The 234,329-nt window shown below is 46.8% G+C and overlaps 11 protein-coding genes, 1 long non-coding RNA gene and 1 other non-coding gene across 23 annotated transcripts in view; 8 read left to right on the top strand and 5 right to left on the bottom strand.

The window, feature by feature from the left end:
- Window positions 1-11,673: 11,673 nt before the first annotated feature.
- On the bottom strand, window positions 11,674-21,375 carry UTP11 (UTP11 small subunit processome component). The gene is made up of 8 exons (XM_019726579.3): window positions 21,214-21,375; window positions 17,922-17,983; window positions 16,637-16,739; window positions 16,133-16,246; window positions 15,232-15,325; window positions 15,004-15,134; window positions 13,025-13,135; window positions 11,674-12,310 (listed from the first exon to the last, which is right to left on the bottom strand). The coding sequence occupies exons 1-8, from the start codon at window positions 21,274-21,276 to the stop codon at window positions 12,227-12,229; spliced, it is 762 nt and encodes a 253-aa protein (XP_019582138.1). The 5' UTR covers window positions 21,277-21,375; the 3' UTR covers window positions 11,674-12,226.
- Window positions 21,376-25,757: 4,382 nt separating this feature from the next.
- On the top strand, window positions 25,758-33,420 carry FHL3 (four and a half LIM domains 3). 5 transcript variants are annotated; one of them, XM_019726577.3, is made up of 7 exons: window positions 25,908-26,142; window positions 29,027-29,137; window positions 30,711-30,884; window positions 30,972-31,146; window positions 32,030-32,199; window positions 32,324-32,510; window positions 32,634-33,420. In XM_019726577.3, the coding sequence occupies exons 3-7, from the start codon at window positions 30,729-30,731 to the stop codon at window positions 32,786-32,788; spliced, it is 843 nt and encodes a 280-aa protein (XP_019582136.1). In that variant the 5' UTR covers window positions 25,908-26,142; window positions 29,027-29,137; window positions 30,711-30,728; the 3' UTR covers window positions 32,789-33,420. The 5 variants fall into 5 exon arrangements, with proteins under 5 accessions (XP_088647159.1, XP_019582136.1, XP_019582137.1 ...); XM_088791033.1 differs by lacking the exons at window positions 25,908-26,142; window positions 29,027-29,137 and adding an exon at window positions 25,758-25,778; XM_019726578.3 differs by lacking the exon at window positions 29,027-29,137 and having other exon boundaries at window positions 25,908-26,048.
- A 3,394-nt stretch (window positions 33,421-36,814) lies between these two features.
- Window positions 36,815-44,312, top strand: LOC148755675 (uncharacterized). Its single transcript, XR_016018611.1, has 3 exons — window positions 36,815-36,951; window positions 37,352-42,573; window positions 44,181-44,312. It is a non-coding gene; the product is annotated as an uncharacterized LOC148755675 (long non-coding RNA).
- Window positions 44,313-44,411: 99 nt separating this feature from the next.
- SF3A3 (splicing factor 3a subunit 3) lies at window positions 44,412-66,323 on the top strand. Its single transcript, XM_019726573.3, has 17 exons — window positions 44,412-44,594; window positions 44,882-44,929; window positions 46,219-46,271; window positions 46,377-46,482; window positions 49,171-49,243; window positions 49,618-49,709; window positions 50,644-50,726; window positions 51,925-52,063; window positions 52,607-52,675; window positions 53,114-53,181; window positions 53,345-53,452; window positions 54,250-54,319; window positions 56,300-56,464; window positions 56,558-56,668; window positions 57,814-57,904; window positions 64,677-64,732; window positions 66,029-66,323. The coding sequence occupies exons 1-17, from the start codon at window positions 44,499-44,501 to the stop codon at window positions 66,104-66,106; spliced, it is 1,506 nt and encodes a 501-aa protein (XP_019582132.1). The 5' UTR covers window positions 44,412-44,498; the 3' UTR covers window positions 66,107-66,323.
- Window positions 66,324-66,474: 151 nt separating this feature from the next.
- LOC109444886 (uncharacterized) lies at window positions 66,475-73,521 on the top strand. The gene is made up of 8 exons (XM_074334421.2): window positions 66,475-70,072; window positions 70,456-70,579; window positions 70,787-70,854; window positions 70,939-71,037; window positions 71,270-71,450; window positions 72,037-72,101; window positions 72,285-72,380; window positions 72,756-73,521. Exons 2-8 carry the CDS (start codon window positions 70,537-70,539, stop codon window positions 72,999-73,001), a joined length of 798 nt encoding a protein of 265 aa, XP_074190522.1. The 5' UTR covers window positions 66,475-70,072; window positions 70,456-70,536; the 3' UTR covers window positions 73,002-73,521.
- A 1,144-nt stretch (window positions 73,522-74,665) lies between these two features.
- On the top strand, window positions 74,666-119,659 carry INPP5B (inositol polyphosphate-5-phosphatase B). 3 transcript variants are annotated; one of them, XM_088791031.1, is made up of 24 exons: window positions 74,666-74,773; window positions 75,441-75,522; window positions 75,909-76,003; window positions 76,946-77,043; window positions 77,192-77,221; window positions 78,494-78,604; window positions 81,424-81,540; window positions 101,325-101,421; window positions 102,779-102,946; window positions 103,772-103,873; window positions 104,667-104,781; window positions 105,143-105,259; window positions 105,897-106,084; window positions 107,603-107,714; window positions 109,390-109,499; window positions 110,319-110,454; window positions 111,949-112,059; window positions 113,007-113,169; window positions 114,013-114,248; window positions 115,240-115,353; window positions 116,656-116,749; window positions 117,301-117,428; window positions 118,473-118,584; window positions 118,803-119,659. In XM_088791031.1, exons 2-24 carry the CDS (start codon window positions 75,466-75,468, stop codon window positions 118,916-118,918), a joined length of 2,727 nt encoding a protein of 908 aa, XP_088647157.1. In that variant the 5' UTR covers window positions 74,666-74,773; window positions 75,441-75,465; the 3' UTR covers window positions 118,919-119,659. The 3 variants fall into 3 exon arrangements, with proteins under 3 accessions (XP_088647157.1, XP_074190521.2, XP_088647158.1); XM_074334420.2 differs by lacking the exons at window positions 74,666-74,773; window positions 75,441-75,522; window positions 75,909-76,003; ... (2 more) ...; window positions 78,494-78,604; window positions 81,424-81,540 and adding an exon at window positions 81,647-81,800; XM_088791032.1 differs by lacking the exons at window positions 74,666-74,773; window positions 75,441-75,522; window positions 75,909-76,003; ... (2 more) ...; window positions 78,494-78,604; window positions 81,424-81,540 and adding an exon at window positions 82,763-83,008.
- A 1,107-nt stretch (window positions 119,660-120,766) lies between these two features.
- MTF1 (metal regulatory transcription factor 1) lies at window positions 120,767-160,393 on the top strand. Of its 2 annotated transcripts, none has more exons than XM_019726561.3 (11): window positions 120,767-120,883; window positions 122,529-122,990; window positions 136,341-136,579; window positions 137,956-138,087; window positions 140,326-140,399; window positions 140,849-140,985; window positions 144,055-144,132; window positions 149,346-149,448; window positions 150,161-150,756; window positions 153,440-153,500; window positions 154,711-160,393. In XM_019726561.3, the coding sequence occupies exons 2-11, from the start codon at window positions 122,583-122,585 to the stop codon at window positions 155,139-155,141; spliced, it is 2,259 nt and encodes a 752-aa protein (XP_019582120.1). In that variant the 5' UTR covers window positions 120,767-120,883; window positions 122,529-122,582; the 3' UTR covers window positions 155,142-160,393. The 2 variants fall into 2 exon arrangements, with proteins under 2 accessions (XP_019582120.1, XP_019582119.1); XM_019726560.3 differs by having other exon boundaries at window positions 153,437-153,500.
- Window positions 160,394-160,501: 108 nt separating this feature from the next.
- On the bottom strand, window positions 160,502-161,801 carry C14H1orf122 (chromosome 14 C1orf122 homolog). 2 transcript variants are annotated; one of them, XM_088791030.1, is made up of 3 exons: window positions 161,669-161,801; window positions 161,241-161,442; window positions 160,502-160,982 (listed from the first exon to the last, which is right to left on the bottom strand). In XM_088791030.1, the coding sequence occupies exons 2-3, from the start codon at window positions 161,286-161,288 to the stop codon at window positions 160,887-160,889; spliced, it is 144 nt and encodes a 47-aa protein (XP_088647156.1). In that variant the 5' UTR covers window positions 161,289-161,442; window positions 161,669-161,801; the 3' UTR covers window positions 160,502-160,886. The 2 variants fall into 2 exon arrangements, with proteins under 2 accessions (XP_088647156.1, XP_074190520.2); XM_074334419.2 differs by having other exon boundaries at window positions 161,535-161,673.
- On the top strand, window positions 161,756-165,850 carry YRDC (yrdC N6-threonylcarbamoyltransferase domain containing). Its single transcript, XM_019726602.2, has 5 exons — window positions 161,756-162,186; window positions 162,757-162,871; window positions 162,994-163,113; window positions 164,521-164,663; window positions 164,958-165,850. The coding sequence occupies exons 1-5, from the start codon at window positions 161,756-161,758 to the stop codon at window positions 165,028-165,030; spliced, it is 882 nt and encodes a 293-aa protein (XP_019582161.2). The 3' UTR covers window positions 165,031-165,850.
- MANEAL (mannosidase endo-alpha like) lies at window positions 165,835-172,615 on the bottom strand. 2 transcript variants are annotated; one of them, XM_019726562.3, is made up of 4 exons: window positions 171,547-172,615; window positions 170,231-170,340; window positions 169,248-169,324; window positions 165,835-168,142 (listed from the first exon to the last, which is right to left on the bottom strand). In XM_019726562.3, exons 1-4 carry the CDS (start codon window positions 172,091-172,093, stop codon window positions 167,506-167,508), a joined length of 1,371 nt encoding a protein of 456 aa, XP_019582121.2. In that variant the 5' UTR covers window positions 172,094-172,615; the 3' UTR covers window positions 165,835-167,505. The 2 variants fall into 2 exon arrangements, with proteins under 2 accessions (XP_019582121.2, XP_074190517.2); XM_074334416.2 differs by lacking the exon at window positions 171,547-172,615 and having other exon boundaries at window positions 165,835-168,179; window positions 170,231-170,335.
- On the top strand, window positions 170,335-225,790 carry EPHA10 (EPH receptor A10). Of its 2 annotated transcripts, XM_074334413.2 has the most exons (20): window positions 170,335-171,338; window positions 186,172-186,207; window positions 186,774-186,984; window positions 188,185-188,493; window positions 190,551-190,615; window positions 191,379-192,060; window positions 197,671-197,826; window positions 198,353-198,703; window positions 209,040-209,173; window positions 211,669-211,840; window positions 215,505-215,613; window positions 219,001-219,062; window positions 219,263-219,388; window positions 220,385-220,570; window positions 221,019-221,080; window positions 221,307-221,510; window positions 221,817-221,966; window positions 222,195-222,388; window positions 223,017-223,172; window positions 223,318-225,790. In XM_074334413.2, the coding sequence occupies exons 4-20, from the start codon at window positions 188,388-188,390 to the stop codon at window positions 223,430-223,432; spliced, it is 3,030 nt and encodes a 1,009-aa protein (XP_074190514.2). In that variant the 5' UTR covers window positions 170,335-171,338; window positions 186,172-186,207; window positions 186,774-186,984; window positions 188,185-188,387; the 3' UTR covers window positions 223,433-225,790. The 2 variants fall into 2 exon arrangements, with proteins under 2 accessions (XP_074190514.2, XP_088647155.1); XM_088791029.1 differs by lacking the exon at window positions 186,774-186,984.
- Window positions 208,128-208,230, bottom strand: LOC141572507 (U6 spliceosomal RNA). The gene has a single exon (XR_012497837.1). It is a non-coding gene; the product is annotated as a U6 spliceosomal RNA (small nuclear RNA).
- A 3,237-nt stretch (window positions 225,791-229,027) lies between the features above and the next one.
- Window positions 229,028-234,329, bottom strand: part of CDCA8 (cell division cycle associated 8) — a 16,470-nt gene continuing 11,168 nt past the window's right edge. The window contains exons 8-11 of the mRNA XM_019726563.3: window positions 233,542-233,637; window positions 232,284-232,410; window positions 231,444-231,530; window positions 229,028-230,343 (exon numbers count right to left, since the gene is read on the bottom strand). Coding sequence (XP_019582122.1) covers window positions 230,299-230,343; window positions 231,444-231,530; window positions 232,284-232,410; window positions 233,542-233,637 — 355 coding nt within the window. The 3' untranslated portion in view covers window positions 229,028-230,298. The remainder of the gene's footprint in view (window positions 230,344-231,443; window positions 231,531-232,283; window positions 232,411-233,541; window positions 233,638-234,329) is intronic.

Raw genomic sequence — 234,329 nt, 5'->3', positions numbered from 1 at the left:
AAGAAAACCAAAATGGAATGAACTTTTAGCATGGACCCCACTCTGTCCAAGTCACTCGGACATAAAAGCCTTACCTGACACCAAGCCACGTTCTTTTCACACTCCTCGCTGGGGTGCACTGCAGTGTCCAGTGGTTGGGATATGTGCACAAACAGAAGTTCCAGAACTCAGGTCTGGGCCAGGAAGAGACGCTGGGGACCAAGGGTGTTGGAGCTCATTGGCTAGGATCTGTCTGTCCCCTTCTGCACCACCCTGCCATCAGGTAAATTCCATGAGGTTCAAGGAAGTTGGATGACTTGCCTGGGATCACCATGGTCAGTCAACCCTCCAGATGCATCCATTTAGAGGGTTACATACTGAGCAACCCATGTAGTGGCTAAGAATGTGGGCCCAGGCATCTGCCCAGACTTTCATCCTGGCGGCACCACCTACTACCCACGGGACCTTGGGCAAGTGACTGCACACTTGCCATACCTCAGTTTCCTCATCAGTCAAAAGAAAATAATGATAATACCTGCCTGGTAGGACTACTCTGAGGAATAGATGAGAGATGTGATACATAAACACTTAGAAGACAGCCTGGCAGATTTTAAGTGCACATTCAATGTGAACTATAAAATTAACATTATATGTACAATATATATTATTATATTGGTGCTGGGTTGAAACAGTGCAGAAAAATAGTGCCTAGTGCTCCCCACCCCCAAAGATTATTTCTCTTCATTCTCAAAACCACTCTAGAAAAAAAGCGTTCAAGCTTTCTGTTCCCAGTTCACTGACGAGGAAATGGAGGCCCAAGGATGTTGAGGGGTTCACCTAAAATGACCCAGAAATTAGTGGCAGGTGCAGTTTCCCAACCTCTTCCCCACTCCTACCTCTTTGTGGCAACCCCATGTCCCCAGTGATGTACTCTGAGCCCCTTCTAAGGCTCGGTGCTGGGTTCTGGGGAGAAAGTACCCAGAGGGTCAGGTAAGGCCTCATAGATGCTGGTGCCATTAACCTGGGTCATGAAGAACGAGTAGGGGTTTACCTCAGAGGCTCCCTGCTTGGGCCTTGATCCCAAGAAGGCACAGCCACTCAGCCCCAGAGCCCGCAGACCCCACACATTCCCCCTTCCTGAACCTTCATGCCTCTTCCTGCCCTGCTCAGGACCGTTCTACCGGTGGGCTGCCCTCCTTTGATCCCTCCTTTGACCCCAGCACAGAAGATGAAACTAAGGATCAAGGCCCCTAGACCAGACCCAAGGGAACCATCTAACATGAGACTAAGTCTAACTATAGACCCCTTCAAGTCCCATCTCCGGGTTCTATTGCAACCGTGCCCAGAGGTTGACCACCAAACCCTGCCACAGGGCATCCCAGCCTCAAAGGTGGGGGCCAGTCACCTGGGGCCAGGCCTCACTCTACTGTTCATCCTCAGTATGACCCAAGTTGAGTCATTTGTCACCCCTGGACCTCGATATATGAAATGGGCATTCCTTCATTTATCCATCCATCTATCCATCCTACATCCATCCATTTATCCAGTCATCAACCAACACACCCATCCATACATTATTCATTCATCCATCTGCCCACCCATTCACTCATCCACTCATCCATGTAACCTTCAACTTACCTCTTCAACCATCCACCCATCCATCCATGTACCCAACCACTTACCATCCATCCCCTCATTCAATCATCCAGTTTAACAATCAGGCCCTATGTTGAGCAGCAGGAACACCTAAATAAGACTAGTCCCCCGTCCTTAAAACATTCCTAAATCAGCTTCTTCCCCTCCCTACCTCTCCGTCATGTAGGGTAGGCATGTGAGGGCCCCAGTGAGATCATTGTTTGGGAGGACACAATGAAGCCTATTGTTGCATGTGTGAATCTTGTCAGAGTACTGGGAACCTCCATGCCCTGCTCGCGTCTTCAGAGCCTTCAGGAAGATGTAGTCAGTGTGGCCTCCACATGGCCCTAGGAGTCCCCTTAGCTCTAACTTCTCACTCCAGAGATGCCAGGTGCTGACCTGAACTAGAAGGATTTCAAAGGAAACGGGGGAGAGGAAGGAGCTTACGAGCACAACCCCTGCTAAGGCTGCAGATCGCCACTGGGACGCAGTTTTTCTACCAAAAATGGCAGCAGCATCTTGGCACCAGGGAGATATAGGGAAATGTTCTGGTCCCAGGCCTGTCACTTCCTAGCTGTGTGACCTTGAGCAAGTCCCTGCCATCCTCTAAACCTCAATTTCCCCACCAGTACAGTGTGAGGGATGGTAGATGGATCCTCCCACATCTGAGGTGGCCCCTCTCGATTCTCAGTTCCCTTCTAGCCTGGGTGGGCCTGCCCCTCTGACAATGGGCCCTCTCTGACCAGCCCACACATGAGGAGGGGTAGGAGATGACGTGGTGATGTCCACGGCCCTGAGTCTGCTAGCTATTCAACCCTCCCTCTCCTGACACAAACAACCCTCAGTCACCTCCTCCTCCCGCCCCCTAGAATCTGGGCACAGCTGGGGCTTGCTTTGCCCTGGCCACCCCATGAATCACCCTTCTATGGTCCCCCGGGGGAGTGGTCCAGGGAGCATCCTACGCCCCCTGCGGGGTGAGGGCCAGAATCACTGCCCTCAAGCAGGCAGTGTCCACAGGAACAATGAGGGCCTGTGGCTGACAGCCGGAATGTAGCCATTGTCCTGCCCTGGCCCCCAACCCCAAGGCCTCAGGTCCCCAGGCCGGGCAGGCTGGCGTGGGTCGGTGCGTCAGGCGCTCGTGTGCCAGGGCCAGGACACATGGCCTGCTGCTTCCCTTCTCTAGGAAGGCAGGCTGGTGGGCCAATGGGCCAGACCCCACCTCCACACACAGCCTCACAAAGGATCCCATGCACAGGGTGAGGAGAAGCATGACAGGACCCAAGGGAGCCAAGCTGGCTTCCAACACACCCATCCCTGGGGTAATAGGAGCAGACTCAGAGAAGGGGCCTTGAAGCTCTGAGACCCAAGCTATACATCACAGTGGGGAGGGGGATTGCATTAGAATAATGCAGGATTAGAATGGGGTTGCTATAGCGACGTATTAGGGCAATACATCTAGGGAGTCCCAGCCCCTTGGTGATGTATGACTCTGCTCAGCTGAGGGGAGCAGGGGGAGGGGAACTGTCCCGCTGCTTCCAGGGGACAACAGACACCAAACATTCTCTTCATTGGCGGAAAACATCTGCCTTGGACTCCAAAAATAGGCTTCTCAGAATCCTGTCAAGACTGAGAGACATGCCCTGCCAACCCAACCTCCAAAAACCCCACTTTAGTCCATGCTCAACTCAGCTGCAACTTTCAATCCTAGCTATACCCTCAGCCTCAGCCTCCATCCCAGCCCTTCCCCACCCCCGCCCCCGCCCCCGTCCCCGCCCCAGGGTCTGTCCTTTCTGCCTCGGTGCTAAGGACTATTCCCATACTCTCAATCCCAGTGTCCATTGGGATTAATAGGACTACATGTGGGGAAGGGTGGTAGGAGAGGGACGGAGGTAAAGGAGATGCGATTGTCCAAAAATACTCCTTGGTCAAACCACTCAAAGCTGTTAATTTGAGAGACGCCTGAAGACTAAGTCTAAGGGCACACATGCTGTCCCCTTCTCACCCCCAGGAGTCCCCAAGCCAGCATCTGGACACCACACCCCCATCTAATCCCAGGTCTGGGAATGTAACTTCCCTCCACATACTGCTTGGGCCACCAAGAGGGTGTGGCCTAGCCCGAGTGAAAGGAGAACGCATTAAAAATCTTCACACAATGTTTGAAATATTATGTGACAGTCAGGCCATGAGTTCCCTTTCAAACTGCTGTATCAAGAAGTCATTTGCAGGGCCCGCCCGGTGGTTCAGGCGGTTGGAGCTCCATGCTCCTAACTCCAAAGGCTGCCAGTTCGATTCCCACATGGGCCAGTGGGCTCTCAACCACAAGGTTGCCAGTTCAATTCCTCAAGTCCTGCAAGGGATGGTGGGCAGTGCCCTCTGCAACTAAGATTGAACACAGCATCTTGAGCTGAGCTGCCGCTGAGCTCCCAGATGGCTCAGTTGGTTGGAGCGCATCCTCTCAACCACAAGGTTGCCGGTTGGACTCCCGCAAGGGATGGTGGGCTGAGCCCCCTGCAACTAGCAACAGCAACTGGACCTGGAGCTGAGCTGCGTCCTCCACAACTAAGACTGAAAGGACAACAACTTGACTTGGAAAAAGACTTGGAAGTACACACTGTCCCCCAATAAAGTCCTGTTCCCCTTTCCCAATAAAATCTTTAAAAAAGAAAAAAGAAGTTATTTGCATCAGCTTGCCTCATCTCAGAGGCCCTAACCCTCAACCCCTAGGAAATTTTAGGGAAAGATTCTCTTGAAATAACCCTCTTTGCAGTATCACCTTACCATCTTGTTGAGGAAGAGGAGGAAGAACGAATAACCCCCTTTACAAATCACAGGTGTGCCTACGAGTATATTCGCTGTCTCTCTGTATTTTGACTTGCCCTCTGTGTACCTGTGTCTGTGTATAACAGCCATCATGTCTGCATGCCCGCACATGTGCCTTGCTTCCTCACTGAACGGTAATTTTTAGTTAATTCAATTGATTACAATAATTACACAACCCAAAAAAAGTCTTCTTTTTTCCTTTTGAAAGTGACACTCTGGCCCTGTGCCAGAGAGGGGGGTGTGGCTCCAGCCCAAGCTGGAAGATGTGACCACAGAAGTCACCCCTTCCCACCAGAGGAGGGCACAGGTCAATAGGACAAGGCAGGGTAGGAGGCATGTCTCTCTACATACATGTGCACATGTGGCCACTCCTGCCCATGAACACACACAGACACACATGCACATGTCCTTTGGCCGTACCCTGGTGTTCTCCCCCCGATGGGAGAAACTAGGTTCATCCTTGACTGGAAAGAACCCATAGAGGGAGTTTCTTCTCTCACTGTCCTTCATCTTCTGGGTGCCTCCTTTCTCACACTCACACATACATGCTTACAAATACACACACACACACACACACACACACACAGCGAAGCAAAGAGAACGGGAAGAGAAGGAGTAAAGAAGGTAGGTGAAGACAGAGGGTGTGTGCCCAGAGGGCAGTTTCTGGAGTGGTGGTGGCAGGGTGCCCAGGGCACTGAGTGGGCAGGAGAGCTTCATGGTTTCCTCTCTTCCCCAGCCAGCGACCAAAGGTCAGCCCAGGCAGCTCAGCCACGTGTGGTCCATCCACCCCCATCGGGTCATGTGAGACCAAGACCAAAGCTTCATCAACACGCCATTGTCCTCCAGAGCCCTGCCTTATGCTGAAGGGAACAAGCCCCCTCCAGCCCAAAGATAGTCGGTGTTCCTCCAGAACCTGTGGTCCCTCCTAAGGGGACCCTCTGAGGGGGTCTTTCAGCCCCACCTTGAAGACAAACTGGGTGATGCTCAGCTCGATCCTAAACCTCTTTGGGACTTTCCATCGCCTCTGAGAAATGGGAAGGAGTGGCTTTCCACCGCACTGAGAGTGCCTGTGGTAGGAGCAGAGGGAGGAAGGACCCTCTTTCTCATGTCCCCTCTGAGGGGCACATAGGCCACCCCATGCCACGCCCTCCTGCCCATTCCCCAAGGGCTCTGGAGGGGAAAGAGAGCAAAGAGGAGAGGGCCGAAGAGTTGCCCTGAAGGTCAGCTTGCACGTCAGCACTGGGATGGGACCCAGACCCCCTTGCACCTTGGCTCCCAGCCTGGACCACAACACAGGCTCTATTGACTCCTGGGCATCTTCTTTCCCAAGATGCATGCAAAGCTGTGGGCTTGTGGTTCCTGCCCACGGGCCCCTGGCCCCACAGGACCCACCCAGGGAAGGAGGCCAGAGCTGGCTGGCTAGATGGTCATGGGTGGACACAGTTCCCAAGGGGCTGGCAGAAGGGAGGAAGAAGGAAGGGATGGATAATGCACGTACATCAGAACCTCCTGGAACTGGGAGGAAGGCTGTCATAGCCAACCTCTAGGTCCTGTCCTATCCAGCCTAGGGTGGAGTCAAAGATCTTGGGGAGTCATCTAGGGCAAATTCTCTGCCAGTGCCACCTCTACCCGTCCTTAATCGATATTTACTCCTTGCAAAAACAGGGAGGACCTCCACTCCCCCGACCCCCCGCCACTAGGACTAAACATGGGGCAAAGCCAGCCTAACCCACCCTCTGTCTCCTACAAGGGAAGTCAGGTGGGGAAAGATGGTTGCGTCTGGGGGAGGAGGATTGGAGAAAAGCCGGGGCTCCAGTAAGGAGAGGGCTGCCCCAGCAGGATGACAGAGAGATGATTAAACCCACGGAGAAGATTGATAAGGGAGCTAAACAGCTGCAGCTCTGCAAGGTGGGCTGGGGACAAATCTCATCTTGTCCTGGCAGCACTCAGAGCATTGGGGGGCTGGGCCAGCTCAGCTGAGCTCATGACCTACACAAGCTACATTCAGTGAGGGGGGGGCTGCTCCCACCTTCTTCCCCCAAGGCCTGACAGTGGCTTCCAGAGCCCAGCCCTCGTTCCTGCCACCCCAGATCTCCCTCCCCACCTGACACCCCTCTGCACCTGAGCAGCGTGCCCCTTCTCACCGGTGCCCCGTTCACCCACAGCATCTCTGCCACAGCTCTCACTCTCGTTATTATTAGATGTGATTTACAGCGGAAACGCTGAGTCAGACAAACCAAGACTCCCCAGACAGAGGCAGTGGGAGAGGAGAGGAGAGTCCTAGGGAGGTGGCCCTCACTGGGCAGGTCCTCAGAAGACAGGGAGGAGATGGGGCTCCAGGATGAGTGGGAAGTCATCACCCATTTCTCCTGTCTGCTCCAGGCCCAGGAGACTCAGTAGGGTCCCTTGGACATGCAGACCCTTTTTCTGACCCTTACCCAGCTTTTCAGCCGAATCCTGTCAGAGTCTGATCTTCCTTGGCAAATCTGAGAGAACAGCCCAGAAATCCGGAAGTCTTGAAATCAAGATGGTTCTGCTGGGCTCTTTCCCCATATCAGGGCTCATAGTTCACAAGGCAGCCTCTGACTCCCAGACATGGAGAGGGGCAGGAAAAGTGCATTGCTGGGGTCCCGGCCCCCACTCTGCAGGAGAGAACGCGGACACTGTGCATTCGTGTGACTGTCCAAAGGCACAAGAATGCGTGGGGGGCACGCACACATTCCTGCTTCCACCTTGCTCAGAAGAACTCGACGGGCAGCTCTGTCTCTGCTCCCTGGGTCTGACTCTCGGGCAGGGAGGAACTGGGCATTATTGCCAAAAATAAACGTTCCCTCTCCCGCTCCCTGGCTCCTGGCTCCCGGCTCCCGCTCATTAGGATGCGTGGCGTTTGGCTGCGGTCCCACACCTTGCAGCTCATTATAAATATGCAGTCGCTGCTGGCGCTACCCCAATCATCTCTGCAATCAGAGCTTTTAATTAGGTTAATTAAATTGTATCAAATCTCGCAGGGACGCAGTTCACTGATGCTGATGAGGCAGCCAAAACAGACCCCAGCTCCTCCGCTAATGAAGGCCGCTGCCTGCCTGCACAGTGAGGGAGCACAAGCGCATAATAAACGGAGCGTCCTCCGGGAGGAGCTGCTGCCCAGGCCCTGAGCTCCAGGGACCTGGCAGGAGGTCTGCATCGAGCTCACCGGGCTCCTGCTGCCACAGAGACTCCCACCCCGGGGACTATCGGCTTCGCTCAAGAACTAACTGGGGCAGCTTCAGGGGCCCAGGCAGGTGGGCAGTGCTAGGGTCCTGAGCACCTGTCACCCCTACATGGAAAACTTAGGTGTGTCCCCAGGATCCGCTGACTCCATCTAGGGTTCCTTCTTTATTTCTCCCCTAGAATGGCCCGACAAGGCCAGGACTCCATTCCCTACACACACACACACACACACACACACGCACACACGCACACGCACGCACACGGACGGACCTGTCACTACCCCTCTGGATTCTCATTACCCAGGGAGGCCAGGCTGAGACTAGAAAGCTCATCCAGCCACTGGCGGCCTAGTCTCCATCTGCCATGGAGGCCATCTGCCCCTGTGGGGGGTGGGGGGGCTATCATGCTACCAGCCAGTAACAGGAGGGGATGGCACCCCCCACTCCATGTGCCAGATGGACCCCGCACCTTCCCACCTACCACTCCACCCTAAAGAGCCCTCTCTGAGGGAGGGACATTTGCCCCCAACCTCCTGGGATCAAATTAGCTAGATGCGAGATGGTGGCTTCCTTCCCTGGCCCCCACCCATCCTCAGCTGACTGTCCCAGACCCCTGGCAAGCCATTGCTGGCCACTGGAGACCACAGTTAGAGCACCCTACAAAGGTCCTCCTCTGCCTTTAAGCAGGAAGGCAAGTGCTGCCACCTCCAGAGGGGCTGTCCCCAGTTCGCTATTCAGCCTGGTTCCAACCTCCTCCTCTTAACCCCTTCTGCACGGGTCTCTGTTGCTGAGCAGCTGGGGAGAGAGGACGGGGAAATTTTCAGTGCTCTCAGGACATGTTGTTTCTGCTGTAGAAGCTGGTTTTTTGGTCTGGAAAGGGTTTTTTGTGTGTTTTTTTTCCACCCAGTAATGTGAAAACATGAAACCTGAAACCAACATCCCCCCCATTTGCCACCTCGGAGCCTTTGGGGTAACTGGGAGAAAGCTGTAAATGAGTCAGGCTGATTCAGAGCAGGGGGGGCTGCCCAAGTGCCTCCGGGGCACCACAGTTTCATTAACACTTATGATCTGAGCATGGCCATCAGGTGACAGACGACAGGAGGAAAGGAAAGGGCTTCCTTCCCACCCTCTTCTTCACCCCAAACAGCAGCACGTCCCCAGATACACTCCTCTTGCCTAGAAATAGCAAGGCCCTTGCTCTGCTCTGGGCCAGCGCCGACTACCACCCACCTAAGCAGGAGGCCCAGGACTGTTCTACGGCCCCAATTCCGAGCAGCTTGCTCCCCTCCCACGAGAGGAGACTCAGCCATTGCCATTGCTAGGGGTCATCGAGTGAAGCAGGTAAGAAGACAGGGAGCACTAGGTACAATCTGCATCTTCAGTTAGGAGAGAGACAGATTCTACAGCACTTCCCAAAGGTAATGATGATAGATCCAGGAATAAGGAACAGGTAGAGGGCTCATAGAGTGTGAAGAAGCAGAAGAGATTTCGTTCCTTTGACCAGAGCAGTTTAGGAAAGAACAAGCAGAAGCATGAACTGGGCAGCCTCCTGAGCCTCTTAACTCCTAAGTGGTGGGCTTGGGAAAGGAAGCTCTGCCTCTTGGAGTTTCATAGCTTCGCTCTGATCCTTCCTGGCACTTTCTGCTGAGACAGACCCATGATACTGGATGGGAGCCCTGCCAGCAGGGAGGCCCCATAACCTGGCTGGCAAGAGCGAACATACCCTGTGACCCCAGGAGGCAGCTGCACAAGTCCAAGAAACCTGCCAGCTCAGCCCCAAAATGGTATTCAGGTCCCCCCACCCCAATTCCTCCACTCACCTGGGGCTTTGGGCCAGGACTCCCACCCAAGCTGTGGCCCGCCCTTCCCCAGCACCCTGGGCGCAGGCTCTGTGAACTGACGTGCTGGGAGAACTCAGGAGGAAGGGAGGCCAGCACCATACACCCACTTACCTCACACTCAAGTCCCAACAGGACCTGGCCTCACCGGCCTCCACAGGTAGGCAGAGCAAGTCTGTGTCTGCTGGCTGCCTTCCCTGCCAGAGGGCGTGAAGCTCTAATTGCTCACAGCCTCATAGCCAGCTATAAACAAACACTCAGCACTGCACACGGGGAGACCCTGACCACGTCTTGGACAACCTGGGCCTCCGAGACGTTTCCTCCATGGTCCTCACTAGAAATGGGCAAATCCTTTCCTGCCTGGTCCTTGTCTTGGGGCGACACTAACCTCTCGCTGGAGGAGCAGAGGCGGGAGAAAATCTTTTCTAATGAGAGCTCCCCGCATAGCATTAAATCCAATAATCAAACACATACTGAGCACCCACAGAATACAGGATGCTTCAGACAGAAGCCAAGTATGGTAGTGGGTGGACAGCAGCATCTGAAAACCAACCCCAGCGAAGGGGCGGCAGCTCCACCTACTGGGCCTTTTCCACCCTGTAGCCAGGAGTCAGTTCTCAAGTCAGAAAAAGGTTTCATTCAAGAATAAAGCCAGGGTTTGACACTCTCCTGCTTCGGTCAGTTGGTTCTCTGCTGTGGAGACTGGGGGCAGGGGTGAGGGGGAGCGTTCCATGTCGCCCAGGGAGCACAGCCGGGAAAGGAGGCTACCCTGGGCCGGGAGGGCTGCACCCTAAGGAACCAATAGTCTCCCCAAGCCACCAGTCAGGAGTCTGAGGGCCCACTGAACACGGGAGCATCAAGGCCCTTGCCTATTTGCAGGACAGCAGGCTCCACAAAGCTCGAATCTGTCAGGTTAACCACAAAGGGCAGCCAATCTCTCCCCTTGGGCTCCTCGGACTTCAGAGACAGACCTCAGTGTGACAGAAATTCCAGGCCCGATGGTCTGATTCCTTCTAGCCTGGCACTTACGCTCGTCCCGGAGGTTGGACTTTCCTGCTCCTTCTGGCCTGGCACATGCCTCAGGCCTCGCTGTGTACCTAGCTATCACGTGAGGACTCGCCGGAGTGTAACCTCTGTATGAGAAGCCCTGGTGGTGTGTCCGTGTACCAGAGGACATGTAGATGCACATGCCCCTGGGTTTAGGAGGCCTGAGTAGTAGTATGTGTGTGCCTTGTGCATCTATTACTGTGAGGGCCTACGGAGTGTGTGTAACTTTTTGCGGGCATGTACTTAAGGAGAAGGCATTCCTAACTTCCTACCTTCCTAGCCAGCAGGGGCAAGGGACAGCCAGAGCAGCGGTCAAGCTGTTTCGCCCCAGGAACGGTGCTCATTGGTCTGCTCACTCCTCTGTCCAACACCCATGTGGTAAGCTCCTCCCCTGGCAAGACTGTCCCCAGAGCCCTATGTCACAAGACTATCAACATTTATTTAGCACTTCCCCAGAAGGGCGTTCACACACAGAGTGGGAAGCCCTTCCCGAAGGCAAAAGCTGCTAGGTTGTATTCCCCTACCCCTTTTTCCTGTTTTCCAGGGCCGCCAGATCCGAATCCCATTGGGTACACCATGCGAAAACAGGCTTTCATTTTAGGTTTTGTACAGGAACCTAGCAGTAAGGGGAACTTAAGTTTTAACTTTTTTTTTATCTTTAAATCCACGCACAGCTGTTTCCCCTCCAGGGGACAAGGTGTAAGCAAGCCTCCGAGAACCCTGCTCCTCCCACATTTGATCTGAGCACGCTCAGCCCTGTCCTGACGGCTGTGGCCTATCATCCCTATACGGGCAGGGAAGGGAAGGGTGAGACTCTGGGAGGAGAAGCAAGCTGCTGCACACACCCTGGGGTCCATAGCTCCTGGGTGAAGAAGGTCTGTCCCAAGCCATTTATAGCTTTGGATTCATGAGTTGGCCAGGAACGCAAAGGGCAAGAACACAGCCAGGTCTGTTCTGATTTGAGCTTCTGATATCAATAAAGAGGTACCCCTGTGAGGTCCCTAATTCCAAGTGTTTCTATCTACAGCTTTAAAAGGTAAGAGGGAAAAATCCTCCTTGGCTAACTTATGAAGCCACCTGAATATCCAATGAATATAGAATGAATGAGGGTAAAATCAGCCTATCCACTGGATAAAACATTATGCTAACATTAAAATATTTCTTTTAATTTTTACTATGAGCATATACATGGCTTTTTAAAAATGTAGTGCTGTAACAAAACGGAAAAGAGCTAATGATTTAAGTGAAAAAACTAAGCCATAAAATTGTTTACTATAATTACAATTACGAAACACAAATACACAAAATCCGATGCATACCTTTACAGAATGGAGGAAAAAACCAGAATGCTCACAGTACTCTTCACCAACACTGTCCCAGCTCCCAGCAATAACTATTTATTGTTCTTGAACAAGCATTGGGATCAGGGATGAATTTATTTTCCAAATTTTCCGTAATGAGACTATATAACTTTCATTATGAAAAAAACGTAAGTATATAAAAATAAGACTGACTTCACAACCCAAAAACAGTAAGATGGGGAAGGGGCTTTAATGTTGTTCATATCAAATGTCAGATCTACAATAAACTATGGTTACAAACAAGAAAACCATGTCATTTAGACCAATGGAATTTGAAATTACTGGGGGGAAAAATAATTCTTTTCCACGCAGAATGACAAAGCTTATCTATAACACTTCAACGTTTTCGACGACTCTGAAATCTATAAATAGCTGGGGAGTTCACTGTTTCTTTCTTCACCTTCACCTTCCGAGTTTTATCCTATAAGAGTAAAAATATTACCAGTAAATAGTAGGAGAGGGTTTTATAAAATAGGAATGTTCATAAACTACCTATAGAAAGCCCCAATTCAGTCCTTCTCAAAGTGCAGGAGAGACAAAGCCTTCCAGCCCTGAGGAATTTCCAGATGCAACAAACCACCTTCTCCCTGGGCATCTACAATGATACTAATGTGAAGAAGTTCTTGGAAAAACTGAGAAGAAAGGTACTTGGATCATTTTCTTTGGTAGGGCTTATTCTCTCCCAGAACCCTAGTTGAGAAAGGCAGAATTGAATGATCTGCAAAGCCGAAGATTTGACATTTAGAGGAATCATCATATGAAAGGGGCATCTTACATCCTTTAGCTCTGTTATTTAACTACACAATGTTGCCTATTTTTAAACACCAATGAGTGACATGCACTGTTTTGTTAAACTGTTTAAATGTTAAAGATAGCTACTCATAAGCTATAAAGTTCACATGCTACCTGATCCCACCCTTTGCTGTTCCAAAGCACGGACTAATAAGGCTCTTATTACCTTCTTAATCAAGGCACATTTCAACACTGTCAGAATAACAGACACTGGCTCAAACCACTGCCCCTGAGGAGCAGACATTTTCACTGGGGTAGATTTACACACAGCTGAAATCCAGTCTCAGTTAAGACCTTTACAAAGGGGGCGGAAAAATGAAAGCCTAAGGCTCTCTCTCCTCACCAGAAGATCTTTGCGTGTTTGAATTTTCTGTGCAATAACGAACAATTTCTTCTCACGTTCAATCCGCTGTGTCAGGCAGTTATACTGCTTTTGCCTTTCTTTAGCTATCCGCTGCAGAAGAAACACATTTTCAATAAAACACTTAGGATAAAAAAATGAATAAGAAACTGTTTCTTAAACCCAAACGGAGTTTATCAACTCCTTCCTTACTCCAGAATCGACATAACGAGACACTATACAGCTGTCCATTTTGGGAACACCACAATCTGGAGCTGAACGGAAGCCTGGAGACTTGCCCAGGGACACACGGTGCACTACGAGCAGAGTCAGGACTGTCCTGAGTCACGCGGGTCTCAGGAATCTTTCCACTACTACACTAAGCTGCTCCAACCCCGCGTGAGCATCCGGTTACCTAAGGTGATGCCAAAATGGACTAGTACTGGAAATCCTGCACAAAAATGAATAGAGAAGGGCACCAGGCAGTATGCAGTGTCTGAGGACCGCAGATCTCAGAGAGCAGGACTTTTTCAGCAGAGGCTGACCTAAGAACTCTCACTGCTGACGACTCCTCAAATAAGACCAGTGGTCCTTAAATTTGGGGGAATTGTAAACCTCTGAGAAACTGACAAAAGCTTTGGATTCTTTCTTAAAATAAATGTACATGTGTCTGTACAAATTTATAGGGCTTATTCTCTCATGGAACCCCAGTTGAGATAGACAGAACTAAATGATCTAAATTTGTACACATATATATACCTATTTACTCAAAATTCCAGTGGGGGAAGAAAGCATTCATAGACTTCCTAAAGCCCATTCATGGATTGCCCACTCCCTCCAAGTTAGACTGAAAATTCCTTTGCGATCCACCCACCAGTGGTCGCTTAATAAAAATGGTTTTGCTCTAAACAAAACAATCGAAAAAAGTAACAATGCTAGACAAAAATGGCAAAAGCCAAACCTTCCCAACTTCTCAAAAGATATGTTGGTGAATTATTCTACACAGGCATTTGGAACACTCATCTCTTTAGGGACTACCATAATACTTGAAAAGTGTCAGTGACATAGCAAACTGAAAAAAGCAAGTAATTGACAAACAGGGTTATCACGTGAACACTAGTCAGCCGGCTCCTCAACTAGAAGTGTTATCTACATACAGCGGAATATTACTGGGCCTCAGACTTAAACAATTCCCTGATTCTAGCATAGTCTCACAGCAGTGGTTTCAGACAGCTTTTGTTTTCACTTTATTGCACAGACTGTCAAATTTATGGGATTACCCAATATAGTCAAACTAATTAGGGGTATTTATATAACTAAAGCAAGTTTAGCTGCCTCTGAGTGAGAGAAACTGCTGTGAAATTAAACATTGGAAGCAAAGCTGATGTAGTGTAAATGATTCAAATCAAAACAGAACAGCTGTCTGACTGAAACACATTGACAGCATTTTTTAAAATGAATCAGTCAGAAGTGAGAGTTCAACTCCAGAAGGCTTTGACAAAAAGCATGTCTTCTACACAAACCCAGTTACAGTGATGGAAAACACAGGAAGTCAACAAAATTTTGGTTACAAATGCATAACACGAAAGAATTTTTGATGTGTATTTGCTGCTAAAGTTTCAATATCAAAGTATACCAAATCCTTTATCTTCAGTGCCCTCCTTTTTCTGCACTGTAAAATTGCTGGCATCAGTTGCAAGCATTAAAAGCACAAAGCCCAGGGTCAAATGCAGATCAAAAGGCCAAAACCTAAGCTGCTGACCATTATGCGACCCATCCACCAATCTTAGAAACCAAGGACTGTTCCTTCACTCCCACCCTTATCATCAACCCTCCTACTTTTCTAAGGGAACTTAATGAGTTTTCCACAAATTATTATACTAAATGCAGTGGCAAAAACAAACAAACAAACAAACAAAAAAAAAAAACATGGAATCTAGATTCTCCTAAACTCAGACCTAAAGAAAAATGGAGAAAATTACCTTAAGTCGAGTCTGATGGGTAACTCCTTTCACCTTCTCCTTCTGCAAGGTCTCTAGCGTGGGTCTATTAAAGACTCTGTCCACTAGTTCTGGGGCTGTTCGCAGGTGAGTTGCAATATCAAATTGTTCAACTAAAAGTCAAGACAATCCTTTAGGCACTGTCTCTTAACACCAAACAACACAGACGAATATGCTAGACTGTCCCAGGAACCTGCAAACATTTCATACCTTCCTTTTTAGTGTCAAAAAAGAACACATGCTTCTTCTGTTGCTTCCCCTGGAAATCCAGCAGATGGAGCTCTGATTTTAGTCTTTCAATTTTCTAGAACACAAAATATGGTCTCATTTTATATTGGGTTCTTCTAGGGTATCAGAAATGAATTTGCAAAAGTTCAAACCGTTTCACATCATTATCACCAGCGAGCAAAGAATTTGCTTCATTCTTTTAAAGGAAAGGACCACTAAAATTTATCAAGCACCAACCACATGACAGGGACTGGGCTGGCATTCCCCAAAACTCATTTAATCCTGTCTTATGAGATAGAAATAAGGGAAAGAGCTTCAGAGAGGTTAATTTGTCCATAATCTTGGGGCTAATAAATGGCAGAACCAGAATTCAAACCTAAGTCTGTCTCATTTTAAAAACGGAACTCTTTCCACTCCACTATGCTTCTCAGTCATTTTTCACAATTAAGCACATTTCAAGATCGCAAACACTAGGGGCGGCCAGAAGGCTCAGTTGGTTAGAGCGCTAGCTTTGAACAACAGGGTTGCCAGTTTGATCCCCACATGGGCCAGTGAGCTGTGCCCTCCCCAACTAGATTGAAGACAACGAGCTGCCGCTGAGCTTCCAGAGGGACAGCCAGGATGGCTCAGTTGGTTAGAGCGCGAGTTCTCAACAAGGTTGCCAGTTCAGTTCCCGCAATGGCAACTGGACTTGGAGCTGAGCTGCGCCCTCCACAACTAGACTGAAGGACGATGACTTGGAGCTGATGGGCCCTGGAGAAACACACTGTACCCCAATGAAAAATTGCAAACACCAGAAGAAATCAATTTTTAAATTTAGATTGATGGATTTATATTTATCTTCTTAAGCCATAAAAATATTCAGAACAGTTTCAGTTGTTACCTTAGCTTCTGCAACCCTTTTCATTTCTATATATTTGACATCCTGCGTTCTCATCAGTTTCAGCTGTTCTGGAGTTACTTCTTCCTTAGTCTCCTTAATAACATGAACTCCATCCTAAAATCCAAATTTAAAAGATACATTTCTTATTAAATTAAAACCATTACTAAGTTGTTGGCATAATTTATCGCTGGAACAAAGATAACCAAAAGCCATCTGCAAGTCAACGCACTACGCCCCAAGGTGCATGGTCAATTTAGATGACCTCCAGTCATCCACTCTGAGAACAGCTTTAGGCATAAGACAATTCAGAGTCAGGGGCAAAAACATGTGCTGCTCCTGATGGGACAGTTTTGCCTTGGATACTGACCAAGAGCACCTGGACCAACTGGAAAAGGGCTAAGTAAAGGCCAAGATTCTTTCTCTCCATCGCCCCCCACCCCCCCCATCCTTATTTTCTTTATTGAGTTGGAGCTCAAAACACCAAATGATCCATTAGGCACCCACCTGGAGTTTAACCCGAGTCATTTTATAATAGAATTCATCTGGATTTTTTTCAAGAGCTTTCTTCCGGAGAGCTCTGAGGTATTCTTGCTTTTTCCGGTAGTCACTAAAAAGTAGGTTAAACAATCTCACAATGAGCAAACTTTACAAGCATCTAAAGTTCACAGAAAATGAAACTCAAAAAAGCCAAAGCAATAACTACATTTGATCCACACTCCACTGTCATTGATATTGAGCTCCTGTCTCTGTAGGTCCTCTCCAGTCCCAATCCTACCTGACATTAACTGTCCCCATCTCACATACATTTTTAGTACCACTTATATCATTATAGGGAGGGACCAAAGCACAAATTAAAACTCCTTAGACAGGATTCTGACGCAAGCCTGGGCACCAACTGACCAAATAATATTAAGAAACTACACAGTGCAGTACAGCATAGTGACTAGAATCGGGGACTCTGGAGCCAGACTGTCTGGATTCAACTTTGTCTCCACCACCTCTGGTTGAGTAATCCTAGATAAGTCAGTTAACCATTCTATATCCCAATTTAACCTGTAAAATGGGTATGATAATAGTATCCTAGCAGGCTGTTGGGAAGAATAAATGAGTGTAAAAATTGTAACTCTCCTAGAACACTGCTTGGCCCAACAGTAGCACGCAGTTATTACTATTAGCCTTAAAAACTCTGGGACCCAGAGCAACCAAACACCTCGCCCACCATCTGTACCAAGAGCATAAAAACGACCTCAGCTGACATGCATGGCTAACAAATAATTATAAAGTATTTTGCAATAAAGTGCTAACGGAGAAGAATGGGCATAATTGTCTTATAAAATGTTTTCAGAGTTCATTATCACCCACGCTCAGTCCCATGAATCCATCATTCACATCTCTTCATTCCACACCACACACATGGTGATGTAAGAGACTCAACAACTAGAATTTTAGATCATATCTTGCACTTCAAGAAAAGGAGAGAGAAAAGACTCAGCTTTTGGCTCAAACACCAAGGCAGGGGCAAATCAAAGCCACTATGAGAAAAATGATCTGGAGCAACATAACAACAACAAAAAAATCACAATGCAACTACAGTTACATAAATAATGCTCTGCCTAAACAAAGAGACAAGTTTAGGGTCACAGACAAGTATGTGACAGGCTGCCAGAGCTTTGGTCATTTTATCAATGGCAGGAAATTATCCCCTGTCGGACACTCAAGCAATTCAACTGCAGTGTGGGGAAGTTATAAGCTTTCTTGGCAGCACCTCTACCAGAAAGACTGAACTCACTTTGCACGAAGTTTGTAATCTTTCTTTTTCTCCAGCAGACCCAGATGTTTTCGAAAGCTGGGCTAGAAGACAAAAGAAAAAAAAAGTATTAAGTTTCTTCAGCAAACACATACCCAAATCAACATGACACCTGATGGCAACAAGCAAGCCTCTGGAGTGCTCGGTAAATCCATGTCCTTGGAGCCAACTCACTACCCTGTTCCCTCCCCTCCCCTCACTGGGCTCTGCCCAAGGATGAGAGGGATGGTGCCAGAGAGGTCACGAGCACCACCATAGTAGGTGGCTTGGCCTATTAAGGACAGAGAGAGGCAACAATGACTCGGCACTAAGCAAGCAGTTGCCAGTTGTACTAAAATTACTACCAACTTAATCCAAGGTTTTATAAAATACTATGAAGGGAAAACATAGTAACAGGGAGGCAACTGTGGTAAAGGAACTAAATTTAGAGTCTGGAGAATTGGATTCAAATCCAAGCTTTACCTCTTAACAATCTGTGACCTTGGGCAAGTCACTTAACTTCTCTGAGCTGCTGCTTCCTAACTAAAAAATGGGAATAATAATACCTACTTCTCGTGGTTATTGTGAGGATTAAATGAGCCTCTGTAAGTGGTAGTGCCTGCACATGGCTTGGCACATAGCAGGTGCCCAGCATATGTTTACTGTTATTATTGTACCTTTGGTACAAAAGTATGGAGAACACCAAGTATGACAGAAAATACTTTCTCTGACACAGAACTTGCACAGCACGGAAGGTAGAAGGATTATGTTTTGGTATTATCTTTCCACAAGCTACCAATTGTTGAGCACTTAATATATGTCAGGGTCTGTGCTAAATGATTTTGCCTACATCATCGTAACAGGTCACATTTATTAAGCTCTTACTCTATTACAAAGCAATCTGATAAATTCATTACATACAATCTCATTTAATTCCCCACAACAATCATGGAAAGTAGGTTAAAGCGGACAAAGAAACGGTTATCACAATCTTCCAAAGGGGAATGTGGTTTAGAGAATAACTTGCCCAAGAACACAGAACTAGCAAATGGCAAAGCTAGAACTAGAACCCGTTCTATCTGGGACCACGGTCTGTGCTCTTCCCCACTCCACTACACTGCATCCTTTTTTGCTCTGAATCATCTCGACTTTGGAGGAAGTACATACACTTCTCTACTGTTTAGACTTGTAAAAGAATTTGGATAACTTGGGTGGGATTTTTAATGTAACAGTCACCTTTCTCATCTTTTATCCTTGCAGTGATGCAATAAATCAGTCAGTATTTAAAATAACACCCAAAATCTCTCCTGGTAATTTTTAATTACAGCACACAAAGGGAGGTTGACAGAGAGCGGAGAAAGAAAACTCAAGGGTCAAAAAAGCAACACCACGAGGCAGAAATCTTGAAAGTGATCATGTCCTCTTGAATGTGCACTGGCAATATAGAAATAAACCTGGCGCTGCATCTGAAATAGTTCACACATAATCACACATCCCCCTTCCATACAAAATAGCTTCGATAGTTCCCCATTGTCTCAGTGAAGGACCTATAGGATCAAAGTCCAAACTTTACCCAAATTGGGAGTGCTTTGTCAATGTGTTTATCCACCTTTCCAGTACGGCCTTCTCCGCACCTCTCCCTCTAGTCCTTTTCAGACATGGCATGTCATGCTCACAGCCAGCCTCGAAAGCCCTCTGTCTTCTGTGCTAATCCAACTACTTACAACTGTGACTTTGGACACACTATTCACTGTCTTTAAGCCTCAGATTGCTCATTTATAAAATTAGGATAACACCCACCTCATAGGAATGCTGTAGGATTATATGAAACAATCCTTGTACAGCCTCTTGGGCTGTACTCAGCATAGTCAGTGCTCAAAAAGTGACAGCTATTACCATTGCCTTCCAAGTCCAACAGCTGCACCACGTCTTCTGTCACCTCTATGCTTCCCACTCCAATTCCTCAGTTGGCATTTTTTATGTGCCACCTCTTGTGAAGTTGCCTCTTTATTCATCTTTTAGTAGCCCGATTTCAAAACACTTGGTCTGATTTCCTGGCTTTGCCGCTTGCCAGCGCAAGTCTTTGGGCAAATTACTTAACTTATCTGAACCTTAGTTCCCCCATCTGCAAATGTGAGAAAATAATACCTACTTCCACACACTGTTGAGAGTTAAATGAGATAATGAGGGGAAAGCATTTTGCACTTTGTCTGGCTCTGGCACACAGTACACACTTCTAGCTATCATTACTTTTAGAAAGGGCCACACGTAGGTGCAAGCATGGTGGCAAATTACACCACTGCTCCCAGCACACCACAGAGCACATTGCAAGTGAACAATAAATGTCTGGTAAATGCTATTAAGCAGGAAGACTGAACTGTGGTTAAGAGGCATCAGTTGGCGACACAACTTTAGACACATCCTTCTTCCTCTCTTCTGCATCTATAAAATGCAGCTGGACCAGATATCTCCAAGGGCCTTTCCGGATTGGATGTGATTCCCGAGAGCTGTGAGAGAGATATATTGAATCTACATACTTTAAACGAATTTCTATTCAACCTCCCCACACAGATACATCTTCCACAGGCTTATTTATCCTGCCTGGTTTTGGCATTTGTGGGTGGGCAAGTCAATTTAGGTCTCTGGACCTCACTTTCCTCACTTGTCTAATGGGGATGGAAAACACCAACATTACAGGGTGAGACAGAAACAAAAAGCGTATGTGGCGGGTCTTCATGGACCACAAAACCCACAATACCATATTTTCTTCTATTATAGTTGACATTCAGTACAACTTTATGCTAGTTTCAGGGGTACAGTGTAGTAGACATTTATATAATTTATGAAGGGGTCCCCAATACCATATTAATCACACCAATCTCTTGGGTCACAACCCCCATACAGAGCTGAGCACCTTTAGATGTGGCTGCCAGTTCCCGCTGGGGCTCTTACTAGCTATGTGAGCTTTGACGTCAAGTTCAGAGATCAAGCGCTTCACACACAGCATCTCATTTAATTACCTCACTGAAACCTTGAGGGAAGCTTTGATTATCCCCAAGAAAAGGGGAGCAGCCCGTGCCCTTCCCAGAGAGGACCACAACCCTCCTCCTCCCCCCCCCCCCCAAGCCCCAAGGCTCCGCCCAGCCACGCCGGCGTCGTTAGCACATATGTGCATTTATTTACACGCAGCATCTACGTACAGAAGAGACCAGGACCCACCCACAGAGGGGGGGCTGGGGCCAGAGAAGCACATGGGGGCCACAGGCCAGCGCTCGTGGACCTTGTGCGGTCCTACCTGGCTTCGCTCTCGGTGTTCCCGCTGTCGGGACTTGGCAGCTTTCCGAAAAGCCGCCGCCATGTCTGCTCACGCCGGGGAAAGCTCAGTAGGCAACGCCGGTTCAACACCACCTCAGCCGCCGCGTCCACTAACCCTACCGGAAACAGGTCACGCCACCAGAGGCTTAGGACCGCCCACTTCCTCTCCGCAGGCTATGCGGCGCCTGCTTTTCCGGAAATACGTCATCTAGCAAAGGCGTCCGCTCCTGGCTGCTTCTGGGAAGAGTAGTTCCCCACGTCTAATCTCGTGACTGCAAGAGCCAGTTCTTATTCGTCTGCTTGTCCACGTGTACCGAGATCTCGCCTTCGCGCTCCGCTCCGCGTTGGCATCTGGGAACACGTGGCTGGCACTGCAGCAGGCCGAGCTGGGCGTGGAGTGTGCGCATGCGCAGTTAACTAGGGCGCTACCCTTGTATTTACGCGGTGTATTTAAAACTAGGAGCTGTGTGAATGTTGTGTGTACAGGAAAAGAGCATTCTGTAGAGAGTGGGGACCTTAAAACCATGTCTGGCTCTGCCATTCATTGGCTGCGTGGCTTTTGACAGGTCGCTTGATTTTAATAAGCATCGTTTTTCTCATCCATAAAACAAGGATAATAGCATGCGCTGCTTGCCTCAAAGAGCCATCAAGGGACTCACAGCTGAAGGCAGGAGTGATATCATGGCAGTAGTTATAAAGTTCTGAGCCTTACACCCTCAGTGAATGGCTGGCTGACAGCATGAGTGTCAGAGGCAGTACCATGTACATTTACATGGTACCATAAACCATAAACCATGGAGGTGTGTTCTGATACTAACTGCTACCAGCCAAGAAAAAGTTAGCTTCACTCAACCTTGGTCTCCTCCTCTGTGAAATTGAGGTAGTAATACAGAATTGTTGTGAGGATTAAATGAAATACAGCAATACCTCTGTTTTTGAACATCTCCGTTGGTGAACATTTCCGTTTACGAACGCCATAAACCCGGAAGTAAATGCTTCGGTTTTTTTAACACGCCTCGGAAGTAGAACATGTCACGCGGTGTCCACTGAGTGCAAGATCCTGAGGCTTAGCTGTGGGCTGTTTTCCAACGTTTCAGAACTCAAATGGTCTTCCGGAACGGATCACATTCGAAAACCGAGGTACCGCTGTAATATGTTTAAAATGCTGTGTTCACCCCTTAGCAAATTCTCAATTTGGAGCTATTATTGTTATTACTAAACCTAAATGTAAGGATTGAGAGAGGGTTGGGCAATGCAGAGCACTCCAGAAGCATTGGGTTTCTTTTCCACCCTGTAAAGCTAGATTTCAGCTGTGATTGCATCCATTTCTCATGACAGGGCTCACTCTTCCTGCCGAGGAGCTCTGGGGAAATCCTCTCTTCAGTGCCCAGAAGTGGAAGTCCAATAGACCAGTGGGCATGAAAAAACCTAAAAGTAGCTGAGATCTGAAGTGTGAAAAGTTTTTTTCTGAGTCTGAGTCTTGCCTAACTAGAGCCACATGCATTAACAAAATTCCATCTCATTTGTTACTTAACCATTGAAATACAAAGCCCTTCATGATCTCGCCTATGCCCACTTTTCCAGCCTCCTCTTGATTCAGAAGCCTAGCCATTAGTCAGAGTAACCTGGTGGCAGCCCCAGTCACTCCTGCCACTTCCCTTGAAGAAGGCGTTGAGTAATGGGTACGCCCAGGAGAAGACAGCTCTGCACACTGGAAGGGATAAAGAACCCTGGAATCCGCCTGCAGGGGCTCTAGGCAGTCCAAAGGGTAAGGGTGAGCAATATACCCAAAGAAGGAAGGAAGTTTTCTCACTGGGGGAAGGAGAGCTTGTGGTTACAAGCATCAGAGAGTGATTCAGTACTCAAGAGGAAACCACGAGAGGCCTGTCAGTCATCACCCAAGGCCACCTTTTGAAAGCCCTTCCAAGATGAGAGAACAGCTGGGAGACCCTGAGCAAGTCCCCTTCCACCACAAGATAAGGAAGGGGGTGTGGGGACCTCCTGGGTGGGTAAAGGGACAACTAGATCCCACTCACCCAAGGCTGGTCGTCCAGGACTAAGGCTCTGCTTCCAGCCCCAGCTCAGACACACCTGTTCCTCAGAGATAGGGAGGGAGGGGGACTGATAGAGAACAGGAACAGGGAGTCCATGTGGCTGATCCCTAGACCTCCCTGGGGCATGTCCTCCTGGGTCAACAGAAATAGAGCGGGCAGGGAAATGTGAGCGCACTGGAGAGCTAGAAATGTGGAGGGGAACCAGAGGGGCACTTACAGTGTAGGCAGGAGAAACAATGATAAACAGCCCCTGGCCTACAACAGTCCCTCCCCCAGGCTGGGCCAAATCAGAAGTCTCCTAACTTTCTCTGGCCTCCAGACTCCCAAGTTCATCCACAGAACCTTAACACTTGACTGTGAAAGGGAATGTGTGTGGGGATGGGGGGTGGGGGAGAGGTCCCACATATTAAATTCCTACTGTGTGCTCTCATCCAATCCTCACAGGAATGCTATGAGACAAGAGTCAACTACTCAACAGACAGGAGCCTGAGGTTTAAGGATGTTAAATGATTACAGAGGCTTAGAACCTAACAGTTAAGCTTCTTTTTTTTTTTTTTTTTTTTTTTTTTAGCTTAAGGAGCTTTGATATTTGATTGGATTTGAATCCAGGCTTTGGCATTATTAGCTGTGTCACCCTTGGCAGATTACTTACTCTCTCTGTCTCCTATTTCCCCATCCTTAAAACAGGGATAAAAATACATATTTCATAAAGTTGTTGGAAAATTAAGTGCACTAATATACGTAAAGTGCTTAGGTACTAGTACAAAGTTAAGAATTCAGGAAAGATGGACTCTTGTTAAGGCTTTTCAGCAGAAATTCAAGCTGTGAGTAAAAAACTAGAGACCCCCCCCAGCTATACCTTTGATCCAGCACCTTCCTCACTCATAACTCCTCCCTTTCTGAAAGCTGCTCACCTGTGCCCTCCCCACCACAGCAGAACCCTTTTGGCATCTAACTTCAACTACCGTGTTTCCCCGAAAATAAGACCTAACCAGAAAATAAGCCTTAGCATGATTTTTCAGGATGACATCCCGTGAACATAAGCCCTAATACGTCTTTTGGAGCAAAAATTAATTTAAGACCCAGTCTTATTTTCAGGGAAACATGGCAGGCAGTCTTCCCTGAACCTCCCGGGGCTAGGAGTCTCCTACACCTGCAAGACAAATCCCAGAGAAAGGGCCCACCCATGGTCTGGCTGCTCACTCCCTTGATTCCAGGTAACAGATGCCTATGGTCCAAACTAGGAGGAAAGGGGGTATCCAAACTGAAGCAGTGTCATTCATTCATTCATTCATTCGTCAGATATTTATTATCCAAACATTAGAGTAGGTATTGGAAAAGTGGTAGCGAACAGGGAGGACCCATTTCCTGCCCTCTTGACACAGGAACAACAATAATAAACAAACAATTAGTTAATTTTGAAAGGAAATCTGGTCTAGAGGGTGACTTGGGACCCAGGAAGGCAGGCATGTGATTCAGAGATGGGAGAAGAGGATACTAAGGAACCCCAGCCTGGAAGGAAAAGAGTCTCTGCTCTTGAGAGCTTGGCTGGACCCAGCCTGGGGGATGGGAGAGCCTCTGAATTTCTACTCTAGATGCCGAGGTTATTTCCAGGGTTGGTTTGTTGTTTCATGTTTTGCAAACAGCACAGCAGAGCCTCCTCCTTCCTCCCCCCACCCTTCCAGATCAAGGCTATTTATTCCTAGTGACAATCCTGAGGATCCCAGGGGGGCTGGCCTCAAGGACCTAGAGGGGCCTTGTGTCCCTGGCAGGCGCCAGTCCTCCCTCCAGGGCACAGGGAGGAAGCCAGAGAGTTGGAAACTGTAGAGGTGGGGGGAGGAGGGGTTCCCTCTACTTCCCTGCCGTGCCTCAACCGCGCACACTCCTCACACCGCTCTCTGAGAGGCCCAAAAATCATGGGGCCAAGGATTAGAATCCCCCCTGGGGCCTCAAAGGTCAAAACTATTCCTGGGCGCTGTGGATACCTAAACAGGACTTCTCAGTCCCAGGATGCACCTGGAGGTGAGGTGGTGACTACTTCTGTTTTTGCCAATCAGAGTTGTGGAATAAAGCCCTTTGAAGGTCAAGGCTCTACTGCAGGGCGGAGGTGGGGTCCTCTCTTCACTCCTGTTTCCAGAGAACACCTAGGTCCCCATTGACAGGGCCATGATGGCAGAGTCAAAACCACCCTCTCCTCCAGGCTAGATTAAGGCCCCTTTCACAAACTCGGGCTGAGTGTGACCCCCTGGGGGTAAATTGGGAGGAGGGCGACACAAAGAGGGCATGAAGACTCTTGGTCCCCAAAAGGACCTTGATCAGCTAGCTGGGTCCTGTACCCCTTGCCTGAGACTGAATACAGCAGACTCCCGCTTGAGGCTAGGGGGGTGGGGGTGGGGAGGAGAGTGGAGGGAGCAGGGAGAGAGGGCAGCAGAAGCGGCGAGGAAGGGACAGGGGCGGGGTCCTGGCCGCCCAGGAAGGTAGAGAGAGCCAGGTTAGGCTGGGCCGGAGGAGGGGGACTGGGGCCCCAGTCTAAAAGGGAGGTGGGGGCGGGGTCTGCCCCCCGCCTCGGGGACTAGGGGCCAGGGGCGGGTTCCGCACCCCGCGGGCAGGGGCGGCCGGGGGCGGGGTCCGGGCGGGGCGGGCCCCCGCGCACACTTCCTCGGGGAGGGTAGGGGCCGCGCTCTCAATCGCCCACACGGTCCGGTTGCAGCCGGCAGCTTCGCCGGCAGCTCGCTCGGCCTCCGCGCGGCCCGGCCAGCAGGTAGGAGCCGCCGAAGGACGCGGCCCGGCTTCCCAGCCCCCCTCACCCTCACCCGCGACGAACGCCGCTCCCCGCTCCGGCCGCCGGCTTCGAGGTGAGCTCTCTGCTGAGCGCGGCTCGGATCCCAGCTCCTGGCCCCCGCCCTCCGGCTGGGAAGGGAGCGGAGGCGACCCGCCCCCTGCCCCCGCCTGGGTCCGGCTGCGGGCGCCTAGGGCGCCGATCTCGGGAGATCGTTGAGCCCGGGTCTGCACTGCAACCGGTACTCCGGCGGGGTGGGCGCTGCAGTGAGAGTTAGGCGAGGGAGGGGGCCAAGTTTGAAATAGAAAAGTCAGAGTCGAGAGAGAGACCGGAGGGTTCTGAGAAACTGAGGCTCCCAGAAAGCCGGGTGGAGCGAGAGACCGAGACTGAGACCGGGACGCGAACGACAGGCTTACACAGGAGGCTGCAGTTATCTAAAACAGGGACTCTACTTGGGTGTAGAGACTCTGAGAGACTGACCCGAGGCATAGGGACGAAGCCAGGTTTTGTGGAGCATTTTAAGAAAGAGCATACAGTGACCCTAGTGAGCACGCCATAGCGTCCTTTCCAGGGCCTTGGGCAAGTGAGGGTCCCAGAAGCCTAAGCTTCCTTAGCCTTGTGGTGAATCAGCTTCTGTGGGGCCTACAGAGACATTCAGAGACTGGAGACAGAGACACTCAGGCATACAGAGAGGCTAAGAGGTAGAGAATTGGGGTGGGGTGGGGTGGAGACCAAGGCATTCCTCCCCATAGACACACTAAGAGAGCAGACGTGGGTGTTCAGAGGTAGAAATTCCCGGAGGGAGGCTGCTGGGAGATAGCCAGTCAGAGAGACAGAGACCCACAACATGCAGACAGCTGCTGAAGTGTGCAGAGACAGGCGCAGGGTGAGTGGAACAGAGCTAGTCACCTAGAGACTGAGATTTAATGGAGGTGCCCTGACAGCTTCCAAGACAGACCCTGAGAGACTCAGGCCCAGAAGACTGGGAAGCAAGGATGTGGGAAAACACAAACTCTGGGCCAACTGAGTCCCCATGAGGAGAGGAGCTGAGACAGTAAGACTGAGATCAAGGAGCCCCAGGCATACACCAAGACAGCCCCAATTTATTTTTAAACTCATCTTGGATGGGCTGCTTCAGCCCTGGGGGACCCAGGGTGAATGAACTATTCCTCTCGTCCCCAGAACAGCTGTTGGATCCTGCTTCCCACCCCCTCCCCCTGCCCTAAACTGCTGTGACTCCCAGGCCCCATGGGGGGGGGAGAGTTTGGGGGGGCGGTTGGTGCCTGTGATAGCAGGGGGTGGGTGTGGGGGGAGATCAGTTTCTCCCCTTTAGTCTCCTGTCAACTCCCAGGAGCTGGAGGAGGGATCTGTTCAGATCCTGACTCACAGCTATGGGGCCTGGCCAGGGTTCTCCTGGACATTGGGGGCTGCAGGGGGGCAAAAGGGTTGAGTAGTTGGCATGGGTAATTGGAAAGGCTTCTGGGTGTCTTCCAGTCTCAGGGCTGGCAGCTGGGGCGAAGAGCTGGGTTCCTGTGCTACTGATGTCATCCAGCATCTCATGTCCTCCTGCTCCTAAAGTGCTGACCACCCCCTCCACCATCACTGCAGCATTTCCAGGGAAAGAGAAACAGGAAAGGGCCCCTGGGCTCTCTGATACCTGAATGACCTTGAGCATGCCCCTACCTTGACCCTGGCCTCTGTGCTCAGCCGTAAAATGGAGATGGCACACTGTCCCGCCTGCCTTTTGTGAGATGTGCTGAGATGGTGGATGAGTGTGCACTTTGTGAGAGGCATGGCAGCATGCAGGTGTATGCACCTGTGTACCTGTGTGAGGGGTCTCAGTTATGCGGACTGGAGTCGGGCTAGCCTCATGGCCTGAGCCTTGTTGGTGCCCCTAGCAGAGCAAGGGGTTCCTCTTTGTTCTCTCCCTGGGCCTACACTGAGAAGGTCCAGGTCAAATTCTGGGTGTGCTCCCCGACCCCAGCCTGGCTGAGTACCTGTTGTCTGACTCCAGTATGAGGGAGGGGCTAATAATAAGAACACTAATAGTCTCCATTTACTGACTACTAACTAACTGCTGGGTGCTTTCTAAGTATCTTAACATGTATGCCCAACAACCACCTCAGGAGGTAGGAGATAGTGTTAGATGGGAAAATAGTCTCAGAGAGCTTACGTGACTTGCCCAAGATCACCCAGGCTTATATTTCACAGCGCAAGCCCTTACCCACCACGTGCATGCCACAGGCATTTATCCAGCCATTCTGAGCTCCAGGAGGTTCACTGAGAGGTGCCAGATGTGTGTCTGGGTCAGGTGTAGGGGTGTGTGTGTGTGTGTTGGTGGGGGCAAGGGCTGAGAGCCATCTGGCAGACTGAGCAGTCTCCCCTGCACCCTCCTACCAGCCATAAAGGAACATAAGACTGGCTCCCTCAGTCCCCCAGCCCTGCCAGGGAAAGGGGGAGGAAGGGAATGGGCAGAGACAGGTGGGCCTTGATAGTGCCCTTCATTCTGTCCTCACTAGAGCCCAGCTGGACAGACTAGGGCATTCTGGGAAGGAAACAGAAGTCATGCCCATACCCTATTTGGGGTGCCCCTGTCTCAGAGTGGTGACTGCCTCCCAGGGGGCGGGACCAAGGGTAGCCTGGGCCTGGGAAGGTGGCTGATGCTTTGGGCCAAGCCAGGAAGGAAGGAAAAGGCCCAGGGCACTCTGGGACAGAGGCATGGCCACACTCACTCCACCTGTGTGACCCCCTGCTGCCCAGTGGCTGACAGCCCAGGCAACCCTCAGATGTTGGGCCAGAGGAAACCCAGGCCCAAGTGGTGGGGGGCAGACTGAGAAGGGGGATACCGTCCACCCTACGGCATAGCCCCTACTCCAGAAGTCCCTGCTCTGAAGACCCCAGCTCCTGGTGGCCTCATGCCCTGGCCTGGGGTATGAACTGAGTGTCCTCCCATTGTACAGAAGAGCAGCTGTGAACTCACGAGCCATCCCTTCAGAAGAGCCAGGCCTTCCAGGCTTGGGGCATCTGCTGGCGCCTGGAGTCTGAACTCCAAGCCAGAGCAATGCTTGTTGGTGAGAGAATTTCCCGCTGGGGGTAGCTGAGAAAAGGAGGACTTTTCCTTCAACTTGAGCCAGGGCAGCCTCTGGGGACTGCCAGTTCCTGGGGTCTACTGTGGGGGGAGTGGGTTGGTGGTTCCTTTGTAATCCCCAGGCTCATCTGCAGTTGTGAGAACATCCCCTTCCTATGGATCTTGGTGGTTCCACCCACCTCTGGGATCCCAGTCCGCATAGAGCAGGCTTCATGATGGAAGAGGCTAGAGGTGGGGAGCTCTGAATCTGGGGCTAGAGACTGGAATCAAGGGCAGCAGAAGGGACCGGGAACCCCATTTCCCTACCTCCCCCCCACTCCCCACACTCCTTTTCCAGAGGCAGCTGTGTGGATGACCTCATCCTGCAAACATGCTTTGTTCCTGAGAAAATGGAAAGTGTCTGAGGTTTGGTGGGGGGCTGGGTGTCTGCAGCAACAGCTCCCCCTTGCCTGACTCCCCACCGGAGAGGGGACCTGATTAGGGAGAAAATGTCTTCAGTGGCTCCCACTTTCACCCTTTACTCCCCCTGCCCCAAACCCTTAGACATCAGAAAAGCTGAGGAGAGGCTGTCTCCCCCAGAGGCAGGAGGAGGGAAACCATGACCCGCGGATGGAAAGATCCTGGGGCTTTGGCAGATGCTGCCAGGAGTGATGCCCCCTAGCAGGAGATGGCAGGGAGGCACACTGCATAATCTCTGTCTCTAGTTCCCCCTTCTCTCCCCAGGCGTCTCATTTCCCTTTTCTCTCCCCTCTTGCTGGCAAAACCTGACATCTGGCCATCTGGGCTGCCACAGCTGCTGCAGATGTTGCAGGCCAAGGCAGCCCAGGCTGGTGTGACCAGAGACCCAGCAGGGGATGAGGGCAGAGGGTCCAGCTGGGGAAGCTTGGCTGGGTCCAGCTTGCAGGATTTCCTGCTTAAACCTAGGCTGAGCCTCTGAAGTCCTTGTTGCTGGGCTGATTCTCCTGGGAGGTGAGGCTCAATGACATTGCCTCCACCACCTCCACCATTCATCCGCCCAGCATCCCTCTAACATTCCACTGTTTCCTGGATGGGGGTAGAACAGCCCATTCCTCTCCCTAAGGTTCCCATTTCAGACCTGTGGGTAGGGGTTCCTTGATCCATATCCTGAGGGTCCCTTCCTGGGAGTCAGGAGAGGGTGGGACTGTTGTTCAGATGGAATAAGATAGGGTGGCTCTCTGCCCCTGCTCTTTTGCCCCTTTGGGGACACTGGGGACAGTAGAGGCTAAATTCAGGCTGGGGCAGGAAATGAGTCACTGACCCAGGAAAAGCCCCCCTCCCCGCAGATCTGCCAGGGCCCAGATAAGAAAACAACTTCTGCTTCCTGATTTTTCATGACCCCCTTCCACCCCCATCATGAAATACAGAAATAAACACGCAGGACTCCTAGGTTCCCAGAAGCACCCCTTCCCCATTGCCACCTACTCTGACCTGGCATTTTTTTATGCCTGATCTCGTGCTCTTAATGCCATGGGCTCCTGCAAGGGACTAAGCCACAGCCCCTTTGGTGACCCTGCTGCACCTTGTGTCCCTAACAGGGCTCACTCACAGCCACCATGAGCGAGGCCTTTGACTGTGCAAAATGCAGCGAGTCCCTGTATGGCCGCAAATACATCCAGACAGACAACGGCCCCTACTGCGTGCCCTGCTATGACAACACCTTTGCCAACACCTGTGCCGAGTGTCAGCAGTTGATTGGGCATGACTCTAGGGTAAGGACCAGAGCAAACAGGGCAGGGAGTGGGTGGAGGCTGGCCGGAGGGACAAAGGTGCCAGCATCCCTGCTGTGCTTCCGGCAGGAGCTGTTCTACGAAGACCGCCACTTCCACGAGGGCTGCTTCCGCTGCTGCCGCTGCCAGCGCTCCCTGGCTGATGAGCCCTTCACCTGCCAGGACAGTGAGCTGCTCTGCAATGACTGCTACTGCAGTGCCTTCTCCTCGCAGTGCTCTGCCTGTGGGGAGACCGTCATGCCGGGTATGTCCCTGGGCTACATGTGGGACTGGCACGCCTGATACATACATGGAGGCTTAGAAAGACCCACACATGTAGCATGTTCCTGGGACTTTCATGTATGCAGGGTCTGTCATGCCTGTATGTTCTTGGGAACTTAACATGTACAGGAACTGACAAGCTTGGTACATTGCTGAGAGTTTAATGTGTGCTGGACCGGTGGGCCTGGCATACACCTGTGGGCTTACATGTATGGGCTGACTGACACATGGGGCATGGGGGAGCTTAGCGTGCATGAAAACCTGCATGTTTGCCGCATATAGGAGCTGAGAGTATGCTGAGACTGTCAGCGCTTCGTGCATTGCGGCTTAGCTTGTGCAGGGACAGATAAACAGAGGGCTTAACGTGTGTGGTGACCTGTATGCGTAATAGATATATGTGAGGATTTAGAATATGCAAAGAATAGCATGATTAGGATATGCAGGGGCTTCGCATGTGCTGACCCTCTCATGTCCAGGAAATTAGAACTTTGTGTGGGCAGAGACTTGCGTGGCTAGTAAAAGTGGAGTCTGTGTGTGTGAGCGCTAAGCCATTGTGTCTGGTGCATAAGGGCTTAGCATATACTGAATCCTCATGCCTGTGACGTAGAGGCCTGGTGTGTGCTGAGATAGTCATATCTTGTCCATATGACGACTTCACATATGCCAAACCCTCATGTCTAGTTTATAGGGGTCTAGTACCTGCTCGGCCAGCATGTCCAATGTTTGGGGGAGGTTAGCATGTGCAATATGTTGTGGGAGTCTCGCTGCGTGTGCATGGACACCACAACGTGCAGGCTACGGGAGCAGCAGAGGGTATCATGCAGGAGCTCGACGCAGCCTCTGAGTGGGACCCCTGTTCCCCACAGGGTCCCGGAAGCTGGAATATGGTGGCCAGACATGGCATGAGCACTGCTTCCTGTGCAGCGGCTGTGAGCAGCCGCTGGGCTCCCGTTCCTTCGTGCCCGACAAGGGTGCTCACTACTGCGTGCCCTGCTATGAGAACAAGTTTGCTCCTCGCTGTGCCCGCTGCAGCAAGGTGGGAGCTGGGCCAGCAGGGTGGGGGTGCTTATCTTCACGGTATACATGGGTGGGGGTGAGCAGGGCTCTGTTGTGGGGTGGGAATCCCTACTTGCCCCTGCTGACAGATGCTGCCCCCACAGACGCTGACACAGGGTGGCGTGACATACCGTGACCAGCCCTGGCATCGAGAGTGCCTGGTCTGCACCGGGTGCCAGACACCCCTAGCAGGGCAGCAGTTCACCTCCCGGGATGAAGATCCCTACTGTGTGGCATGTTTTGGAGAACTCTTTGCACCCAAGTGCAGCAGCTGCAAGCGCCCCATCACAGGTGGGAGAAAGGTCAAAGAACTGAGTGGGTAGGGTGCAGGCAAGAGAATGGGATCTGGGATTGGGTGAAGCTGAGGGCCAGGACCCTCTAGATGTGCAGAGCTAATCTCCAGCCTCCCTCCAGGACTCGGTGGAGGCAAGTACGTGTCCTTTGAAGACCGCCACTGGCACCACAGCTGCTTCGCCTGTGCCCGCTGCTCCACCTCCCTGGTGGGCCAAGGCTTCGTGCCCGATGGAGACCAAGTGCTGTGCCAGGGCTGCAGCCAGGCAGGGCCCTGAGCCAGGGCTCCTGGGCCCAGGCCCTCCCAACCAGGGCTCAAGGACTAAGGCTCCTTTTCCAAACCACCTCTGGGACCCAAATTGGAACTCCTCCCCAAATTGGGGCTCCCCCTGGGCTCCAGGATTAAATCTCCCCACTCCAACATCCCCAAACCAGTACTCCTTATCCCAGGGCCCCTAAACCTGGGCTGTTACAGAGCCTCTATCATTCATATCCCCTCCCAAGCCTGGACTCCAGAACTCAGCCCTCTCCCCTACGGTCTGGGTTGCCAGACCAAGTTCTCTCCCCAAGTCAGGGCTCTAGACCGCAGCCCTCCAAACTTAGACTCTGGGAACTCAGGCCCCCTTCAATCTAGACTTGTCTGTAGAGACTATAGGTCTCCTATGGGTGCCTGAGAATGCCTCAGAAGTGGACTATACTCAGGCTTGACCCTCCACACCCCAATCCTGCCCCTGTCTGCAGGGCTGGGGCTGTCTGAGCAGCAGATTAGGAGGTCCTGGCGTACAGGGTTTTGCCCAGCTCGTCGAGTGTTTTATCATTTCATTTCAGCTTCATTTTGCCCAGAGATGGGCAGCGGGGTGGTATTGACTCGCCCCCTTCAAGATTCTGCAATAAAGCAGTTGTGAGGAAAGCCAGCCTCTGTGTGTTTGTCTGGGAGTGGAAGGGGAAGGAGGTTCCTTTGCAGACCGGGAGACGCAGGCTCTTCCAGACCTCCTCCTTGCAGAGCAGGGGGGAGCTGCCTGGGCCACGGAGTGGGAAATCTCTTGGGAAAAAGGGGATCCCCGCCGCAGCTACTGTCCCTCTCTACCATCCCTCTTGGGCTTAGCCTGCCTCCCCCCGCTAGTTAAAGGCTTTTTCCTCCCGTGGCGAAGGGAGGGGTTTGGGGCAGGTTCCAAGCGCGAGCAGGGGTGTCGGAAGGGTCCCGGCTGGCACAAATCGCGCCTTCCCTTAACAGCGCTTCCCAAATCCCGCAGATACCCACTCTGGGCCCAGACCCTCAGCTCCCTTCCCCCTCTTCCCGAGGATTAGCGGAGGCGGCCCGGGATCCGCTCGCAGCCGCACGTTTTTTGCCAAAAAAGGCAAGGATGCAGCTGCACGCGCCGCGGGAACATCTGGATCCGATTCCCGGCATGAATGGGTCATGCCCCCCCCCCAATGATTCAAGGGCGGGGGCGGGAATTTGCGAGGGGGGCTGGCCCCCAAAGTGGGGAGATGGGGCGGAGCGCTGTCCTGCTCACTGGGCGTCTGACGGCCCGGGCCGTTGCCCCAGCCGCAGCGTGCGGTCTGGGCTCCGCGATCCAACTGTCGGAGGTGGAGGACTCGTAGGCACTCGCTGCACGCGCGGGCTAAGGCGCTCAAGGTCCCTCCTGGGATGCGGGCCGCGAGGTGGGGTGGGAGGACCCTCGCGTCCTCTGGGGGAGGGGCCTTCAGGGCCGGCAGAACCATGTGATTGTATCTCCTATTAAACCCTCTTAGAAATTCTATGGGGCGGGCATTTTTCCATTTCACAGAGGTGGAGACTCCGCATGTCAGTTCCCCAAAGTCACATTGGTAGTCGTGGTAGATCCAGGATTCTAATCCGCTTCGCACTGCCTTCCTGGCCCAATTTGAATTCTAAACTTTCTGAGGCCATTGTTGACATTTTCAACAGATCTTTATAAATGCCTACCTTGTGTGCTTACAATTAATAATTATATGTTTTTTGGATGGAGGGGTGGCTCAGTTGGTTAGAGGGCGTGCTCTCAACCACAAGGTTGCGGTTGGACTCAGTTTGACTCCCGCAGGGGATGGTGGGCTGCACCCCTTGCAACTATAATTGAACACCGGCAGCTGGACTTGGAGCTGAGCTGCGCCCTCCACAACTAAGATTGAAAGGACAACAACTTGACTTGGAGCTGATGGGTCCTGGGAAAAACACACTGTTCCCCAATAAAGTCCTTGAAGTACACACCGTTCCCGTATAAAATCCTGTTCCCCTCCTCCAAGAAAATCTTTTTAAAAATTGGGCTTGCGCCTGCCTTGCTCACCCCTCCATTCTCAGCTCCCGGTATTTACTACATGTTCAATAAACACTTGAGGAAGATTGGTCCACGCATAGAAAACAGCTGGTGCGAAGGACTGGAGCCCTGAAAAACATATGGTGCTTTGGGGAAGCAACAAGTAATTTAATTTGGAGGAAGTGCCAAGAGACTAAAACGGCAAGCAGAGGCCAGGTCCAAGTTACACAGACCTCACCCTGCTGGTAGGGTAAAGCAGCCGGTGGAAATGTTTAAGCAGGGGCATGAGAAGATCACTCAGGCTGCAGTATGAATAATGGATTGGAGGGTAAGATGAGCAGGCCGGTTAGGAGGCTAGTGCAGTGGTCCAGGTGAGACAATGAGGCAGGTGGCACCAGGAGTGGAAAAGACAGGTCTTGGTGACTAGTTTGACAGAGTGGGAAAGGAGAAGTTTTAAGGGAAAGGAGGGCATCAGGTGAGTGGGACTGGTTGCTTACATGGTCTTAGGTGGTCTACCCACCTAACAGGAAGAGATGCGCAGGTACAATACTGTATCATTGATTTCAAGATAAACATTTTTCAGATTTAACATCTCAAAAATCCAGATTCAGGGGCCGGCCCGGTGGCTCAGGCGGTTAGAGCTCCATGCTCCTAACTCCGAAGGCTGCCGGTTCGATTCCCACATGGGCCAGTGGGCTCTCAACCACATGGTTGCCAGTTCAACTCCTCGACTCCCGCAAGGGATGGTGGGCTCTGCCCCCTACAACTAAGATTGAACACAGCACCTTGAGCCGAGCTGCCTCCCAGATGGCTCAGTTGTTGGTTGGAGCACGGGCTCTCAACCACAAGGTTGCCAGTTCAATTCCTCGACTCCCGCAAGGGATGGTGGGCAGCGCCCCCTGCAACTAAGACTGAACACGGCACCTTGAGCTGAGCTGCCGCTGAGCTCCCGGATGGCTCAGTTGGTTGGAGCGTGTCCTCTTCAACCACAAGGTTGCCAGTTCGACTCCTCAACTCCCATAAGGGATGGTGGGCTGCGCCCCCTGCAACTAGCAACGGCAACTGAACCTGGAGCTGAGCTGCGCCCTCCACAACTAAGACTGAAAGGACAACAACTTGAAGCTGAACAGCACCCTCCACAACTAAGATTGAAAGAACAATTTGACTTGGGAAAAAAAAAAAATGTTCTGGAAATACACACTGTTCTCCAATAAAGTCCTGTTCCCCTTCCCCAATAAAATCTTAAAAAAAAAAAAAAATCCAGATTCATTGTATAATTGAAGGTGTGACATACTTTAATTGACAATTTTTTTTCTTTCTTAGTGGAACATAAAATAATGGTGAGGTTAATATTTGATGACATCGCATATTTGATGAAATACGGTAGACCCCAAGTGTTACCCCACCACCACCAAAATAGATACACACTAAGTCTCTGGAATCCTGAATTGAGATTTCTTACCTCATTTCTAGTGGTGCAGGAAAAGCCTCTGGTGAGGAGTTATGCCTGGGATCCTCTCCCTAAGGTTGAGGTCTTGCTTAAATTTGTAGACATAAATATAATCCTCACAACACCCCATGAGTAGGCAAGACAAGAGTCATTATGTGATTTTTCAAACTTTACAAACAGAAAGCAATGAATGCTTATTATAGAAAAATTGAATTCCAAAAATAATAACAAAAAGGTAAATCACTAATAATTCCTTGGTATATTATAGCCTCTTAGTTCTTTTTTTGCTAAGCCTGCATGTGCATATATGTATTTTCATTTTTAGTTTTAAGTTTATTTTTAAACTGAAGAAGTAATATATGTATAAATTAAGAAAAAAATATTATGCTGTACTCTGGGCACAAAGAAAAATTCCTTCCCATACAACATCTACCAGGCTACCTCCTCATAAACAACTACTGTGTACTGTTACTTGGATATCCATAGAGAAATAACCTGTGTAGACATCAATTTTTATACACACTGTTGTACATCTAGCTTTTTTTCACTTTGTGTGACCTTTTTCTGTATTAATTTATACAGATTTCTAAAACAGCTTTATTGAGATATAAGTGGACCCCAGGAAGAGAGATTTATTTGATGTGAACCTCGAGAAAGAATTTACCTGCTGAGATGGACTCCCCTTGGTCAACTGAGGGCCCAAATTTTACAAATGGTGAGAGCCTATGGGCCATCTGCTGGCAACGGCTTCTTGCATACTCTGTATACCAGGAAGAATTTCTGACTGAATGCCCTCCTCATTTATGCTGTCGGAGTTAACTATTATAAAGGAGTTCCTAGTTTTGCATTTCAACTGAGATCTTTCCCAACCAATCAGAACTGCATGATTAGGACCAATCAGAACCATGCAAATTTGGGTACCTCATTTACATAAAATGGACCTAATTAGGAATCTGTTGGGGGGGGGTTGTCACTATAAAGAATGTCCTCCACTTTGTCTTGGGGGAGCACACTTTTGGTGACTTACCAGATGCTGTCTCCGCAGTTTGCTAACTACTTGCCTGAATAAAGTCTCTCCTTTTTTTGCTCCAATGCCCTTTGGATTTTGGTGGCAGTGGTGGGATCTGAAGCAGCACCCTGACTCTCCTAACACCATCTCAAAATCAACACCCCAGCACCAGCAAGAGCCTTTGGCACTCAGTTGTTTTTCTGGCAGCACAGGGTAAGTAGCCTGTCAGATCCAGACCTCCCACATTTTGTTGAGGTCTCAGAGACTCTATGCACTTCAGGGATGGGATCGCTCATAAGATTTGATTTGGACTTGGTCCATACAGCTCTTTGGACCTCATCCGTAGGGCTCAGACTTAATCCGTACAGTTCTTCAGCTCCTGTCAATAAGGTTTTGTGGGGATGGTTATGCTGAAGGGGCACTCCAAGGGATGAAGGGACACCTTCATTAGGTGAGTGCAAATGAGCAGCCCATGTTCTAAGCTCTCTTCCAATGACCAGCCACCCTCTGGTAACTTTATGCACAAGACATATGGCTCAGAGAGTTGTAACTGGCTGGGTCTTTGGACAAATATCACCCAGGATGATTTTAAGCTTTGCTGGCTTAAACGGGGGCTCTTTTGAAATTATTTCAAAACTTGCTCATCTGTACACACAATTGGAACAAAGAAAATGCTGAACCTCCCAAAAACAATGGGAGGCTTTCTTTAACTGGTACCTTGAGAGCTCTAAACAAAATCAAGAGGCTCTTATTGATAGCCTCTCTTAAAGAGAATAATTCTAAATTGAATAAACGCCTTGATAAATTAGAAAAAGGAATTTGCACCCATGAAATTGAAGTTAAAGAGGAACCATTGGTAAATTCTTCTTCTAAATTTTGCACATGCGATTCTGAAGCTAGACCTACTAACAAGCCTCCAGAAAAACCACCCTCTGCACCTCTTCCACCATTCCCACCTCACACACTACTTTCTCCTTTTTCTGCTCTTTCCAAACTTCCTTTTTCCCCCTCTCCTGATAGCCTACTTCTCTTAATGGACCAGACTTTCCTGTCCCTTTCTTAATAGTTCCTTTTAAGGTTGAATTGGGTGATGGAGACTACCAAATTTCTTATGCTGCTTGGACGAAATCCGAATTTTTGGCCCTAGTAAAGGACTTCCCTGACCCTAAGATTAATTCCCTTGAATTTGAATGGCATTTCCATCTAATTATCAATGCCTATCAGCCTGGTTTTTCTGATCTTTATCAATATTCACATGCTTATAGGAAATATTTAGGCCAGGAATGGATGTTGGCCACTGATTGGAATAAACCTCTGGAGGATTTCAAATTAACTTATGCCCAGGGTTTTGAGAAGTTATAAGAACAGGCTGCTAAATTAGTAAGAGTTATTCCTCAAATCTTTCCTCACCAAGTCCATTGGAAAGCCATACGCCATTGTATACAGAAAAAGGATGACCCTGTTCTTGACTATTTTGATAGGTTTGAACAAACTTTCCAACAAAATTCAGGGATAAAAATTTTAAATGATGAAAATCAATTTGTTCAGCTTCATATTTGTGGCTGGCCTTTCTGAAGTCCTCAATACCTTAGTAAAACAACATGACCTTCACTGGGCCGCAAGGCAACCCCATGAGATAGCCTCTTTAGCTAACCAGCTATCTAAGACTTTAGAGAAAGAAGGGGAACCGAGGGCTCCATGAGTCCTAGATTAACAGGAAAAGACCTCTAAGCTGATGGCACTCTAACCACAATAATTAAAAAGAGATGCCCCAGAATTGCTGGCCCCTCAAAATCAAAACCAGAAAATGTGCTTTTGCTGTCAATGTGCTGGACATTTTTCAATGGGATGTCTCAAATACAAACGATAGCAACAACTTAACCCTGATAAAGCTTCCCAGCCCTCTTTCTCTAAGCAGGACTAGGGATGCTCGGGGATATTAAGGAGACATTTCTTCTATTTAAAACAAATTAGGTGAATTAGATGTAAAAATTGAGGACGAACTGATTAGAGCGCTACTTGATACTGGAGCTACCCTGTCTCTTCTCAACTCCAACGTGCTTTCAGTGTCCTCTCCCTGGAGTTCTGAATTTATCCAGATGGTTGGGGTAGCCAACCAACCTATGACAGATCCTACATTCTTACTTACCCCTTTTCAGTTGAGAACTCTTACTGGTAACCATCATTTCTTACTTGTTCCATCAGCTCACATACACCTCCTGGGAAGAGATTTTTAAAGAAACCTACCAAGTTCATATTTCCTTCTTCTCAAAAGGGAATGATACTTGAATTATCTTCACCAGGGGATCCTATCTCTGAGATAGCTCTCACCGAAATCCCCATTTATTCAACTGGCCTCATCAATAATATACATCCTACTCTCCAAGGGCTGCCCAGAAGCCTTTGAGCACAGTCTAACACCCAATTAAAATACAGATAGATCCCAGTAAACCCCTCCCCAATATTAAACAATACCCCCTAAACCCTGAGGCCTTGGCCAGAATATAACCTATAGTAGACGACTTTTAAAAAATCACCTGGTTATCCCTAGAACCAGCCCTTGTAATACCCCCATCTTACCTATCTGTAAACCCAATGGAAGAGGGGGACGATTTTTTCAAGACGTCAGAGCCATAAATCATAGTCATTCCCTGACAGCCCGTGGTTCCTGACCCCCACACCCTGCTCGCCAGTGTTCCCTCTGAAAGCAGATACTTTTCAGCTACTGACCTCTACAGTGCATGTTTCAATAGACTCAGACAGCCAATATTTTCTACCTTTATGTGGAAAGGCCAACAATTTACTTGGACTGTTCTTCCTCAAGGATACACAGAAAGCCCGACTTATTTCTCCTCAGTCCTTAAGGTTGATTCTAGCCACCATTTCCTTCAGATGTGGGTCCACTTTACTCCAATACATTGATGATTTACTTTTATGTTCTCCTTCTGAAGAGGCTTGCCTCACTGACAGCCTCCATTTACTTTATAACCTAGCTTCCAAAGGACACAAAATTTTTAAAGGGAACTCCAATTTTGTCAAATCTCCATTAAATTCTTAGGACACCTCCTAACTCCAGAAGGATTAAATCTTGATCCATCATGCCACCATGGCATTTTAAACTCCCCCCTCCTTCAAACAAAAATACAACTTCAAGGGTTCTTAGGACTTGCAGGTTATTATTGGAACTGGCTTCTTAAATTTTGCTTCATGTCCCAATTGCTTTATGAACTACTCAAGAATTTCTCTCGTGATCCCCTACAATGGACCTCTGATGCCCAATAGTCCTTTGAAAGAATAAAAATCCAGGTTACCTTAGCTAGGACCTTAAGGCATCCAAAAATTATAACTTCCCTTTTCACCTCTTCTCTCATGAAAGTCAAGGGAATGCTCTAAGGGGTTCTTACTCCGCCTCATGGAGGGCGGAACAGGCCTGTAGGATATGCTAGTCAGCAATTAGATCCGGTCACACCAGGACTTTCCCCTTACCTTAAGGCAGTTGCCACTGTTTACCCGCTATTTATATGCTTTGTAAGGCTGCTGAGAAAATAGCTATGGGATCTCCTTTTACTGTCTGTGTTCCACACTCTGTTGAAATTATCCTTAGTTCCCATCATACTCAGAATCTTCCTGCTAGTTGTCTGGCCAAATATGAAGTCTTCCTTCTGTCTTCACCCTACCTTACTTTCCCTGATGCAACTTACTTACTCCTGCTGCCTTACTTCCTCTTCCAGATGATAACAGCCCTCATGACTGTATTACATTGACAGACCAACTCCTTACCCCATGACTGGATCTACAAGAAACCCCACTTTGAAGCATAGACTATGAACGGTTCACTGACAGATCCTATTTAAGGGACCCGATGGCAATTACCAAACTGGATATACCATTGTGTCCCTTAATGAGATCATAGAATCTGGCATTCTACCTGATGCCAAATCTGTCCAACAGGCAGAACTATGTGCTCTTACTAAGGCATGTTGATTAGCCAAAGATAAAACTGCAATATCTATACTGACAGCAGATAATGCCTTTCGAGTAACTCATGACTTTGCCGTGCTCCGGAAACAATGAGGTTTCCTGACTTCATCTGGACAGAAAACTAAAAGCAAAGCTATGTCTTGTCATTCCTAGGTGCGAAACTAAATCCCCGAGCCTTAGCTATTATTAACATTCAGGGACATTCTTCTGCCCAAAATATGGAGGCACAAGGAAATGAAATGGCCGATACTACCACCAAATCGGCCACTTTACAGGAGATAACCTACGGTATAAAAACCTCATCTGCTCTTGCCTTACTTCCCGTTTCTCACCTATACCAAAGACTAGCTAAACCTCAGGCCATTTCTGTGGAGGATGAAAGGGGGAAGCATTAAACAAGGTTGTTCCTTTCCTTCTTTTCGACACTTATGGGTAGGCCCTAATAACAGCCTGTCTTCCCCAACGGTCTCCGAAAGGAGAGTTTACCCTTCATTCATTATTTAACTCCTTGGAACACTAAGAAAATAATCCAGTGGGGAAAACAACATTGGGCCCTTCACCCACTATTGCCCACCAGATATATCAGACATACGAAATTTGTCCACAATATAACCCTGGGAAACTATTGCATGCTCTCCATTACCAACAGGGACTTTTGAGGTATGGCAGTTAGACTTTATCCAGCTCTCTGTCTCATACGGTTATAAATATGTGCTGGTCATGATCTGTTTGTTTTTACATTTGGTTGAGGCTTTCCCTTACTGTCAAGACATGGCCCTGGCAGTAGCTAAGGCCCTATTAGAAAAAATTATTCCAATTCGGGGAATCCCTCAAGACCTTCACACTGATTGAAGGACTCATCCTATAGAATAAACTATTCAAAACATTTGTAAAATTTGATCTATCTATTGGCATTTCCATTGTGCTTATCATCCTCAACCCTCTGGATTGTAGAACAAACCAACAGAATAATAAAGACCCAACTGGCAAAAATTTACACAGCATTTAGTCTGCCTGGCCCAAGGCCCTCCCTTTGGTCCTCCTTAACCTTCATTCTACCCCCACTGGAAAACATAAACTTTCCCCTTTTGAGATTATCACAGGTTGTCCTATGAACCTCGATGAAGGACTGCACCAGCTCGTACTTATCAAAAGAGATTGCCTACATTACTGCAAGGAGTGTATCAACACCCTACAAAATAACACTAACCTTGTTAAAGAGTCTTTCAACAGTGTGCTTCTGGAAGACAGAGGCGTGCTCTGATAGCCTCAAGCAGGGGGAATTTGTGTATTGGAAAAGCCACCAACTCAAAGACTCTTCAGCCCCACTGGAAAGTGCTTTATCAGGTACTTATGACCAATCCATGTGCTGTTAACTTACAAGAAGTTGACTCATAGATTCACATTTCTCATTTAAAAAAGGTCCCAGACCCTGTTGCTGAGTGGGCTTCCCAGCCCATCAATGAAACCAAACTCCAATTAACCAAAATCCAGGCAACAGGACGAGAAGAAGCAGATAACCATTCCCAAGAAACTGGGCCCGGCCTGTATCACATCAGTCCTTACAGAGATTCTTGAGTTTCTTGTCTTTATCTTTTGCTGATCTTTGTTTATAAGGCTACCCTGTATTTTAGGGAAGATTATCAACATGATAACAAATCCAGTTGTTCTCCTTTTTTTTACTCCCTCATTTCTCTCTCTAATGCTTGGAAAGGTAATATTTTAGTAAAATTCTCTCAGAGTGCTGCTAAGGGAGGAAATTTAACTGGTTATTGGATATGTCATCAAATCAAGAACAATACTTGTCATTAGTTGCTCCAGTTACCAATTTTAATACTGTTCCCAATGTCACTGTCTTCCCAGACCAACCCATATCCAACTTCACCTTTCAGGTAGACATTATTAAAAAACCAGAGACATCTATCCCCTGCTTACCATTATGCATTGCCCCTGTCATCTCCACTGAATTTCTCTAAATGTCTACGTGACAAAATTGAAAAGAAAGATATAACCAAAGTATGTAAACTTGTTCCTTCCATTGGATATGACCCCAATGAATTTTGCAAAGTGTGTAAACGGTTTCATCCTTTGTTGGGAAAATTCTCTCAATTGTGCCTATGAATGAATCCATAAAGGAGAGTTCAGGGAGGTTGGTTCATTTTATTTTCGGTGTAGGAGAAGACTCCGGACTAAAGAATGGGCACATCAATGTTTAAACAGTTGGCAAATGGAAGGACTCTGCCTGTTGGAGCAATTTGTCACTTCTTTACCCATTCGTAAGCACCCCCCCTTGCATAAGACAAATTATTTTAACAATGAACTATTTCAATAGGACCAAAGGCATATCATGGGACCCAAAGGAGAAGTGCTGGCCAGTTATGATGACAATATAGAACAAAGTAAACTTGGCATGCTTAGCCCGAGTGCCAGAATATATTCAATAGGAATATGATTAGGAATTTGTCTGCCACCATCGGAATACTCAGCCAAAGAAATGGCTGAGTATTGCTGCCCAGCAAAAGTTCCCAGATTCCCTTGCTCCTGTGGTCCTTGACAATTGCATAGCCCTTGATTACTTGCCGACCAAGACGGGTCTGAAAAAGAGGATTCCGCTGGTATTTCAAAGGTATGTTAACCTAGATGCACAAGAAGAATGGACAGGATTTGCTTATACCTTTTACTGATACTAAAAAAGTTATATTGCCTGGGGCATTACCTACCCAGTTAGGAATTTATGATCAGATCACCCTCTGAGGTTACCTTCTGTCACTGGACTTGTCGGTTTTATTACAGAATCCCCTTTCGTCCACAAAAGAAACAACTCAAAACCACCATCATCCCCATTTTACTGACCAGGGCACTGAGGTCTCGAGAAAGGGAAAACATTGTGAGAAGTCACAATGAGAGCTAGGGACTCAAGCTCCGGCCCCCTAACTCCCACCCGTGCTCTTCAGCTACTCCTCAGGAAGCCCCAGGAAGCGGCAGAGTCGGGTCCCTGGATTTCTGTCTGCTCCCCAGAGGTAGGTGCCTGCAAACCAACCGGCCTCACGCCACCGCACCCTGGGCCAGCAGGGGGCACTGCTGCCATCTCGACGAGCACAGACCGGATCGCCTTGAGGTGCTCACGGTCCCTCCGCTCACGGAGGCACTTCCGGCACCGCGGAACTTTGGTGCCGGCGGACGCGCTGCGCGGGGACGCAGGCGCGCAAGGCGGCAGGAGTCGCTTCCGGCCTTGTCGGTGGTGTGAATTGAGCTGTGGCGGCGTCGGGAAGATGGAGACCATTCTGGAGCAGCAGCGGCGCTATCACGAGGAGAAGGAACGGCTCATGGACGTCATGGCCAAAGAGATGCTCACTAAGAAGTCCACGGTGAGTGGGGCCCGGGCTGGCGCTCCATCTGCGGCTGGGCCCCATCCCCGTGTGTAATCTCGGAGAGCTTTCTTGGAGCCTCAGACCCGCCCCGTGCCATCCCCCTGACCCCCGCCGCCTCCTGGGTCTCCCTCTCCGGTCTTGGTAACCTCCTCCGATGTCCAGCGCCCCTGGGCCTCTCCGCTTTAGCCGCTAAGACCTGAGCGGGTAAGCTCCGCCTTCGGGCGGCCTATCCAACTGCAAAACTCCGACTAACGGCGTCTGTGTCACCGTTTGCCTTTCTTCAGCTCCGGGACCAGATCAATTCTGACCACCGCACACGGGCCATGCAAGATGTGAGTGCCTCGCTGTCCTCTTCTCTTTGGGTCGGGATGCGCTGAGAAAGAGAAGGAAGGCGAGGTGTGGGGGGGTCTCACGAACCCTGGTCAAAAGTAACAAGATTGGCCAGCCTCGGGTTATCTGTCCAGGCGGCTGCTAAGCCGAAGATGCTGAACTGCCCTTCCTCACTCATCTTAATGGGGAATTCTTACTCATTCTTAATAACTCAGAAAGGCGCCCCTTGCAGCATCCTGTCCCATGAACATGCAAAGAATAGTTATAAGGAGTCAGTGACTGGCGCAGAAGGTACTGTCTTCTCTCCACAAGAGAATGCATCGTTGTGAAGTATTTTTGCCTACATTGTGTGATTTGCTTAGTAATAGTTTGATTACTTTTAGAAAACTAATCAAAATCAAAGTGTTGGTTTTCATGACAGCTGAGTGGTAGGTAGATGGAGGTTCATTATACCATGCTCTCTACTCTTGCATCTGTTTGAAATTTGTTTAGAAAGTAATAAAACACCTAATCAGAGTTCCTGATTTGTAAGAGATAATTAGTATTACAAGCCTCTAGTTCCATATCCAAATTCCAAAATACTCTGAAAACAGTTTATTGTTTGTTGGTTTGTTGGTTTTGGTATTACTTGGCAATATCTGACTTGATCTCATTTGGCAGCAAAGCCTGACCTGAACAGATGAGAGAGGTATTTTATGGTCTTTATCCCACTTGGTAAATAATGCGTGGGTTTCACTGCAGAACTATTACTATTTGTTCCAGATTCCACTAAGGATTTTACATAATATATAGTATCTTTCTGAACCTGAAAATTCCAAATTCTGAAGCAAATCTGTCCCAGAAGTTTTGGAGAAGGTACTATGTATCTGTTCCATCCTGAATTAGAATTCAAAGGAGGCTGTGTGATATTTTATTTAGCCTGTACACTCCTCAATCAAGCTTTTTGAAGTAGTGAAAAATCATCTTGGACTACCCTTTTATCTTTGAAGGTCTTAGGTGGGAACTGCTGCTTAACCTATGGCTCTCTTTTATGACTCATCTAGGGAAAATTTTAAGTATCAGTTAAATGTCAGCATGTAAATACAGGGACTCTGCCACCCCTCAAATTACGTCACTTAGGTAGTCTTCAAATCTTTAAAAACTAACCAGGAAGCAGTGCGATCTATTAAAATTACTTAATACCACATTGCTCATGGTTTTCCTGGACTTTGATTAGAGAGCCCTTGTTGGTTGCTTAGCTCTGTAGTTGTACAGATTGCTTCATTCTCATGGGTTTGTGTTTGCCTTTCAGAGGTATATGGAAGTCAGTGGGAACCTGAGAGATTTATATGACGATAAGGATGGGTAAGTGACAGTCATGTCCAGACCAGGAGTTAATGCTTCTGAGGAGCCATAGTTAAAGGACTGATTTTATGCTTTATGTTCTTTGGATTTTTCCTGAAATTGCAGGTTACGAAAAGAGGAGCTCAATGCCATTTCAGGACCCAATGAGTTTGCTGAATTCTATAATAGACTCAAGCAAATAAAGGAATTCCACCGGAAGCACCCAAATGAGGTATGACCTCAAAAAATATTTTCTCCAAACCTGCCTAAGAGCCTACTAAAGGAAAGGTTTAAGGAAAAGGGAACTAAATCAAGAGACTCGTTTGTTTTTTTTAAAGGAGGGCGCAGCTCACAGTGGCCCATGTGGGGATCGAACTGGCAACCTTGGTGTTATTAGCACCATGCTCTAACCAACTGAGCTAACCGCTCACCCCAAGAGACTCATTTAAAAGAATAATAATAAAGCTATAAAAAAGAAAAAAATGGAGATGTGCCACTCACAGGTTGCTATTTAGCTGCAAGGAGCGTAGTTAGTCAACATATTACAACTCCAGTTCTTTGAAGATCCCCCTCAGATTTAAGCCAAAGCCCATTCTCTTTCTGGGCAGCCCCAAACCAGTGACCAAGCACCATGAGGGCACTATAGCCTGGCTATTTCTACCCAATGTGAGACTCTTCTTATGAATATTCTTTGCTCCAGAGCTCCCTGTTGGGATGGTCAAGGTGTTGTCCTGTCTGTATTGTGGTCTAGGCTCTCCCTGCCTAATCCTCCTCGCCGTTTCATGTTTCATGGGGGTTATGCACACACACAGCGCCCCCCAAATAAACTGCTTGTGCTCCTAACTGTCTTGAAATCTGATACCTAGAGGATCCAACTAACACAAAGAGGCTTTACTCACTTTCAGTGATCATTACATCTTCAAGATTCAGCCCAGAGGCCAACTCTCATGAAATATCTTTCCTAGTCTTACTGCCCGCAATTAATCTTTCCTTTCTTTATGATCCTATCATATCTTACGACAATGAGTGAGTACCCCACGATGTTACGAGATTTTAAGGAGCAGGGATTGTGTCTCAATTATCTAGAATCCATTAAGCATCTTGCACAGCTAACCAAAGGAATTTGCAGCCGGGGGGTGGGAAGGTACAAGTCGTGGCTATAGGAGAAGTGGACAGGGATGGATCAACAATTACTCTGAGTTTTCATGACTATGTAACTGGAAAATTGTTTATTCCCTTGATAGAAATAAGAAAGAAAGAGATAACCCATTTGCAGTGGAAATTGAATTTTTATATGTGTAGACTTTCAGGTGCTGGTGTATCTAGGTAGAAGTGTCCCCTGAGCAGTTGAAATTAGGGCTCAGGCAAGAGGTAAAGGCTCATGATTTAGATTTGAGAATTATCACGTGGACTCAATGGTTAAAGCCATGAGTCAGAGTTGTGGGAGAGATACAATGTGAAGGGAGATTGTTAGAGCTTCTCTTGTGTCTTAGGGCACACGCACCATAACGTACTTGACTGAAAAGGAGCCTGGGAGGACTTCCATCACAGAGGTCAAATGACAGCTCTGGGTAGTGTTACCTTACTGATGCTAAGCAAGAGTTTCAGAAAGGAAGTCACTGGAATCAGCTGTTGTTGACTGATAACTGCTAGAATTGCTGCTCCGTTGAGGTATTGGGAATGAAAATCTGGTCATGGGTAAAAGTGGGTAATGGGGAAATAGTAGTATGGAGTGTGGAACATGCATTTGAAAGACTGGCAGAAAATAGGAGAAACAGGAGGATCAGAGGAAGGTAGGGAAAATGTACAGATTTAAAGGAGTAGATGGAAAAAGGAAGAGACTTAAAATACCCGAAAGGAGAGGCTGTTTATTGAAGTTGGTGAAGGTAGATGAAAGTACTCTCACACACCTACATATGTCTCCCACCTCCACCCCCTTAGATGGTAGCATGTGTAGTCTTTTGCTAACCAAGGGAGAAGCCATGAGTACCATTCCAGTGTCTTAACTACATTCCAGCCCTCGTAGAAAGGTGATGAGGAGTAAATGGTTATATAAGTAATTGGAAAGATACGCTAAGTGGAAAAACATGTTTGGTTATGTGAAAAACAAAATAACTTTGTTTCCGCTAGTGTGTGCTTGTATAAAATACATATATTTAAATACATAGAGCAGTGGTTTCCAGGTATTGCTGCATGTTTGAATCACCTGGGGATCTTTAAAAAGTACTGATACCTGCACCCCTTCCGATTTAATTAGTATCAGGATTTTTTAACACTCTTTTAGGTGATTCGAATGTACAGCAAAAGTAGGAATGGCTGACATAAAAAAAAAAAGTCTGTGGGGGAGGGGGGTTCACACAGTGTGAGGGATATAAATGATAAACGTCTAAGTTTTGCTTTGTCTTGTGCACCTGAAACTAATTAAAAAAATAAATAAATTAAAAATTAAAAAAAAAAAAACAGAAAAAAAGAAGGAAAAAAAAAAGAAACCCATTGCCAAATCCAAGATTTCTAAGAGCTTCTTATATGATTTATTCTAGAAGTCTTATAATTTGAATTCTTACATGTAGGTCTATGATTCTTTGGAATAAAATTTTATACATGGTGAAAAAAAAAAAAGTCTGTTAACAGTGGTTACCTATTTGCAGGAGAATTAATAAAGGGACTTTCGTTTTTCATTCATTTTTCATTTTGTCTTTTTTGTGTTGAGTTTTTGTGAGCATGTTTTACTTTAGCAATTTTCAGTCAAGCAATACAAAAAAGGAAAAGAAAAAAAAAGCAAGGTAATTGGAGTAGGAGGCTCCTAAAGAAAAATCAAGGCTAAATAAAGCATCAGAAGTCTAACTTTCTGTACAGCCCATTTCTGTGATATTGCAACTTTTATGTTGAAAAAATCCACCTGAGCTTTTTCCCCCATCAGATCTGTGTGCCAATGTCAGTGGAATTTGAGGAACTCCTGAAGGCTCGAGAGAATCCAAGTGAAGAGGCACAAAGTAAGTAGAGTTTAACATTTCAATCCAGCACTAGCAGAAGTAGAAGTTAATGACAGAGCTCAATTTGCCCTCAGAGTCCTAGAAAATGGCTCCAGAGAAATTTATAGCCAGGATCTCTTACTGATTTTCTTTTTGCTGGTTTCTGGGCTAGACTGACCTGCTAAATTGGCCTTGGACAAAATTTTCGATTTTGTGCTAGCCTAGCTCAAATTCACTAGCCTGGAATGCTGAGATCCATTCCCTCTGTGAGCACAGGAAGGACACGTGGGTGAAGGGCTGCTTCATGAAACAAAGAACTAGCAGTCCATTCGAGAAGCCAAGTCCAAGCAAGTGGTCTTTAATATCTGAATCATTGGTATCTTGGATTCCTTCAGATTTGGTGGAGTTCACAGATGAAGAGGGATATGGTCGTTACCTCGATCTCCATGACTGTTACCTCAAATACATTAACCTGAAGGCCTCTGAGGTAAGACCCAGAAGAGGTTAGAGTGGTTCTGATTCTAGGGGTGAGTTAGCACACTGGGCCGAGGCTACTAGACATAAGCAATTAGCGTGTCTTCCTTGTGTTTTGTAACTTGTGTAAATATTAAAGAGGTGGTGATGTGCTCTTCTTACTTAGAAGGAAACAGTATTCAAAGTGAAAGTCTTGTTTCTACAGTGAATACTATAAACATTTTATTAATACATTTTATTATTAAGCATATTTTGCTTTTGTAAAAATAAATTTTAAAAACAAATACATATCAAGCTTCCGAGTTAGGTACACGTAGTACTAGGTACATTGACATAGAAACAATCTCACCACCAAAGGGCTACTTAAAGTCTTTCTTAAAATAAATTAAAAAATAAATTCCCACAAGAGATGAGATTTAATGTGACAATCTCAGAAAGGTCACAAGGAAGTACATGACTAAGTTCCTCTTGGGGTTGTGAGGAAATGTCCCAATAATTCAGTGACTAAACTTTAAGCTTCGTGAGGGCAGGTCCCATGTCTGTCTTGTTCTCGTCTGTATCTATGTACCTGGTCCAGAGATGCTCAGTAAGTGATTGAATGAGTGAACAAATGGCACCTTCCAGGACCTTATTTTAGGATATAGTGGGTGTCCAAGTCTTTAACCAAGTGCCTGGCGTGTAAGTGTTTGACAAATATTTCTTTTAGTTTACTGTTTATTAATTTGATCTTTGTTTTGCAGAGCTAATTGTGGGTCTGATATCTCCTGCCCCACATCCCCCCACCCAGTTAGCGTAGGAATTACGTGATGGAAAAGAAAGGCTGAAATGAGCTGGGCCTTGGTATTTTGTTAGGCAACCCTCAATTTTGATCTCATGTACAGGAGATTATGTTATAACTTGGTGGGAACACCTAACTGAAGCTCTTGTCATGTCTTTTCTCTTTCTAGAAGCTGGATTATATCACATACCTGTCCATCTTTGACCAGTTATTTGACATTCCAAAAGAAAGGAAGAATGCAGAGTACAAGAGGTGAGCATTACTTCTAAGCCTCTACTGGATTTGAGTAGAAGATTATTTCACGTGAAGGTTTGAGGGCAGAGTTCTGAATTTTCTTGCCCGAGAAGCATTAATGAATGACTGCCAGCTTTATTGGAAGTTAGGAATTTTGAATGACATGGTTTGAAAACATTTATAATACTCTAGCTCTGGAAGAATGTGTGTCTATAAGCGCATCTGTGATCTTACAGCCATACTGTTCTTAATTTTGTCTCATTGTAGCAGGAAGTCTCCTATCCAGGGACCTCTGTGTCTTTGGAGTTTAACAGGAAAAAATTAAACTTTCTCAGATTATGACTGAAATGAGGTGCCTGGGTCTGATGTATAGATGTTAAGTTTTGTGTGTGTTACTACACCCCTGGTTAGTGATAAAATAAAATTTTGTTTTTACCTTAAATAAATAATTACTTTTTTTTTTTAAAGATATTATTGGGGAAGGGGAACGGTTCTTAATTGGGGAACAGTGTGTACTTCCAGGCCTTTTTTCCAAGTCAAGTTGTTGTCCCTTCAGTCTTAGTTGTGGAGGGTGCCATTCGGCTTCAAGTTGTTGTCTTTTCAGTGTTAGTGTGGAGGGCGCAGCTCAGCTCCAGGTCAAGTTGCCAGTTGCTAGTTGCAGGGGGCGCAGCCCACCATCCCTTGCGGGAGTCGAACTGTCAACCTTGTCCTTGTGGTTGAGAGGACGCACTCCAACCAACTGAGCCATCTGGGAGCTCAGCGGCAGCTCGGATCAAGGTGCCATGTTCAATCTTAGTTGCAGGGGGCGTGGCCCACCGCGGGACTCGAGGAATTAAACTGGCAACCTTGTGGTTGAGAGCCCACTGGCCCATGTGGGAATCGAACTGGCAGCCTTCGGAGTCAGGAGCACAGAGCTCTAACCGCCTGAGCCACCGGGCCGGCCCCCAATTACATTTTCTTTTTACCTGAAATCTTTTTATGTATGAGTTAGGATTTTAGTATTTGTAGTGTTATAAGGATGAAAGAAGATGGGAAAGGTCGAAATCAAGATGGCATGTTAGGAAAAAAGTCAATTGTAAGCTCATTTAAAAAAGTAGTGGTATTACTTTTAAAAACTAATATCACTAGAATTATAAGTATGGTTTATAGCACATAGCAATATATCAAGAATAGAAACCGCCTTTGCTTTCCCTGTATATTGCTTGTTCCTCTGTAGATACCTGGAGATGCTGCTTGAGTACCTTCAGGATTACACAGATAGAGTGAAGCCCCTCCAAGATCAGAATGAACTTTTTGGGAAGATTCAAAATGAATTTGAGAAGAAATGGGAGAATGGTACCTTTCCTGGATGGCCGGTGAGCTTCAGTGGGGGTGTGGGTGGAGGACAAGCCAGGGAACTGAAGTAACTGTTTTACTTGAATCTTGAGCCTCTGCTTTAGGGCATTAGATGCTGATCCGCCGGGATCAGTTGTCGCCGTGAGGAGTTAGGAGTTCCCTGCTCAGTATACTAGGTTTTCTCTTTGGAACAAGATTTGTCAGGGCCTACTTGCCATTGGCTGGGCCCAGGATTTTCACCAACCATGTCATTACTGCTATACAGTTCCTACTGAGCAGAGACTGATGAAATTATGTGCTACAAATCTCTTCTGTATATTTTCACTCCTGAGGATGAACTTGAGTTTTCCTGAACTCTCAGGGAGAGAATGGACCATGTGTTGTTGTTTTTTTTTTGTTTTTTTTTGTTTTTTGTTTTTTTTTGCTGTGCTCTTATAGGAATTTGATTCTTGTTCATATGTGTATATAAGAATGGTGCCAACTAGCACCTGGTACTTTAGATGGCTCCCTTGTCTTCATTCTAAACCTGGATGTTAATAAATATGTATTGTTCTTCTTGCCAGAAAGAGACAAGCAGTGCCCTCACCCATGCTGGAGCCCACCTTGACCTCTCTGCTTTCTCCTCCTGGGAGGTATGTTTTATTTAGCCACTCTACTGGTCTTGCCTGTTCACTCCTCAGAGGGACCACTCGATTTCCTGTTTTCAGTGCCTTGGACTTACGATATAACACCAGTTCCTGGGACCAGGCATCTACAAAGAATGTGGAAAGATAAAAAGGAAAATAAAAAACTTATCCAATCACTTTAAAAATTGTAAAATAATGATTCTAACTATATCAAGCTGTAGTAGAGTTAAGGAACACAACTTGTAGGGTTACGAATAAACTTGACCACAGAGTCAGGCCGTTGGAGAGTTTGAGCTTACTGCTAGGACACTGACTATGGAATGTGTGTGGTGTTGCCACAACTTTAGGAACACCCACACACCAGCCTGCAAAGACCTAAGTTTGAGCATTTGTTGTTTCTCAAAATCTATGTACATAAAATTATAACTTCTCTTTTTTATACAGGAGTTGGCCTCCCTGGGTCTGGACAGATTAAAATCTGCACTCTTAGCTTTAGGCCTGAAGTGTGGTGGGTAAGAGACTGATTTTTCTATCATAACTGTCTCTTTTACTGTGTGTTGGCACAATCTTATTCATGGCTCTGATACCATTCTTTCTGTCATCCCTGACTGCAAAAATAAGCAGGTCTGTATGGTACAGTGATCCTGAAATCGTTTGCCCCTCCTGTCTCCTTAGGACCCTGGAAGAGCGAGCCCAGAGGCTATTCAGCACTAAAGGAAAGTCCTTGGAATCGCTTGACACCTCCTTGTTTGCCAAAAATCCCAAGTCAAAGGGCACCAAGCGGTGAGTGGCTGAGGTTGCACCACCTCTTACAGTTTTTAAATGTTATTCCCATGGAGAATTTGTATCACAACAGATTTTAAAGCCTGTTTTATCATCATGATTGATCCATAGAGATCCAGTCTGCTCTTTTTCTCTGATCATGGCAGAGTGCTGTCATTGTTATTATAAACCAAGGACACTATACGCAGGTGACTGAGAATGGTGAAGTCTGTAATATTGAAACTGCTCTAGGTACCCTTTGTTACCTTAATAGCTTATGGAGGCTGAATAGGTTCAAAAAATATTTCCCAAAGTTTATTTTTCCTAATGACAGTTGGATCTATTCTTTAGCCACGTGCTTGTACCGGGTATTTTTTCTAATTTTTTCAACAACCCTGAAAAGTAGTTGTTACCCTCACTTTTAACAGATAAGGACTCAGAAAAGTTACGGACTGTGTCTACTTTTCCCAGTTACTAAGCAGCAGGGTCAGGATTCGGGCCCAGGTCTGCCTGTTCCGGAACTTGCTCTCCTGTACCACGTTGCTTTTGTAGATATACTGATGGACATTTGAATGTCTGGATATGTGTTTTACCTTCTAGAATGAGGTCTAAGAGGAAGCTTCCATGGATTCCAGGAAACAACCTCGGTACTTGTATGAGCGAGTCCTGAGCTGAGCAGGGCATTTGGTTTCACAGCGTGATGTTTCTCGTGTGCTTGTAATTTTTAACACACTCATGGAATCAGTGTTCTCAGATACAGGGAGCAAGGCACTGAGTAAAAGAACCCTTGAGTGATACAGTTTGTTTCTTGTTCTCAGAGACACTGAGAGGAACAAAGACATTGCTTTCCTAGAAGCCCAGATCTACGAATATGTAGAGATTCTTGGGGTGAGTAACTGACTGCAGAGGGCTATAAACGCTACAGAGTATGGGAGTAAGAGAAATATGAACTCATAAAATATTTTTTTCAGATTGAAAGAGGAAGGGTAGGTATTAAACTAGTTCAGCAGAAAATAGAGTTCTCTCAGGGTGCTTGGCCCTTCAGTGAGGTCCTGTTCTGTTGTCTGATGTCTGTTCTTAGGTTATATCCCAAAGGTTGCCAAGTTCCCATGAGGCTAGCGGAGAGAATACTCTCCTCTCGATATAGTAGCCAGAATGGTACAGGTTCTTTGAGCTCAGGGGGTAACCCAAGAAGCAGACACTCAAAAGACAAGTAAGAGAAAGGCTATGCACAGAAGCTTTTCGGGTATGACTTACAATGAAAAGACATTACTTACGTAGTCACAGGATTGTGAGAAACTATCTTAGCCCTAACATTTTAGGGCTAAAGTGTTAGTGGATCAAAGCTGGCTGTGAGCTGCTCCTTGAATAGTCTTTCAAGAAGGAGCTGGATTGTTGGTTGGGGATTGAAAAAGGCCTAACCTGACCAGGATGTTCATCTCAGAGAGAAAGTAGGGAGAGGAGTAGGAGGAAAATAGCTCTCTTTCAGGGAAGAGAAGGTGGAGGAAAGGGCAGCACTCATCCAGAGAAGATGGCCAGTGCCTCTGGGCGTCTTGCAGTAGACCAGCCTTTCTGATAGTGTCTTCTTTATGCAATTGTCAGCTGCTCTCCGAGCCATTCCCTTCACAGGTTCTCAGATGGTGTCCTGAGTGGGTGGCTCTGGCTCAGATAGCTCATTTATGTGTCTTCGTTCAATTGCTATGGATGTTTTTATTCTGCCCTGGTTTGAGGACCACACATATAGCTATAAATCTGGTTGCCTGTTGGTTTCCTCTACAGCTGCTTTCAATAAAAGGAGGCTAACCAGACATTGGACATTGGAGACACTTGTAGTTCTCCACAGTGAACTTGGGCTTTGCTAATGTGGGCAACAGTCTGAGTCGCCAGTCGTCTAAAGATGACTGGGAAGCTAATTTGTGCCCTTGACAATAAGATGTATCCACTTTCTCCCTCCTTTGAGAGCATTTTGCTTTCCCTGCCAGGAGGTGTCACCATTCTCTTTGGCATTCCAGCCAGAATGGTTTCCAGAAGTTGTTCTCCTTATGTACTGATACGGTTTTTATCATTTCACCCTTTACTGATATTGTTGGTTTCCAGACATCGTGCTGAATCTGTGGATACAGTAATGAATGTGACACAGTCTTCTGACCTTGAAAAATCCACTTTGTGGTTGGAAGAGACAAATGTGAGGAATGTGATACATGCTGTAAGACACTCAGATTGAGTTTCTAAGTAGAAAGAGAGAGAAAAATGTTCCAGGTAGAGAAAACGGCAAGCATGAAGGTAAAATATGAGAGGAAATTAGATATTCCAGAAATAATGAGAAGTTCAGTGTGTATAGAGTGTGCCTTGTAAGGGAGTGGTCAGAGATTGTTTTGGTGAGTTATGTTGGAAATTTGGACTTCATCCTTTGAACAGCAGAAATCTAATAGAAGTTCTTTATGCAGAGTATACCATTTAGATTGTTTTTTTAAAGCAGGTAAATCTCAGAACAAAGTGGCAGCTGGAGTGGAGTGAGAAGAGACTCAGGGCGAGCTAGAAGGTTCTCATCTTGATGACGGCAGTAACAGTGGGAAGGAGAAGAAAGAACATTCAAGAAATATTTTAGAGACTTTGTTCTCTGGTGTTCTGTGATAGTCTGGCCTCAGATGAGTAATTTAGACAAGTGACATAAAACCTTTGATCCTTTGGGATCAGGGAAGGCCTGCTGATAGTTCTGACATAAAGTCAGACTTTCCCTTTATTCTACAAGAAAGAAAACCTTATCCTTATAAGTGGGAGGTCAGCCAAGGTTGTAGGAAAACAGGAATTGTCCCTTCATGTTTTGCACTACTTTTCTCTGACTTTGCGTTTATGGACCTGACTTAGGAACAGCGACATCTCACTCATGAAAATGTACAACGCAAACAGGCAAGGACAGGAGAAGAGCGAGAGGAGGAGGAGGAAGAGCAGATCAGTGAGAGTGAAAGTGAAGATGAAGAGAACGAGATCATTTACAACCCCAAAAACCTGCCGCTTGGCTGGGATGGCAAAGTAAGTGCCAGCACTACCATCTTTCTCCCCATTTCCCATTTTGGAAGCAGATGCCGACTCTCCTAATACTGTTTCTTTTCTGATTTCTTTTAGCCCATTCCCTACTGGTTATATAAGCTTCATGGCCTAAATATCAACTACAACTGTGAGATTTGTGGAAACTACACCTACCGAGGTCCCAAGGCCTTCCAGCGGCACTTTGCTGTAAGGAACTCAGAGTCATTTCTCCTGAAAATTGAAGTATAAAACATGAGTCTTTGAGGGAAGAGGCTAGGAGCAGCCTGAGAGGATTGCTAGTGTCCAGAGCTTAAGAGAATCAGAGAAGGAGTGAGTCTAAAGTCAAGCACACAGCATTTGGCCTCTCATACCGGGGCCAGCCTGGGTTAACACCCGAGACACTTTCTGAAGGCATTCTTCTGCTCTGTGTTTGAACCTCATTTGGTTTTATCTTGCTTGTTCTCATCCATCTCTATTTTTGTCTTTCTGCCAGCATCTTAGACCAGTCTTTGACTCCTTGGTCATTTATCCCATTACCAGGACTCAGGGCCAAGGAAGGGGCTGACGGCCTCCTTCTTTGGGTTTTAAATTGGTCTTTGCCTCTTTGAAAAAAGAAACTAAAGGGATGGCATTTATCAAGTTATTCTTGAGACAAGGAATTATCTAGGTGATACTCCAGTAAGTGTATTCACCCTTCAGTTCTTAGTACTTGGAGGGAAATTTTACACAATAGGAAAGACTTGCTAGACCAAGGATGGCGAATTTGTATGAACTCCCTCCTTCCCTCAAATATAGTTATTACTAATTGATCCTGGATTTTTTCTGCTAAGCTCCTAAGTAGTCTCTGAATGTATCTCAACATCACTTAGAATGAATTAGAACTGGCATCCAAGATAAAGCCCACGCCATCCGCCGTCCCTGAGCCCAAACTGTCATTACATCAGTCTCTCCCTGCTCTCTTGCACATCCTTGCTTATACCTGATAAACAGTCTCTCCTTTATTTACAGAGATGGCACTGACCTGCCACCAGTAACCCTTACTCCTGCTGATGGTGGGAGTTGCATGGGTGGTAACTGGTTAGCTCGAGTTGTGTTTTTCTGTGGTCTTAACACAGGTTTTGTCTGAAAGAGTACTAGATCTAGGATCCAGGTTTTATAAACCAGCCCAGTGAGGCAAACAGTGCAGTGCTACCTTGAAATATCTGCTGTGTCAGTCACAGCCACAAAAGAAATGTTGCTTTTAGGTGGAGTCTTTTGCAAAGGGTCAGCTTTGGGTTTATGAGGAGAATGGAGTTAGCGCTCTGTGTTCAGCTATGGCCATTTGACATTGTCCCTTTGCTGCTTTCTTCTAGGAATGGCGTCATGCTCATGGCATGAGATGTTTGGGCATCCCAAACACTGCCCACTTTGCTAATGTGACTCAGATTGAAGATGCTGTCTCCTGTAAGTAAGCTGTGTTTGTTGTTCCCTAGGCCAGATCAGGTGGCCACTCCTGCAAGTCACTGTCCCAATACCCTGGTGTATCCAGGCCTAAGGGCAGCGGGTTGCGGATATGTAAAAGCTACAACAGTCATACAGTTACTGGATTTCTGAGGAGCATGAGCTAGCTATACTGATTGTTTCCCCCTGGAGAAGAGCCCTAGGCTGAGTATAAAATAGGGCCTTTAACCAGTGTCTGTGAATTCCCGTGTGTGCAAGATTTTGAGTGAATGGACATCATTGTATGTTTTTCTGAATTGATTTTAATATATTAAGCACCACTGATACCAAGGAAATAATATAACAGGTCTCAGTAAGCTTATTTCTGAGGTGACAGGGCAGATACACAGAAACTCAGCAGCAAAATAACTTGGAGAAAGAACGACGTGAGTGCATGTCAGGGAACGTGTTGTTAAAACACCCAGGGACCTAATTAGCTTTCTGATTGTGGTAGCTTTTTCTGCCATTAACATCTTCCTTGTAGGCTTTCTACTTTCTTTCTAGTTTATCTCTCCTGTCGTGTTTTCACTTGCAACTGGTTAGATGGAGAAGAAAGAATTTTACCACTCGAGCTTGGTAAATTTCACGCCCTCACTCTCAAGTGTACATTCCACGCTCCTCAGCTGCTTGGTCAGCTAAGTCCCGTAGCTCCTGTCTCTGGGGCTGTTCAAATCCTCTGTGGCAGAGCCAAATAGAAATGACCTTCTCAAGAGCTCCCTGATCCCTGATCAGCCCATGGATGCTAAGTGTTTTGTGTGCAATCACCTTTGAGTACTCCTGCTTTCTTGTCTTCCCTTGTTAATTTAGGAGTCATGATCATACAGAGCTTCCAGTCAGAATTATAATCTGCCTTTATTGCCAGGTTACCACTTGGCCTCTTTACTTTTCATTTTTTTGCCCTTCCCTTTCTCGGAAGAAATTAAAATAGTAATGAAATTTCTTAGAACCATAATGCTGCATTTTGAGTGCAATCTCATTTTTAGATATATTTTCTAGCTATATACCTACCACCAGTAAGTAGGTCACAGTTCATTTTTTGTGTGTTTTCTTATGTCCTACAATTTGCCTGAGTTAATTTATTCTGATACCTCGAGATTGATTTATTGATTTTATTATCGTTTTAGGCTTATAATCATGCCAATTGCAAAAACAAAGGGATGTTTTTATTTATTTTATTCCACGTATTTATTTTTGTTCATGTATAGTTATCCCAAGCATTACCCGAAGTTTTATGTTTAATAGAAGCAGGTGATAGGTCATCCTTGTTTGGATGCTGTTTTTAAAAGGAACGATGCTTGTGAACCTACAGTAGTTTTAAGATTGGCTTGTGATTTTACTATATTCTAAAAAAGAAAGGTTACGTTTTTAGTACTTTTTTCAGGCAATGGGTAAAAACAGTGTTCCTGTATTACCTCATACTGGCTAATATTCTGTAATATTCTTTTGGTTTTTGAAAATTTTTATTGGGGAATATTGGGGGGACAGTGTGTTTCTCCAGGGCGCATCAGCTCCAAGTCAAGTCATTGTCCTTCAATCTAGTTGTGGAGGGCGCAGCTCAGCTCGAAGTCCAGCTGCTGTTTTCAGTCTTTAGTTGCAGGGGGCACAGCCCACCATCCCATGTGGGAATTGGAACAGGCAACCTTGTTGTTTGTTAAGAGCTGGCGCTCTAACCAGCTAAGCCATCCAGCCGCCCCTCCGGAAGCTCAGCAGCAGCTTGTTGTCTTCAGTCTAGTTGTGGAAGGTGCAGCTCACTGGCCCATGGGAGAATCGAACCTGCAAGCCTGTTGTTCAGAGTTTGCGCTCTAACCAACTGAGCCATCCGGCCGCCCCTGTAATATTCTTTTAATGCAGTTATTTATCCTGTTAGGATTCTGTTTACAAGTTTTGTAGTTATGTTCATAAATAAAAGATGAGCTTCTTGTTTTCCTTTGAGACACTTGTCAGGTTAGGGATCAAAACCATCTTTATGACATAAAAATGGATGGGATTACATGCTACATTCTCTTCTGTCATTTGAAACAGTTTATCTTTACATAGAGATTACATCTTCGTAGAAAGGGATCACTCTCAGAAGATTCTTTAGTTAATAACCCATATTGCATGATCTATTATGACAAAGTAGGAAACTAAGTGCTTAATTTCCACTCTGAGTTTTATTTCCTTTTTTCTCTTAATATTTGCTGTGGTTTTGTTTCTTTATTTCTTTAGTCAAAAACATTCTTCTCCTTTTTCTTGATTCTTTCTGTACAGGCTTTTAGAACTAGATGTCCTCTTAGGAATCCATTGGGAGTATCCATTGCTGATGTTATATTTAGAACTTTGTTCAAGATGCTATCTCTGATTTTTAAAAAATAATTCAGAAATTATTTAAACATAGTTATAATTCTGGTTGATTGAGCACCTTTTAACTGTTTTATTTATTTCTATTTTTCTTGGCCCATGTAGTAAGATACTCTGTGCATTTAGAGTATATTGTATCTTTGTGTGTAAGTATGTAATCAGTGACTTGTTAAAGATTTGTGTACAACTGGAAGAAAGCGTTTTTCTCAACATGTAAGCTGTTTAATCTTACAGTGTTCAGGTCCTTAATTTCATAGTTATATCTATTCATTTTGAATTTTGATAAGGACATGTTGACATTTTCAATTGTAATTAAATTTTGTCTCTTGCATTTCTGCCAGTTTTGTATGTATTTTGTTTTGCAGTGTTTGAGCCACATAAACTCAATGTTGTACTGTACCCATATTGAACACTCCCATTTTCTTCCTGAAATTTCTTTGATAGCGTTTTTGTTCTATTGTGATAAACTTAGACCATTGCTCCAATTATCAAAATTTTGGCAGTAAATGAGGGCTATTTTTCACTTTAGTCATCAATATTTATCATTCTATAGGGTACTAAGCCTTTTACACTTGATGTATTAATTGATCTATTTGTATTTAACTCCTTTGCTGGAAGTTATTTTGTTTTTTGTTAGATTTCTCATTTACATGGATTATATAGTAAACTTGAATCTATTCCTTTTAGACAGGTATTTTTCTAATATTTCTAACTTTAATGTTTCAACTAAGTTTATTTCTGCTACCAATTTCTATTACCCATTATTAATAAATAACATTGTTTGGTTGAATTATTTACAGGAGGTGATTATATCTTGATGGTCAAGCACTGTAAATTTGATACTTATTTCTGACTCATAATAATTCAGTAGATTCTGTGTCTTTAATCTTACTATGCTTAATATTTCTATCACTTTGTTTATAAACAGTGGTTTTTCTCCTTTCAGATTCCCCTCATCTCTTGTCATGATCTTTACCCTAGGACTAGTTGATGGATTCTGTCAAAGTCTTTATGTTTTGATATGTTCTGCTTCAAGAGTAAAGTTGGGTCAGTGCCACATTCCTAATAGAGTTTCATGTGGTAGTTAAAGAGAGCAGACGCTGAAGGACAACGCTTTGGTTTCAAGTCATGGCTGCACCACTTACTAGCTGAGCAAAGTTCTTCTCTTATTATTGGCTTGGTTTCCTTATCCATCAGATGTGGGTGGTAATAATATACCTACTTCCTAGAGTTGTCTTGGAGTTTAAATGAGATAATACAGGTAAAGTGGTACAACCATGCCTGACACACAATGTAGCATGTACTCGGTGAGTAAGCATAAGCTGCTATCATCACCATCTTCACTTGGGGCCTTCTCTGCAGTCTGAGAAGTGAGATCCAAAGTCCATATATCTCTTCACTCAGTGTTCAATATTAATATTACTGGCTACCATTTATCGAGTGCCTGCTCTGGTCCAGGTAAATGGGAGATGTTTTACACTCATTAAATCTTTAAAACAACCAGTGAGGTAAGATGTCACCCACATTTTCAGAAAAGAAAAGTTAGGTAGTGTTTTTAAGGTCATGTAGCCTGTAAAAGAGTTGATCAGGAAGGGTTATTCCAGAAAGAAACGTCGTGCATTTTCTCATTAGCCATACAGAGATTTTTTTGAAAAATTTTGTATTTTTCCAGAATATTGGCAGATTCATAATTCCGTTGTCCATATTATTAGCAGAATTTATCTCCTTATTCAGATGTGTAGGTTAATCAGTTTCTCTCATATGCATGTTTTTATTATTGCCACTTCTCTGATTTTTTTGTATCATTTCCACCCATCACGATTCCCTTCGTATTTTTAGGTTCTCCGCATAGTGTTTAGAGTTTTGCTTCTATCTCAATATCATTTTCTCTTTTTGTTTTTTCTCCCCCACTCTCAATAGATCATTCACAAATTTACTACAAATTTTTTATCACCTCCGGCTTTCTCTGTTCCCCCCAAGCATTATTCCTCCTTGTAAGTATCTTAGATTAACTCTCTGGCTTCCTTTCAAACTTTCAGTAACAGATAGATGGTTGTATACATATTGACTCCCACGAAATGATCACAGACTTTCTCAGGCGTCTCACTAATAGTAAGCATTGATTAATTACTGAGTTTAAGTGAGTTGTATTATTCTGTGGAGTTTCTTCCATTTTTCTTCATTTTCTATCAGTGGAATAATTTCTTCTTATTAAACTTGGGTTGTGCTTTTTTTTTTTTTTTTTTTTTTTTAAGCATCTAACTAGATACCTCAGGGATTTTTGTTGGTAAGGAAGTGAGCCTATTAAAACTAACTCCATGCCCTCCGTCCTATTTGCAAGAATATGCTTATTCAGCTGCTTCTCTCTATGCATATACCTTCTCCACTATTTTCTGTCTTCTCTTTTAACCTCAGTTGACAATGAAGGCGGCTCTAGTCCTTCCTCTGTATGACGTTTTTCAGTGTTCAGAGCCTGCCGTCATCTAGCCCATTCATTCTCTCAATTTCTAATACATACCTGGGAAAGATGGGGTAGGCACAGCTGGGTCAGGTACTATCTGTAGTCCATTCAGCTGTGTCTCCAGGAGCTGGGGACAAAAGCAGTATCTTGTTAGATAGGACTGTCCTTCCAGAACATGTTGGGAAGACATGTTTTCTTAGAATAGAATGTGCAGGGACGAAACCATTGGCACAGCTGGATTTACTTGTTTGCTGGATTTACTTGTTTGTCTTTGTTTTAGATCATTCTGTTGAAGTTTTTCTTGTGGAGGTTTTAGCCAGATGGGAGAGCTCAGTACTTTCATTTAAATTATAGTCTTTTTTGTTTGTTTGTTACTTAAATGAAGGATTTCACTTAGAAATTTATTGTAGTTATTCTAGTGTTCCAGACTTACAATTTTTTTTTTTAATTGAACAAATGACAGCTAAAAAGGAGCTTTGTGGACTTGCCACCAGAAATTCCCATTTGAGTGATTGGTCATGACTGACCATTATTTACTGGGTATAAATCCACGTAATTAATAAACTAAAAGCATCAAGTTCAGACAGCACCATCTTGTTTATAATAATAGCATAAGAGGTTTAAACATTTTAATTAACTCTGGGGACATTGTTTATGAGAGCAATTGCTTTGCTAAAATCATGATATGTGTCTGTGGCTTTTTATTGGGTCAGCTAACTCAAAAAAGGGGGAATTCAATTAGTTTGCTGCACTTACTCTTAGTGAACCCACTCTGTTTCCCAGAGGTGATCCCGTTCTTATCTAATGGTTTCAGGTCCCTCTGAAGAGTAACATTTCTCTTAACTAGTCCCGTTTCCTACATCCACTTTTATCTTAGGAAATTTATGCCATTATTTCCAATCTCCTGTGTTTTAGTACCACTCTGGGTTGGATTCTTGAACAGTCTGGGCAAGGACTGACAGGGCTCGGCCCTGGCACATGGTAGCACGTGATAAATTCTCCGTTCCTTGGTGATGTGCATATTAACTGGGCCTGAGGCTAATTTAAAGCAATTAACAAGGCAGGGAAAGATGATTGATTACCTGAGCACCTGTACACCAGGCACAGAGCTAAGTACTTCCGTGTGTGTATTCTCATTTACTGTTTTTTACCCATCTTAGGCTTCACCTTTCTCTCTAAGGTATTTCTTCTAATCTTGTCAAGTTTAGAAATTGCTCTGCTCGATGGGAAATGTAGAAGCATATAAGAAGCAAGTAGTTGTGTCTTCCCACCTTCATCTATTCATGTTTTATCATCTTCCCTCTCTGGCGATACCCCTGTCCTTTGTTCTGCGAGTGCACCTTCCTGACACTATTCCGAGAGATTTATGTCGTTCTTTCTCTGGTTTTGTGTCTGTCCTGTCTTGTGTACATGTCTGATTCCTCCCTCTGAAGCTATGGTGGTGTCTATAGATGTCATTGAACCGTCATAATTCTTGTTTTAAGTGTCTCCACTGTTTGTTGAGCCATCTTATTTTTCAGACTCTTTGGCCATGATCTTTCACCTTTTTCCCCCCACTGTGAAGTCTTCGAAATATGCCCATATTTGATAATGTCTGGTGTTCCCTTTCTCTTCTATAATGAACTTTAAGACAGTAAGGTCACTTTCCCCAGCAATTCCCATAGGTTGTACCACATGTACTTCTTCCTTCGAGAGTATCAGTTCTCTGTTCTAAGAGGTCTTTGGTTATATTTGATACAACTTTTCTTTTACAGCAAAGCAATAATTACAGTATATTTTGCGATGGAAGTGTAGGCAGGTGGTCCAGAACCAAAATTCCAGTTTGGGGGAAGCAAAAGCTTCAAAGGCGAGCTCATCCCGGGGAATCCTAACGGCGGATGTGTGTAACACTGTGTACCCAGTGGGTACTCAGTCTGCTCATTTCTCATCCTGCAGTGTGGGCCAAGCTGAAACTGCAGAAGGCATCAGAACGATGGCAGCCTGACACTGAGGTGGGTGTTACCGTAACGTCAGGGATGGCAACAAGTGACGGAGATCCCTTACCACATAAAAGGGAGGTGAAAAATGGCCCCTGGTTCACTGCAGTAGCGAGTATAATGTGACAATATCTATAAATTGGCTCTTGACGTGTAAGCTTAATTTATTTGTGATATTAAATATGTCAGACTTAAATCTGTGTCTTAAGCCATCCCTTGGGCAACTCCTCACACGCTCATTTGTGCTTTGGCTGCTCCAATTGCTTAAAATCTCAGTTGTACAGGTTGTATTCTCCCACTGAAATTTTAAAGTGGCAAGCAGGAATACCCAATGTCTTCTCCTGCTCCGGGGATTCATAAGCTAAGAAGTTGAGAAACCGTATCATAGATTAGATCTTCTTTGAGGATATTGTGTTTCCCCGAAAATAAGGCCTAGTCGGACAATCAGCTCTAATGTGTCTTTTGGAGCAATATTAATTAATATAATTAATATAATATAATTAATATAAGTCCCAGTCTTATTTTGCTATAATATAAGACCCAGTATAACATAACATAACACATAACATAACAATCAACCATCTTATATTAATTTTTGCTCCAAAAGACACATTAGAGCTGATTGTCCGGCTAGGTTTTCTTTTCGGGAAACACAGTAGCGTCTAATGAGAGATGGTCCTCTCATGGGATAGGAAAGAATCCTGTTGGTCTTGAGACAGTCATCCCAAGTAGCGGATTTCAGAAATGACAATATGCATATGAAGTGTGGTAGGAACTCTTTTTCTTTTAGTGAGTGGTTTTCAATAATCCTTTTTTAGCAGCAATGCTCTTCCCACACTGTAATGTAGAATTCTGATACATAAAAGAGAATAAAGCAAACTGTTCTGGAAGGAGCAGCTCAGCCTACTTGGCCTCCCTTTCAACCTCCCTTTCTGCAGTGGCCTCTTGGGAAGACACCCACAGTTCTTGGGAACTGTTTGAAAACTGTTCTTAGGTCAGCCTTTCTCAACCAGCGTTCCTCATCTTAAATGCAAAAAAAAAGTGATTTGAATGAACTATTTTCTCATATATCCCAAGGATGAGTCATAAGTGTACCAGTCTAGATCCCTAAGAGAGAAGTTAGTTTATTCCACATAATGGATGCCTTAGGGCAGTGGGGCTTAATTTAATTCTCTTCCAGAATCCCAGTTAAGAAGGGCTGTCTTAGATGAATGCCATGGACTCAGGCCAGAGTGGGCTCAGGTACCCAGACACTAATTCCGAACATTTCTCCCAGGAGGCATCGCTAACAGTGTACCCCTTCTCTCTTAGGAAGAGTATGAAGACTCCAGTGGGAATGTTGTGAATAAGAAGACATACGAGGATCTGAAAAGACAAGGCCTGCTCTAGTGTGCAGGACTGTATTTCAGCTTTGGGCTTGCCCAGGCTTCCCTAAGATCTGTTTTTTCTATTTCTCCCAACCAAATGTTCCTAAAGACTCTTTGCTATTTAGTCTTATGGTCTATCATGCATCTTGTAGAGACAAGGTATGCTGGCAGATTGCAGGGTTGAGGTGTGTTTTATCTTTGTTTTATATTAAAAACGATTCTGTCAGAAAATAAAACCAGCCCTTGTTCTGAATGTGTCTTATTCTGAAGCCCTGGGCTGTGGACTAACTCAGTCCTTTAGTTCTTAACATATCCCTACTTTCTCATCAACTTCAGTAGCAACTAAAGTTTCATGAGCTCCTGTTAGGTTACATATGTTAGGTAAATCTGACCTAACCTCTCTCCCCACTTCCCCAAAGGAGCCTTACCCAGGAGAAGCCCTCCCCTTCCTTGGTTGAGCCAGCCATTCATGCACATACTAGGGAAAGATGGGAAGGGTGAGCCAGGGCCTCTGCTAACAACAAAGTTGTTGGCACTAAGGTTGGCCTTTTTATTTGCATAAAGACAGGAGTAGGGCCGACTGGGAGGGGCCCTCAGCCCCGCCTCTCCCCCAGCCCAGCAGCCTGGCGCACCGTAGAACTAGGACCAGCATTGACTTTACCAAGCGAGTCTTTAGGATCCATCCTGTCTGTCTGTCTCTTCTACAGGATCCTTCTTGACTGAGAAGTGGCTAATATTCTTTTGTCCTCCGAGCCCAGGTAGCCAGGATTTGGGTGGAGTTGAGCAGCTGCCCCAGGAGTGAGTGGTTTCCCAAATGGAAAGAACTAGGGGAGCCGAGGAGATGCTGCTATGCCCACAGGCACAGCGTCTGAAGGCCAGGACGTGCTCCAGAACAGGGTTTCCAGAGGCCCCCCTGCCCTGAAGCACTCAGACTTTGTTGGTTTGTGATACATCTACTGTAAAAACCCTGTCTCAGACTGGCCCTCTGCCTCACGCTCTCCTGTTTCCTCAGTCATGTGCATGGCAGGAGGGTTTCACCAGCCTGGCCCCAGTCACGTCACGTTTGGTTGGTATTTTCCTCTTTCGTTCGAGCCATCCCTTGGGCAACTCCTCACACGCTCATTTGTGCTTTGGCTGCTCCAGTTGCTTAAAATCTCAGTTGTACAAACTCTCCGGGGCCTGAGCTTCTGAAGCAGAGTGAGTGGATAATTAAACCTAATTGAGCCAACTAGAAACACTGATTACCAAAAACTGGCCCGAAGTGGAAAGAGACATTGCCATTTGGGAAGAGAATTAAAACATTGGAAATGGGAAATATGGGGAGGAGACGTCCCTCCAGCCTTCCTATTGGAGCAGTAGCAGCATCAGGGCCCCCAAGGAAAGCATCTGTCACGTTCCTCAGCAACCCCTTTAGGAGTGGGTATCCGGGACTCCTGGGTTAAGGTAGTAGCGCAATAACCTGTTTTTCTTCACAGTGGAGGGGAGAGGGGACCAGGTTCCATCCCCCTGGCCCAGATGACCAGTCACCCTGCGAACTATGCACCAGAGCAGCCTGGGAGGAAACCTGGGGCTTCCCTGTCACAACCAAGGCTTCTTCATTCATTACTTTCATCCAAGTACCTTTTTAGTGTTTTCCGTATGCCAGGCACAGCTACTAGGTTGGCAAACCTTGGGAATCAGGTGGAGATGAGATGGTGGGAGCAGAACCAGAGGTAAGGAGGCTCAGTGACAACCTGGGTAGGCAGGAACAGCCATGTGGCCAACACCCAGCCCCGAGGGGCCCAGAGCTATTAGGTTCAGGCAAACCCGGCATCAGAAGTAGTCCTCCACAGAGGTGACTCCTCAAAGTCTGGATTCAGGGGGTCTGCTATGGGTAGAACAGGATTCCACCTGAGCCCCCTGACCAGGAGTGGAGGGTTGCTTTTTCTTGGTTCAGATCAGCAGTTCTTTATCTTTTTAGGATCATAGATTCCTTTGGAAATACAAAGACAACTGGATTTTCTCCCTAGGAAAACATACATGCATAGACATTTCTGCACACAATTTTAGGGGTTCCTGGATCGCCAGGAGTCCATCCTTGCTTCCTGAGTCTTATAAGCGACATGGAGTCTGACCTCTGCCAGGGCACTTCCTGCAGAGAACAGGTGATTTGGCTCACTCTATAGGGAGGAAAGCTGCCCCATCAGACAAACTGCAGGACTGTCTGCTGCTCCCAGCCCAGGCAGGAAGCATCCGGGGAGTTGTTCCTGGGACTGACCCCCAGGTTGGTGCTGCCGAACCCAGAGGCTGATCCTGGGACTCACCTTCCAAGAGCAGGAGTCCCCTCGTTCCCCACCTCTGAGAGGAAAGCGAATAAATCTGTGTCCAGCCTGAATCAGTCATTCCTTCTTCCACTTTCCTTCCGTTCCCCTTCCCCTGCCTGCGGTCAGCTTGTGCTAGAATGCTCTACAGAGAGAGCACCCTAAAGGTAACCAATGTGTTGGGGAAGCGAGGGGCAGACAAAATTCTGAGGTTTTTCTCCTCCCTCTGCATTATTATTATTATTATTATTATTATTATTATTATTATTATTTTATCCTTGGGATGATAACTACCTCTCCCCTCGTGCATCGAGTCCTGCCAGCATCCTCCCCTCAAAGTTCTTGTGGGAATGGGCCTGTGACCTCTCTCCACACATGACCCTTTCCACCATCAGCCCCACAGTTCTCCCCTTCCAGGTGGACTCTGGGAGGACACTGCCCTCCCCTCCTGATCTCTTCTGAGAGTCCTCTCTACCTGCCAGAATTCTGATCTACACAAATAAGGCAAGTCCCAGTGGGATGTTGGGATGGGGTCCTTTGATCTGCCCGAGCTGCCAGTTGGCTTTATTTTCTCCCAGCTACAGTCTGGACGTTGGCTGTGTTTTCTTTCTTTCTTTTTTCTTTTTTTTTTTTTTTTTGCCTGTGACCCTTGTGTATCTCCAATGGCAGCAACATCAGAGGGAATTCCCAGAGCTGACAAATGATTGGAGGGGAGGAGGGGCAGCCACCAGCTTCCGGGGGCTGCACCTGCAGCCTCCCTGACTCATGCACACAGGCTAGCTGCCCTCAGTACCTGCAGGTAGCTGTACAGGTAGGTCTACAGATGGGAGGGGTTGGGGCACAGAGCCATGGAGGGGGGCACACACTCAAGGAGATGGGAAAGTAGCCAGAACTAATACAGACTAGGAGGTAACCATCCAGGCTTTGCCTGGCTTTCTGATTTTGTTGAGTGTCTGGCCCCTTTACACTCCTGAACTGTCCCTGCAGCCTCATCTACCCAAAACAGGGAGGAGGAAGAGGGGCTTGTGTGGGAGGCCTGGGCCCTTTCACAAGGACACGGACCTGGGTAGAACGTCTGGGCCCTTCTCTTAGCCTGTTCATCTTTAGAGATGGAATCCCCTTAGAGAGGTGTCGACTGGATGAGAGCTGCTTCTTTAGTTTAGTGTTGGAGGGAAGAGTGGAGGGGCTGTGGCTCCTGGTGGTAAGGAGGGGTGAGGGTGGAGAAAGAAGTGGCCCCTATTGCCAAGGGGTCCTATCCTGCTTCACCTCAGCAGTCTAGATCCTGAGCACTGCCCCATTCGTGCACTAAAGACCACCGCCAGAAGGGGCCCAGCCCTGAGGGGGTCTTAGCTCCAGCTGTCACCTGAGAGAGATCCAAGTGCTGATGGAAGACTAGAGCCATGAGGATGGGAACATGCCCTGTTAGCCCTGAGAGCGCTGGGGACTGGGTTGTGCTCAGCCTCCCAGGGGTGGGTGGGAAGATGGGAATAATGTACCTCTCATCTCCAGCAGTTTTCTGCCTTACATGGGAAAACCTGAACTGGGCTTAGCAGACCTGTACAGGTCTGACCCCTCAGTCCTGTGGGAGGCAGAGCCAGGATACCAGGGTCTAAGAACTACCTCCTGCCCTTGGCTCAGCTCTGATTTAGGAACAGCGTGGGGTCTGAACCCTGAAGAACCTGGACGAGGTGAGCCCTGATTTCTGACCCTCTCTGTGAGCCAGGTTTCCCTGCCCTGGGTTCTGAGGCCGCCCATCAACTCCTGGCACCTTCTGATGTTGGAGGCAAATGAGGCAAGATCAGTGGCACCGGATGTCTATTTCCTGTCACTGAACCTGTTCCAGCTTTGTCTCCCTGGGATGCTGCTGTTGCCATGCCGACAACATTCACTCTCAGAGGGGCTGTTACTAGGCTGCAGGCCCCATTGTGCCTGCCTAACGTCACTGACAGTATGACTTCCCAGAAGCAAAAACTCTACCCCTGGGGCCCCTTTTTCCCTACAGATGGACCCCTGCTTCCCAGCCTCAGTTTATTCATCTATACAATGTAATAATGGGACTCTCTGTTTGCAGCCCCCACCTGGGCTGCCCAGGACTGGCCCGCCCAGGACTGGCCCTTCACTTTCTCTGGCTCCTGAAGCACCTTGACGGAAGATGTCTGTGACAAATTGTAGCCATAGGCCTGCTCTGCTCAGAGGTAGCTGTCCTCAGCCCAGGGAACCCAGGCTTTCCTAGACTCTGTTACTGACCCTAACCCATGACTATTGCTAGACCCTGGGACTGCCCCTTTGCCTTGCTTGACCTCAAGACCTCTTCCTCTTAACCATTGCATGACCTTTCCTTGACCTGTGACCCGAGCTGATTATTCCCTGCGGTGGCCCCGCTCTCCTTTTCCTTTTACCAGTCCTCCTGCTGATCTTACTGATAGCCCAGAACCTGGTCAGGAGTCAGGTGACCCCAGCACCTGTCCAGGTAAGCAGCATATGGAGGAGGAGAAAGCCTCCCGGGTCCCTTCACCCATGGGAATGAGGCCACAGTGTTCAAACCCTTCCACAGATATGCCACAGCTTCCACTGCTTCGGAGAGATGTGCTACCAGGAGGCAAAGTTCTCCAACCAAATGGCAGAGTGTAAACCTGGGGAGCATTACTGTGAGGTGAGGGGTGGGGCTGCTGCAGGGCCCCAGGTGGGAGGCTATTGCAGAGGTTGGGAGTGGTGCCATTGGAAGGGGGACTGATTCACGTACATACAGGAAGGTGCTGGGAGAGAGACACTGAAGTGGGAGGGAGAGGCGTCAGTGTTTGAGATGCTGGGAGAAGTTGAGATACAGCCCAGGAGTGGCTGCCCCCCGCCCCATCCTCCTGGACTCTTCCCCACTCTCTATCCAGCTGATTCAACTTAACCCTTCCCACCACACGGCCCGGTGCAGCCACAGTTGTGAGGAGGGAAATGAAACCGGTTCCAGCCCCTGCCTGCTGGCCAACGACTCGGCCTCCGGCCCAGGACCCTGCTCTCTGCAGTGCTGCAGTGGCCGCCCACTCTGCCTGGTGCTCAGTGAGGTGGCCTCAGGTGAGAAAGTCCCACCAGCCTGCAGCTCCGAGCCCCTCCTCCATCGCCTTCCAATTCCAAGCCCCTACTCTGACTCCTGCTCCCACTGCCCCTATAAGTTCTGAGTCCCACCCCTCCTTTCCCTAGCCCATAGCTTTGCCCATCCACTAACTCCCAACTCTGAACCCCACCTTTTGAGAGGTCCTCAAATCTGAGCTCAGTTTTCACCAATTCCCCAACCTCTATCAACACCCTAACCTCTAAACCTTGTCAGGCTGACCCTTATCTTTGAGGTCTGTTCTCCTCATTGACTCCCCAAGTCTGAGCTTTCTACCGTCAGTGCCCCAACCGCTTCCAGATTCCCCTTCCCAACTCTTACCTTCCCCAGCCCATCTTCGCCAGTACTCCCCTCCCCCCAAGCTCCAAGGCAGCCGGAACAATCTCCTGTGCTTGTCTAGGGTGGCAGCAGAGAGGGAAATTTCAAGTTGTGACTGTCACACATGCACAAGATGCCCTCCTGTGTGGTGGGGGCTGGGACTTTGCAGAGGAAATGTCCCCCAGCAGAGGTGTCACAGCACTTCCCCAGTCAACCCTGCTCTGCCCCCAGGTCTAGGCCACCTGACCATCCCAGAGGACAAGCTGGTTCCTGCTCCACCAGCCCTTAAGAGAAATGTGAGTGTGTCATTCACACGTGCCTGCTCTGGGAGGTGGAGGCAGGGATGGGCAGCGTGTAGTGGCTGGGCCGGTGGGATACGCGTGACGGGGCTCCAGGCTTGCCTCTGTTCGGCTTTCACTTCCTATTCAGTCTGAACACAGCTCGCCACCTGTCAACCTTCCCTCCACTTTCTGTTCCAGGAGAAAAGCTGTGCCACCTTCTCCTGCCAAGGCAGTGACTGCTTCAAAGGGCAGAAAGCTGTGACCACGTGCCCTGAGGGCTTGGACTTCTGTGAGGTGGGTCGCTGGAGTGCCCCAAGGATTGGGATGCTGGTCTTCCTCAGAACTGCCTGAAGAGTAGGTCAGCAGCTGAATCTGGCTGGAGCTAGACCTTCTGGGAGCCAGGCTGCCTGGGGTCTAGCGTGAGTGACCCTCTCAGCTCTGCCTTAGGCCTAATCCAGGGCAGCAGCTGGAATTTTCCAAAGTCTTCCTGACATGTCCCCTTACTTCTGTTCACCCTGTGTGTTCTCTGGAAACTGGCTGGCTGACCTTGTGGGAAGGAAGGTAGGGGTTCAGAGAAGTTCAGCTCAGCCATGGCCCACCTAACACTCTGCTTCCGTGAGTGGAGAAAAGGGGCAATGGGAGGATGACTGGTCCTGTCTCTTCTTGCAGCTGAAACGGTCCAGATCAGGTTACACTGCGGGTTGCAGCCAGGCCTGTGTGGCAGAGATCCACAGGTGTTCTGAGTCTGTGGCTCAGGCCTGCTCCCAGGAGTGCTGCCCAGCCTCGGCCTCAGGCAGCTGCCTCCAGCTGGATGGGAACTTCCACTTCAGCCAGGCAGCCCCAGGGGCCACCAAGAGCCCCCTGCACTGGTCCCTGTCCGGGACCATGCTGCTGCTGCTGCTCCTGCTCCCCTAGCTGGGCCCGGCTGAATCAGGGAGCGCCAACAGGAAGCCCTTGCAGGCCTTGCAGGCTCCCAGGCCCACCCCCAGCTCTGATTCTTATAGCTGTATAGCTGTATCTTTAGGGAAAGGGATTTATCAAGCCCACATCTCTGGGTTTGAGGCTCCTGCCTTCTACCTCCCAGGGCCGAGGCCTGACCATGGTGTCCTCCAAGGGGTCAAGGACTTAGCCCCAACCCCAAAGAGAGGCTGGCGTTTATCTGGAAAAACAACCATTGTTTTTTCCGCCTGACCCCCATCAAGAGGGAGGGCCCCAAAGTCCTGCAGAGGACAGATTATAAAATGGGCCCAGCCCCATCCACTTTTCCCAGACCCTCCTCCCAAGCCTTTGATGGTAAGAGTGGGCTAGAATTGGGGTTCCCTTGCTTTCCTGCAGTGACACCCAACCCCTTTATCTCTAAAGGTCTGTATCAATCCCCTTTCCCTTCATCCCGACACGACTTTGAAACCAAATTCAAATAAACGAGTTCCATCTGTGCTGTGAATATTTCTGGGAAAAGGACAAGATTGGGAAGAAGGTGATATGTGCTCCTGGAAGAGGTTTACATATAAAAAGTTGGGCTGGTCACTAGAGTGGCAATTCCCAGCTTAGGGAAAGAAGAGGGGGCACTGGTTAGAAGTCATAGTGGTCACTCGTCCGGCACTGACCCTTCAGTTCGTGTCCAAGCTTGAGAGTAGGTGTATTCATTAAGATAATTCATTCATTAATTCACTAATTTAATAAACACATTCTGAGGACCAACTGTGCTGGGTGGCGAGGAAAAGACATAGCCCGGTCCTCAGAGAGGTTACAGCTTAGTGACATGGTCCATAGGCTGAGAGACCAATCCTGGGCTCCCTGATCTGAGCTGGCCCTTTTTTGTCCACCTGAAGCAACCTCCTCATCTTAGATGAGGAAATTGAGGCCCCAAAGGAGAAAAGCCATGCCCAAATGCACATGACCAGGTGAATCAGGGGAAGGGGCTTGGGAACAACATCGGACACTGTTTCTGGAGGGGGAGGAGCAAGGACCAGCTTAGGAACACCCTTTACGAAGCACATTCACATCCGTTATCCTCATATAGCTTCATGAGGCAGACAGAACTGGCTGCTCCCCGTCATATGTCATACACAGCATCCACACCCCGTGAAGCTAAGGGAGGAAATATGGCAGTGTGTGGCAGTGTCCATGGCACAGAAGTGGGAGTCAGACTTTTTCAGCAGAGGCCCAATTTGGCCACTTGCTAGCTGCAGGGCCTTGGTCAAATTGGGTAACCTCCTTGAGCCTCAGTTTCTTCAGCTGGAAACTGGGGCTAATGGTTCTTCAGAGTATTATTCTCCCCTTTAAGCTAGGACAGGGTAGTTATTTGGGAAGAGTTCCACTGGAGGCCAGAGTTGGACCCCCTGGATGAGAGTTGAGAATGGAATTGAAAAAAATAAAAATGCGTAATTTTTCTCTTAAGGCAGACATGACCATATTCCTTCCGGGCCCTGGGCCGGGAAATCTGACCCCATGACTTAGAGGGTCAGAGGTGGAGGTTAGGGCATTCTTTAGGAGAAAACTTTCCGGGTGCCCAGCGCACCCCAGGACCTAAGGAGTTAATGGGGGCGGGGAGACCCTCTTGATTTTAGCGGGCATGCTGGGACTTGAAGGCTGGGTGACCATCGTGCGCGGGGGCTGCTGGGAAATGTAGTCACTGGAGCGCCCCGGCCCGATGTCCAGCGCACCCAACAGTGACCGCTCAGGAGGTAGGCGGCAATGACCAGGCTGGGAGCAGGGAAGCCAGGACAGGGCTGGGCAGGAGGGAGCAGGCAAGCTGAGGGCTGGGACCCCTGTCCTGCGGCTGCCAGAGCCAGACACCCACCTTGGCCTGCAGCTGATGCAATGAGGCCTGCTGGGCATGGGTGAGGGCCAACAAGCAATGGGACACTCTTCCTGTCTCCAAGGAAAGCAGACTGGGACTTGTCCAGGATGAGACCTTCCCTGAGAGTAACAGGGTGCTTCCCCCAAGCCCATGCAGACACACCACTGACACCTCCCACAGAGAGATGCCAGCAGGACTAACACTGCTCCCCAAAAGAGAGGCAGAGCCCCACCCCCAGAGCACTGGGAGTGTGCCCCCTTCTCCATTAATGGCACCAGGCACCCCACTTCCCACACATAGACTGGATCCTACTCGGGAACAATTGGACGCCCTCCCAGACAAAGGGCGTACAACAAAGAGGCGATCCCGGGGCAGAGTCAATCCCTGTCCCTGGAAACTTTCCAAGGCCCATCCTAGGGAGGAGGAAGGTCAGGCCTCTACCTTCTCCCTGCACAAAGGCCCCTCTTCCCTGCCCTCCAGCCCTTTAAGGCAGTTCCATCACCTCCTGGGTAACTTGTTGACCAAAGGGGGCTCCCATCTGCACCCCGCAGGTGTGTCTGCTCAGCAGGAGCCAGCATGGACCAGTCTGTGGCTATACAGGAGACCCTGGCTGAGGGGGAATACTGCATCATCATATCTTTTCCGTGCTGAGCTTTCCAGCCCCAGGGCCTGCACTAGGGAAAGTAGAATGGAAGGTGTCTACATGTCTGCTCTCCTCCCTCTCTGTGCCATCAGGGGAGAAGGAAACCAGTGTTTACTAAGCACGTAGTACTGAACTTTGCTAGGTGCTTTAAATACTCAGTTATCCTCCCAACTCCCTATGAAGTTTGGGTTTATGATCCCCATTTCACAGATGAAGGCTCAGAGAAGTAAAGCTGCTTGTCCAAGGTCACACAGTGAATCTGTGTGGGCAAGGGAAGGGTAGGGAAGGTGGGGAGAGCTGGGTTGGTGGGGAGAGGGAAGGTGGGGAGAGCCCTGGCCACTCGTTTTGTTCAGTTTCCCTTGACCCTGAGCAGCAGGCGGTACAAGGTGTGCTGTGCGAGGGAGACAGCAGACAGAGCCGCCTCCTGGGGCTCGTCCGCTACCGCCTGGAACATGGAGGCCAGGAACATGCGTAAGTGTGGGGTTCGGACCTCAACTGTCTGGGCCATGCGGTTATTCCTCACTGTACCCTCCAGCTAGACTTCAACCATCCCTCTGGGACAGAATCTGAGTCTTCTAGAGTAATTGTAATAATGATTGTTAATATTTTTTGAATACTACATTCTTCTTTTAACCTTTGTTTTCAATATAATTTGTTTAATTGTAAATTTACGGTGAATACTATATTCTAAGCCCTTCATATACATTGGCTCATATAATCCTTAACATTTGATGAGAAAGCTTCCGGAGAAGAGGCCGTTTAACATACTGGCCCAGATCTTGAGCCTCGTGGCCTGACTGCCTGGGTTCACATCTAGGCTTCGTTATTTCTAAGCCACACAGTCTTGAGCAAGGTATTTTCCTCCTCTGTACTTCAATTTGCCCAGATTGAAGATTAAAGTGAGTTATTACATGCAAAGTGTTTAAAACATTCTGAAGCACATAGAAAGTGCTCAACAACACCCACAGAAGCAGAGAGAATAATACTTGTCAAAGTTCTCATCACCAGCAATCGAAGCTCAGGGTCTCAGAGCTGAGACATCTTCTAAACCACCGCCCTCACTTTACAGATGGAGATACTGAGGTTCAGGGAGGGAAAGGGGGTGGCTAAAGTTGCACTGTTCCTGTCACAGGCAGTGCTAGAATGTGCAACGGATAGATCAAGCATAGGTTTTACTAATAAAGCAGGGGCTCCCCCAAACGAGACAAGTTCAGCTTTGATGACCTATCCGTAAATTGCAGTCTCTAACGGGTACCATGGACAGAGAGGGCTTGAGGCTTGTGCATACCTGGATACAACCCAGCACGGCCCTAGGGACCAAGGAGGGAGTGTGAGCAGCCCAAAGCCTCCATGATGGATGGGCCTGAGGGACAGCCAGAGGGCCCTGTCCTCACCTCTGCTTCCTGCCCTTAGTCTCTTCCTGTATACGCACCGGAGGATGGCCATTACCGGGGATGATGTCTCTTTGGACCAGATAGTGCCTATCTCGCGGGATTTCACACTGGAAGAAGGTGCCTCATGGGGCTGGGTGGTACAAGTCCCCCTCCTCTGGGCCCCAGGTCATTTTTGCCCTTGTTGGGGGTGGGGCACTGGGAGCAAGGATGGTGCTGGGACTGGGGTGCTCAATTGCTAAGGTCCTTTTCATTTCCCTCCTCACAGTGTCCCCAGATGGTGAACTCTACGTTCTTGGTGAGTGGTCCTTTTAGTCGGGGTCCCGGTTAGAGTAGGGGATACAGGATCTGCAGAGAGGAATGATGCGAAGAGCACCCTCTGATAGCCTTACTGCAGCAAGCAAGACCATGCAGAATACCGCCTGCCCACCTCTCCGGCTCAGTTCCTGTCACATGCTTCCTTGCTTGCTGGGCTTGGAATCCTCTAGATTGTTCCAGCACCTCAAATATGACACGGTTTCAGCGTGGAGCTCCTGTACATACGATTCCCTCTGCCTGAAAGCCCTCACACCTCTTTTCTCTTAGCCACACATCTTAGGGCCTCAGTTCACACTTTCTCCAGGAAGCCTTTGTTGAACTCCTGAAAATGTACCTCACTGATACACATTCCTTTTTTTGCATTCTTGCCAGTTCTCTGTCACTCACAGTGATTTAATTATTTGGAGTGACCTACTCAATGTCTGTTCTCTTTGCCAGACTATAATCGTAATAGTAATAATAATAGAAATGAATATTTAATCAATGGTTATCTTGTGACAGGCTCTATGCTAAGAGCCTTACGCACATTATATGGTGCTTTCCTCACAACAACTCTACGAGGTTATCACTGTTTTCATCCCCATTTTTTGGATTGGGTAACTGAGGCCCAGAGACATTATGTAATTTAGGAAGTGGTGGAACCAGGATTCAAACTCAGAATCCAGACTCTAGAGCCCATGCTCTTGATCATTCTGCTAGACTGCGCTGACTCACTCATTAGTTCAGCACATGTTTTGGGATGCTCCCTGTGTGACTGCCAGGGGTTGGGGTTCCACTATGAACAAGACACCGTCCACAGTATAGCTCCCTGAAGACAGGCCACATCTGTTCTCTTCACCATGGTATTCCCAGTGCCTAGCGCGTGCCTGGCACAGTCGGGTAGACTGACTGACGGACAGCCCCTCTCGTCTGCCCCTAGGTATGTGCTTTTCATTACACCTGCAGACGGATGGACTACAGGTCAAAGAAGTCGTCTCTTCCAGCTCCTTCTAGTATCGCTGTGGCAAGGCTTACTGACTTTTTAGAGCCTTGGTGCATGCCCTCTGTAGAGTGAGGATGATGTCCCTTTGGAGCTGACGGTACACAGGGTTCCCCTATTGCTCCAACAGCAGCCTTTAGTGAATTGCTTAAGGGCCAAAGGGACTTTGGGAGATTTGGCTGCTCATTCTCCATTCTGGGGACTCCAGCCTTAAGATGCACCCATCCTTAGCTCTTAGAGGTCAAGGGCTCATTTCTGGTCTCCTCTGTGCAGGCTCAGATGTGACCGTCCAGCTGGACACAGCAGAGCTCAACCTCATATTCCACCTACCCTTTGGTTCACACACCAGGATGTTCCTCCAGGAAGTTGCCAGGGCCTGTCCAGGTAGGTAAGACCCCAGGCTCCCTGGGAGGGTTGAATGGGCACTGACCTACCAACAACCAGATGACTTTCCACACTCTGGACTCACACTCCAGTTTCTGTGCCCTCTCAAAGCTGCTGTCATGTGGCTACAGTGCCCCCAAGCCACCAGCCAATCATGGTGTTTGCTTTTCAATTTTCCTATTTCTGGATCTGAGTTTTAACTCCAGCAGGGCCCCTTTATCCTCCTGGCTCTGGGCAGGGCTGCACAGGGTGGGTTCTGATTCTGATGCAGAATCTCTAACAAGTTGGCAGAGTCAACTGCTTCTAGAGGCCCATCTTCCCTCTGTCTGCCAGCCACAGCTAGAACCAAGGGAAGTCTGTCACATGGGCCCTCCTGCCCTTGAACCTTGCTCTGTACCCCCCACTGCAGCTGAGAAAAAGGTCTAGCTTTGGCTTAGCAGTGAGAGGTTAGTGGCCTCTGGGGCAGAATTTGTTTAGGCCAGGAAGTCAGCCAGGCATATTTGTAAAGGAGAGTTTGGACAGAGCAGAGGCTCAACCGCAGAACATGCAAATTTGAGCCACCAGGTGCTGGAGCTTAGGTGTTCACCAGACACTATTACTTGTTTCCTTTCAGGCTAACATTTTGTCTCCGCAGGAATGAGGGGAGGGCTTTCCTTCTATCATGGTCTCACCATGGAGCATGAACGTCTGGGGGTTGTGCCAGGAAGGGACTAGCTTTGGATGCAAACAGGGGTATGAGGGAAAGGAAGAGAAACAAAGATTATAGAGCTCTGAATGCCTGGTTAAGGGGTTTACTGTATATTCTATATGCAGGGGAAATTTTATCTCCAAGCCTTCAACTAGTAAGGATAAGTTATTTTATGATTATTAGTAGTAGTTGTAGGAGGGGTAATAATAGTAATAACAACAAAGAGCATGGACTTTGAAGCTACACAGCCCCTTGCATTTGAAACCTATGTTTGCTGGTCCCTAGCTGTGTGACTTTGGGCAAACTACTTCACCTCTCTGAACCTTAGCTTTGTAGACTTCTATATGTAAAGAATATCTTTCTCACAGAGCTATGAAAATTAATGAGATAATACATGTGAAAGTGCTCAACACATAGTAGAAGCTCAGAAAATGTTTCCTCCTTCCATACAAGAGGGCTCATAACTAACTAACATTCATTGTTAACTTGTGTGTTAGACATTGTGCTAAGAACTTTTCACACATTATCTCACTTTCTTTACCACAACCTTACAAGGTAGGTATTATCAATGCCTCCATTTTACAGATAAGAAAACTGAGGCTCAGAGAGGTTAAGTGCCTTGCCCAAGTACATAGTTGGTAAACTATACAGCCAGGACTAGACAAGATTAGATATTCTACTCCAGAACCTGAACTCTTGAATTTTGCTCTAATGCTTCCTAAACTCATTCTCACTCGGTGCCATATACATGACTCGGGGAAGGTTTCATGTCCGAGGTTATGTGTGAGCTGAGACTTGAAAGATGAGTGAGATTTTTCCCAGGCAGGCAACAAGGAAAGAAGGGCAGTCAGAGGCAACAGCAGGTCATTTGGTGGGATTGAACTTGCGGTTGGAGGAGGGTGTAGAAAGAGCTGAATCAGGAGAGGCCAGCAGAGGCAGCTCATGAAGGGTCTTAAATAATTAATGAAGAGCTTGGACTTTGCCCTATACCTTATGGGGAGCTGTAGGAGTTTTAAAGGAGGGATGACAAGGCAAGATTTGGATGTCAGAAAAGTTCCTCTGGCATCTGGTGTGGAAGGGATGATCCTAAAGCAGGGAGATCAATGGGAATGTGTTGCAATAGTCAGGCATTAAAAATGAGGCTTGGACTAGGGCCTGGTAATGGGGACAGGGAAGAGAGACTGGACTGGAGAGATCAAACAGATGAAAATGAAGGCGCCATGGGGGTTCTGAATTTGGGTGTTCACAACTTTAGCCCCAGTGGTTAGAACAGTGCCTGGCATGTGGTAGGCACTTAAATATGTGTTGAATGGATGAACAAAGCTTGGTACCCGGCTGTGAGATCGAAGGAGAGGAGTTGAGGATGACTTTCCTCTTTTAGGCTTTGACATCTGTCAGTCCCTCATCTGCTCTTCCTTCTGGAGTCCACACCTGGGGTAACCAGCAGGGAAACTGCACTAACTCAACTTCTCTGAGCAGTTGTGGGGAGGGGGGGAGCTGAGTGAGAGGGGACTCTCAGAGCTGACAGGCTCTTGGATATCCACCAGCCCAACCTTTGCATTTGTTAGATAAAAGGACTGAAGTCCAGCATGAGGTTACAAGTAAAAGTAATTAGTTTTCTCCCACATCACGTGTTTCCCCGGCTTGTCTTGAAGGTGGATTTCATAGCAAGCACCCTGCTTTTACTTAGAGTGTGTGTGTTTATTTGGAGTAGCTTGTGAGTTGCTCATGGGGATTATGGGTAGTTAAAGCACCCAGTCCAATCCCTAGTACTGACATCTATTTGAGTTCGCACTCTGCCATGCAGTCTGTGACCTTAGACTTAACCACTCAGAGCTGTTCCCTACCTCCTAAACTTTGTTGTGAGGATTAAGGAGGTAATATACCTATAAAGCATAGAATAGACCTTGGCACACAGTTTCCACGAGGTTGGAGTTGTGGTACCTTGGAACAGCACTTTTGGGTGCACATTTATTCCGCACGTGAATCTCAGACCCATGCTGTGCGCGAGGGAAACAGAGAAGACTCTCCGGAGAGGATGAGCGATTTGCTCACGGTCATACAATCATGCAGAGGTGGAGCCCGCTCTTCAAGCCCGTGGTTCAGTATTCTCTCCTTGTTCTGGCCACAGGCTTCGACCCTGCGACACCTGATCCTGAGTTCCAGTGGCTGTCTCGATACAGGTGCACCCAGCAAGAGCCTCCGCTGACCTGTTGGAACTCGGCCTCAGGCATCAGAATTGGCGGAGGCAGGTATCCGTCTTGGGACGGGCGGTGCGGATTGGAGAAGGCTCGGCTGCAGGGGCGGGCTCAGTTCTGTTTAGGGGTGGGGCTATGGGTCAGAACAGCTGTGGATTGGAGGAGGTGGCAAGCGGGGACAGACCCCTGTGGGGGCGGACCCCTGTGGGGGCGGTGCGGGCGGGGCTATGCGGGCGGCGTGATGTAGAACTTGAGGGAGCAGGCACGGAAATGTCCGCCACCGCTGACTGTCCGGAGCGCGACTCTGCAGGTCCGTCGAGCGGTGGGAAGCTGGGTTGGGGCTCTGGGCCCGGGACGGCGGCGGGCCCGGCCCTCGAGTGGACAGGGCCTACGGTTTGGCGGGTGGACGCACGGGGCAAAGACTAAGGTCCTGGCCCTGCGGAGGCGGGGACATTGGGGCTGAAGTTCTGTGGGGGTGTTAGTTATTCTTAGGCGGGTGTGACGATGGCAGGGGGGTGGCAGTGGGGTACTCTGGAATCCCAAGGCTGGGGTTGTGGTAAAGTTCCATTTCTGATTCGCTGTGTGACCTGTGGCCAGTCGCTGCACCTCTCTGAGCTTCGGTTTCTCTATTCTAATCTTACGTGAGTTTTTTCAGCCCTGACTTTCCCGAGTTTGGCTTCTGTGGAGATGCAGTTGCACCTACAGAGTCTTACTTTGGGTGAGGCATCCTGTGTGTGTTGGGGTTGCCTGGCTTTTTTGTTGGTCCTCAGACCCTGTGATGGATGAGGCTGTCCACCCTGGGACTAGAGAGCAGGATGAGGTTACAGGTGAAAGGGACTAGGTTTTTTTCCACCCAACCCTTGGTGGATAATGTTGTGCAGCACAAAAGGCCAATTGTTGAGCAGGAGGTTGTTTTTTGGAGAGCAGGAGGCCCAGGGCCTAAATTTGGGTCAGTCTGGTGCTTTGGGAGGATCTGCAGGCCTGTATTTTCTGTCCAGCTCGTAGGTTTTCTGCTAGGGCTCCCAGGTATTTTTTTTCTCCTGGGTGTGCCCATGCGGCTCCAGTTACGTGGGCGCTTTGGCATGCCCACTAGTACCCATTTGTGCCCCTTTACTAGAGGTGAAGAGTCTGTCAAGTAGCACTCCCTTTGCTCTTACAAGGCTTGGAAACTGTGAGGGGCGGGAGCAATAGCATGTTGCACAAGTTTGTAAAATGAGAGGAAACTAGGCGAGCGAAGGACTTCCTCAGTGCTTATGCTTTGCCTTCATTGCAGCCACCGCAGGACGGGTCTTAGCGCCTGGTGGTGCTGATAGGTTGCAGCTTTCATGTGCTTATCTCAGCTCATTTGAAGTGCTGATCTTGAGACAGCTATTGCTTCAGTTTCCATGACACTCTGGGCTCTGGTGCTGGGACCCGTGAGAGTTTAAGATTAAGAACATATCCTCTCCTTGCTCCTCGAAAGAGGCTGCCAGAATCCAGACAGTCGGCGGAGGACAGGCCCAATGGCAAAAGAAAAAGGTGGGTTCTGTCTTCTCCACCAGCACACGAGAAACAGGCTGTTGGAGCGTTTCTTTCCCTAAGCAGAGAGAGGTCTTCTGGGAGAAATCAGCCCAGCTCTGAAGCCATTTATCAGCCCTGGGTGGTACAGGGCCCAGGGATCTCAGGATCTTTTCATTGCCTTTCAGAAAATCTCCCCAAACCAGCCACATGCTGGTGAGGAGTTTTTGTCAAGATTTTGGTTTGAAATGATTTGTCCCCATTGTAATACCTACAGTAAGTGGGGTGACCCTATTAATTGCTAAGTTGCTTATGTTAAAATTGGGAAGAAATGGCACCAAGCCTCCCGTTCTGTTTGGGTCAGCTCTGTTTCCAGAGTTGCTCTGGCCTCAGAGGAGGGTCGTATCTTGTACTCCTTTGGGCCTCCTCTGGTTGGTTGTTCTGGATAGTCCAGGCCCCAAGGGAAACGGGTGTGGATTTGGTTCTTCCTGTATGCATATGATCAAAATATCCACTTCCCGATAGCCTGGAGAACCAACCTGCGGCAAAAAGTTGCTTAAAAATTGTATCTGTGGTGCAGGTATCAGGAAAAACAGGGCTTCCTGGAGGAGCTGACAGTCTGACAGAGAGGGATCTGACAGTCTATACGTAGAGGAAGAGAGTGTCGTGTTGGCCCAGCAGGAAGTGGTCCTTGTAGGGTGAGCCAAGGGTAAGAGCCCCCTCAAGGCCTAACTATTTTAGGGACAAGGTGAATCTGGTCTTTACCCCTCTCTTTTGCCTTGGTGGAGAAAGGCAAGATGTCACTTTGATGCTTCTCTCTAAAATGTCTATTCCTTTCTTTTGGTCTCTGCTGAATTCAGAGTGTCAGGGCAAGCTTGGTAGGGATTGTGGTAGCAAAGGAAATGCAGCTAGTTTTAGATTGGAGTCCATGCCTTCAGGTTCCGACGGTATCTTTGTGCGGAGTTGGGATGTTGAAGTGCGATGTAATGCTTCTGGGTGAGTGGCCGCCTAGGTTCATCTGATTCTCTTGCCTTCTTCAGCGGCTGAGATCTTGCACTGGTCTCAGACAAGTAGATGTTATGTTGTAGGTAGGGGCTTTCCGCTTCTTCATTTATTTAACTGTTCTTGGTGTAGCTTTTTCTTTCCTTAAAAGGAAATAAAGAGAAAAGACTCCTTATTTCTATCTAGCAACTGAAGGTGTGCTTATCCGAATACCCTTTTGGGGGGTCCTGCCTAGGGCGCATTCCTCATCCATGTCATTGTGTAAAATAGTCACCTGCATTTCGTCCTGGGCACATGCAAAGACCTGGAGCTGTGTTCTGGAGGCTTCTGAGCTATGCACTATAAAGGAAATAGCTACTCAGAACTGGGGCCATTCTGGGTCAATTTAACCAAGTGGTAGTAACAAACAAATTTTGGTCTTTTGAAGAGGTTTTTTCATTCCATGTTTGATTCAAAGTGAGATAGCTTTGTAGTAACTCAAATTTAGAATGAGATGTGCTATGAGTATTTTTTCCTCTGGACCCAGGAAATAAAGCATTAAAGTCTGGCCTGAGAAAGGAAATGGATGCTATTTATATCTCAGTGTAGCTTAAAGGGTAACCTAGATTATCAGAGTAGAAGCCAGAAAGAATGTTGGAAAAATAGCCCCGGGTCGGTGGGTCTGTCTGTCTGTCTCAATAAGTGGTCTGTGTGACTGACATCCTTTTAGCATGGAGAAAACGAATTTTGCTAGATGTTTATCCCACAGGTAAAATACCACCCATCATCTCCACCTCTGTGGCAAGCTCTGCAGGCTGCTAAGCAAATTAATTTGAATCACTTTGTTTCTTTAAACAAAAGAGAACTGTGTTCACTTTTCTTCTTCCTTTTTGTTGTTCCCTTCTCTATTTTCCCTCTTTGTCCCATTTAACCTTGTGTTTGTTTCTAGAACAGGAGAAACCCCTGAAGACTTCTTTCCTTCAGAAAACAGTTTGTTTTGGAATTCTACATTAGGAGTCCAGAGCAAGAGAGTTGACCTACAAATGTTCAATTAGAAGTGGAGCTTTGCACAGAAAATTCCTCAGGGAGGGAAAGTTCAGGAAGAGAGAGGGCATCAATATTTATTAGAGGAAAGACAGTGTTGGAACATAGAAGCTAGCCGACTCGTATGTTTTCTTTGCTGCTTAAAATGTATTGCAACAAATTTGTAGGCTTTGCTAGTGATACACATGGGAAGTGACGCTAGCAGGTATGAATGAGGATTTGAACAAAATGTATGTCTAAGTGGCCTGGATATTTTTATTTTCATTTTCATTATTGAACCTTGGTTGAATATTAAATTTGTCTCTTGACTTTGCTTTCTTTCATCTGTAAAGTGGAAGTGAATGTTTGCCTCCTAGAAGGTCACACAGGACTTAAGGCATGCCACATGATTTAAGGGTGCTTTCATTTAGGAAACATTTAAGAATTGCAAGTTCCTACCTCCAAGATCTTAGAAACTGGCTGCCCGCCTCAGGGCTTATCTCAGGCTGGTTTCTTCCAAATAACTATGTTCATCATTATCTTCTTTACTCCTTCCCCTCCAGTTTCTTTTCTGTTAATGCAATCACTAAAATCCTCGGTCATCCTGGACTCTTCCTTCCCTTCTCATGTCTAATAACCAAATTCTGTCCATTGTTTTTCTGCAATTTGAAAATTAAAAACAATTTTTTTAAATCCCCCATAGTTCATGTTGGTAGCTTCTTAACAGAACTAGTACAGGGATGAGACTTCCTAACCTTAAGTCTCCTTCCCCTTAGGGATCTCTTTAGAACGGAACTTCTATCAGGCCTTACTATTTTGTGTGGGAAACTTGAATGTTGCATCATTCCCTGTTGTCTATAGAATAAATTTAGTTCGGATTCTTTAGCCTGAAGTTCAAGCCCTGCGTGGCCCCCATCTCTAGTCTTATCTGCCTCAATTCACTTTCATTTCCTATGATTTCACACTTGACTATCATTATTTCTGGATAAAGCCCTGTGCTTTTTCGTCTCTTTGTTGACATGTTTTACAAGCTTAAACTTGCTGCTAGTTGCATTTTGCATCCTCTCTCCCCCCACAAATAGCACCCTAATGCCTTGTACCTCAGTAGGTGCTCAAAACAATGTCTGCCTTCTTTGTGGGAACTATAGAGACCCTCACAGTTCACAGCCTGAAGTGCTTTTGGCCTGCTCGACTCCTGGCCCCTTCCTCTTTGAGTATGCTCTGCCCTGCTCCCCCCTCTTCCTGCCCACTTCTCTTTCAGCTTTATCGCCAGACCACAGGCAGTTCACAGAAGACACAGTGAAGAGAGAGCCTGGGGAAAAAGTCAAGTCATCTCTCCAGTAGCCTAGCACCACTACAGCCTGTGGCCGTGAAGTAATTGCGCCGTCTTCCTCCTTGAAACTAAACTGGTCATATTTAGCCTGTGCTAACTTAAGGTATTCGCAGAGGGTGCACATTGGATTTTGAATTGAGGACTCAAAGGTTTGCATGGCACACGATGCGTTTTTAGAGATACCTCTGCTCATTTTAAATGCCAAAGTCTATGGTACTTTTTAAAACCATCAGATAATGAGAAATGTTAAAAAGGAAGAAAAGAGAGAAAAATACTTAAGAAGCATGGTTATTTGACTCTTAAGAAAGTAACAGAACTATCTGGGGTGGCGGCCAGGCTAACATAGGAAAAATTGATTCTTTGCATTCTTTTTAATGCTGGGCGCCCTGTGTTAGGGGCTTCTTTCAAGAGTTCCCTGCCTTATGTCCCATGAGCTTTGACATGAGAGTAAAATCCAAACTCTACATGGCATTCAAAGTCTTACAGTTTGGCCCTGATATATATAATACAACTTTATTACTAATAAAAAAATTTTATTCATAAAAAGTTTATTACTGTTATGACTGTTTATTATCATTATTGTTAGTGGCAGGTACCATTTATTAAGCACTCACTGTGGGTGTGTGGGCCTCCGTGTGCCACCAAAGCGCTGTAAGAGGATGTCTGTGTTTCAGAGGAAGAGATCGAGGCTTAGAGAGGGTGTGTAACAGACCGGTGATCAGCCACTAGTCAGTGACAGAGTTGAGACTAGAACTCACGTTGTCTTTTTTAATCTGATGCTTGAGCCCTAACCCTTACACTCTTCTTGTGTATCCCCCGATGCTTCTCAAACAAAACTTCATTTCTGCATATTTCTACTACTTATTACTACTTATTTCTGAACATACCACAATGCCATGTGTTTGTGCTGAAATTATTTCCTCTGCCAGAAACACTTCCTGAACCCCATGCTTTTCTGACAGTTAATATAGCTTATTAGTTAAGAGCACAGACTCTTGACCCAGATTCCTTGGGTTTGAATCCTGGCTGTGCCATTGATTAGCTGTGTGTTCTTGGCAAGTGACTCAACCTCTCTGTGTATATCTCCTGGTCTATAAAGTGCAGATAATAGTAGTACCTACCTCATGGAGTAGTTGTGAAGATTAATATACGGAAAGTGATTATTAAAGCCATGCCTGTCATGTAGTAAGCCTTAAGTATTTTCTATTAATATTATTCATGATAATATTACTGTCATTGTCAAAATGAACACGGCCTGACTTGGGTTTTGGGTAATTGGATCTGGATCTATTTCTCTCCCCGTGAATTGAATGTATCTCTTTCTGGTATGTGTTGCCCTGTCTTAGACTGAGAGAGCCTATAGGATGGCTCCCTGGTGGTGTGTACACAGTACGGTGTCATTGAACTAACCCACTTACTCCTGCCAGTTTGAATTGTTGGCATTTTGCTCGCATGGTTTTGCAGGTTCTTCTAGCGTGCTGGAAGTGGAATGCAAAGGCCAGTGACTGAGAAGATAGGAAGGGATCCCTACCTCCTCCTAGACCTGTCTAGTAGCAGCTCAAGGAGGGTAGGATGTGACCTCCACCCAGCAATGACAGCCACACACCCACGCATCCTGTGCAGACCATGGTGGTGCTTTTGCTTTGTTATCCAGACACACTCAGTCCTGCTATTCAGCTAGTACTTACCCCTAAGAATTTATAGTTTCATTGAAGATGTACTCCTGTTTGCAAAAGGGGAGGCTGTGGAGTGGAGCGGATCTGGGTTTTAATTGTCCTTGGGCATGTCTGCTATCTGCTCTGGGCCTCAAGAACCGCATTTGTCAAAGGAGGCCCATGATCAGAGATAACGCGGGAATGCTCGATACATGATAGTTACTATAATCAAAGCAGTGGGAGGTGAGCAGTGCTGCAGCAGAGGGAAAAGCACAAACCGGTCCTGGTCTATTGTGTACCAGGCAATGTGCTGCTAGACCCTTGACTCATTTAAATTCCATTTGTTTATTCTTTTGTCCTCTCTGTAAGTTGGGTAGTATTATCCTCGTTGTGCAAATGAGGAAACAAATTAAGTAATTTGCTTGAGGTTTCACTAGGGTAGTGGATGGGGCCAGTAAAATCGCCAGGTCTATTGTATTCCAAAGCCCAAAGCTTTTTCCCAAACACTAATTTCTCTTAAAGTGCCAAACAAGTTATATGGACAAGAAGGCCTACAGAATTCAGAGGAACGACTACCCGAGGACTAGTGTGGTTGGGAGTGCCTTGTGAAGGAGGACGTAGGGTAGGAGTTGAGGCTGGGCCTCGAAGGAGAGGTGGCCAGAAAGTAGGAGGGATTTCATGTGGAGGCAGGAGTAAGGAAGGGTGGCGTGCATGAGGAACCGGTCTGTTGAGATTGGGCTATTGTCTTTGGGTGGTGGATTGGTGAGAGAGGGGAGGGCTAGTTTGGAAAGGGCCTCATATGCCAGTCCAGCCTGTTTGGATCTTCACCTGCAGGCAGTGGTGTAATACTGAAAGGTTTAGAGCGGGGAGAGTTGAAATCAGAGTTTAATCTGGCCAAGTCCAGAGACTGAATTGGGTAGGGAGAAGTGGGAAGTTCTCTTAGTTGGGAGACTTTGAGGTAGTAAGTGAGGAGAGGATGACCTGGAGGAAGGCAGCTGTGAGAAGGAAGAGAGATGACTGACTGGCTCTGGGGGTGAGGAGAGGGGTGAGCCGATGGCAGGATTGCAAACCTGGCTGCCCGGGAGAGCGATGGTGCTGGTGATGGAAGGGAGAGCCCAGAAGTCAAAGCATGGCTTTACCTGGGACCCATCTGTGCAGAGAACATCGTGTAGAAATGCCCAGTGAAAACTGGAGGGACTGAATTCAGGCAGAGTTGGACAGCTCCATTTAGAATTGACTGTGTCTGATGATTCCTTTTTTGTTTTACATTTATTGGGGCGACATTGGTTAATACAATTATATAGGTTTCAAATGTACAGTTCTATAATACATCATCTGTATTGCATGTGTGTTCATTACCCAAAGTCAAATCTCCTCCCATCACCATATATTTGACCCCCTTTACCGATGATTCTTATAGAAGATAAAGAACAAGGTGTAGATCTGTACTGTCCAATATGTAGCCACATGTGGCTGGGTAAATAAAAGCTCAGTTTCTCATTCGCTGTGGCCACATTTTTAAGTACTCAAGTGTGGCTAGTGGCTACTATTTGGGGCAGTGCGGTTATAAGACGTTTTCATCATCACTGAAAGTGCTATTGCTCTAGATCTTGGGGAATACCTACAAATAACTATGGGACCTGCAGTGGGAACAGAGCAAGAGGAGGAGACAGAAGGAGCAATTGAATTAAGAAATAATGTTGTTGCGTCTTGGACGATTACCAGAAGAAATGGGGTATTTGGATTTTGGTTTGAATTTACTTTATTTCCTTATGTGATGCCATGTTTTGGAAAAAGCCCAGACCCCAAGTCAGTAGTATGCCTGGCTACAAGACCCTGAAATTGAGGCCTTGCCTCCTGTCTTTGTTTTGTAGATCTGGGCCTTCAACAGATCTGGTTTAGCTTCTAGGGCACCTTTTGGCCATGCAGCTTGGGATAGCACTGAGTTAACCATAGGGAAGAAAGACAGCAACTGTATCAACCGTATGAGGCAGATACTGTTATCTTCACTTGAGGAAGTAGAAGCTGAGAGAAGTTAGTTAACTTACTCAGGGTCATACATCTAGTAAGTGGCAGGGCCAGAAATGGAACATAAGTCTGACTCCAAAGCCTATGAGATATACACAGAAGGTGCCACAAAAATGTATACACATTTTAAGAAAGGAAAACTGTATTAAAATTGTAATACTCAATATATACTGATAACAAAAGGTGAATACAAGTCACGTTTAACTTCTGCAGTTACAACAGGTAGCCGCCAAAAAAATGTATACAAGTGGACACTTTGGTCAGCGTTGTTCAAGCAATAGTTTGCTATAATCAGAAGTGTCTGGACGCTGATGGTAACCACTTTGAGCACCTCTTGTCATTGCAGAAGTCAAACGTGACTTGTATTCATCTTTTGTTATTGGTATATATTGAGTATAACAATTTTAATACAGTTTTCCTTTCTTAAAATGTGTATGCATTTTTTGGCACTCTCTGTATGTGTGTGTTTATATATATATATATATATATATATATATATATATATATATATATATATCTTATTTCATATATCTTCTATAAATTATCTTATATCTTATTTTATCTAACTTAGAAAGTACCTATAAGCAAAAAGAAAAAGAAATCCCACCACTGAGAAATGACTAGTATTAACATTTGGTGTATACCCTTCGAGACTTTCCCACGAGTATATGTAATTGTCTGTATACTATATGTATGTTTGTAAACGTGTTATATATGTGCATAGACACATACTTCAGTCCTTTCTGATGCATATAGATATGTCAGGCCATGCTCTTCACTACCATCCTCAATCCTTTATCAGCAGTTTTAAAGTCCTAAAAGCTCTGAAGACTGAAAAAATTTTTTTGTAAGTTTGGCTCCATCTCAGTCTGGCAGTAAGACTTGTTTGAACTGACATGAGACTATTTATAGGCTTTATCCCACTAAGTGTAACTACTCATAAATGGCTCTGTGGAAATATGAAAGTTTTGATTACTGAGTGTTGGCTCAGACTCTGCTGGGAGCGTTATAATATATGGTGTAGGTAACATGTTATTTTTCTAAAATCCCCCCAATTCTGAATTCCAAAATACATTTGGCCCCAGAGGTTTCAGCTATGGGGTGGTGAGTCTGTATCAGGCATTACTGCTGCTCGGGCTCAGAAAGGAGCCCAAGGGTCACTGGTGTCTGTTTAGTGAGACCCACGAGAAGGGTTTTGGTTCTGTAAGATGTGCAGTGCAATGCACAGAATTCGCAAGAAAAATAGAACACTTCCGCGCTTTTATAAATCCAGGTCAAGCTGCAGTTGTTACTATGGTTGACCTAGTAGGTAGGCTCTTACTGGGAAGTGGTTTAAATTGTAGGTATGAAAGGTGATCATCAAAAAAGCACCCAGAAATGGCAGCAAGCTTCTGCCCTGTGACTCTTTGTTCAGTATGTTTACTCACTACCTGGTTTGTGCAATATGTTGCGGTAACCTGGGGCCACAAGAAAAAACATCAGCCCCTGCTCCCAGGAGCCTGTGGTCTAGCTAAAGGGGTGAGACAAATAAGAGTTCAACAGTTACAGTCCACTACGATAAATGCCTTGAAAGAAGGCAGTACTGTGTGTGAGAGAAAAGAAGCAGAGGGCCAGAGACTCCTGCACTGAGTCTTGAGGGATGAGTTTGAAGTTGACCACATGAAGGTGGATTGAGGGGTGGTTAGGATATACCCAGGATCAGGGGTGGGGTGAAGAGGAAACATCTAAAATCCTCTTGGTGTGACTGGATTCGGGGCGGGGGTGGGCGAAGGGAGTTGGGAGCCGATGGTGGCACGTGGAGCTAGTTACAAAGATCCTTTTATGTAATTCTCAGAAGTTTGGGTTTTAGTCCAAAGGTGATGGAAGTTATTGAGGGGTTTTATGCACAGGAATGGCCTCCTCAGATGTGTGTTTTCTTTGAGGTGTTGGCAGAATGGATTGGAGGGGGTGAGAATGGAGGGAGGGAAATCACTGACGGTGGTTTCCAAAAATATTCAGCGTCTGACCTAAGGCATGACAATGGGGTAAGGAAGAGGGCCACATATAAACACGTTTAGGAGAGAGGACTTATAGGACTTGGTGACTGAACCTGGGAGGAAGGGGAAAACCCCAGACGCCACCTCTTAGGCTGAGGGACAAAGGATTGGAGGTCTGAGGTTGGAAAAAGGGCAGAGCGGGAGTGAGGAAGCAGGAGAGGAGGAAGGACAGGAAGCTGTGGCCAGACAGGGAACCATGGGGCTGTGTGATGGTCAATTTGGTGAAGAGCTGCTGACAGCCACCTTCCGTGCCAGATTCAGGAGAGAAAAGATTCCGAGAAGACTGCCTGAGGCTGGAAATCCCCAAATCATGCCTTAAAATTTCCATACATAGAGTGTGGAATGAAGTTGCAGTCATTGCTGGGCTGAGTCCTGAAACAGATGACGAGATACAGGTCTGCAGGACGATTTTCCAGTCAGTACGCTGCCCACTTACGGACCTACGCCGAGTCCACAGGGACAAACCACTTGTGCTTTCAGTCTGGCTGCTCATAGGAACTACTCAAAAATCCAAAACTCTGAGCCTTTAGAAAGCACTGACATGCAGAAACGGAGCTCTTATGCCTCAGTTTGCCTTTGTATATTATAAAGGCCCCTGAGGTATTTCTATTAATGTCCCTACTTTATAGATGAAGAAACTAAGACCCAGAGAGAGGAAGTAACTTGTCACACAAGAAAGTAATGGTAGCGCTAGACTTCGGCTTGAGTTTCCTGAGGCTTTTACGCATCGAACACACTCAGTACGTGCTATGCAGGAGGTGCTGTGCCAGGTCCTTGGGGAGTAGCGTAAAGGAGCCCTGCCTCCTAGAGCTTACATTTTAATGGAAATGCCATTAATAAGCCAGTGAATACATATAAGATATGACGTCATGTGGTGTTAGTACTAAAAGGAAAAATGTAAATCGCAAGGCTGTGGTTCTCAAACTGTGTGCCGAGGCACTCTGGGGGCTCTGCAGTGAACTCACAGAGACACTGGGGGGCATTTAAAAATTTGAAGGTACTCACAGAGATGCTTGATATCTTTTGGAACACCAGACTTCTAGCTCGAGGTCATTTACTGTTTCAACATTAGATGGTACTGCATTCCTTTTGATGACGTTCTATCTTTGTGAAGCTGGGTTTTTTTGGTGGCTGCTGCGGTCAAAATCGGGTACCATGCAAAAATCAATGTGGAACGTTGTGTGTGGTGTCCAGTGTGATTCCAGGGTTTGAGAAGTTGTATGGTACGCCACAGGCACACACATCTCATTAGTAAGTAATTGTGGTCATTTAAAATGAAATAGACATATTTTTTTCTTTCTACTTATGTGTCTTTTTTTCAAACTGCTCCTGGGTTATTAGGGCTTAACTACTTAGTCATGTGTTTGGCCCTAACGACTTAAACAGAACTGTTAGGTCTGTCGTTTGGCCTAGAGGCACTTTGAAGAAATTATTGAGACAGTAAGGGTGCTGTGAAGCGAGAAAGTTCAGGAACCTCCAGAGTAAGGGGATAGAGTGAGGTAGGGTGGAGAGGCCTGCTTCGATGGGGTATCAGTGAGAACTTCTGACCTTTGAGCAGGGGCTTGAATGAAACGGAGATCTGGAGGAAAAGCATTCCGGGCAGAGGGACCAGCAGGAGCAGAGAAGTGTGTCGAGATCAGACTGAGTGATGTAGAGCATAGAGCAAGGTACGTGAGGGCAGAGGCGCGGCGGCCAGGTTAGGTAGGGCCGGGTCAGCTCTGTTCAGGGGCTCAGAGCCTATGCTGAGTGCCTAGAGAACTATTTAAAGGCTGACGCAGGGAAGTTACTTCGTCTGACGTAGTGGTGTACTTTCTTTTCTTCTAAGTTCACTCTGGCTGCCAGTTGGAAACCTAAGAGTGTAAGTGTGGAAGCTCAACAATTAATATCTGCTGTGGTAGTCTTGGTGAGAACTTCCAGATATGTTTTTGAAGGTAGAACTTGCCTAAATTGCTGATGAATTGGATGTGAGTGTAAGGGGGAAAAAGAGGAGTTACAAGTTAATCGTAGTTTTTTTTTAATTCGGAGCAGCTGGTTGAATGATGATGTCATTTACTGAGATGAAGAAAACTAAGGGAGGGGGAAACAGAATCTAAGAATCTGGAGCTCAGATGAAAGGTCCAGGCTGGAAATATAAATTTGACAGTGAACAGATTTACCATGGAGGTGTTTTTTTGTTTGTTTGTTTGTTTGTTTGTTTTTAAATAATTTTATTGGGGAATAGTGTGTTTTTCCAGGACCCATCAGCTCCAAGTCAAGTTGTTGTTTTCAATCTAGTTGTGGAGGGCGCAGCTCACTGGCCCATGTGGGAATTGAACCGGTGACCTTGGTGTTATGAGCACTGTGCTCTAACCAACTGAGCCAACCAGCTGCCCAGTGGAAGTGGTTTTGAAAACTGTGAGATCACCTAGATGAGAAAGAGTGTAGCTGTTGATGAAGAGGTCATCCCAGGACCTTGCCTGGAGTCATTCCTGGGGGTGGGGGGTTGGGTGGGTGGAGAAAAAGAGGAGCCTTCAAGGACTAAGGAAAATGTTTACTAGAGGAGGGAGTGGTCATCTAGTCAGTGTTGCCAAGAAGGTTGAAGTGGACTTTGCTGAAAACTGGGAATTGACCACTGGACTCGGCAGCATGAAAGTTATCATTAACCTTAACCAGCCATTGCAGTGGAGTACAGCAAGTCTTCGAATAATGTTTTGTTCACATCATTTCATTTCAACAAAAGATTTGATTCCGGACCGGGGCCACTGTCTGTGTGGAGTTGGCACATTCTCCCCATGTCTGCATGGGTTTTCTCCGGGGACGCCGGTTTCCCTCCACGTCCCAATGACGTGTGTGTGAGGTGAACTGATGTGTCTGAGTTGTCCCAGTCTGAGCAAGTAGGAGAGGGAGTGGGTGGCCCTGTGATGGAAGGACGTCTTGTCCGGGATGGGTTCCCGCCTTGTGCCCTGAGCTGCCGGGTGATGTTTTTGTGACCATAATATGCTGTAGGAACTTAACTCTTGTTTATATTAACTAGTCTCAGGTAAAATTGGTTTTTGTATATGTCTTTTAGCTTAAAGGCACAGTTTCCAAGAACCTAGTGACATTAAGTGAGGACTTACTGTAGGGAAGAGCAGAGAACCCCATTGCTGAGGCTTGAGAAAAGAATGGGAAGTGAGACAGCGACTAGATAAGCCTTTCAAAGAATTTTGATTTCAGTCCCCAGTATGCCTTTTTTTTTTTAAGGTTATTTTAGAACAATGTTGGGTTTTTGGAAAACGTGTGAGAACAGTACAGATCGATCCCATATGTCCCACATTCCGTTTCCTGTATCATTATCTTACATTAGTTATGGCACACATTTCACAATTAATGAACTATTATTGATACATTATTATTCACTGAAGTTCCTATTTTTTTCAGATTTCCTTTGTGTTTACCTTATGGCCTTTTTCTGTTCTGGGGACCCACCTAGGATCCCACATTACCTTTAGTCATGTCACTTTAGGCTTCTCTAGGCTGTGACTATTTCTCAGACTTTCCTTGTTTTGCATGACCTTGACAGTTTGAGGGAATGCTGGTCAGGTATTTTGTAGAGTAACCCTCAGTTTGGATTTGTCTGGTGCTTTTCTCACAATTAGACTAGGGTTATAGGCTTTGGGCAGAAGACAACAGAGGTAAAGTATCGTTCTCATCACATCATATCAAGGGTGTACTAACAACATCATTTATCACTGTTGATGTGAAGCTTCAGCGCCTGGTTAAGGTCACGCTGGTCAGGTTTCTCCGGTAGTTAGCCTTTCCCTCCTTTCCATATTGTCCTCTTTGGAAGGAAGTCACTATGTACAACCCACAGTTAAAGAGAGGGCATTTGTGCTTCACCCCCTTAAAGAGAGAGTATTTACCTAACTTACTTGGAATTCGTCACAGGAGATTTGTCTCTTTACTTTTTTATTCAATAATTTCTATCAGTGTGGACTGGTGGCTGTTTATTTTGTACTTTGAATTATAATCCAATACTACTTTAATTTGTTGCTCACATTGTTTTAACTGTGGCCATTGGGGCTCTGTCAGTTGGCTCCTGCATCCCTCGGGCATACTCCTATTGTTGTGGGGGTACCGTTTATTTGTGTGTGTGTTTTGAGCACTTTCTTCTTTTCTGGCACTGCAAAATGCTCCAGGCCCATCTGTTTTATTTATTGCCCAATTCCTAGAATAACTATATCTCAAGGAGCCCTAGTTCCTTATATTGGAGAAGGGTATTAGAAACCAAGACCTGGGCATTAAGTGCAGTCGTTGCTACGGGGTGTTCTTGCTTCTAGGCCGTCTTAGCTGACAGAGCAAGGAAATACATGTGTGTATACTTACCTCTGTGTGTGTGTTTCTCTATGTGACCATCTATATTTATATTAAGGTAAACATGAGTGTATATTGATATCTCCAACTCTATCTAATCCATTACCACACGAATCATTTTAACTTCTTCCCCTTGCTTATTGGGAACCTTCTTCTTCAACAGTGAGAAACCTGGCTCCCACAATCCACCATGGTGTCAGAATTGTTAACTCACAGCTTTATGAACTAGAGTACAGTATTCATGTACAGTTCCTTCTGCCTTTAGTCTTACACTCCACTCATTTCGAAAGTTACTTAGGTAAGCACTTTTTCTTCTATACCCTTCAGTGAGGCTGTTTCATACATTTACAATATAGTTAGATTCTTCTGTCATTTTCTACATTTCACTCCAGGATCCCCTGACTTCAGAAATGATTTTTTAAAATTTGCATACATTGAGGTTTACTCTTTGTGCTGTAAATTTATATGGGTTTAGAAACCCACAGATAATGTCATGTATGCACCATTACAGAGTCTTACAGAATAGTTTCACTGCCCTGAAAAGTCCCCTGTGTTTCCTATTTAATTGTTACCCTGCCCGCTGAGCCTCCGGCAACCACTGATCTTTTTACCGTCTCTGTAGTTTTGCCTGATCCAAAATGTTATATAATTGGAGTCATATATAGTATGTAGTCTTTTCAGACTGGCTTCTTTCACTTAGCAGTATGCATTTAATATTCATTCATGTCTTTCTGTGGCTTAGTAACTCATTCTTTTTTACTGCTAAATAACGTTTCATTATATGGCTAGACCACAGTTTGTTACCAGTCACCTGTTGAAGGACATCTTGTTTGCTTGAAGTTTTTGATTATGAATAAAGCTGCTATAAATATTTGCATGCAGGTTTTTTTTTTTGTAATTATGTTTTTGTTTTTAGTTTTATTGGGGAATACTGGGGAGCAGTGTGTTTCTCCAGGGCCCATCAGCTCCAAGTCGTTGTCTTTCAATCTGGTCGTGGAGGGTGCAGCTCAGCTCTAAGTCCAGTCACCGTTTTCAGTCTTAGTTGCAGGGGGCACAGCCCACCATCCCATTCGGGAATTTGAACCGGCAATCTTGTTGAGAGCTCGCGCTCCAACCAACTGAGCCATCTGGCCGCCCCTGCAGTGTTCTTTTGGAATGTTTCAGGTCATCTTCCCATTGTCTTCAGTATTCAACAAAAATAAGAGTAAAAAACTAGAATAGATTGTTCCTAGAATTGTATGACACGATGGTTAATTATTTCTAGAAACCAAATTCCCCACTGGATTCTACCTTTCTTGCTTTAGTCTCACTGAGCTCTAAAGCTTAGAGAACCAAGGTATTTGAGTTAGTGAATGGCATACAGGGACATCTATTAGAATGGCTGAAATCCAAACCACTGACAGTACCAATTGCAGACATGGATGTGGGGTAACAGTAGCTCTCATTCATTAACTGTAGGAATAGAAAATGGTGCAGCCAGTTTGGAAGCAGTTTGGCAGTTTATTACAAAGCTAAACATGGTCTTACCATATGACCCAGCAATCACACTCCTACATATTTATTTGAAAATTTATGTCCATATAAAAACCTGCATGGGGGTGGCCGGATGGCTCAGTTGGTTAGAGTGTGAGCTCTGAACAACAGGGTTGCCGGTTTGATTCCCCCCTGGGCCAGTGAGCTGCACCCTCCACAACTAGTTGAAGACAACGAGCTGCCGCTGAGCTTCCGGAGGGGCGGCTGGATGGCTCAGTTGGTTAGAGCGCGAGCTCTCAACAACAGGGTTGCTGGTTCAATTCCCACATGGGATGGTGGGCTGTGCCCCCCGCAACTAAGATTGAAAACAGCAGCTGGACTTAGAGCTTGATTGCGCCCTCCACAACTAGATTAAAGGACAATGACTTGGAGCTGATGGGCCCTGGAGAAACACACTGTTCCCCAATAATTCCCCAGTAAAATTTATTTTTAAAAGCATGCTGCAAACTTGAACTTAGAAGGTACGAGGTATGATAAAAAAATATGGTGAATCTTTTAAAAAAAATTATTATAGTAAAAGACACATTGTCATTAATCCCCTCAAAATACTCCCCCTTGCTTCACACACACTTACCCCATCATTCTTGCCACTTTCTGAAGCAGTTCTGGAAGTCCTCTTTCCTGAGTGTCTTTAGTTGCACTGATGTGGCTGCCTTGATGTCCTGAATCGATTCAAAACGTTTATCTGTCATGGTCATTTGACTTTGGGGAAGAGCCAGAAGTTGCACGGTGCCAGATCCTGCCAGATTCAGTGAATAAGGTGAATGAAGACACACCATAATGTTTTTATTTGACAGAAATTGCTGTACCAGAAGCCATGTGTGACATGGAGCCTTTCCATTGTGGTCACAAAATACGGTGAATGCTGTTGCCTAGTGCCATCCAAAGGAAAGGCAGGATCTTCAATACCAGAAGTGGTGTGTCAAACCTTAGTAACAGTGTTTCAACTTGTAACAAGTTTTAACTTGTTTGATGCAGTCAGATATGAACTATGGTTGAGAAAAGTGTGTTTTTAAAGTGTGCTGTCAATCATCCTCATCATAACAACAGTCCATGTCACACATCGCTCTGGTATACGGCAATTTCTGTCCAATGAAAACATTACAGTGTGTCCTCATCCACCTTATTCACTGGATCTGGCACCGTGCAGCTTCTGGCTCTTCCCCAAAGTCAAAATTATGCAGGACATCGAGGCAGCCACGACAGCGCAACAAAAGACACTCAGGAAAGAGGACTTCCAGAACTGCTTCAGAAAGTGGCAAAAACAATGGGATAAGTGTGTGTGAAGCAAGGGGGAGTATTTTGAGGGGATTAATGACAATGTATCTTTTACTGTAATCATTTTTTTATTTAGACATTTACCATATTGTTTGATTATGCCTCATATATATTTACATAAGGCACATACGGGATCCACAGTGTTTTCTACTGAAATGTTGAGTGATTTAACTACTTGTAATGTGCTGGCTAGTGTGCTGGGGTTGGGAATGTGGCGCAGAATAAATCAGATCTAGTCTTGTTCTCAGTAAGCTTGCAGTGTAACTGCGGAGACAAACAGTTACAATATACAGCAATCAAGACTGTGATGGAAGAAGTACAGGGAGTTATGGGAACACCAATGTCAGGGCATCTGACTAGTCTAGGAGGGGTCAGAGAGGCTTCTTAGAGGAAGTGACGTCTAAGACGTGGCCTATAGCAGGGGCTGGCTAACTACAGTCTGGGGGCCAAATTCAGTCTGCTGCTGGCTTTTGTACAGCCTGTGAACTAAGAATAGTTTTTGCATTTTGAAGTGTTTGAAAAGAATCAAAAGAGATGAACATTTTGATATGTGAAAATTATCTAATATTCCATTTTCAGTGACCATAAATGAAGTGTTATCGGGATACAGCCACGCCCATGGCTGCTTTTGTACTATAATCGCAGAGTTGGATAATTGTGACTGAGACTGCATGGCCTGCAAAGTCCAGGACATTTACTCTCTGGTCCTGTACAGAGAGTTTGCTGACCCTTGGCCACAGGATTGGGTAGGAGTTAGCCGTGTAAAGCAGAGTAAGGAAGTAAGTTTCTAATCGGATCGTTGTATAACTGCAGTAGCGTTAATATACTTTGAGTATGGTGTTCAAGGAGGTAGGGGGCCAGAGGTGGGCAGGGTCCTGACTGGGAAGAGACTTGGCAGCCGTATTAAGGGGTTTGGGTTTATCTGATGGGGAGCGTTGAAAAGGTTTTAAGTGGTATCATCAGATTTCCTTTTTCAAAAATTCCTCTGGTTAGAGAGAGTGGGGTGAGAGCAGAGGCAAGGAGACCAGTTGAGGTTTTTGCAGTCATTCCGAGAAGTTGTTGGTAACCTGGACTAGTATCGTGACAGTGGGGGTAGGGACATATTGATTTGAGAGGCATTTAGGAAGCAAAATGGAAAGACCTTAGTAATTCGTTGGAGGGATTGAAATATAATTTTTCAAATGATTGTGTTTCAAATGTAATGTTTCAACTGATTGTGTTTTCTTTTCAACTGCAAAGTTTGTTTGCTTTTTCTGGATCATATGAATGCATGGTTGAAAAGTCCATGTTTAGTAATAGTCTTCAGAGCAAAATTCTTCGGTGATGTTTCATGCCTCTGGTGCCCCTTGTAACTGGTGTATCGAAGCAGCATCTCTCTGTGGCCTGTTCATGCTGTTCCCTGTTGACAAGAGATCTGGCTTTTAAGGAGCAGAGCAGCTATTAGCAGATTAATTTTCCTTTTCAGATGACCTTGGTTTAACAACTTCCCCAAAGTATTTCTTTGTTGCATGTCCTTGGGCTCTGGTTTTCAAGGCAATTTGTTGACAGTGACAAGCGTTTCTCATTCTCAAGGGCTCTAGACCCTTTCCAGTTTTAGATCCCCGACGCTTGCCCTTTTCTTCCTTGGAAATGAAGTCTCGCTTACAGTAAATGGTAACCAGTTCACTATTATATATTTTATAATATGTTGTGTGGCTTTCAGAGTGCTTACTCAGCATGCCAGCTATTTGATCCCTGCAATAAACCTGTGAGGAATGCAGGACAGATCAGGTTACTGAGATTAGGAGAGGTGAGATGACTTGCCCAAAGCCAAAGGTCAACAAATAGTAGAGCTGGTGGCAGAACTCACGGCTGTAGGTTTCACAGCTGAGTCTTGCTGTAATGCACTCTCTCTCCATGAAAAGGGAGTCAGACTCACTGCGAGAATTACGTTTTCAGCAGTAATGACATCCAGATGCAATTTTTTTGTTTTCTCTTTGTATGCTTTGTGAAAGCTTCATCCAGATACCAGCGTAGACCTTTTTTATGCTTTTGAGCAATATGTGGACTACCAATAATTCCTAGTACGATTTGGGGAACTGTCGACTCTATATTAAAGTGTATGTAAGTATATTTTAATTCCTTCCCCCTTCCCGTAGGTGGTTCTCACTTTGATGATTTGAGGCCACATGGGAAAGGCCTGCTTGTGGACCAAAGCTCCCGGGGTCAGGATAAACCAGAAAACTTGCTCACAAGGTAATGCAGCTTTCCCTTCATTTGTACCTCTCATTAGAGAACTGAAAACATTACTGTGCATGATGTAAATTGTCCCAGGGTAGCTGGCCTAAGAAATGTTGGCTATTTATTGAGCACTTACGGTGAATGCCAGGCACCATGCACTTACGTGGATTATCTATTTTAACCTGAGAGGTAGGTACCATTATTTTTTTTGTCTTACAGCTAAGGAAACAAGTGAAGAAGAGAGGTTATATAACTCACCCAATATCCGGAATTAGCAAGTAGCAGATGTAGAATTTGAAACTGGTAGTCTAACCCTACTTAGAAATGTGGATTAGAAACATTTCGATTTCTCACTCCCATTCTTTTAGGAGTTTTCTGACCCTGAAGATACTTTTTTTCCATTTTTACTTTTTTTTTTTTGGTCATGCTGTTATATTTAGGCTGTACTCTAGTGCCCCCTACCGATCATAGCCAGCATCATCTGGTCAAGATAAAACTTTCTTATTTGCGTCAATATTTTAATCATTCACTCAAGCAGCAATAAACAATCCCTGAACTTTAAATGTAGCTAGATCTATCATTCTCAATTCACCTTTGAGCCTTCTTGATATACATAGACACATTTTTACGCAGCCTAAATTAGTATGTACATGACAGTAGTAATACCAGACCCTTTTGTGGCACTTATTCAGTGTCAGAAATTGCTTCAAGTGTTTTATATATCTTATTTTATTAAATAATCTTCAGTGAAAGTTTCTTGAGCTAGTATTAGGATTCTGTTCATTAAATATGTCAAATTTTGCTTGACTTTAAATGTTAGCATTTGAATAACTTTTAGTATGACTATTAAAAATACACAAATAATTATGAAATAACAAATTTTCTTCTTGTCTTTTGATTTTGGATTATTCCTGTGGAATTGAGATACAGTAGAATTAAGTCAAAGGATCTGGATAGTTTTATAGTCTTGTTACGTGAGACACTAGGGTCCAAAAAGAACACTGTCAAATCTGGGTTCTAATCCATACTCGGGACCCCACTGTCCAGCTGGGTGAGCCAGCGATGATGCTGGACCTCATTTTTCTCATTTGAAAAATGAAGGGATTATCTTAGATTTTCTTCGAGGTCCTTTTCTGGTGTGAGATGCTATGAATTTATTATCAGAAAATCTCTGAACCAATGTCCTATCCATTCAACAACAAAAAATGTAATGAATTCCACATGGAAGTACTGTGTTGTAACAAATTAGTTTTGCTTTAGCCTCGAGTCTTCTGTGACTCAGATGCTTTTATGTGGAAACTTCTAGCTTTATTTTTATGTGTTTTGTCATGGCGGGCTCATCAAAATACAATTTATTTGTTTGTTTTTCTAGACAGACTAAATCTAAATCTGAAATAACTGACATGGTTCGCTCCTCCACTATCACAGTCTCAGACAAGGCTCATATTTTAACAATGCAGAAGTTTGGGCTACGAGATACAATAGTGAAATCACGTCTAGTGCAGAAAGAAGAGGATTATACCTACATTCAGAACTTCAGGTAACTGACTGGGTCTTAGACTGTTTTCAAAGCAAAATGACCATTCATCTCTCTGCAATTCTAGCACTTCCTCTCATACTCTGGATTTGGAAGCAAAATTTTCTAAATGAGTGATTCCTTTCATTCTTCATTAGCAGACATTTATTGTGTGCTTTTTCTGGCCAGGCACTGTGGTATAATGGGAGGGACACAAGTAATTACAGAAATAGTTGAAGAGCTAAATGAGTACAGAAGAAGGAACGATACCCTGATTTTTGTGTATCCCTTGTTCATTCTGGGCCTTTGAAGAAAGTCATTTAAATTGAAGTTAGTAGAATGAAATTAGTGTTTGGTAATCTTTTTAGACAGGACTACTGAAAGTTAAATGAATGAAGGTTGCAGGATTTTGCTAGATCTTTTTAAATCATTGCATTGTGCCTATAAGACAAAGTAACATTGCTTCTAGGGATAGAAATAGTCAATTAGGGTGAACACTGCTGTTGCTTTCCTTCTGGAAGTAATTACCATGGCACTTGCCATTTTTTCCATTTCCATAGCATACACGTGGTAAAGAATCATTTTGTGGATTACAGCTCTCTAATGGCTGTTAAGGCTAAATAGGAATGTTCAGAGGAGGCCTGTACTGTCTGAAGTTACCACAAAAGCAACAAATATCACGACAGACTGCAAGCCAACCCTTGGTGCCCCAGTCCTTGGTCTAGGTTAGATGTGACATTTCTTGTGTCTTAAAATTCCACTCCAGAGAGACAGAAAACAGCATAAAATGCTTTCTCCTTTCATCTCCCTGGTCCTCCTGAGTGACTGATTGATTCTCTTTGGTGACAGGTTTTTTGTGGGCACATACAATGTGAATGGACAGTCCCCCAAAGAGTGCCTCCAGCCTTGGCTAAGCCACGGTATCAAGCCCCCAGATGTATACTGTGTAGGGTGAGTGCTTCTCTTCTGTCACCTCTGCATCCTGAGGAATGTTATGGCTGTGGGTGAAGGGACGAGGACATGAATGTATACCTGAGTCTTCCCGGCAGGTGAGGGAATTGAGAAACGATCACTGGCTTCATGACAGCTGCTTCTCTGTGTGATGTTCTTCCTCATAATAAATAAATTCCTAGCACTGGTAAAGCGATGTGCTTGGCATTTAAATGCTAATATTTCATTTTTAGTGCAATCCTCTGGGAAGATCACTGCATCTTGAACTGACTTTCATTACTTAGACATTTAGCCCTCTGTTGGTCACAAAGCAAAAATATCTTTTGCTAGAGAAGGAAGGTTAGCTTTAAAAAAAAAAAAAAAGCCCCATCCTTCAGTCCTTTTTGTTTCACTGTTACTATCCTCCTACCCCTCTCCTGGGCATTATTCATGGGGAGGGGACAGCAAAGAAGCTTGTATGGTAAAGTGCAAAGAGCCTAGAATTGGAATTTATGTAGACCTAGGTTTGAACCCATTTGCCACCTGGTGCTTGTATGAACTAGTGATCTCAGATGTAAAATGCAGACGCTTCCAACTACATCACAGGCTGGTTATGAAGAAGAAACGGGCTGCTGCTTGAGAAAACACTGGTAAGTTCCTTAACATTTAGACTCTAAGTGTTTGTTTTTCTTTCCTCTTGAGGGTCCTGCAGTTTAGCTAGAAAGCTAGGATTTACACACCTAAACCAATCTGAGAATGTGTCATCCTGCACATTGCCTTTCTCTACTATCTGACTGATTGCTTCTCCTGATAGATTCCAGGAGCTCGATCTGAGTAAGGAGGCCTTTTTCTTCCATGATACCCCAAAGGAGGAAGAGTGGTTTAAAGCTGTATCAGAGAGTCTTCATCCAGATGCCAAGTACGTAAAGGTAAGAGAGCAGTCAGGGACCTTTGAATTACAGGTCGCCACGAAGGGAAATTCTAAGACAATATTTCACTGTTTCCATCAGCCAGGCCTCACGATCGTGCTGTTTTCAGTTCCAGGTCCTCCAAGAAGAGGCGCCTCTGGGTGGGAAAGATGCAGGTCCTAGCTCTTGGAGGCTGTTTAGGTTTTCGTGTAGCATAATCAGTGAGGCAAACAGGTCATGCATTACCCAGGGTCCCAGTGTGGAGAAGGAGCTGCAGTAATACTCCCACTCAGCTTTGAGGCCACTTTTCCTTTGGGATATTTACTCCCAGTTTTGACTTCTATTCCATGCCATGACTTGCATGTTTGGCTTTGTTTTCCAGGTGAAGCTCATCCGACTGGTTGGGATTATGTTGCTGTTGTATGTGAAAGAGGAATACGCAGCGCACATCTCAGAAGTGGAAGCGGAGACTGTGGGGACGGGAATCATGGGCAGGATGGTGAGTTCTTGGCTGGGGTGTTTGGCGCGCAGAGGGCCCTGGTCCCTAAGGTTTCAGCTCTGCTTCTCAGGATACCGTGACTGCAGGGGTCCCGGGTTTGGGCTGCCGGTGTTACTAGATGCACTGTGCCCTCAAGCAGGGCTAGATCAAGCAGACCATTTAGAAATCGTGTTTTAGTGAGTGGCCGGCTGATTTGCCAGCTCACGTGTGTCCCCGTGTTTACGCCACACTAGAGCCTCTGGTTGACCCTCCCATCTAATCCATGAGATCGGTTGCAGAAACTATGTTGTGTCATCAAAGAAAGGAAAGAATGCTGATAAGAGGTTTGTCGTTTCCTCTTCTTGATGCTATGAAGCCCTGCTTTTAGGTTCTATGGCAACAGCTCAGCTTCCTGTGGAGAAGGGAGGGCATGTGGTTGGCCTGTGACGTAGTGAAAAGTGGACTCAGCTTTGCCATGGCCTGGCGAGTCGTTCTGCCTTCTTGGATTTTTCTTACTTATACAAGACAATAACGCTTTACTTACCTCACAGGATTGTTATGAAGACTAATGAACAGAAAACATTTAGAAAGTTCGCGGGTTTCAATGACTGTGCCACAATTAAGGTGTGAATTGGATGTTTTGGGCTTCTTATCCTAGGGGAACAAAGGAGGAGTGGCAATCAGGTTCCAGTTCCACAACACGAGCATCTGCGTTGTGAATTCTCACCTGGCAGCCCACACAGAAGAGTATGAGAGGAGGAACCAGGACTATAAAGACATTTGTTCTCGAATGCAGTTCTATCAGGTGGATCCAAGCCTTCCCCCTCTCACCATCAGCAAGCACGAGTGAGTCTGGGCTGCTTCCCTCAACGGTTCACTGTGCCTGATGTGCAGAGCTGTGGGCCCTCTATTTTGTTAGGGAGTTAACTGGGGGAGGCTTGCCACTGCTGGACTGGGAACTCTAGCCACCTCTGGCTTACCCGTGGATGATGTCCCTTGGAAATGTTTAGTTTCCTAACGTACCACCTGGCAGACCGCTAGGATCATTCTCAAATCATTTGTCCTTGGAAAATATGTACGATTTATTTTAATATGCATCTGCCTTGATACACAATCATAAGGAAAACAACTAATGAGAGAGCATCTCAAACCCAGGTTGTAGAAGTGTGTTTTAGGATTTTATACGTCTGTTCTTTCCAAAAGCATATGTAATTGAAAATGACTGCATCTGTCTGCTTTTACTTAGTCTTTTATACCTCTTGATTCAACTTTATAAAGCTATAGTTGCAGCTGCTTGGAGCATCTTGTGCTAATTTTTGTCTATTCTCTTTATTTTGTTTATCTCTAAAACTTCCTACATGTCTAAATTCAAGGTAAATTAGAATGTCAGACTGGACAGTAACACTTGAAGCTTTTTCCACTTATTTTATAAAGAGGAAGAAGCCGCTGGGGCCATGGTGTCTGCCACATACAGAATCAAGCCTCTAATTCCGCCTGCTGCCATAGTGGAACTGTCTTGAGCTCACTGGTGTTCGGGAAGCTGACAGGATGGCTTTCCTTTTCCAGGGAACCTATGAGGGAGTGTGTCTTCCGTTCTGCTGAGCCTGCCACATTCTAGTTCGTGAGGTTGCAGCTTGCATGTCAGTTTGTCTGCTTCTGGCTCATGGAGGCATTTATTTTGATGCGTGTAGACTGCTGTGACGATTCTCTTAATGACTTGGTTGTCGATGTCTGATAGAGCCGTATTGGACTGTATGGGATGTACGATGTCATCTAGGAGTGTTTAGTTATCTTTCCCCCAAAGCATCAGGTGTAATAAAACACCGGTCCCACTCTGCAGAAAGAGCCAGCCCATGCTATGGTGGTGGTTAAACCCAGATTCCCCTGTAAAGGTGGAGCTTTGTTTCAGAAGAACTCACCTCTAGAAACAAAGGCTGAGAGTGTGCTTTGTGGCCTGGAGTGTGCATGGGGCAGAGGCGATGTCACGGCATCATCTAGTTTGGGGTCCCTGGGTGATTGACATGACTCCCAGTACTTGATCGTTTTGCCTCTTCCCAGGACTGAAGTAAATGATTGTCTTGCTTTTAGATCTCATTAGACTATCTTTCCAACTGTCTAACAATAAAATAGTCAAGGAGACCTCAAGGTGGTTTATAATGAACTAGGACCCAGATAACTGAGTAAGCGGCATGTTAGACATAGTGTTCAGTGGGATGACAAGAGAAAAAGGTTTCTTGAGCAGCTGAGTCACTTCTCCACCCAGCTCCCAAGAATCAGCCTCACGGTCCTTATGGCAAAAGCTCACTGGATGAGACCGGTAAAGTTCCTACTAAACCCTGTGGACTTTGTGCTCTGTCCTCACAGTGTGATCTTGTGGCTGGGGGACCTCAACTACAGGATAGAAGAGCTGGATGTGGAAAAAGTGAAAAAGCTCATCGAAGAGAAGGACTTTCAAACCCTGTATGCGCATGACCAGGTATAGATGGCCCCCGGTGCCCTCTCAGGCAGTTGTCCCCACACTGTGAGGGAACAGAAAAGCCTGGCTTCCAAACCCTCAGCCTCTTCTTCCTTGGCCTGGGAGGTTTCCCGGAGGAGCTAATGTCCAGTAATGTCTTTCCTTCATCTGCATTTCTCTCTTTCATAGCTGTCACCCTATTGGCTCGTCCCTTGAGGCTCCTAATCTCCCTTGGGAGCAGGGGCGTGTTCTGTCTCTCTGTCTGGCATGTGCTCATTCATTCATTCAAGCTAGGACTAAAAGTGTACCAAGCTTCTCATAAAGCAGACACTCGGTACATTTAAAATGATTTATTAATTTTTTTGGATGTACCTCCTGCTCTCCTCTCCTTCCTCTCCCCAGACTTGTCCAGTGTGAATGACAACTCTTTTTCCTGAGTGGCTTTTTTTTTGCTTCCAATGGGAATCCGCTCTGTCACCTGCTTTTCTCCCACCATTGTCTGGATTAGAATTTCTGTCTCAGAGCATCAGCCATTTCATAGGACAAGAGATCTGTTTCTCTTGGACTTTGTTCAGGCTGTTCCTCAGTAGATTTAAAAACTGCTTGAGTGTTCAGAATTGTTCAGAATGTACAAGTCCGTTTTCTTTTTAGTCTCTGCCCCCCTTTTAATAACCTTAGTATTTATTAGTCTAAATCATTCTTCCTTGCTTGCTTTTCTGGTCTTTCTTCAAGTAATAGTACCTGTTTTGTGTGTTCACTGCATGCCAGGTGGTTTTAAGGCCTATATATACCCATTCAAGAAGCAATAGCTTACATTAATACTTAAGTTTTTATTATTTTCTGTTGCTTTTGCTTTACTAGTTTATATTAGGAATTCACATTTTGAGGAATTTAGCAACTGTTGTGTCCAACATTAGAGCTAACAGTTATTTACCAGCCCACTTAGTGCCAAGCTGGGTCTTCCAGGGGGAAGCTGAGCACCTGTGGTTTTTATCTCTTGCTGAGTGAGTGATCTGGAAGGCACTCCTAGAATTAGTGTGCTAGGAAGGATGTTGGCTATTGTCATAATGTGTCAGGCACTGTTCTAACTTGACAGTTCATTTTTCCAACTATCCCGTGAGACAGATTAGATTATAAATCCAAAATTTACAGATGGGGAAACCGAGGCACACAGCTTCCTTCAGTTCATATAACTCATTGGACCAGTTCCTTTAAAAAATGGTTTTCATTTAAATTTAATTCGTAACTGTTTTGGTGTACTTCTACTATATATCTTTCCATACATGGAAGTTCCCCTTTGCTTTTAGACCGTATCTTTCCAGACCTTTTTCTATGCAGTTTTATCCCTCTGCATAATTGGAACAACTTCATACAGATGAAGTGTTTCATACCTAGAAAGAAAAAATTCTAGGTCTGTTGGTACCTAATCCTCTTAGGGACGTCTCAGAAGATGGTACTCAGGCGCCTTGGAGGCAGGTGACTCTTGTAAAAGAGCCTTCAAAACTGTGTAACAGGTGACAGAATGATCAGCTTGCTCCTCTTCCTAGAAGTTCGTTAACTCCAGATCTTGTAGAATGGCTTTCTCATGGGCCTTTCCTTTTAGCTTAGTGTTCAAATTTCAGACTGATTTCCTTTCGTTTGCTAAGTTTTGACCTTTTTATTCTGACATTATTTTTTCTTCCATGGTTTTGTATAGCTGAAAACTCAGGTGGCAGCAAAGGCTGTCTTTGAAGGCTTCACAGAAGGCGAGCTCACGTTCCAACCTACCTATAAGTATGATACTGGCTCTGACGAGTGGGATACCAGGTAGGTCAGGAAGTTGAGCAAATGGAAACCCAGAAATTTAGGGAAGCCCTTGCCCTACTGGCCCTAAAGAAAACGGGTTTCCTGTGACTTTTTCCCCATGTTTTGCATCCTGGTCAAACATTTTCTCTCCGTATCTGCTGATGAAGCAACCTGCCTTCCTCGATGTTTTCTTTGTGACTGCTTTAGCCGTTGTCCCATGATAATTCTTGAGACTGACTTACTTTTCAGCTATGCTTAATATGATAAGATGATTCCAACTAACTTAGATTGTACTTGGTCGTTACATATTTTTTTATTAGTGCGTGTGCTATGCCATGCCCTATTACATACGTTTTACTTATATTGTCTCATTTAATCTTCTCAGCAACCTGTTGAAATAGGTATGATTATTCTCATTTCATAGATTTGGGAACTGAGGCATTGAAAAATTAAAGAGCCTCCCAAGCAGGAAAGTGTAGAGCCAGGATTTGAACCCAGGCAGTAGGAATTCAGAGCCTGTTTTAATCACCGTCTTTTAAGGACCATAGCGTACTTACTCTCAGATTGCCTTATGACTCTTACCTCCTCCCCATAGGAGGATAAAGAGCAGAGAATCATTCTGAGTGGTGTTTTGGCTTTGAGCTTTCTCAGTTATTTTGGCTGATACACAGGCTGCATGTTATCTCGTGGTGGGCCCGAATCACTCCTGCCCTCTCATATCACGGGCTTGCATGGACTGGAAGCCTCTGCCCCGTCATTCCCCAGTTGAGCCAAGGTGCTAGCCAGGCAGTGGGTGCCACTGTGCCTGGGAGGGCCCCCAGTGTGGACTTTGCATTTCAGTGAGAAGTGTCGCGCTCCTGCCTGGTGTGACCGGATCCTCTGGAAAGGCAAGAACATCACTCAGCTGAGTTACCAGAGCCACATGGCCCTGAAGACCAGTGACCACAAGCCGGTCAGCTCAGTGTTTGACATTGGGGTAAGTGGGCAGCTGATGCCTGTTGTAATCGTTCTGTAGGGAATAGGTTCTCACAACCAAGACCATTTTTGTCTTTCTGGTCTCCTCCTCCCCCCTTCACTGTAAGGAAGCGCCTTTACAAGTTGTTTTAATTTCAATTTAATTCATAATTGTTTTGGCATACTACTACTATATGTTTCTACATACATGGACGTTTCCCTTGGCTTTTAGGACTGAATTTTTCCAGACCTTTTTCTATGCATTTACAAATGTATGTCAGTATTCTGCTTGTACATATAAGATAGAGGGTGCTTTTCGTTTTTTGTAAAAGAGGTGATATTATGCATTTGTTTCTGAGAACATTTCCCCCTCTCCCCCACTGACTATGTCTCAGGAGATCTTTCCATGTCAGTAAAGGTAGGGCTCCCTCGTCATTATTTTTAAAGGCTACAAAATATTCCATAGAACGGATAAACCATAACATATATATTGGTCATCATAAGTTGTTTACAGTTTTGCTATTATATACAGTGCTATAGTGACCACCCTTCACATACATCTTTGTTTAGTGTATTTCTATAGAATGAAATTCCTAGAGGTGCAATTAGAGGTTCAAATAAGCATGTATTTTAAATTTATTAGATCCTGCTAGATTATCCTCCCAACCGTCCTTACCATCTGACACTTCTACCAACCATGTATGAGCTTATTTTCTCATACCCAGGCTAATAATTAGGTTTTATCAATCTTTTCAATTTCTACCAACACAATGAGCCAAAAGAAAAAGATATTTCATTATTTTAGATTACATTTCCCCGATTACTAGTGCAGTTGAACATCTTTTCATTTATTTATTCTCTATTTATATCACTTCTCCAGTGATTTTGTGTTTCTTTATATTATCTATTTTCAAGGGTGCAGGTAGAGACATATCAGAATCTATGAGGGTGTGGACGGTTTGAAAAAAATGCCTAATGAATGTTATAATTAAAGTTTTATTATTGGAAAATGACAAACTGTGTTTATAATTCAAAATACAGACGGGAAAACCTGACAACATCTTCTTGGCTGATGGAGCAGAGGTTACAAAAGCTTGAGAAATGCTGCTTGCTTGTCTTTTATTTATTTATTTATTTATTTAAGAAATGCAGCTTTAAATCAAAGCCTTAGAGAAGTTTCTCACTGTAGGTCTATTGGCAGCAGCAAGCAAAGCAGAGCTAGGTAGTGAGCATCTTTCTACCCTGGGCCTGAGACCTGGCACAACTGCCAGCCACGCTTTCACTCCCTCATCTTCTTTCTGCTAATCAGGAAGCAGTTGATTTTACCACAAGCTTTGCCTCTGGGGGACCCTTCTACCACTATTGTTAATTGGATACTTTGTTAGTTAATTACATCTATTTAGTCTTTATGTGTTGCTGTCAATTGCTATTTCCCAATGCCAGGAATGTCCTCCATACTGAAAAAGAAGAAATGAGCAGAAGCCATGGCACTCAGTCTCTGCTGTTTCCCTTCCAGGTGAGGGTTGTAAAAGAAGAGCTTTACCGGAAGACTCTGGAGGAGATTGTTCGTTCCCTGGATAAGATGGAAAATGCCAACATTCCTTCTGTGTCCCTCTCCAAGCGAGAGGTAGGAAGGACATGTTAAGAATATTGGCATCAAGCTCTTCTATTTGTAGAACTTAAATCTCATCTCCTAGGGCTCAGAATTCCAGGAGGCACCTGTCAGACTGCCGGACTCAAGTCTTTCTTGACAGGCTGCTTCTCGATAAAGTGAAGCTGATGGTGCTAGCTGAGAAGAAAGGGGCTTCTGGGGTGGTAATCCAGAAGTTACACCTGGCCCTGTTCTCTCCTGATCTTCTAAGCCGGAAGCCTTTAACCTTTTGTGGCCCATATATTTCACCCACACACAGGCTATTTATGAGTTACCTAATGGCATAGGTGATCCAAATGTGTTGTTTGATTTTAGTATAACTGGTGTACATTCTTGCATTGGGTTTGTCTTCCTACTGATTGCTTTGCTTTGAGATTAAATTGAGTCAATTTCTTGGGTATGCATGAGTTGATGGGAGAGAAGGCAGTACAGAAAAGCAGTGGGTATTGGGAGAAGGCAAGTTAGAGCTAAAGATTTTTCATGGAAGAGCCACAGCGTAGATCATTCAGAGTTGACCATACCAAGAAGTCAGTCAAATGGGGATTTACGGTGAGGATATTTTTAATGCCTTAGATGACCAGTTACTTGGTAGGATGAGCTAGGTTTTCATGTTTGGGGTGGAATTTGTGAAGTGCGTTTAGGAGATCGTCTTTGGGTATAGAAGATGTAAACTTCAATTCCTTCAGGACATTTATTTATAAAACAGTATGAGTTCTTTGTGGCGTTTGTGGGTTAAACACAGACAGCTGGTCTTGACAGTGGTAGCTGTGGCCTCCCGCGTCAATACTTAGAGCACAAATGTGATTTGAAAGCGGTGGTCCTTCATTTTCTTTCCAGAAGGGGCAAGGATTGCCCAGTTGGGCTGTCTGGGCAGGTTGCTGGGAAGAGGGCACTGGTCTGACTGGTCCCGGGCTTGTTCCCAGTTTTATTTTCAGAATGTGAAATACATGCAGTTGCGAGTCGAATCCTTTACAATTCATAACGGACAAGTGCCCTGTCAGTTCGAATTCATCAACAAGCCTGATGAAGTGTCTTACTGTAAGCAGTGGCTGAACGCCAACCCCAGCAAAGGGTTCCTCCTGCCAGGTGAGGCTTCTGTTCCCAGGTTCCTGGTTACTGGTTTGGGGAATACTCTACCCTGTCTTTGCTCATTTTCCTAAAATAAGCTTTTTGTTTCTCAGTGTTTTATTGTCTGTTTGAAACTTTTTAAAAGCCCTGTGGATGAACCATCCATAAATCAAATATAAAAGAGTGAGAAGCATGAATTCGGTTTCAAAAGCATTCTCAGTCGTGTATTTGTTCCCTAATTTCACAGAAAAGGAAAACATAAGCTTGCCGTGCAGCAAGTGATGCTGCTAAAAGCATCATGTTCACTGTCTGCTTCACCATAATCAACTCCCCAAGTATCTGCTCTTGTGGGGAAAGATAATGGGGTAGTAATCCAGAAGTTACACCTGGCCCTGGAATGCGCCATCCATGTCTTTCCCTTAACTTCTCCTTTGTACTCGCGTTGTGCTACATGGCAGAGGGATTACGCCTGATTTGCGGACAATTTACAGGCTGATACTTGCATTATATTTTCTACGGGATCAAGTGTCTTCATCTGACCTGGCTCAGGGCAAGCTCTTTGATCCATGCCTTTTTATTGTATTAATAATTTCTAGCTTGAGCTGTGCTACTCAGAACTTGGATTTCACAGCAGTTGCCTATTCCCATTTTTGTTTGTTGTTTTCATGTTCCCACTTGGACGGTAAACTCCTTGTTCACAGTGTCTCCTGAATGCTGAGCACTTAAATACTTGTTGGTGGGCTGATACCTCTTCTTTTCTTTCTCTAACCCTTTATGCCTGACCCTCTTCCCTCCGACCTTCTTTCCCCTTTTCCTCTGGGCCTCCCACCAGCCAACACTGCTTTTAAAATTTTTCTTCAGATGCTGCCATGGATATTGAATTGGAGCTATTTGTAAATAAGACCACGGCTACAAAGCTCAACTCAGGTGAAGACAAAATTGAGGACATTCTGGTTTTGCACTTGGACAGGGGAAAGGATTACTTTTTGTCAGTGTCTGGGAACTACCTGCCCAGCTGCTTCGGAACTCCCATTCATACATTGTGCTACATGAGGGAGCCAATCTCGGACCTGTCGCTTGAAACTGTTAGAGAGCTGGTGAGTTACGTGCCACAAGGAAGTATGTAGAAGTGTATAGCAGCAGCCAAGCCAGCCAAACAAGATATTCCTATGCCTGCCTTCCCAGGGACCTGAGAATTCTTCAGCCTCCCTAGAGCTGGCTTACTGTATCAGCTAGACTGCTGTGAGACAAACCCCCCAAAATTGTAGTGGTTTAAAACAATGAGTTACTGCCTCTTGTGACTGTGAGTTTCCAGTGTGGCTCTTCTGCTGTCTTGCCTGTTTGTGCCATTGCAATCAGATGGTGGCAAATGTGAAGCCAGCCCAGATTCCAGTTGATGGAAAAGCTGCAAAATGTTGTGGCTGTTTTTCAGTCTTTCATACGTAGTACATTAGAGAGACTCAGCCCTGGGTACTAAGATAATGACGGTTCCCTGGCCCATGATATTATTCCTTTTTTGTTGTTGTTTTGATCATCACTTGGTAGTTTATTATTCCAAACTAAATTTTCTGAGATCTAAAAGGCTCCTGGGGAGACAATTCTAACACAAGGAAGCCAGTTTGAAGCAGATTCATGGTAATATGCATGTTTCCCCCTCAGTGCATTTTTAAACGTAGGTGCTCTTGAACCCCATCGTCGCCATTGTATAGATGAAAACAGGGGCCCCATAGGAGAGTGGCTTGGTCACATGGCAAGTTAACATTGACCTGGACCTTGCACTCTGGTTTTTGGACTCTGTTTTCGCCCGACCACACTCTCTCTCTCGTTCTGACAGTGAAATGCTATAGGCAGGAGTTTTTTCTGTTTCACCTGGTTCATTAGAACTTCTTCCCATAACCCACTCCCAGTTCTAAAAAATCATCTTTGTACTTTGTGCCACCCAATTTTATTTGACTGTGGAATGTTTTGCTTAGGGGCATTGAAATGCTTCCCTTCCCTTGCTGTCACCATATCACATGTTCTCCTGAAGCCAGCCTGGCACAAGTTCCACTGGTGGGGCTTCTTGTCATGCTTTTTATTTCTTTTCAGACTCTGATGCCACTATTGATTGAAGATGATGGGAGCCATTTGGAGAACCCCCTGGAAATCCCTAAAGAGCTCTGGATTATGGTTGATTATCTGTACCGAAATGCTGTCCAACAGGTGGGTGGTGGTAAAGCAGTCAGACGTGATTGAGACCAGGCTGCCTTGAGAAAGAGCATCAGCCTCAGGAACATTTGACGTAAGAGCCTTTTACCCCAGGGCACCTGTGGAACACTGTTCTTCCCCCAGGGAGTCAATGAGGGATAAGTAGGTTCATAAATAGGTCCCTATGGGACCCTGATTTTACATACAGTGCTTGATTACCCCCAAGGGAAGCAGCCTTGCACAGGATGGCCTTCCCAGCACAGTGCGTCCCCTTCCTTGGCCTCCGGGGTTCCTCAGGTAGAAAGCCATCTGGAGACTTCTCAGGATGTCAGCCGGCTATCCTTTTGAGGAACTTTCCTCAGCTTCTGAGAATGGGAGGGGCTAACTTGACAAGCCAGCCAGAGGCAGGGGACCAGATGTAATTCCCGAGCCATGAGTCAGGAGATCTGAGTTCTGTAGTGACTTGGGCAAGCTTCAGGAGATCAGATTGGCCAGTTTCACTGACTCATTTATATACGTTCCAGGGAGATGAAGCAACATACATTCTGGTGATATTCTCTTTTCACTTTTTCCCCCTCACATTTATTGAGTGTTAAAATTCACACACCATTCTAAGTGTTTTATAGCATTGCCTCATTTAGTTCTCACAGTAGCTCTCAGATGAGGAAACAGATGCCCAGATAGGTTAAATAACTTGATCAAGATCCCAGAGCTGATTAAGTGGGCAGGATTGAAGTTTGAACTCAGGGGGTCTGACTATAGAAGTCACATTCTTAAGTACTGTGCTCTTCTGCCTTCTCTGTAGAGTTCCTTCTAAGTATAGCTTTTGAGCAATACACATAATACTGTTATTATTAACACAGTTATATGGCATTAAGTCATTTTACTAAATGAATATAAAGTACTCTGGGACTACCGGAAATACCTTTATTGTCATAATCCTGTTTTCACAAAGCACTAAGGTGCCTTTCAGTTTTCTCCGTCTTATAAATGATATAATTTCTTCAGGTTTTCCTTTTTCTGGTTAATCCCTCTATAACACCGCAGGAAACATAGCTGCTTTTGAGTCTTGCCTTATATTGAATCTTATTGTGTGTGGTACTCCCTACCCATAGTTTCATAATAGATGTCTTATCACTCTGAAGACCTGTTGTGGGAGCGTGCCTGGGAAGGCCTGCAGATGAATTATTACTCATTAGCCAAAATCAGATTGTCTAGCAGGGTATGCAGAGGCCTCATTACACTGCTGCTTTTTGTTCTCTGCATTGCTGATTTTCTAAGAATATAATTATTTTATGACTTTTTTCTCTTTTGCAGGAAGATCTGTTTCAGCAGCCAGGCCTAAGGATGGAATTTGAGCATATCAGGGACTGTTTGGATACTGGAATGATCGATATCCTCAGTAATCGCCGTATCCTTCAGATGTGTGTGCGAGAGCGAGAGCGAGAGAGAGAGAGAGAGAGAGAGAGAGAGAGAGAGAGAATGAGAAAGAGAAAGAGAGAGAAGGAGAGAGAGAGTATGAGAGTCGAGAGAAAGGAAAGAATATAGAGGGTTCCAAAACAATGTATACACATTTTAAGAAAGGAAAGAGCTGTATTAAAATTGCAATACTCAATATATACCAATAACAAAAGATGAATACATGTCATGTGTTTACACATTTTTGGAACCACCGGTATTTTAAGGCTCAAATCAGATACTGTGTCCTCAGCTATCATGTTCTTCTTAAAGTTTACCTAGAGAAGACTTTACAACTTTAAGCAGCCAATATAGCGGGAACTCAGGAGGGCCCAGCTAAGCTGACAAACAGCTTGGCCCCTTCAAGGTGTCAGGCTGGCGTCCTAGCTCTGAGCAGAAAGCCTGACTGGGCGGGCAGCACTTCTGGCATGTGCTCGCTCCTGGGCCTTTTCCTAACCATGGGCAGCAGCATCACCTACCTGTTCCTTAATGATGGGCCAAAAGCCATTAGCAATCATTCCGTAGCCGAAGCCTTGCTGCTTTTCCTGGAAAGCCTGCCAGAGCCCGTCATCTGTTATAGTGCCTACCATAACTGCTTGGAGTGTTCTGGCAACTACACAGCAAGTAAACAGGTGAGGGGAAGCATTGAGCATCAGCGGACACATGTTGCAGCCCCAGGCTTCATGGAGCCTGTGGGGACAGTGATCGCAGCCCCTCAAATGAAGTGTCTTAGAAACGTAGTTCCATCTCTTCCCAAACCTGTTCTTCTCATGTCCTTTTTTTCTTTTAATGGCGTCACCCTCAATTGCAGTGACTCAACCCAGAAACCTGAGTCATTTCTGACTCCTACAGTCTTTACCTCCCACATACCCAGTCCCCTTGATCTGTCACCCATCTTTTTTTCTTCATTCTTATTCCACTTACCTTGGTTCAAAACTGCATTCGGCCTCTCCCTCTGCTGATTTGTTTTGCATACTGCCATTAGATTGTGTTGTAAAGCTGTCATAGTACTGTTGGTCAAAAACCATAATTGGCTCTCTGTTGCCATTGATTGTCTTAAATATTCAAGACTTTTTATGATCTACTCTAGTTGCTCACATATATAACAGACCTTAGCAGAATAATCTAGAAAGCCTGCTAATAATACAGGTCCTAGAGCCTCAGCCCACATCCACTGAATTGAAATCTCTTTTGGAATATATTTTGTACAAGCTTCCCAACTGATTTTGATATGCAGATAGCTGGAGTACTCATTGAATTCTAGCCTGATGCCTTCCAGGCCTAGTGCCTGTTCAAACAGTTGTGCTTCTGCCAAAAATGACTTCTTAAATGTGTTCTTTCTCCTTACCTCACTGTTTCCTTCACACTTTCTTTTGCCCTAAATGCCTAGTCCTTACCTTTATAAGTCCAATTTTGTCTTATATTCAAGACCCAACTAAAATGTCCTCTATTCCCTTAAGTCTTTGGAGAGCACATAGAAGTTTGACATCTAAATTCATGTAGCACTTGATCTGTGCTTCTCTCCTGGCACTTGTGCCAAGTGGTAAATGATCAAGGTCTTCTGTGCATAGTCTTATTGATGTACTTGGATCATGTACTCAGTTGCTGGAATATAGCAAGCACTTGACAAATAAATGAATGAATGAAAAGATAAATCCCAGTTTTCTCTCTTTCAGGTCATTTCTACTCTCCCCACATTCCACAAAAATGTTTTCCACTACTTGATGGCATTTTTGCAAGAACTGCTGAAAAATTCAGCAAAAAATCATTTGGATGAGAATATTCTAGGTAAGCAACCAAATGTCTGTTGCCAAGAGACGCATTATGAGAAAAATATCATTGAGGAAGGTCCCAAGTCCACCGTAGTAAAACTTAAATCTCAAGCCCTCAAATAGTTTTTTTAAAGCAGAAAATTTGCTTCTGGGCCCCTCTCCCACTCCTAACAACACAAGAATAAGTAGTACCTTCTTTTGCTGAATTGTTTGTTTTCTGTGTTTTTCATGCAGCTAGCATATTTGGCAGCTTACTGCTTCGAAACCCAGCTGGTCACCAAAAGCTTGAAATGGTAGAGAAGAAGAAGGCTCAAGAATTTATTCACCAGTTCCTCTGCAACTCACCCTGAGCCTGTCTGTCTCTTCTATTTTACCTGAGGCAGTCAATTACCAGTCCCACCTGTTTCAGTTCAAGAGTGACCTTAAGAGGATGTGAGGCCACTTGGGAGCAAGAATGGCAACTGCCTATTTCCCGAGCCCAGGTCGTCCTTCCCCACCGTGGCTCACACTCAGTGCTCAGTGCTGTGAGTTGTGAGGACATGGGGTGGGGGCGGGGAGAATCCACCACAATAAAACTGACATTCAGATGTTCAACTTTAGTTATTTAACACAGATAGAGCTCTATTTTTTTTTTTAATTTTAAAAATGTATAAGTAACTGCACTTGTGCTCACTTTGCCTACCTCCAGTGCATAGTCAGTGCCTTCCCTGTAGCCTGGGCAGAGCTCCCCATGATCAGATATTTGAACAAACTGGAGTTTTGAAGGGAGAATGAGTTGGACAGCAAGAACACAAGTGGAAGCTGCTTGGATATACAGGCCACAGCCATCCCAGATGCTTCCAGCACTCCGTCTGCAGATATATGTATATGTATATGGAAGCCTTACCCCCTTGCCTACTCAGATGTGGCTCAAAAACTCTGGGGCTGGTCACTCAGCCTCTGACGGCAATTCAGTGGCTTGAAAATGAAAATACTGAAGAAATTTGGTGTTCTGATGAAACAAGTGGGATTTTTCTGGGCAAACTGTATATGATGCATCCCCTCTCTTATATGTGTAATATATTTTAATGATAAATGTATTTTTAACAGTGGTTATTTGTATGTTTTTATCTCTTAAGTGATGGCAGCTCTCTGCAGCTGGACCTTTGTGGCTTAAGCATTGGGGCAGCTAGTCAGGGGCCAAAGAAATATTTGCTTGGCTTCTGGTGGGTACAGTCACTATTTCCATTTGTCAAGCAAGAGATGGTACAGGCATGGCCTGAACCCCCTGACCCCCGATCTAATCTGTGGGAGCTGTTGCAGTGAATACTCCAGAGAAGTAGCTTAGGGTAAAAACACGCAGTGGCTACTGGGAAGTTCTAACAGCTAGATCTTCCAAGGATTTAGAAAAGACAGGAGCATAACGAAGACACAAGCAAAATAGCTTCTTGGGCTCTGGAACACCACTACTTGAAAGAAGGTGATTTAGATTACGGGCCAGTAGAAGGTGATTTAGATACGGGCCAGTAGAATAACGAGGTGAACGGTTAAAGGGAATAGCCAGTAGGTGGCGTTGACTACCCCGGCAGATCCCGGTGGGAGCCGCCAATTCTCTGCGGGGGGGGGCAAAAAGTTGGGACTGACAGCAAGGGTAGTGTGAGGGGCGGGGAGTTGGGAGTCTTACAAGAGCTTATGGGGCGCCGGGGTTGGGTAAGAAGAGACGTCGGTATGCTCTGGCTGGGACAGAAATACTCCCTCGTTCTGCCAGTCGGGTCCAATCTTCCTTTCTTAGACCCTCTTGGCCGTGTTAATTAACTTTGATGGGTGATGAGGGGAAGCTGAGACCACAGAGGGAGAAATGCGGGAACGTCACAACCTTCTAGGCTCCCCATGCGGGTCCCAGCCGAATTCGGATACCTAACTGGGGTCCTTCCCGTTGCCGTTGTGCTTGCCATGGCGAGGACGGCCAGCGCAAGCCGGACTGAGGCTACTGTGGAGTAGCACGGATTTGAGCTCCTTTCCATTCGTACAGTCTTGGGAGTGACACCCCGTATCCCTGAAGGGAAAGAACGCGGCGTGCACTTCCCCGCGCTGGACGGACTCACGGCCGGGTGACGTTCGCGGTGCCCCGCCCCTCCCACTCGCCAATTGGAGGCTCGAGCTCAGCCCCCACACCGCCTTAACCAACCAGAAGCGCCAGGGAGAGGCGGAACCGGTATCTCCTCCTTCCTCCGGAAAGCGGAAGCGGAAGTGACGTTCGTGGAAGGTGGGGGCAATCATGGTGCCGCTGGGGAGGGGAGAAGCTGCCGCTGCCGCCGTTGCCGGGAGCCGCGGAGGTAAAAGGCGAAACTAGACGCGGCCGGGGCCGGGGACTTTCCGGGGAGCGCGGGACTTAGGCTCCCTCCTGAAGCATTTCCCAGTAGAGACCCCAGTCCGGTCACCATAGGGACCCCACCCCTCCTCCGTTTCCATGGGGATGGGTATCTAGCCCCCCTCCCCTGTTTCCATGGAGACCCGGACCCTGCCCCTCTTCGCCTGGCTGGGAGCCCCCAAACCTGTCCGGATTTTTCCTTGTCGCCGGGGCTGGGAGCTATCCCACACAGGTTGCTTTTCCCAGTCTCCTCTCAGGGTGCTCTGTGTGTACTCCTCGTTTGCCATGCTCAAACCTCCTGGTCTTGTTTGTTCCGGACAGTTGGTCTCCGCGTTGCCGCCAGTGGTGCCTGGGCAGCCCAGTGGGGCCAGCGTTGCTCTTCTCTCTCCTCTCAGTTCTCTCTCCTCTCAGATGCAGAGAAATGTGCATCTACCGGGTTGCGTAAGCCAGAGCAAGGGGTCGGGCCGGTTCCTGCCGGATCTGATCCCTTGGCCTGTCTCTGGTAACTATCTTTCTGTCGAGCCGCCCCACTACGTAAAGGTTCACTTTCTAATCCAGAGCAGAAAAGAAAGATAAAGTGCAAAGCCAGACTGAAAACTAAAGGTGATGAGGTGGTTATTTTTAAATTTTGTGTTCTGCCTGCCGAACTCATATTTGTAGAACCTGTGTGTTTGCAGATAAAGGTAGAATCACTATTCCACAGCAGGAAAGCTTCAAATTTGGTATTTTTCCCAAGTAAGCATATCTTCCCAAGAGAGTATATTTTCCCAAGAAAGTGTATCTGCAGGCCTTTCATTAATTTAGCTGACATCTCCTAAACTCCTAGTGTCAGTGTACTGTGCTTGGGGCATTAGAAATAAAATAAGACTCATCATTTCCTCACTGCCCAGAGCACACTATACAAATGTGGCTTCTAGTGGAACGTCTTAGGAGATAAATAGATAACGTGATTTTCATTAGCTATGCCTGATTAGGGATCACACTTTCTACCCAGCGGCTGACACATCTGTTCTTTGAAGGAGGGAATGAAATCACTGTTGTCCGACATTGTGCTTCAGTATACATTATCTCTTACTCCACTTAACAACTTTGAGAGAACAGGAATTACCAGTCCCACCTTACTCATAAGAAAAAGGAGGCACAGAAAAGTTCCCCAAGTAGTAAGTGGCAAAGCTGGAATTTGCAGGTAGGTGATCCTGCCCCCAAAGCTTTGCTCCCCTACATTGCACTGCCTCATGTTCTGATTTGGGGGATATTTGAGTGGGGTATCCTTACTTTTAAGATTTATAGCCACTCAGACTTGAAGCAGTTTGCCCCTTTATCCTCTTGAGGTATTTTGACCAACCTTCAAATTGTTTGGCAGTAAGGCACATTTGGAAGGTCTTGTGAACTGCTACTTATTACTTCAATTTTTTTAAAAAGGCATTGCTTTTTAAATGACTTGATGGTTTCAAAGTAAAACTTTAAAAAAAAGTATTTCCATGGAAGATGATTTTTCAGGTACTTTGACTTAACTCTTGAAATGAGAGGGAAAAAGATCCCTGTGGTAGCTGAGGACAGGTTCCCAGGTCCTGTGGTATGGCTCTAACTCTGGCTTTGTTCTCTTGCAGACAGGTCATCATTACCTTTCCATTTCTCACAATTGAGTTGAGCACAATTGAACCATGGGGGAACACAGTCCAGACAACAACGTCATCTACTTTGAGGCAGAGGAAGATGAGCTGACCCCCGATGACAAGATGCTCAGGTTTGTGGATAAAAACGGACTGGTGCCTTCCTCATCTGGAACTGTTTATGATAGGACAACTGTTCTTATTGAGCAGGACCCTGGCACTTTGGAGGATGAAGATGATGATGGACAGTGCGGAGAACACTTGCCTTTTCTAGTAGGGGGTGAAGAGGGCTTTCATCTAATAGATCATGAAGCAATGTCCCAGGGTTATGTGCAACACATTATTTCACCAGATCAGATTCATTTAACAATAAACCCTGGTTCCACGCCCATGCCAAGAAATATCGAAGGTGCAACCCTCACTCTGCAGTCGGAATGTCCAGAAACAAAACGTAAAGAAGTAAGTAAAGCAGTGGGTGAGGGCTCAGCTTGGCTTTGGGGAAAGTCCTTAAACGAACAACTCTTATTGGCAATTTTATCTGGGGAGTAAAGAAGTTGCTGGAATTAGGAGCTACAGGGGCTTTGCTTGTCAATAATACATTTGCTTCACGTTTTGTTGTGACTGCTTTCTGGAACTTTTGGTTTGTAAGACTACATTGAAATTTGGGACAACTAAATAATAATTATTCACAATTTCCTCCCCAAATCATAAATAAAATATAAATTTTACTGAGGTAAGTCCATATTTCTGATGCTGAAGTAACTAGATTTGGCTTACCTCTAGATTGTGTATAAATGTTTTGGAGATGAGTATTTGTTGGAATATGCTTTATTAATGAATGGTTAATGAATAATAAAGGCTAGCTTTTTTTCATAAAAAATTCGGGCAAGAGATACTAACTGAGCAGGTTATCTAAAATAAGTTTTCATGCTTATATTTAGCTAATGTAAGTAAGGTAATGCATGTCACAGTGCTTTGAAAACTATAAAACTTTGTACAAATTGTACTAGTGGTGATTATTAACAAAACAATAGATGTGATTTAAAGGTAGTGGTATACATTATTCAGGAACTGATTACAAGTCAATTAGGAAAAATAGATCACTGGTAGTTGCAATGTCAAGGACTAGATAAATATAAGGTGTTAGCAAACAGGGTAAATTGGCAAAATATTTTTCACTTTTGCTATAATTAAGGTCTTGAAACGGGGGCATTTTATTCATGACATATGGCTTTTCCTTTGCTAGCCTCAGGATCTCAGAGCTGGAGGGAACTCTGGGGAGATCGTCTTGTCCTACCTCCCACCCCATGCAGGAATTTTGATGGCATCTCTGACATCAGTCCATCTGGTCTCTGCTTGAACACTTCTAGAATGACGAGAGCACAGTGTTTCATAGCTCAATTTAGTAGATCTGTTGGCCAGCTCTGATTGTTAGAAAGCTTTTAATTGTATAGAACCAAAATCTGCTTTTTTGCAGCTGCTGCCCACTCTTTGTAGTTCTGCCTTTCTGGTGAACAGCAAGGTCAACTTTCCTCTGGCAGGACAACCCATCAGATATTTAAAAGATCATGAGTTTCTCCCCATCTTCACCTGTACAGGCTAAATATCTCCATTAACTTAAACATCCCTCTTATGACATTTTCCCCTAGTTTCTTATCAGCTTGGTCAGCCTTGATTGTATGAATTCCGGTTTTCCAAATTCCTCTTAAAATTTGTAATTGAGCACAATCTCACAAGTGTTAAGTCAACTAGCACTGAATACTATGTGAGTCTTCTCTCTTGGACACTGTGCTACTATTACTACACAGTCTGTTTTATTAGCAGTGACATCATACTGTTAGCTGTTGTACTTAAAAACCTCCAGAATGGTGGTTCTTAACTGCAGCAGTTTTGTCCTCAGGAGACATTTGACAATGTCTGGAGACACTTTTGGTTGTCACACGGGGGAAGCTCTACTGGAATTTAGTAGGCAGAGGCTAAAAATCCTGTTAAACATTCTATAGTGCACAGGACAGCACCCTACAGCAAAAGAATTATGTGGCCCAAAATACCAACTGGCTATGTTCCAATAAAACTTCATTTACAAAACAGGCAGTGGGCTAAATTTGGCCCCCTGGCTGTGGGGTTTTCTACCCCTGGACTAGAACATCGGGAGTAAGCAGAGATCCAGACAGGGAAAGTAGTGATAGGATGCTAAGGGGTTTGGACTGTATTCTGGAAATAGTGGTAAACCACTGAAGGTGCCTGAGCCAGGGAGTTATGTGGTTCGAGTAGCATTTTAGAAAGATTGCTCTGGTAGCAAATGGTAGCTTGATCGCCCAATGTAGGAGATAGTTGGAGTTTTGGCTTGGGGTTCCATTTGAGTCTGATGAAGGATGGTGGCCTCCAGAGCTTATACTCCAGAGCTTCTGCTGAAGTATGAGAGAACTTGGTATATTATTAGAGTGTGAAGAATGAGCCGTGAGTTGAGTATGATTCAAAGGGTTCATTCATTTTTCCAAGTGTGTTGAGTTGCTTCTGTGTCTCTGTAGGGGCCACACAGACGATTGACGGAGCTTCATGTCTAGGTAGCGAGTTAAGTGGTTAGAGTCAACTGGGATAGGTACTTTAACAGAGGCATATTCATGGTGCTGTGTGCATGCTGAGGAGAAAGCTGCTGATTCTGCTGCCCCCTACACCCTCTGGGAATGGCGATTCCATAAGAGGAATCAAGCAGATAAGACAGAGAGTTTGGTGGGGAAATTGATGAGTTAGGTTGGAATACATTGAATGCATAGTCTTTGAAGAAAAGTAAAGTGAACAAATTGAGAAGCCCATTGGAAATGAGAATCTAAAGTTGAGGAAATGGCTTGGCATTACCGTATTTCCCCGAAAATAAGACCTAGCCGGACCATCAGCTCTAATGCGTCTTTTGGAGCAAAAATTAATGTAAGACCCGGTCTTATTTTACTATAATATAAGATTGGGTCTTATACAATATAATATAATACCGGGTCTTTTATGAATTTTTGCTCCAAAAGACGCATTAGAGCTGATGGTCTGGCTAGGTCTTATTTTCGGGGAAACAGGGTAGAATTGTGGATCCACGAAGGGGCAGTAGTTCAAACTGTGGGCAATTTACTCAAAGGAGAAGTAAGGGTTGCTCTGAGAACTAAAGGGTTCGAAAGGGAAAGAGGAAGCGAAGAAGATCGCATAGTTAAGGAAATGTGTGGAAGGCAGTGTTGTGGAAGCTGAGGGAAGAGTGTTTCAAGAGGTGTGAACTTTCCTTTGTGACCCTGTGGAGGGATTGAGGGCTCAAGAGAAGCCATTAGTTCTGCTGTCTGTGCAGTTGATCACCTCAGGAGAAGACTTTCCGTAGAGCACTGCGGGCTGAAGCCAGATTTCAAGTGATGAAGTGAGTGGGTGGTGAGGAAGCAGGAGGCAGGAAATGTCAAGTTGGTTTTTTTTTGTGTTTTTTTTTTAATATGGTAGAGGAAGAAGAGTGATCAGACAGTAGTAACTCAAGGGGATTGAATCACTTTTTAGCATAGAAAATTTGAATATAGTTTAGGGCCTAAACTTTAGGCCATCTTCAGTTAATGATTACTATTGAAAGTGTTTCAAGAGCAAATGTTTGGGAAATACCAAGTCAAGACAGAGGTTGGTTTATTGCAGGATTTATTAGAGCTCTTGCTGTGCTAATAACTGAGCAGGAAGGAAATGCAGAATCTTCTAAATGTTTTGAATTTGGGAAACCAATTTTCAGTTTCATTTCCAGGGTCAGTGTTTTGTGGAACTCATTTTGGGGAATGCTGATCTAGGCAGAAGAGATAGTAGGGAGGGAATGATTATGCAATCAGTGATATTAGCTGTCACTTTCCCACTTCATACTACTTGCAAACCTGGTTTGCCATTCACATACGTCTGCACGTCACTGGTAATCGTGTTGAGTAGGACAAGGTCAAGGGTGCTGTGAGCACTTTGTTTAGTCTACTGTGGATTTAGCTCACTGTGCTTTTCCTCCCGCCACATTTTTCCATTCTATCCATGAGACTGACATGGAAGATGCTAGTAACTATTTTTGAAATCAATAGGTGTGGGGTTGGTTGGGGATTGGGAGAGAAGCAGCAGTGGCTTTTAGTCTTTGAAAATCTTGCCAGATGACTAGGCATTCAGGAGACTTGCCTTCCTACAGCACCATTTTACTTAGCTTTTGCTTTTATTTTTTTGGCATTTAAATCCATTTAATTGGCCTGAAGAGTCCAGTGTTTATGAATGGTAACACTTTATGATTTCTTTGTCCCCCCGCCCCTCAAATTTTTTAAAACTTGGTCTTTTTCTCCATCTCCATGCCCAGGTCTTACTCTTAAGAAATCAAATCATTTGAAAACTAGTTAGTCTTCTTGGCTTCCTAAGCAGCTTATTTTCTGAGTCATGTTTTAGCCTGATTTTCCTGTTTACCCTGATTGTTCCATTGTTTTCTGTAGTGTGTAGTTGGCTTACCTATTACAGTCATGCACCGCATAACGACGTTTCCCTCAGGACGGACCTATCACTGACAGTGGTTCCATAAGATGATAATGGAGCTGAAAAACGATTGCCTAGTGATGTCGTAGCCATGGTAATGTCCTAGTGCCAGGCATCACTCACGTGTGTGTGGTGCTGCTGGTGTAAACACACCTGCGCTGCCAGTCGTAGAGAAGTACAGCACATGTCATTATGTACAGTACATACTTGTTCATGATAATAAATGACCACGTTACTGGTTTAAGTATTTACTATAGTATACTTTTTAGAGAGTACTATTTCTACTAAGAGAAAATGTTTGCTGTAAAACACAATGCCGCTGCGTTCCAGGGCAGCCTCATCTCATGTTTACCACGCCTCTTGATTGCATCATTTTCTCTTGTGCTGGTGTAATCTTGTGTCCGGCTTGTAGCCTAGGACAGTAGTTCAGACCATCTCCCTAGGTGTGTAGTGGGCTGTACCATCTAGGTCTGTGTAAGTGCACTCTATGATGTTTGCCAGTGAAGAAATCGCCTAACGATGCATTTCTCAGAATGGATCCCATGGTTAAGTGGGGCATGACAGTACTTCAGGTTTTTCCTTCATGCTTGCCTTGTGCAAAAATAAACCAACCAGAACCTTGCTACAGATATTAGCTTTTCCTTCCACGGGGCCACTGGTCATTCTGACTCTGATTTCACGCATCTTATTCTCAGACTTGCTGTTTTACTACTGCCTACCTGTTGATTTGGTAGCTTTGAAACATTTCCAATCAAATATACTGTCGTTCTGCTCAAGATCAGCATTCGTAAGAGTTGCTCCTTTAATGTCTTTCTACTCCAGGTTTCTAAGAAGCTGTGTTTCCTGTTGTTGGTTCATGCCTTCCGTGGTTTCCCAAACTTTGTTGCATCGGTGCCATTTCTTTACTGGTTCCCTTCTGAACGCCCACAGAATTGCTTTTCAGAACTAGGACTGAGATTGTTTTTGCTGGAAATTCTAGTGTTATGGATCCATTCATTCTTTCCACAAGCTCTTACTGAATATCTACTTTTGTCAAATATCAGGAAAGGAAAGAAATTCTGCCCTCAGCACTTGGAATCCAGTAGGGAGACTGCTAGAGGCTGTATGTGCGAAGTTCTGTAGGAATCCGGGGCAGGAGGCGTTTTCCGCTTCCCCGTAGAGGAAGCTCTTCTAGCACTATCCCTGCATGCGTGCTGCCAACCTGTCCACAGTCATCAGCATTTCCATCACCGAGGCTGCTGGCCTGCAAGAGGGACACGGGTACTGGTGTGTATACGTTGGTTTTCCAGCGTGGTGCTCCAGGGATAGCAGGTCTCAGCTTTACATTTCGTCTCAGCTGTACGTATTGGGTAGGGCTAAAATTTTGCTGTTGAAGAGCATTGGAGTTAGAACCTGTATTTTTACATCTTTCTCTTATTTAAACCAAACTTGTTCTAAAACTTGTTTCTCCTGTGATTTGCAAAGGGGTAATTTAGACCTAGCTTCCATCTTTGTTTTGGTATATGCTGTGTGCCTTTGGGCAAGCTGCTCTGTTTCCACTTTTGTTGAAGTAAAAATATCCCATTGCATTTTGTGAAGATTAGATGAGATTTATTCATATATAAATATACAACGGTATATGCCTGAAGCATTTAGCATAGTGTCTGATGCATCGTGGTGGTTCAGTGAATGCTCATGTACTTTCTCGTAGGCCCACACGGTTCTCAAAGGAGGTATGGAGAGAATCTCTAGTTTAAGAAGAGTTTACAATGGTCTTTGTTAGCAACTCTTAGGAAAACATTTTCTCCGTAAAACAAGGTTATAAATTGGTGTGTTCTAGGACAGCCTGCAGCAGTCCCGATATTTTTAACTAGCTGAACTGTCATGTTAATACCACTATGGAATGGGAACCACCATTTATAACCATGTTTTAAAATAAGAACAGGTTTGTAGTCCTACTGCAGGGGTTCTGCGAACACCAGCCCTTGCCACAGGTCATCTTCTGCTCTCATACTTGGCTCATTTTGACTTCCTTAGCACCAAGCCACTGAAAGTTACTTCCATTGTGGGCATTTGGGGCACCAGGTAAAGCTGAGGCTCTTACAGCTAAAGAATGAGGACTTCTTTTATGCAGGCAGTGGCAGTGATGAAAGGGGGAGGTAGTTAGCGTCTATTGAGTGTCTGCTACGTACTAGTCATGGTGTCAGGGGCTTTAATATCGTTTTGTATTGAATTTTCATAGCAATCTTATAATGTAGGTACTGTTAACCCTCATTTTACAGATGAAAACACCGAGGCTGTAGAAACATGCAGTTAAAAGTAATAGACCTCAGATTTGAACTGAGGACTTTCTGAATGCCAAAGCCTATGCTTTCCTATCATAAGGCAAAGGCAGGGGAGAATCAGACCCTGAGACCTGTTAGCTGTGGAAAAGGCTAAGAAAGGAGGAGCAGCACGTGGCTGTAGTTCTGTAAGGGTCGGGGGTGAGGGGTGGGAACAGCTGTATGAATTCAGCTCTAGTGGTGAGCAGGGGCAGGCCTGGTGCAGAGAGGAAGGCAGTTCAGAGCTCTTCTACTTCAAGCTCTGTGGTTGCACTTTATGGAGTAGAAGAAATAAGATCAGTGTCTGCAGAGGAACAGAGTCAGTACTGGGGAGAGGGAAGGGAAGTCTCCAGTAATGGGGGGGAAGGGCAGCCCCTACAGCCTCGTTGTCCAAGCCTGTCATTTATTTGTAAGAATGTTCATACGCTAGGTGCTCAGAATCAGAGACTCCCGTTCCTCAGTGTGGGGCTGTTGACGTGTGTAGGGTCCAGTTCTCTCAGACACATTTCTTTTTTCTCCATCAGAAACCCAGCCTTTTTTTCTTTTCTGAATTTTTTTAAGCTTGTATCTCCTGGAGTTCCAGGGTTTCATTTTCTCATTTTTGCTTATCTCGTTCACCTTTCCTTTTCGGATTCTGTTGACTTAACAGGGCAATCATCTTTGTTAAATATTTCTCTATTCTCAGAACACTTTGCAGATCGACATCAGTTCTCTGAAAGCTCATGCTTCCTGCCCGTTACTCCCATCCTTGCCCCCGTCCTCAGCGAGCCTCACCTGTGCTCTCTCAGGTCCTGAGCTTCGTGACTGACAGCTGTTTTGAGACCATGTAGGAAAATTAAAATGATGCAGTTCTTACACTCTTTTGGAGAAACATGTTTTATTATCCAATGGAATCTTCAGTGACATTCTGGTCATGTTGTAGGTCCTCTAATAGGCAAATTAATCATGTGTCACCCCTCCCTTAAGTTGTTTAAATTCAGCTTGGATATCACCTCCTTCAAGAAGCTTTCCTTAGTCATCCCCAAGGGTAAGTCAGATGCTTGTTCGCTGTATTTCTCTATGTTTTGACATCCATATTCTCATACCATATTGTTTGTGTCAGTTTGTTTGTTTGATTCTGCTCTTGACTTTGAGTTCCTTGAGCGCCGGGGCTATTTTCTCTGTATTCCTAGCACTTGGGACAGTATAATCCCTGAAACATATTTTTTTGAATGCATGCATGCATGAAAAACCTTAATTGTATTTAAATGTACCGCATGTGGCAATACCTCTTCTATGTAACCATGAAAACGTACACGTTTTTTGCAACTTCCTGTTCTAATCCAGTTTGAGGAGGCTTAGTTTTCCCTTTTTGTGAAATTTGGTGCTGTTTAAAAATGATTCTGAAAGAATAGCGACTTGCATTTACTGCTCCCTCCAGGTACGGTGAGAGATTATTCGTTTTTTTCAGCATATATGGGGAGCAGGCATTTGCTTTGACAGTCAGCGGTCTCTGCCATATTTAAATACAAATACCGTCCTAGTCTGTGTCCCCGCCCAACTTGCTCTCTTGTGTATCTTTCTTCTCAGCCAAGTTTCTTGAAAGAGTAGTTATATTCATTGTCTCCATCTCCTTGCTTTTCCCTGACTTCTCAGCCCATTCCATTCTGGCTTCTGATCCTACTCCTCAATGAGGCTCGTCTTGCTGGGGCAGTTATGACCTTGTGAGTCGGCTGAATCTGAGCAATGCTTTATCTGTCATCTCTGCTGCATTTGACCTAGTTCATCCTCGTCCTTGAAACTCTGTTCCTGTAGGCTTTGTGTACTTTCCTCAGCATTAAGTCCTGCTGCTTTTATGGTGTTCATTTGTTTAGTCATTCAACAAATATGAATCGAGTGCCACTTCTCCACAAGGCTGGTCCCTGAGGCGGTGGCAGTGGACAGACAGATGTGGTCTCTGATCTCATGGAACCTGTAGTCCAAATGGAGAGCACTCATTCATTTATCTAACTCAACACACCTTTACTTAGTGCCTCCTGCATTTCAGCCAATGCTGTGCCTAGCGACTAAATAGATAATGATGTAAATTGTTTAATTGTGTAGCTTTTTAATATTAATGGTATTATGTGCTTGAAAGAAATAGAGGAAGCTATGATAACCTGTAATAAGAATACCTATTCTAGTTTGGGGTGAGGGTAGGAGTCAGTCAGGAAAGAGTTTCTGAGAACATTTGTTGGGAGCTTGAATTGGCCAAGTAAAAACCCTGGATGGGAGTAGGGATTGGCAGGGCAGGGAGATGGGGGGGGGTAGTTAATTATTGATTGCACTCTTACCTATAAAGTTATCAACTGCTCTAGCATCTTAAGAATGAAATTCTGCTCTTACCATTTGCTGTAGTCGTAAGCTCTGTGGTTGAGACAGGCGGATTTCTGTATTGCAGCATTCACAGTCCTGGTTCTCCTTCCTGGTCAGTGATTATTTTGAAATCTCCATCTGGCAGAAATCCAGATGTATCGTGAAAGGCTGATTATCAATGTAAGCTAGGTGTCCAGTGAGTGGTATAGGTAAGTCTTATTGGAATTCCGAGAAGGACACTGTCCCTTAGACACCGAGTGATTGTGGAGGGCCTTAGAGGTAGCGTAGCTTGAACTGAAGACACAGAGGCTCGGAGGAGCAGCGAAGAAAGGAACCAGGTATTCCCAGTAGAGAGAACGAAGAGAGCAGAGACACAAAGTAGAAATTCAGTGTTGCAGTTAGGGAAGGGGGTGGGTGTGCTGTTGCCCGTAGGCCTAGACAGAGCCTGCTGTTGTACTCGAGTCACGTGATAGACGACGGAAGAGGACCTGGAATATCAGGCGAAGGAATTGGGACTTTCTCATTCAAGCAGAGTGAAGGCATGTGTAGAACACTGTTTTAGAATAAATCTGGCAATGAATGGCTTCAAAACTACGCACTGAAACATGAGGATGCCTGGCCTAGTGGGTCAGTGATTCAATTCAACAGATGTTTCTGCAGCACGTCCTGTGTGGCAGAGGGAAGGGTCAGGAATGTGTAGGTGAGAGAGCACTTGCCTGAGGAGCCTAAAGACTTGTGCAAAATCATACTGAGGGTTGCGTAGATGAGAGGAGTGGGAGGGGAGAGGGAAGAGTCAGGGCCCCTCCCTTCCCCAGCCCCACGGGCCAGACCCATCCAGATGCCTGTTCTTGTAGAATGGGTTTTACATTTTTTAATGATTTTTTTTAATATCAAAAGAAGAACACTATTTCATGATATATGAAAATGATAGGAAATTCAAATTTCATTGTCCATAAATAGTTTTTTGGAGCACAGCCTTGCTTGTCCCTTTGTATATTGTCTATGGCTACTTTCACATACAGCAGCAGAGTTGAATAGTTGTAACAGAGACTGCATGGCCCACAAAGCCTAAAATACGTACTGTTTGGCTCATTACAGAAACATCCTCCACTCCCATACTTATCTCATAACTGTTCTCTGAAATGCAGTGTCTCTCTTCCTACCTGAAGCTTTTCCCTCTACCTAGGCTATTAAATATCCCTCTCTTCTTTATGTTCCTCCCTTGATCCTCAGCTTCTCTTTCTTCCAGGACCTGTCTCCTCCCAAATAGGTTCAAGACCTATCCTACTTAAAAAACAAAAACCGAGTCAACACACTTCCTCAACTCAAAAGTCCACTTTTGCTGCTGCTCCCGACCTCTAGTCTCTCCCTCCACTTCACCTTTCATTGAGTCATCTTCACTCAGACTTCTGACCCCAGCAGGCCATTAAAACTAGCCTTGCTAAGTCTTCTGTGAATTCCAGCTGCTGGATCCAGTAGTTTCCCCAGCTCTTATCTTCCTTGTTTTCTCTGACATTTAACATTTTGATTGTTCTCTGTTTCCTAGAGACCCTTTTTCTCTTGGCTTTTGTGACATTATTCTCCTTTGCTTCTCTATTTCCCCAACCCTTTCTCCCACTCACCTATCAGTGGCTTCTCTTCCTTTATCAGTGCCTTAAACATTGGTGATTTTCAGGGCTCTGTCTTTGTGCTGTTACAAGAGCTATTTATTCAGTACCTGCTCTATGCCAATCACTGTATTTAAATGCTTTACACAAATTATTCCTAATTCTTACAACAACTCTAAAAAGATAGATTTTTATTTCCTCCATGTTATAAATAAGGAAAGTGAGGCTTGGTGAACTTCTGTGATTTTCCCAAGGTTACCCAGTAAGTGGCAGCTGGGGCTGGAACCTATGCCTGCTCTAATACACAGGGAAAGCCAGCTGTAGACTTTCTTTTTAGCTTCCAGCCTATATGTCTGACTGGCTACTAGACATTGCCAGGCAGCACCTCAAACCCAACTCATCATCTCTCCCCCACCTCCGTCCAGCCCCTGATTGGTGGTGTGACCATCTGTTTAGTCATCCAGGCCATAATCTTGGGGGTTGCTCTTGACTTGGCCTCTCCCTGACCTCTCCTACTCTGAGCTCAGCATCCAGTTGTCAGTATAGCCAGTCATTTCTCCCCCTTGCATTTCTCTGGAATTCATCTCTCATGTTGTCCACTATCGCTTCCCCTAGTTCACATTCTTTTCATCTCTCTCTGGATTGTTGTCCCACTTCTCTTAATCCTATCCCTTCTTCTACTCTCTTATCTTTCCAGTACATCGTCCTCAAGGCTACCAGAAAGATCACCCCTACAGGTCTGATTGTGTTCTGTCTCGTTAAAACCTGTTGATGGCTCTCCATTGTCCTATTTCTCTACTCCGCAGCTTAACTAAGGAAGGGGTTATTTTTCCAGATTGCTCTCCTTCCAGTCTTTTACATACTGTAAATGTGTGTGTGGTTCACTGGGCCAGCACACTTATTCATCTCTCCATGCAGTTTGTCAGTGAAAGGAAACCAAGAGGCTGGCAGTTTCAGAAATGTCATTTTGCCAGATACTCCAAGAAATTCATGATACATTATTTTCATTTTGTAGACCTGAAAATATTCAGTGGAAACTATGCTAGTGTATAATGTCCTTCTTCCTACTTTGTCTGCAGAACACCTTTTAAGTTTATCCTTAAAAAATAGACAAATAGGCAAGCAAAAAAACACCCTCAGTTCAGAGAGCACCCCAGCCACTGAGCCTTCACTGATTTTCAGTCTTTCTGAGAGGGATGACGTTTCCCCTTTTTCATGCTCCCCAAGTACCTTGGTCATGTATCTGTTGTCAGGCCCAGCACAATAGGTAATCATTTGTGCATGTCTGCCTCCTTCAAATTGGCACTTCTCAGAAGCAGAGGTTTTAGTCTTGTTTAATTACTTTTTTTATCTGTGGAATCGAGCGTGTTGCCTGGGACACAGAAGTTCAGTAACTATTGAATGAGTAACACTAGTGTATTTGGGTATAGGGACTGCGGCTTTGGAGAAAGGTTAGGTTCAAAGGGTAAAGATGTTTGCTAAAGCCGAAGAGTAGACAATACTAGCACCCTGCTACATAGAGCATCAGAGAATTTGCAAAGTATCTTCACAAATGTCTTACCTTATTCTACTCAGAAGCTCTGGGAGACAGTCAGGGCAGGTATTAATATCCACATTTTAGAAATAAAAAACCTGAAACTCAGAGAAGCCGAGTGACTTGCTCCAAGTCTTGAGCGTAAGTGCCAGAATTCAGTCTTCTCCAGCCAAGTCTAATGCTGCTTCCCCTGTGCCAGTGTAGAGATGGGGAAGGTTTGGGAGGTGAGAGTTAAGTTTTGGAACAAACCCCCATTTAGAGGTTAAAGGAAGATAAAGAGAGCCCCAAGGAATTACTATGTGGTGAAGGACAAGGCATCCTCCCTGAGATATTTTTGCAAATAGTGAAAGAAAGTAGGGAAGGAGGGCAGCCGGGTGGCTCAGTTGGTTAGAGCGTGGGCTCTGAACAACAGGGCTGCTGGTTTAATTCCCACATGGGATGGTGGGCTGTGCCCCCTGCAACTAAAGATTGAAAACGGCAACTGGACTTGGAGCTGAGCTGTGCCCTCCACAACTAGATTGAAGGACAACGACTTGGAGCTGATGGGCCCTGGAAAAAAACACTATATTCCCCAATATTGCCCAATAAAAATTTTAAAAAAAGAAAGAAAGTGGGGAAGGATGAAACAGTGTGACCACCAGGAAGTTCAAGAGAATAATTTCATACAGGGAAGCAGCTTGCCAAGTGGTAAGGAATGCCTGGCGTTGAGAGAAATGGAGGCACAGGTGAAAACTACCGCTTCAGGAAGTTTGGCAGTGAAAGGAAACCAGGAGGCGGGCAGTTTCAGAAATGTCATTTTGCCAGATATTCCAAGAAATTCATGATAACATTATTTTCATTGTGTAGACTTGGAAATATTCAGTGCAAACTATGTAGTGTATAACTGAGCTATATGTATATACCTATGACTGAGTATATAAATTTCAGTATGTTTTAGACACGATTTAACATTGGTCCATTTTAGTCAAGATATAGTGCCATAGGCAGGATGTTTAATCAAGCCTTAAAACAAAGTCAAAATTTTATTTCAATATAGGTAACTGTAACAGTATATGCCCACCTTTAGAGGACACATGTATACTAGAGTCTAAAAACACCCTTCTTATGTTCACTTAGAATATTCATCTCCCGAGCAATCGGAGTGCGAGGGCGTGATCTGAAGGTGCCGCTCGGAAGTGTGGAGCGAGTCGGGGTACCCGGGGGCACGAGCTGGTCCCCTCGTGGCCTACAACAGCAGGGCTTACTTACTATGGCCAAAGTTTGCTTTTCCCAGCACTTGTTCAAATGCGGATTAAAACTTTGAACTTAAAAAAAAAAAAAAAAAGAATATTGACCTTTACGCTTATCTGTCCCGTTACTCATTTGTTGTCCAGGTGTGATTTGATCAATGGGAAGATATCCCCACTTGTTGGTAGAGGTAGTTTTCTGTGTTTATGTTCCATTCACATCTCCTGGGAGCCAGCTCTGGGGGGAGTTAGGCCCTGGGCGGCTCTTCTGTCCTGTTGATGAGGTGTCGTCTGTCTGCCAGGTCAAGCGGTACCAGTGCACCTTTGAGGGCTGTCCCCGCACCTACAGCACAGCAGGCAACCTGCGCACGCACCAGAAGACCCACCGAGGAGAGTACACGTTTGTGTGTAACCAGGAGGGCTGCGGCAAGGCCTTCCTCACCTCCTACAGCCTCAGGATCCACGTGCGAGTGCACACCAAGGAGAAGCCATTCGAGTGCGACGTGCAGGGCTGTGAGAAGGCGTTCAACACGCTGTACAGGTCAGCCTCTCCTCCCGCTGTGCTGCTGCCTCTGACCCTGACTGTCATGACGGCAGAGTGCGCATTCCTCGCACAATGCACATGTCCCCTTTCAGGGCTTCCAAGAGCACAACTAGGCTCAACTGTTTAAAATTCATTAGAGGAACTTGTTACTTAAAGATTGACATATGGGACTGGCCAGTTAGCTCGGTTGGTTAGAGCGTGGTGCTAATAACACCAAGGTTGCTGGTTCAATCCCCGCATGGGCCACTGTGAGCTGTGCCCTCGTTAAAAAAAAAGAAAAAAGGGTAATGATCTGATTAAATACAACTATAAAAAACATTTTGACCTATATTGGGTGGGTTGAAAAGTGATAGTAATTTGTGTTTGAATTTGTATTTCTATGCTGGCTTGGGGATTTTAGTATTTGGCATAGAGAGAGTACTGTCTCCTCTTGGCTCAGAATCTTGGTACTAAGGCTTCTGTCATTTTCTTCCCTATCTCACTTTGAACTTCTTTTCACCCTGAGAAATGGGGAGTGGTCCGCTCAGTAGCTATTTTTCCACCATTTGTATGAGACATATTTGTCTTCAACATTGGGTATAAAATAACAAACGTAACAATAGCTAGCCCTTAAAAGGCACTCACTGCCTCCGGGGCACTGTTCTGCGTGCTCGTCCTCCCAGCAGCTGACAAGTAAGTGCAAGCACAAAGAGGTTTTGTAACTGGCTCAAGGCCCCCCGTCTAGTAAAAGGGGGACCAGGGTTTGAGTCCCTGGCGGACTGGCTCGAGCCGCGCTCATACTACCACTATGCTATGTACTTCTCTTGGAGTAAGAAATTTTGGATACTAATATATTATGGATATAGAATTTTTATGCACTTGATCTTTGTTCATCTTTTAAAATCATTTTTAACAAAGTTATAAATGCTCAATGTTACAGAGTAGTTTTACAAGGTTTGTTGTACCTCATTTCTCCCCCTTCACTTGCAACTGATTTCTACTTTTTTAGCTTAATATTAATACTGTTGTATTTACTTCCATGCTTTTAAGTATTAGGCTTATTTTGCTCCTTCTTGATTTTTCCATTTTAGGATATTGACTTCCCACTATGTAAGTTAGGGATTTAGCTCTATTTCCTCTTCCCCCATCTCCATCATACATGGCACCCTTCCCCAAAGCCCATTCTTCCAATGGAATTAATTTATTTCCAATATATATTATTTTTTGTTAGATCTGTTTTCAGTATTTATTTAGCCATAAATAAAATCACTTTCTTCTCTCATAAAAGATTTTATTTGCCCTACGCTTACTTGATCCTGAAACCTATTTAAGCTGACACAGGGAGGCTCTGTAGTACGTTATAACAAAGGGAATTTCTCTGGGATGTCTTACAGGCTGAAAGCACATCAGAGGCTTCACACAGGGAAAACGTTTAACTGTGAATCTGAAGGCTGCAGCAAGTACTTCACCACACTCAGTGATCTGAGGAAGCACATTCGAACCCATACAGGAGAAAAGCCATTTCGGTAGGTCTTACTTACTGTTTTCTATTTGTCACTGACCAGCTTTCAGCTGGCTATCTTGATGTACTCTAAAACTTTTCAAAATGGAAAGAAAATTCCCTTCCCCAGTTCTTTGGCAGTGTTAGCTCTCGCTAGGACAGCTTTCACCAACTACTGCAGATTGGAGGGAAGGTATGGATTCCGAGAGCGTCCTCACTCTGTGGACGATGGCTTTTTGACTCGTTTTCCGCTTTATTTTGAAGAATCATTTATTGAAACTCACTTATGTGGTAGATATTTTTATCTGTGCTAGAGGAATGCTAAGACACAGGCTCTCCTCTTGAGCAACTTAGTCTGGTGGGAAAAAACCCCACAAGTAAACAGACAGTATCTGCGACTGAGATGCCCAGAGTGCTTTGAGCACAGGGGAAATGCTTTGAGCACAGGGGAAAGGATACCTACCTAAGAGTCAAGGTGAGAAGAATAGGAGACAAAGGGGGAAATGAAGGGTAAGAAATTTAGTCTAGTGGTACAGGTATTTCATTTTGTTACTGTTTAGTTGTTCCTTTGTAATATGTCTTGTGTAAACACAAACATATAGGAGCATCCGTTTTTATCTGTGTGTTTTGATTTATGCATATGTATATACATCTATACATTTTTTTTTAATAACGAACCCCTAAAAATCAGAATTAGAGTCTTTCTGATTTTTTTTTTTTAAAGATTTATTGGGGAATACTGGGGAACAGTGTGTCTCTCCAGGGCCCATCAGCTCCAAGTCGTTGTCCTTCAATCTAGTTGTGGAGGGCTCAGCTCCAAGTCCAGTTGCCATTTTCAGTCTTTAGTTGCAGGGGGCACAGCCCACCATCCCATGCAGTCTAACCAACTGAGCCATCTGTCCGCCCCTATGCATCTATACTAAATGTTTAAGCTTAAATCGTATACTTTCTTCTGTGTTCATAGCATGTAACATAATTCTAGGTATTCAGTAGGGATTGAAAAACAACTTAGGGATGATTATGTGATGTTTTTAATGAGATCATCAGTTTGTAAAGACTCCCCCTAAATATAATAAAGATGTATTACTGAAAATTGTTCCTAAACGATGTCTTTGAATTCTGACAAGAAAAATTGCTATTATATACGTGGCATTAAATATGCTACCTTCTTAAATCACTCCTCTCCTCATTAGGACACCAAGAAATTGAAAAGTCTTCAGGGATAGTCAACTTTTAAACACCAATTAAATGTAATTGTGTTTTAAAATTACAGATGTATTTCTGAGTCATGGCCCCTCTAAAAGCAAAAGTATTTAGATTATAGTTGGTTAGTCTCCAGATGCTATCACGCTTATGTCCCTTTAGGGCTGTTGAGGGGACTCTAATTTCTATTCAATTGTGTGTATTTTTTGTGATAATTAATACTACTAATTTTTCTTGGCTATTAGATGGGGCCTCAGACATGATTACTACATATAATTAAAAAGTGAAATGCTTTAAAGAAGCTTTCTATTTGAAGAAATAAAATATTTTGACTTAAAAGAAAATGCATTCGTTCATATAAATAGTAACTGAATGTCTGCTATGTGCAAGAACTACAGCAAACATAAAGAACTATATGGATCCCGCTGTCAAAGAGTTTACAATCTAGGAGAACGGATAGCAAATGTATACAATGGAGATAAAACAAGATTGGAAATAACAGGTGCCATAAAAGAAGTGTGTAGATAAATGCCTTAGGTGTTCTGGGGAGAGAAAAATTACTTCTGGCTCTGGTTATCAAGAAAATAAAAGAGGAAGAAGTAGATTTGAAGTAGACACTGAAGATTACAGATAAGTTATTATAGCCAATATGTCCTGATTTTGTTCTAGTGTTACTATTTCAGGCTCCATGCCTATACGAGAGCCTCTGTATCCACTGTTGATATTTCTAATACTGCACTGGCCCTAGGTTTTCCAATGTGATCTTATTGTCAATAGAATTCTGTTAAGTAATTCATCAAAAGGTTTTTATTGTCAGGTCTCTCAACATGTGCCTTACCTATAGGACAAGAAATACTTATCCTGGGCCATCAGCTTCCTCTGATCTCACATTTGTCGCCTAACTTTTCCAGGGACTGGACCTGTCATCATTCCCATCTCTAAAACCAATTTCATTGATACGATCTTGTTTTGGTTTGAGTTTATATTTATAAGAGATGATGAAGATGAAAGTCTGTTAACTAATGACTGCTGTTTCCTTTTGCTTAAACCACTTATTTAGGTGTGATCATGATGGCTGTGGAAAAGCATTTGCAGCAAGCCACCACCTTAAAACTCACGTCCGTACACATACTGGTGAGTTTAGGTTAATATTTATTTTTTGTTTTAACCTTCATCGAGCCAATAAATAATCTGTTTCCGTTGAGACCTATAGAGAGCTTTGTAGAGGGAGTGAGCCTTAGCCTTCACCTATAATGTTTGACTTTCAGAGGTAGAAGGATCTAAACGTTGGACTCAGGAATCCAACCTTAAGAAATGAAACCAATACAAAGACACTCAAAAAAAAAACACACCTGGGGAAAAAACCAGTTTCTTTAAACTTCCCAGGAGCAGGCAATTCTCAGTGCTTTCCTCTACGTTAAGTTTTAGGACTGAGATAATTAACATGTAATTAACTTATAACAATTGTTACCTGAACTCTCATAAGAATATTTATTATACTGTCCTCTTTTAGGAAATAGTAGATGTCTTAATCCAGTGAAATGACTTTATGGTAAACTTAACACTGCTTGTCATTCTCGCAGGTGAACGACCCTTTTTCTGCCCCAGTAACGGCTGTGAGAAAACATTCAGCACTCAATACAGTCTCAAAAGTCACATGAAAGGTCATGATAACAAAGGACACTTATACAATGCACTTCCAAATCACAATGGATCAGAGGTGTGTGCAGTGTTTTGTCTCTGGTTTTGATCTGGGTGCTACAGAACAGCAGCAGTTGTTTCTATATCAAAGTGAAAGGTCAGCGCATCTTCGCTATGTACCTGTTAGTGAGAGGGAAGAAATCAGGGCCAAGATCTGTGTCTTTGTGAAGGGGTGGTAGAAGCTGGAGACCTCACTAGGCTCCCTGTGCTTCAGCCTCTGATTCAGCTCCACTTCCTCTGTCAGGCCTGGTGGAAGAGTCTCTTGAAACCAGAGGTCTTGGAATGGTTTCCAAAGGACCAGCCGGATGCTTTAGATGGGTATTATTTTCCCATTCATGCCTATAAAATGACATATCTGTACTTGAGTTTGCAACACGAATTAGTGCTTTGTTTCACACATCTGTTAATCTCTCATTGGAGAACCAAGCAGAGTCGGGGTGGTCCCTTGCCCTTTGAATTGTCTGCAGACCAGATTTGAGAGCCACTGGGTTAAGGCACTGAGCCTCAGAACAGGCCTCTGCAAAGTTTTAGGCACTTGAAGCAGCTTTGTCTGTTCTTTGCCTAGCTCCTCCACCATATTTCCCTCGCCTACAGCTCACTCCAGAGAGATCTGGGATAAATTTACTGTTATTACTTCTTATGTGGTATTGGGTACTTACCATATGTCGTTTAAACCTAGGAATGAGTACTATTATTATCTTGCTACTTCATGGCTAAAGAAACTGAAACACGCTGACCCCCTTTTTCATAATGAGGTTCTTAAAAGTATGTAATATGATTTTGATTTGGGGAGAGACAGCATACTTTAATTCTGTGGGTTGCAGTTTTTAAACAGCAAAAGAGCCCTTTAAAAGGACTCTCCCCCTCTGTTTTATTAGTAATAATAACTAACATTTACTGAATGTTTACTGTGTGCCACGTATTGTGTTAAGTGCTTTTATATGGATTATCTCACAAGAGCTCTCTGAAGTCAGCACTGCTATTATCCCCATATTACAAAAAAAAAAGGAAACTTGAGGCAAGGAAAATTAAATAACTTGTCTAAGTATCCAGAGCTTGTAATTAGTCTAATAGAGGCAGGCAATCTGACTCTAGAGCCTGGTTCTTGACCCTTGTGTTATAAGAGGCAAAATCACATTCGTCATGAAGACTGCAGCCGCTGGAGCTCGGCTGCGTGACTTCAGATCTAAGCTCAGCCACTAATCGGATGACCTTAGGCAGATGGCTTCTTTGTGTCTCCGTTTCTTCATCTGTAAAACCAGATAAAAAATACTAAGATTTGAGAGTCTTTGTCTACTAAGCTGCATTTATTAAGTCATGGTCCGTTTTCTCATTTTTATAACAGTCTGAGGACCGTTGAAGTGCCAACCACCTCTAAGCATTGGGGGGCCCCAGTGCACAGTGTTCAGACCTCATCTTCTCTGGATCACAAGTCACCCTCCAGTGGAGGGAATCTCCTCTAGGCTCTAAATGCCATCTGCATTGCCCTTGAGTCCTAACTGTTTATCCAGCCGGGATCTCTTCTTGAACTCGAGCCTTGTGTGTTCAGCCTCCCACTTGACATCTCCACCCAGATATCATCATCTGCTCTTTCAAATTTGACATGTCTGAACCTGTTCCTCCTGCAGTTTTTCCCATCTTAGTAATTGGCACCTGTTTTTCTAGTGGCATAGGCCAAAAATCTTGGAGGTTTTCTAAATACCTCTTTTTTTTCCTCATACCCCACATCCACCAGCAGTCTATGGGCTCTACCTTGAGAATATATCTAGACTGGTTACTTCTTTTGATGACTTCATTCAAGTCGCTGTCATCTGTATCCAGATCATTGCTATGACCTGCTAAGTGGTCTTCTTGGCACCTTTTTCCCCTTCTCCCCACTCCCACTCCACCCTGAAACAGACTGTTCTGCATATATCATCCAGAGGGATCTTTCTGAATCATAAGGCAGATAATGTCTGTCCTCTGCTCATAAACCTCCAGTAGCTCCTTGTATCACTTAAAGTCAGAATCTTTATAGTGATCTACAGGCCCTACTCTCTGGCTTGGTCACTTCTCTGACCTAATTTACTTCTCTTCCTCTTACTTCAGCCTTTGTAATTCCTTGAACAAGGGAAACCCACTCCTGTCTTCGAGCCTTTGTTCTTGCTGTACCTACTGCTTGAAACACTTTTCCCTGGATATATGCATGGTCTATGCCCTCTTTCCTTCAGTATCTGCTCAAATACCGCCTTATCTAAGAGGTCTTTTCTAATCTAATAAAAGGGCAACTCCTACCCCAACATTCCCTATTCCCCTGTATATTTGTTTGTCTTATTGCCCCTCCCCCTGAGTTTATTTTGTTCATTAGTATTCCTGGTCCTAGAGCAGTGCCTGATACATAGTAGATGCTTAGTGAATATTTGTTGAATGCATGCATGAATGGGAACATCTGATCCATGAGGTAAGCAGCGTTACCACATAATACATGTGAATTGCAACCGGCATTCTAGTAATCCAGAGTTCAGAGTTCGCCTGGGCAACTGTATTTGAATAGTAAACGCTCAGTACCACTCTGCGTAATGATCCCTGAAATGCCCATATTGGAGACACAGTGATAAATGGAAGGAAGATGGACTTTCAGTTAGAAACACTGGGTTTGTGTTCTGCTAATTAGCTATGTAATTTTGGACAGTTCACTGCCAGTCTTTGCATTAATTTTCTCATATTTAAAATGGGAATGTAAAATAGTACTTCAGAGTTTTATATGAATAGCAAATGAGGTCATGTAAAACTGCTTTGTAAATAATAAGACCAATTATACAAATATTATTTCATATTATCACAGCTTTTGTTATTCTAGAGCCTGAGTTGTGAGATAATTCTTAAAACTCTTTATTAACCATCTTTAAGAACTGTAAGAGATTATTCTAATACCAGGATTTAAAAATTGAAATAATTAGCGTAGCCCTTGCTTTGGATGGTTTTATACCTCTCCAGGTAACACATCTAGACATTTGGGGTGTTGTAATCAAGTGTTTTATTACATGATATGCTACTATAAATCCTAATTATTTTGTTGTTGTTAATTAGAATTTTTTCTCTTTTACAGGATGCAAATCACTCACTTTGTCTGAGTAACTTGAGCCTTCTGTCCACAGATTCTGACTTGCGAGAAAATTCCAATACAGTAAGTATATCTGTGATGTGGGTTCAAGAATGGAGCACACCCTTTGGTGGGAAAATGGAGGGACGCCAGTTTTTGAAGTCTTCCAGATTTACTTGTGTTCAGTTACTGACTGTTTAGGGTTTTTTGTTTTTGTGTCTATTTTTTTCCTGATAAGAGCTCTCACAGGAGAGGTTGTTCTCTCTGATGCCTAATGCTTTTTGACCAGGTCACTCACTTGACAACTTTCCGGCTGCAGAAAAATTTTCTTTATTCACTTAGCAAATATTTATTGAGTGCCTATTCCATTAGTCAGTGCATTGGTGCTGAGCTTGTAGTGGTAAAAATGTAGGTGTGGTCTGTCCTCGAGACGCTTAAAATTAGTCCCCTGTAAGGAGGAGCCAGAATACCAGTTTCCAGACTCTCTCAAGCCCTGCCAGTCTGACCTAAATCAGTCTTTGCCTTGCTTTGAGCTCAGCACATTGGGGTTTTGAAGCAAACCTCCTATATAGGCCCTCTGCTGAAGAACAACCCCGCTACCTCTAGGTCTGATTGCTTCGGTTCACTCTGTTGGGAGTTTCCCTGCCATTGCTGTGGCCCCATGATGTGCCTTGCAGACCAGGCATTAAGCCTGAGCTCGTGCTGCTTCGTAAGGAGCTATGTGCTTTACTGGTTGTTAAGGGTGCATTTTTTGTTGTTTTTCTCTGCTAAATAAATATAGCTTAGGTTAGATTTTTCTGAATGTATGCATAATAAATAAGAAGGAATCAATGCGAAAGGAAGTATTTGAACAGAGACTAAATGACTCAAGAATGCTGTGAAAAAGTGTTTCTCAAAGTAGAGTTATCTGCAGCTCTTCTGACAACGTAAGTCCTTGGGCCACTGAGTCAGTGTCCTCTGGGAGTGTCATTTGACACTGCATTTTTATATAGGCACCCTGAGGCCGGGGTTCTGTTAATGGCAGAGTTGCTCACATCAGAACAACCCTCCCATAGAAAACAACTGTATATGCTGGGCAAAATACAAAAAACGACGCCTTGACGGCACCAGAGAGCAACCCAAACAGGCAGAGGTAACGCTTGGAAGAAGGGGCCACTTGGAAGATAGCAAAGGCACTTGGATGGGTTTTCGGGTTTTATGCTTAGCCACTCAGGGCAAGCCCTGGTTAATACCAAACAAGATGTCCAGAATTCAGTAATAAACACTCAGTCTTACTGGCTTAATAAAGCAGAGGACAGTGGTCAGGGCTACCAAAGCACCTGGAAAGTGAGGGAGCATAGCCTGGAAAGCAAAGAGCCACAAAGGGGGAACCCCAAGTTCCATGTATAAACTCTGTCTAAATCTCTAGTGGCCTCCTGAACTGTGGAGGTGGGGGGTAGACCCTAAGCAGCCCAGCAAAGGCTGAAGAAGTGGACAAAGATTGCAGCTGCTGTCCTCTGTGGGGAAGACAGAGTTTGGAGCTGGCACACAGGCTAGTCAGTGGAATGTTAAAGCAAACACTCTTCCAAGAAGTGTAACAATCCATATCTCTACAACATATCATTTGCAATGTACGGGGTAACCCAAAGTTAGTAAACATTACCCCTACTCAACAGCAAAGGTAATCTATGGAGACCGGCCTGAGGATGAGCCCGATGTTAGACTTAGCGGACAAGGATTTTTAAGTGGCTCTTATATGCTCAAGGACATAAAGGAATACGCTTGTAATGATTGAATATATAGGGAATCTCAGCAGAAAAATGGAAACTATAATAAATGTACCAAATGGAAATTCTGAAACTGAAAATTTATCTGAAATAAAAAATTAACTAGATAAGCTTAACTGCAGATTGGAAATGACAGAAGAATGAATCAGTTAAACTGAAGATAGGTCAATAGAAATTAATCAATCTGAAGAACAAAGAAAAACATTAAATAAACACGTCATATGATTTTTATGCATATTCACATTTCAGAGCTAATGTTCTAAAAGAACTGTCTATACTGAGTGGCCTAGATGTCCTCTGACCTATGCAGCTTGAGATTTCTGGGTATAAGATCTCTTTAGTCTCAGAGATTGTATTAAATGGTTTAAGAGTGCACTGACTAAGGAGCTTTGTGGCGCCCTGGGGTCACTAGGTGAGGAATCCTGGTGCGTGAGAACGTTAAGTACTCGTAACAAAAATGGAATCCTTTTCTACCACAACTTCAGCATGAGAGAGGCTGCTCCATCCCTTGGAGTCAAATTACCTACTGTGCCCTTGTCTTCCAGCATTTACCCCAGAATTGGAAATAGTCTCATTTTTAGCCTTTCAAACTAAGGCCACAAATCCTTGAAGTCATAAGATTAATTTTGCTTTGTTTTGCTTTAAAAAAATTATAAATTGTTAAAATCCAATGATAATTTTTTTTTTAATTAGGGAATATTAGGGAACAGTGTGTTTCTCCAGGGCCCCTCAGCTCCAAGTCCAGTCGTTGTTTTCAATCTTTAGTTGCAAGGGGTCGCAGCTCACCATCCCATGCGGGAATTAACTGGCAACCTTGTTGTTCAGAGCTCGTGCTTCAATCAACTGAGCCCACTGGGCTGCCCCATCCAATGATAAATTTTTATGTGATCATCATTTTGTGGGTTTCTGGGCAGCCACATGTGTATATGTGTCCTAGAAGTGAACTCTGGTTTGCTCAAATCTTTTGTTAAAGGAAGGTTGAAGCAGGTAGAGAGTGGCCCCCTGGGCCTCTCAGCTGTTGAGCTTCAGGGTCCATCCTGGTCCCCGACAACTCCCCGTGTTCTTTCTTCTGTTTGCTCCAGGCCCCAGAGACTCACCCTGTTCTTGTCTGTTCTACTTTTGGGAGCTGCTCCCAGGGTTTTTATCCTGAAGCCTGGCAGTGGTTGAGTCACAGTCCCCTCACTCAGCCCTGTCCTTTTTCCTTTTTTTTTTTTAAATTAAAAAGCTTTATTCATATTAACATACATATAGAAAAGTAAACCTGTTGTAAACGTACAGCTTAATGAATCACAGTTGATCGCATCCACGTAACCAGCACCCAAATCAAGAAACAGAACGTTCCCAGCGCCCCAGAAGCCCCCTTCAAGCCCCCTAACAGCTATTGCCTCTCCCTAAGGATAACACTATCCTGACTTCTAACAACCTATGATGAGTTTTGCCTGTTTTTGTGCTTTGTATAATTGTAGTCATGCAGTATATTAATCGTGTGGTATAGACTTATTTGTGCTGGCTTCTTTCTTGCAACATTATGTTTAAGAAATTCATCCATATTGTTGCATATAGTAATAGAGCATTTATTCTCTTTGTTGAACAGTACTACAACTAAATGAATATACCACAGTTTGTTCTTTCTACTTCCGTTGGGTATTTGGATAGTTTCTAGTTTGGGGCAAATATGAATAGTTCTGCTGTGAACATTCTTCTACATAATCTTTCAGAGTCACACAGGCTCACCCCTTTTTAACAATGCTATTGCTGCTGATATGTAAACAAGTAGAAGAAAAATAACAACTATGAGGAAGTTGCAAAGTTTATACTTAGTGGCAGTTGTTAGCCCACTTTTTTTCAAACTGAGTCATACCTCTTTATTGGGTTATAAAATAGTAGTTTATCATCAGTGTTTTAAGGACATCAACAGAATTGAAAGTGTCAGAAGACACTGCACATAGTAAGGATAAGCTGTCTTGTAGACGTATATCCATATATCCATATGGATATGTTGGATATGTATATAATATGAAGTATATATGTACATACATACTGTATAATGTAAAATGTATTTCTTGCTTTGTGTCATGGTGAAAAGTTTGAAGGCCACTGTCTTGCCTGTGGTTCTTAACCCACTGGGGACTGGAAACTGGAAGCCTCACGTAGATTTCTGCCTTCAGCTTCTATCATACTGGCAATCATATTCGTTCAGCGTCCCCTCTTGTTCTTCCTGACGATGGAATCATGCGAGACTAATTGCCCCTCTTGGGTCAGAGGGGCATTTTCCTCTCGGAGGAATTCTGGAGGGGTGGAGAGTTCTGCTCACCACACGTCTGCCCAGTCCCAGAGTGATGTCTCCCTCCCAGAAGCGGAGTTGTTGCAAAATGACCTTAAAGCACAAGTTGGCACTAGGGCCAAATCTGGCCTGAAGAAAGCTTTTATTTGGCTTGTACATTGTTTTTAAATTGTTCTTTAATTACTTGCTTTTAATTACAAATCAGTAGCTTTCACCAAAAAATCCAAATTTGGGACCATTCTTGAGCTCTGGTAATCTCCAACCTGCATAGCCACATGGCAGCATTCCACTGACGCCCCTCAGATGATGGCGCATGCTGTCAAGTTTGCCATAGCCTCCCAGCCCCTGTCCTCCCCACTCCTGGCTTCACTTACTTCTGTTACTTGTCTAGACTCTTGGAGATTGCCTTTGTCACTCTTGCCCTGCAAAATGCATGGGCAGGTAGACTGGAGGTGGATTGCAGGTAAAAGAATTGCTGTTTTTCCCCTCCCCTTAACTAAAGGGAAGCGTGGAGGTGGTCATTTTATTTGGTGCCTGTCAGAAGTCAGGTCCTCAAGTCATTATGTGTTTATTTGTTTGTCACATTTTATCTTTATAAATGCCTCTGACCTTTTCTTAATTGTAAGTTACAAAGAATCAATATAATGACAATATGGAGCATAAGGTGATCACTACGTTCTACCATTGTGTTTCTTTATATTGTTTGATTCATTACCATATGTACATATTGGAATATTATAGATGTTCTATAATACCTTGAAAGGTATTAACAATATATTATTATTACATGAGAAAAACAAGTTGCAGGTAATGGATATTATTCAATCCCATTTTCATGTAGGATTCAGTCTTTTAAAGCAGGGGCGGCACACTTTTTTGTAAAGGGCCAGATAGTGAATATTTTTGACTTCTTAGACCATATATTCTCTGTCACAACTCCTCAACTCCGCCATTGTAGCTGAAAGCAGCATGGAGAATAAGTGAACGAGTGTGCATGGGTTCCAATAAAACTTTATTTACAAAAACAGGCATTCAGCCTGCAAGTCAGCTTGTCGAATTCTGTTTTCAAGCGTTTGAGGATCCAAATCTTGAGTGTCTGAGGTTTACCACCTATCTGTCATCTGAAAAGGGAAGTTAGAAATAAGCATATCAAAAGATCATTGCAGTTCTGCTGCTCTACGAGTATGTTCTGTCATGGTGAGGAATTACATCCACTTGCGGTCTCACATCCTTGTTTTGTCCATCAGACACAGGGCCAGGATCTCAGCACTCTTTCACCAGCAAGCATCTTTAAATCAATGTTCCAGAATGCAGATGATTCGGCGATTCAGGAAGACCCTCAACAGACAGGTTTGTTATACAGACTTCCTGTTTAGATCTCAGCACTGGGAAAGAGAGGTCACACTGTTGACACACTGAATGACAGTCACTGTGAAATATTATTTCAGTTCCTTTGAATGAAGTGACTTTTAATGAGGGATTGGAGAAGTACGAGCCTTTCAGTTCAAGTCCATCTTTTCCCCTATTTTCCTCAGCAAGGGTCTACTTGAAGGTCTGTTTTTCCTAGACCCTCAAGGGAAGGGGTCTCCTTTTCCAAAAGTTTTGTGGGCCTTAAAAAATGAGAGAAGCTACGAGCTCTTTCTGCTTCTGACGTGACACCCTGTTCATGAGTGGATAGGATCCCCAGACTTAGCATCGGATGCATGGATCAAACTATCTGAGTGAAAATCTGTCTCTGAAGCTTCACAGTAGTCAGAAAGTGTGTTCACTGGTCATGCCAAAAAAGGATGTCAAGCCCATTTTCTAGAAAAGCCTTAGGACACATTTTTTTACGCAAAGACCTATACTAGGTCTTTACATTTATAAAGTGAGGTTGATTGTAAAGCCTGGTACTTCGACCAGAGGTGTCATTAAATGAGAAGCTGAAAGTCAGCCCACTAGCAATGGAGAAATTGGCTCTGACAGACTTCAGCTGTCCTTGGTTTAGCCTGTAGTGACTGTTTTTGTGGTTCATATAAGGCTTGGGATATGTATATATATTTCTATTTCTTTTTCTTGCCAGCTGCCTTGATTGAAAGTTTTAATGGTGATGCAGAGTCAGTCAGTGATGTTCCGCCATCCACAGGAAATTCAGCATCTTTATCTCTTCCGCTTGTACTGCAGCCTGGCATCTCCGAGCCACCCCAGCCTCTACTACCAGCCTCAGCACCGTCTGCTCCTCCGCCTGCTCCCTCCCTAGGAACTGGTTCCCAGCAAGCTGCATTTGGCAACCCCCCCGCTCTCTTACAACCTCCAGAAGTGCCTGTTCCCCACAGCACACAGTTTGCTGCTAATCATCAAGAGTTTCTTCCGCACCCCCAGGCACCGCAGCCCATCGTACCAGGACTTTCTGTTGTTGCTGGGGCTTCTGCATCAGCAGCGGCAGTGGCATCAGCCGTGGCAGCACCGCCCCAACCACAAAGTACTACTGAGCCCCTGCCAGCCATGGTCCAGACTCTGCCCCTGGGTGCCAACTCTGTCCTGACTAATAATCCCACTATCACCATCACCCCGACTCCCAACACGGCTATCCTGCAGTCCAGCCTAGTCATGGGAGAACAGAACTTACAGTGGATATTGAATGGTGCCACCAGTTCATCGCAAAACCAAGAACAAATTGTAAGTATCATGTGAACAGATCCCGTGGGGTGAAGTGTATTTACATAGGTGACGTATTCGGAGGCTTTTACTTCAGAAAGGAAAATGGCTATCATACCTGCCCTGAAACTTGTAACTCTACCTCTTAGGTATTTCTCCCAGAATCAAGTGGTATAAATCCACATTGATACTTAAATAGAGAGGCAGAGAAACCACCTTCAGGTTTCGCTAGCAGTGGGCACTTGAACAAATACTCCGTCTGCAACCCAATGCCATCATCTAGGACAGGAGAGCGGCCCACAAACTCCAGAGACCGAAGGACATTTCAGGAAAGCGGGCTCTGTCTCTGGGCAGAGCCACGCTGATGTGAGGGACTGACAGGACCCCCTCAGATGAAACCAGACAGCAGTGGCCAAATCAGAGAAGTAGTCCACGTTCCCAGAGTCCGTGTAGAGCCATTTTCTACAAGAGTGTTTGGCCTTGATGACTAAGGAAATGACTTTGTCATTCAATTAAATGTATTTTGAGAGCCTGGTATTCACCAGATGCCACTCAGGATATTCTGGGGGATCCCGAAAAGTGAAAACCATGATCTCTATTTCATAAAAGCTCACATTCTAGTTAAAGAGGCTGAAATGCTTAAAAGAAAGTTAACATTACCAGTAGGTAAAATGCCAAATGATAGTAAAAATGGTAATAGAAAAAAATAACAGCTATGATTTATTGAGCCCTTACTTTGTGTAAGAGCTGTGTGCTAACCAAGCACTTTTCAAAAATGAGGCTCTAACATGTAAATCATTACCTTATGTATATTATTTTTTAAGTTACATTTTTTCAATTTTATTGAACAGATAGTACAGAGAATTGCCATCCACCCCGCCCCCTCCCCTCCAGTTCCCTATTGTTAACCTCCTGCATTTGAGTGATACATTTATGATTATAATCTACTCTGATACATTATTGTTAATTGAAGTCCATACTTAACATTAGGGCTCACTCTATGTGGTAGGTTCTGAGTTTTGACAAATGCATGATGTCATGTACCTACCATTACAGTATCCAGAATAATTTCATTCCCCTAAAAATCCCGTGTTTCACTTATTCATTCCTTCTCCCTTTCCTTAGCAACCACTGGTATTTTTACTGTCTCTATATTTCTGTATCTGTAAATGTCACTCACTGTGCTAACCAAGCACTTGTTAATGCATTACTCACTTAATTACAACAATCCTGGGAGGTAGGTATGATTTTACCAATGGAGCGCTGAAGTCCAGAGAAGTTAAGTGACTAACCCAAAATCACACATAAGTGGCGAAGCTGGAATCTGAGGATAGACCCATCCCAGAGCCTGTGTTCTTGACTACTGTGTCGTGCTGCTTGATGAGGGATTCAGAGACTAAGGCCTTGTTGTGTCACGTACAGTCAGGTGAGCCTTCGGGTACAAGTAGGAATTAGATGGAGAAAAGGATGTACCACGTAGGAGAGTGCCTAGGTGGCTGTACGATGTTCTCAGACAAACCAGAGAAGGGCTAACTGGCGAGGGCACTCGGATTCTAGAAATGGGGTTCCAGCCGACTCTGGAGGCAACCTCGTTCCATTTTCAGATGGCCAGAGTCACTGGGAATGTGTTTTCAATGTCATGACCCTGTCCGCCTTCGTGTCTCTTTTATTATGTGTTTCTGGACCTGCCCTGGGGAGCTGCATGGAATAAGTGTCATTCCTTTTCCATACAATTCATTTTCATGTGTTTAAATATGGGTCTCATTTTCCCATCATTATTTTATAGTGTCATCTCCTGTAACTTAGCCAGAAGCTTTCACGTTCCTCCTAGACTCATCGTAGAGGCACTTTTCTTTTTTTCCTTGAAGGGATAAAAGACAAAGCACTTGTAAGAGAAGACTTGAAGAAATAGAAACCCTGTAGCCAATGTCATAGGAAGAGTACTAAAGTGATTAGGGTGATTTCTGGGCGCGGCTTTAGAGTCCTGCGTAGCAATAATGTAAGCAGCGAATGCTTGCTGAATGCTCGCCATGTGCCCTGGGCTCTGCGTGCATAGTCTCATGTCAGCCTCTCAGCAGTCCTTTGAGACATTCTTTGGTTATCATCCCCATTTTTACAGATGAGGAAACCAAGGCTCTAAGAGGTTAAATCAGCTGACTGACTGCAACATCTAATAATTGGCAGAGGTTGGATTTGAATCCAGGTGTGGCAGAGCCCCGGACCCACCCTTGAGCAACTACCCTGTGCAACTTACAGCACACTGCCCAGGGCCTTCCCTGGGGTTGTCCTGCCTGTGAAAGGAAGTCTTAGCCTGTCCTTAGCTGGCAGCTTAATCCTTGAGGGGAAAAAGCACTTCCCGGCCCCACAGAAGTATTGGGGGATGGTGGAGATTGGAAAGCTTAGAGGGTTGCTTGAGAAAAGCAACCTTGGAGGAGCCTTTAGACACACAGAGCCATGGATTAGGCAGCTGGGAGACAGCCAAGTAGTGGGGACAAAGCAGGCTACATTGTCCACACTGAATGTCAAACAGTGGGGTGACCTCATGTCAGAGCACAAAACATCACTCAGTACAAGAATCCCTCAACACTGAGGGTTTTCTGTCCTCTTGGAAAACCATTACAATTGGGGAGGCTTCAATTGGAATGTAATTGGGAATGTGCCATATTGGAGTGGCTATAAATGTGGTGTGTTTTTTTTTCAGCAGCAAGCATCTAAAGTTGAGAAGGTGTTTTTTACCACTGCAGTACCAGTAGCCAGTAGCACAGGTATGTAATTCTGTGTCGGCTTTGAAAGAAAGTCAAGTCTCTGGGCCCCTTGAGGCACAGTTCATTGTTGCTTTGCCCCAGCTTTTAAAACTTGGAAATCAAATTTGTCACATTGTATTGTTTATTAGAGTATTTCATGTTCTCACAGCTATTGGAAGTTAGTGCACTTAAGGGATAACGGGATAAACACCACACCGCACCACGTTTAACATTCTTGAACTAGTAACAGTTCTTTCCCTTTCAGATACAGCTTTTAAATGTAGCCAGAAAAAAGTTTGAATCACAGTTAATGCTAAAGAGGGCAGTTGTTAATTCACTGGACTCTTTTGTAATTACAGTAATGAAGAAATAGCATCTGGGTCAGAAGCTATATAGAACTAAAAGTTCCTTTTAAAAAAACACACAAAACTTTATTGATTAAGAAACTGGGGCCCTGAAAGATTAAGTGACTACCCCAATGTCACAAGTGAGTTTGTGGCAGAGCGAAAGCGCTAGTTCTCAGGTCTCCTAACTCCCACTCTGTTCTATTGCCCCCGGTCTCTAGCTCTCTTGAGACACACAAAGCCTGTCTGAATTCAGAGAGTGTGTGTGCGCACAATGCTGATTGTGTCAAAGGAGATTTACCACACCTACTCTGTGTCAGAGACGAGGGCTGCAAAGATGAGTGAGATGTCCTAACGGTGCTCAGAGCCTTTTGGGCAGGCAGAACTGAACAAATCCTGTGCAGTGTGAAGGGGTGGGAGGAACAGAGTAGCTGTGTGTACAGTACTAGGCTGCTGCCCTCGAGCCAGCCCTAGCTCTAAGCCTGCTGGAAACACTGCCTGGAGGCATCAGGAGAGGAGGGGAGTGAGCTGGGACTACAGAGATGAGAAGAGTAAGTTCTGCAGAAGAACAGCTGAGTCTGGGGAGTTTAGGCAGAAGAAAGTGACCATACGCTCAGAGGTAAGAAGAACGTGTCAGGAAAAGGGAGGTGTCCGCTGTGCCTGGCATGGAGGGTGCAGGGGGAAGGATGGCTGGAAACGAGGCTGGAAATATAGGGTGCCTCTAGATGGGGTGTGTGTGTGTCTTTCTAAGGAAGAGGTGCTTTGCCTTGGAGTGTGGCATCCCCCCTCTCTGTCCTTCCTGCCTCCACGGCACTCAGCTCTCACCTAGTCTAGATCCCTCTGTGCCCTGCAGCCACTTGAAGCGCAGTGTCTCTCACCTCTCGTAGGGAGCTCTGTACAGCAGATTGGCCTCAGTGTCCCTGTGATCATCATCAAGCAAGAGGAGGCGTGTCAGTGTCAGTGCGCATGCCGGGACTCTGCCAAGGAGCGGGCTGCTGGCAAGAGAAAGGGCTGTTCTTCCCCACCCCCTGCAGAGCCAAGCCCCCAGCCACCTGATGGGCCCAGCCTGAAGCTACCGCCACAGACTTTCCCCTCACCCGCTGTCCCCCTGTCGTCCTCCTCCGCCGTGCCCTCTTCCTGTGAGCAAAGCAGGCAAGCAGAGACTCCTTCAGAGCCTCAGACAGAAACATTAAGTGCCATGGATATGTCAGAGTTTCTGTCCCTCCAGAGCCTGGACACGCCATCCAATCTGATTCCCATTGAAGCACTACTGCAGGGGGAGGAGGAGCTGGGCCTGACCAGCTGCTTCTCCAAGTGAAAGGCCCAGAGGTGCTCACCTCCGGGAAGAGGGCGAGCAGGAAGCATAAGGTGTGATGCCTCCCATCATGGGGTCAACAGTTTGAAGGATGAAGAAATCTACTGTTTGAAATCCTCACCTTTGAGATGTATTTTCTTTATTCATATCCCAGGAGCATCCATTTTAAGGAACTGATCTTTGGAAAAAAAAAAAAAAACAACAAAAAAACAAAACAAAAAAAAGCTAAGTTATAAATGAACTGTTTGGCTGCACTGTATGTCACTTTTGCTTATTGTCATGTGAACTTGGAAATTAAGGTTACTCGTATGCATAAAAATTCTGAATGAAAGGGTGTGGTTTCCATCAATCTGATGCTGCCCATCACTTGCACTGGGGCCTTTGTGGTTTGGGCAGTGGAGTTCAGTGGTCGAGTGTTGCTCCTTCCCCATGTGTCTTTTGAGTCTGAGGCTGAAACTTGCTTGGAAGGCCAGACCCTCGCTCCATCAGGGAGGGAAGTGGCGAAGACAGGTCAGACAGCTGTGAACTGCACAGGAATTAGATGAGATGGTTTTGTTGCTTGCGCTTGGTGTTGGTGGAGCTCGGAGTGACTGGCAGATGCCATCATGCAGCCAGCTGCAGTACAAACGGGCAGCTGACAGCCTGGCCCGAGGCTGTGGGGAGGATCTGGTCCTGCAGGGGCCCGAGGTGAGCTGTTCACTGCTGCCTGTCAATGACGTATGTGCAGAGCAGGCTCTAGCAACGTGATCACAGGCTTTGCTTTCCTGGTTCTTTCTGTCTCTGTTGGTTGCCAGGGATGGCAGATCGCAGTGAATTTTTCTTGGGGAACATCCCTGTTTTGTCCTAGAGTGGACACGTGACTTATGGCCAGTTGCTGGTTGGTGCTCTGCCTTCCTTTAATGGTATTTTCTTCCTCAGAACAGAAGAGCTGCATTTTGCTTATCAGGAGGTGGTGTGGCTTTAAGGGAGGTTTTTAAAGGTGGCCTTTAATTGGCAGGCCAGGTGTCCAGGTTCCAGGTTCTAGCCAGGTTTTTGGTTGCCTCCTCCCATCTCCACCTCTTAACCCTCCGGATCTTGCATACAGCCTAGTACAGTGCAAAGAAGGATGTGACTTGTTCAGCTTAGTTATATGATTTCTAAACAAAAACAAAAAACATGAAACGATGATCTTCTACTCAGGGTAAAACAAAACAAAAAAAATTCCCCTTCCACCAAAAAGCCTGAAATGTTGCAATAAGTTATCTCATTTGGAATGCTTCATTAAGTTGTGTTATAGGAAAAAAAGAATTGTTTTTTGATTTGTGTATAGAATTCTATCCATCTGTCTGCCTTTGGCTCCAAGTCATTGCCTCTAAGCATAAAATACAGTTCGCACTAAAATGGAAAGTTCCTCTCAACTGGCTTTATTAATGTAGTCATGAGTGCTCACTGAGCTTAGAAACTGGGCATGGTCCAGGGTCTAGACTAGGCCTCTGCCTCCCATGAGCCCCTTCCTTGCCTTGAGCGAGGAGCAGCCTTCCACAAACAGGGCTGCTCTTCTAAGTCGATGGTGTCAGGCAGAAAGCGGCCATAATTTTGCCTTCCTTTTCCACTTCCTAATGTAAAGAGATCTGTATTTGTCGTCTCCTGTTCTGACCCGTTACTCAGAGCCAGCCAAGACAGTATCCAGAGCAGAGCATTTTGGGAACCAGAGGCCCTACCTGTAACAGGATGTTCAGCGACAGGCTTGGACAAGAGGGCAGTGGTGGGAAATGTCACTGCCATGAGGCAAAATGGGCTTAGCCACAAGCAGCTGGTGACTTCTCACTCCAGGAGCCTAGGCAGGAGAATCTGTTTCTTTCTAACCTGCACTCCCCTCCCCAAAAGGCTAGTGGGTCTGGTGGCCATTGACCTCAGCAGAAGCTGATAAAGCAGGAGGAATCTTCTATTATCACAGTGGGTTAGGTTAGTCTTTCTGGAACACCAGCTGCTCCACATGAGTTGTCCTTAGCTATCTCTGGACCTTGCACCCGTAGGAAGCTTTGAGGTGGGACCCTTGGCTGTTTTCTCTACAACTTCTGAGAGCAGCACAATGGGATCTTAAAGGTAGTTCACATCGGAGGGCAGAATGACCTCCCACATACCTAGGCCCACCTGGGATTCGGTTCCCTGGGGCCTGAGCTGGGACACAGGAGCCCAGGGAAGGCCACTAGCAGCATCCATGGTTTAAATATTGCTTCTTTCTGGTTAGCTGTGCTTGTGTTGGGCCTTCCTAGGTCATTGGCTTTTCCACTCTCCAAAGACTGGGTGTGATGAAGAAGCGTTTTAAAACAGTGTTTAGGCTGACAGATGTTTCTAGTTGAAGTATCTGCCTTTCGAGGGTGACTTATTACAAGGGGGACCATCAAATCCAATCATCTTTTGAAAAACGAGGAGTGTGCTTCAAATGCTAGTGAGTGGTTGTGAAGAGCAGGTTTGTTCCACAGGGTAGGCATTCTTTCCTTCCTTTCCAGCACTCTCCCGCCCCACCCCTTTCCTTAAGCCTGGCATCTAGTGCCAGGGACCTTGGAGAAGAGAGGGCTGCTGACTAAAGTGGAGCCAAAAAGAGCCTTCATGGAGAGTGTGGTTTCCCAAACCTGGGAATGAACCTAGGGTAAGGTTAGGGAAGGTCTGCAGACTTCTTAGCAGGTGAAGTCAAGCCTTTTGTTCTTTCCATGGTAACCGTAACCATTTTCACCCGATGGATTTATACTTCCAGCTCCCACTAGCATCTCTAGTTATACTGCCTCTTTACAGTGTGCTAGGTAGCATCAGGAATTGGAATTCATAGGCTTTGGCGGTGGTAGGACTCTGACTGGCACCGCCAAACTGCCTTAGTGAAGATGGCCCTTCCCGGGCACATGGGTGGGGCATTGAGGGAGAAAGTGGCCCTGCCTTTCCTGGCAGGGTCTGGTCAGACTCATGGGGGCATCACTAGTTTGGTGACAGTAGTTGGTGTCACTTATTAAATTCCACCCCTCGCCACCCTTTCAGAAGGAGATCATGGTACAAAGCCTAGGAGGGGCCTTAAGGTGTGAAGACCCCTCTGGGTAGAAGCAAGGGACTTCTCTTCACCACCTCTGGGAGAGTCAGTAAACTGGAGAGCTTTACCTTCAGGGTCAAGGCAGTGGACTGATGGGTAGAATGGAGGGTGGGTGGGTTTTCCTGAGAGACTTTGTGTAATGCTGAATGTGTCCAGAAGGACGAGTTTGCAGAACCTCATATTGGTATATTAAAGAAATAATAAAATAAAAAAGCACTTTAGGTTATTTTATCTTTAACCCAATTGCTGCAATTTCTTTTGTGTATGTGTGTGTGTGTACATGTACGCACACACACACACATATATATATATATACTTTCCACAAAGTTTTATTTTTGCTCAGAATAAAAAGTTAAATTGAGGTGTGAAAAAAAAAAGCACTTACCTTAGTGCAATATGTGTAGCTTGACGGTCGTTGTCCCATGTGGCCCTGGTCTGGCCACGTTTTTCTGCTCCATCAGCCCTGTACCAGGAGGCTGTCTTGAGGGAAACACTATTATATGCATTCTCAGCAACTGCTCAATCTATGCAAGCCTTCCCTGTGCCCGGGGGCGCCCCCTCAGGCTCTCTGAAGAACTGCTGCGGGTCCTGTTTTCTGCTGACTGTTGAGGCCCTTTTTTCATCATTTCTTGCACCCTTGCCATCTTTCCCCCCTTCACCATTACAAAGTGATGCCTGAGAGGAACAGGTGGTTCCTAGGTAGAAACCTGGCACCTTCTAGACTTTTATATTTGTAATCACGGCCATTGTTCTTAATCTTAAAGACTTCTCCAGTCACTGAAACCATTGATTTGTGGAACTGCAACAGTATTGCTGAAGTTTACAATTTGCCTACATCACCAATCAGAAATATGTTTGGGGAGGGGGTACAACGTGAGCCATTTCCATATTGGGAAGGCCTCCAGCCTTCATTAAATTCAATGAACAAAGCTGTTAATAATTTGCTTTATCAAAATTTTCCTTCCCCTTCACTCCCCTCTTGTTCCCCCTCCCACCCCATTTTGTCATTCTCAGGCTGCTATACAGTTTTAAAATATACTTCAGCCAAAGCAGAAAGATTTCCATAGATCCAATATGCAAATGGTTCTGTGACATCGGAATTGTCCATTTCTTAATATTGGGGAGGAGGCAACAAAACTGAATTATGCATATTTCTGATTGGTACTCAGTTTAGCCTGTTTCCTCTTGGATATCTTTGGAGGTAAGGGAAAGTGTCCCATTTTTTTCTCATGTTCTTTGGGGAAGCTGATGATCACTGGGCATTTCTGTTACTCCTGTTTAAGAGAGGGCTTCTCAGTCTGCACTGAAAAATGCAAATTAAACTGGATCTTAATGTGTACATAGTACAAGGTTTTTTTACTGGATGCAAAGTTTAAAACTACACACTGCCCTTTTGGTGGTGTGCCTGCTGGGCCAAAAATTGGGTGATAATGTTGTGTCACTTTCTCAGCTCAATGCAGTTTCTACTTTTTCTTATGGGAAAATTTTTCATGAAAACCTTTTTTCACCAAAACCCAGGGGTGTTTTTTGCAATATCCTTGTTATCTTCGTAGTGGTGCCAAGTCAGAGGCTTCTCTTGCCCTTCTCCCCTGTGTCCTCAGGCCTCGCCTAGGGCGCTGTTTGACTCAACAGTCTACATCCTTTCTTGGTTTTTTTTTGGGAATGTGGTGGTGGGGGTCAGAGTTCAAGGTGGCTGTTTCTTTTCCCTGTGAACTCCCAGTCTCTGGAGAAGGTGGCTGGAAACAGGTTTTCGCTGAATATCTGGCTCAGATCTTCCGGCCAGGAAAGAAAGGTAAGACCCACGAGAGCCTTTTTTGATGTATACTAGTCATTGGCCGGAGGTCTTGGTAACAGTTCTTTAAATCCCAAATAGTTTTATTTGGATTATGTAAAAGCCTATCAAATTCATTTAAGTGTGAAACATGGGAACAATGAACTTCCACTGAGCGATATGAAAACGTTACAGGTTCAGTACTTCCAAAGGAAGAAACCTCCAAACCCAAAAAAGAGTAAATATGAATTTGTATTTTTGAAGAATGTGAAATAATGGTGTTTGCTTAATTGCTCATTTTGTATAAACTTAATATTGTACTTTAAAATATCTGCTAAGAAGTGAAAATTTAACTTTTTGGAATTGAAAAAGCAATATTAAATACTAATGAAATCCTAATTAAATGCTTATTTAAATCTGGTAGTATCTGTGGCATTTCTTCCCAACCCTGCCCAAGGCTGACAGCTTTCAACCACTTCCCCCTCCCGAGCCATCAGTCTTAGGGGACAGAAAGGAAAGGTCGGTCACCAGGAGAGTCTGCAGGTTTCCTTTTAATCAAGGCTCTGCTAAGTGTTTTGTGGGACAAGGAGCCCCCAAAGCATGAAATGGACATGTAATACCACCTGGATCCCCCAGAGCAGACCAGACCAGACCCCTCTGGCAAGCACTTCTGGTCTGCCCAAATCCGGGTAATCAGACTGGGTATTCCTTGGCTACATTTCAAAGCTCAGCACTGCCTTCAGCCAGGATGAAGTGGGAGTGAACCCAGCTGCTAGCAGAGCTGCCACCCCAGGCTGAGAGCCAAGATCCAGCCGCTGCCAGTGAAGACTGGCCCCTTTACTGAAGGGAGTTGTTCAAAGAGTCCAGCCACCAGCCCCAGGGAAGGAGAGAACTCAGGGCAACCGGCTCGGGATGGTCAAGGCTCCGCAGCTCCATCACCAGCGTCCTTTGGAAAGCCTCCTCTGGCGGAGATAGCTGGCTGTGGGGGCGCCCCGGGTTTAGCTGAGATGTTCTGGTTGAAACAGAAAGGAAAACAGTGAGGCTGGGAGGAAAGGCCTTAGGTTAGGCCCTGCAAGGGTATGGCCACTTGGCATTTGGATAGCACTGAACTTTTTCAGAGCCTCTTGCCGAGATGAAAGGAGGCGGGGTGTGTGTGTGGGGGGAGGGTAAAGCGGTGGGGGCACTCTCACCCTCCAGGGGAAGCTAGGGTTTAGCAAATCTAGCCAGTGAGCAGTTCCCACCTCCCAGGCAGCCCGGGGTGGGCACTGACCCCGCCACCAGCCGGCTCCGGGCGCCGACGGCCCAGCTGCCGCAGCATCTCCTCGCAGGCGGCGATGGTGTCCAAGAGTTGCCGCTGCCGCTGCTCCACCGCGTCCAGCAGCTGCTGGGCGCGCTCATCCCGGGGCGGCTGCGGGGGTGGCCTCCCGCCGAGCCCCAGCCCCGCCTTCCCACGGTCCACGCCGGCAGCCTCCCTGCCCCGGAGAGAGCGAGAGACAGACGGTCAGCGCTGGCGCTGGCGCGGGTTCCGAGCCCATTCCCCCCGCCCCGACGGGCCCCCTCTCACCCCCGTGACCAGTCTGAGCCCGGGCCCCATTCCATCTCTGCCTGCGCGCCCCGACCACCGCCCCCCTTTCGGCCGCCCCCCCTCCCCAGCGCTGCGCTAAGGCTCCGCAAAGCTGCGCCCCGCCCGGTCCCCACCGGTCTCCTTCAATCCTCCTGGGGGTCGCGGTCCCTTTAAGTTGCCGGGCGCGGAGGTGGGGCCGAGCCTCCCGGACCGGAAGCTGAATGGGCGCGTCACTTCCTCCCGGAAACGGGCCTGAGCGGATGTCTCCAGCGCGTCCGTGCAAGGGGCTGAGGGCCGCGGTGGCTGCCAGCGTGGGGTTGAGTGAGGGGCCTACGGGCTCCGCCCGAAGCGGCCGCCTCCTCCGCCCTCCGAGCCCCGCTCCGGCGGCGCCGGGGGCGCGGCTGTTGCGGCTCCCGGGGAGCGGAGCCGTGCGGGCCGCGAGCCCGGAGCGCGCCGGTTGGACCGAGGCGCTGCGGGCTGCGGTGGCCGAGCTGCGCGCCGGCGCCGTGGTGGCCGTCCCCACCGATACGCTGTACGGCCTGGCCTGCTCGGCGAGTTGCTCGGCGGCACTGGACGCTGTGTACCGCCTCAAGGGCCGCAGCGAGGCCAAGCCGCTGGCCGTGTGCCTGGGCCGCGTGGCCGACGTCTACAGGTAAGGCCGCCCCGACCCGGCCCCGCTGGGGGCGGCACCGCGGGAGGGGCTTCCGGTGACAGGCTTGGGAGACTGAGGCGCAGAGAGCGGGAGGGGCTTGTCCAAGCTCACCCAGGAATCCGGAACTGGAAATGTGTATGGAGCACTTACCGTCTGCCAGGCCCTGAACGAGATGCTGGGACGCAGCGATGAACGAGACAGGCAGGGCCCCTATTCTGGCGCTTCTGTGGTAATGGAGGGACTCCCACGGTTTAAAAAATAAAAAGGAGAAAAACACGGTAGCTTAATTGAGTAGGGAGTGCTTTGAAGAAAATAAAACACGGAGTGTGATAGCAGTGCAGCTGTTGTAGGCTCGGAGACCAGAGGCACGTGGGCTCCAAGCCTGGGGTGCTTCTCCGGAGCCCGACGCTCTGCCCAAGCTCTTAGGAAGATGGAGAGCGAAGACAGATGGATCCCATTATAGTTCCTCGGTCCTCCCCCTCCCCCCTTTTCTTGATCTGCCTAGAGTCTGGACTAGGACCAACAGTGGTCCTTCATTCTTGGATACATTTGTGCTCCTTTATTTCCCAGATATTGCCACGTGAGAGTACCTGAGGGACTCCTGAAAGACCTATTACCAGGACCAGTGACCCTGGTGATGGAACGCTCAGAGGAGCTCAATAAGGACCTGAACCCCTTCACCCCTGTGAGTCAGATTTTCTCGTGTCTCCAGACTCCTGCCATTTGGCTTTCACTAGGATCCAGTCCTGACCCATTCCCCCCACCCCTCTAATCTTTCTGATGATCCCCCTTTCCCTTTCCCCCTAGCTTGTAGGCATCCGCATACCTGACCACACCTTCATGCAGGACTTGGCCCAGATGTTTGGGGGACCGCTTGCTCTCACCAGCGCCAATCTCAGCTCCCAGGCCAGTTCTTTGAATGTTGAGGTAGGAGTTACCCAGTCCTTCTCCCAGAAATGTCAGCAGGCCAGACAGTTTCCTCTGAACCACTAGGATTGATGGTTCGCTGGAATTGCCTAGCAGGAGAGTCTAACTGTAGGAAGTCTGCCCAGTTGGCAAGGGATGGGGTGGGGGGAATCCAAGTTAAAGGAATCTTGGGTTTTATTACAGAGTTTGAGGGCGAAGGGAGAATTGGTGTTTTCTTTCTACCTTTTTAATAATAAGAAACATTATGGTAAATATAATTATTTTCTTCCTTTTTGTGGGGGTAGCAGTTGTTGGAGAATACAGTTAGGCAGTAAGTCTACAACAGTGCTATAAAGAAAGTTAAAGCTCCGAAAACTTAAATCACTTGTCCTAGAGACTCCGGACCCTATTTTATTACCTCTGCCATAAGCCAGGTCAAAGAAAGGATCATGCTAATGCTGTTTCAGCTTCATAGCTTAGAACAAATGAGGACACAAAGAAATGTTAACTTATCACACTTTTTTCTTACCGAACTTAAATGTAGAACATAACGAAGTGATGAGGTTTCCGTGCCCACACCTAGAAAGCGAGTTCAGGAGTCCTGGAAAGTGAGAGCTCAGCATGCCTTATTCTCAGACTGCAGGCTTTTACTCAGTCCTGGGGGCGATACTCGAAGCAGTGGGGAAGGGGGTGGGAGGAGGTATTCTTACCTTTGCAGCAAGCAATTGACCTATCCGACACAGTAACTGGTATTCATGATTTCCCCATCCCTAATTTTCAGGCCTAACTGCCACTGCAGTGTCTTCATAAAGGGTCGGGGTGGAGGAGTGGGCAATGCCCTAGCTCAGAATGGAGAACCCTTCCTGTAGCCCAAGGATTGGGTGTTAGTGGCACTTGCAGAGTCCACCCTGTTTTCTTCTCCCTACCCTGATCCAGAGTTCCCCTGAAATTCAGGATCAGAGTTAGAAGGACCCTTAGAGATCATCTATTCCAGCTCCCTTAATTTTACAGCTCTAGATAAAGTAACTTGAATGTGGTCACACAGATATGGTGGCAAGTCCAGGGTAGAGCCCACATCTTTGGACTCCCACCTAGGCCTCCACTATTGTACTTACACCTCCCCGACAGAAACGATGTGTGGAAATTCCTCTTTGCACAGCAAGATAGTCTTTAAGCTCTAGATAGGTGTGTGGGGGCTGGGGGCCTCCAAACCTCATAGGATGTAGTGCCCGGGGTCCTAATGCAGTGTCCTTAGCACAGCTAACCTTAACTAAATGAGCTTCCTTCCTCTGTACAGTAGGCCTCTGCTTAGGCCTACTGTTTTTTCAAACTGTGCAGCCTTCGTTTTACTTATGAACCCTGCCTGTAGCATGACATCATTGCATGTGCGAGGGGTAGTGTCCATGCTCTTCCTCTTCCTCCTCTTAGGAGTTCCAGGACCTCTGGCCTGAGTTGTCCCTGGTCATTGACGGGGGACCAATTGGGAATGGCCAGAGCCCTGAGTGTCGCCTAGGCTCAACTGTGATTGACTTGTCTGTGCCTGGAAAGTTTGACATCATTCGTCCAGGCTGGTGAGTCTCTTTCCTTTGTCATGGGGATAGAATTTGAGGGAGGATGGGAGATGCAAAAAAGGCCTTGACAAAATAAAGGTTGTCACATTCTCTTGCCCTGATAGGGATGAGCAGGTTTAGAGAAGTGGTGGATGGAGTGGGACTAAGTTTGCTGGCTTTTTCAGGATTCAAAAGGATTCATCAAGGGTTCGATGAACAGAGAGTAGAGAGTTTAGAGGTCCCTGATCACCAGACTCTGCAGGGCTCAGGGCTTTGAGAAGTCAGGCTCTTAATTATCCTCCATTTCCTCCTCAGTGCCCTGGAAAGTACTACAGCTGTCCTCCAACAGAAGTATGGGCTGCTCCCCTCACACGGATCCTGCTTGTGAAACTCAGGAGGGAGGGCCCAGGGACTGGTGTTGAATGCTGTGTGTCTGTCTGCTGGTGGCTGGCAAGGCCTCATTTGCAGAGGCCACTACGGCTCCAAACTAGTCTGACCCTTGAAGGCAGTGTCTGCACACTAGACCAGGCCCCAGGAGCTGCTGGTTTAGCCTCATCCCTGGGGGCGAGGTGGTAGTCTGTAATGTCATGGATCAGCCAAAAGCTGAATGGAGACTAAGAACATTCCTAGGATGTTCTTCTGATAAGTTCCTTCTCTCTCTCTTTTTTTTAACATTTGAAAAATAATTTAAATAGATTTAGAATCCAGTGAGAGCCTCCTCTCAGGTAGGTGGTGACATTTAAGGTCCAAATGAGCTAGAGTAGCCACTGGTGCTGTTTAAAAGTCTCAAGTGACCAAAGGCATGACTTTGTGAACCAGGTTAGGATAAAGATTGCAGAGCCACAGGCCAAACACTATTTCCTCTGAACTCTAGGGGCTGGGGGTGTGACGTGCTGCAATTGCCTGGCAGAGAATCGTTTGATCTAAGGGTAGGAAGTCAGCTCACTTGGCAAGGGGTAGAGGTGGGGGGGTCCAAATTAAAGAATATTGGAAAATAAATCTCTACTATCCCTTTCAACCAGTGACTTTCTGCTTATTCATAAAGTAAATTATACCTATAATACCTTTATTTAAATCCAGTGTCTACTCAGCAGCCTTGATCTGTATTCATATGTATATTAAGTGCTAAAAATTATTGTTGGGCATTTGAACTTTGTTTTTCTTTAATAGAAAATAATGCTGCTATTAAACATCTTTGTTAAATGGTTTATTTTTCTTCTTTGAATTATTTCTTTAGGGTAGGATTACTAGATCAAAGTGTGTGAACATTTTTATGACTCTTGATACAGATTAGCCTTTAAAAGAACTAAATCAGGTTGCTTGACGTCAGCAATGTGTGAGAATTGCTACCCTTGTCCTCTAGGGCATTGCTGTACTTTTAGTATTTTTCAAATTGTTTATGTGTGAAATGAGGCCTCAGTGTTACTCCCTTCTGTAAATTATTACAGGTTACCATCTAGCCCTTTTCACCTGTCCCTGCCTGCCTTGGTTTCCCCACTAAGTCACAAGCAAGGTGACCAGGCCTACCCCATCCATCAGTGGGGTTTAGTATCAGTTACCTAACTGCAGCTGAGAGTCCTTGTGGTACCGATAGGGCCCACTACTTCCCCTCCATCCAGAATTAGGATTTAGTCTTGAGACCATAAACTCAGTGGTTTCCAACACACATTGTCAAGTAGATCCTAAGAATCTTGCAAGAAGTTGTCCCCAGGCCTGCTTTGAAGGTCTCTACAACTAGCATATCAGGTGTGTGTTTTTTTGTAAAGAAGCAGTGGTTTGTTAAATCATTCCCTCGAAATCTTGTTTAAACGACTAGTTTCTTAAGCAAACTCACTCTTCATTGTGCTAACACTGTAGCCATCCCACATTCAATTTGTCAGAGTCGGAGGAGTCAGGGACAGAATTTGTGAAGTTTTGAAGAGCAAAAGGAATGCTTACTTGAGAATACCATGTCATATTTAATACAAATCACAGCAGCATTGAAAATGGCTCTCGTGAATGGGCCCCATTCACGTTAGGCAGCTACAGGGAGAGGGATGTTCTGGTCGTCTCCCTGGAGCTAAATGTTCATCTGGGAAAATGGAGGCTCTGGACCACAGAGGTATTTTCTTAGAGGAAACAACTGAACTCCCAGTACTGGGTAAAAATGTAGGAAGGAAGAACCCATAGCTGTGCTCAGGCACTAGCCACAAGGCTACACCAAATAAGGGAAGCTGGGTCCTATAATGGCAGGAAGACAGGAACCATTCCTGGTCATTTGCACCCAGCACCTGGCAAGGTGCTCTGTTAGTCTGCATTGAATAAATGTGTAAATGCTCAGGATTACTTCCTGAAAATTGGGTTCAGGGATATACTGGGAAGAGCTTAAACATAAAATTTCCCTTTTAGGAAGTCTCAAATATGATTCCCTAACTTGGAGAAGACAGACGATGTAGGAAGGCGGCCTGAAGAGGGGATACAGGCTGGCCGAAGGGAGCAGGGTGCATGCTATAGCCGAGAACCCTGACACCCTTCTAAGAGCAGTGATTTGGTGACTCCACTACACCACACCAACCTGCTGATTTCAAAGCTAGAAGGGATTCTTTTCAGTGTTCTGACTGAGGATATGGAGCTGCCCTGGGCTAATTCCAGACACCTGGCAGCCTCTACATTTCCCTTTCCTGTCACTGCAGAACACCCCCGCACCACCCGCCTGAGGAACAGGCTGTGTTCCTACACGGGCCCAGGCTTGGGCCCACCCAGAAGCACCCAGCTATGGACTTGGAGACAAGCAAATGCCTACAATCTCAGCTGAGCCCCACGTCGTGGCGACATCGTCCAGTGAGGCTCGGACATCAGCACCTCATGCCCGTTTGCAGGCCCCTCACATCAGCCACTGCTCCTTCTCTTTGATGAAGTGCTCCGCCCAGCGGCGAGTCAGCTCCAGGTACAGGCTGGGCTGATGAGGCAGGTAGTCCAAGTACAGACGAGTTGGTGTCTTTTTGGGAATCGCCTTCTCAATCTGGGTGCCCTCATGCCATTCATTGAAAGAGGTGATGGAGACAATCTCAGGCCTCACTGTCAGGGCTGCCTGCAGGGCTGTCTCATAGTACTTGCCATTGACCCTGTTCCGTGTATTGTGGTTGTTCCAGGGCCGAATGCTGGTGTCAATGTAGCCAGGCCCCACACTGGGAATGAACATGAGGTTGTTGGCATCGCAGAAGTTTTTCACAGCTTTCCAGTTCTGATGGGAGGAGCCGAAGGAGAAACCGTTGGAGGCAAAGTAGGTGTACATACCATCAAATCCAGCAGCCAGGATGTCATGGGTGTGGCCCTCCTCCACCAGCAGCGCTATGAAGACCCCATCATAGGGGGTGTTGCGGATTGAGTGGGGCCCGTTTGGTGTCAGGAGGTGGGCCCAGGCCTCAGGGGATGTCAGGTATGAGTCGTAGATATAAAAGAGTGGGAGGCTCTTACCCATGCTGTTCTTATAGCGGTAAAATGCGCCATGGGAGCCATACCTGAGGAGCAGGAGGAAGAAGAACCTGAGCTGGCGACCTAGGATGGGAGAAGCCAGCACAGCTGTGGGACCAGCCATGGATGAGAGCTTTCCTGATGCCTGAGCACAATTTTGGATCCAGCCGGTCTCCACAATTGGACTCATCGTGCCAAGCAAGAACCTAGTTCCCGCCCTCCTCTCCCTAGACTTGCCACTCCTTTATTCAAGACTCACTTCCCTGCCCTAGGCCAAGTCACCATCTTCTATCTGGATTTCAGCGACAGCCACCTAATTGGTCTCCAGGCACCCACTTTCCACCTCCCTACAATCCGCTTGCTTTGTAAAGTGTAAGTCAGGTCTGATTGCATCTTGCCAGGACCTGCACGACCTCATTTACTTGACCTGGGCCTGCCCACCTCCATTCCTGCTATGAGTTATCGCTACACTCCAGCTACACTGGCCTCCTCACCTGCTGTCAGGCTTGTCCCATCATACGGCCTTTGCATCTGACAGCCCTCTGCCTGGAATTTTCTGCCTGCCCCAGATCTTTGCAGAGCCAACTCTTCAGTTAGGTGTTTGCTCACATGTCATCTCAGAGAGCTCACTTGACCACATTCTAAAGTACTTTTTCAGACACACTCTAACACAACACCCTGCTTTATTATTTTTTATAGTATGGATCACTATTTGAATTTTCACGTGTAACTACTGTCTGCTCCACTGCCGCCGCCCCCCCCAACACATTAGAATATAAACTTTGCTAGTCCTCATTACTGTACAACTGGGGCGTAGGACAGTGCCTAGACACCTAAAGGCATTCAATAAATACTGTTTTAATGAATGAATGACACGTGCAAGCACTGTACAAGCCATTTTCACATATGTTAACTCATGTAACTCTCATATGAGTAAGACTCAAAGATCAAAAGACCTGCCTCTGATCACAGATTGGAGGCTGCAGAACCAGAATTCACACCAAGGCTGCTGACTCCAAGCCCGGTACTCTTACTGTACAATAACTGCTGGGGACAGGTATTCTGCCCTCGTGTCTCCTGACCTGCCCCTTCAAACCTGTCCCTACTCCTATTTTGATCCCCACCAAAATCCAGGCCCCAGAGCAGCCTTACATATCAATGATGTACTTGATGTTGTCGTGCAGAGTGATGTCATCCCGTCCCTTGTAGGGTTGGATGTGGAAGGCCACCTGCCACAAACAGAGGTGATACTAGTTAGGTGAGGATCTCTCCAAGGGTCGCAGCCGATAAGGCTCATGCTCCAACCATGGCCTGGGGCAAGGCTGAGCTCAGGGAAGGGCCTAGCAGTGGTGGGCACAATAGAGAGAAAGCAGCCACTGCCCTCAGGGGCAGAAATGGAGGGGCAAGAAGTTTGCCCACTTCCCACAGCTGGGCATCTGGGAGTCATTCTTATGGGCTATTGCAGGGTGGCTAATAGGTTTCAACTTATGTGCCAGCTCCAAGTGATTGGCACTAGCTGCCTGAGTCTATGGGAAAAAGCATAGTGAGGCTGTGTCAATGGGATGGGAAAATGTGCTACGGCCTGTTAAATGTGTTGGTGATGGGCTCAGGGCCGGGAGTGGGTCTCCGCTCTGTCGTGTTTCTTCTTTTGTTTTGCCACAGGACTTGGCTTGGTACATGTGGGGAAATAACTAGACATGCTTAGCTCAGCCCGTCACTCTTGAAAGTGAGCCTGTCTGTTGAAACACTTACGTGCCCTGCTCCTTAAGGCCCAGCACTGCCTCCCACTAGGGAGCTGAGGCTGGAGTTCACTCAGTTTTGGGGCCCATTCGGCCCTTGCCTGCCCTCTATCTGGGGTCAGGGTCTTGAACCTAACCTCTATTATTGTGATATTTAGTCTCCCATTTCCCCTATATTTAGTTTTCCCAACTTTTTTTTTTTTTCAGAATTGAAGAAAATAAGAATGACATAGGCATTATTTATTAGAACCCCCCCCCCCAATGCCACACTTGCCACCTATTTGCCATACCTAGGCTAATGCCAAGAACTTCGGTAGCGGCACTATCCCTGTGGGCAGAGGAGGGGAAATCTCCAGAATGGGCCAAAGAACACTTGATCTCTTTTTGAAGACTCACCTGGATGTTGTACTGATGGGCGGTGTCCAGAATGGCAGGCACCAGGTCATCTGAGGGTTCCCCATTATCATCAGCCATGCCAGGTGGATACCAGGACAGGACCAGGACGCCTGAGACACAACACAGAAGCTACTTCAGAGACTCACAGTATCCCCACAACAGAGATTTGTTTCCTCACAAACCATCTCCAACTGCAGAATGGTTTCTGAATGAAACCTAGAGTGAGGATCCTGCCAGGTTCACTTCCTGCAGATCATATTCCAAAGCCTGGTGCACCGGAGCTGTCCACGCCCGCGGTGCTGAAGCGCAGCGGCAGGGGAACAACGCACCAGGCCCGAAAGGAGCCTGAGCAAAGCCCGGGTATGAGCTGGGCTTTCACTGACATTAACAAGTAGTAGAACAAAGGGAAATGGGTGGACAGTGCCACACCCACCTGGAAACCACAGTCCTATCTCTGGAGGAGAAGAGTACCTCTGAGGTCCTGCAAGGAGAAAAGCCCTGAACAGAAGTCATCTTCCCATGGGCAATACATTTGTTTAGACTGTCCCTCTAGGCTGTAAAATCCTGTGTTATCTGTGAATACTTCCTATCATCGTTTCTGGCATTCAGTTTTTTTCTCTCACTTGCTAATCGTTTCCAGATAAATTGAAATGTACTGTAAAATGCAGAATTCAGTGACAAAATCTGAAACAAGTGAGCTTCCTACCCTACCATGCCTACAAAGGAGGCTCCCAGGGACCTCTTTTCAAGCAAAGTACTTGATGAAAAGCTCCTGGACCCCCTACTGCAAACAGAGCAGGGTCCATCATGCAATGTGGGCAAACTTTCCTTCCTGCAGCCAGCAAAAGCAGGAAGGGCTGCTGCTCTACCCTGTACCTGGTGTGAAAGCAGAGGCCATCCCAGGCACTACTCTGAATCCCAGACTCCTGCGGGGCCAGGATATACAGGCTTCACTTACCCAAACCTAGAAGCCCAATAGACATGAAGACTCTGCCTCCCTCTCCTCACTGTCTCTACCTGGGTCAGTTCTGGCGCAGACTCCTTCCACTGACCTAGCTGCTCCGCCCTTTGAAAGGGCCCCGGAATTGTGGAGCACCAGAAGGCAAAGGTGGGTGAGTCTGAATACTAGGAAGGGGGGGGGGGGTGCCTAGTGGTGAGCACAGAATGAGAATAGAAGGGAAGGGGTAAGAAGCCAGGCTGAAGGGTGAGTGGGGCCAAAAGGCCCAGTGACTGACTGAACCAGCATGAGTTAGGGTGTGGGAAAGAAGAAGGGCTAGGTTGGGGGATAGGACTGCTCGGGGGTCGCGAGTACTCACCGATGGCGGCTTCCTTGAGCTGGGTCATGTGCTCCCGCAGCACGTCAGGGTCCCGGGAGCTGTAGGGCCCCAGCTTCGGGTAGAAACTGGAGCCCAAGTCGTCGGGGGGATTATGGCGGCCGCGGGGGTAGCTGGCCGAGATCTTGGGGTCCCAGTGTGGCACCATGACGTGGTCCCAGTGAATGTAGTGACCCTCGCGCTGCGGGCTCCCATACCATGAGTAGTAGAAGGCGTGCAGGTCCGAGTAGACACGCAAACTCTGCCCGGGGACGGGCTCGGCCTCCGCGGGGGCCGGCCCCGGGGGGCTGCCCGGGCCCGCGGTGCGGGGCCGAGGCGGCGGCGGCGGGGCGGCGGGGACTGCCGGGGCCCCGGCGGCGGGCGCGGGGGCCCCCTCCGGGCGACGCTCAAAGGGCGCCAGCTCCAGGCCTGGACCCAGAGCAGGGAGTCCGTCGGGGGCTTTGAGCGTGCGCAGGCCCATGAGAGTGCCGAAGGCGAAGAGCAGCACCAGGAACAGCGCGATGCAAGCGCGTCGCCGCCGCCGGGCCATGGCGGCCCCTGAGCTCCTCGCGTCCCGCCCGGCTACCTCCTGGAGCGCCGCGCCATGGCCGCCGGCTCTGCTCCAGCACGCCGCGTAGCCCGCGCGCGTCCCAGGGAGACGGCGACGCGGAGCGCCGGGCGCGGCGTGGGCGGCTCCCCGCCTCCCCCGCAGTGCGGGCGGGCCCGGCACACAGAGAATGCAGGCGGCGCAGACCAAGTGGTCGCGAGCCGAGGGGGAGTGGACGCAGAGGAGATGCTGAGCACGGCCGAAATGCGAGTTCCCGAGTCAGAGACCAGAGCCTGAGTCAAGCCTCTTGGTCCGCGGAGGATTTGTCGCCTTTCAGGCTGGGGCAGCGTAGTGGAGGCGCCGAGTAGGGGAAAGGAATGCCCTCCTAGAGCCCAGGAGAAGGTCCATCCTGGCGGCGGTGCTGGAGGGCGTGGGAGCAGATAGATGGCAGTGTGGGGGAGAAAGCGAGTATCTATGGTTGTCCCTCTGTCCAACGACCTTCTTCCCCACTGATCCCTCTTTACGGACTTCGCCGACCCCCTCCCTACTGAGCTCAATGACCTCCCTCGTTTGCCCCAGATCCCCCATCTCTCCGACCCCCTCTCACGCACCCCAGCCTCTGAAGCCTGGGGAAAGGGACATGGGGGAAAACCCAGGCGTCAGACCCCACACACTGGCTAGAACACCGAAGGACGAGAGAGACCGGGCGCAGGGTTACATGGATCTGTGCCAAACCCAAGGGGCAGGACTACCTCACCGGAGCTCTTGTCATTGTCCAGACTGCCTGGTCTCAGGCCTGTCGTCCTGAGCCCTAAGTCTGTCCTGGGACAAGCTGCTAGAGTCGGTGGGGACTAAAGGAGAGGGTTCCCTTAAAGCAGTTTTTACAGAGCCTGACAAAATAAGCACTCAATACACATTTGCTGTTCATTCTGGACTCTGAGCTCCAGAGGTCAGGCCCCAGGTCATATTTACCTTTTTAGATTCTGAGGGCTGCGAGAACAGGGTCTACCTCTCAGTTCCCGGGGCTGTTTGTTAAACCAGACTCAGATGTGATATTCTATAGACGAGGATAAGGTTTTCGCTCGACATGGATTGGTTCCTACCCTGCATTATTAATTATTTCATTCATTCAGAAAATAATACTGTTCATTGTCTGCCTCCTTCACTGGTCCCTGATGACAACAACTTTGTTTCATCAGCTGCTCTGCCTGCAGTGTCTAAAACAGAGCTTGGCATAATAGTAGGCACTAGATTCTTATTTCTTAAGTAAATGAATTGTAGGAAACTCAAGAAGAGGAGGAGCCATTGGGAAATGTGGGTAGGTCTGGAGCCCAGGAAAGTGAGTATGCGAAAATTCATGGTAATAAGTGTGAATTAAGTAGAATGCTTTCAGCTCCAACTAGCAGACACCTGATTCAAACTGGCTTATACAATATGGAAATGTATAATACCATCTCAAAATGCAGCAAGTCCAATGGTAGGACAGAATGAATAGATTCCCAGGTTCAACAATGTCATTAGGAAGTTGAGATGATTCCATCTCTCTGCTGTCCCCTCATGGACTTTATACCAAAACTCGCTCCCCTTACATCACAAAATGACTGCCACAGGCAGTTGAGGCTGCATGCTTCTTTATCCCATCTAACAGGCAACAGGGAGACTGATTCCTCCTTCCCGAAAATCCTATGCAAGCATCTCTTTGAATCTCATTGGCCTAATCTGGTTTAGGCCCATTAATCCCAATGAGAAGAGGAAAAGCATAAGGATGGAACTCTCAGGAACCCCAGCAATAATGGGTTGGGCAGAGGAAGGAGAGTATGTGGAGGAAACTGAGACAGGATCATTAAAGAGGAAGTAAGAGAATTGGGAGTGGGTGGTGATGGTTTTAGGTAACCAGTGGGAAGGGGTCCCCAGCTCTCAGTCATTTCACTGTTTCTGGAAATGCCATGCAACATAATGATGGTCCCCACTGGCCATACCTGGAGTCCTTGACACTACCGCCCAGCTATAATGGTTCAATCCAGGGCTAAACTCTGACCCAAGATGAACCAATGATAGAGCCTGGTTTCCCTTGTACCAATCATGGACAGTGACCCAAGCGTTGTCAGTTAAAGTCCTTCTGTGGGATTTTCGTCTCTGGTGCTGATAGATTCAGACTTTTTCTATAAATGTCACACCATTAGAGGAAAAAGAACAAGGGACAGAGAAGAACTTAGTGGTACTAGAGTCCCTGATTTCAATTTTCCTTGAGGTCTGGTTTAAGTGTGAAACACTGAAATAATCTTCTAGTAAAGTTACCCTTTTATTCTAAGCAAGATGAGCTCATGAAGTAGAGTTTATTGGTTGCCTGTCAATCTCAAGCAGAGATTGAGAAAGGGACTTGGGAGCAGGGAGGTCATTTAGGAAGTAATCCTAGGAAGCAAGAGTGAGGAATTAAGGAGAATGAGACAAGAAAGGAAGGAAAGCCAAACTAATGGTGCACTATGGAGGTTGCTGCTATAGATAATAGGGCTTTGTTTCCACTAGGATGTCTTGAGAAGTGTACAAATGTCTTCCAGAATTAAGATGTGTGAGGCTAAAGCAGTTACCTACTGGCTCCTCTCTTCCACTGGTTGAGCGTTTTCCATAGAGCTGTTAACTTCCTCTCACTTCTGGTTTCCTTTGTGCCAATTAAGCTCCCATGATACCAGGACGGTCTAGAGGCAGGCATAAAGACTGACACATTGTATGTTTGAAGTGGGATGCTGTCGGTGAGAGGTAAGTCTAGGCTTGCACAGAACTAACTGTCCACCTTAACTGTGCTGTCATAACAAGTTACTACAAACTTAGCAGCTTGAAACAGCACAAAAATGTGTTATCTCACAGTTTCTCTAAGTCAAAAGTCCGGGCACAGTGTGGCTGAGCTGGTTCTCTGCCTAGAGTCTCACAAGACCAAAATCAAAGTGTTGGCAGGACTGTGCTCCTTTGTGGAGACTTTAGGAACAAATTGACGTCCCAGATCATTGGCAGAATTCAATTCTATGCCAGTATAGGACTGAGGTCCCATTCTTTTGCTAGCTTTCAGTTGGGGGTCTTTCTCACCTACTAGAGGGTGCTTGCATTTCTTGGCTTATGGCCCCCTTCTTCCATCTTCAAAGCCAGCAATATCAGGTCCAGTCTTTCTCACATTTTGAATCTCTCTGACCTCCTCTTCTCCCTCATCTCTCCTACCTTCCTCTTCTACTTTAAGAGCTCCTGTGATATATTAGGACTACTTAGATACTTGAGGAGAATTTCCCTATTTTAAGGTCATTTGATTTATAACCTTAATTCCATCTGCAAAGTCCCTTCACAGCAGCAACTAGGTTAGTGTTTGAATGAATAAGAGGATGAATCTTGGGAATAGGGACATCTTTAGAATTCTGCCTACCACAGAAGCTGCTGTTGAAATCAAAGTGGGCCAAGGGGGTGTGACATGTGGCTTCAAAGATGTCTGCTACACCCACTCTATCAGTTAGAATGGGTCCAGCTGCATATAAGGGAAATAGCTAAATATGGCTTAAAGAAGTGCTTGTCAAACTGTAATGAGCACATCAATCCCATGGAGATTTTGTTAAAATGCAGATTCTGATCTGTAGGTCAGGGATGAGCCTGAGATTCTGCATTTCAAGTAAGATTGCAGGTGGTACTGATTCTGGTAGTGTTAGACCACATTTTAGGACTTAAAGTACGTGGGGCTTATTACTCCAGATTTTGAGGAGTCTTCAGGTAGGCTGGTTTTAGGGATGGTTAATCCCGTAGTTCAAAGACCCTGGGCCATCAGATCATGTTGTCTATGGTTTCTTTGGCCTTCCCCTCAAAGGATAGAAGCAGTTCCAAGCATCATATTCCCACATGACAATATCCAGACGCAGAAGAGGAAATGGCTGTCTTTTAAAAAATAAGATAAACTCTTCCAGAGCTCTGTTGACTTCTCATCACTTCTCATTGGCCAGAATTCTGTTATGTGCTCAAGCTTAAGCCAATCCTTTGCCGAGGCCATTCAGAGAAGGGTGAATGAAATCAGAAAGAAGGGAGGAAATTATTGGAGTTGGTTAAACAGCCAAGACTGTGTCTCACATCTACCCAGAGTCTATTCCTCCCTTTTTCACTATGTTGAGAGAGCCGCCCTCCCCACTGTGTCAGGAGATGGCAGATTCACTCTGCGGGAAAGTGGAACAAAAGTATTTCCTGACTCAGGGGCACCAGGCAACATTAGAGGCAGAGATGAGGTGCCATGTTGAAATCCAGGGGAACAAGTGAAAATATCCATAACGAGTGGTAAGAATTCCAGCCCGGAGAAATCTTCCAAGCAGAAGTCTGACTGACTCCTCTCTGGAGTAAAAGAAAGACCCTTGAGAAAAATCCTACACATACTGAAAAGTTAGCTCACTGCCTGATCAATCCAGAGTGAAATACATGAGTCAGAAAATCTGGCCCTTGCATTTAGATTTTTCAATCAGCTTTCTAGTGCCTCACTCTAAACATGAAAAACCAGCCAATGATTCCCAGACATTTAGTGGAAGCCTCTTACGTGAAAGGCAGAGATAAAAATATGCAAACAAACAAAGATCAAGAGAGTAAGAACAAGAATGACTAGACCAAAGGAAACAAAAATAAATTAGCAAGCCACCTAAAACAAGCAAAAGACAAAACCCCAGGGTGATAGCTGTGCCAGTCCAGAAAGCAGTCTGCCATGACAGGAGCAGGAAGATGCCCCAGGACAGGTGTCCCAAGAACAACTGAAATTGATAGATACCCTGATCTATAACCCCCTCCCAGGTCTCCTCTTACATTGTCCTGATGTGACTATTATTTTAGATTAAATCAGTAGTGGATACATTACATTATAGAATATTTTTACTGTTGAGCCAAGTGTGAACTATGATTACATTTCCTTCCTTGTAAAATTTTTGTTTCTTCTGGAGTTAATAATTTCTTTTTATTTGTTTTCTATATCTTTATTAATTGTTTTTCCTAAACTCTCCAATGCAACGCTAAAACTCTTTTAAATACTGTTTTTTACACAGTTCCCATATTACACAGTTCCCATCCAGACTGACTGGATGTCTGTCAGTCAGTGAATAAACGGAGTGGTCCGGTGATGGTAAATGCTATAGAGAAAAGCAAAGCAGGAGTAGGGGAGAGGGAGTGCCAGGGTGGGGAAGTTTTGTAAATTTTAGTCGGCTGGTCAGAGAAGACCTCACTGTAAGGGTGAATTGAAGGGAGAAAGGAAGGAAACTATGCAGACATTTGGAGGATGAGAGTTCCAAGCAAAGGGTAGAGCAAGTTCAAAGTCCTGGAGACAGGAACATGCCTGGTGTGGTCTTCATGCATCTATTAGAATTTTCTCTTGCGTTTTTTACTGTCACTTCCACAATCTACTTCCCCATCCTAGGGCACCCCAATATCTTAGGCATCCATATTCAAACTTTGGTCACTACTGGTTCACTTTTTTATTCCCAGTATCCAAATGGTGACCAAATCATATTGATACTGCTTGCAACACATTATAAGTTTTTCTGTTTTTCTATATTCCCCCTGTCACCATATCAACCCTATAATGATAGAAATTCTAGGACATTAGGACTCTAAGGACCCTTAGAGAGTATCTGGTATAACTCTTATCTTACTGAGGCCCAAATGAAGTTACTGCTCTGAACTCTCAGCCGGGTCTCTGGAGTACAAGGCAAAGGTGGATTACATCAACCTGAGTCTGCCCCCTGCCCAAATCCTATCCATTTGCCCACTGCCCACGAACGAAAGCTCCCTGTACACTGCCTCATTCCTCCCCCACTGCCCTGCAGTGATATTCTGGTCTGTCCTGGTGAGGCTTTCCTCAGATGCTGAGCTGACGTGATTTCCTCCATCTCCAACGAACCCAACATTCAAGTTACATTGGCCTTCCCTGTTCCTCGAACATGCCATGTTCATGTCTGCCTTTAATTCTACACTTCAGCTCATCTCTTTTCTGTAATAGCCTTTCTTTTTCCTTCCTGTTCTATTTTCACCCATCCTTCAAGACCTGTTCCAAACTTGGCTTCTCTGTCTGATGCAAAAGAGCAGAAGCTGTGTTTTAGGATGCTTTATTACTCACACCCACATCTCCATCCTCACATCAATTCTGTGTCATGGGTATGGTCATTCCACATTTTACAGCTGAAGAAACAGAGACTTAGCAAGGTAGAAAGAGCCCGGGCTCGGATTCCAGCCTACATCTATCTACCTCTGCGCTTAATCACTGGGCGATGTTGTCTCCTAAACCTGGCACACAGGAAATGCCAGTAAATGGTAGCTGAGTTGTTTATGAACTGTTTCATGTGTGTTAGTGGCCCCATGACCCCAACTCACCATGCCCTGAGGCTTGGAGAGCCCAGTAGGAGCAGGAAAGCACCCCACTTACAAAGGCCCACCTGTGCCTTCCGAGACAGCATGACAAGCCAACATCATGAGCAGACCAGAGTTAGAAGGGGCAGTTGACTCAGTACCACGTTCAATAAATGTGAGGAAATAGCAGGAGATACAACCAGGGAAGAAGGAAACATACGGCAGTAGCCATCTTACAGGTTTGTAGTAAGGATTAAACAAAACAAGGCATTTAACGTGTTTGGCACAGAACCAGCAGCAAGAATTACTATAACATGAAGCAGGACATGGAATAAAGGTTCATGGTGGGTTCATTGGACCTGAGGGATGTCATCATAACAACAGGATATGATAATTAAAGATCACTCTGGTCTCCACCAAGACAGAAAGATGCTCCATCCTCCCCTGGCGCCTGTGCTCCTTCTCACCCCTTCCTCCAGATTTTAATTTCAACCCAATCCACCCAATGGAGTAATTATCCCCACCAACCCCTCTGCACATACGTACCCCTTCCCATCATGTTGCCACTTAATCCCTACCCTTAACCCCGAGAAAAGGGAGCAGTGAAATCTACGCTCAGGTTTGTAGTTCAGAGGGGAATGTAATTGACTCTTCTGGGTCATTGACGTTTCTAAGCAAGGGAGTTTGGAAGGGAGTGCTGAGCCATGCTAAGGTGCAATTCATTCATTCATGATTCATTATATATTTATTGAGTACGTGCAATGTGCCAGGCATCGTTCTAGGTACTGAACAGCTAAAAGGATAAATAAGCTTTATGCGTCCATGGAGTTGACATACACTGTCACAATGACCAGAGCAGCGACTTAGGCACGCTACAACCTCTGGCAAGGACAGTCCCCTCCATTTGCTGCTGATCCGTTTCATGCAGTGGAATGAAAGAAAACACGTGAACTGGGTGTCTGCTCATTCACCGCTCTCTCCTTAAGGGGCCGTCCTTATGCCATGTAAACCTGTTCCCGGACCACAGCTTTTTGGACCAGTAACCATCTGACCCAAGCTAGGCAGTTAGATTTTTCCCCCAAGAATTTGCCAGAATTCGCTGTGAGGAGGCAAGTTTGAAAAGTCATGCAGTCAGGGCCACAGCAGAAGCCAGAGTGGACATATGACAAGCCAACATCATGGGCAGACCAGAGTTAGAAGGGACAGATGTTATAAGTAGGTAAGCCCTGAGGGCTGAGGCGAGCCCTCTTTCTCCAAAGAGCAAAACGCAGCAACTGTGCTATAAAAAGAAACCAGAGATATTTGACCTCAGAAGGAAAGAGGAAAAGAGAGCAAGCAAAAGACTTCTTTAAAAAGGATAGAGCAGCTGCCTCAGCATCTGACAGCTTCTAGACCCAGCTCCATTTTCTACCAGGTTGTCTAGTTCATTCTTGGAAGATGTTTCCGTCCACCCGATAACTCCTCTCCCCTTCACTTGAGTAGGTTTAAATATTTCTGTCTGGGGCAGGCAGACCCTAGAGCAGTCCCCATCATTCCTGTTTCCTGGTGTTCATGCCCTTCAGAAATCCCCTCCCTCTGAGTGTGAGGGGGACCTACCTGAGACTTGCTTGTGGCCAATAGAATATGGCAAAGATGAAACATTCTGTAGATGTAATTAAGGTCCCGAATCAGCTGCGTCTGGGTTAATTAAAAGGGAAATTATTCTGAATCATGAAAAAGTCCTTAAAAGAGGGACTGGCTGCCCCCTGAGGTGAGAGACTTGTGGGCTTGATGGAGCGAGTGATCATGTGAGGAAGTACAGCTGGAAAGGAACTGTGGGCAGCCTCCAACCAACAGCCCGCAAACAGTCAGGCTCCTCAATCCTATCGCCAGAGGAAATGAATTCTGCCAACAACCCCAATGATCTGGGAAGCAAATTCTTCCCCAGTTGAAGCCTGGATGAGAAGGCAGCCCAGCCACATCCTTGATTGTATCCTATGAGCCCCTGAGCAAAGCACCCACCTAAGCTGTGCCCAGCCCTGACACATGGCAACTGTGAGATAATAAATGTGTATTCTCTTAAGCTGCTAAGTTTGTGGTAATTTGTTAGCATAACAATAGAAAACTAATACACTACTCTTCCAACCAACTTTGACTAAACAAATAGGCTTGAGATTTCTAGTCAGGAAGCATATGGTCTAGTTTCAGCTTTTCTATAGTTTTCTTGGATCCAGGCAAGTGCTTTTCCCTCTCTGAGCCTCAGTTTTTTCATCAGCACAATGGACAGTTGGACTAGTGGAGCTCTGAGGTCCCTTTCAGTTGTAATGCTCTGGATGATGTTCCTGACCACGGTCCTATTGTGGGGTGATGCCTGTTGATTCCATTTCTCTTCTCAGAGGGCTCCAAACCAAAATAAATGCCCCCGGTTGAGAGTGTGAATCCTAACTCGTTGTTTAGTCTTCCAGTCTTGCCTCCGTCCTTCCTTCTGTGGAGCCAAACACGCAGCCTCCTGCGTACTGGTCTTACTAATATGGATAACAATGTTTGCGGTAAGGGAGGAGGAAGAGATGTGTCTGAACAGTTGTCTATGGTTCATAGTCTAAACCACACTGTATGAAAGGCTACAGCTATTTCTCTTAACCCTGGATCATTCTAGGCCCTCTTCTAGGAGTTTCTAATAAGCCAAGGGAAGATACTATATGGGAGAGAAGGAAAAGAAGAAGGAGTGAAGGTTGGGGTGAGAGAGACAAAGAAAGTGGGGGAGAGAGAGAGAAAGTCAATAGATGCAATTTTAAAGACAGATGACAGACCAATTGAGAGATTATTTAGCACACTTTTCAAATAGTGTCACACACCAAGAAAGAACATATTTTCCTCTAAGGATTTGGGAAATTCCTATGTTAGAAAGAGTGCTCACCAAATACTTCATGTCCTCCCCTAAATTTCCCATTCTCCTTGCAGTTAGAATGGGGACATGTGACTGGATCTAGCCAATGATTTGTGAGCAGAAGTGTTACTTTTCAGCTGAGGTAGTTAAAAGTTTGAATGTCTCATCCATCTCCCTCTTCCCCTGTCACATGTTCCTAATGATGCAGGGTCAAGATATCAAGTCATCTTTCCCTAAGGACTGTGAATGGGGCAGAGTCCCTACGAGTTCACAATGGACATGTAATAAAAGCTAGAAATAAATTTGTTGAATTAAGTCACTGAAATTTTGGGGTTTGTCTGTTGCAGCAGCTAGCAGTTAATTATACTGACTGATATTCTTATGCTGTATTTATATCCGTGGATGCACTCTGTCTTCCATGTTCATTGCTTTATACAAATTCTCTTTTCCTGGATTCCCAGGACTCTCAGTTCATTGCTTTTTGCAGATGTGGAGGCATGGTATATATGATGTGCTTTTATATACTGGGTCTATGTTATTAAGTGCATACAAATTTAGAATTGTTATATCATTCTAATTTATTGACATTTTATTCATATGCAGTATCTAGTAATGCTTCTTGCCTTAAGACTAATTTGTATAATATTTAGTTTCACTGAGTTTCTTTTAGTTACTGTTTGTATAGTATGTCTTTTACAACCTTTTACTTTAATATATCTGTATTTTCATATTTAAAATTTTTTTAAAAAGCAGTAAAGAGTTGCTTTTTTAAAAACCAATCTTTGTCTTTTAATAAAGGTGTTCAGTCCACTTATGTTTAAAATAGCTATTTATACATTTGAGTTTCAAATATTTTTTGTATTTTTTTTCTCCCACATGTTCTATATTCCATTTTTCTCTCTTATTTTAAACCTTTTTGGGATTATTTTTATTATTCCATATTTTCCTACATTAGCTTATTAGTAACATATTTTTACTGTTTTTCCATGATTACCTTGGTGATTGCAGCATGCACTCTTGACTTTTTAAAGTATAATATATATTAATTCTTTTACCACTCCCTGTACAATGCAAGGTTCTTAAAACACTTTAACTCTATTTACCTGTTCCCATACTGTGTGCCATTTTTGTGATGTGGTTTAATTCTATACATGTTTAAAACTCCACAAGACATTATTGCTATATATAGTCACTGTTCATTTACTTTTACCCATATATTTATCCTTTCCATTGTTCTTCATTTCTTCCTACATATCCATGCTTCCTTTTGGGTTCATTTTTATTCTCTTGAAAATTCCCTTTAGTATTTCTTTTAGTGTGGGTCTGTGAATGAAGAGTTTCCTCAGGTTCTGATTGTCTGAAAACATGTATTTTTCTTTAATTTTTTTGAAGGATATTTTCACTAGGTATAGAATTTTAGATTAACTGTTATTTTCTTTTAGCTCTTTAAAGATGCCATTCCATCATCTTCTGGATTTTATCATTTATGTTGGTGAGTCAGTTGTTAGTCTTAATGTTGTTCCTGTGGAGGTAATGTGTCTGTTTTTCCTCTAATTGCTTTTAATATTTTTTCTTTGTCTTTGGTTTTCAGTAGTTTACCATGAAGTGTTTAGGTGTGGATTTCTTTGCATTTATCTTGCTTAGGATTGATGGCACTTCTTGATGTCGTTCATCAGCTTTAGAAAATTTTCAACTGCTCTGTCCTCAAATATTGCTTCTTTGTCATTCCATTTCTCCTCTCTTTATAGGACTCTAATTCCAGGTATTTAGGCTTTTACACAATGTTTTATATGTCTTTTACTCTCTTATCTATATTTTCTATTCTTTTTTCTCTCTACATACTTTAGTATGGACATTTTTTACTGACCTATCTTCCACCTCATTAACCCTAGAATTAGCTGTGCCTAATCTAATATTAGATCCCTCTATTATGTTAAATTTAGTTACTATATTTTTCAGTCCTGGGATTTCAATTGCATTCCTTCTTAGGATATCCAAATTTGGTGATTAGCTAGCACTCTACCACAATCCCAATGCAAAATCTTACTGTTCTACACAGATCTATCCCATTCAGTTACATGAACCAATAACATTTAGCTCTTGTTTAATCCAATTTTAGTTGGGATTCCAGTTACATGCAACTGAAAAATCTTAACTGAAGGTGTTGAGAAATCTCCATTCATGATGTTAAGACGGCTGCAGCAGCTCCAGGTGTCAAATACAGACATGACATGTGGAGAAGAAGTGGAATATTGCTGTTATGCATCTCTTTTTATTAGGAAGAACAACCTTTTCTAGAATCCCTAATTCAGAAAGCCAGGATTGGATCACATACCTATGCCTAAGCTAACCCTGAGACATGGCATGGGATGAGAATGATTAGCTAATAACAATCTTTATTCATCCCTGAACGTAGGGACATGGTCATCCTCTCTGAGCAAAGGACTATAGTAAATGAACATCCAAACAAAACTGGGGCTTTCTCAATAAAAAATATGAGAGGGGAGAGGTACTGGGTAGATAATCAAAAGTGTTTACTTTGCTAACAGATGTATCTATTTTCTGTAAAGGTGTGTGTGTGAGTGTGTGTGTGTGTGTGTGTGTAAAATATCATGAAAGGTATATATCAGTCTATTAACATAGTTTAAATTTTGAAATGGAACTCTGTGGGGTGGAATGAATGGATGTTTTCACTTTTTACTTACGAAATTTTTATTAGTTTATATTCCTTTGGTAATTTAAGTTTAAACAGACTGCTTCAATCTTAAAGTGGCCTCCTAGAAATGGAACTAGGATTTTTTTTAAAATAGTCAGAGAAGCATATGTTGGTGGATCCCATTCCCAGTTCTGACGCCCAGTACAGTCAGGTGCTGGTGGCAGGTTTGTTCCTACTGAGGATTTGGAAGCACAGGGTTCTCAGAACCTGATGCCACCAAATATTTAAACCATCCAACTCCTTCTCTTCACACTCTCAAAGCAGGCTTCCTATGCAAATTTTCCTATAGAGGGAGAATTTGCTGGACATGGCAATTCTGACCCCTGTGGCAGTCCCATTTCTCACAGTGTATTAATACGTTTGTTCTCTGGCTCAGATAGCAGGATAGGAGCTGAGTTAATATGATTTACTTCCCAAGCCCCCAGTATATAGTCTCTCTTTTAGTACTGTTAAGTCAAGTGTATGAGCTTGGACCATGATGAATTCACCAAGGTAAATGTCACCTCTGAGGCCACTTGGCAGCTGGCCAGCCAGCCTGCCATGATAATATTCCTGTCTCTTCAAACACATTTTATTCAGGCTCCTTCCTTTCTAGACACATTCATCTTAACCAGCTGTCTCTTTCTTTATCCCTCATTCCGTCTTTTCCTCCATGACTGTTTGTCTAATTCTGGCTCTCTCTTCCTACCTCACCACCTAACTTTCCTTTATGCTTTCCACACTTTCCTTTATCCTTTCCCTTTTTTCTTTCTGGTTTTCACCTTACTTAACCCTGGAGTTAAATAATAAAATATACCAGAACTATATGCCAAGCACTGTGCTGGGCCATATATATATAAATTATATTCTGACCTCATGATAGTTTTGAAAAGTGTTTTCATTCCTATTTTACAGAGGATGAACTAGAGGCACGTAAAGGCTATGTTGTGTTTGATAATCTAAAGGTTTTCTGTACTTAATTTTCAAAGTTAATAAATTAGATGTTTTGTGTTTCTTTTCTCTTAGAAAATGGTTTAAACATTTGTGTATAACCTCCATCTTATTTTTGCATGTAAGTCTCTTGTCCTAGAAAAGCATTCACATTGGATTTTTTTAATTTCTTTCTTAGGCTAGCAAGTAGGAGAGGGAATGAAAGAGGAAGGAGACAAATTGGAGATGCCCCTTTGAGCAGTAGGGCTTCTCATTGCTCTTTGCTCCCTCCCTGTCTTCTTTCCTAAGATCAGGGCTTGACACTGAGTTCCCTGGAACAACCTTAGTATTCTTCATGGAGGAAATTACTTTCCCTGTCCAGGCAGGCTTCATGTACTTTCTGCTTCTGTGCAAAAGGAAGAGACCAAATTTTCAGCCCCTGTATTTGTAACTTTCAGTAACTTGGAGATGGAGGTTGTGGTAAAGTTGGATCTGATCCATGGAAGACGACTTTTCATCATTTGGTGTTTCCCCCATTATCCTGGAGATAGTGTGGTAGAAGTAGAGAGAAACATGCCTTCCATCCTACCTCAGATGAGGTCTGGGAGGAGTAGAAGAGAAAACAGGAGTTTCTGGATGGATTCCAGGCCCCTCCACTTTTACCCTAGGGAGTAAGGTTGCTTGTTTCCTGGAGATTCGAATAGCTGGATCTTAGTTATAGGCTGGAATAGGCAGTGGGCCCTGGGTCAAGGATCAGACCGTGGTAGCAGAGAAGTCCCAGGTCTAATTGAAAATAGAGGATGCGAACTCTGGTGGGTTCAGCACCATGGACAGAAACAAGCCCGCCGCTGCCCGCGGGCTGATCGTTCAGCACCACAGCCTGAAAAATCATCAACCACCCTCCACCACCACCACCAACAACAACAACAAACCCACTCCCCCCGCTTACTATTTCAGGGAGGGATCTAACCCAGCCCTTAGTTGACTGGCCCCCAACACAACGTTTCAATAAACCATGGCTTAGTTTCTATCTAAGGCCCTTCTGAATTTCTTCATGAGGTGTCTATTCCTCAGCCTCCTTGTAGAGTGGAGTCCACGTTGGAGCAACTCTTATTAAGATCTGGCTGATTTGCATATATCTGCATGCACTGGAGTTTCTCCATTCTGTTTTTATTATAAATGAATCGTTCAGAGGAAGAAAAAGGCTTATTTCACTCATTTTCCTCTTCTTTCTCTCATTCTTAGGGTCTCGATCTGACGATTTCCTCGAGGTGCCTGCAGGTGTGTGTGGTGGGAGAGGGTGGGAACCAGACTCCTGACAGTCAGGGGTTTGTGGGACATCCTATGTGGCTTTCCCCAGATTATTTCCCCCATATGCTTGGCTCCTGCAAGATCCTTAGGAAGCTCATAGGAAGTCTGCATTTTATTTTAGTCAACAGGGCCAGAACCTCTGCACTGAAGTCTCTGGAGCCACAGCTGGCGCCTTAGAGACTGCAGAGGGGATGGGACCTGGTTTTGGAGAAAGGAGTGAGGGGTGGTGGAGGGAAGACTCGTTTTGAAATGAAAGGAGTCCTGGGTCTCTAAGCAGCTTCTAAAAATACCATCTCCCAGCGCTGGAGGGAGGTGGAAGGGGAAAAGCAAGCGTGAGGAGAATGAAGATGGGAAGAAGTGTGTGTGTGTGTGGGGGGGGGGTTAAGAGCCCTTCTTCAGGTAGATCTGATTTCAGACCCCCCTCCCTCCCCACATCAGCATCCAAGGACTGGCCGGATGCCACACCTCCTTCTGCTTCCTCAGCGGGCTACAGTAGTCTGAGCCCGAGCCCCTCCTGATGACCTTTCTTTTTACAGGCAAATGAACCCAAATCTTCCCAGCTATTCCTATTGCTACTGTCCAGCAGGTATATCTGTGAGCAAGCAAGTGTGCTTGTACACATACTACACAGAGAGAGCTACAGAGAGAGAGAGAGACAGAGAGAGAACATATGAAAGCAGCTTGTAAATGGCCAGTGCTCTACGATGCCAGAAAATTTCATTACACTCTGTGTGTGCTCTAAAGGAGGTATGGACGGTGGCAGAGACGGGGGTTGACCCAGGTATCCTTAGCACAAAGCACTGGTCCCAGTAAGTGTTGGTTGGAGGGGTAAGAAATACATATACATAAAATGCACAGACACACAGGCCACACAGGTCACGTAGACACAGGATTCACATTCATTCTCAAGACTTCTCCAGCTATTATTTCCTCCAAAAGGAGAGGGGTTGGGTCCCCCAAGAAAAGAGCTCTGAAAAGCCACAGGGTGGGTGGAGCTTTCTCCGTTCAAGTTCAGCCCAGATGGTGGCGCTCAATAGCCGCCTCCCTCGTCCTGGAGGGCCCCAACCCTTTCCACACCAACGCCTTAAACCCTCAGCTTGCACATAAATGACCTTCACGAGGTAGAGGTCGTGTTCCACGTTTCCTTGCGGCTTCTTCAGCTCTGGTTGAACTCTGCGAGGATTACTCCGCCTTTCTCGCAGATGTCTAGGAGTTCTGGCCACTACGCTCCTCACCAGTCCCCTGGGGTGGACGTAGAGGGATTATCAAAGGGGGGAACTCCAGGCTCTGAGCAAAATGGGGAAAGGGGTGGTTGTGAAGAGTGCTGCCTGTGTCCTCTTGCAAGAGCAAGAATCTGAGAAGTCGATCGTTTATGCAAAAATCTGCCCCTGCCCCATCCAGGCATCCACAGTTTCTCAGGGTTGCTGGTAGGGTGGGACTCTTTCCCACTTTGCCCTCCTTTCTTGAGCAGCTCCCGGGTCCGAGCTTGGCCCCTTCAACCTGCCGGGGTGTGTGTGTGTGTGTGTGTGTGTGTGTGTGTGTGTGTGTGTGTGTGAAGAGGGCGGGGAGAGAAGGGGGCGGAATTGAGCCAAGAGACACTAGGAGCCGCAGACACTGGAAGAAGCCAAGAGCTGGGAGATAGAAGAGCTCCCCTGAGCTTGGGTCAGGATATCAAAACCCTCTGCAAGTCCTGGGAACAACGGAGCTTCCAGGCTATCTCAGAGGCTGCGAGTGTCGCTGCCTCCCCGAGGCTCGCCCCTTCGTCAGACACGCCCACGTCATCTACTTCTCAGGAATGAGGGGCTATGGTTTAGTGCTCTAGGCCACCGAGGCAGCTCATCCCCTTCCCCAAGAGTCCAGCCAGCTCTCAGCTCTGCCCTACCCCCACGATTTGGAGATTGGCGGGACCCCTTCCTTTCCCCGTTCAGTTCACTGTTCCACCCCTAGCCTATGAAACCCCACCCCTTCACCCTCCGCTGGCGGGGATTGGTGGAGCTCCAGCAGCGGTGCTTAGTGATTGGTCCCGATGGATGACGGTAGCCTGTGAGATCCCGCCCCCAGCCGGCTCTGTGGTCTGAGGGCACTGCTCAGCGGTGCTGGGTCTGTCGCGGCTTGAGCCGCCGCCGCACAGACAGCTTGGTCTGCGGACCATGGAGACACGCGTCGGTCCACATCCGCTGCGCCTGTTCGTTTGCCTGATGCCACTCTGTCTCGCATTGCTTTTGGGACCAGGGAGACCCGGGACCGCCGAGGAAGGTGAGGAGACTGGTGGCTGTTCTTGGAACCTGGGATGCCAAAAGATAGGGGGCTGAAGAACCGGGGTGCTGGGGAAGGAGTCGTGTGGAGAGACTGGAATCCGTATAGGGGTTTGAAGCAAGCGGGCAGCAGGAATCAAAGAACTGGAGAGACGAGAAAAAGGTGGCTAAGCGATGGAAAGAGAGAGGCATTGAGGAGCTCTGGGGCTGGAGACCTGGAAGGCTGGGGAAGAAAGACCAGGAACCGTGGGAGCCAGAGGAGGAGGTCCAGGGGTCGGTGAGACGGACAGGTTGAGCGATTGGAGGGGGGAAGTGTGGGGGCAGGGAGAAGAAGAGAGCGCAGGAGACAGAAAGATGCGGAGGTGAGATCGAAGTATGGGGGGACGGGGTGGAGTCCGAATAGCGGGGCCTAGGGGACCACTGTGCGGCCAACAGGAGGTGGAATGCTGGTAGGCGGTGGGGGTTTGGGGTGGGGGCTGCCCGACGTGCTGATCCAGGAGGTGTCCGCAGTGCTGAATGTGAAGCGTGGACTACCTGGAGCCGTCAGCATTGCCGGTTTGGGCGGCCCATAGTACCAGACCCCCGAGTCTTGCCTCTGATTCTGAATTTGGGGGAACTGTACACTTAGTTGAATCCAGAGGCGTCATATCAAGGTGCTGAATCCTGAGGAAATGGAATTTGTGGCTTTGCCCACCGGGTTCGTCCTGGGCTGGATTTCTGACCCTTTACAATATGCAATTCTAATTTACTGTCAGTTATACTAAAATCAGGACGCCGTTGGCGGCCCTGCCCACTATCCATGATGTCTTTGGGGCCAACCCGCTTAGAGGCCCTCACTTTGGGGCCTCGTCCCTTTGCTTAAGCTCCAGATAAGTAATCTTTCAAGATTTCAGGATGGCCTGGGCTCCTATCTCTGAGCTGCTGCTGTGCTATCCAAACCTGTGCTTTTCTGGGACTGATACTGAGAAGAACTCAGACTGCTGGGATGATGCCTTCTAGGGGAAGAAAATTACTCCAAGCCTCTCTGGAACAGGAGGGGTCATGGTTTTATATATATAAAAGGACCGCTGACATTCTTTCAAAGGCAGTTGAGATGAGAGCAGCTGGAAAAGGCGCTGGCTGAGAAGATGAGAGATTTTCATTTCCCCTGCTGCTGAGAGGGTCTCTCCATTTCGTTTTCCCCCAGAGGCCCTGGAAGTCAAAGTAAAAAGGTTCAAGTTTTGTCCATCCCTGCTGGGATGTATACAGGAATCTTCTAATACACCCACTTTTGCCCTCTTCTTGATGCTTAGTTATAATTTAGGGAATCTGGGAAGGCCGGGCGGGGGGGGGGTTCACTGACAACCCCCCATTTTAAAGCCAGCCTTAGAGTACTTGCCATGTACTCTGTGGCAGGCTAAATAATGACTCCCCGCAATATGTCCACATCCTAATCTCCACAACATGTGAATGTTATCCTAAATGGCCGGAGACTTTTCAGATATGATTAAGGATTCTGAGATGAAGAGATTATTTGGATGGGCCTGATATAATCGCAATGGTCCTTATAAATGGGATGCAGGAGAAGTCAGTCAGAGGAGAAGGCAATATGATGACAGAAGCAGAGATTGGAGTGATGCATTTTGGAAATGGAGGAGGGGGCCACAAGCCAATGAATACAGGTGGCCTTAGAAGCTGAAGAAGGAAATGGATCTCCTCTCTGAAACTCCAGAATAAACCAGGCTTGCAGACACCCTGTGGACCAGTGAAACTGATTTCCAACTTCTGACCTCCAGAACTGTAAGAAAATAAATTTCTATTGTTTTAAACCACTTAATTGTGGTAATTTGTTACAGCAGCCACAGGAAACTAACACAGGCTCTTTCCCTAATCGTGTGGCTCTCCTTCTCAGGACTTGAGCTACTCACACCCCTTCCTGGGGATTTATGGAATGGAAAAAACTTGTCTGTGTCCTTTGTCACATTTGCTATCCCTTAACAAATTTGCAGTGAACTCATCAAAGGGGCCACCCTTCTGACCTTCTGGCTTTCTGGCATCTCTGTTCTCCCCTCTCCTTAGTCGTCCTCCTGGATTCCAAAGCCTCCCAGGCTGAGCTGGGCTGGACTGCATTGCCTAGTAATGGGGTAAGTGCAAACCTTCCCCCCCACTCCCCGTCCCAGGGAGATCCTGTCGTGCTCCTGACTCGGTCGCATTAGTTCCCCATGGTTACTCAGGTTAAAATGCTCCTTGGAACATGTGGAAGGCAGCAGCCCTGACTTCAAGGCAGAGTTGCCTATTAGAAAATGGTGAGTTTTCAATCAGACAGTCAAAATATAAAGTAAACTAAAATAAAATAAGTGAGGCGAGACTGGCTGTGTTTAGGAACAGAAATGTGGTCTCTGGATGGAGCCAGTGCTGGACAGTGCCTTGCACACAGTAGATCCTCCAAGCAGTGGTGTTGGTTGATGGATTGGTAGAAGAAGCAAGCCTTGGAATTCTAAAGAGGCTTGGAAACAGGGTCGGTGGGGAGATGTGGCGGTATGAGAGCAGCTTGGTGCTATGGAAAAGGCCCTGGGTGGAGAGCCAGGAGACTCCAGGCACTAGTCTTACCAGTGCCACTAACTCCACGTGCGTATCCAGTCAACTCCCTGTCCCTCTGGAGCCTCAGCTTTCCCATCCATAAAATTAAGACTTGGACTCAGTTGTCTCCAACGTGTATCTCTGCTTTGCATTTTATAATTTCAGGGGTGTGTATGGCGAGTGGGGGAGCCAGGGCGGCGAAGGTAGGAGGGAAAGGAGAATGTGAAATGACGGGGCAGGGGTGTTTCAGCTTGAGTGACCGCCGGGACTCGACCCACTGGGGGCGCCTTGGCTCTGAGCTGCCCACACCTTTGTTCTCCTCCTCAGTGGGAGGAGATCAGCGGCGTGGACGAACACGACCGTCCCATCCGCACATACCAGGTGTGCAACGTGCTGGAGCCCAACCAGGACAACTGGTTGCAGACGGGCTGGATCAGCCGCGGCCGCGGGCAGCGCATCTTCGTGGAGCTGCAGTTCACACTGCGCGACTGCAGCAGCATCCCCGGCGCCGCGGGCACCTGCAAGGAGACTTTCAACGTCTACTACCTGGAAACCGAGGCCGACCTGGTGGTTCGCGGGCGTCCCCGCCCTGGTGGCAGCCGGCCCCGCAAGATCGACACGATCGCAGCGGACGAGAGCTTCACGCAGGGCGACCTGGGCGAACGCAAGATGAAGCTAAACACAGAGGTGCGGGAGATCGGCCCGCTCAGCCGGCGGGGTTTCCACCTGGCCTTTCAGGACGTGGGCGCATGCGTGGCGCTGGTCTCCGTGCGCGTCTACTACAAGCAGTGCCGCGCCACGGTGCGGGGCCTGGCGGCGTTCCCAGCCACCGCGGCGGAGAGCGCCTTCTCCACGCTGGTGGAGGTGACCGGAACGTGCGTGGCACACTCGGAAGGGGAGCCCGGCAGCCCCCCGCGCATGCACTGCGGCGCGGATGGCGAGTGGCTGGTGCCCGTGGGCCGCTGCAGCTGCAGTGCGGGATTCCAGGAACGCGGTGACATCTGTGAAGGTATCCAGCGGGTTGGAGTGTGTGGTGTGGGAGTGTAGCGCGCGCAGGTGGCAATTTGGAAAGAGTGCCCTAGATGAAAGAGGCGGGCGGGGGGGGGCGGGCGGGAAGTGGGGACGTGGAAAAGCTGTGGGTTGTGGAGTCTTGAGTCCTGAGCTTCCAGTGGGTCCAGCTAGGGCCAATGAGTGAAGTTACTAGGAGGTAAATTTGACTCTATATAAGGGAGCCTTAGGGGCCTATATTTCAGGCACTATGATAAGCACCTCACCACACAGGTCTTCTCATTTATTCATGGCAGTAAAGTAAGTCATTATCTCTGCTTTGCAAATGAGGAGAGAGAGGCTCAGAGGGATTAACACCTCATTTGCAAAGTTAGGAAATAGGCAACCAGGATTTGAATCCAGATTGGCCCAACTCTCAAGTTCTTTCTACTATGTTGTCTCCCTATGCACAAAGAACTCCATAGCGGCCCAACTCTACCAGCTATTGGCTGCTGGGATTGGTTACTTATAGGGAGTGAGCGCTCTCTGTCACTGACAATTTGCAAGTCAGGCTGGTAGGGGGATTCTGGAGCTTGAGAAAGAGAGATTGGAACGTTGCACTAGATGACTACTAATATCCCACCCAACTCTCTCAACTAGAGTCACTGTACCCCTGGGGTACCCTCTGTGTTGGCGGTTTTGTGGATTCTCAGGTCTGTGGGAGCACCAGGAACTGACGTCTCCTTCTCGTCCCTTCTCTGGCTCTGAGGACTGAGGGTGACGATGGAGTGTGGATGTGTGCACCTAAGGGAGAAAGAGCAAGTGATGCCTTTTCTAAGCCGTGTCCTTTTCTGGGTGCCAGAGCAACTGAAATGAATCCGGCATAGTCTCAGCTCTTAAGCTCACAGTTTAGGTGGAGAGATGTAAAAATTTAAAAATCACAACAGGGTGACATACTCATATGCTCTAATAGAGGGGTTAACACAGTGGTGGGAAGACAGGGCAGGAAGTGATGGAACTTCCTTTCATTTCTTTATTCCATCATCCATTCAGTATGAATTGAGAACATAACATCTGCATTTACTGAGGGTTTATGATATGTATATACATGAATGTCGTCATTTCTTCCCTGGGGAAACTTGTGACTTAGTAAGGGATTTGGAGGAATGAACCTTCCTGAGCTCCCTAGGTAGCGTTAGGATCCGCCTCTGTGCTCTAAAGGCACCTGTTGCAACCTCCATTTCTGCACTTACCTCATAGTATGCAGTGGTCTACTTACGTGTGTTTCCACCACTGGACTAGGAACTTTGGAGCTCAGGCAATGTGTTGTATTAGTCTCAGTAGCCCCAGTGTCCATAACAGAATGTGGTATATGGTAGGTGCCCAGTGGAAATTATCAGGTAAATAAGTGGTTACCATAGGGTGTGATACATATCAACAGAGAGCCGAGAAAGCCTGGAGAAGGGAGAACCCAATCCTAAGGGTGGAGAGAGCCAGTAAGAAGGCCTTATCTTCCAGACAGCTGTGAGAATTCTGAGTTAAGAGATTGTGTGCAGAAGCATGGAGACAGGAGAGAATGTAGCATGATAGGGGCTATGCAAGTTAGCATGGCTGGAGCACAGGGCACTTGGAGGGGTGGGAGTGATGGAGCTGGAGAGGGCTAGGGGCAAATCATGAAGGACCTTGAACGCTGAGATAACGAGTTTAGACTTTATGTTTTAGACTGCTGGGGAGGATTTGAAGCAGGAATCACTTGAGGGCTCATAGGTGCTAAGGGAAGAGTTCAGAAAGGATTGGAGAAGGAAGAATTAGAGGCCAGAAGCTAAGGAAGGGAGAGGATACGATAGTCCAGAAGAAAGAGCACAAGGCCTGTAGTAGGGATCATTGAGAGATGAGGATGGATGTGATAATGAGAGAGCATCCACAACACTTGGTGATACAGGGCAACAAAGGAGTCTTTTGACTCCTATGCTTCTGGAGGATTGAGTGGACAGACGGTCATTCACTGGGGTAGCGAATACAGGATGTGGATGGACATATCAAATTTATGGTGTCCATGGTGCGTTCAAGTGGAGGTAGCTGGAAAGTGGGTCTGGAGCTCAGCAACAGAAAGAGATGCTGCTTGAAGCTGTGGGTGTGGTTGGGACAGACCATGGAGAACGTGTGGGGTAAGAAGCAGGAGGGCCAATGAGGAAGACTCACAGAACAGCTATCTTTACCGGGAAGTAGAAGAAACAGAGCCCATAAAAAAGGCAGTGGTCAGAGGTTGGAGGAGAGTGAGGAGAGTGTGATTTCATGGCAGCCAAGAAAGACGGAGGTGTCTGGAAGGGAATGGCCTACAGTGTTGGGAGCACTCAGATAAGGCAAGGATTAGACAATGTCTGCTCAGTGGCTCTGGTGAGAGCAGTTTCAGTGGAATGATGTTTTAGTCAGTTTTATTGTTTTTAGGTACTATACGGACAGTACCCTACTGCCTACACCCTAAACGGGCCGCTTTTACTGCTCCACTCCCTTGTTCTGTCACTGGGGAGAGCCAGTAGAGAAGGAACAGTGTAAGGTTAGGTGGAAGGTCTGGGAGGAGGTGAAGGGACAGGATGCAGAGTGAAAGAAAAGGAGCTGTTCTTCAGCAGGAGGCTGTTCATCCCTCCACTAGGCCTGGAAGAGAGGAGAGGGAAGATGGGTGTGAACGGAGGGGTTTGTGGGTTTGATGGCCAGACATTGAGGAAATTACTGATGGCCTCTCTTCTTCCTATAAGGTGGGAGGGAGGGCATCTGTACCAGTGGACAGCAGGACGTTGGTCTGTTTTCTTTACTGCTGTATCTCCAGAGCATAGACCAGTACCTGACTCGTAGCAGATGCTAAAATAAAATTGTTGAATGAATGGGTCAGCGGCTGGAGGAGGAGGTTTGGATCCACCAATCTGGGCAGTTGCACCACACACACACACACACACGCACACACACTCAGGAACCCAATCCCACTCCAGAGCTGTGTTGAACTCCCTCAGGCTGAGACCTAACAAAGGCCACTTGTAATGGCATCAGCTCTGCCTTGGGGAGTAGGGTGCTGGGGAGGTTGCCAAGGAAAGTTTACAGAGAGGTATTATTTTGAACTGGGGTTTGAAGAAGCAGAAGAGCTTGCCAGGACAGAAGGGGTGTAGGACATTATAGGACTGGTAGGACATAGGGCTCGTAGGTGCTAAGGGAAGAGTTCAGCGTGGCGTGGGCAGGGGAACAGCAGTGAGGAGCTGTCGGAGGGTTTCAAGCAGGGAAGTGAAATGGTCAGATCAGTATTTAGAATGTGAAGGATAATTGTCACCCCAATAAATTTAATAAAATAAAATTAAAAAAAAAAAAAAAGAAAGAAAGTGAAGGACGCTCAAAAGCCTTCTGCACCTAAGTGGAGGTCCCTCTGTAAAGGTGGATAGATGTGGAGGGGACGGAGCAAAGATGTTCTCTCCCTTTTTTGTTTTTCTCTTTAGGGATCCTGACTCTTGTCCCCCCTCTCCCAGCCACTAGAGGAATTATTGAAAGACTTTGGGAAAAACTCAGGGCATATGACCTGTGTCTTCAGATCTCTGTAGGACCGCCTTGGAGCAGAGGGACCCCAGCAGATATGTCTTCTAAGGCTCCGCAGGGCACACTGAGACCCGTGATGGGGTGGGATGAGGTGGATTACGGACAGGGAGGTTGATTGGGGCTCAACATAAGGAAGCACTTTCTAACTGCCATGTTGTTCAGCTGAGGCAGCCTCAGAAGAGGGTGGGCTCCCCTTCACCAAGTATATGAGCAAAGACTGTGGCAACTGCTAGGAAAGCTGCTGGAGGACTAGGCCAGCTGGGAGGTGAATGAGATGACCTCTGAAATTCCAACTCTGACCTTGAGAAAGAGAGGGAGGGTCTGGCAGTCAGGAGTTGCTTCCCTGGGTCTGCCCTTCAACACAAACCTCTTCTAAACAGAACCTCTCCAAGTAAAGATAACCAGTGCTGTCTCAGATGGGACTACCCATCTCTAAGACACATATCCACAGAGAAAGGGAGCCCCCAGCATTCTTTCCCTACCGCTATGAGCCCCTGCAAACAGATCGCCTCTTTTATTCCACAACAGAGGTGGGCAGGCTATGGTTATTTGCATTTGACTGAGGGTTTCTTGAAGCCAGAGAGGCATAGGAAGTGGCAGAGCTAACACTCAAACCCAAGCCTTCTGAGTCCCAGCCAGGGTCGCTTGCTGCTGCCCACCAGACTACAGACCACACACAATGTTAGTGGGTTCCATGCCTTGTTCTGAGGCAGAGGCTTCCAAAGGCTCCTGGGCTGCTGAGGCCCTGCCCAAAGCTGGGTGGCCCTGGATTCTAGGCAAGATGGAGCCTCCCAAGCCTAAGCCCTGCAGATGATGGAAACCCTCAACCCTTCCCCTCTTTTCCCAGGCAGGCTGAAAGTTCTTCCCAAGGGCTAGTCTGCATCCCTTCCTTTGTACTATGTCTTCTTGGGACTGGAGAGCAGCCAGCCTTCCATAGCCAGCTAAATTACAGGGGAGGGACAGAGAAATCCTGGTGGGGCTAGGGAGCAAGGTGAGAACCACCCAGGCTCTGAGAGGAGGGGCCAAGAGCCACTGCCTCTTTCTCTAGCCCAGCTGGTGAGAAATTTTTAAAAGTGGATGTGTAGCAGTTTCCACTTCAGGCTTGTGATGAAGGCACAGTAATTACAACCATTATTGTGTAAATGTCGTTTGTACTTTGCTAAGCAGTTTACACATCTTATCTCAGTTAATCTTCCATTAACCATTTTGAGGTAGGTATTCTACACAAGGCTCAGAGTGGTCAACTGACTTGTCCAAGGTCACACAGCAAATAATTGGTACAACTCAGCTGCAAACCCAGGATGTTCAGTGAAAAGCCTGTGCTTTTAACAACCTGTTTTCTGGGTGAGGTGAGAGAAGCAAAGTAACTGAGGAGGTGCCAAGACTAGAACCAGGGAACTTTCACTATCCCTCTTCTCTCTCTACTCTCTTCCACTTGGCTGGCCCTATTTTAAAACTGGAACCAAATGTGTGAGTTGAGGATTTATGATGCATTAACCCCAAATGGTGGAGGATGAGCTTTGACAACGTGTGTGTGTCAGAGTATTTGTGTCTGTGTAACTGGGCGTGTGTGGGTGTCTGTCCCTTGGTAACTGTGGAAGCACCTCTCTTCTATCCTCACATCAAGACTGGAAGTTTGGCACATTTTCTTCCAGTGGGCACTGGGACTGTGGCATCAGTTTACTGGGGTTGGAATCCCACCATTTACTAGCTGTGGGACATTGGGTAAGTTACTTAACCTCTCTGAGCCTTAGTGTCATTTTTAAAATGGTGATAAAATACATACTTCACAGGTTGTTGTAAGGATTAAATGAATTACTAGAAGTAAAGCACTGCTTTAGAACACGTTAAGTGCTTACTAAGGGTTAGGTAGTATGGGGTTGTTCAGTCAGGAGCTGCCACCCCATACATAGGGCAGGGAGTAGCTGAGACACCACCCCCTTTCCCCACCACAATTAGATACAACTCTCATCCTAATAAGTGCTGGCAGAAAAGGGAGGGAGAGAGAAGCTGTGTAGGAGCCCCCTCCTTCTCACATTGCTCCTCCTCGCAGCCTGTCCCCCAGGCTTTTACAAGATGTCCTCTCGGCGGCCCCTCTGTTCGCCATGCCCAGAGCACAGCCGGGCCCTGGAAAATGCCTCCACGTTCTGCGTGTGCCAGGACAGCTATGCGCGCTCACCCACTGACCCGCCCTGGGCCTCCTGCACCCGTGAGTTCCCCTCCTGAAGGCCTTACGGAGGGGGGGTGGGTAGGTGGGTGGGGAACCGGTTAATAAAGGCAGGATCGAAGTGTTGGTGGGGGCAGAGGGCTCCACACTGGGGAGGAGAATGGTGGGAGTGAGGGCCAGCGACCCCGGGTTTAAGGAGGGGAGCCTGGGGTGGGGATGGGAGCCCGGGCTTTGGGGTGGAAGAACCAGGAAAACAGGGCGAGTCCAGACAGAGGCTTGAGGTTGGGCGTCTAGACAGATCACCCCGAATGGACCGCCCCCACCTCATCTCACTCTCCAGCTAGGAAGCGGACCCCTGCCCCTATGCTATTCTCCATCCGCAAACCCCATCCTCATCCCCTCACTAACCTCCTTCCATCTCATGACCCGCCGAACCCCCCTCCTACATCCCACCTCTTCACTGGCCCCACGCCCCGTCCCGCCCCCTCGCTGGCCCCGCCCCCTCGCTGCCCCGCGCAGCTCTTTCCCCCTCACCCCCTGACAACGCGGCCCCCCTGTGCCGCCCCAGGGCCGCCGTCGGCGCCGCGGGACCTGCAGTACAGCCTGAGCCGCTCGCCCCTGGCGCTTAGGCTGCACTGGCTGCCGCCCGCCGACTCGGGCGGCCGCTCAGATGTCACGTACTCGCTGCTGTGCCTGCGTTGCGGCCGCGAGGGCCCGGCGGGCGCGTGCGAGCCATGCGGGCCGCGCGTGGCCTTCGTGCCGCGCCAGGCCGGGCTCCGCGAGCGCGCCGCCACGCTGCTCCACCTGCGGCCCGGGGCGCGCTACACCGTGCGCGTGGCGGCGCTCAACGGCGTCTCGGGCCCGGCGGCCGCCGCGGGAGCCACCTACGCGCAGGTCACCGTCTCCACGGGGCCCGGGGGTAAGGCCTCTCCGCGCCCTGGAGAGGCGTCCTTTCCTTCTCCCTCCTGCGCCTTCCCCAAGCCTCCTCTGTCCGTCCCACGGGAGCACCCCTACACCCCGCAGCCACTCCAGAGAAACCACAATTGGTGCCAACGATGCCGCAAATCAATGCACAGCGTCTCTCTAGGAGACGAAGTGACGACAAAAATCCTCAAGTCCAGTGACCCCCATCGAGGTTCAGCTCCCTTATCAATGTCAAGGGGTAGAGAATGAGGGGAGATACAGGTGACTCCTTGCCGCTGGGCCACAGAGGATGTGAGCGTTTAAGAGAGACTGCGGGAGCCTTCTGAAGCCCCCCCTTCTCCTGACCGCGCCAAGGCTTCGCCCTACACTTAACTCTGCAGTTGCCTTGTCTCTACTTTCCCGGGGAAAAAGAGGTGGAGAGCCCCTCAATCTTTTTTTCTCCCTTTTCAAAAATTTCAGTAGGAAGCAGAATCATACCTCCTCCTCTTCCGTCTTAGAAATAGAGGTTCTCCATCCTTCAGCCTCTGCAACCTTGCTGTACCCATCAGCCTCTTTCCTGGTCCTGGAAAAGAGCAAGGAAGCACGAAGGGTCAGACTGTAGAGGAGATAGAATCCACTGGTCAATCCATAATAGGCACATTTCTGAGTCTGGAACTGAGATGAATGAATAAAGACCAACAACCCTTTTATACTACATCTTCCTCATTCTTGAAATTACTGTAGATCTGGCTCTCATTCAGCTGGGGTACACCTTCAAGTTACCTTTTGCAAGAAGGATAGGTGAGTGGTAGTTTCTGTCTTTTCGTATCTGAGAAGATAGGATTGGTTTGTGACTCAACTTCCCTGTCTTTTGACAGTTGTATTGCAGAAAATCTGAGGCCAGTGTAATTTTTATTCTTTTGTAAATATATATACGTATGTATTTACAAACATACACAGATGTGTGTATAATTCTTTAACCTACTGATGAAAGTAAAATTTAACAAGTTGTCACTCTCTTTTCATTGAGTTTGACTGGAACATAGTAAAACGTTTGATGTGCACACTTTTTTTTTTTAAATTCCTGGAAAACTTTATTCAGTTATTGCTTTGAGTAGAACTTCTGATAGTTCCAATATCTCTTTTAAGAATCTTTCTAAGCCTTAGGTTGTACATCTGTTTCCTCATTCTCAAATCTTGTTACTTCCTTTATCATTTTTTAGCTCTTAATCCATTTCCTCTGCCTTTTGGGAGACATTGTCCAATTTGTCTGGTTTTTCTGGAACAACATTTCTGGGTTTTTTTTATTATCTCTGTTGTGATTTAATGTTTGCTGTTGCATTTACATTTAAAAAGTTTGTATAGAAAGAGAAAAAAGCATCCATAATTCTATTACTCAGGCACAAACAACTATTAATATCCTTCCACAATTTTTTTCTGTCTCTATCTTCATATCTAGAACTATCTACTGTAAAATCCCTTTTGTATAATATTATATGTAATACAAATTTTTTCCTGGTATTTCATATTAATAATCCTGTTGGTTTGATAGAGGTGGATTTAGAAATCATATTAAAGAAATACTCTTTTATTTCCATTTATTAATAAAAATACCAAAGTTCCACTGAGTGAGCACTGTTCTGTGTTTGGCAATGTGCGGTATGAATTTCTACATTAATTCATTTAAATGGAATGATAATCATCTCTCAAATGATGAAACTGAGGACTGAGAGGCCAAGTAAGTTAACCAGCTTGTAAGTTAACCAGCTTGTAAGTTTAGACCCATCATTGAACTCAGGTCTGTCTACTGCCAAAGTCCCTTGGCTATATAATGCTTCTACTTTTTTTTTTTTTTTTAATTGGGGAACAGTGTGTACTTCCAGGACTTGCTTCCAAGTCAAGTTGTTGTCCTTTCAGTCTTAGTTGTGGAGGGTGCAGCTCAGCTCCAGGTCCAGTTGCCAGTTGCTTGTTGCAGGGGGTGCAGCCCACCATCCCTTGTGGGAGTCGAACTGGCAACTTTGTGGTTGAGAGCCCCCTGGACCACGTGGGAATCGAACCGTCATCCTTTGGAGTTAGGAGCACGGAGCTCCAACTGTCTGAGCCACCGGGCTGGCCAATAATGCTTCTACTTTTTACTGAAAAAAAAAAAAAAAATCAGGAATGGATGTTAGTTTTATAAAATGCTTAGGGACATTTCAAGAGGACCACATGTTTTCTTCTCCTTTGACCTATCAGTATGATGAGTTCTATTAATGGATTTTTTTTCAGTGTGAATTCTCTTTGCATTCTTAGATTATACCCTACTGGATATGAGTTATTCTTTTAATATTTTGCTGAGTTAATTTGCTTGAATTTCAATATTTTTTCTATCTACATTTATAAGAGAGGTTAGTTTAGTGTTTTTTATTGTTCTTTGTCAAGTTTTGGCATTATAGTAATTCTGGCTTTGGAAGAAGAATCAGGAAGAATCTCTCCTTTTTCTTTTTTTTTTTGCTCTGGAACAGTTTAAATAGCACAATTATACATTCTTTGAAGGCATGCAAAACCATCTGGGAAACTCTCTGAGACCTGCACCTTTTCGGGGGGCAAGGTTTGATGATATTCTCAATCTTTCCATAACTTCTTGAATCAGTTTTGTTAATTTGTGCTTTCATAGAAAATCTTTGGATGATCTTTACCTAATTCATTAGCCTGGAAATGTATATGTACATGTTAAAATTTTCCTCAAGATCTGGAGTTAACTCTGCTTTCTCCTCCTTCATGTTGTGTGCTTGTGATTTCTTTTTTCTTAATTATCTTTGCCAGAAGTTAATTTTATTGATTATGACAAAGTCAGCTCTTAAATTTATAAATTCATTGCTCTTTACTTTTGTTGCTTATTTTATTGTTTTATATTTATTAATACTACTCTCCTGCTTTCCTGAAGTCTTTTTCTGAGTGAGTTCAGTGCGTAGTTATTTTTGGTTTTAATATTTTAAGCCTGTGAAGTTCCATCCAAGTATAGCTTTGGTCACATTCAGTACGTTTTTATACATAATATATCACATTGTTAGTATTGTTAGTTTTCTTGTGAGATATAATTCACATAACATAAAATTTCATATACCTTTTAAAGTGTACAGTTCAGTGGTTTTTTTTATATAGTCACATGGTTATGTAACCAGCACTATTTCCAGAACATTTTCATCACCCCAAAAAGAAACCCATTAAGAGTCACTCCCCATTCCCCCATCCCTCCAGCCCTTACTAACCACTACTCTACTTCCTGTCTCTGTATTTGCCTATTCTGGGCATTTCATGTACGTGGAATTATATAATATGTGGACTTTTGTGTCTGGCTTCTTTCACTTAGCGTAATGTTTTCAGGGTTCATTCATATTGTAGCACATACCAGTGTATCTTTTTTTTTTTAATTCATTCTTTTTTTTTTGTTGTTAATTGGGGAATATTGGGGAACAGTGTGTTTCTCCAGGGCCCATCAGCTCCAAGTCGTTGTCCTTCAATCCAGTTGCGGAGGGCGCAGCTCAGCCCCAAATCCAGTCACCGTTTTCAATCTTCAGTTGCAGGGGGGGCACAGCCCACCATCCCATGTGGTAATTGAACTGGCAGCCTTGTTGTTAAGAGCTCGCGCTCTAACCAACTGAGCCATCCGGCCGCCCCTCCAGAAACTCAGCAGCAGCTCGTTGTCTTCAATCTAGTTGTGGAGGGTGCAGCTCACTGGCCCATGTGGGAATCAAACAGGCAACCCTGTTGTTCAGAGCTCACGCTTCAACCATCTGGCTGCCCCATCAGTACATCATTTTTTTAATGGCTGATTAATGTTCCATTACATGGTTATACCACAGTTTCATTTATCCATTCATTGGTTTATGGACATGGGCTGTTTACACGTTTGGGCTATTATGAATAATGCTGCTATGAACATTTGTGTACAAGTTTTTGTGTGAACATGTTTTCTCTTGGATATATATCTTGGAGTGGGATTGTGACTATGTTTAGAGATAGGGCCTTTAAGGAAGTAATTAAGATTAATGAGATCATAAGGGTGGGGCCCTAATCCCGTATGACTGGTGTCCTTCTAAGAAGAGGAGGAGAGCCATCAGAACTTGCCTGCTGTCCCTGAGTGTACACAAAGGAAAGGCCAGGTGAGGACACAGCAAGAAGGATGCTGTGTGCAGGTCAGGAAGAGAGTCCTTACCAGAATACAATACGAGTCTGCACGCATCTTGATCTGGGATTTCTAGCCACTAGAACTGTGAGAAAATACGTTTTTGTTGTTTCGGTCTGCAGTATCTTGTTATGAGAGCCTAAGATGACTAATACATATGGTAAGTTTTTCCTTTTGAGGAACTGCTTGACTTTTTGAGGCATGGCCAATATTTATATCTTTTCTGGATACTAGACCCTTGTATTACTTTCCTAGAGCTGCTGTAACAAAGTACCAAAAATTGGGTGTCTCAAAAGAAAAGAAATTTATTGTCTTAGTTCTGGAGGCTAAAAGTCTAAAATCAAGGTGTCAGCAGGACCCTGCTTTCTCTGGCTTTTCCAGGGGAGAATGCTTCCTTGCCTTTTCTAGCCTCTGGTGTCTGCCAGCATTCCTTGGCATCCCTTGGCTGTGGATGCATCATTACGGTCAAGTGGTCATCTTTTCCCCGTGTGTATTCACATCATCTTCCCTCTACGAGTATCTGTCTCTGTGTCCAAGTTTCCCCTTTTCATGAAGACATGCGTCATATTGGATTAATGACCTCATTTTAACTGGATTACCTCTGTAAAGACCTTATTTCCAAATAAAGTCACATTCTAGAGGTAGTGGGGGTTAGGACTTCAACATATCATTTTTGGGGACACAATTCAACATGTAACTACCCTTATTAGATACATGATTTGCAAATATTTTCTCCTCCTCTGTGGGTTATCTTCCACTTTCTTGATAGTATCCATTGAAGTTCAAAGTTTTAAATTTTGATGAAGTCCAATTTATCTATTTTTTTCCTTTGGTTTCTTGTGCTTTTTGTTTCATATCTAAGAAACCATTGCCTAATCTAAAGTCATGAAGAATTTACACCTGTGTTTTCTTCTAGTATTGTAGTTTTGACTCAAATTATTTTAGAAAATGTGTTTCAATTTCTGGATGACTTGCTTGTGTTTATCTTTTTGTTTCTGCTTTTACTTCTCCATAATTAGAGAAAGAGATCTGTACAGTTTTTACTCCCTCCTCCCTTCTTCCAGCAGGGAAGGGGGATGTGGCTGTTGAGCAGGTTTCCAATAGTGTCCACTGTACTCTTGGCCCCCTCGGATGCTGGCTGAATCGCATCACAAATGTACAGCAGGAGAGCAGGTGCTTGGGCTCAGCTTTTAGCTTCATTCTCAGGATTTATCAGACTTTCATATAATATATCTCTGTGGGGTCAAATGCAACCTTCTCCTATATCTACATACTGGCGACCTGTTGCTTTCAACAAATGTTTCAAAAAATGACATTCCTGGGCCGGCCCGGTGGCTCAGGCGGTTGGAGCTCCGTGCTCTTCACTCCGAAGGCTCCCAGTTCGATTGCCACATGGGCCAGTGGGCTCTCAACCACAAGGTTGCCAGTTCAACTCCTCAAGTCCTGCAAGGGATGGTGGGCTCCGCCCCCTGCAACTAAGATTGAACATGGCACCTTGAGCTGAGCTGCCGCTGAGCTCCTGGAGGGCTCAGTTTGTTGGAGCGCGTCCTCTCAACCACAAGGTTGCCGGTCCGACTCCCGCAAGGGATGGTGGGCTGCGCCCCTTGCAACTAGCAACGGCAACTGGACCTGGAGCTGAGCTGCGCCCTCCACAAATAAGACTGAAAGGACAACAACTTGAAGCTGAATGCACCCTCCACAACTAAGATTGAAAGGACAACAACTTGACTTGGAAGAAAGGCCTGGAAGTACACACTGTTCCCCAATAAAGTCCTGTTCCCCTTCCCCAGTAAAATCTTAAAAAAAAAAAAGGCATTCCTAGCTACTTCCTATCCGTGCCCTCTGCTTGTATCTACAAGGGACTGTGCCACCTCCTGGGATGCTTCGTCACTCCTCTCCCTTTGTGCCCACATCTTTTCTGGGAGCTGCCATCTCAAGTGGATTTAGGCTGAGAGGCGCTCCATAGGGATAAGGAAAAGCACTTTTCCTCAAAAGCAGCTATGCAGTCAAGTGATGGCTGTCCATTGTCCAGTTAACAAAGACGGTGCTATTTTTTAAGGGTCAGACAGTGGGAGGAAGGATAAAGGACCTTTCAAGTTATTTTTAGGATGGGAGGCAGTGCCACTCTGTGGGCAGCTTAACCTGGAGGTTCACTACAATTCCACTTCTCAGTCTAGTCCCACTGGCTTTATCACAGGCAGGAAGATGCCACTCCACACCTCCTCCTCAGCTGTCAAGACTACTCTATGGTGATGTTCTGGGTTTTCAACTCTTTCTTTTAATTGGAATTTGACAAAGACTGGAGGTGGGGCTGCTAGATGGGTGGGTGCCACTTAAAACTGGAAGCCACGTTCACAGACTTTTCAAAGAGTGAGCTACGTATGCCCTGCCTCCATTTCCTGGGCCCATCACTACCTGACATCAAGCTCCCCTCAGTGCCCGGGAGTCACGAGGAACCTCCATGTGGCGAAAGCCGGAGGGCACTTTGAATCATCTTTCCCCATCTCTTCTCAACACACGACGCTGCCAACCACTGGCCTCTGTTGTTGGCAAACGTCTACTGAGTGCTCACTCTGTGTCCGGTATTGTGCTTAAGCTCTTTGTGTTCGTTACTTCATAAAATTCTCCCAGCAAGCCTGTGAAGCGTCGTCATTATTTCCAAGCTACACATGAGGAGACTGAGGCACTTGCTCATAGACCCGTAGCTAATAACCGGAAGTGTCAGGAGAGAAGCTTCTTAAAGGTTCTCTTCCTGGGACTTCTGCGACCTTGTTTGCTCCGGGTCCTCCTGTTAATTCTTCGGCTCCTCCTTTCCAAGCACCTTTTCCTTCGTCTGTCTTTAAATGTTGTGGTTTCTTGGCTTTACTTCCTAAACGTTTTTCCTCCTCTCCTTCTGGGTAGTTTTACCTAATCACTTTCTAATGGGTCTTGGATCTCCATCTTCCTCCCAGACACCTTTTGTGAGCCCCGGAACCCCTTACCCAGCTGCCTTTCCAGCAGCCTGTCTGGGAAACCCCTTGGATCAACACATGGCAGTGAAGTCGTGATCTTTCCCCCCAGGAACCTGGTGGTCCCTGGCTTAGTTCAGGTGTTAGTACTTGTTTGTTTGTTTTTGCTGCTATCCATTGGCGTTATCTAGACTAGTGGTTCTCCAGCTTGTCTACATATTAGAATCACTGAGAAGCTTAAACACACACACACACGCACACACACACACACACACACGCGCGTGCGCACTCATACTCTAATGCCTAGTCCCACCCCACAGAGAATATGATTTAATTGTTTTCAGTTGTACTTGGGCATCAGTATTTTTTTTATTGTGGTAAAAAATACTTAACATTAAATTTAGCATCTTAACCATTTTAAGTGTGTTAACTCTATGCACACTGTTGTGTAACGGATCTCTAGAACTTTTTCATCTTGCAAAACTCAAACTCACTGAACAGTTGAACAGCAGCTTCTATCCCCCACAAGCCCCTAGGTAGTTCTATTTGGTACTTCGTATGGTCATTCTATTTCTAATTCTTTGAGGCACCTCTATACTATTTTCCACAGCAGCTGCATCATTTTACATTCCTACCAACAGAGCACAAGTGTTCTAATTTCTCCACATCCTTGCCAACACTTGTTATTTTCTGTTTTTTTTTTTTTTTTTTTTTTTTTTGGGGGGGGTGATAGTAGCCATCCTAATGGGTGTGAGGTGATATCTCATTGTGGTTTTGACCTGCATTTCTCTGATGATTAGTGATATTGAGCATCTTTTTATAGGCTTGTTGGCCATTTGTATATCTTCTTGGAGAAATGTTTATTCAAGTACTCTGCCTATTTTTTAATTGTGTGATTTGTGGGGTTTTTGTTGTTGATGTTGAGTTGTAGGAGTTCTTTATATATTCGTCCCTTATCAGATATGTGGTTAGCAAATATTTTCTCCCATCCCATAGATTGCCTTTTCACTTTGATGATTGATTCCATTGCTGCGCAGAAGTTTTTAAGTTTGATATAGTCCCATTTATCTAGTTTTGCTTTTGTTTCCTGTGTTTTGGGTTTTATAGCTAAGAAATCATTGCCAGATTTGATACTAATTTCATGAACTTTTCTCCCTATATTTTCTTTTAGGAATTTTATAGCTCCAGGTCTTATGCTCAGGTCTGTAATCCACTTTGAGTTAATTTTTGTATGTAGCATATGGTAAGGGTCTACCTTCATTCTTTTACCTGTGGATATCTAGTTTTACTTACACATTTGTTGTAGAGTCTATCCTTTCCCCATTGTGTAGCTTCGGCACCTTTGTTGAAGATCATTTGACCATACAAGTCAGGGTTTATTTCTGGGCTCTCTATTCTGTTCCACTGATCTATATTTATTTGTGCTAGTACCATACTGTTTGGATTACTGTAGCTTTGAAATATGTTTTGAAGTCAGGAAGTGTGAGGCCACCAGCTTTGTTTTTCTTTCTCAAGGTTGTTTGAATATTGATGATCCTTTGAGAATCTGTATGAATTTTAGGATGGCTTTTCTCTATTTCAGTAATAATAGGCCATTGGGATTTTGACAGGAATTACATTGACTTTGTAAATCACTTTGAATAGCATGGACATTTTAACAATATTAAGTCTTCTACTTCATAAACATGGATGCCTTTCCATTTATTTGTGTCTTCTTAAATTTTTCAGCAATGTTTTATACTTTTCACTGTACCAGTCTTTAGCTTCTTTTGATTGTTTATTCCTGCGTATTTCATTTTTTTAAAAAAAGATTTTATTGGGGGAATGGGAACAGGACTTTATTGGGGAACAGTGTGTACTTCCAGGACTTTTTTCCAAGTCAAGTTGTTGTCCTTTCAATCTTAGTTGTGGAGGGTGCTGTTAGCTTCAAGTTGTTGTCCTTTCAGTCTTAGTTGTGGAGGGCGCAGCTCAGCTCCAGGTCCAGTTGCCGTTGTTAGTTGCAGGGGGCACAGCCCACCATCCCTTGTGGGACTCGAGGAATCGAACTGGCAACCTTGTGGTTGAGAGGACACACTCCAACCAACTGAGCCATCTGGGAGGCAGCTCAGCTCAAGGTGCCGTGTTCAATCTTAGTTGCAGGGGGCGAAGCCCACCATCTCTTGCGGGACTCGAGGAGCTGAACCGGCAACCTTGTGGTTGAGAGCCCACTGGCCCATGTGGGAATCGAACAGGCAGCCTTCGGAGTTAGGAGCATGGAGCTCTAACCGCCTGAGCCACCGGGCCGGCCCATACTTCATTTTTTTTGATGCTATTATAAATGGCTTTGTTTTCTTAATTTCCTTTTCAGATTTTTCATCATCCTTGCTCAGGGGCCATGCTAATCTTCTCTGTATCGTTCCAGTTTTAGTGTATGTGCTGCCGAAGCACGCACCTCCTTTTCAGATTTTTCATTGTTAGTGTATAAAAATCCAACTGATTTTTGCATGTTGATTTTTTTATCCTACAACTTTGCTGGATTTGTTTATTAGTTTTAACAGGTGGTGGTTGTTGTTTGGTGGAATTTTTAGGGATTTCTACATATCATCTGGGGACAGAGATACTTTCACTTCTTCCTTTCCAACCTGGTTGCCTCTGTTTCTTTCTCTTGCCTGCTTGCTCTGGCGAGGACTTCCAGTTCCGTGTTGAATCGAACTGGTGAGAATGGACATCATTGTCTTGTTGCTGATCTTAGAGGGAAAGCTTCCAACCTTGCACTGCTGAGTAAGATGTTGGCTGTGGTCTTTTCATATATGGCTTTTATTGGGTTGAGGTAGTGTCCTGCTATTCCTAGTGTGTTGAGTATATTACCTCTTGACCAGATCATTAGAATAGTTCAGTAGCTGGCCTTCCTGCCTATGAAGCTGTCTAATGTCTCTAATCCACAGAAAGTGTAGAAAGAGCGTGGGTGATTAGAACCAATCACCATAAGGGTCTGCAGCAGGAGACCGGGTGCTTCCCCCTCACCCCAGGAGCCCCTGAAGTGGAGAGCTGTAGGGTGACAGGGGCCTTGCTGCCCTCTGGTCTGGACCCCTCAGGCTCTGCCCCTCAGGAACCTCTTGTCGCACCCACAGCCCTTTAGACCATGCCCTCAGCCTTCCCTAGCCCCTCCCCCACTCCTGCATGCCCGGTCCTTCCAGCTCCCTGGCCTTGCCCTGCAGTTGGATCTCTGTTGAGAATCCCGCAATACTTACTTTCAGGGCCCTGGGAGGAGGATGAGATTCGCAGGGACCGAGTGGAGCCCCAGAGTGTGTCCCTGTCATGGCGGGAGCCCATCCCTGCTGGAGCCCCTGGGGCCAACAGCACGGAGTATGAGATCCGCTACTATGAGAAGGTGAGTCGGAGCCTGGGAAGGACCTGGGGCTGCATCCCCGGCTGTGGTCTGTCCCCTTTGCCAGTCCGCTTCCTCTTCTTTACAGCCTCCTCCTGGCAAAAGCCCTTCTTACTTTCTTACTAAATATGTCCACTGGCCTCCCAGGCTGGAGTTTCTTCCTGTCCCCTCCATACCGTGGACTCCCCTGCTCTTCCTCATTCCCTCAAGTCTCCGTTCCTCACTAGGCATCATCTTTATTTTCACCACTTTTGCCTAGTGTGCACAATTGACAAAGAGCTTTGTCTGCGGGCTGATCCAGAGTTTGTGTGCCCAAATCATATGCATGCAATTTGCAACACTTTTAAGAAAAAGAATGCAGAAAGATTATGTTGTCTCCATTTTTACACAAATGTGTGCGTGCTGGAACACATTGCTAGGTCAGCTGGTATAATTGCACTGATACAAAGGATGTGTAACCCACCATTTACAAATGAAAAATATACAGTGCTCCTTATTGTAAAGTCCTTCTGGCCAATTGATTCTCATAGGATGCTTTTGCTGACCTCGGTCTGTCATCAATCTGTGGTTGCAGTTCAATCATGATTTGACAAATGGAGTTACAGTCCAATCCGCTCTCTCTTTCCCCCATAAATATATTGTCTTTAAATCTGATATGTAACCTACTGTTAAACTGTTTCTCACCTTGGTGCAAACTTTATTAAAGTGAAACCTGGCTTTCAACTTCAGCACCATATGTGTCAGAACTTCACTCACTTCTCAGTGACTCAAGGGACTTCTTTGCTGACTCAGACAATAGTTTTTAAATCCCAGAAGTCTATTGAGAACTGTGAGTTGGGGCCGGGGGGATATTGGACAGGAAGGAGGAGAAACTTCTGAGTCACTGCGGGACGACCTAGAGGGTGGGGTGCCCTGACAGGTGGAGAACCACTGAGGGGGAGGGGCAGGTTTGGGGTAAGGTGGTGAGCTTGGCTTTACCCAAGTAGCATTCAAGGGGCCATGGGACATCCAAGTGGACTTGTAGGTCTGAAGCTGAAGGGAGAGGCGTGGGCTAGAGAAGGAGAGTTGGGCTTTCAGCACACAGATGGTCGCGAAGCCAGAGGACCAGAAGAGATGCCCTAGGAGGGGAACGTGAGTGGGACGAGTGGCCAGGACAGAGTTCTGAGGAGCCCTGCTATTTAGGAGACAGCAGCAAAGGACACTGGGAAGGAGCGAGGCGTACAGCAGTAGCTTAGAAAGGGCTCATTGAACTGACACTTGGGGATCAGAGTACAGACACAGAGTCTCGGAGCTGAGCTGGGCGGATGCTCGCAGGCCCTCAGAGAGTGTGAATTTGCTGGGAACTAAAACCCTGGAAAGGAGGAGCCAGTACAAAAGGGACTATTTGAAGTCTTCAGGACCATCTCATGGAGCCCAGTGACTGGGGTATTGCTGGAGCCACAGCGCCCCTCACTTGGGCGTCTTTCTGCTCCCCAGTCCAACCTCCTCCGCAGAGGGGAGTGCTCAGAGCACAGCATGCGAGGTGGGCAGCCGTGCTCCTTTCCTCCGCCCCGTCCCCAGCCTGCTCCGTTTCCTAGGTCCTGCAGCCATTGCCTCACTGTTTTTCTAAACTGTTCACATGCCTGGAAGGGAGATTCTGATTGGCCCAGCTTGGGTCAAGTCTTCCCTGGTCCCTAAATACCATGACCAAGGGACTGGGCCACAGGACGTCATGGAGGTGCCCTTCTGTGGGTGTGGCAGGGGCTCTAATAAGGAGGTGTGGGCAGAGATGACATGATGGGAGTGTCTGTAACACCTGCCGTTATCAGATGTGTGGAGGCAGCACGATGTAGAACAAAAAGCGCAGGACGTGAAGGAATGGAGGTGACACCTTGACCTTCATGTGACCTTCACCTCAAAAGAAGATAGAGATGCTGTTGCGAGGATTGTAGGAGGTCGGGCTTCTAGAGGGTCTAGTACGGCACCTGACGGTGAGCAGGGCCTCGCTCAGTGACGTCTGTCACCGGTCCCACTCTCCAGTGCAGACCCTGGGTGAGCTGCTTTACCCCCTGAGCCTGATTTCCTTATCTGTGAAACAAGACAAATAAATCGAAAAGATAGGACAGTTATGAAAATCAGATGACAAAGGGAAGAAAAGGCTTGTGAGCTGACCAAGACCAGGCAGGTATCAGGGCCCGTTTTCTTATTTTCCCCTCTGAGGCATCAGGCCCAGCTCACCCCTTGGGCTGCCAGGCCTTCATGTCCATCGTCCTCTCAGCCCCGAGAAGGAGGATCTAGCACGTTCTGTAAAGTTTCTCTTACTCTGAGGTGGGGCTGTGCTCACTGACTGTGGGGTGGGAACTTGGGGGGACACTGTGGAAGAAACCTGTGCAGTCCCCCGAGAAGACTTTAGTCAGGTTCTCGTGCTCCTAAGGGTGCTCCCCGGCCCCTCCCCTTTCCCCGTCCCTCTCCCAGAGGCGTGGGTCTGGGCCTCACGCCGCCATCGCCGTTGTCCGCAGGGTCAGAGCGAGCAGACGTACTCCACTGTGAAGACAGGGATGCCTGCAGTCACTGTCACCAACCTGAAGCCGGCCACCCGCTACGTGTTTCAGGTCCGGGCTGCTTCCCCAGGGCCCTCCTGGGAGACCCAGAGCTTCAGCCCCAGCATTGAAGTACAGACCCCAGAGGAGGGTAAGTGCCGAGGGTCAGCGAGAGGGACCTGGGCAGGAGACAGATGGGAGAGGGAGTATATGTGACATTAAGAGAGCCTACAAAACTGTTTAATTCATTAAAACCTAATTAAGTAATAAATTGGGAGGCCACTAACTGATATCTACTTGGCGACATGAATTAGATTGGGTACCTGTCCTGGAGGAGCTCACAGGGAAGGGGGTCATGAACCCCTACACCCCAAGTCTCCGCTGTGGCTCCCTGCCTCACAGGACCTATCCCATGTCTTGTGGAAACATCCCTGCCCTCCCCAAGATCCCTGCTATTTCCTTGGAAGGAGTTCTAGTGTCATGGTCACCTCTTGTTCTGACCGCTAAATTCTTGTTCCCATTCTGCTTCTCTCTCTGCCATCACCATGGACCCAAACATGGCACACTCGGCCTTAGAGGGTGAAGCCAACTTCAGTGAACGTTGGGGGCCGTGTAGAGGGGGTGCACTGCAGCAATCAATGAAACAAAACAAAACAAGAATTGCACACTTTCAATGGTGAATTGTATGGCCTGGGAATAATTTCTCATTGGAGCTGTTATCAAGACAAAATAAAACAGAAGCTGAACATTAGATATCTTGATCCTAAAACAGCTCCAGCTTCTCTACTGCAGTGCTCTACCACAGCCCCCCTTCACTTCTCTCCCCTGGTTCCTCTTCTCCCAGCCACCCCCAAGTTCCCTTTCAGGATGCCCACAGAGCATTTAGCCCCCTCTTTTGTTGTTTCGCCTGCTGCTAACCCAGCCCTTGGGGTCTCACCTCTATCTACCCCAAGCAGCTCGTGAAAGTATTTTCCTAGACAAAGGCAATTCCCCCTAAGAGGCATTCTGGCACCAGCTGTCAAGATAATAATTCTTTCCAACCTGCTACACGAGTCTAATCCAAGATAGGAAGAGTTCTGAGCCCGAAGGGAGGTGGAGATAAAATGTTGAGGGAGTCTGAGTTCTGGGAAGGAAGACAGCACTTCTTGCTTGGATGCCTGTCTGTGCCAGACCTCAGCCAGGTGCTGGCAAGAGGAGATTAGAGCCATGTCTTGACGGCTGGGGAACATTTCAATGTGTGGAGACGGGCAGGGAAGGCATTTTGGAGAGAGGAAGTCATCTGAACAAAGGCTCATGGCTCTTGCTGGCATGAGTGTGATGTGTGTGTGTGTGGGGGGGGCGGAAGAGGGGCTGATGACCTCCATTCTTCTGGTGTTTCTACGTTAATAGCTACTGTTCAGTTCCGCAGCCTCCTTTGCTGCGGGCCTGGCTATGGGGGGTTGGGTCTTCCAATCAGCAGAGTACTTTTTCCAGTAGCTGTGACCCCAAATCAAGATCATGATGAAAGCCCATGCTTCAGCACTGTATTAGTTATCTATTGCTGTCTAACAAATTGCCCCCAAAACTTAGCAACTGAAAACAATAAACATTTGTTATCTCCTGGTTTCTGTGGGTCAGAAATATGGGTGCAGCCTAACTAGGTGCCACTTGGCTCAGGGTGTCTCACAAGGCTGCAGTCAGGGTGTCCTCTGGGGCTGTGGTCATCTCAAGGCTGAACTAGGGGAGACTCTGCCTCCCTGCTCGGGTTCTTGCTAGCTCTTACAGTTCCTTGCCTCATGCGTTTCTCCATGGGGCTACTCATAACACAGGAACTAGATTCTTTTAGAGACTGTGAGTGAGCAAGAGTGCACCCAAAACAGAGGCACCATCTCTTGTAACCTCATCTTGGGAGTGCTATCCCATCACTTTGCCACATTCTGTTCATTAGAAGCGAGCGACTACGTCCAATCCACGCTCCAGGAAGATGAACACCAGGAGGTGGGGACCCCGGAGGGCTGCTTCCCACGAACACCCCATCTCCATTCTCCATTTCCATGTCCACCTGGACCCTGTATTTCTAACAGTCCTTGGTAACCACACCCCCTCTGCCCCTGGCCAGACCCTGAGCCCTGTTCCCCACCTCTGGAACCACGGGCTCTGAAATACCCTCTTTGACCCTGGCTTTGGCGGCCTCTGACTCTCCCTCTTCTGTCCCTTTTTACTTGCTCTGTGACATCCATCCTCATAACAGCTCTTGGGGTCTGACCTCATTTCCCAGGCTGTCAGCCCCTCCTGGCCACACATCCATCTACCCAGCTACTGCTGGTTGTCCTGGCAGAACTACTCACCAGCTCTGCTCACCTTCATTCCCTAAACATCGTGCTGCACCTGCCCCCCCAGCCCCCAGACTTGGGTCATCCTCCTCTGTTTGTCCTGCATGAGGCTGCCCTGAGAGGTGTATTTTGAAATCCCAGGTTAGTCTTCAGGGTTGGACAACATTTTCCCAATCCTCGGTAGTTACCCCAGACCTCCACCTCTCACAAGCCTCCCCTCCCCCCACACTCCCAGCCAATGCCCTCATTCCTTTCCCCTGAGGCAGACGCTCTGTCCACTGTCCCTTGGCTCCCTGTGACCCGCAGGATAAAGTCCACATTCCTTGGCCTAGCACTCAAGGCCTTCCAAGTTCTGTCTCCTCCCCGGTTCCCTGCATCCCCCCACCTTCCGGCTTCACATCCTGCCACTCTCTGCCTCCACAGTCTCTTTCCAGCCACATGAGACAACTTGCCATTTTCCAGACCCAGCATGTGCATCTAAGCATCACCCACCTTGTCAATCTTCCCGGTCAGACACCTCTTCTGTGAAGCCTTCCTCACTGGCTTAGGAAGAAATTACTGTGCCTCTGCTCAGCTGTGTTCATTTCTGTGTTTCTTTTTTCATTCTGCAGTTAAGATTTTTGTTTCTGTCTCTCCCACTGGTCTGTACAGTCTTCCAGGGCAGAGATTCTGGCTCATTCATTACTGTCTCCCCACTACTAGCACTAGCCTGGCACACATGATGGATGGATGGATGGATGGATGGAAGGATGGATGGGATGGGATGGGATGGGATGGGATGGGATGGGATGGGATGGATGGATGGATGGATGGATGAGATGGATGGATGGATGGATGGATGAGATGGATGGATGGATGGATGGATGGATGGATGGATGGATGGATGGATGGAGCGATGGAGCTAAGAGCCTGGGGTCCTCTAGGCCCCTCCCTTGGTGAAATAATTCAAAGCAGAATCTTTTGGAATCAGGTTCAAATCTTAGGCTCATTATTTATTAGCTCTGTGACCTTGGGCAAATTACACAGCTTTTTTCAATGTCAGTTTCCTCAGCTATAAAGTGGAGACAGTAACACCTGACTGGCTTATTGTGATGATGAAGCAGGATCATTTGGTTAAGGCACATGGCATAATGTCTTGAATGGAGTAAGTGTGCATTAAATGTTAACTCTTATCATTGTTGGTGAATGGTCTGGTTTGGGGCTGCGGAGCTCAGATGAGAGGCCATTCCCCCTTCAGAGCTACCTTAAGTCTCATTGCCCATCTGAAAAGTAAAGAGGGAGGCGCAGGCCAGCCTGCCTGGATCCCTGTTCTCTCTCAGAGCTGGGCTGCAGTGGAGGCGCCCTGCCCTGGAGAGAAGGAAGCTCCAGGTGCCTCTTTGCTGGGGGCTGCCTGGTCCCTCCGCTGCGGGAAGGCTGGCCTCAAGTGCAGAGGTGCTGTGGGGCGAGGACGGGAGTCTGTCCTGGGGCTCACCCATGAGCATGGTCCTCTGCCTGCCTTTGCAGCTGCCTCCGCGTCCAAGGGCCAGAGCCCAGCGGTCGTCATCACCGTGGTGACCGTCTCAGCCCTGCTCATCCTGGGCTCCGTGATGAGTGTGCTGGCCGTTTGGAAGAGGTAGGTGGCTGGTCCCGGCCTGGCTGGCCCCAGTGCACATTAACGTGTGCTCACAGGCACCTCTCTCTGTACCCGCGTGCGCGCGCATGCAGACGTGCACATGCACGCGCACTGCTGTGGAGCTGAGGCCTGGCTAGCGGCGCCCTCGCCCCTCCCCCCACGTACGCTCTAGCGGCTGCCAGCCCTGCAACTAGCTCAGCCGCTCGCTGGGGATGAGGGGGATTTAGCTCCTTAACTCATTAAATGTCAGAAGGCATTACTGAGGACGGAATCAAGCTCCGGCTGCTCCAGTGTGATTAGGATTCTCCTGAGGCACTCAGAGGCCTGCAGCCCCTGCCCCCAGGGGTCTTGAGGCCCTTGAACACAGGCATAGAGAAGAAAGGCATAAATTGTGTTGTGTGTGTGTGTGTGTGTGTGCGCGCGCGCGTGTGTGCGTGTGTGTGTGTGTGTGTGTGTGTGCACGCACGTGTGTGTGGGAGGGGGGACGATAAGGAGAACCCCCAACCCCCAGCAGAAGGAAGCTTGCAGGAGAGTGGGCAGAGAAAGGGGATGGGAGGAGGGGAAAGATGTGGAGCTTGAGTCTGGCTCAGAGAAGATTCCAGTCCTTTTACACACAGCAGAACCCTCGTGGTATATATTTCCCCCTTCTCCCCAGGGCCACGCTACCACTTGCAGAGGTTCCCCAGGCAGGTACCAGGGTGGGGCTGAAGTCAGCCTACTTGAGGGGTTAGACAGTCTACACGCAAAGGGCTGCATTGTAGGGAGCAGACGAGAGAAATGGGCTGGCCAAGGAGCCACATCTCAGCAGCCTGGAACTGCCTGTGGGCCAAGGGGACACTGAGCATTCATTTGGCACTGACTGCTTACTTGGCCGTAAGTGAGGCACTTGAAGATCCAGCTCTTTAGTGACAGAACTTAAAGGTCCATATGTTGGACCTATTGGGAAAGCAGGCAAGGGCAGGAGCTGACAGCATCTTGTCCTGGCCGTGAGGTGGGCAGCTCAGAGAGGCAGAAAGAAGAAAGGGGAGAGGTGAACAAGGAGCCGCTCTCCGGGAAGATTCTGCAGGACCAGAGCGGCTGCCCAGGAGTGCCTCGGATACAGACGCACTGGGCAGGCAGAGCAAGCCAAGGAGTGGATTTCAAAATGTGCTCAAAATCAAATGGCAGTGAAATGGGGGAGAATCAGCCGGTCTAGTGCTGATGGGCCTGGAGGCAAGCTGCTCCAGCAGGCGTGTCCCAACTTTGCAGACCTTAAAATCTCTCCCTGTCCCCCACTTTCCGAATCTCTGTAGTGCTTGCTCTATGCAATAGTCTCCTCACCTCCACTTTCCCTCCTCAGTCCATCCTGGCTCGCCCCACTTCTTACTAGAGGGTGTCGTCCAGTGGAAGCTTCTCACCTTCTCTCCCACTCTTGCATCCACTCAGCCTTCCCGTTCATCTCTACCCACCTCTCCCGGATGTTCCCCTCATTCATGGCAGTCCTGTCACCACGCTGGGTGACTGCAGTAGCCATTACACCACCAGTCCCAGTTCTTGGCCCCTCAGTTACCTGACTTCCTCATTCCCAAGGACCTTCTCTTCTGTTCCACCTCTGCTTCCTTCTCCCATGTCCTGACAAGGACCTGGCCATCACCCCAAACACTGATCCACTTCTACTTTTGCCCTGCAGCTCCCTGTCCTTGCAGCGCGTTCCTTCAGCCACATCTGCTGCACCTGCTCTTTAACCCCGTCATTAGCCCCTCACCTTCACCCCCAGTCTTCTCTGGGCCTCTCCCTTCTTTTGCTCTAGAGGACATGTCTTCCTCTTAGCCAGGATCAGCCCTCCTACCTGGGACCTGAACCCACCCCCTCTTACAGCTCAGGAACCTGTTACTATTTATAATGTCCCTTTCTCTCCTGCATAACAGCTAACATTTATTGAGTTAGTAGGGTCTTAGTAAGACCCTTAATAAGGTCTTTGCAACAGTGCCATCAGGCGAGGCTGTCGTCTTTATCCTGATTTTATTAAAGAGAACACTGAGCCACCCTGTCCCAAGGTTGCCAAGTAGAGGAGCTGGGAAGCCGGTCGGTGCAGTCACGTTCCAGAGCCCATGCTGTTCACTTCCTGTTGCGACCACTTCATCCTGTATGACAGGCAGCCTTTCTCCCCTTTCCCGTTGGTATGGAACCGCGACCACCCTTCTCCATCCTCCTTTCATGCCTCCGCCTTGAGCCTTCGCACGACCTCTCTCCCTGCGCCACTTTTCCTCCCTTGGTACCTAGACATAGCCGCCCTGACTTCCCTTTATTTCCCTCCTACTTCGCCCACTGTTCTCTTGTGATCTCCTTGGCTTCCTTCTCCTGCACCCAATCTAAACGTTGGGGGTCCTCAGGCTTCTTCCTTGCCCCACTTCTCACAGCTCCCGAATTTGTATCTCCAGAGCCTACCTCTGTTCCAAACTCCAGACACACACACACACACACACACACACACACACACACACACACCCCTAACTCCCTTTTCATTGAATCCCCTGCTTATACCATAGGCCCTGCAAACTCACAAGTCCTTACATGAACTTCTGCTCTCCCTGTCTTGGTAAATGGCAGCACCATAAACTCTGCTGGGCAAGCTTTCTCCCACTCCCTTCCTGCTTTCTAGCAATCTCCAAGCCCTGTGGCCCTGTCACTTAAATGTCACTTGAGTCCTCTCACTTTTCCCTCCATGGTCACCCTATAGCCTGAGCCACCCCCATCTCCTGCAGGGACAGCAACAGCAGCTAGGATGATCTTTCTAAAATGCAAATGGTTCACAGCACCCCCCTGCTCAAAATTCCCTAGGGGCTCTCCTCTGCTCACAGAATAAAAGCCAAAGTCTATCTGGGCTGCAAGGCACTGCCTCAGGGGCCCCTAAATGCCAGCCTGTGGCTTTGTTGATTGTGATGCAGTCCTTTGTTCCACAGCTGCTGCTGTCTCAGGGAGCCGTTCTGATGGCTCTGGAAGGGGTCAGGTCCAACCATTATGTTGGTTTTCCTGACTAGACCCGAAGCTGCCCCTGAGTGCAAGGCCTGCCTGTTTGTTCACCTGTAGGCAGGGGGGCAGCTTGAGCTTAAAGTCAGGGGTGTGGATTTGGGTGCCTCTGGAGTGGCAAGAATGTGCACTGTGTCTCAAAGTGAAAATAACTAGGAATGCTGATGGGCTGAGGGGTTAGGTTGGAGCTAGGGTTACGTGTGTGCTGTGGGGAGGAGCTTTCAAGCCAGCAGAAAAAGAAGGTCCATCCCCTGTGGCACACATCTTGTCCTTTTGAAAGGACAAAGACATGCCGCCTTGGGATGCTGCTGTAATGGTAAGGGCGGGGCAGCCTGGCTCAGGGAATGGCTCCAACTCTGCACCCCTCTCCCCTCCCAGGTCCTGCAGCTATGGCAAGGGGGGTCAGGACGCCCATGATGAGGAGGAGCTGTATTTCCACTGTGAGTTGTCTGGGCCTGGCTTCAGGGGTGGTGGGCACCATCCTACCTCACTCCTCAGCCCTCCTCCTTGCTGCCATTGCATGACTCCCACACTTCCCGCCCCTATCCTCAGGCCCGTGTGTCTCTCTCTCTCTCTCTCTCTCTCTCTCTCTCTCTCTCTCTCTCTCTCTCTCTCTCTTTCTCTCTCTCTGCGCTCCCAGTCAAAATCCCAACACGCCGCACGTTTGTGGACCCCCAGAGCTGTGGGGACCCGCTGCAGGCTGTTCATCTGTTCGCCAAGGAGCTGGATGCGAAAAGTGTGACTCTGGAGAAGAGCCTTGGAACAGGCAGGCTGGGGGTCCAGGAAACCTTGTCCATCCGAGAGCCCTGCCTCTGCCCTAGCCCCTCCCACCCTGGAAGCCATGCCTTCACCCCAGTCCCCCGCCCTGCCGAAGAAGCCCCAAGTCCATGTCCAGCCCCACCTCCACCCACCAGGTTCCAGAGTAAGGGCTGGCAGAGGAGTCTGTGACCCTGCCCTGCCTTCCTACCTTCTCCCTGAACCCAGGGTCCCTGAGATCTCTCCTGAGCTCTCTCAGGCCCTTTCAGGGCTGGTCTCTGCAGGCTGCCACTGGCAGAAGTTTAACCCCAGGCCTCCATGGGGCAGCTGGGAGCGGCCTCTGCACACTTGGGGGCCAGACATGCCCGAGCTTTAGTCCTGGCACTACGCTGACCAGCTGCGTGATCAGTGTCTCATTTGTGAAGTGGTCATGATAGCTGCCTCAGCAGGAGCTGATGTGTGGCCTTCACAAGCTCAGCACGAGGCCTGGCTCATGGTGGGTGCTCGCCCCCTAACGGTTAGCCTCCTGGTTTCCTTTCTTCCCGTCTACAAACCATCGGCCCCTGTGCTTAGACAAGGCAGCTGCTCTCACCAGGAGCCTGATGCTATGCCCTCACACTGTTGCCAGACCCACTGGGCAGACGCCGGAAAGGGGCCGCGTGGCAGAATGGATGTCATCATTATCCGTCCTGGGTCACCCTGGGCTTTGGTAACCTTCAGTGTTCTGGCATATGCCAAGTCCTCTCTCTGAGGCTCTGAAACCTCCTGCTGAGGCAGGCAGGGAGGAATCCCCGTTTCACACAGAAGAAAACTGAGGCCAAGAGGGGGAAAGAGAGATGAAGCCCACCACACTGCTGGTCCTCAGTTTCTCAGGAGTTGACCCCAGGAACTCTGAGTCCCAGACCAGAAACGCCCGTGATCCAGAAGTTGCTCCTCTTCAGCTCACCCTGCCAGGTTGGCTGGGAGTGGCCTCCAGGGGGGTGTCTGAGGTGCTGTGTCCCCACAGGGCACTTTGGGGAGCTGTGTTGCGGCTGCCTGCAGCTCCCTGGCCGCCAGGGGCTCCCTGTGGCCGTGCACACGCTGAGGGAAGGCTGCTCCGACTCTCAGAGGCTCAGCTTCCTGGCCGAGGCCCTGACCCTGGGTCAGTTTGACCACAGCCACATCGTGCGGCTGGAGGGGGTCGTCACCCGAGGTAGGGCCCATGCAGATGGAGATGATGGGGCGGGAGGGGGGTGCTCCTGTGCCCCAAGGCCCTTCCCTCAGCCATGAGAGGCAGTGCCTGTGAGTCCCAGCATGGAGAGAAGGCCTCAGCTTTCTTTCACTGACTCAGGATGGCCCCTCTGACAGAGTGACCTTTCTGACTTGTGGTCACATTCTGGGGGGTGGATCATTGGACCTTGGGTGATCTTTCTTAGCAAACTTGTTGCAGCTCCTGACCTTGGCATTTGTCACCCTGCAGCTGACTCCTTTTTGTTCTTCAGCATAGGGGATCCTGGGCTGGGAAGGAGGGTGGCAAGCTTAGAGGGGTATGGCCTTCGTTCTGGCCATCTTGGCCCAGGTCGGAACTTATGTGGGGGGAGCATGTATGCGGAGGGGAGCAGACAACTCAGCCTCTGTATGTTCCCCGTCCCTGGGCACAGGAAGCACCTTGATGATTGTCACTGAGTATATGAGCCATGGGGCCCTGGATGGCTTCCTCAGGGTGAGTGGCCTGGGCCCTGGGGGGGTAGAGATGACCATGTTATTCTTGGTTCCTCACTTTTCTCTTTGGTGGGGCTTGGAGTTGAAAAAGTACCCACTGACCAGGCTGACCTGGTGGGTTACGGGGCAAACTGAAGCCCAGAGAGGGCCACATGACTTCCCGAGGTCACACAGCACCAGAGAGGCTGAGTGTACAGCCCTGGTCTTGGTCTCCTTGTCTCCCTCAGAGGCACGAGGGCCAAATGGTGGCCGGGCAGCTGATGGGGCTGCTGCCTGGGCTGGCGTCGGCCATGAAGTATCTGTCAGAGATGGGCTACGTTCACCGGGGCCTGGCCGCCCGCCGTGTGCTGGTCAGCAGTGGCCTCATCTGCAAGATGTCCGGCTTTGGGCGGGGACCCCGGGACCGAGCAGAGGCTGTCTACACCACCATGGTGAGGGCTTCCTTCCCCCAGGCAAAACTGCTCTATTTCCCGTCAAATTGCCCTGGAGTCGCATCCCCCCCCCCACTTGTGCCCCCTTCCCTGCTGTGTCAAGGTCACTTCCCCCACCCTGCCTCTCGACCCAGTTGGTCCCGAATAAATGCCAGTGTGGACGTCACCTTGTGGTTAGCTTGTGTGCCTTCCCCAGATGTGCCGCTGGGAGGATGGCAGGTGGGGCTGGCTCTGAGGCTCGGTGGGGTGGGGAACCTGGGTATGACCCCGTCCATTTCTGCCCCTGACCTGCGCACCTGCCCACAGAGCGGCCGAAGCCCAGCACTGTGGGCAGCCCCCGAGACGCTGCAGTTCGGCCACTTCAGCTCTGCCAGCGATGTGTGGAGCTTTGGTGTTGTCATGTGGGAGGTGATGGCCTTTGGGGAGCGGCCCTACTGGGACATGTCTGGCCAAGATGTGAGTGACCCGTGGCTCCAGCTCCTTGTCTTCTGATCCTCTTGCCCTCTGACCTCAGACCCCAGTTCCCTGACCCTTGACCTCCTAGCCCCAAGCCCCTCTTCACTGTTTACTTGCTTCTTGTCCCGTCTGGCCACCACTTGAGTCTTCCTTGGGATAGAATGTGTGTGTATATTGGGGGTACCTAAAACCTCTTGTCTGCTCCCTTCCCCCACCCCCATGGCCCAGGTAATCAAGGCCGTGGAGGATGGCTTCCGGCTGCCCCCCCCCAGGAACTGCCCCTCCCCCCTGCACCGACTGATGCTTGCCTGCTGGCAGAAGGAGCCAGGTGAGCGGCCCAGGTTCTCCCAGATCCACAGCATCCTGAGCAAGATGGTGCAGGACCCAGAACCCCCGAAGTGTGCCACAGCCACCTGTCCTAGGTACATTCCCATCTAGCCCCATCCACAGCAGATACAGCTGACCTCTCCGCTGTCCACAAATGGCCTCCCAGGTGCCCTAAGTACAGCTGCCTCCCCTGTGTTACCCCTCCTGTCTAGGTATGACTGCTCACCCAGCTGCCCCAGAGAGAGCTAATATTCATGCCCACCTGCCTCAGGCACGTAACCTTTCATCCAGCTTAGCCACTTCTGCTTGTCTTGGATTTTGCTTCCCGTGTCCCAAGTACCATGACCGTTGACTGGATAAATATATGTGGTAATAGTCCTAACACGTTTGTAGTTCCAGTAAATAAAATATGTGAAATTAGTATTAGTTGTCCCCAAAATGGGTCACCTCCCAAACTCTCCTAGGTATGTCTACCCCCAAGCTGTTCAGATACTCCCAGTCCGTTTAGCTGGCTCAGGTGCAGCCCACTCACTTCCACCTGCCCGAGAATGTTGAAACTTCGTCTGCTCTGAGAATGCCTAGCACTCCATGTGAGCCAGGCCTGCCCTGGGCTCAGTTGCCTCCTCTTCTCCTGTCCTTTTGAGCTGGCCTCTCCTCAGGAGAGTGACCAGGTCTGGGCACCAGATCCCTGCTGTCCGCTGACCACTGCTCCTCTGCCTCTAGGCCTCCCACCCCGCTGGCGGACCGTGCCTTCTCCACCTTCCCCTCCTTCGGCTCCGTGGGTGCGTGGCTGGGGGCCCTGGACCTGGGCCGCTACAAGGACAGCTTCGCTGCAGCCGGCTACGGGAGCCTGGAGGCCGTGGCCGCCATGACTGCCCAGTGAGTCTAAGCAAGCCAGGGGCCCTGCCGCTGCCCATGTGGGAAGCCCAGCCTGTCCTGATTCTGGGCCCTTCCCTGTCCAGACAAGGGAGGGAGAGCAGAAGGTGGGGGTGAGCTGGCTGCTCTGACCAGCCCTTCTTTGCAGGGATCTGATGAGCCTGGGAATCTCTTCTGTGGAACATCGGGAGGCCCTCCTCAGTGGGATCAGCGCCCTGAGGGCACGAGTCCTCCATCTGCAGGGCCGGCGGGTACAGGTGTGAGCAGCCCCCAACTCTTCCAGGCCAGGACCCCAGGGAGGCTGCAGACCCAGCCCTGGCAAGCTGCTCTCCACTCCTGCGGAAGTGAGCATTTCCTTCCTTCACGTGGGGCCAGTTTCCTCCCATTTCACTGCCTACTCCTTCTATCTCCCCCAGTCTGAACACCTTGCCTGACTCAGGCCCCCTGGAAAAAGGGTCAGATCCTTGGAGAGGACCCTTGAGAGAATAGCAGGAGGAAATGCAGGGTCTCAGACACTGAGGGCGCAGAGGGAAGGTACAGCTTTAAATCTCCGGGCTCATGCCCTTCTGTCTTCCATGCAACAGGGAGCCTGGCCTACCCCACTATCTCACAGACCCACTGGCCCACAGGCAGCACAGGTCACTGCTGGGCTCTCATTAGACCTGCCAATGACCACAGCTGCCTGGTCGCCCATCTTGTTGGGCCCTGGAGGGGCAGCGTCCTCAGCTCCTTGTACTGGGCTGAGCCCTGTCTGGACACTTGTCCTGAAGCCTAGGCAGCAGAGGTGGCACTGAGCTCAGCGCCCCGAGGGCCCTAGACCCAGGAGCTGACTTCTGCTTCCCCGGCCCTTGGGCTGACATTCAGAGCCAGGGTGAGGGTCCTGGCTGGGTCACTCAATGTCCTGGTGCTCCTGAGGCCCTGCCAGCCTCCCCTTGGCGTTCCTTTTATAAACTCTCTGGCCAGGACTCCTGGGAAGAGCATGAGGTGAGATGTTTCCTCCCCAGGGGGATCCAAGGAATTTGCTGTCCAGCCTTGGGGAATGGTGAAGAAGAGAGTCTCAGAGATGGGTCTTCTCTCTCTGACAGGCTGGTCCAACCCTCACTGTACAGATGGGGAAAGCCGAGGCCCAGTTGAGGAGCTAGGGCCAGGCCTGGGCTGGAACCACGTAGGCCAACTTCCCGTCTAGGGGTGAGGTTGGATCTGGAGAGAGCGGCCTTGGTCCTGCCCTGTGATCCCATCACTCCTTCCTGAGGCAGTCAGAGAGACTGAGGTGACCCCCTGGTGGAAGCTCCACCCCCTGGCCACCACCCAGCCTCCAGGAGTGCCTCCTCCCTCTGGCTTCTGCAGGCCTCTGCAGAAGTGGGTGCACTTAGCTGACTCCAGAGATCCTCATCCAGAAGGGCTCCCCAAAAGTTGTGGTGATTGTGAGGCCACGCTTTCATAGAACGGCAGGATGGCAGCTGGGTCTAGATAGGGCCATGGGGGCTGAGTCTTTCCGAGTCACCCCTGACATGCCCGTTCTGGGTTTCACTGTGTATGTTGGGGGTAGGAAGGAAGAGCCAAGGGCTGGAGGAAAGGGGTAAATGAGACCCAGAGCTGGCCCTCGTAGGGCTCAGACCAGGTGGGGAGATGAGCTCAGGCACCAAGAAGCACCACAAGGGTGCCTTCCAGTAATGGCCCAGGGCCCCATAGGAAACCTCGGGTCTGTGGGCTGGTGGGTGGAGGGGCAGACAGACGCTCTCTTGATCTGTGTATATGGGGGATGTCTGAAAAGGCTTCTTGGCTGAGAGACTGCCTGGGAAGTTGCCCAGTGTCCTAAAGGTGGGAGAGAGTTCCTTCTTTGGGTGGGTAGTTTTCAGCAGGCCCAGATGGAGGACCTAGGACAAGAAGAGTCCAAGCAGATGGGCCAGCCTGAGGAGGGGCTGCAGTGCGTCTTTGGGGAGCGCCAGTGGTGGGGGATGGTGCTCACAGCAGTGCCTTTGGCCTGGCCCTGCCGGGGCAGCTCTGCCCTCCTTAGAGTCCCTCCAACCCCTGCTCCCCCATCTCCTGGGCAACTGCCCAAGTTCAGTGACTTTGGGGGTTCTGGGGGACACTGAGCTATTGCTCAGTGCCAGGTGCCCTTCAGACTCTGCACCCCACCCCCTGCCCCCTGGGAAGCCTGGAGAGGACACGGCATGGGACCAGCGTCCAGTCTTGGGTGGAGGGAGGCTCATCTCCGTCTCCAGCTCCATCTGTCATGCTCTAAAGGTCAAAGTCCCCTCCCCCCCCAGCTGTCCTGCAGAGGGGCTCCTGTTGGCAGGACTTCGGTGTCCAGGGTAGATCTCCCTCCACTGAGGAGAGAGGTCCCAGAACCCTGAGGGGTCCCAGGCCTCAGCCCTGCACGGGTGCTGGTGCGATGCAGGCTGTTGGCCCTCTGGGAGCCCTCTACAGATCTATTTTTATATGGAACTTGTTCACTGGACAGAAGGAAGTGGCCTGCAACCCCCGAGCACCCCCATCTGAGCCCACCCAGGAAGGGAAGGGGCTGGTTGGGGAGGTGATTTCTTTGACTAAATGCTGGAGATGTTTTTATAATTCTTGGGTTCTATATGCAGGACAAAGTAATAAAAATTTGTGTGTGATATGGTGCCTCTTTCAGTGACAATCGCTTAACCATTAAGTAGCTTGTGTGGGAGGGTGTCCTCCCCAGCCCGTTGAGGGGGATCTCCAGAGTGTGTCCGAGATCTCTCTGCATAGAGACGAAGCAGACTGCCCCTGCCATGAAACTTCCCCCAGTCTAGGGGAGGACACGTTTAGGAAACATGACAGCTCTGCTGAAGTCTGCCCCCTTGGGGCTCACAGCCAGAGCATGGAGGACCCCCTCCAACTCGTAACACAGTGCCTGGCACACAGGAAACACCCACTAAGTGACACTAGCAAGGTGTGAGGCACCGGGTAGACATACCCTGTGTGGCTGGGAATTGAAATGAACTTCTCTGGGCGCTGAGGCTGCTGATTGGTTGGCAAGGATCTGCTCATTCAGTGAACATGTGCTTAGCACCTACTAGGAAGTTAAGCCCTCACTGCCTAATAGGGGGAGTCAGTTAAGGCCCAGCGATAGGGCTAAATGCTAGGTGTTGTGGAGTCCAGTGGAAGGCTTTGCCTGACCTAGTCCCTGGGGAGCTGTGAGAAGGCCCCCAGGGAAAACCAGGTCGTGAGTTCATTGCCATTAACCGGTGACTGAGTTCTGGACTCAGCTCCTCACATCACACTGCTCAGGACTGAGTAAAACTTACTACTGTATGGCACCCTCTCTCTAAATCTCTTTATACCTTTGTCATGTACCGTTGAGTGTCTGCCAGTATCTTGAAAAAAACCCCCGCTAGTCTCCTCAGGATATTTCCTACCCATATTAGTAGCTGTCCCCGCCCCCTTTCCCCCCTTCCCCTGGTCTTGGGGCAACAGAGAGAAGTCAGAAACTCCTTCTGTTCACGGAGACCTCATGATGCCTCCCAGTGTCTTGCGAGCCCAGCATGTGTATCTCAAGTCTCTCCCCAAGAATATGTTTGGACCAAGATTGCTCGTGTACGTTCAGAAAAACTAAAAATCCCAAACCAAGTTTGTTTCCCCATTACAGACACCTTACATCCCCCGCAGTGAGGCTCCATCTAGCCCCTTCTTCCTCCACCACCACACGCCTTCGTGACAATCAGCTGGGGCACTGCTGGGAGTGGAGATGAGTAGGTTTGCCAGGATGAGCTTTGCGTCAGATTTGCAGGGGTTGTTTCTTTGGAGACGGGCATCTGCCTCCATCCTGATGGCTCTTGGGCATATTGTGCCACGGCAGCATGTACTTGTGCGCACTGACAATTTGCCGATGGGGAGCTGGGCTCTTCCTGGTGTCTCGGTGCCAAGGGTATGTTGTGTCCTCCACCATCTCCATCATCCGAGGATCAGAAAACGCCAACTACATAGATGCTAATATCAAGTAAGGGGAAGGTGATGGCAAAGTGCAGGAGGCAGGAAGTGCGGTTACAGCTGGCGGGGAGGAAATTGCGGGGAGAGGGGACTTGTTCCATCGGTGAGGTGATGCAGGTGGGGATGATAAGGGGCTGGGAAAATGCCTAATCCTGGAAAGGGCAAAGAGAAGGTGCCTTAGCCAGAGTAAACTGGATTCCAGACTCCTGTCAAGTGGGAGCTCAGTGTAGGCTCTGGTTCGGCTTGGTCACTGTCATATTGTCTCTTTTGTGAAGCCACATGAACTACCTATTAAATCTTCAGCATGTATGTCAGGCTCAGTTTTCGGTATGGGTTAACAACTGCCATTGTGTAAAATTAGGAAAAGCAAATCCATTTATCGGAGTTTGTGCACATGTGGACATTGAGACATACTTTGTTTTTCAGGGATTAGGACACATCGCGAACTCATTGTTGGTGACGGGGATAGTAGTTCCTTTGAGCTAAAAGGTATGTCTGATGCCATGAACAAATGACGGTTAGGTGATGTCCTGTCACACGCACCCTAGGAACTAGCTCTTCCTATGAATAACTTAACTCTTCGTAAGGCATTATATTTGGAATTCTTTCAATAGGAAACCCCAAGGAGGGCTTTTGGAAAGATCAGGGGGCTTGTCGGGCAAAGAATGAACCTGTTTATTGAAATTCTAGGGTTCTGAACTCCAGGCCCCACCCTCCCTTCACCCCGGGGCAGCTGCTTTTATTTACTTTATACACTCGGGCAGTGGGTACAAAGTACATAGCCCACAGGCCTGAGGTAGGTAACAAAAGGAAGTCTAGTAGGGATTGCTTTGAACGGGAAGAGGGTTCTCTAAGGACCAAAGAAAGCTGCTACTCGGCTCCAGTTGACGTGGCCTGTGTTGCCGAATCTTATTTTTGGAGGCTAGAATCATTTTTGTGAAACCTCGCAATTTTAAATTGTTACCAACTAATTTGAAAAACAAACTCCAAACAGTGAAAGTGAAAGTATGTCTGTGAACTGGGCAGGTAAGGTTTAAATTTTCTTTGCAACATTCCAGCCCTGAGTTCAGCCGAAGCTTTAAATCCTGGAAGGGGGAACTCGTTACCTTCCAAATCAGCCCCTTATATGGAATGGACTGCTCTCTCTTCATCACACGATTGGCATTTATTAGGCACCTACTACACACCACCCGCTTCCTACCATTGGGTTCCTTTGGGCAGTGGAGCAAATGGAGTGAAATAGGGCGAGCCTGGTTCTGGGTAACGCATGTTGGATCCTAAGTGTTTCCTTGATGTCAGGCTCTTAACACTGTACCAGGTCAAAGGAAAGGGTAGAAGCCTCAGGTTTGGGGACTTAATTCCTTGAAATGAGTAACTTTTATTCCAAATGGTGTCACTGACCAAAGCGTCCTTCTCCATAAACTGGCAATGGCAGGTGACCTGGCTAAGTAATAACCAGATGGTTCTCTTCCTCCATGAGTTCCATGCTGATCATTTTCAATGTAGAAAGAATTCCGGGCAGGCAGACCTGCCAGAGCCCCAGAGCTCTGGGACATGAGCAGCAGGATCACCGAATTGCTTGCGCCAGGGCTTTGTTCCTGGCCAAGGCTTGACTGTATAGGTGAAGTATAGATACCGAGGTTTTGACCTCCCAGAGGTAAATTTCTAGCTCATGGAAAAAAGGTACTGGGGGAAAAGTTCTTGGGGTAGGTTATCTCTGTCCTGGATTTGGGGGTGAGGGCCCTTTGTTCAGCTATCAGAGAGATTCTGCCTGAGGTAAGATTTTCACATCTTGTGAGACAAGTAGCTGTTCACAGACCCCCACCCTCACAGCTTCAGCTCCAACGCTGCCTCTAGTCCAGGTAGCACGGCTTGGAGGTGACAGGCAAGCTGAACACTGATGAAAAACAAACCCACAATTTATTGAAAAAAGACACCTTTCAGTAGCCGATTAGAAGAAATCAGCTTAGAAATACCATTACTGAGGAAAACAGTATGTAAAAGTCTTAGGAAAGAGAAAAGAAAACAACCTGAAAAGAAGACAACTTAAACAGGACGGGATTACTAGATTGGTCAGCCAGCAAAATAATACACAGGAAAGAGCCACACATGAGAAAACTGCTCTCAAGCCTGGGGTGGGAGCTCTCAGCTCCCATATTCTTGAACCACATCAGGTGCTTCTTGGGGGCAGAGGTGCCAGTTGGTCCAGGGCACAGGCCACACGTGGAATGAGGCCACCACACCAGTTACACCCACTGCCCCCACGAAGCCCATGAGAGAAGCGCTCTCTGCAAAGTCTACAGACGTGGCAGGGACCACGGGACCACGGAGAGCTTAGAGAGAGTTGCTCTGTGCCAGTCATGTAAAAACCCAGACTCATCCAAGCCCCATAATTCCTTATTCAAATTCCCACTAACTGGAGAGGTAGAGGAGCAAGACATGGAAACTGCCTCCAAACCAATTTTTGGTCTTCGGTTAACAGATAAATACAAAACATGGTTCTATAAGCCAGCCTGAAAAAAACTACTGAGCATAACAATGCAATTCCAAAGCCCCACTGAGTACCCCCCACAGGAGGAGGGGACGGCCATGGGAGGGGGAGGTGTGTCCTGCTGTGGTCACTGCTGTGACTCATCCTGTCCCACTGCATTTGTACGGTTCCTCCCAGCTTTCTGGATCTGCCCATTCATGGCCCAGAGCTCTCACTTCTTTGAGCCCAAACCTCCCAGCTTCAAGCACAAGCAGAGCAGAAACACCGGATGCAGAGGCTTCTGTGATGAGGGCGAGTCGGCAGTCTGCCCCAGAACATGAGGGTCTTCCACGCCACCTCCGCTGGGACTAGGGCAGGGCAGAGAGGACGCTGAGTCACAGGAAGCAGGAGACTGCAGCTCTGAGAGCAGGAAGGAGAACTGGGCTGGGAGAAGGACAGGAAGTTGTCATGGCAGGGACGCAGCAGGCAGTGTCTCTGTCACCCGGACTGGGAGGTGTGAATAGCAAAGCTTTAACTGATGGGGGAACAATGTCGCCTCACTTCCCGAATTCTCCAAGAGGAACACCTCTCCTTGCTCTGGAACTTCACACTCAAACACACAATAAGCTTTAAGGGAAGAAGGTCCCAGAAATGCCCATGGAAGATCCATCCTGTCAAGTTTGGCTTCTTGGACTAGCAGCCTCATTTGTGAGTCCGTATGCTGCTGCAGATTTGGGCAAGACGGCTCTGAAAAGAAAAGGAGACAGGTCACTTAGAGAAGATGACACTGGGTATACTTGCCCAGTTAGCCACTTAGTCTACTCAGGAAACGCTGGACGTGGGGTCAGGCAGGTCTGAGAGAATCAGCCCTCCATTCTCTATTTGTATCACAAATGATTTCACCTTTCTGAATCTGTTTCTCATTTGAACAAAAGAACAAAAGAACATCTCAAGTGAGACAGTGAAGGTATAATTTGGGAAGAGTAATGCTGTAGGTCAGCTAGATGATGAACGTCACCAGATTGGGTGGCTGCATGTGTGTGTGACCTCACCACGTTTAGTAGGATATGTTTTGGAAAGCCGTGGCGCCCTTGTCCCTGGTCCTAGGCTGAGCCCTTCACAGGCTCCCCAGAAGGGTGGACCTACAGCAACCATGTTTCCACTAAGTGCTCCCATCCACCACCCAAGACTGGACCTGGGAAGTGGCCCATCTGACAAAAGCTGAGCCAATTGAATTCCTCCTCTTGAGAATTTAAACAAAGACAAGAAACTGGGCAGTTAGTGTTAGGCAATGGAGCAAGCGAGTTACAAGAGTGGCTACTCAAAGCCACGATAAACCAATGTTCAGGGAGAGCAGAACCAAGCGCCTTTGTGGAGTCTGCTGAGGGACGAAGTGCAAGAGAAATGAGTGCACGGGGCCCAAACAGCAAGATGCTGGAGGGGCTGGCGCCTCAGAGTGGAGCTCCATAAACTCCCGTCGCTGGCAGTCCCACCGCCCTGAGGCCTGGCTGTTCTCTGCTTTCTTTGATTCTGTGGAATTCCTGGTAACAAGCCCCTCCCTGATTCCTGAAGTGTTGTGAGGAAGTTTCAGGTCACTGTGCCCTGACACATGGGCACCAACTACCTGAATTTTGATTCTGTTGCACAACTTCGGTGGCAGGTAGTCTGGGATGGACTGAAACGGAGCATCAAGTAGGGACAGGATTGCTGCTAGGTAAGTAGGGTAACAGGGAAAACCCCTCGTGGGAAAGAAGGCAATACAATTGTTAGGTACAAAGCATTAGCCTAGACCGCACAGACAAAAGGCTCTCGGAGGCACCCTAGGTGTGGAGATGAATATGACTTACGGAGAGCTGCTTAATGTTTCCCAAGGCCTCTGGATCCAGCTGTGCGATGTCAACCCTCTGCAACTCACTGGCCAGTAGCCGCATGCTCTGTGTGGAGGGCAGAGGGGTTCGATTGGCATGTCTCTCAGGGCAGGAACCTCCCTCCAGCAGCCCAGTGCGCCCCAGAGGGTCCCCTTGGTGTCCTGCACTTGGGCAGATGACGCAAGAGAGACAGGACCCAGGCTGTCACTGTGTCTCTACGGAGACTGTGACGTCAGTGCTTTCCACTGGCCAGTCGCTGCGTCACCCCGGTGCCAGGGCACACACATCAGCTTAGAAATGCCCTGCAGAGCACATCTGAGATGAAGCGCCCTCCCTCCCAGATGGTGGGTCAGCACCTGGCTGTACTCAGCCTGCTTCCGAACCTCAGTTAGACAAAGTGTGAGAGACGGCTCGTGCTCCCGTCAGACGAGGCACACAGCCTGCTGGTGCCCACCACGCACTCCCTTTAAGATTTCCATTACTGCCGGCGCCACACGATGATGTTATCATTAATTGGGAGCCTATCTGACTACTAAACTGCTTTTCAAGGGCAGGAATGTCTTCTACATCTTGGACCTGCTGCAAGACAGGTGCACAAACATTAGCTGACGAACAAACGGAACCCATGGCTGGCAAGGACCTTCCTAGTCTGGGCCTCTAACCTGGGAGAGAAAACTGGGTTCTGAGTCCTGTGTAAATGTGGAGCCCAGGATCCGTACAACCAAAAGGACTTGGGGGGAAGGAAGTGGGTGATAGACCAGGCAAAGCCATGCTGACTAGGCAGCACGCTGTGGCCCGGCTTCCCTCTGAAACACTTACCTCTCCACCTCCCACGGGCACAGTCAGGAAAATCTCTTTGCTGTCGGCAAGAGGGCTGCCATTTACTGAGATATTGTAAATCCGCTCTCGGGCTGCTGGAGTACGCAGGCCTGGGGTCTTGAAGACCCTATAAAGTGGGAAAATCTCTGTAAAGATGGCTTGGCAGAGTCAAGGACTCCAGGCTCTATGAGCCCTTGATGAACTCCATCTGGCCTCAAGCTGCAGCTTTCAAATCACACATTTCTAAGAAGGCAAGTTCTAAATTTAGGGGGAAAAGTCTTTTTAAGCAGTAATGACTAAACACAGCTGGAGAAGGGAGGTTGTAATTATCAAACATACATCTAGCAACAGTTAATTCTTATGTATGTAAATTTTAGGTCAAAAGTTCCATATGAATGTCATCCATCCATCCACAAAGCCAGAAATAAACTATGGTTATGTATTTCCAGGAGTAGCTAAGTGCTTCAAGAGGATCAAAGGAGGACGATTTAGAGATTATATCATTGTATTAATTCCCAAAGTAACTTTCTCAAGATAGTTAAAATGCTCCTACCTATTTTCCCCTAAATGTCCTTTGCCGTATACTCATGTGGGGGGAAAAAACACACACCCCAAAACAAAGAAGAATGGGAAATAAAATAGAAGTTGAGTCCTCACTCTTTCCACCCCAGAGATAAGCACTTTCAATTCTTTATTCATCCTTCCAGAAACGTGCTGAGTCTGAAAGCAAATGGGTTCGTCGGGGACAGCCTGTTACGACAGCTTGGAGATGCTTGTAATCCTGACGCTCCTCTCCTATCAGCACATAAGGATCTAGTTCTTTTTAACTGGCTATACAGCATGTCCTGTTTAGTTGACCAGCTTATGGAAGGGATTAACTTATGCTGCCAGAACTTCTTTTGTACACTCGTCTCCCAAAAGGTGGTGTCAGTTTTCACCAAGGGTATAGGAGAATGCCTATCCACTAAACCTAACTAACTAACTACCTACCTCCAAAACTTTGGCTCAGAATCAGAAGGACCACAAGTCACTAGAGGCCTGCTCGTCATCAGAGACGGCATGTTCTCCCTCTCATCAGATAATCATTTTGTTGCTGAAAACAGATGAACCTGCACCCGAGGGAGGCCCAGATGATTACCCTCCTCTGAGGGCTTCCCCGGGGATGGAGTCAGGAGTATTTTCTTAAACACCCTTTTTTCCAGACTAATGGTAAATGTTGGGCTCCCACCAAAATCCAAGCATTGCTCTCAATACTCACCTTGAGTCAAATCTGGGTGTCACGCCTGGAGTTGGTTTCACCATAGACAACTCCATTCGGCCCACAGCTGGGGTAACAGTGTTATAATTGCTTGACCTACAGGTAAGAAATGGCCATTAGGTGCACCAGCTCAGGTCAATGACAGCAGCAGTAGAGGCAGGTAACACTCGGAGAGCACAGACCTTGTCAGCTGGTGCCCTGGCCGCCTACATAAACTCATGTAACCCTTCTAACAACCCTACGAGAAGCACCATTATTATCCCCACTTACAGATACAGAAGCTGATTGACTTTACACAAGTTGCCCAAGATAACAGCCAATTAGGAGAGGGCCAGAACTCGGAACCCAAGCAGTCTGCCTCCAGAATCTGATTTCTCAATCAAGCTAATGGCACGAGAGGCAGGACACCGCCTCTCAAGAGCTGTAGGCCCCCCAACTGGAGTCGCTGTCCTCTTGCCAGGCGGTCACCACTGCTCAGGGAGAACCGGGAGGAGTCTACTCCTTCACAGACACCCGCCTCCCATGACGATTTTCCTACGCGTGAGACGTAGCTCCCACTCCTGACCAGAATTAGGTGAAGCCCATGGTGATTCTTTATTTAGCAAGACCAAGAGGGACATTTCAAGGAACTAGTGGTAAGTGACAGCCACTTTGTGACTGGCCGTGGGGTAGCTCTGCACATAGACTGTTAGGCAATTAAATAAACAAAATAGCAGCACTTCTCATGTTTCTGGGCCACATGCTCCCTGTTTGCATGTTTTAAAAAGTGGAGGGGAGGAAAGAGAACG

The sequence above is a fragment of the Rhinolophus sinicus genome, chromosome 14, assembly GCF_057876585.1.
Source record: "Rhinolophus sinicus isolate RSI-liver-muscle chromosome 14, RSI-T2T, whole genome shotgun sequence".
Lineage (NCBI taxonomy): Eukaryota > Metazoa > Chordata > Mammalia > Chiroptera > Rhinolophidae > Rhinolophus > Rhinolophus sinicus.
Note: the sequence above shows the minus strand (reverse complement) of the source record. Positions and strands in the feature narration are given on the sequence as shown.

Excerpts from the sequence above, each read along its gene's own strand:
- MANEAL (XM_019726562.3), bottom strand. The coding sequence starts at position 172,093 with ATGGCCCGGCGGCGGCGACGCGCTTGCATCGCGCTGTTCCTGGTGCTG. Across the intron at positions 170,341-171,546 it reads GCTCAAGGAAGCCGCCATCG|GCGTCCTGGTCCTGTCCTGG; the intron begins GTGAGTACTCGC and ends GTTGTGTCTCAG. Across the intron at positions 168,143-169,247 it reads ATCAAGTACATCATTGATAT|GTATGGCTCCCATGGCGCAT; the intron begins GTAAGGCTGCTC and ends CCTGCTCCTCAG.
- C14H1orf122 (XM_074334419.2), bottom strand. The coding sequence starts at position 161,569 with ATGGAATGGGGCCCGGGCTCAGACTGGTCACGGGG. Across the intron at positions 161,443-161,534 it reads GGCTCAGACTGGTCACGGGG|GGAGGCTGCCGGCGTGGACC; the intron begins GTGAGAGGGGGC and ends TCTCCGGGGCAG. Across the intron at positions 160,983-161,240 it reads CGGAGCCGGCTGGTGGCGGG|AACATCTCAGCTAAACCCGG; the intron begins GTCAGTGCCCAC and ends TGTTTCAACCAG.
- SF3A3 (XM_019726573.3), top strand. The coding sequence starts at position 44,499 with ATGGAGACCATTCTGGAGCAGCAGCGGCGCTATCACGAGGAGAAGGAA. Across the intron at positions 49,710-50,643 it reads TTAACCTGAAGGCCTCTGAG|AAGCTGGATTATATCACATA; the intron begins GTAAGACCCAGA and ends TTCTCTTTCTAG. Across the intron at positions 54,320-56,299 it reads AATATGTAGAGATTCTTGGG|GAACAGCGACATCTCACTCA; the intron begins GTGAGTAACTGA and ends GACCTGACTTAG.
- MTF1 (XM_019726560.3), top strand. The coding sequence starts at position 122,583 with ATGGGGGAACACAGTCCAGACAACAACGTCATCTACTTTGAGGCAGAG. Across the intron at positions 138,088-140,325 it reads ACAGGAGAAAAGCCATTTCG|GTGTGATCATGATGGCTGTG; the intron begins GTAGGTCTTACT and ends CCACTTATTTAG. Across the intron at positions 153,501-154,710 it reads ACCAGTAGCCAGTAGCACAG|GGAGCTCTGTACAGCAGATT; the intron begins GTATGTAATTCT and ends CACCTCTCGTAG.
- FHL3 (XM_088791033.1), top strand. The coding sequence starts at position 30,729 with ATGAGCGAGGCCTTTGACTGTGCAAAATGCAGCGAGTCCCTGTATGGC. Across the intron at positions 31,147-32,029 it reads TGGGGAGACCGTCATGCCGG|GGTCCCGGAAGCTGGAATAT; the intron begins GTATGTCCCTGG and ends TGTTCCCCACAG. Across the intron at positions 32,200-32,323 it reads GCTGTGCCCGCTGCAGCAAG|ACGCTGACACAGGGTGGCGT; the intron begins GTGGGAGCTGGG and ends CTGCCCCCACAG.
- UTP11 (XM_019726579.3), bottom strand. The coding sequence starts at position 21,276 with ATGGCGGCGGCTTTTCGGAAAGCTGCCAAGTCCCGACAGCGGGAACAC. Across the intron at positions 17,984-21,213 it reads AACACCGAGAGCGAAGCCAG|CCCAGCTTTCGAAAACATCT; the intron begins GTAGGACCGCAC and ends TTTGTCTTCTAG. Across the intron at positions 16,247-16,636 it reads TGACTCGGGTTAAACTCCAG|GATGGAGTTCATGTTATTAA; the intron begins GTGGGTGCCTAA and ends TTTGGATTTTAG.
- INPP5B (XM_088791031.1), top strand. The coding sequence starts at position 75,466 with ATGGACCAGTCTGTGGCTATACAGGAGACCCTGGCTGAGGGGGAATAC. Across the intron at positions 101,422-102,778 it reads CCAGAAAACTTGCTCACAAG|ACAGACTAAATCTAAATCTG; the intron begins GTAATGCAGCTT and ends TTGTTTTTCTAG. Across the intron at positions 104,782-105,142 it reads CAGATGCCAAGTACGTAAAG|GTGAAGCTCATCCGACTGGT; the intron begins GTAAGAGAGCAG and ends TTTGTTTTCCAG.
- EPHA10 (XM_088791029.1), top strand. The coding sequence starts at position 188,388 with ATGGAGACACGCGTCGGTCCACATCCGCTGCGCCTGTTCGTTTGCCTG. Across the intron at positions 190,616-191,378 it reads CTGCATTGCCTAGTAATGGG|TGGGAGGAGATCAGCGGCGT; the intron begins GTAAGTGCAAAC and ends TCTCCTCCTCAG. Across the intron at positions 209,174-211,668 it reads AGATCCGCTACTATGAGAAG|GGTCAGAGCGAGCAGACGTA; the intron begins GTGAGTCGGAGC and ends CGTTGTCCGCAG.
- YRDC (XM_019726602.2), top strand. The coding sequence starts at position 161,756 with ATGGGCGCGTCACTTCCTCCCGGAAACGGGCCTGAGCGGATGTCTCCA. Across the intron at positions 163,114-164,520 it reads CCAGTTCTTTGAATGTTGAG|GAGTTCCAGGACCTCTGGCC; the intron begins GTAGGAGTTACC and ends TCCTCCTCTTAG. Across the intron at positions 164,664-164,957 it reads GACATCATTCGTCCAGGCTG|TGCCCTGGAAAGTACTACAG; the intron begins GTGAGTCTCTTT and ends TTTCCTCCTCAG.
- LOC109444886 (XM_074334421.2), top strand. The coding sequence starts at position 70,537 with ATGTCTGTGACAAATTGTAGCCATAGGCCTGCTCTGCTCAGAG. Across the intron at positions 71,038-71,269 it reads CTGGGGAGCATTACTGTGAG|CTGATTCAACTTAACCCTTC; the intron begins GTGAGGGGTGGG and ends CTCTCTATCCAG. Across the intron at positions 72,102-72,284 it reads CACCAGCCCTTAAGAGAAAT|GAGAAAAGCTGTGCCACCTT; the intron begins GTGAGTGTGTCA and ends TTTCTGTTCCAG.